General features: G+C 40.8%; 3 protein-coding genes across 4 annotated transcripts in view; 2 read left to right on the top strand and 1 right to left on the bottom strand.

Moving 5' to 3' along the window:
• Positions 1-14,796: 14,796 nt before the first annotated feature.
• DDX10 (DEAD-box helicase 10) lies at positions 14,797-208,665 on the bottom strand. The gene is made up of 18 exons (XM_074570042.1): positions 208,424-208,665; positions 201,190-201,250; positions 200,832-200,962; positions 199,094-199,252; positions 198,531-198,651; positions 197,213-197,402; positions 195,095-195,221; positions 193,672-193,834; positions 192,201-192,285; positions 177,848-177,949; positions 169,809-169,896; positions 162,341-162,429; positions 153,082-153,550; positions 93,565-93,678; positions 91,226-91,387; positions 75,994-76,050; positions 27,535-27,668; positions 14,797-15,476 (listed from the first exon to the last, which is right to left on the bottom strand). Exons 1-18 carry the CDS (start codon positions 208,628-208,630, stop codon positions 15,287-15,289), a joined length of 2,649 nt encoding a protein of 882 aa, XP_074426143.1. The 5' UTR covers positions 208,631-208,665; the 3' UTR covers positions 14,797-15,286.
• A 34,432-nt stretch (positions 208,666-243,097) lies between these two features.
• Positions 243,098-277,578, top strand: EXPH5 (exophilin 5). 2 transcript variants are annotated; one of them, XM_074570056.1, is made up of 6 exons: positions 243,098-243,404; positions 261,234-261,391; positions 263,815-263,959; positions 268,484-268,532; positions 270,114-270,240; positions 272,161-277,578. In XM_074570056.1, exons 1-6 carry the CDS (start codon positions 243,286-243,288, stop codon positions 277,476-277,478), a joined length of 5,916 nt encoding a protein of 1,971 aa, XP_074426157.1. In that variant the 5' UTR covers positions 243,098-243,285; the 3' UTR covers positions 277,479-277,578. The 2 variants fall into 2 exon arrangements, with proteins under 2 accessions (XP_074426157.1, XP_074426166.1); XM_074570065.1 differs by lacking the exons at positions 243,098-243,404; positions 261,234-261,391; positions 263,815-263,959 and adding an exon at positions 265,584-265,879.
• A 6,713-nt stretch (positions 277,579-284,291) lies between these two features.
• The window catches only part of POGLUT3 (protein O-glucosyltransferase 3), a 16,630-nt gene continuing 12,563 nt past the window's right edge, over positions 284,292-288,358 (top strand). Inside the window, exon 1 of the mRNA XM_074570080.1 lies at positions 284,292-284,575. Within this exon, the coding sequence (XP_074426181.1) occupies positions 284,362-284,575 (214 nt within the window). The 5' untranslated portion in view covers positions 284,292-284,361. The remainder of the gene's footprint in view (positions 284,576-288,358) is intronic.

A 288,358-nucleotide genomic window follows, 5' to 3' on the forward strand; every position in this document is an offset into this window, starting at 1 on the left:
GCCTGTTATCGCCTGCTATAAAGCACTTGTCAAACCAGAAGAAAAGCTGAGACAACGGCAGATTTCTCATATCACTGCTGAGAACACATTTGCATTACTGCTCGCAGTAAACGATCATTAGTATGAAGTGTTTGAATATAAGCTGAGAAGCAGCAGCAAGCTCGCAGGCAGGGCAATAACACCGCGGATCGTCACGAACCAGAGGGCTTCAAAGTACTCAAAGCCCAGCACGCCCTCCAGGGCACCCCTTTCCCCACCTCCCCCTGCTCCCTGGCAACAGCTATCTGTTTTGATTTCCAGTCCCTTCGTCTCCTGCACTGAAGACTCCAGGTTTTGCTCATGTTTCACATTAATACACGGAGCAGACAAACCCACGGCTGGTCTAAACTGACACGGCTCCATTGGGGCGATGCTGGTAGCCACCAGATAAATTTCTGGACAGACAAGGGACAACACAGAAGTCTCTTGGTCCAGGCAAACAGGGTTTGTCCCCTTGGAAGTCTTTCCAAATGGTCCTTCCTCCCAGGCTACTCCTCAGAGGCTGGAAACACGCCTCTGGGGACATGGCTGCTGGTGCCACCTGCCCTGAACATTTCTTCTAGGAGGAGGATGGGCCCAGAAACAGCCTGCCTCGAGCTGTGTCTTCTGTTTGGCAGAGCCTCTCTTATGTTTAATAAATAATAATTAAGACCAGTGCCAGAGCAGGGATCAGGATGGTTTTTTCACATCTGAGCTCAGGGTTTGCAGATTCAAAATCAGTCCCTCATCTCATTCCAAGAGTTTCTGCATCCTTGTCTTGCCAGCCACCAACTTCAATGATGAACCTGTTGTTTGCTTCAGGAGAGAAAGCAAAATGAACTTAGAGTGAGCTCAGGGGCTACATTCAATGCTAATGCACGCTGCTATTGCCTACAGTAGCTCCAGAGCAAGGTCTTTCTTACCTTGAATATTTTCAGACCATGATCAAATCTGCTTCATAGACAAAGGAACTTTCTGTTTTCTCTCCTGAATATAGGGCACCTCTGTATAGCTCCTCATTTTTAACATTACAATGAATTACAACCCCTTCGTGACTCTGTGTAATTACTTCAGCAGTTCTATTGCCTATGTATCAAGTGCAAATTCCTCAAAGAATAACAGATACAGAAACCGCTCCTAAACCGAAAGTACAGGCTGGTAAAATGAACCCCTCACCTTCACAGTTTCATCTCCACATGTACAGTTATGGTCAAAGTGTGCCAGAAAACACCCAAGTATTTTTCTCTCCTTTAAAAATCATCTCTCCACCAAATTCAGAAAATGCCTTTGCAAGGCCACCAATCAAGTGATGAGAAAGCAATCAACGGCGTCCCTGCTAATTCACAGATTTATCTTTGTCACTGGCTGATTATTGCTGAATTCTTGCAAAGCTATAAGAAACTTGAAAGCGTTTCAGCACACGGCCTGACCCGGCCACACTTACCTCCTAATGCATCAATTTACACAGCACAAGGTTTTCTTCCCAGTAGCCCTCGTACAGCCCATCGCTACCCGGCTGCTGCTGCCGCCCAGGTCAACATATGTAACAGACAAGTGTTATTCAAGCAGAATTTGGTTTATAAAATAGATTATTCTTCATAAGCCATAGAGAAAAAAATTCAAAGTGCTCTAAAGTGAACAAAAATGGGTTTTCCCATACATCAACCACCATGTTTTCTGGGACAGTCCAGGTAGGCTCCCAGAGGGCAGTAAAAGGCTGCAGCCCAATCTGGCCCAGTGCCTCACTCATGCACAATTTGTCTCTCTGAAGTGGCCACAGCTTTCCTCCGAACTGGTCTTAGCTACACTGAAAGCAGCCTGGCCAACCCCAACCCTACACAGCTGATGCCCTTGAAGGCCAAAAAGTCAGAGGATTTGTCGTACAAGAAAATTGTCCCAAAGTGTCCCAGCTGGCCATGTCATCATCAGCCCAGCTTTCACATCCTTTTATTGACGAGATCTATGTCTACATAGGTCCACCATCACTGGGGAGACAGGGTGAGCCTCCACAATGCAGCAGTGCTGTGCACCTCCCAGCAATGAGGGCAGAGCGGCCTTAACACTCCCTTGCAGAGCTCCACCAGTGGTTTCTCATGGCTCTTCAGCTCAGAGGTTCCTGCCCACAGATAAGCAACCTGTGCTGGAAGGGTACAGACCACCAGCAGAGCTGTAACAGCCTTAAATGCCATGCCTAAGCGCTGGTGCTTCTGCAGTCACGTTCTCCAACACGATCAGGTGCCTGCAGGAAGCATGGAGACCACCCCAACAACCCCTTCTCCAAATGTGAGGGGTACTTGGTGGTATAATTATGCTTCAGCACTGGTGTTACTGAAAAGCCCTGGCAGCTTCCTCATTTCAAGATGGGAAAAGGCTCAGGGAAAGGGAGAAATGAGAAAGAGTCCATTGTCAAACAAGTAAAGCTGTGAGAAGCTGGGATTTTGAAGGCCCGTCGCCAAAGTGCGTTATTGCACTAGACTGGAGCATACTTCCATCCATCATCCCAGCTCACCACAACATCAGGACCTGCTCAGGAGTCCTCCCTCACCAGGTCACCAGTGAAACGTGGCAATCGTCCCTCCTCCCTCCCTCCCAGACCAAGGAATCCAGCCCTCCCTGTCCCCCTTTCCAGCCCCATACACAAGCTCTGTGGGTCACAGGCAGACCCTTTTTCTTGGCGAGGTTCACTCTCCTGACTGTGTCTTTGAAAGAAACCTGAGACAACAAAAAGGCTCTCACAAAGTCTTGTTACCAACCCCTCCTCCCTTCTCCCTCCCATGCAGGGATTGCCTGTGTGGACTTTTTAAGAAACCCACACCGATACTTAAGGTGACATCAGTAGCTGAAATCCTGCTGCCCTCTCCATCCAGGCCTCCCCACCATTGCTGATACCATGGAATCACTGCCCAGAAATCAAAGCGGTTCCCCAAAGCTGCCTCTGAGACAGCCTTGCTGGCTGCTTTTTCACAACACTTTGGCTAAATACAGGTCCTTGAACGCAGCTCCAACCAGTAAGTGCTGCTCTGCATGAGCACAGGTGACAGGTCACAAGCTGGGGGATCATTTCTCTGGAGCTGGGGTCAAAAGTGAGGCTTTTTTCAGAGACATCAGCCCTGAGGCCACCTCTGCTCTTAACAAATCAGCAGGACTTTTATTGCTGACCTTGAGAAAGTGCCAAACATTTCAAAGAGTCGACCCGGTGACTTTCAGATGCTTCAAGCGGTACTTGAAGCACTGTCATAAATACATAGAGAGGTCCTCATTCATCCTGCGGTTTTCAAATGAGGTGGTGCCAGCAGTTCTTCAGGCACTGATGTGCACAAGAGGGAATTAACAGCTGACTCTCCCAAGGCACACAAGAAACTTGGTGTCTGCTTTTGGAACAAAAGCCAGAGGCAGGAGCAGGATTTGCACCTAAAAGACCATTGCACCAAAACCCAGGTTCTCTTCCCAGCTCTGCCACTGGCTCCGTGTTTGCCTGGGGTCGACAACCCTGCTCATAAAATGAGTGTAACACACTGTAAAACAGGATCCTTAAAACCCTCAGCAGAGACTGTGTAACTTCCATTAGCCGCAGCTGAATCCCAGACTGGCAAATGGCAGATGAAACACCTATTTTTAATGGAAATGGGCCATGCTAGACAGATTTTCATTAGTGTTCATACATAACACTAAAGTTGCTCTTCATAGGGTAATCACACATTAATCTGATCAAGATCGTGGTTTCCTTAACGACGCAGTAACTCAATGCAACATTTTCAGTAAAGTGAAAAATTTCTCATCTTTCTCCCAGTTGATCGTGGTTCATTTCCATCCACTGTCATCTTTCTTACACCGAGCATTACATCAGCCTCTTAAGAACTTGTATTACTTTCTCAGTGCTTGTCCAGAAGGCTGAGTGTCCATCTAGGGCACCACTTGTCCAGAGAGCAAATGTTGCACCAGGGATGCACTCTGGAGTTGCAAAATAAAATCAGGTTGTTCTCTCAACAGTTGTCACAGCAGAACAGAGACGACCCAAGGACAGTGGCTGTGCTGGAGGGGACACTGAGTGCCAGGGAGCACATTTCAGATGACATATAGTGGGCAACAGCGAGAGCTGGCAGTGCAGAGGTGACACGTTCCTCACTTCAAGCACACACGAATCATGATGAATCTGCAAAGTTGTATGTAGTCATGAAATAAACACGCCGATAACCAAAGACACTTTCCACAGATAGCCAATTAACACTTTGCAGATGGTCCATGAGAGTTGCCTGGAGACAGACTCTGTCCTTAAAGTACACAAGGGCTAACGTGGGGGAAGCTTTGCCTCTGGTGAAAGGAGAGCACACGACCCTGCCCTGGGAGTCAGAAAAGATCTTCCTCACATGGGCACATATGCATGGGAGCACGGCCGTAGGCCTGCAGCATCACCCTCTGCCCTGCACGGCCCCGGTCATCCTCTGAGGGACATCTCAGCCCAGCTTTGAGGGCTGCACTTGGAGGGGGACACAGCAGCTGCTCAGGGCGCAAAACCAGATGGCAAAGAGGAGTCAGGGCGGTGCTGGAGGAGGCTGATAGTCTGCCCAGCTAGGCCATGGAGGTTTTGCCACTGGGAGGCTGCAGCAGGAGGTGAGACGTCTCACAGGAACAAAATAGGCGTTATGGAGACTACTGCAACACACTGGGCAGAGCCACCGCAGACAGGGATGGATGGGGAGACAGAAGATCCCTCACAGCCCTCAGGCCACTGCCGGCCCTGCAGTGGGGAGGACCGCCAGGCATTTTGCTGGGCTCCTCCAGAGCAGCTATTGCCTGTCAAATGGGCCGTAATGCACAATAACACACAGCAGACCCGGAAAACGGGGAGGTTGGGGGCTGACAGCAGGGGTGGGGGGTATTTTAGATGATTTACCGTAGAGGATCGAACCCTGAGCTTTGTATTTCCCTAATAAAACACTCAGCACATGATTTCATGGTGTTACTTGTTCCTGCAGAAGCTGTGGCTGCTGCAGCCACAATACATTAACTGAAGAGAGAATGGATGCTAACATTGCTGCAGAGCTAAATAGACACGCTCATATTTTCACTTAGTTGAGAAAAACTGCCCCTCTTAATGCTTTATGACTTGACTGACAGAAAGAAAATTTCAGTGACTGTGCAGGCAGTCAGGAGTAGATGGGGAAAATGATGAATATTTACAACACAGAGGAGAATTTTTAGGTGAGATATTGAATATTACCCACCAGAAATGTGAGTGTGAATTGTTGTTAAATGTCTAAGACCTTATATTATCACAGAGAGAGTCATATTTTGAACACTCAAAATAATTCTGAGTAGCTAATGCAATGAAAGAGCTTATATTAACCACACAGTCCTGCAAAGTGGCATACTTGGCCAATCACACTTGTCAAATAACCAGAGAGAATTCAATCAAATTTCTGAAAAGACCAAATAAATTCATTGGCACTGGTTTCCGTGGCAGGCCTTGGGGACAACTGCACACGCCTCGTTGCTGCACCCACCTGCAGGACAGGAACAGCCGCTCCAGAGCAGGCAACCGCTGGTGGCCAGGAGAGGACATCTCCCTGTGGCCAAACCTACCCAAGCTATCTCTGAGGGGCCCAGCCAGACTTCAGTAGGCAGGAGAAGACACTGCCCACCTCCCAAACCAGTGTCTCACTCCTTCTGGCTTTGCTCTCCTTGGTGTTTTCTTACTCCTCATCCTGCCTAGGGTCTCCCAGTACTTGGTTTTAATTTGTGCCGTTTGTGTCTATGCAGACCCCATGCTGCTTGTCGTGGTTTAGCCCCAGCCGGCAACCAGGACCTCACAGCCACTCACTCACTCCTCATGATTGGGACAGGGGTAGAGAACCAGAAGGAAAAGAGAGAAAACTCATGGGTTGAAATAAAGACAGTTTAACAGGTAAAGCAAAAGCCGTGTGCACAAGCAAAGCAACACAAGGAGTTCATTCACTGCTTCCCATGGGCGGGCAGGTGTTCAGCCATCTCCAGGAAAGCAGGGCTCCATCACGCGTAACGATTACTTGAAAAGACAAATGCCGTTAACTCTGAACGTTCCCCCTTCCTTCTTCCTCCCCCACCTTTATATACTGAGCACGATGTCACACGGTACGGAATATCCCTTTGGTCAGTTGGGGTCAGCTGTCCCACCTGTGTCTCCCCCAACCTTTTGTGCCCCCCCCCCAGCCTGCTCGCTGGTGGGGCGGTGTGAGGAGCAGAAAAGACCTTGTGTGCCTTTTTGCCTTTTCAGCAGTCACCAGTGTGCTGTCAACAGTATTCCCATGACAACCCCAAAACATAGCACTATACCAGCTGCTAGTAAGAAAGTCAACTCCATCCCAGCCGAAACCACCACACTGCTGCAGACATCACCATTAGGGGCTTGGGCATCCTCCTGGTGCCCTCCCATAGCAGAGCAATGCTGCTACCCAGGTTCCACCGGGGTGGGATTGTGGCAGCTGCTCAGTCCCGGGCAGAGGGGGTTTGCAATAGGCTGAAGGCGGCCAAATCCTGAGCTCCTGTCCTTCGCTGCCATCACGTGAAATAAAGAATAGAAATGAGAACCTCAGATGCTTAGCAGGTTAAATTCAGTGGGGAAAAAAAAGAGAGCTTAACTCAGAATTTTACCCTGCCTTGATTTTATTTAGCAAGTTTCTTGAATAGAGCTGCTCTTTTAGCCAGGCAATTCTGCATCACTAACAGCGTGGTATTGTTTATGCCGAAAATTAGGTGCTGAAGAAGCAAATCAGTTTGAAAAAAAATGTATCAGCATGTACAAGAAGAGGCAGAAAGAGTAAATGGGCTTAATTAGTCACTAGACAAGGAACCAGATTAGTACATTCTTACGTATATTTAAGAAATGCAAGCTTTTCATCCTACCCAGTGCACTCGATTCCTTACGCCAGAGAACTCATCTTTATAAAGAGGACTGTTTGAACAGCTGCGTGGGTCAAGGACCATCTATCCCAGCAGCCGCAGCACGGAGCAGCTGCTGGACGGGAGCACAGCCCAAGGGAAGGCAGCGGTGGAGCCCCGTCCCTCCACGCTCAGCTTCCCCGGCGTCCTCACCCCTTGCAATCCCCTCCATGGGCTTTCTGCGAGGTGCAAGATTAGGAAAACACATTTCCAGAGTGGAAAAAAAAACCAACCAAACAAAAAAAAACCAAACCCCAAAGTTGTCAGTGAGGATGTAGGCTTGAAAGAAAGCTCCTGGCCCAGCCCCTGACAGCTGACATCCTCATGTCACCTTGTCACTGCCTGCGTTGTGCTTACACACGGGTTTGCTGAGGGACATCAGCCAGAGCCAGCCCCAAACCTCTGCTAGGGACCGTTTCTCCCCTGTAACAAGGGAGGGTTTTGGCAAGAGGGTGCCAAAGAGAAGCTTGATAGCTCCCTACAAGGCTATCGGATGTTATTTTCCTGATGTAGGATGGGGAGATTTACAGAGGAAAAATCTAAAAATAGTCAGATAAAGGCAAATATCATTCTTTATCTCCTGGAGGAAGAAAGGGGCTCGTGCACCGCTCTGCGCATTTCAGCATCAGAGTGAAATGGGATGTTTGCTGCTCATCGTAACCTCGCTGGTTATTTTCTATTATGTTTCCTAACCATGTCCCAGGTCTCCATCACACAACCATTCCTGAAGGTCAGGACCACCAAGGGCAGGTTTAGCAGCATCCATGTAGGAACTGTGCCGTGTACCATGACCTGGAAATTGCGAGCAGGACATCTGGTTTCCCTTCAGGCAATGGGATCCATCTGCAAGCTGACTTGCAGTCACCTGAGCGTGCAATATGGGGTGGGATAGCACCAAATTATTTACTGAACTCCCAGCATTTCTCTGCTTTCTCTGCACCCACTAATGACCCTTTCAGCCCAAACCAATCAGGTTAGGGTTGCACAGACACTCTGCATGTTTGTTAAAAGGCAAAAATCTGAATTATTGGGAAGCTGGCACAGGGTAACACTCACATGGGGAATCAAATCTCCTAGCTGGATGATCATCTACTTTCTCACGGCAACAAGAGTCTTCATTGCAAGGGTCCTTGTGGCAGCATCTTCAGCTGGATCAGGAGAGACTCCTCAAAGTGATGTTTCGCTCAGTTCTTGGCATCCAGCTGGTCTTGGTCCTGTGACCACCCTTCTACATGCACAATTCACTGCTATTGATGTACCTTAACTACACACAAAAACATCCTTTAAATATCTTATCTACATACAAAAGACTGTCCTGTGTGACCATTTTTGAAGGAGTAGTTTCTATTGACTGTTTCCAAATAAATAGTAAATCTTAACTGCCCATAACGGTGTGGGCAGGTCTCTGGGACAGTTCACCCGGGATGTTAACGTGGCCATACAGACTGGACCAGACACAGCAGGACTTGCCTTGGGGAAAATTTCTAGCACTGTCCAAAATTCCCAAATGGAGTCAAATATTGAATTGTGAAAGTTCAGTCAATCATCTCATTTCAAGTGGGACCATCGGCTAAAGCCACTCCATCATCTCATCGCTGCAGAGTGTGGCCTGGGGGTGCCTGGACCACCCAAGGAATGAACAACTTAATGCTCTGGGTGCGCATACCGGCATACCCCCAGCACCCAGTTTGATGGTCTTACTTGTCTTACAATGCAAGATCCATAATTCTTGTCACCTTAGTCAGAAACGGCTCCACGGAGGGTTTAAGAGGCTTTTTACCACCTCTCACATTACTCATGGAAGAAGTTGCCCATGAGAGCGCGGGGGTAACTGCGAGGCTTCAGCCGCTGTGTCAGTGCCCCGGGCTGGCAGCTGGGGCAGAGCCGGCACTGGCTCAGCCCCAGGGCAAGGAACACTTGCCCACCCACGAGCAGCCCTTTCATTGACAAGTCAGGGCACCGATTTGAAGCACATCAGGAAGTTTCTGAGCACAACTGAGAGTGCACTGGAATGGACTCACCTCATTGCTAGGGGAAATGATTCACATTAGTATGTGCTTTGAGAAGGGAACACAAAGTTATCTTAAAAACAAACCCAAATCCCAGTATTTTCCACAAAGGCCTGGTAACGTCTCCAAATAAATAAAACCTGTACTCTGGGCAGCGGCATAAAGAACCTGTAACCTCCTGAGATGCAATTTTTAAAACATTTGTGGTAACCAGCAAGCTTAAATTAGTTCCTATGCTATATTCATTAGCTTTCACTGAACTCATGGAATAAAAACAAGCTGCATTTCAGTATAATCAAATACAATTTGTGGGAAGGATCACAAGTATGGCCATTAAACATAGATTGGAGGAACCATTTTAACTCCTTACAAAGTACAGCACAATGTGGACTTGCAAAAAGAAAACGAGTCGAATGCCATTTCACCTGAAGTGTGAGAAGCTAAAGCACATCAACACCAGTAAGAGCAAGTTCAGCTTACAGCCTGTACTTACACATGGCTTTTTTTTTTTGTAGCAGCTTAAGTTTAGCATCAGAGGGACAAGCTGAGCGTGAGCGAGAGGACTTCTGTAGCCCCGGAGAGGCCATAGCCGGGAACATTATCTTCCTCCAGGATCCCATACGTGATTAGGAGAACAATGCTCATTAGTTTCCTCTTAATGCAGCTGAAATCTCAGCACGGCCACTTCTCCGCTCGAAAGGATTTCAAAAACTGCTCAACAAAACTAATTTAGTTTAATTAAACTTATCTATATTTTATAGACAAAACACATCTCAGATGATGGGCAAAACTTATAGATAGCATCTACCCAAGAGATTCCACTCCTGGGTAAATCCGCGAGCTGATAGCTCAGTGTAATTTAAGCAATCATTTTTACATGACTGAATCTGATGAATAGTTTTCTTTGTAAAAAAGTGGCTTCTGGCCAGACACGGACAAAAATAGGCAATGCAGAGGGCATTCTTGGAACAGACCGACTCCTCGCTACTGATTTAATCGCAGCAATACCTCCTAACAGGCCTGAAAAGAATCTTCTTCTGCTTTAGGCTTTCTAATTCGTTGATGTTCTTGACTGACTCATTTGCCTTTGAAGTTTGGGGAGTACTTCATTATAAAAGTGTTCACTTGGTATAGACTAAAGCCTTGATAGCAATTTTTATGATTTACAAAGACAACGACAATGCAATTTTCTGGCATCTAGTTCCACCTTTTAAAGATAAAACTTGCAGATCCTTCTGAGAATAAAGCATTAATCTGAAAGGATAAGACTAAATTCACAGGAGCTGCAACACCAGAGAAGAGAGCAATAGAACAAAGAAATCTAATGAAATACGGTCAAAAAGTGAAGGTAATAGTCTTTTCTTACTAAAACTATTGATTGGAAATTTTATTTCTCTTGGAGTTAAGATGTGTTCTGGATCTTCCAGCTTGAAGCACGCTGGGTGCAGGGTTAGGCTACGTTCTGCTCAAGGTCCCTATCAAATTAATAGCGAAAGCGGCTGCTGTACAAGAAGGTGTTATTGTCCTTCAGCCGCCTGTTATCAGCCCAGTTAGCGAAATGGGCGGTGTAAGGATTCGTCTGTTTCAGCACGGAACCAACCAGCCTAATTTAAACCTCAGGTTATTGGTCAGGGGAAGGTTGTGGCCGGGGCAGTGACCTCTATCATAAAAGCACCAACATCCTGAACCCCAGCGGCCACTTCTGCAGCTTTGCATCCCTCCTACAAGACATACTCAACCACTCACAAGAAATAAGCATCAATCAGGTCAAACTAGAGAGCAGCACGATAAGGAAAAATACCCATTTGCAACCTCTACCATAAGACATTTTCTTTTTGTGTTTTATATCAGTTTTATCATATGTATCCAGGATTATAGGAACCCACAGGGTCACTTCAGTATCTTCAGATCTCGTACAATTTTTTATAGTCTGAATTGAATGCTCTCTACCGCAGCTCTCTTGTTTTTAATGTTTTGCTTCAGGCATTTCTCTCTCTTTATGAGCCTAGCCAGAGAGCAGGACACACCAGTCAACGCTCTAGTTAGACTCAGGCAGTTGCAGGAGGAATAAAAATTATTTTTGATTTCTATTCATACAATATTTAACGGAAAATGCTCATTTAAAATGTAAAATCTTCATTTGCAACCACTTGTGTTAGAGCCTGAATTTCTTAAACCCTTTGGACAACTTAATGTGCTGCATCAATAAGGCAAAAGCGAAAACCTAACAGAAATTTCTGTGATGCCGAGGCAGAACAGTATTCTTGCAACGACACATTTCATATGCCTCATGAAAATACTGCAAGCTAGGCACCTCCAGTAGCTGGCACGTTAGTGTCAATCTATTTAACTGATCTAAAAAACCCAAACTCTTCAGTGCTCTCATGACTTTTACCTGACTTCCAGTTTCCATCCAAACGAGCCTTCAAACAAATTCTAATAAATTATCCAGTAAACAAATGTCTCTGTTATTTTGTACACAACAAAGAGAAAACACGACTCTGTATAAGAGCCTGATAAACTAAACCATTATATAAATGTTTAACCAATATCCTCAGAATTAGCAAAACGTACTAGATTTAGTCTTAAACTACACCCAGCTATAAATCAACGCACTGGAACCATTCTAGCAGCAGCAGGAAATCAACCACTATTAATATATAGTACAAACTCAAACTAATATGAAAATTCATTATTCAAAACAAGATTTCCTGCTTGGCAATTTAAGAACATCTCCTGTCAATGGCCTTGGAAAATACTCACCACCACACCCAGACCTTGCTACCCCTCCTAAAGGAGTCCCCAAAGGGGCTTTCTCTTCCCTCCTCATGGAGGGCTGCAGCCGACGGGGGTGAGAAGAAGCCTGAAACCCATCCCCGGGTGCTCACAGCACCGGACACCACAACACCTGAAGGTTAGGGTCCTGCACAGGAAACAGTTCAGAGGCCAAGTGGGAGGCTGCTCTTGGTAAATCACAAGTGATTTAGGAGTTGTGGATTTAATTACATAAAGTTGATGAAGACTTTGATTACAGGCAAGCCAAATTATTTCCACGCTTCCATTTCTCTTGTGTAAAGCTGGGATTATAACACGTGAAGGACACACTTGCAAAAGCTTGGGATTTGTTCTGGTGCTACAGCAGCACATGTTGTATCTGCAACCAGGAGAAATGGAGACGATGGGTGGCATCCCCAGCTGCCCTCACTCCACCTGCCCTTAGCCCTGGACACACATGGCAGGGCTTCTGGCAGCAGCTCACGGTCGAGAGGTCCATGGGTGTGAAATGCAAACGAGCTCCCTGAAAAAGACCCTTCAGTCAAGTCAATCCTTGAGAGATTAACATTTGGTTTGTGCACTTTGCACTTTTTTTCTTACTCCAGAAGCACAGTTAAAAGCAGGGCTGGAGAGGAGCCTCTTAAACCAGATCGACAGCTGATGGGAATGAAAACCCAGAACCAGAGCCACTGCCCCAAAATGCTGAATCTGGGCTTTTTTTGTCTTGTTCTTTCTAGCACACGCACGGAGCATCTGCGTTAAGCCCCCTCCTTCTACTTTTCCACATGGCTCCATCTTGTGGGAGTCACAGCCCAGACAAACGCCTCCCCTCAAGCAGGGCTATGTTTGATGGACAAACTTTGCAAGGATTCAAGAAACAATGGCTCTGTATCAGACAACACGAGTACATTAGAAACTCCGTTATCCCAAAATACAAAAGTAAGAGCTCTTGAAAAATTATTTTATGCAGGCAATGAAAACAGCACAAAACCAGCAGTGCAGCACAATCCAATATACGTAATTTTTTAGTCTTAATGCTCACTGGATAAGAATACTTCTTCAGCACCCCAGCATATAAAACTGAACGTTCCAGTAAGAAGTGTTAAATCTTTTTTTTCTTCTGCTTATCCTTAACAAACTATGTTCAACTCAGAGCAAAGATTTGACTTGAGAGACATCAGGCGATGCACAAGACAACGGCTCACCACAAAGTACCCTATGAATCTATAAGACGCGTACGCCACCGTTTGCATTGTCATCTACATCCTGCTTGTATTTGAATAGCTTTCTGCTGTTGGTTCTCCTTGCACTGAAGTTTACTGCCTCTCTCTACCTCAAATTGCGCCAGGGGAGGTTTAGATTGGATATTAGGAAAAATTTTTACACTGAAAGGGTTGTCAATCATTGGAACAGGCTGCCCAGGGAAACGGTTGAGGCATCATTCCTGGAGGTATTTAAATGACAGATAGACATGGTGCTTAGAAATATAGTTTAGATTAGTGATGGTTTTTGTCAGAGTTAGGTTGATGGTTGGACTCGATGATCTGAAAGGTCCCTTCCAACCTAGGCGATTCTATGACTGCAGGAGCAGGACCTCTGTTACCCTGGTGCAGAGGCATTTGTTGACGCTGCTCATCACATTCACCGCAGCTGTTCACATGATGGAGCCTAAGCACAGTCACAACAGCATCATATCAGATCCGTCTTCATTAATACATTCATCAGCAATACCATTCCCAGACCACAGTATTTTCCAGGCCCGCTGTGGCACCATAGAGTAAACACCACCGTGCATCAGCTGCCAAGCAGGTCCCATCTTTCATGTTTAGCTGTTTGTGAAACTCTGTCATTTCTTCTCGTTCCACATTGTCAGGAAGGAGCAGATGGCAGATGTGCTCTGCCTATAATATTGTTTTTATGATACCCTGCCTGCTGGCAGAACAGTGGAAGCAACATTTGGAGACAAGAATTTGCAGTATATTTTCATTTTTGGGTAACTGAGCTAAAAGAGCATGGGGTACAGGGAGAGGAAGAAAGGCTTGTACTGAATCAGCGCTGATAGATTTCTGTAATGTAGAACTGGAAAAAGTGATATTGAAAAAAAGGAGTATTTACTTTAATGTGTTCTTCATATCGGTGATGGGAAGACCAAACAGACACAGCTTTTTGAGACAACGTGTACTTTAAGATTTGCTGAAGGGAAGCAACAGGGGAAAGCCTAACTTTACTAAGACATGGGTCTACTGAAAACAATCATCACTTTACATGCCTGTTTGCTGCCAAAAAACTTGTGTCAGCAAACAGAACACTGGCTGTTCCTGCTCTCCTTCGTTTTCTCGCACGGCAGCCCTCCCTTTGCCTCGTTCATTTTGGAAATGTATAAAACTGTCAGCAGTTTTCATCAGTCTCCATCTTGCCCACAAGGGTTTACCATGCTTTTTTCTGAAGGATATGCAATATTCTTGAGGGGGTAGTCAAGAACGCAAGCAAGACGACAGGAAATCTGGCTCATAGCTGGCATTTGGGCGCAACCAAGAGGAGAAAATCTACCAAGAATTTGGTATTGTATTAATATTTTGTTTTGCTTCAGAGAGAACGCCCACTTTTTCCTTCCCCGGGAAAGGACTCACGTAGCATATGTCCCATCGCTGTTCATCAAGGTGCAGTGTTATGGGGTAAGCACACACAAAATCTGAAACAAAAAAACATGGTTTGATGGGATGAAACTTGAAAATATGCTGAAAAATAAATGATCTTTCTTCATTCTGTTTGGTCGTAACAGAAACAAGTAGCTCCCTTCCAGTTTTAAGTCTGCCATAAAATCTACCTTGTAACCAATTTTATCATGCAATGTTACGCTCCACCTTTTCGTGGCATCACTGTGTTCACATTCATATGGGATTCAAATGCAAGATTCAAAGTTTTAGCTTCTAGAAGTGGTTTTCTGAATTGCCTAACACCAGAGCCAGAATCATAACAGAAATGATAACTGGAGAATAATAGAAATGATAATTACAATAGAAGCATAATAGAAATGGTAACACATGGTTTCATAACAAAGCTGAAAGAGACACTGAAAGTTTAAACCAAGGCTTCAGAAATGTTTATTAAAATTTTTTAAAAATACATGCATGATACACAGAAGAAAAAATGCATTTTATTTTGAGCTGCCAACAGTATTTCTGCTTTAATAATTTCAGTACACGGTTCTCTTCAAAAATAACAAACCTGACATAGTCAAGAAAGGAGCATCCTGTTTTTATTATACACAAGATTAAACTAAAAAAAGATAATTGCTTCAAAACTCAGAGATTTTAAATTATGTGTTACTGTAAAATGACATCTGGGGATTTAGGTTGGAAAGTTGCTTTAGAAAGCCTTATAAATCAAACTAAATATTGCCTATAATCTCTGAGCCAATCTAAGGCAATCCCATTGCACATGGAACTCGAACTCATTTATCTACATCCACTGGTACCCAGCTGCCTAGCTGCCAAATTCATTTTGTGTAGACTACTGACAAAACTGTGGAGATGTCCCAGAAAAGAAAATGTGCCGAAAAATAATTAGCTGCGACTGTTGAGCAGATGTAATACAAGCTCTTCATCCTCTGCCAGAGAAAGCCCAGTGTCTAATGGCAAATAGGGGTCTTCCTCTTGGCTGACTTGCACCTTCTTCCTTTTCAGGGGCGTTTCTTCTGCTGTATTACTGTTGCTATAGCTTCTTTTCTTTCTTCCACCCTTCTCCTCAAGTTCACTGCAGAAACAGATCAATTAGTCTTTTTAACAACTGTGGTAATCAATATCATCTTGTAATCAAACAATTCATTTTAAACAAGGCAAATTTATGTCAAGATAAGAGCAAACAAAATTACAATTCAGAAGGGTGAAGCAACAGAAGCTGATGAACTCTGAATGTCTAAATTAGAATTGCTTTCAGGCCGAGGTGATGGTGGATGTTCTGCTGTCTTAATTGATTACAGTATATCAAGATATCGCTATCAGCCTTATCTAATATTTGCTGCCTTATACAGTGACAGACAACTTGACAAAACTGATTTAGAGATATGTCAGTGGACTCTGACATGCATTCAAGATCTTGTCTAAAATAAGTATGTGACAAAAATAAAAATATGAGAACTGTCATTTCAGTGGCGAGTCTTACACTTAATAGAGTTTTGATTTGGGTCCATCTTATTCAAACCACTCTTTCCCATTCTTTCAGAAGCTTCCCTTGGAAGCTATTAACCACCTCTTTGCCATGAGAGGAAGAGAAAAACCTAAACCCAGTTATTTTCCCTGCTGAATTCCTATTTCTTCTGCTGCTTTTCTCAGGATTTTAATGAATTGCCTTTTGCAGCCTTCAATCTGGATGAAACGGCTGTGGGTCTGTTGTAATACTTTGATTTCTATCACATGGCCACACGACAGCAACAGGAGGGAAGCCCAAGCTTTCATGTTTCTTCATGTAGTTTTTGTCCATAACATAGAAAATTTGCTATAAATCAACTTGTCTAAGATTATTTTAATCTACTCTAACAAATTCTATTCTAAGATACAATATCTGTGTGATGAGTTATAGAGAGCTGGTTGTCGGGTAGAATTCATATCAAAAAAAGCAGAATGCAACCCCTCGCCCCCCAACCCATTCTTCTCCAGACAAGTTAACTGAAACAAAATGGCATTCCCAGTTTTTCATGTTTATATTTTAAAGAATATAACAAAATTAAAAATGGAACTTCATAGACTGAGTTTAGGCTTTTCTAAAATAGATGGTTAAATTCAGTTTTTTAATTAAAACTTGGCAAATTTCCACCCAGAAAATTCACTTTACTTCAAAAAAAGGCTTTAAGAATTTTTTTAATTGCCTTAATTTTTATAATTGCTTAAGTGTAAATGTAATGTTTGTGAAACGTTTCATGCAGCATTACTGTTTAGACACTTAATTAGAAACAGCAGCTATAACAAATAGCTCAAATAGGGCAATACTGTCCTTCCAACCAACACGGCACAGGAAGCCCATGCCCAATTCAAACCACCTTCAGCTGCCCACATTGTTTTTCCATTAATCGGACTAATTACCAAGACGTGAAACGCTGGTTTCATCACTCACTGGAAACCAGCCTAACCCAAACATTAACCCCAAAACATGGCAGTTTTCAAGAAGTTCCCGAACGCTCCCTGAGAGGGATCGGCAGCACAACGGTTCCTCCTCTTCCTGGCTCATATACTGCGCTTTCTGGCTGCCTCTCCATCGAGACCAAGGAGTAACATGAGATCTGATGGCCTTGCACCGGGTTGCAGACGTGTGACCTGCCTCCCTCTCTCCTCCGTCTTCTTTCACAGCAGAACAGTGCCAACCGCTGCCTACTCAGCACAGCACAGAGTGAGGAGGGAAATCCGAGGAGAAAACATCTTGTGCTCCCGTAATTAAAACAAACGAAACACCCTACCTTTATATTGTCCTTCCCCGCCTATCCAAAAGAAATAGTGTAAAGCAACCTGGTCTAGTTGAAGATGTCCCTGCCCATGGCAGGAGAGCTGGACTAGATGATTTTTAAAGATCCCTTCCAACCCAAACCACTCCTATGATTCTATGAATAGCTGATGACCGTGCACCAAATACTTTTCCTAAAATTGGGACATTTCAAAGGATATAGCGACTTTGCCGGCTTTGAGCTGTCATTTGCATGGGGGTGGCTTTTCAGTGCTTGCTACCAACTTTTATTTTCTTCCTTTCTACTTCTCTCTGTAGTGCATAAGATATTGCATAAATGCTGGAGCTCTACTGATAGTATATGAAAATACTCTAAAGCACTAAGACTTCTCACTTTTTCAAGTGGGCAGTGTGAGCTTGGGCTGGAGTTTCATGGTGTTTGCTTTGATCAGGACAGAGTAGGGGGTTCACTTTAAAAGCGTAAGGCTGAAATCTCATTAAGTAAAAATGTTTTAGCTTGCTTGCAAAAGAACCAATTATTTCCAGCGTTTGAATGGACTCTGAAGCCTAGTTTGCATTCATAATTGACTAATGCTCCATCTAGAACATTAGTTCAAAACATCTTAGCAATTAAAACAATGCATAAATCTCAAAAGTTATGAAATAGCAGACTTTAAATACCAAAAATGATACTCATTTTTGGAGTTTCAGAGGCCCATAGGCCTAGATGTCTGTAAGATGCAACACTTAAATATAAAAGACATTCAGAAGGAACTGTGAGATTTCCATTTTTTCCCACAAACAAAAGCATATCAACACAATTATGACTAATTTTCATCATCAGCTTTGCGGGAAGATTATGCTGAGTCAAGCTGTTTCATATTATTACTGAGGGATCATGTTGCTTGATTAGTAGTGCATACTAAAGTTGTATCTACACGTTGGGAGATAAATTTTCACACTAATTTGACCCCTACTGTGCTGTAAGCTGGAGAGGTGAATAAGGAGGAATATATAACACAGGAAGCAGCAGCAGCAAAGCCATGGAGCTAAGAAGAGCGCTAACGGCTTGTGTTTTCGTGATGCACAAAAAATAGAAGCAAAACAGTACTTGATAAAGGAAACTTAGGAAGGAGAGAGTCATGTGGAACATGCAAATAAGATGTTGATAATCTTGAGACACAGAGAGAAGACAGACGTTGCCCTTCCATAGAATGGTTTGGGTTGGAAGGGACCTCTAAAGATCAGCTGGTGCAACCCTGTTCCTGCAGGATGTATTTTTACCAGCAGTGGTCTGGGTGGTGTGGAGATGGGAGGTACTCTAGAGGAGCAGTCAGAGATGTCGCTTTTACAAAGGATGAAAGCGGCAATTTTAAAAGGAAGCTGGAAAATCACCAGGAGACATGTGTGGCATCAGGATGCCAAGAGGTATCCTGTACTCCGTCTGGGTGCTTCTCCTCAGCTGTTTGGACATAAAACTCTTCAGAAGAGATGTAATAGGTGTAATTCTCAGGTGTGTGTGTAAAAAGGCTGAATGTGTGAAAGCAGCTCTATGGGGATGACTTCTGCAGTTATTGTCAAATGAATTCCCCCTTGGTCTCCACTGACCGAAGGCCTGTCAGCCCACCCTGCAGAGCCAACCTTTTTATTGTTGGTCACGTCCCATGGACATAAATGGCTCCTTATCCTTCACAAACATACAAACTGATGCACTACCAGCTGGTGTCCACAAATAGCCGAAACAAAATAAAGTTATTCTAAGGTGAACTATTTTCTAACAGAAGAATGCAGTTAGAAAGCAACCCCACAATTCAGATCCAAATCAAAGCCAGTGCATCCCTTCATCTTCTATTTATAACACTTAGAAAAGCAGCATGTGCAGCTGGATTACAATTCCTTCCTTTTACCATCTGGTGCAATTTAGCTTTCCAGCCGCCTGAACGACCCACAGGGCCTGAAGCTGCCTGATGGAAGGATTTACTGGGAGGGGCTGCATCCACCCACTACCAGCCATCTCATCAACAGGCACGGTCATTTCTGTGGTCACTGTTTGCACAGCTGTAACAACAAAAGAAGGTAGTATCATTCGATAGGTGACGCTTATTGCACAAACACTAACACATGGTTTATGAATCCTGTCCCTTAAGTAAATCATAGAATCATAAAATCATTTAGGTTGGAAAAGACCCTTGGGATCTTTGAGTCCAACCATCAACCCCACTCTACAAAGTTCTCCCCTACACCATATCCCTTAACACCACATCTAAACGAGTCTTAAACGCATCCAGGGATGGTGACTCCACCACCTCCCTGGGCAGCCTATTCCAGTGTCTGACCACTCTTTCTGTGAAGAATTTGTTCCTAATGTCCAGCCTAAACTACCCTGCTGCAGCTTGAAGCCATTCCCTCTTCTTCTATCGCTAATTACCTGTGAGAAGAGACCAGCACCAACCTCTCTACAATGGCCTTTCCAGTAGTTGCAGAGAGTGATGAGGTCTCCCCTCAGCCTCCTCTTCCTCAAACTAAACAGTCCCAGCTCCTTCAATCACTCCTCATAAGATTTATTCTCCAGGCCCTTCACCAGCTTCGTTGCCCTCCTCTGCACTCGCTCCAGCACCTCGATATCTCTCTCATATTGAGGTGTCCAGAACTGGACACAATACTCAAGGTGTGGCCTCACCAGTGCTGAGCACAGGGGGACAATCACCTCCCTGCTTCTGCTGGTCACACTATTTCTAATACAAGCCAGGATGCCATTGGCTTTCTTGGCCACCTGGGCACACTGCTGGCTCATGGTCAGCCGCTTGTCAATGAGAACCCCCAGGTCCTTTTCTGCCAGGCAGCTCTCCAGCCACACTTCCCCAAGCCTGTAGCGCTGCATGGGGTTGTTGTGGCCCAAGTGCAAGACCCAGCACTTGGCCTTGTTGAAGCTCATACCATTAGCATTGGCCCATCGATCCAATCTATCCAAGTCTCTCTGTAGAGCCTCCCTATCCTCATGTAGATCAACACTCCCGCTTAGCTTCGTGTCATCTGCAAACTTGCTGATGATACACTCTATGTCCTTATCAAGGTCATCAATAAAGACATTAAACAGAAATGGTCCCAACAGTGAGCCCTGAGGGACACCACTTGTGACCGGTCGCCAGCTGGATTTAACTCCATTGACCACCACTCTTTGGGATCGTCCATCCAGCCAGTGCTTGATCCAGCAGATCGTATGCTCATCCAGGCCATAAGCCACCAGTTTTCCACGAGAATTTTATGGGGAACAGTGTCAAATGCTTTTTGAAAGTCGAAGTAGACAATGTCCACAGCCTTTCCCTCATCCAATAATCGGGTCATCTTGTCATAGAAAGAGATCAGGTTCGTCAGGCAGGATCTGCCTTTCATAAACCCATGCTGACTAGGCCTGATCCCCTGCTTGTCCATTATATGACTTGTAATGGCACTCAAGATGATCTGCTCCATGACCTTCCCTGCTACCGAGGTCAGACTGGCAGGCCTATAGTTTCCCGGATCCTCCTTTCTGCCTTTTTTGTAGATGGGTGCTACATTTGCTACCCTCCAGTCCATTGGGACCTCCCCAGTTAGCCATGACTTCAGGCAGATAATGGAAAGTGGCTTGGCAAGCACGTCTGCCAACTCTTTCAGCACTCCTGGATGTAACCCATCCGGTCCCATAGACTTGTGCGCATCCAAGCGGTGCAGCAGGTCACTGGTCACTTCCTCTTTAATTGTGATGACCTCGTCCAGCTTCCCCTCCCTGTCTCCTAGCTCACAAGGCTGGGTGTCCAGGGAACAGCTAGTTCCACTGCTAAAGACTGAGGCAAAGTAGGCATTGAGCACCTCAGCCTTTTCCTCATCCTTTGTGACTATGTTTCCCTCTGCATCCAATAAGGGAGGGAGATCTTCCCTAATCCTCCTTTTGTTGTTAATGAATTTATAGAAACATTTTCTGTTATCCTTAACAGCTGTAGCTAGGTTGAGCTCTAGCTGTGCTTTGGCTCTCCTGATTTTCTCCCTGCATAGCTTTGCTATACCCTTATAGTCTTCATGAGAGACCTGCCCCCTCTTCCAGAGGTCATAGACTCTCCTTTTGTTCCTGAGGTCCAGCCAAAGGTCCCTATTTAGCCAGGCCTATCTCCTTCCCCACCTACTTGTTTTTTGGCACACGGGGACAGCCTCCTCCTGTGCCTTTAAGACCTCTCTCTTGAAGTATGTCCAGCCTTCCTGGGCTCCTATATCCTTCAGGGCAGCCTCCCAAGGGATTTTGTCCAGCAGTCTTCTGAACAGGTCAAAATTTGCTCTATGGAAGTCTAAGGTGGCAGTTTTACTAACCCCTCTCCTTGTTTCCCCAAGAACCAGAAATTCGATCATCTCATGATCACTGTGCCCTAGACGGCCACCAACCTTTACTTCCCCCACAAGTTCTTCCCTGTTCACAAGAAGCAGGTCCAGGAGGGCACCTTCCCTCGTCGGCTCACTTACCAGCTGTGTGAAGGAAGTTATCCTCCACAGATTGCAGGAACCTCCTGAACTGTTCCCTCTCTGCTGTGTTGTATTCCCAGCAGATATCCGGGAGGTTAAAGTCCCCCACAAGAACAACGGCAAGTGACCGTGAGATTTCCCCCAGCTGCTTATAGAAAGCTTCATCCGCCTCACTGCTTTGGTTGGGAGGTCTACAGCAGACTCCCACAGCGATATCAGCTTTATTGGCCCTTAACCTAATCCAAACACTCTCCACCCCATCATCAGTATACTTGATTTCCGAGCTCTCATAGCATTCTCTAACACACAGGGACACTCTACCACCTCTCTTTTCCTGTCTGTCCCTCCTGAAGAGCTTGTAGCCATCGATTGTGGCACTCCAGACGTGTGAGGCATCCCACCACGTTTCTGTGATAGCCACTATGTCGTAGTTTTCCTGGTGCATCATGGCTTCAAGCTCCCCCTGTTTGTTGCGCACACTGCGTGCATTGGTACAGATGCACTTCCGATGAGCTAATGATTCCAACACCTTTTTGTGAGTGTGGGCCCCATTTCCTACCAGAACCCTCTCAGGTGCTTCCATGATTTCTAAATGTCTGTCCCTTCTCTCAAATGAAATGGCAGAGTGAGAGTCCTCGCTAGTCAACCATCCTTCAAGCCCTGGCATGCCTCCCTTGGGTTTATTCCTGACGGGCCCAGTTATCTCCCCTTCCCCCCTCATATCTAGTTTAAAGCCCTGTCAATGAGCCTTGCTAACTCCTGCCCCAAAATTCTTTTCCCCTTCTGGGACAGGTGCATATATATATAAATGCCAGTATATATGAATGGCATCTGGGAAACAGGGGATCTAACTATGAACCTGACAACTATATGCCAAGCAACTCTCTTAATTTCTAAAAAATAATCTCACAAGTGTGTTTTGAGGTGATACCAGGAAAAAACAGGAAGCTTTTAATTGTTAGTATTTAACTCGCTTTTGGGCTTCAAGGTATGTCTTGACAAGCTGTAAGATTTAAATTTTAAGTGCCTTAGAGTCAGCCATCTGAATGTGCAGCCACGCAGCTAAGTTGCTGTTGTTTAAACAATGTGGTACTGTGAGATCTCTAGACAGGTTATGATTCAGTTAACATTTATCAGAGCTTGCTTTGGAGCCTAGGTTTACCAGCGCTGCCCTGGAAACAAACCGCCCTTGCCACAGAATTGCAGGCCATGAGTCGAGTTTCCAGGCTGCCATATAGCAACACGAGCCCTTTAGCAAAGAAATGCACAGAATAATGAATGAATCTGCTAATAAAATACAGTTCAGAAAAGTTAGGAATAATTTATCCCATAAATATTGGCATTTTGCTAATCAAACATGCTGTGCCACAAACCTTTTTCCACATAATAAATTTTAATTCACAAGGCCATGACAGCAATCCTAACGAAGATTAATTACTGCAGTCCCTTCCATGAAGCCCAGTGCAGCTTCCTTCTTACTTGCTGTCAGAATGCTACAGCACATAGAAATGATAATGAAAATATATCGTGTTGGGTTATTTCCCTTACTGGCCATTCCACTGATGTAAATCAAAACAGCTCTAAAACTATATTTATAAAAAACAATTGCAGGAAAAGGGATGAATAATCTACTTGTAATGAAATACCAGTGTAATAGAACTAAAAGCAAGAGAAGTCTGTCTTGGAGCTGGCGTACCATAATCCGGAAGAAGAAAAAATAAATATTTAAATGGAAATCAGACCAGCAAGAGACTACGCTTAATATTTCTTACTATTGCTCAAGAAGTATACAGAAGATTTGATGGGTAAAAGCAGTCAAACCAACCGTTAACATCTTGCTTCTTCTCTGAGGTCACCTTTACTTTCTAAAGGCTCTAGCGGACAAGCGTCAGTGGACTCGAATCAGATGTCTGAAGCTGTAGCGGCACTTTTCTTCCCTGTTCCCATCGCAGACACTGCTGACCATAAAGCAACAGTACCTGACCCAGTCCTGGACCACTGGACTTTCTGTTCAGTCTGTTTACGCTAAGAAATTTTAGCTTATAAACCAGTCTGAAAATTGAAATCATTCAGGGGTTGATTCTCATATGGATCTAATATCAATATGCTCTGGGTTGAAACTGCTCCAGCTGGAGGTGACCATGGCTTCAATGAAACCCCTTTGATTTGCTGTATGTCCCTCTGTCAGAGGCTTAACCTCTGAAACATGCTGCTGCCTTTGGAGATGCTGCTAACCACGTACGTAACCCTTGCATCCATTCACTCCTCAGCTTCATCCGACACTGACATTCTTCAAATCTGCTTCTCTTCTTTTCTTTTGTGTGACCACCATCATCCTCCAATTGTTGATAGTTAATTTCTGAACTGCAGAGTTTCAGTAAATACTCATCCCATTTCTCCTTCATTCATGAGACTCTTCATGACATACTACATTTTTTTCTTTTTTCTTTTTTTTTTTAAAAGGTTATTTCTGCAGATGACAAGTTCACAGGAAGGATCTAGTCTGACCGGCAGAGCACAGGGTACCAAATTCCACTAGGAAATTCTACCATCAGGTCCATTTCATATAGTGAGCTAGAGTATAACTATTATAAAGACTTTCATGGCATAAGAATATCATGCCTCTATCAACGGCTATCCAATGTTTCAACATCCAATTTTGCAGCTAAACAGCATGATCAAGCCTTTAAACAGAGCCTTTTTACAATGTCTGTCTTATGGGGCTTTTCTGGCCATGACAACATTAAGTTTTGGCCTTCACAAAGTCACTGATATGACCTGAACAATGCACATTTGAGGGAGTACCATGATTTGCAGAAGAATCATCTCAAAAAACAATGTAATGTCAATTGCATCAAGAATCACAGACAACTTAGCAGGTCAACATCAGCATTCTGGGATGGGAAGACAGTGTAAGAAACTGCAATTTGCCCATAATTTTCATAAATGAAGGAAGATACACAACCAAGCAGCACTGACTGCTGACTTGCAGACCTGTCAGCTGGTGACCGGCCATAAAATCACAAACAAAACAATGACAGAACTATGACATTTCTCCTATCCCCTCATGTCCAAGATCTGTTCCATGCTGATCCAAGAGTTAATGTGATCAGTCTCACTTATTAAAGATTTAAAGAAGGTAATGATGAGGTCAATCGTAACTTTGCTCTTCCTCAACATTTTTATTTAAAGAGGTGGATGGATTAGAAATATCAGAAATTTAATTTGGCTGGAAAATGAATATTTAAGAAGTCCAGCTGTTTTTCTTCCACCCTATTTGATACACTTAAATTTTTCACATTAACAACATACATTGATAGCCTTAAACCAAATATGATGAATGTTGCTAGATATACAAAAATTAATCTCATATTACATGCTTGAAGTCATTAATTACTCTGCTTGTAGAGGTATGGCTATAAGGGAATTTTAACTCAAAGGCAAATTTAACTCATGATTTGTATAGCTCCCTCAATTTAAAAAAAAATGCGGGGCGGAGGGAAGAAAAGATCAACAAAGTTTTTGAGTACTTAAACCATGGACACATGGTCTATTTTTTGAAGAGTGATGAAGGAAGATACCCTAAGTCTCACATACTTGCTTTGAATTATCCCTTTAGGAAGCAATTTTTTCCTCTTAAAGGAAGTAGCAGCTAGTGTAGCCCAACATATTTCTATTTTAATCCAACACTTTGAGCAAAATCTGTGAATTTTGGAAATATAAACCAGAACAGAGTTGTATTTTCTAATCTCAAAGCCTAATTTCACTGTGTGCTACTCTTGTCTGATTTGTTTTTGTTAAAATCATCAGGTCAATATTTCCCAGCCCCAAGAGCAGCTGATCATACAATCTATACAGCTCTAGAGAGGTGCGTGAGCGTTGATTTAACATAAAACCCTCATTCCCGCTGGCAGCAAGATTTCTTGCCTGTTCTCATATTTATTCTTCTTGATCCACCAGATCCCCATCATCGTCTCTCTTCCTTTCATGCATACATCCCCTCCACCTCCTTTCTCCCTCATGAAAAAAATCGATACCACTTCTCTGTGGCCTTATGCTCGCCATCAGCCTCTTCAGCTACCACTTTCCTTTACCCATAGGCTTACCGGTCATTCAAATTCTCTTGCTTTTCTTGATTTCCTCTTTTTCCAGCCCTAAATTAACTTCCTTCACTGCATCTTCCTCTTTCAGTTGGGCCTCTGCTTTCACAAAAGCCTCCTAAGGGGTACTCAGAGGACCTCACAAGTCCCCAGACATACCTACACTGAGCCTCAAAGCTGACTTCAGAGCTAGGGAACAGACCACTACATTTTTCACTCACACACACCTAAAAGAAATGGGGCTTCATCAGCATTGCCTACTAGAAACAGTCCTTGGCATATCCTACCGCGCCAAAATATGCTGGGACGTTGCCCAGAAGAGCTCTAGTTGGCACCATCCGAAGTCACAGCAGTTGTGGACAATACAGACAATCATGTGCCAGTACCTAAGATCACATACTGGCCAAATCCATTTAGCCTGTAAAGACATGACTGATGTTCCCTAGGCTGGCCCAAGCCAGCCGGGATTAACCGCCACATGCTGCGCTGCACACCACAGCCATCAACAGCTCGTAATTCTGACACGCTCCTTTCAGGTTCCCCTAGAAATGTAATTTTGTCCTGGACCCTGTCATCTTCCAAATCTATCTGTCACCACGTTGTTGCCCACTGCTCTTGCCCTTGTATTGACATTTTACACAGCTTTTTCATTCATATTACATGGAGTGGAGATACTGAACCTGCTTAGGGAAGTGAAAGACCAAAAGGAACTACAATTGACTTATATTGCCCTCTTCCTCCCCCTTGCGCAAAGAAAGAGCAATTCCCTGCTGCTCAGAAAAAGCAATACATTTCTCCCATCCTCGTCAGTTCTACTGACCAACACATTGGTGAACGGGCTACAGGGGACATGGTCACCAGGCTGTTAAGTTAGGGCTATCCAGTCCTTAAATCCATGTCCAACACCCAGTCCTATGTCCTGCCTCCACAACGTGCAGTGACAGGGGGCTAGGGACAATCTAGTCACTAAGATTTAGCTGATTCAGTCATGAAAAGCAAGAGATTTATGAACATAGACAAAATAAAGAACTATACTCCCATTTAAGTGTCAAGATCATGTTTCTGAATCTGTTACACAATAGGCTGTTTGTCAGAAACACACAGATGGACTTCTTGTTGCGGTGAAGCCAATGATAAAAACCACACGGGATTTCATGCAGTATCCCTCAGTCTTCCTGCAGTAGGTTGCCATCAACTACACATCCTCATCCCCACCCCATGCTTTGCTGTTAAGCTACAAGAAACAAAATCTTCTGGTTTATATAATTAAAAACACTGTTTTAAAATTAAGAAGAAAAGTTTAACATCGTTAATTTTATTATATATTTACTTCTAACTCGGATTTCACTTCATTTGTGGTATTGGAGAATCTGAGCAACACTGAATCATAAAACTTATCAAGTTGCACCGTGCACAAATTTATTTAATATAGCACAAGCACAGGGGGCTCATCCAAATCCTCAAATGACTTCAACGTTTTTCCTTTCAAACAGAACTGGTAATGTGACAGCAGAGAAATGTATTTCTGAAACACATGAAACCTCCAGGGAACTAGTCAAGATTTTTGCATGTGGAACAGTCTCACCGAGATGCCTTCAACGCTGACTCAAAAATCTTTCTCATACGGCTTCACAGAAGAAAATAATAGCCTTTAGCACTGATTTCTGTTCAGCACCTACCTCACACACAAATACTAAGTCTCAGGAGCAAGAGGATGACTGTAAAATGAAAAACACTTTCTAAAAAACATGAGCATTTCAAAATGAGCATGGAAGATGTGTACATACCTATAGCCGTCTTCACTTTCTGAACCCTGCTCTTCATCAGAATCTTTGTATTTATCAGGATCTGGAAGAGTGCTTGGATCGAACTCTTCTTCACTTCCACTGTGAGCAAGAAAGGCCACTGTTTCCTCTTCAGCCTGCCAGGTGACAAATGGAGAGTTACAAGACACGCAAACAAGCCCACGTGACTTGCCCATTACATTATGTTATACCCCATTAATAGCGGTACCGTAACAAAAACCACTGCCCTCAACTGCAGTCAAAGGCCATCGCTATTATAGCCATGTAAACGGAATAGTTTCTGTCATCATCGGTGCTCTCTTCCAAGGCTGTTTGTTAAAGGTTGAAGAAATATTATTCAAAAAGGAAGGACAAGGATTTACGTTCAAATTCTACCTTCCCAGTATGGTCATCTTAAATCTACCAAATCTAAGCGAGATTTGAGCAGCAACTAATCAAGAGTCATCTGAGAAAAAGCGTTTAAGTAAAACGAAGCTTTACTGTCTCTCGGAAACACACTGGCAAAGAGATACAAGCTTGTGGACACATTAATCCCTGCTGTAAGTATTTCACAAACTACTCTGATTTAAAACTCACCTGGGTGCCCTTGCAGTTAAAAACCAAAATGCTGCTTAAGCTGAATTAACTGTTCTAAGGGTGTTTCAGCCACCCACCACAAGTGATGCATGTGCTTCAGGCTTCCTCCCAGACCCTCTCATCTCCCCTCTCCGGCGCTCAGCTTCCCCCCATCCCCGCAGCAGGTCTCGGGACGGGCTGCCAGCATTGGCAAGCTTCCCCAGGGTGCAGGAATGCCCCACTAATTCCTTAACAAAGAGGGCACAGAAGATGCTGCTCCATAAAAAGGTCTTGGATAATATAGTAAAGCTGCCTGCTTTTGTGGATACAGGTTCTGCTCCACACAGTCCTGAACTGGTGGCACCACTTCTGCAAATTTTTGCTAGCAGGCACAAAGAAAGCAGGAGGACTGGAGGGCATATGCAATTGTATATGCATGCAAAAATGCAAACAAAAAGCTTAAGGGAATTTCTAAGCACGTTGAACCCTAGATGCATACATATTTATGCTGAAAAGCAAAAACAAACGCAAAGAAACTATAATTAAAGACATTGCTACCTTTTGTTTATATATTTAATCAACATTCACAGAGCTGAGTTTCCAAAACAGTACTCATTTAAATGATCCTTCACTCTACGAATAACTTCGCAGCATTAAATATTTAAAGTTCGTTTTTGTTCTGTTTTTTCACTATTTCCATCTATCAACCTAAAACCAAACAAAAACCATACCAAAGGTCCCTTTTACATCTGCATAGAGAGTGAGTGGAAGGAAATGAGCTGGCGGAGGGTAAGATTAGTCACCACTGCAAGGGCCCCTTATTGCTTGTCCAGTGACACCTCTGCAGGGCACTGAAAGCAAGCAGAAAAGAGGGATAAAAGCCAGATTTACAATCAGAAGGAGAAGATACTAAGTATGCATTTTGTTCTTGACTATTTTGAAATACTAGTAAAGGTAATTGTATAGTTGGGCATATAAAAATCACTAAAAGCGTGGTCAGACTCAGCAGCACTATAAACTGCCTAAGGCAACACAACCACTGCCTGAAAAGCATGGTGATTACCAGGAACTTCATGTACTATTTCACAACAAAATCGGGTTTGGTTTTGTGTTTTTGTTTTGGGGGTTTTTTTGTTGGTTTTGGGTTTTTTTTTTTTACTTTTTTTTTTTGCTTACAAAAATATCTTCTAGTTCATCTCTTAGTACAATATTACAGAGCACTACTAACTCAACAGAAAACTACTTTCAAGGTCACCTTTTTGTTAATGAATTTCCATATTTGAAAAGTATTCTGCATTAAATTATAGTTTATTTCAATTTCTTTGAACATTAAATATTTGCTCTTTACTTGTCCCTCCCATTGCATCTATTCTTCCAGTACAATTGGTGCATACGAGTTATATATTAAAAAAAAAAAAGAAAGAAAAGAGAGATGTAGCATTCAAAGCTGTTGTACGGAACAAAGTATTTTTTAATATGTATGTGTGACACTGCAACAGTGTTCTGTAATGCTAATATTTATTGTCAGTCATCATCTAAGTCTTGGGCTGTTCATTCATATTCTTAGTTACGTCTGTAAAATGTTGAGGCTGCATTCTTTCCCAAGTTTTGTCATTTATATATGCACATGTAAGACAATTACACATACACAGATCAAACCTTCACTTTCATTACACATTCGTATTCATTTTTTCCATCAGAAAATTTGCAGAGATGTGTTCAAGGTAATGCTTACTATAGCAAAAGAAATAATTGGCAAAGATGCCTCTTTAATTCACCAGGAATCATGAGGTTATATTTCTTATAAGTACCACCGGTTACGTATTCATTAAAATATTCGTAAAACCCTGAAATTGTTAAGAACTTGAGCATGAATATTTATCATCCACAGTTCAACAACATAAACTCATTATTTTTCCCCTCTTGCTTCAAATTTATATCAGCCAGTCAGAAAGAAGAACTCTTGTGACTTAACTTCACATTACTCGCCACAAGAGCTGGAGAAAAGAAGTAAAATCATTGTTCAAGATAACACTTGTACAAGTTCTTCAGATACAAACAGGATGCAATTTACAGACTCAGGATTAGATCCTTCCTAAGGAACTGCTATCAAAGAAGAGATTAACTGAAGAACAGATTTTCACCACCTGTACTTTATGTCTAAGGTTAGCAATAATGTGCTTTGGAGTTCAACTGTGGAAGGAAACCCATTCAGACATCACATCAGGCTGGCCAGGAGAACAGGATTCAGTGGTAACCACCTCGCTATTTGCGTTCTGCTCAGGGGTGACAAGCTCTCTCTTTTTTTTATACCAGATTGGCCCACGTATTTTGCAATCTACTTCCATAGAAACTTCGCATGAAGACTTTCAGTTTGAACACAGCATTGAGATGCAAACATTTCTGCATTCATATAGTCTCCTTCTGAGGTATAAGAAGATTCTTCTTACGCAAACTCAAGATTTTAGGGAAAAAAAAAAATCAGCAAAATTTCTGTGCTGGAAGCTTTGGAAACCGTGTTGCCTTCAACCTTCCACACTCGACCAAGTCAATAATGATCACACTCTACCTTACTGCAGTGATTTTGGAAATGCACACCAGATTGGGTAAACAGGGCAGGGTTCTCCACAGAACAGCTCCAATTCAGCTTCTAGGTGTCTTTGTTAAAAGACTAATGACTACATCCTCTCTTTGTAAAGAAGGCTGAATGGCTGCTGGAATTCAGGTACACCTGTTAGGCAGGCTAAGAGAAGCTCAAAATGAAGAAATTTATATACCTTTTTAAGAAAATGGACAATCAAGGTACTCAAGTATTCCAAATAGCAGAATGATGTCTTATTTCTACCAGGCATTAGGTGCTCAGGTGAAAATTATGTATTATCATCAGGTAAAAAGGGAGAACTGAAAAAACATACCATGATAAAAACCTGTACATACAGAAACGATGTTGTATTTTCCAAGTGTTAATTTATAGAAGCATATTTATTATGGTATTTAACTTAGATCTAATTTAAGAGCGGGGTTTTTTTATCCAATTAAATTGTCTGGAGTTGCAATTTTTATGTTCAGCCCTCGAAGCAATTTATCAGTTCCTAGCAACTAGGTTGAAGCAGAGTTTTGGCACTATCAGTTCTGTCCACAGTACTTTATAAAGCACAGTGGAGGGATATTTCTGATCAGCTAAAAACAACCTTTACGGTTTGTTTAGAAGTTGATCAGACTTGATTTGAGTCTATCAACAGTTATAAAATATTCAACTCCTTTTGAGCTATGCCACTGTTTAGTTTTTGATAATAATATGGCCTCTCCCAGCTAGTGCTGTTTGTGATTTTAATGCTAAGAAAAGGTAAGCTTTAAATACTACTAGGAGGTTGCCTTAAACAAGTACTTTAAAATAAACAACAACTTTGAAATTTTAGCTTATTACAGCTCCCATAAAAGGATATTTAAGAATGTAATCCCTTTCACGATCTGACAGCATTCCAAATTTTATTAATTTTCTTCTTTTTGAAAGTCATTTTTCAGATAAAAACGGGAGCTGTTTCTGCATCATGTTTATGATGGAGAACATTCACAAACAGAGAGGTTTTGTAGCATTTCCTTAAAAACATCTTGCTCTGGATTCACCTGATTGCCTCGCAAGCTGGGTTTTTTTCGTAGCCTGTACCCCCAACCCACAACACTGTGCCCCCAGCTGATGCATAGCTGCTGTGATATTTCATCATCTACATTGCCCCAACGGAATACAGCTATTCTGGCAGTTCACAAATAGAAATACAGACTTTGATGTAGCTGGGGTGTTTGATCCAACAGTTGCTTTGAAGATCAAGACCAAAGCCTTAACGATACTGAAAACTGACTGAGAGCCAGTGAGGTGAACCAAGTGCCGATCTGACATACAAAGAGCTGCTTAAACCATGCCAAAATTGGACAACCACACTCCATACCATCTAATGCTCATCAATAGCCTTCAAATCCAAACACTGAAAGCATCATTTCCACTAAGGGAAGGATCCTGCAAGCTCAGAGGGAAAAGGCCAACTTTCGACCACATTTCTAAGATACGTGCAGTGGTGTTTAAGGTTAACCTTCATGAACTGTGACCAAGTCACGCAAGCTTTCTTCCTGTTGTTGTCTACCCTTTGTCATCTGCACCATCATTGAACATTAATTCTAATAAGTGACATACAGGTGACATTCCACAATTGGCTTTGCCACTCCTCCTAGGCTTGCTTCTTCTTATAGATGACTAGGAAGTGATACAGAAAAAGGTGGGAAGAGCAGAGAACACGTTGTTGAGGGACTTTCTGTTCTCTTGGTCTGAAGCACACAGATGCATTCAAGACACACCACAGAAAGGAGATGATGTGGACACAAAGACGGTCAGCTCTTTCAGAAGGACTGGTCAAGTTCCATGGGTCTCGCCAGAAAGGCTGGTAACCAAAAACTGGAGAAACCAAGGTTGCAGGTCAGTCAGACAGACATAGCCTTTGCACTAAGATGATCTAACTGATCTTCAGGCTCTGAGAGGAGTCAGACATAGCTCCTGGTCTTCACATCAGTTTGTAGAATACCATTCTTGGTTCTCAGTAGAAGGGAACAGATAACTCTTCGCTTCGTCTTCAAATCATTCACCCTTCCCAATCACTAGCAGTCACACCAAGGTTCAACTTCATCCAGTCAGCCATTTATTTCTTGTTATGCAATCTGACATCTTAAGTAATACAATTAGCCTAGTTTAGTCAGCAGAATCTTGTTTTTACTAGTGGTCTCAAATAACGTGCATGAAAATACTTTATTTTCTTCCTTGGCATTACTAAATACCCCACATTTTATGGTCAGTGAACAGGTAAGCCTGTGTTCCAAACTAGCACACGCTGATGCCTATATACCAACACTCAAATCTTTGCTGTGTACCTACTGCAAAGCAATTTGTACTGAAAATCGCTCCTGCCACAAGCACAGTTCAGAACCACTGAAAACACAAAAATCATAGAAGTTTCCACACGTTCAATTCCGGCTTTTTTGTATTAGTAAAGCTTCTGTCATTTTCATAGTAGTAAGTTTATGCTTTATTTGTAGACTTGATCTCTACAAAGTACTTATAGTCCGAATCAGAATTAATAGCAACATAATGAATGCATATAAAGAAAGATAATAGAATTTGGTAAATTTACAATTACAAACTCACCTACCTCATATGAAATGCTGAAACTTCTAAATCTACTCAAAGACTTTTTTTTTTTTTTAATGTATTTGCTCTTAATATGCATTTGAATCATGATGGGTACCTCCCAGAACTATATCTTATGCTTTTCATTTTTTCATTTGCTCTTGTAAGACATATGTGAAATATCTACTGTAAAGGCAGGATTCTTCAAGTTGCCACTAGCCACAATTATCAATGTGATTTTAACAAAAGGGCAGACTAATATAATTCTGGTGGGAAAGGTCAGGATAAAACAACTATACTGTTATCTTAAATAGAATTCATGTTACAGATATGAAAATACAACTTAAATTAAGTTACTAGGTTGGTAGCAGTGGAACATATGAAATTTGGACAAGCAGAAGGGTTTAACCTACTGCGTATACTCTTGATTTTAGAGATTGCTTGTACACAGATTTCACAGGAGCGCAAGCTAATAGTTCTGGTGTAATGAAATACGGGCACAAGCACACAGGTGGTTTATTTGCCGTAACAGATCAAAGCTAGGATCTTTAGTACCATAGACAAAGTTTATGGCATTTGAGTTAACAGAGTAGTAGCTTCATCTCCGGCAAAGCATAAAGGCTCCTGCGCCTGACATGCCACCAGCTAGAGAGAGATGCTACCATTCACACTAAATCCCTGTCTAAAACAAAATTGATTTAAAGCATTTAATGATGCAAAGGCCTCAAACCAGAAAAGTCTAAGCAATTTTTATTTTGAAATTTTTCTAATGCTAGGTTGTCTGGTATCATTTTGCTTGCAAGTGAGCAAGTAGCACAGAAAAAAAATATATTTTTTTACCCCACTATGCCTTATAAAAAGAAATGGGTAAAAATGTCTGGAAGAATTAACCATTCCAACAGATGTGTCCAAAAGTCTAAGGTCCCCTCAAAAACAACGCAGAAAACCACAATGCAGAACACTGTTTTTAAACTTATATTCTCTACACATGAATATTTGGACTGTGTCTTTCTCTTTTAGGTTCACAGCAGTCATGGCTGTCTGCTCAAATACAAAAGTAATTCTCCAAAGTAGTCTCTGTGTTCAAACATTTCCACACATCAGTCTTCTCCAGGGAGCTTCAGCACACGTCCACAGAGACAGTGCCCACACAAGAGAATTTTCTCTGTATCACTTTCTGGCACTTTTGAACAAGCCTGAAGGAGCTGCCTCCTCTGCCTCGATGCAGCAGAGGCGTCCCACCACCACCACCGACAGCGGAGACTGGGAGCAGAAACCACTCTCTGCTTAGTGACTGGCGCATTTTTCAACAACGAGCAGATCAACAGCAGCACTGACACGAAATAATCAGAATGGAAACCTCGTAAGTCACATAATTCTATAAACTGGTTAGTTCTGCTCTTTTTCTTGAAACAACTGATTTGTATTCAGTACACAAGCAACAGCAACACTGACATTAAGCTCCTGTCCTACAAGACTTTCATGTTTTCACTGTACTGCTTAAGTCACGCACTCTAAATGCTTGTACAAAATACATATGCAAAGCAGCACATTTACAAAGAGAAAAATATGAATCAAATGAATTTGTTGCAGTGAAAGTTCTTTTAACTGCTACTGGTGCTTCTACATACAGAACTGAGGAAAAGAAACCCAGAAGTAGCATTGCTGCTCACGGCACTGACTCAACCGCTTGCTGTGAGAATAAGACCTCGTCTGCCTTCATTCAGGATCTATTTATCAGTAGCAAGAGATTCATATTTGTTCAGATACATACACAAACAAATAACCAGTAAATCAGAAAGCGCCTGACTGATGCTGCACACTTGCAGGGTCATTTATCATTAACTTTTTTGTTGTTGTCAAATCCACCTTCCCAAGCCATGAATCCCCTTCTACAAAATTTTGCAAAAGACATCTCCTGGTCCAAAGAGCATAAGGGTTAAGTAGAAGACATGAGAGAACAGATGAATACAGCCTTGAAGGACAAGGAAGAAGTTGCCTGGGGAAGATGATGAGCAATGGGCATGACCCAGCAGGTGACCTGCCCTCTCGCATTTCTACCGGCATTGCTGCAAAGGGGATCCTGGACGAAGAAACTGAGAAAGCTTCTGAGGTAGACTGGCAGCCATCTACCAGTAGCTTGTGTTAAGCGCGAGGAAAAGCTGAGGCCAAAAAAAATATCAAAGTGGTGTTTGAAAAATAAGCAAGCAGGCAGTAAACTGGTGAGAACTAAGCTCTTGATAGCAATTGACAGATGAGAGGCCATGAAGGGTGTTGAAAGTTAAGGGCCTGTGGAGACACATGAAGAGGTAACTTTGCAGCAGCATTTTGAATAGATACTAATGGAGCAAAACGACATTCATAAAGAAAGGCAGAGAAGACACTGCAGAAGTCAAGATAGAAAATCATAATATCCCTTGATAACAACTTCAGCCACGTGAACGAATAGGGAAGGCATGTCTTGGAAATATCAAGTAGGAAGAACAAGAAAGATTTATATGAGGCAAGATCTTTTAGACCAACTAATTGAAAGAAACACAATTTTTTCAGGTCTAAAAATAACATAAAGCAACTTCAAAGTGAAAAAAAACCAAATTAAGAATAATTGCTGAGAGCTGGCGTTACTCGGGAAATTGAGATAAAATGTAACATCATGTGTGCAATAGGGTTGGGGAATGTTAGTGCAGGAAGAAGCTATAGCAGGGTTCTCTGCAGGAAACAGAGAACATATAATTTGTCATCTGTGGAAAATGAAGGGACAAAAGGAGGATTAAGAAGGATTAAGGTAAGCACCAGAAAGTGACCATGGCAATACTAAGGCATAGGCTAAAGTGAGAGATAGTGGTGATACTCACAGTGACTGTGAAAGAAGACAGCAAAGGCGGCTGAACTTTTTTCTTGAGAATTGCCTAACCCATGAAATGTCAGCTGAGATTTTAATGTGGACAGAAAGGTAGAGCTAGAGAGACTAAGAGAAGACTCATTAGCACAGACATGAATTTGTATTCACGGACAGGATTTCTCCACAGATAAGAGGAGGAAAAAAGCAAAAGGCAGAGTTGTACAAAATGTTGTCATAGAAGGAGACTGAAGACTATGAGATTCCTGAAATTATGAAGGAGGAACTACTGGAAAAGACAAACACCAGAACAGAGGGTGGTCACATCCGCAAACCCCCTAAAAATTGGAGCAGATATGGAAAGGCCAAGTGAATGACCAACAAGTGAGAGGAAGGCTGATCAACGCCAGGACTTGAGAGAAGAGGAGCTGCATAAGAGGGAAATCAGAGAACGGTTGCTAAAGAACAGGATGGATGATGTCAACATGAGCCGTCAATGCACACTTGCAGCCCAGAAAGCCAAACACATCCTGGGCTGCATCAAAATCAGCGTGGCCAGCAGGTCAAGGGAGGTGATTCTGCCCCTCTACTCTGCTCTGGTGAGACCCCACCTGGAGTACTGCATGCAGCTCTGGAGTCCTCATCACAAAAAGGACATGGACCTGTTGGAGGGGGTCCAGCAGAGGGCCATGAAGATGATCCGAGGGCTGGAGCACCTATGCTTTGAGGACAGGCTGAGACAGTTGGGGTTGTTCAGGCTGGAGAAGAGAAGGCTCCAGGGAGACCTTACAGCCACCTTCCAGTACCTAAAGGGGGCCTACAGGAAGGATGGGGAGGGACTCTTTATGAGGGAGTGTAATGATAGGACACGAGGCAACGGTTTTAAACTGAAAAAGGGTAGATTTAGATTGGATATCAAAAAGAAGTTCTTTACTGTAAGGGTGGTGAGACCCTGGAACAGGTTGCCCAGGGAAGTTCTCAATGCCCCATCCCTGGAAGTGTTCAAGGTCAGGTTGGATGGGGCTTTGAGCAGCCTGGTCGAGTGGGAAGTGTCCCTGCCCATGGCAGGGGGTTTGGAACTACATGACCTTTAAGGTCCCTTCCAACCCGAACCATTCTGTGATTCTGTGATGTCTATTGAGTAGAACTGAAACATGTCTACATTGCAAATGAATAGAAGGGCATGAAGAAATGTGGCAGCTTGAAAAGTATGAAAGGTCAGCGGGGAAGTGGGAATTAAAGAATAACAGAGAATAACTGTAAGGCAAAGGTGAGTGGGCCAAAGAGAGGAAGACTATTGAGCGAAGATCTGATTGAGATGACAGACTGACGACAAAAGGAACCATGGTGGAGAGAAGAACTGACAAGCTATTTTAAAAATGGGAAAGAGTAGGAAAGGGGAAGAGTAAGAGGGTATGAAAATGGCACTGGAGCTGATTGGGAAGGAGGTAGAAAAACCATGAAGAGGGAGAATAGCTAGCAGCAGGTATAGAGGAATTAAATCAAAACAGCAAAACAGAACCAGGGAACACGTGGCTAAACACCCGAAGGCACCCGTTCACGTGGCAAATGGCAAAGCCATGAATGTTTCACCAAAAAATACAGAAGGTGTTAAGAGTTTACATGGGATCAAAAAGTAGGTAGGTAACCGTAATAAAAAAATATATATATATATATCTATTAGGGGATAATAAGTACAGCAGTGCTGTGCCTTTGCCCCTGAAAGTCCCTATACTGCAGATCTCCTCAGCCAAGGAGGGGTAACAAGATCATGACTGCAGATTTTCCTGCACACCAACTAGAAAGAACTGCCAGGTAGAAGGGAAGAAGGTAGGTCGCCCTCATTTCAATATGTAGCCATTTATGCAAGCAATTTTTCTTCCACTGCTATACTGTTTTCTATCAGTCTTCAAGGGCTTCTCGTACAAATATCATAGTTTATTAAATGAATCTAGTGAAGACGACTATCATCCCATTCTCAGCACAAGAACAAAATGTAGCGAGGGGAAAACTGAAAGCTGAGAAAACTGTCCATCAAAAGCCTAAGCCTGTGCCTAATTATATCTCATTAAATATCTCAGTGGTGATTATATGCAATAGCTCATTGAGGAACACACACTGTAGCACCTCAAACAGTCTCTGGGCTTTGTACTGATGCCAAAATGTTTTACTCCATTTCCAGTGACTGAGTAACAACTTTTGGGTTTAGTAATTGAAATACAAGTGGTATACAAATACTAAGAGTAGATGATCCGGCACTCATCTGTAGGTGTAATCAGCGCATTATAGGTTTCTAACTGACTTCTCCCTACTCCCCGAAAGTCCATACTTGCAGCAAATTGGTCTCAAACATGTTGTAAGCATTGAAGGCATCTTTACAAATTTTAACCTAAGAAATTGCAATTTTCAGCTAAGGACATATTATACCTTACAGTTGTTCGTTCTCTTGCCTGTTCATTTCAACAACATCTGAAAAATCTTTATACTGCATAAATAATGTATTATATCCATAACAACAGGATACAGTACACTGTATGATTGATTACCTTGGCATTTAGCTCTCGTGGGAATAGCTTTTGTGACACATGGCTCTATTGGACTCCCTGAAAATTACATTTTGGTAAAACTGTCTGAACGATCAAACTTAGGTATGGCTCGACATAATGTTATTAACTTTGCATAGGCAGGTACGAACTTGAACTTTTCATACTGTACCAAAACAATGCTATTTTATATTTGTTTCTCAAGGAATCAGAGATAGCAAAGTCAGGGTGGATCAATTTAAATCAGTGACTTGAATCACTAATTAAAATCCTTTTATAATTAGCAAACTTTTAATTTGCACAAGTAACCACCTCCACTCTTGTTTTTATTTCAGTATTCTGAGGCACGGTGGTTTTACACTGGACTTTACACAAAATTTGGTACTGTTTTATGCTAACTATTTAAAGTCCCAATTTTTTCTTCTCCATTTTTCTTTTCCAAAATGACATTAGCAAATGATACAAGAGCCATCACTTATTCGCCCAGTAATGACTATTCATTTTTTAATCATGGTTACTGTCAGATTGACTCTTATTCCTTCTGAAAGTGAAACAGATTTCAACCAGAATTATAATTATTTTCTAAAACGTATGTCTTGCATATATTACTTCAAAGTTACTAATTAATAGTTTAAATAGAACCATCTTAAATGCAGCAGATACATGGAAGAAAAAATAAGTTCATCCAAGCAGGTGCTGTATTGTAAGTTTAACATTTATGAAGGTATACATTCTCTGTTGCTAACAAAATTTACTACTTCTGAGCATCCTATCTTATGAGATTTTGGTACGGCTAACAGCCTCAAACCTAATTTATATTCACAGACTGAAAAGGACAGTAAGAACAAACAAACATATCCAGTTCCTCAAATCCTAGTATGTTTTTCAGCCTTTAACTGCACATTGAATTGAACTTACCAGATATAGCTAAATGAAGAAAATATTCTTTCAGAACCAGGAAAGGAAACAACGTGCTAAGAAAACAAAGTTAACTTTCCCAGTTAATGGTTGTTCTCTAAATCACATCACTATCTGAACCTTTATCGGCAACTTAATTTCTTGAATTGTTTATTTTTAGGTTATTCTAGTAAATTTTTTTCATCCATCATTCCTTAATACCTTCATTTTACCTACCATTTTTAACTTCTTAAAAAGAAAATAATGTATCTAACAAATTAAAATATGTATTTAAATAACTGTTTTGGTTTTTTTACCGAGCTGTTGATTTTTAGCTATCATGTTCTTAATAATTATAAGATGGTCCATCATCGTTGCCCCCCTCTTCCATTCCCCCAAATACTTGCAACACATAGAAAATGTCAAGGAAAGAGAGAAAAAGAAGGATAAATGTTAATCTCATTCATTTAAAAATAAATCATAGCATGCTTAGAAAGCTGTCAGAAAAAGTAATTTTAGCCTAACTTTACTGCTCATTATGAACTCCAGTGCAAACAGCTCATTTGCTCTGCTGACTTTTTGGCGTTATACAATCTGTTTGCAATTATGATTTGCCACACATTAGTAAATACTGGGAACAGAAATAGCAAACTGAAAACAGGATCTACTGGCCTGAGTGTAGACATATTGCCAGTTCTTCTTAATTCATTGGGCACAACTGATATAAAGGCGCAAGCTTTTATTACCCTAATAGACTTCCACCAGAAACAGAATTTAGTACAGCTCCATGACGTGCTTTCTCTATAGGTCATGTTGATGAAAAGCACTATCTTCACTACAAAAAAAATAAATACACCAAATAAAAAAGAAGCATGTCACTGTAATATTCATGAGTTCATACATTCTGTGAAGTTTAGGCTCTAACTCCGCATATCATCATCATCCTCTGGAACCTTTGCTTGTTTTAAATTAATAAAATTAATTAATTCTGGATTTCAGATTTGCTGTAAGAAGCTCAAAGACATGAACTAGCTGAACTGCTGTATCAATAACTTCTTGAGACTGGCAACAACTGGATGACTGGTCAATCTTACTACACTGGTAATTTCAATACCCACACACAAATACTGTTAGGTGCTCTCTGACAAGAGGAAAAACCCAGTGAACAGCTGTGTTCCAAAAATCCAAAACCTGTGTGTCCCACCTTCCTAGCTGGGACATCTTCAATCCTGACACAGAAGCCTCTGACACACGCTACAGTGCAGCTATGTCAAAAGAAAACATAAAGAGTTCCAGAAAAACAGGGCTGGTGGCCACCGACTCCATCCCCCTCCACGGTAAATAAGGTACAAATCCATCATTCTCACCTTTGGTTTTGAAGCTTTTGGTAATGAGGATCCCACAGTCTACTCACAAACTTATTCCAGTATTTAAACAATCTCATCATTGGAAGGTACTTCTAGAGTCTATGTTATTAGAATTTCCCTGTAAGAAACCTGCTACTTTTTACACCAGTCTGAGAACAGATTGCTCGTTTACTCTTCAAGTGTTTGACCTATTTCCTTAATTTCTCTCCTCTAGATCACACCAACTAACATAGAAGCTCACCAGCCTGGATACAGGTTTGAAGAACACTTTTTTTGGCCTGCTGAAAACTGAGATGCAGAGCTGTTGCTTGTCCTGCTGAAGGACAAAAAGACTCCGCAAGCCTACTTTCTGAATAGATCACCAGTTAAGAAAACATGTCCCAGCTGGTTTGGCTTCCAACAAGCCGACAAAGATAGACTGACCGATCAGTCCGACATGTGCTCATGTTCTCATGTATGAGGAGAATTGCAGCACCTGGAGAAGGAGAGAAAAGCAGAGTGTGGGAGAGGAGAACTGCAGCTGAGTGGTGACCCGTGTCAGGGGCCATCAGAAGTCCATGTCAGCCACCCACTTCAGCTGGGCTCCCCACTCAGGGCAGCGCCATCCACCCCCTCCAGTCTTCATGGAGCACCAAGAGCATAAAATATGTAAAACAAATAATGGAGGACGCTCCACAGTATCGGTTTTCACACTGAACAAATTCAAATCGCACAGTTACATCGTTAACAAAACCTTCACAGCGCCTTTGGCTTCTGTGTCATACACTGGAATTTGAAAACTGCAAGCAGCCCTAGGATCCAGGCTCCCACGAGGTTCTGGTGGTCTTGGCTACATCCCACTGCTGGAACACCCAACTCACAGGCCCAGGCCCCAGTGTGCTAAGCTACGCACCCCGGCCAAGCTACTAGAGAAGCACAAATGTCCTTTACTACATCTCTGAGGTCCCTATGGGGTTCCAACAATAATCCACCCAATGCATCCGACTGTAGGATGACACTTCAACTCATAATTTCTGGTTTTAATGCAAATCACCACTTCCTCAGAAAACCAACCAACCAAACCCAACCAAAGTCAGACTGATATAAGTGTTTTACCGCTGGCAGAAATAAACGCGTAAAAATCTTTCCTAAACTGCTGGAGGGACGTACAGGGTCTCCTGTGGCCATATTAGTACCTCCTAGAAACTCCTCCTCAAGATTTACTTGGGTCTGAGAACCTGCAAAGCCACATAAAGGATCGATCAGCAGTCATTGGTGTTTACCATTTCAATCTCCACAAAAATCCAAACCCAGCAACCATAACATACCCCATACCTAAAAATTATATTCAATTGCTACTTTCTCCACTACCTGTCATGCAATGATTTAGATTTACGTAATTCTTCAATTCTTGACCTAATACTTAAAATGATAGACAAAAGCCAGTCTTTTTTTCTTTTTCCTTAGAAACCATTTTCATGTGTTACGTTGAACAAAGACAAACAAACAAAAAAACTGTGACTTTGAAACAATATTAAACATTATTATAATTTTAGAGACACAGTAGTATTTCTCCATCTGAGAGATGGTGGACCCTAAGTGCCTGATCCCCTTTACATAAGTCACATATCTTTGCACAGGAAACATTTTACCTTGAAAATAATATTTTTGCTTTCTTCAGGAGTTGCAACAGAGAAGTTTAGGATTTCAGCTTTATGGAATAGCTAAAATGCTTTCTGCCTCGGTAGAGCCACCTGATTACAACATTCAGTTGTGATTTGATTGCATCCGCAAACCTGTCTCCTCATGCACGTAACTTAAATGTGTTACGCTTCCTTTTTAAGTTACTGCAGTTTCACAAAATTTTGAGGATAAAATTTAATGACCTATTGAAAAGAAATAAATAATTTGTTATATCACATTCTACTTGGCATACAATATTAGCACAGAAAACATTTGCTAGAGGTACTGTTAAGTAGAAAACCTTCTTACATTATGCATGACTTCCCAAAGCACTGAGTACATATTATCCATCATGAAATTAAGAATATATAACTAAATTTAGAAAGAGGTACATTCAGATCTGTGGATCAGCATTCTGACATCTCCAGTTATGAGTTCTAATTAAACTTTCTTTTTATATTAAGTCTATTTTTCTTAAATAGGCAAAAAATCATGTTTTATACATTATGCATAACTAAAGAGAGATAAAAAAGTTATGTGTAAATGCATTTCCTTAAAGGGACTTCATAATTCAAGTCACTGTTCCATAACTCCCCGTCATAGTTATGATGAAGCAGCATCACCACTGAACACAATCTACCTCTTTGAGGGCTTCAGACGCCCTGTTGCCAGTCCCTTTCAGCCAGTTCCCAAAAACCACTTCCTACGATGACAGGATGATAAATGAGATTGTTGGGTGATACAGAGCGTGGATTACTGTTTTGTCAGAAGTAAATTACAAAAAAAGAAAAACCAAAGAGATTCTTGGACATGTCTGATGCATCAGACTGACCCTCGATTCCGTAATTCCTGTCCTTTGGTACTGAGGATCTCTCACCACTAAGCAGATGAGGTTTCACTCTCTATTTTTCCACGTGATACAGCACATTTAAAGAATCTTCATAACTCCCTGCTATTGCAAATAAGAAACACCAAGATGCACCTAGATGAAGCTCAGTAACTGAAGTCCTAACTGCCCTAAATGTCTCTGTTCTCTCAGAAGCTGCGTCTCCCAGAGTGGAGACAGCAGAACCGTGTGGCAGCAGCCCTGTAAGCTATCAGGTTACTGCCCTACGTATGAAAGCCGTGCAATCCTGGTTCTAGGTTGTGCCATGGGCTGTGGTGTAATCCACAGCTGGTTTGGGTTCATCTCACCAACTTCTACTGTGAAAGCAGAAACTGCCAAGAGAAAGGTGGCTCCACTCCAACTGCAGTCAGAAACCCTTTCAGCAAGCTAACCCCACTCGTGTTCCCAAGTCTTCCCCGCTGCATTTTCCCCGACAAGCAATTCTCCTTGTCGCTATGGAGTCCTATCACTTAACCCATGAACACCACATGCACAAATACCATGGAGTTCTGATGGGGCACCGCACGCTGTGGCAGCTCACACACAGTCACACGTTAGGAGTGTTCCTACCTTTGCTAGACAGGAGAAGCTGGCAATGCCTGTTACATCCAGGATCTCAGCCTGGTGAGCACCAAGAACCACTCAGCCCAACAAAAAACAGCAGCAAATTAATCAAGTGTTGTCCCTCTAAACATGAACAGGTTCAAACGAGTCTCAAGCAAGAACTGAAACTAGAATAACTAGCACACCAAATTACCAAAACCAAATAGTAATTCGCAAACAAGGGTAGCCCAGCGTAAAGGAATCAGTATTTTGAGCTTCAGGAAGCCTTTGAGAATGGTATACTGACACTGTGGCACAAAAGAGAGGTGGTTTTGCAGTTGGGGTTGGCTTTGTACTATTACAATGCTTTTCTTCATTTTTTGCTTTCTACATTTGCCAAAAAATAGTTTTTATTAATAGAGCCTAGTACTATATCATTCGCTTTTTAACCTGGATAAATACATTTTCAGAACATCCACACCAAAACTCCTTGAAATCAGCACATTTATATTTACAAGTTCTACATCACTTCCTCTTTGATCCCAATCAAATGCACAAACACAGATTTACTGGCTAACCAGTATTAAGTAGCAGCTGAAAGTGGCTCTCCCTTGGGAAAATGGCTTTATTGAAAGACCAGAAATCTATTTTCCTACTGGAGAGAAACCTACTTAGAATTCAGGAGCAGCAGCTAACAACTTCTGATTTATCTGAGCATCTTCTGATTTATCAGCTTCATTCCATTTCCTGAAAACTGGACAGCTAGAATGCAGCACCTGCTAATGTTTCAGTACTAATTCAACAAAAACTGTTCTTTAAATAGACATTTTTAATCTCTGAAGTAATCTGTACTACCAGAAAATTCTGATTTTACATGTCTATTTATTTCCTCTGGTTGTTCAGACCAGCAGGTAGCCAGAGGTTGGGCACGGCCATGTACTGGTACAAAGAATTTCCAACACTTTTTGTGTGTATTGACTTGTGGAAACAAGCATCTTGCCCAGGTAACAGCCACAGAAAAAAACAAAATATACAGCACTTATTACAAGTTTCTGAGAAGGGAAGATTTTGTGCGTAACCTGAAAGATACGTCTCTTCATAATATTTGACTACATCATTCCTATAATAGATTCTGTGCACATGCTGATGAAATGCTGCCTATATGTAAACAATGCAAATAAGAGGAGGCAAAATGCTTTAAAGATGTGTGCAGATAAATTGAGAACTACCATAAAACAATTAGCATAAGAAGAAATTCAAATACTGGAAAGCTATTTTGGTTCTAGCTTTGTTGTTTCTGCTTCATTGCTGTTAAATGTTGTTAAATTCATTTTATTGCAGGCACACAGTGCCATTTTCGAGATGATTAATTTCATTTTGCAAATGTGAAATACCTAGAATTTCAATCTAGAATTGTCATGGAGTGAATTTTGAACAAAGAATTTGTCAAATTTGTTCTCAGCTTTATTTCCCTATTCCTCTTCACCCTCTCAATCTATTCAGTGCTTTTGATATGGCTTGCATAATACACGCCACAGTCACTTTTATTTTGTTAAAGAACACTTATTGGGAAATGAAGATGAACCAAATTATATTCCATAGCATTTGGAGAGAATGAGAAGTGAACAACAATAAACCTCCTGCATGCTAAATAGAGCCACTGACTGCAAGACATACAAGAAGTACTGCGCCAAAACATTCTGCCGCTCCACTGACATCTCTGAATTTGAACAAATGTGGCTCATTAAGCTGAGGCAGAATAAAGACAAAACTGAAATGGAGATTTTCCAAAGTGCTCCACTTGCAGGTACCTTATTTATGAATTTTATTTTATTTCCAATATAGGTAGAGCGGCAAGAACCAATGTATTGCATATGCTGTAATAAATCTGAAGAGGTTTCAGATGGTCAGTCTTAAATCCCTGGTTTCTTCAGAAGGTGTAAAAGAGTTAAATAAATGGCCTAAATGGAATAATTCTACAGATGGGTAAAACTGGCATTTTAGAGGAAAAAATAAGAGTCATCATGGCATTTGTACAAAATGTAGTTGAGAGCAGTTAATTCTGGAACCTTTCCAACACCGAGAGGATGCTGATTTATTTCTTTTTTTTTTAAAATGAATGGTGATTTGAGTGCAGCAAGTGTTATCCTGTGTGGTACCCTGTACCTTACTGATATTGTGATTTGAATATATGTATCTATTTACAACACAATTCATAAAGAAGAATATTATATATGCATTTTTCAGCTGGTCATACACATTTTTGAGAGAGACTTAACACTCATTTTTCTCACTTTTACAAAGGAAGCATTAAACAGGAATTGCTCAATGCAGTTACGCACACACAGGCTGGGATTGCTAAGAATAATATCAAGCACTGCAGAGAGAGAGAGTCAAGTGAGGTTCGCGCTGTTTCAAAACTCACAGCCTATGAAGAGGACACTAGTCCCTCACAGATGCCACATGGAAGCCTGATGTTCCCTCCTCCTCTGCACACTGACCAGAGGAATTTTCCAGATGTTAAAGAAAGATAACTGGCTAACAAAATGTGAACTGCTCATATACTGAGCCCTTTCATGCTTTTGTAGTTTAACAAATGTTTTGCTAAGGTCTCCAAAACCATCATTACTAATTTGCTTGTCCATTTAACAAAAATAATGCATGTCCGTGTACGACATCTACAAGATTTCTTTATTGCTTTGAATTACCTGTTCTATTACAATTTTAATTTCAACTAATTTCTGTTAGTCTGTTAATAAGAGCAGTGATTTACTCTGTCATATATCAGGTATTTAGAGAACATTTGCAAAGCTACACCAATTAGATGTTTTCCTATAGTCAGGAATTTGTACTATTTAATGCAAGTATACAAAAGAAAACCCTGTAGGCTACACTGGAAAGGCTGATTATGTCAATGAATTCATACATAAGAAATAAAACTAAGTTTATTATCCACCCTAATTTAAATCAGGCATGCTTATTTCTCCAGGAGTACTTCCAACCAGAGGTAGACATCATTTTCAACCAACAAATTATCTTTTCATAGAATGCTTTACCGGATTCGAGACTCCCCAGAACCACAGTAATACGGGATCCCCTATGGTCCAACGCAGAAGAATATGCAACATTTCAGTTACTTTCAGTCAACAGGTGAGCTTTCTCCACACTAGGGCACAGTCTAGCACTCCTATGGAGATGGTCAGCAGCAGTTTTATGTCAGAAGATTAGTTCAATATCTACCAACTCATTCTTAATTAAATGAACTGACAGCTCTCCATCAGCAATCAACATTCACAAGATAAGTTATGAGCAGAGAGCAGCCAATTTCCAGTTAGGAATGGCTCAGGGGAAACAGGCATATTTGCTTTAATTTGTTCCAAGTGAAAGCATAAAATGTCGTCATGTGTTCGAAAATATGACGGTCACGTGCCCATCTTCTCCTAGATGAAGCTAATCCTGACTGCACACAACCAAATGCTGTTAGCTGGTTACAACAGTAGCTTCTTGCAACATTTCAGGATCTCAAAGATATTTTTAAGTGCTAAAACGGGCATATCAACAAGCAGATATTACACAGAGCTGATCAAATTTCCAATCTAAACAACTCTCAAAACCTAGTCAAGACAAAGCACCTGTGTTTTAGCATGTATCACACTGACTGGGTTACAGCTCGCAGAGAAGCCTAGAATTTAACTCCGTTTGCTCTCTGACTATTCAAGTGGTGGTGTTTTGCCTGTAAAATTTAAAAAAAAAAAAATTGTTATCTATAGTGCCTGACCTTTAATTCTGGCTTAGATGATACTCAAAAGAAGACTGTACTCAATTGTTCTTAGCTAATTACCTGAATAAGTACAAGCTTTTAAAATAAATCCTAATTATAAATGTTAATTAGTAGAGTATACAGTTATTCACAGTTACTTAAAAAAATACTTTAGGCATCTTTAGGATCAAACAGATTTCCCATGGCTTTGTCACAAGCTGTTTAAGTTTAGCACTTTTTTTTCTAAACACATAGGACAGTTTCATAAAACGAAGGTGCTACTTTAATGCAAACAATATTTACACAGCTTTGTTTAAAGAAAACAACTATCTATATTCCTAGAAGTTAATGTACAATCTGACAAATGATGGGCTACTTGCAAACATGTTGCATTGCCAAAGTAAAATCACATCACTTTCTTCATTTCAGTCTCCTTACTGAGAGATGAAAAGAAAACTATAAATTCAAATTACTGAACTCATCTCGAATATCTGAGATAGGCCATGCTTCCAACCATTTTTTCTTTGAAAGCACACTGTGCACATGAGACCTGTCCCCTTCCATCGTTCAAATGTTTGTGGCTGCTCTCTAAGTCATCCCTATTAAACAGCCTGTGATTTAAGACTCAAAAAAAATATATTTAAAATGAAAAGATATTTCACTTCATCTTAAGAAACCTTAATTCTTAGTTAGCCTCAATGCACTGTTTAAATGGTGTTAGGTACAAGTTTCCCTGCTAGAAAGTGCACCGTGTCTCACTGAAGAAGTAGCTACAAGAATCAGTTGATGTATTATTTCTTTTATGATGTTGCAACAGTAAGAAATATGCTATAGAGTAGGTTTTTTTATGAACTCCCCACTTAAAAATAAATTTAAAACTGTTGCCAGCATGCAACTCTTTTAGTGCAGTTATGATTAATGTAGCTGCCATAAGGACACATGCAAAAGAAGTCTAATGTATTAAAAAAATATTCAGGACAACATTTGTATGACTGGAGGCTACAGCAACACCTCCAAAGAAATACATCTGCATCAAGCCTTTTGCCTTACAATTATGTTTTCTCTTTATTTCCACAAAGTGCTACTCTGTAGACCTGATGGTTTTGCATTCTTTTCAACTGGAGCTGAATTCAAACACACACAGTCACAACAACTGGAGACACAAATCTTTTCAGAGCGCTCAGATTTTCAACATCAACAAGAAATCACTTAACCAACACACAAAAAATAACGTAGGGATTAACCATTTCAGCTTTTTTCTCATCTGATAACATATATAGTGGGGAAAGAGAGAGATTAAAACATCTGCTCTGAGTATGGTTTCAAGTAATTGAGATTAGAGAGTACTGAAAATCTGAGGCAACTTGTTTTTTATTTAAACTCTGATACCTCCCGAACAGAGAGTATCCCATGCAGAGCAGGAGTATTTACAAGCAGTACCATGCCAGAAGTGCCACTACATTGACAAATATTTGCAAGGCATCTCAACCTAGACAATAGGACAGTATTTTATATATTGATGTGTTTAAATTTCCTTTTTGTTTGCCATCTTCAGTGTCATCTGGTTCACTGAACCTCCTCCCACAACTGCCCTTAGGTAAGTGCAAACAGTAGGAATTTCCCCTAAGACAGTAACGACTTCTAGAAAAAAAAGGTAGAGGACAGTACTACAACACAACCTATAGACATCTTTACTGTTAATTATTTAGAAACAACAATTCAATTGCTTGAAAACAAAATCTTAGCACCAAAAATTCAACTAATGCAGGAATGGAAGGGGCAGGCAACCACTCCATAACAACTTTGCTGCCATATACCGAAACACTTCCCAAACAAAACCCACAACTATAAAATTCCTCAGAAGATTTTTCCTAGTTTCTGTGAAAGCTGGGAATTTGTAGAGGGATGTTTTCAGAGGATGCTGTACCTCTAATTACAGAGGAAACCAAAAAGAAACCCTCAACCCTAATGATCCAGAGGGAAAAAATAAAATAAATACAAAACCTGGTGACTGGTTAAATCCCGAGCCCAAGAGCAAAATGCACCCCTGAGGTATCTAACAGACTTTAAACCATCCTCAGCAATGTATTTTAACTTCAGCTTCCAGGGAAAGCAGAAAGAAGTCACAAACAAAATGAACATTAAAATGTATCATTATTATATTAAAATATATTAATGTAAAAGATATACAAACAACTTGCTACTAATTTTAGCCCTAACTTAATGACCTGATCATAGAAGCCAAACCAATGTATCTCATTATGATTCCTTTAAATGCAGTTTACTGATACAGTTTTTAATAGCCTCTCTGACCACTTGACCATGGAAACAGATGTCACTGGTATGAATTAAATTACTTTTTAAGACCATTTTCACCTAATAAATCAACATTTTTGTTCAATGACAGCTGTATTATTAGTATTAGCTACTCTGAAATATTTTTTGTACAAGAAGAATGTGTAACACCAGAAGACTTTTGATTTGAAAAAAACCCAGCCTGCTACTGCCCAAACTAATGCTTACTATTGATTTCTACAAAATTAAAGTCTATCATCAGATATAAGGAAAAAAAAAAAAAAGGAAAGCTACATTCAGGTTTTCTTTTTAAAAATGCATTTAAAGAGTTTACATAAAGTCAGGACCTTAGCTCCATCAGCAGGTTAGGACAGAATTTTTCATTTTAAATAACTTTCAAAGATACAAGGGGTGGGGGGGTGGGTGGGTGGGTGTAACCAACAAGTGAATAAACCTCAAAGTAGTGGATATTGCCCAATCATTATTAAGAATATTCCTGTGTAATCTGTTCTGCTGCCTTTTAAAAAGCATTCCTAGAAATGACAAGTCATGAGGCTGCTTCACAAAGGAGAAAGTACTACAATTTCAAATGGTATGACTTCTCTGAAGAACTTCAAAGAACCATCTTCCAAAGGAAGAGTCCAGAACGTTTCAGGCAAAACAGTCAAGGAGAAATTATAGCCCACCAGCCTCTATCCTCTCCTTCCGATGTACTATGGAAACTGCCCGTCCGTATCCAGAGCCTCCAGACTATATGGCAACTTAACTCTCCAAGTAAGACTCTATTATGGAGGTCAAGTACCATATTTTTTTCTATTTTGCTGGACTGACATGGTGACATGCAAACTTCACTGCCATAACTCAGGCAACAGTGCAATAAAAACGTTGGCAGTTGATTCATGACAAGTTAAGAAGGCTATACAATATCATACCTGGAAAGGATTTAACACATTTACAAAAACATTTGTTGTTTTCAAGAAGCCACCATAATCCCTATCTGCGTTTTCAATCGTAATCCACAGACATTTGAAAGTCAGTATGGTTTGATGCCAAATAATTGACAAAGCTGTTGAAATTCTGATACCCACTATGTGACAACATGGCCTGGAAGGCACCTTTGGAAACGCCTCTCAAAAGGAAGATGATGTTATCAGCAACTGACCCGGAGGGCAGTGCCAACTTGCCCTAGCCTACAGTTACTAATCAGCTGGAAAAAATGCTTGTACCATCATCACGTATCTGCATTGCAATTTCTTAAATTCTATCTTTACATTTTCTCTCTTTTTAAAAGCCTTTTCAGATAACAGAGAGGAACAACTGTCAAGTAAGCAAGCAACTAGCCTGGCATTTGGGAAAACTGGCTCAATTCTCTGCTCCAGCCAAACACTGGAAACAAAGCGTAAGGAATTCACTCCGTATCTCCCTCTGTTCTTCGCTTGCACACGGGAACAGAAGTAAATCCTGATCACAGACTGCTGTGAGGAAAAACACATTAAAAGATCACGAGGCACTCAGTACTACAATCACAAGGTCTGCAAAATTTAGACAGACTAAAATACTGGATAATAATTTATTAACCTATCTGAGTAGCACACATAGGAACAGCATTTCAGAATTCAGAGCTAAATGACAGCTTAAAATTTCAGTCCGTGAAGACTTACATACTACTATTTTAAACGAGGCTTTCATTCACCGCAATGAGTGTTCTAGAAATACCTTCAATTAGACTAAAGGCAGACTCACTTCATTTAGCAGCTCATTACAGTGGGAAAGCTGTTCTAAGGCCAGTTTGTTAAATATGGCTAGAATTAGAGTGGACATCTCCCGCTTCTTCAGTAAGTTAGGCGGTTGTTGGTATTGCAATACAGACAGTGCTTTATCACCAGCCTTTGTTGCAACTTTCCAATAGGCAACTCAATATCCTTGCTTACAAATATCATACTTAAAATGCATGTGTTATAACAACAGAAAAATTGTAGCTGTAATGGTTGATGGGCAAAGAGACTTCTGTGCTGACATCTTCTGCGATATACAGCGGTCTAAAAGCAGTGACATGCAAGAACTGACTGAAAATATTTCCAGCGAATGGTGAGGGTTACAGATGAATAACTCGAGCAGCTCTAGATGTATTTGATGTTTCAGGCTGCCAATAATTAAGAGCCGGGAAGACAGTAAAATGTTTTGAAAAGAGTCTGTATGATTTTGTTTGATAATGGAACACAAATCAGGGCTAGTAGCTCATCTTTTAATACCATCTATAACACTATTTTACTCTAGTATAGAGCCTGTGATTCAAATCTCTGAATCGTGCTTGATCTAAAGGTGCCTTTCAAAGAATGGTACTATATAAAAACAACTTCAAAGGTGCCAGGCATCTTACTACCAAAGGTAATTTTAGAGATCAGTATGCTGCGGGACAAGGTACGAGTCCTACTCAAAATCACCACAAAGACAGCAGGTCAAACAAAAAAAAGCAAAGCCAAACTTGAAAATTTCCATTTCTTGCTGTGTGTTTGAAATTATTCTCTTGCACATACTCTGGATATAATTTCAAATACCTTCCACATTGAAAAGATGTGCAATTTGTTTTGAGGTCTAGATGATACACATTAAAAAAAAATAATGGTAAAACTGCTGGACAACTCTATTTGCAACATAAAACTTTCACCATGGCCAAATCATCTTTGTTCAATAACACACATAATTACAAAATACTCTCATTTGGAGACTTCTTTCCAGACTTCTGCAACCAGGAAAAATCCTGCTGCCACCACTTGTTCAGGCAAGTGCATCCTCTTCCTCCCCAGACCCCGCTGCTCAGGCTGTAGCCTGAAGACACACAGAATAGGTGAAACCAAAAGACTGCAGCAGCATTGTTCACACACAGTGAAAATATAACGTTTATGAGAATTAGTCATTTATTATGATGAAAATTTGCAACTTCAGGCTTAAAATGGGGCAGCAAACAACAGCATGATGTGCAGGAATCACTGTACTGGGCTGGAGAAGGAACTAAAACCCATTATACAACAACCCAAGCTGGCTAGAAAGCTTACACTGTACTTTGCCTTTCTCTGGAAGCTACTAAGCAGAAGCTAATAAAAGAGAACAGCAATGAGGACTGAGCAAATCACTGCCCTCATTTCTACCTGTTAATTATGAAGTGCTCCACAGACAACCCCGTTCAGACCAACACTGCTTCTGTTCTGCCCCATCCAGGAGTTCTCCCTGCCCTGCTGCAAAGTCACTTTGCTCCACCTCATGTCTCCAGAGGGGCTTACAGACCTGCTCCGACACTGGCACACCATTCCCAGTCTGGAAAAGGCTTCACTAGGCATTATCCTTGAGCCAACAGAAGCCTCTTGCGTCAGCCATTACCTTTGTTCTGACTATCATAAACCCAACCTGAGTGATTTTTTTCTGATTCCTCCTGCTAACATCAAAAGTTAAAAATAGGAAGAAGTCACATCCTTTAACATGGAAATCCACCCTTATATTACCAGTTTTTAACACAAGGAAAGCCTCTAGAAGAGCATCGGTCTCAGTTAGTCACAAACTGATCCTTGCATTAAGTCAACACCTGCTTATTGAGACATATCAGAGCCTTGAATTACACAGTAATTTATACACACTAATCGTCTTTTAACCATCTTTTAACAGGTGCAGTGATATTTTGTTATGTATCTTGTAGGCAGTCATACAAAGGGATATCCTTCCAGAAGTCTGACATATTTTGATGCTACTGTGAATGCTTTCAGTGACATAGAAAAAAACCCAAACACTTTTACATACGCGGTCTGCGTTAATCTTTCTAATATTCTTTTGTGTTCCTACCAAGAAGCCTTCCAGGAGTTTAATTCACTCAGTGTCTGACAGTCAAAGCAATTAGCGATCTGTAAAAATACGAACGATTTCACCCAAAGACTGTTTTTGAAATGCAACGCTAATGAATTATACAGGGAATTGTCTCTCGAATGCCTATCAGAAAAAACAATACAGCAGATTTTCTTAAGCACCTGGAAAACTATTCTCATGGATTTGTTAATACTCAATTATGTCAACTCCTTTTTAAGCAAAGCTAATTAACAGAATTGGTCTTTCAGTTGGTGGATCAAAAGTCGCTAATATTATCCGCACAAATCTCTCAGTCTTTGTCTCCATTTAGGTGTTTTCTGAATGTTTTCAGTATCACTGGCATTACCCATCATAAGAATGGAGACATTAAAAAACAGTACAGGAAAAACTGGAGCGTGAACTCGCAACGACTCCTCACTGACTACCCATAAAGTGCTTTCATCCCATGGCAATCAAAGCAGACCACTCTCAGAAAAACAATGGCTATCCAGCCTTTTTATGAACAAAGACTTTGCAGAGAGCAGCCAGCACGCTGCAAAGTATGACCCCAAGCTTATTCCTGACCAGTGTCCATAGAGCAACTCCTTAAAAGAGAAATTAAATACAAGAACCTGACTTTTCTTCCATCGTATGGATGAACTCTGCATTCACAAGCAACAGAGGGAACTGGATGGAATTGCCCCACAAACACACTTACTAGAAAATTTGTTTTTGTGATGCAACACTGTAACGGAAAAAGTCCTTTCACCAACTATTCAGTGCATCATAAAGTTGCACACTTCCGATAAACTTCTAAGTAAATTATCTTCAAAGTTCATAAATAAAGTCTTCCTCTCTCGAGGCCCAAACAGCGGACCTCCCTTCTGCCAAGGGCCAAGTCCAAAATCCTAACCATATGACCCAATTTTAAAGACATGTCAACTTTTGACAGACTTCAATAAAATTTTAAACACATGTTTTTCAATGTGACACCATTTTCTTTTTTTATGAACTCTGAGCTAGAGTCTGACCTGATAAACAGAGCAGACCCAACTGGCAGAATTCAGCATAAAATTGTTGCTGATAAGATCATTTAGACAGCTTCCCAGCCTCTATTTTTACCTCTTCTAATTTTAGCTGTTTCTTTGCTTTACATCTGTCAACTGGGACCTTTATGTAAGTTTTGTATAATTTCACTGGGAAAAATGCAACTATTTAAAGAAAGAAAATCTCATATGTAGCAGTGTAGTGCTAAGACACAAGTTCTGGAGGAACAAGCAGGTGGCACAGTCATTTTTTCAGTGCCAGATTTAGCTGCTGCCTCCTATCCGCTCACCTCCCACTAACTGAAAACTCCAAGGTCTAACTCTAGAAGTAGAAAGACTGGAGGAAGGAACCAAAACTGGGTACGCTGTTTAGGGAAGAGATGGAAGGGTAGGTGGAAAGAGATACTTGGAGATCCCTAGGCCAGTTTCCCACACAAAGTGGTACTATCACCAACACTAGATCAGGTCAGCTGAGGCTTTGTCCATCCACAAGTTCAGCTCCTTTACCCTTTCCTTATAGGTCATGTCCTCTAGACTCCAGACCATCTTGGTAGACTCCACTGGACCCTAACCGCTTTCTCCACATCCACCCTTAACTGCAGAACCCAGAACTGGACCCAGTATTTTGGATACACAAAAGCGAGATATTAATTTTCTCATTCTGCTAACCATGCGCCTTCCAATGTAACCCATTTTGCCTTATTCACACTCGGCTCATATTCAACTTAGCATTCACCATAACCCCGGCACCTTTTCAGTAGGACTGCCAGTCAGTCCTCAGCTGGCATGAGCACTTCTCCTGTTGGACTTCATGAGCTTCAACAAATAGACTGTTTTTTTCATTCCAAACCTCCATGGCTTCCAAATGAGAAATGTGCAGGAGGCAGGGCCAAAAGCCTTACTAAAGTCAAGGTAAATCACATGCACGACTCTCCACACGGACCCCTTTGCAGTCACTTCATTACAGAAGGCAAACAGGTTGTCAAGCATGATTTGCCTGTTGTAAATTCATACTGACTGTTCTTGATTATCTTCTTGTCCTTTACATGTTTGGAAATGGACAAGTCTCATGATCTTCAAAGGGATTGGATCGTCAGCCAACAGATCCCCAAGTCCTCTTCTTGCCTTTCTTAGGGATGACTAAAACATGGCCTCTTTCCAGTCATCTGTGACCCCACCATGAACATGTTACACTTCTAAGTACTCTCCAGCCTGTTGTTCCCCCATCATTGGCTCTCATTCTTCCTCCCAAATCGTATTTGTACACCCAGAGGTCTGGGAGATTACTTTGCTTCAACACAAAATCAGGAGTTGAGTGCTTCAGCTTTTCCTTATTGTTCATCACTAGGCCAGTCTCCTTATCAGTCATATTTTCCTTGAACTTCCTTTTGCTTCTAGCATACTTAGAGCCTTTTAACTTTTATGTCCCCTCTAGTCCTAGCTCAAGATGGGCTTTAGCCCTTCTTTGCCCCTACAACTCCAAGAACCAAAGCAATACATGTGCCCCTTTCCACTTCCCATATACTCCCTTGCTAGTTTAGACACCAATACACTCCTTGCTTGTCATGATGATTGTGTTTAGCATGATGGAGAGAGGAAGATTTTCCCTTAGTTGAGGAGGACCGGGTCAGAGACCACTTGGCCAAGCTGGACATTCATAAATCCACGGGCCCTGACGGGATGCACCCGCGAGTGCTGAGAGAGCTGGCAGATGTTATCACTAGACCACTCTCCATCGTCTTTGAAAAGTCATGGGGAACAGGAGAGGTGCCTGAGGACTGGAGGAAGGCTGACATCACTCCAATCTTCAAAAAAGGCAAGAAGGAGGACCCAGGGAACTACAGACCGGTTAGTCTCACCTCTGTCCCTGGGAAGGTAATGGAGCGACTCATTCTGGATGTCGTCTCCAAACACATAGAGGAACAGGAAGTTACTGGAAGTGGTCAGCATGGATTTACCAAGGGCAAATCATGCCTGACCAATCTGATAGCTTTCTATGATGTTATAATGGGTTGGCTGGATGAGGGGAGAGCCGTAGATGTCATCTACCTTGACCTTAGCAAGGCTTTTGACACTGTCTCCCATAACATCCTCATTAGGAATCTGAGGAAGTATGGGCTAGACGAGGTGACAGTGAGGTGGATCGAGAGCTGGCTGAGTGACAGAACTCAGAGGGTTGTGATCAGCGGCACAGAGTCCAGTTGGAGGCCTGTAACGAGTGGTGTCCCTCAGGGGTCAATACTTGGTCCAATTTTGTTCAATATATTCATTAATGACCTAGATGAGGGGACAGAGTGTATCCTCAGCAAGTTTGCTGATGATACCAAGCTGGGAGGGGTGGCCGACACTCCAGAGGGCCGTGCTGCCATCCAGCGTGACCTGGACAGGCTGGAGAGCTGGGCAGAGAAGAACCTAATGAGGTTCAACAAAAGCAAGTGCAAGGTCCTGCACCTGGGGAGGAAGAATGCCAAACACCAGTATAGGTTAGGGGCGGACATGCTGGGAAGCAGCTCTGAGGAGAAGGACCTGGGGGTCCTGGTAGACAGTAAATTATCCATGAGCCAGCAGTGTGCCCTTGTCGCCAAGAAGGCCAATGGCATCCTGGGCTGCATAGGGAAGACTGTGGCCAGTAGGTCGAGGGAGGTCATTCTCCCCCTCTACTCTGCACTGGTGAGGCCACAACTGGAGTACTGCGTCCAGTTTTGGGCTCCCCAGTTCAAGAGGGACAGGGAACTACTGGAGCGAGTCCAGCGAAGGGCAACCAAGATGATTGAGGGACTGGAGCACCTCCCTTATGAGGAAAGGCTGAGAGTGCTGGGAGTCTTTAGCCTGGAGAAGAGAAGGCTGAGGGGAGACCTGATTAATGTTTACAAGTATCTAAAGGGTGGGTTGAAGGAGGACGGAGCCAGGCTCTTTTCAATGGTTCCCAGCGACAGGACAAGGGGCAATGGGCACAAGCTTGAACATAGGAAGTTCCGTTCAAATACACGGAAAAACTTCTTTACAGTGAGGGTGACAGAGCACTGGAACAGGCTGCCCAGGGAGGTTGTGGAGTCCCCTTCTCTGGAGATTTTCAAGACCCGCCTGGATGCAGCCCTGAGGGATGTGCTTTAGGCAATCCTGCTCTAGCAGGGGAGTTGGACTAGATGATCTCTAGAGGTCCCTTCCAACTCTGAAGATTCCGTGATTCCGTGATGTTTGTGAGCACTGTGCCGTCAAGAAGCATAGGTTGCTACTCATCCTCTTCCTCCTGCCTACCCTCCATGAACATCCAGTGACCACACTCAAGTCACATGCACTGTCTGGCCAGGGCTCCCTGACTCCAGTCACACCACAGTCCTGTGTCTCTGCTGGGATCTGCAATGCTTCTTGTTCCCCAAAGCGTGAGCATTAGTGTACAGAGTGCTGATGAAAATGAAGGCAAATCAGAACCAGGAACAAGAAAATGCTTAACCAGTAAATATGAAGACACCCAGTAAATGTGATGTAGCAAGGGGGAAGCACACATGAAAAACAAACAGATCTGCTTTAACATGTGTGGGACCAACACTTAATAGCGTCCCCAGGATACTTTTCAGAAATTAACTAACAATGTCTGTTAAGAAGCAAAACGGTGACCTTAGCTCATAACCAAGAAAGAAAAAGAGCAGAGACCTCGATAATGTCCTCTCTCTCTTATTTATTAGAGGAAATAACCACTTGTGAACAAGTCAGGAACAACCACCAAAAAATTTCGGTATTTGCAAAAGAAAATGAAACACGACAAAAAAATCATTCCGGAAGCCTAGAAGATAAAAGTAATGTCCTTGGAGGAAAGGGAGAGGAAAAAAAGTAGTAAAAGATACAATCAACACAGCATAAACATGCAAGTATTTATGCGAATAATGCACAGTGACAGCAAATGCAGCTTAGCTGTGGGGTTTTTGTTCAGCTCAAGCTCAAACTGATTGACACAGTCAACCTTCAATAAAGATTTCTGGGTATCAGTGATACAGGAGTGTGAAAGCAATGGTGGTGTAAGGGTTTACTTCTGCACAAAATGACTGCATGAAAAAAGTCATCCTAAGTCAGGCCAACGGTCCTATGATAGCAACCACACCGAAAGTTTAGACACAAATGACGCAACAGAGGACATCCAGAAGGGTGCTTCCCCATTAACCTTTCCAGCTACAGCGAGTAGCAGGTGAGGGTTTCCTGAAGCAGAGGCTGCATTTGGGCAGCTATGGAGCACTGACACTTCCCTAAATTTGTCTGTTCTATTTTTAAACACAACTCAAATTTTAGATTTCTCATTATCTAGTCACAAGATGATCTAAAACATTACTATATTCTGTAAAAATATCTGTACGTATTTACTTTTTTATTTCTTTCCATTTTTAATTTTCCCCGTTTCAAACGCGTTGTCAGTGCACCCAACAGGCTGCAGTGGCGCACGTCTTCCTGTGGGTTTAACTGTCTGCTTTCCAAGACGCGTACAGAATCTTTTACGGAAATTGCTCAATACATTTGTGCATCACCTTCTGCGTCTGTCGCACTCACTCGACATCCAGAGAGGGGTTGCCCAGAAATGCAGACAGTGTTTCAGACACATCTTCTGTTTTGTTCTATATTTCTTTCCTAATCATTCCTTTGCTGACCACACCTGAACATTGAGCTGACATTCTTTAAGAAAATGCCATAACTGCTTAACTTTCAGAACTATGACTCTGAGCTGCAGTACAAATTCAGACCACAGCCTGGTTAAGGAGCATAGCTCCCTTTCCTTCACAATTAAGACATGGAACAACATTTCAAAGAATATCAGTCAGTTTTTTATTTTAAAACTCGGAAGTCAGAAGAGGTAAAAAGCATCACTTTCAGTCAAATTATCAGAGAATCATTCATATTTGAATAACCAACCAGGGAGAGAAAGTGAAAAGAAGATTCCATGAAACACAGTGACTCCATGCAGAAGGGAGAAACAGAAATGAAACAATAGTATGTTTCTTGTAGAGCTAAAAGAAAATCTCAAACCCTGAGAGAAGAAAGAAAGCATACATTAAATGGCACATCTACTAACATATGTTCTTGAAGTACCACCAGTCCAGAAGTTCTTGAGAGCACATTTTCAGCACTCCAGATCAAGCCCCAAAATGTATGTCCTTTTACAGTAAATTCCCTTCCTGCAGTAGCCTTCCTATCTCAGAAATCTGCACAAGGACATTTAAAAATTAGCAACGAAGAGGGAGAACAGGCTACTGAGGAAAAAAAAAAAATTAAAAAAAAAAAATCAACCTCCACTTTCTCCTTCTCTTGTTTGTAAAGAAAGGTTTCTTTCTTGTGCTCTTGTGTATCATTCTCAAAACGCGGAAAGGAATAGTGATGCTCCACTGAAGTCACTAAAAAATATACCAGGTCAAGTCTAACATACATCTCAACTTCACCTACTCCCAGTCAAGAGAGCTAGCCTCAACCTGTAAAGTCTTAGTTGCTCCACCATGTGAAGCCTCTGAATGTTGGTTAAACTTGCTCATACTTTTGCTGTTGTGCTTTCTTAATTCCTCTGCGGATAGTTCCGCTGAAATAGGCATAAAGTTTAGAGTCTTTCCAAGGTCTATGAGACTGGTAACGGCTTACAGGGAGAGAAACAGAATAAGAAAAGAAAAAAGACTTTTTTTATGTTGGTGCCTTGCAACACGCCTGTAACGTATTATTTTACTTACACATGCACCTTCAATTTTTGGCTAACTTTCATGATGCTTGTTATCACAGCAGCAAAGTGCTCTTATACAGCCCTTCACATCATACCTAAAAGATTTTGTTTTTAATGAGGTCGTGATGGAAGTCAAGGGAGGGCGCACAAGTGCCAAAATGTTCAACAAGGCTCTTTTTTCTTTTTCCTAATTCAGTGAAGCCAGTTTCCAATACTTGTTTCACCTCTTTAATGCCACGGCATCCTTCTTTACGCTGCTTTTTACTTCTGGGTATAACGATAACAACACAGTAATTTTGCCACTCTCTGAAGCTGTGCCGTTCAGGAAGGAATACTGAAAACAGGTACTGAAATGAAATACCTGCATAATTGTGACTAGCAAGCTGCTAAGAACCTTTGTGGGTCCAAGATACGGCTAGAACCATTACATTAAGTTTTTATTTGGCAACTGTTCAGTTATATTGTCAGAAGTAATAATAAAATTATTTAATGTTACTGAAAACCTAATATATAAATAGAAGTGTTCCTAAAAGCAAAACTATACAAAATAACCTTTTAAGATAGCAAGTTGGGAAGCATTTTCCGATACTGCAAATGGCTAGTTAACACGCTAAGATCTTACCATGAACAAAGAGGAAGAGCAGACTTGAGCTGGGAACCTAGTACTGTGTATTTGTCCAAAATAGGTATGATGACTACACGATTGACAGCATAATCAAAACTCCAAAACAAAGTGATTTAATAACATGTTCATACCTCAAAGCGGATAGAATTAATTTGTAAAGAACCCAAAAACTTACCTAAAGGGACATCTTCAGTCGGAAAAGAATAATTGAGAATAAAGCTAAATCAGTCACTTAGGTAGCACTACGCACCTACACCAGTACCTCTTCTTTGAAAGCACTGAGCAAACATTAATTCTTTGAATATCTTCACTTTTATACACACTATGTTCATTGTAGCTGCAACAAAGCACAAGAATAGCTATTCCATGCCCTTAGCACAGTTTTCTAGCGCTGTACAGAAGGCAGCAATAGCTCTCAAAATAAGGTACAACTAAGACTGACCAGCACCTACAGATCTGTGTTCTTCATGTACTCATTCCATCCATCTCTTCAGTTTTCCTTGCTGCTGCTCAGGAAACTAAAAGCTAAGCTCTAGGAGTATAAAATATCCTCTGACCAAAGTCTGACAGATTACACTCTAGGAAAGATGTATTCACCTACAGCCGCTGCTTTGAGAAAACCCCACTTCCCAGCACTTGCTCTTATTGTGTGCTCAGACCGTGATCCCTGCCTAATCCCTCACCGGCCAAACCAGCTCAGGGGTAATTATTCCATTTGCACTTCCCATTGAGGTACACTAGATTTCATTCCAGTTAACCTTTCTAGACATAACAGCATGACAGAAATGTGGAAATGCTTGCAAGTCTTGACCAGGTATCAGAAAAACAATACCAGTGAACTTGAGAGTTCTTCTAAACTAAGTATGAGAACAATTCCACCTGAGTGATTTTAAAAATTAAATCAGAATAATATAATATTAATCAAAGAAGTGGGTTACCTTTTGTATTATTCATAGAATTTTGCCACACAAGTACCTGGGAAGGATGAATTTCATAAACTTGATGCATCTCCTAAGTTAGTCAATATCTTGAACAGTGATAATTACCCTAAGCACCACTTTTGTAGGTACGTGATCTGCTCGAATATTAGGTAATGGGAAATAAAAAAATGCTAATAAATTTTGACATTTTTAACAGCACATGAATTATCAAAGAAAATGGACGGGTTGAGATTGCCATTTAAAATGAAGCCTTATGATCTTTATGAGCTTTCAGCTCAAATAGCCACTCATGTAAATCATGTCAATGTAAGTTGACTGTGACTGTAATTAATCAATCACCTTACCTTGTCCACCCACAATTTCTCTTGCTGAAAATTTCAAAGCTTTGGCAGATTGTCCAACAAGAATGAACAGAGGAGAGCAATATACTTGTATTAACGAAGTCTAATCCTATTACATGCTGTTGACTGATTTTTTAAAATCAATTCATCCTTATGAACATCCATTTGAAAAACTGATTTTTGATATAATATACTGAAATAGTGTACCACGTAAACAGTAACCTAAAGATCAGGCATTAATGGAGTACTTCATAAAACTACCGTGTTGCTATCCATATAACTACACATAGAAAAATCAAGTAGCAAATAGGATTAGAATTGCTCTTTCAGCTTTTCATCAAAATTCTTCTCCTTACTGACAAATGCTTAACTTACCTTATGCTATGTTACCGTTATGCTTAACGGTTACGTTAGTAACCGTTTGCTTTGCGTAACTGCTTACAGGGCAATTCTACTTATTTATAAGTATTTTCCACAAAGCAAACGGAAGACCAGTGTCAATGTGCTGTGAAAGTGTAGTAACCCATTTTTGAAGATACGGGACCAATTTTTCCCCCATGTCACAAACAGAAGGGCACTTGGTGACCTCTCATTAGTCCAAGGAGTCAGGTGACTATATTTGATATCTACCACCATGTGGGCAATGGTTGGAAAGTTCTGCACAAGAGAAGCCCAGAACAAGTACAAACCCCTGTAACTACAAGGTCCCCTTCCCGGCTGTTGCTCTAAATGTAAAATAATGTGAGAAAAAAATCCCAGATAACTATAGATGTGTTTCAATTCCGTAGTAGTAATTTAGAAAATCTTGTGTGGGAAGACAACTAACTTCCCCTTCGTCAATAAAACTGAAGTTCAAAGACAAGGGGAAAATCAAGTACCAAATAAAGAAGGAAGAAACTGCACAGACACAAAAGCGGAAATGAGACTACAGGCAAATCCCGTGCAAACGGCAAGGCAGGCTGTGATTATCTATGACACAGAAATCACCATTCACATCTGGGCATCGAGGGAGTCACCACAAAGCAAACCTATTTCCAGATCCCAGGGAATTTCAGGCACCATGAAAAAGACAAAGTGTGGGTAGGAATGCCGCAACACACTTTTGCAAGACCTGTGCGTAGAGTTCAGTGCGTGCAGTCACCCCAGCCGCACATTAACTCATACACAAGTCGCAGTTCTCAGCTGCAATACGGCAAACTGCACTTCCCAATCACAGCAGGGATGGAAATGGTACTACTAAAGTTAAAGAACCAAGTTAAGAAGCCCAATCTCAAATGTGTGGCCAACAAAGCATTTGCAAACGAATCCTTCATTTTTACTGTGGCATTAAAAGGACTGTAGTTTCGATATTTGTCTGTCACAGTCCCAGGACTTTCACTGATTTACTATCAGAGTCCCACCAAAGGACTTTCACTGAATCAGATTCACAAATAATCGAAATTAGTTACTTTATTGAGAGCAACAGTCACAGATTCAAGATTGCCGTTGATAAATTCACTAACTACAATAGCACTAATTACTTAAGGTTAATATTGCTAGCAAAAATAATGATAGTACAGCAACCCGGGGTAACATTCCCCAGAGGGTGAAAGGCGCAGCGCTTACCCAGAAAGGTGTCCCTGCCTGGGGTGGAGGAAGAGAACGCAGCCCGTCAGCTGGTCCGTCAGGTATCAAGTTTCTTCTCCCCAATTTAACAGTCGTTTTCTCCATCCTTTTATCCCCAAAATTACAAGGTTTCCCTCCCCTAGGTGACATGTAGTATGATTTGGGTGGAGAGACGAGTGCTACCGTCATATATGTTTAGCATGATCTCTAAAATCTTCATTAGCATATACAGGGGCGTCAACTTTAACATGCATTTCACAGGTAACGAGGCAAAGGTCAATTACCAGACATGGCAGCCTCTCAAGGAAACAAAGAGCTACACAAAGTCTCTGTTATCTTGATTTTACTGTCTCTGCTGATGAAAAGCAGGGCTGTCCTGGCTCCCCAATACTACCCCGTTATTTATGTTTCCAGTGATAGCCGGACAAGCCTTCACTCCCCTGGGTTGCACAAGAGATAGCAAAGCCGGTCTTAATTGCTCCTTGAGCACAGAGACTTCACCTCATTATCCAAATTCCACAATGGCCTTCGATCAGCAGCTTTTACATTTAAGCATAAGCTTTGGGAACAGCACCCATGTTCTCCGGGTCCAGCTTCATGCACACATTCTGACAGTTTTTAATGGCACCTGCACAGGGTGGACAGGGTGGGAAGGGGAGGAAAGTGAGCTCAATGCTTTTCTTGGGCCAAATCCACACTGTGTCATGCAGTGCAGCATAAGCTTGGTTTCAGAAGGAATTGCACTTCGGAGACTTTTCCCTATGAAGAATAAAGAGCTGTACTTTCTTATGTCAATCAGTTAGGAAATGTCTTAATATCTCTCCTCACTTGTCTTCTTTCTCTGTTAGCATGGGTTTTTTGTGGTTTTCCTCATGTTTTCTGGACCTCTTTCTACTACATCCTTTCCAAGCCGAGGGTATCAGAACAGCACATAGTTCCACAACTGCACTGAGGCTCCCTGGATTTACACATCCCAGAGAAAACTTCAAATAAAAAACCACCAAAAACCCAACAACAAACAAACCAGGCATCATGGGAGTCCACGCTAGTTCTAGCACAGTTTAAAAGACAATTTATATATCAATGTTTCTAGTCCAGAAGAGAACTCACATTTCCTGGATCCAGCTCCTCTTTGCAAAATAAGTGTTAGCAAAGAATGAAACCTGAGCATTCTGGGAAATACAGTCAAAAGACACAAACGTTTTGGGTGAAAAAAAAATAAAAAATAAAAAAAAAATCACTAAATGCTAGAAACAAGGATGTTAGCAATAGCCCATCCCACAGTTTATGAGTACTTGTTAGCTGTCAAAGGATTTTTTTAATCCATGTATCTATCGGGTGGCACACACACCATAAGCAAATGAAAACACCTAATAGCTGGAAAATGTACAGTCTCCTCCACCCCACACTAAGCAAACTCTGAGTCGAGGATCTGGCTGAGCTGGAAGTGCAGGCGAGCAGACAGGGAGAAACAGAATCATCTCTCCTGATCCGCACCACTATATTTATACAGCAAGGGACAAGCACCGACAACTTCAATTCTGGCTTTTCTTTGCTTACAGGTAATTAGCTTTGAACCCTTACTGATGCTCTTTTACTAAAAGGTTTCTTGTGAGAAGATAAATGTGTGCAAGGAGTAACAGAGAATAAACCTCTTCCAGCTCTCCCTGCAATGAAGGAATGGTGGGACTGGAAAATAAAAAAATAATAATTAAAAAAAAAAAATCAATGTTTATCCAGCAGTACTGGAACAGCTCGGCCCAGCAAAATATAACCAGTATGTATTTTTCTGAAGGAATGTCAGGAAAATATGAGACAGTACAGAAAGAAGAAAAGAAAAAACGAACACACACACAAAACTTCTCCCTAAAAATACTATGCACATTTCCTAAGGCTTTGCTCCCAGACAATGCTATTACTGTTCTTCCTGCTGTTCCCCATTCCTTCTGCTCTTAGTTTCTACAAGGCAGAAAGTAACCAAATAGCAGTAGCAGCTTGAATTTAGCTCCTTCAGAAGAAACAGAAAAGGGGATGAGGAAACAGCAAGACATATGAAACACAGGAATCCTCAAAAAAAATTTCATTGAAGACAAGAGAAAAAAAAAACAAGAAGGAAAGGAAACATTAAACAGAGGAAAAATAGAAAATAAAAATTGTGTGTTGCCTGAAGGAAAAGAAACCTCGAGGGAGACCTGGAGCCAACACAGAAAGACCCAGGTCCTAATGGACTCCTACAAAGAGAAGGCAGTGCTCCATTTGGGAAGTACAGGGCTCACCAGACTCCTCGTGCAGTCTGTAAACTACCATACATGTTAGTTACTTGTTTGGCATTTCCTAATACCAAACTGATTGGTTTATCAAAGCAGCTGATAATGTAACAGAACAGAAAACCTATTACAAACACTTCACACTGTGGTAAAACATGGAACACTGCACTCCTGATCAAGTGTATCTGGCAAAGGAGGACTCTGACAAACACTAAGTCTTTAAAAACTCTCTGGAAAAAAAACAAAAAACAAAACCATATTGAGAGTCATTAAGAGCTTTTTCCTTTTCTTCTAATGCTCAAGTAAGATTTGGTATAAAGCAGCTGGAATCCCGGTGACTGCGTGACCCCTGAGTATTCTGAAAAAACAGCTGTCAGAAGAATTTTAAAACGTTGGCAACTGCAGCACTATCAGTCAGAATGCAGATAATGGTTTTCTGATTGCACAAATCAATTTTCATCACTAGTAGCAATTACGACTGCTGAGAGCAGCTATAGCAGACTACGTACAATACTGCAAGCAACACATTCCAAGAATATAAACAGGGGGGATGGTAAGAAAACAGAGCTGCTTAATTTAAAACTAACTATGATTCCTTACTGCATGAGGATGTCAGCATCATCAAACACATCTGAAAGATTAGCTCTGCTCATCAGCCAATTAACTCATTCTTAAGAAGCTCATACCTGAGATATGCAGCGAGGTACAGTCCCCGTATCTGACATCTATAATCTAAGAAAGTTTCAAACACATAAGGAAAGCTGGGAAGTGGCTTAGAGTAATGCCAGAACAAACGAAGATGCGAAATAAACAAGTCTGAACAGTCTGATACAGCTTACTTGTGAAATGCAGCCACCTGCATAATATTTATACAGGCAGAATTGAGGCATGTGAATACACATGCTTTTTACAATGGAACAGAAAAAGACCCACCATTCCAGAAAGATTTTCCACTTCCTAAATAAAAGCTTTGCGTGAAAACTGCTGCAAGCCTCAGATCATTACTTCTGCATTGTCTGGGGTTTCCCACATCTTCAGGATTGGGGGTGGAGGCAGAAAAGAGGGTTAAAGATCTCCAAAAGTTCAGCTCCAGACTATTCGACTGTACTGTGTTGGTTAAGGCATGAAAGGAGTGTGGTGAGGCAAAGAGAACAAGAACATCACACTAATAAACAACAACTTGATTTGCTGCTCAAAATGCATATGGAACAGCATATGAGCTTGGTGTAAAGGCTTTAAGTTTTTTGCTTTAGAGGGAGAGAAATTTCAAATATTGGTTAGTAGACATTATTAAATAGCAGCATAGAGCAGATTATCATTACAATTAGCTTCATACAGTGGCCTGTTTACTAAGATGACAACGCCTGAAGGATGGTTTATAACACTTTAGAACAGTGCTGTTCGTTTTGTTGGTTTTTTTCCTTCTCCCTGCCCCCTTCATTTCATACTGGTGGATGTGCTGCTCCAGCACTGTCCATTGCTTCTTATTCCTCGGCCAGAGCCAGGCTGGGGCAAAGTGACCATTTGTTTTCTGCTCAGACTGCGGCTGTTGAGGAGGGCAACAAATAAGTGAAGAAACTGATCAAGAAATTTTAGAAGCCAAGAAGAACAGATGCTGCTCATTTACATATAAATTTCAAACCACGCTGAAGTGGATAGTTATGTTTAAATTGTAGACTGGCCACCTTTACAAGAGAGCATATTCAAAAATGAAATGCTTACATATTGATGGACAGTGATCACAAAGCAAAGTCCTGGTGCTCTCTCCTTCCCCTATTTAAGTTTACAGAACATGGTGCTATACAGTTAGCATGAAAACATTCAATCAATGCTGAAATGGAAATCTGAAGCAGAGGTGGGAAGGTCTTTGCCCTTCAATATATCCCTTTGCACTTTGCAATGCTCAAAGAGTTCTTGTCTGGTTTATTGCATACCTACTGTTTTTCTAGATACATGTATTGAACTGAAATATGTTGCTTGAATTGATGAAGTGTGTATTCAGACGGAAAAAATGTATATAAACTTAGCTACTGGGGTTTAATCATTAGCCTCAGAAAAGCACCTGTGCAAGACTAGCAGAGCCCTCATATTGCTTTCCCTGTGCTCCACCACACTGCCATATGCAGGGTGGAACCTGATGGTGGAATCCTGCTCCTAATATCCACAGAGACAGGCAAAGAGGAAAAATGAAGCGGAATAATATATACCTCCCGTGTTCAAAGGGGAGACAGAGCCCAAGCAATGACTGAAGTAACCACTTGCTCACTTGCTGATCCCCACTCAAGAGCCTGGGTGGAACAGTGCCAGAGCACTCCTTAATTCTACAACTACCAAGAGTTACCTGTAACTATACAATGCAAATAAATGATAACAAAACCCATGAAACCCATGTAATTCAAGAGGAAGAGAGAAATGCATATATGTTGGCACATACCTATTTCAATTCGCAATCTTGCAATTTTGATAGCCTAAGCCTTTAATAAAAAAAATACTGAGGCTTTTCCCCCCAATGACAAAGTATTGTTGATTCTGAAAAAAGCAAAAATGTTAAGTCTTTAACATCATGAAAGCTCTGATGCTCAGCAGTGGAAGTCCAAAGCTCCTGTTCCAATGCTGTCAAACTTACGTGGAGTTTAACCTAGCTACTGGAGAAATTTCTTCAGTATGGTCCTATAAATTTAAGATAATTTGCAATCAAGTAAGACGATAACCTTTGTGTTCCCTAACATACCAGAAATCCTGTCCCACTGCTCTTACAAATCCATATTATGTCTTTCATCAAAAGCTCCCCTAGAACTGCAACCCCCAAAATAAGAAAAACAACACAAGTTTAAAGAAAAAAGAAGCTTCCTCTCTTTAACATAAATTTGAAAGCAAACACAAAGCAAAGCACAGGGTACAGGTATGTCAGACACTGTAATGAAGATGCATTTGTGTTGATCCACTGTGCATCCACCTCACCCCAGCAGACCGTTAGGGGATAGGAGGGCATGTGCGAGGACCACAGCCCTCCTAATCTAGGCTTCTGCCAGGACTATGAAGGAATCACTTCAGCGACTGGAAAATCATCAGCTTACTGTGTGTCGAGCAGCAGGCTGTCATCACTTACCACATATGATTAAAAATAACAGTTGTGAATATTACACTCACAAAATTCAATTGCTATGGCTATGGCCAATTAGTTTAAATGGTCAATCTGATAAATATATTTAAAATCCTAGTGTGTTGGTGGCTGCAATGAAAAGGATCACAGAAGCGTGCATAATTGGCAAATCAATCCATCAGAATCCTTCCTTGTAACTTGTTCAGGGTTATGATACAGAAATACCGGTTCAATCATACACATTCTTAATTGCAGAAAAGGCAGGACTTATTACAGCTTTACTTAAAGCAATTTAAGTGTTATATTAACTGGAATCATCAACATGTTATCTTCAAAAAGCAAAATACGGGTAACATTTGCATACAGGCACATAATACCCAAGACTGTAGAACATGTTGATTTTAAAAATATTTCAGACTACAAGTAGTTCAGAATCAATGATTATTTTCCAAGTTGAACTTGAAATCGTGGTTCTGCCTTAAGAAACCTGTTTGAAATTACTAAGTTAGTAGGTTAAAATGTTGATATTCCAAATTACTCGTTTATCCACAGAGCTTCTCAAGGAAATTCAAAACAATACAAATGCAAACTTGTAATGAATAAATAAATAAAACTACTTAACAGTTTTTGTGTATGTGTACAGAACACAAGAGCTAATAGACCAGAGCTACTTCTAAACAAAGGTAAATTAAATTGTTCTAAGCAAGAAGTTTGTCTTAATAAAAGGGATCTAACTCACGTGGTAATTTCAGTTGCAAGTTCCCCACAGAAGAAATACTGGAAGATTTTGTAGCTGAACGGAAGTATCATTACTTCATTTTTTGCTGTTCTTTGTGGTTTGCAGAATCAAGCATATATTGACGAAGACCAACTTTAAAGTCCTTTGCAATCATCAAACAGCAGTGACAAGATGTAGCCTGTCCTGAGGCTATATCAGGACAACATAACCCTCTCCTGAGGTCTTCTATGAACAAAATAAACTCCACAATCTCTACTATCCTCCAGACCACCAGAAGGAACTAGCCCTGAAACCCTGCTCCAGCTCCAGAAATCACAGGGAACTAAAGCAATGGCTCCTCAAAACCATCCATAAGAGGGTCATGAGAGGTGATCCAGAACCAAAGGAGCTTCACCATTAACCATCAGTATGCAGGGCATCCCATAAGACTTTCCCAAGAACACTTAGTGATAAACTGATCACAGGGATTTGAGAGCCTGTATTCACAGGAGGCACAGACCAAATCTTCACTCCTCTAAACCCCTTTCCGCGCTGGAATTACGGTTCATATCCACAGTGAACCTAGAGCCTCCAGCCTAAACACCAGGACACAGGCTAGATCTCAAGGAAAAGAAAATTCAAGGCAGAAGCTGTCAGATAATAGAAGTCAGTTGCAGTAACCACAGGAACGATACCAGTGGATGCAGAATTTTCATCATATTTTAAGGATTATATTTCTCCTAGTGGATTATTAGCAATAGCTACCCAAGAGATCTGACGCTGTCCCTTTCTTGTTTGAATTTTGCCACATGATGCAAAGATTTCTTGAGCTACATTCAGCAAGTGTATCTCTAATCTCATGGAGAGTACTGAAGATTAAAAGAAAATAAGAGTTTTTAAGTATCGTTGTGGTTAAAATCCCAACCGAGCATGGCACAAAGTGCAGAAAACAGAATGCTATATTGAGGATTATACCTTGTAGTGATCTGATACAGGCAGATATCAATGCCTGAATCTGTCACATCTTTAAGTATGTGCCTCCTGCTCGCCCAGGTGTATTTTGTAGATGTGCTCACATAAATCCCTATGTAACAGAGCAGAAAGAGTGCTAACTTCATCGTGACTCCGTGAACATCTTCAGTTTATATATAAAGTATATCAAGTATATATTTTATAAAACGTGTAAGATCTCATACACAAGTACTAATTCCTCTGGGAACAGCAAAATATGTTGGGGAGAGAGCAAGGGAGAAAGAGAGGACATGAGAAAAGTTAAAGCATACTTATTATCCTGCTGTTGCTGTTGATCTTTTAATACTCTAAAATTATTCAGCAAGAATTCATTCCTATGAAAAAGTGCCCCTGACAACCGAGTGCTTGGATGTCTCTCAGAAGAGGTCAGTTTTCTGGCCTGGTAACAATCCCCATCTTGAACTTCATTACAATGATTTGTCCTCTTTCTTTTCTAAAACAGAAAAATCCTCTCACTAAGGAGTACATGTTCAAGCTGGATTTCCCTAGGTTTTCAGCAGGCTACATTTTTCTTATGGACCTTGGATAAACAGCATCTGGTCTGCTAGTCAGCCCTTTTTCATTTTTTTCTGTTTTGCTTTGAACACCAGCATGGCATAACTGCTATAGGATTGCCAATGACTGAACTGATGCACCAAACTGTCATGACTGAGCAAGTTTTATCTCCTGGCACTGCTTACAGATGCTGTCGGAACCATTTCTAGCAGATACTGATAGCTTCTTTTAGGGGCTAGTTATTATTTCCTGCATGATGTTGGGAGCTGATAGCTGAGGATCACAAAGCACATCAGTGCTGGGGTGGGAAACAGCACCTTCTCCTGACTCCTGCTCTGCTCCCCCACCCTGAGCCACAGACCTCTTCAACTGCTCCTGGAAAATGTCTTCCCTACAAAAATTATTTTCTTCAAAAGAAACTAAAATCTTCCTCACTTTGTAATTCTTAACACATCAGTACTAAGGCATCAGGATAGCAAAACACTAAACTGAACTCACTAAAGGAGAACAGAGTCCTGTTTAGCGTCATTGCAGCTAACAACCGCTTGCAGGGCACGGACCTTTAAATGCTGGTTGAAAGCTAAAGTAAAACTCTTTTATGTACACAAAGAAACCAGGATAGCATAGATTACTAGAAGAAAAAGAGCAAAGTCAAGAGCGGAGCACTGCACGGTGCAGGGACATCCTGCTTGAGGCCAGGGGCTGCCTTCACCAATAGCACCTCGGAGCAGCCGTCCATGTTGTTGCTGCTTCTGCACAACACTTTATACTTCCTGGTCAAAAGACAATACAGTTCCCTAATTTTCTCTAGACCATCTTCAAGCAACCAGTATCAAAATTTGTTTGAGGGCCTGATGACTGCAGTTTTATCAGTACCAACTTCGCTTTTTTCGTCTTAAAATGCTGCACTTATAAATTTATATCTCATCAAATTCTCCTAAACTGGGAGACAATTAGATATCTGATGATAAAAAAAATACCCCCCTCCCAAACTAAGTTTCCAGTTTTTCTTCAATATAAATCTAAGAGAAAACTTCTTTTACCTGTTTTCACAGCCTTTTGCACTCAAATTTAATTAATGGTCATAAATTCCAATAAATACATTCTCCAAAGCATCCTGTAAGAGCCCTCGCTTCTTACCCAGTTTATTTATTGCATGAGGATGTATCCAAGGTGGAGTCAATAACACTGCAGCTACCTACTCATCTAATCCCCTGCTCAAGCACATTCAGCAGAGTGTGCCAGAATCCGGTGGTTCAATTCCAGTTGCAGGGAGCCTGCCCCATCTCAGCGCAGCGAAGGCTGAGCAAAACCTTCCCTGTCATTGCTCCTGTGGCACCAGAGGAAAAAGCAGGAGGCCCATCTCTCCTGTGATCTTTCCTTTTTGTTGGCATACAGGCAAAAAAACCTGCACTCATACAAGGCATTAAAACTTTGAAATGAAAGAAAAACAACTTAAAATGGGGGTACAAAACTGAAGGAAAGCTGTTATTAAAACAGGTAGTCCATAAACTATAAAATTATAGGTAGAGTAAATTAAAAATCTCAAGAAGCAAAGATTCCTGGCACAGGAAAGGGATGAACATGTACAGGACAGAGAAATCCTAAAATTAATGAGTATCACAATCCAAGAATCCAAGATTAAATTAAGATTAAATCCACAAGTGTATGGTTTAAAGGGTGAAAAGAGAAACTGTAAACCATAAAGTTTTAGTTCCATATAAATTCCCTTTTCATTGCGGAAAAAACAGCATATGTTAAGAAGAACATCCCAGGCTCTGTCCACTCAGTAACAGGGCACAACCCACAACAGGACAAGAACTGTGTGAAAGCAGAGATGCAAAAGTCATAATTGATAAATTAGTGTTTAGAATGGGAAAGTAAATTGCCATTCTGGTCACGTCAGACCCGGTGGACGGCATACTAGTGAAAGCTAATAAGTAATACTCTGTAACCCAAGGAGTTTATAAAATGACAGAGATGCAGTTAATAAAACAAACAAGCAGAATAAAGCAGATAGACGTGGAACAACAAATTATGACCACAGCTGCTTTGCAGTGACTGGCTGCTCATAGTTGTTGATCTAGACCTTTTCTCCAGCTGCTAAACTACATTAATAGAGCTTAAAATACCTTTTCTGCTTTTTTGGTTCTCCTTATGGCTTTCTCTTCTAAGAAAATGCTATTAATTGCCAAAGGAGTTTGTACGGCAGAGTAAGTGGGTCACAAGTCATATTCTGAAAGCACTACTGAAAAGGCGAAAATTTTTAAACTCCTGATTTAGGCAGCATATATTTTCTAAACTAGTTTCTGTTTCAATACTTTCTGTGTTTTACTGTTTCCTTCCTTTTTTTTCTGGGTGTCTCATAGGAGCTGCTTGAGTCATATCCCACATGGACTATGGAGAGCTTCAGCTACTGTGGTTTCATCTCCAAGATTCTGTGAAGCAGGGAGCGTTCTTAATTAATTCCTCAGACACCCAGCAGACGGAAACTGCCACCTTTATCTACCGTCTACTGCTCCCTTCCACTTCCAGGCGCGAACGGCCCGGCTCCAAGCTGGCAGCCTTTCCCAGCAGAAGCATTTTCCCTGAAATGAGGCCCACTGGAAATGACAGGACTCGACTGCACACAGTTCTGGCAAAAATAGCCTCTGAACAAGAGAAAAAGCCCAACAGTTTTCATCGAGGAGACATGTCAGCTCCTGAGGCTTGCACCTTCTTGCAGAGAGTGAGCTAAAGGCTTCAGGAATAAAATTAAGTCAAAGTAATAGCAGGTTTGCACAGTCGGTATCTCACAGAAAGCATATGCCAATCTCTTACTAGACCAGCACTAGTCAGCTTTCCAAGTGCAAGTGCTGCACGGAAGAGAGACAGAGGTGCATCAAACTGGGGCTTTGTCTTGTGCAGTTTTGGGGGTGACGCCCTGCATTTAACCCCTACTGTACCCACGGACACACAGCACGTGCACAGATCATTCCTCAACAGAGATCAGCTTCAGTCCTTCTCCAGCAGGACAGACAGATTCATTTGCTTGGCAAAGAACAGGATAGAAGTACATCAGCAAGCAGATCCATTTGAAAGGAATGGGTTTATTTCTCCAGCTGCTAAATAACATGACATTGGGGGGTTTTTTTATTCCTTGAAAAGAGGCAAAATTAACAAGCAGCATTTATGAATGTGATACAGCCTGATTTGATCAATGTTTTCTCCCTATATTAAGGATGTTTGTTAATCATTCATTCCATAATTTTCCTAAAATGCTTGCTCAATACATTAAAAAGCATGCATCTCTATACATTCAATTACATGCAGAAAATTTCTATTGCTTGATTGGGGAGTCACGATGCCAACAGCTCTGATAGCTTGCCATCTCTGAAGACAGAATCATACTTAATACTTAGTATAACTAGGCTTTTCATCTTAAACTGTAATTACTTTCCACTTCAGAACTACAGAATGAAGCATCTTCCTATACTTAAGCCTCCCAGCGCACAGCCAGCTTGCAAAAATCAGACAAAGAACATTATCGATTTTCTCAAGGGAGTAAGATATTTGCTAACTGCCAAGAACTACCAAGATCTATCCATGTGTAGCATAAGGAGCTGCAGCATGAGAAATGACACACATTACTCTGTCCATATTCGGGAAAATCATTGCAAATGAATGAAATCTTAGTTCATCACAAACCAAGTAATATCAAAAACTAGAGCAGCCTCTAGGAAATTAGTAATGTGCATATAAAGAAAAGGATAGCAAAGGTTTTATCTGTGGGTCTAACAAGTGGAAGGAATAAACATCAATGTAAATACTTGCTGTTTAAAGAAAAGGTTCAGCAGAAACAGGCTTAAATGAGATTTGACCAAAAAAAAAAAAATAATCTCACTGCCTGTAAGTTATAAACATGACCAAATATTCAGACAGAAAAAAATAATGGCATCAGTGCTGTAGCTGAAATTGCAACTCACTTGATATACAGAATAAAGAGGCTGCAAGTCCAAAAGGCTTCCATACATTTTATATATTTATACATACACACACATATTCATGGCTTCTCAGTATCCTTCCACATCAGAGCAAGGGAGTAAGAAAAGACAAGCAAAGGGAAAATGCCTTTAAACAGTCACTAACCACAATATTGCTTATTAAAGAAAGGAATAAAATAATTAAAAAACAGTTTCAAACCCACAATCAGTAGTTTGATCAAAACAACAAAAATCCTTACCTGTGCGTTCTTATTCCTCGCTTCTCTCCTTGCCGCTTTTTCTTTTAGCCTTTTCTCCTAAAACAAACAAGATACACAGTTTTAAAGCAAACTCCTGGGTGGGTTTTTTTTCGTTTAATATTTTAAGATTAAAAATATCGATGTGGCTCAAATTTAACACACACACGACATATTGGTGGTATTCACCCTATGTATTCCTGATGAAAAAAGATAAATAAAAAGATCTGACTGAGATATTACTCATTTTTCTTGCTCTTTAAGGAAGTAAAACTACGAGAATGATTCAAACTCACATTTTACCTTCACCGAGATTTGTTACTCTTAAAGGAATGATGCAGCTAAGTATTTTGTCAAAGTTAGTATTTGTCTCTAAAACACGGTAGTTAAAACGGCACTGAGATCCAACTTTTCTTATTTCTCACTGGCTTAATATGAAATGCAATCCCTTTAACAAACTAAAATGATAATTTTCTTAACTTCAGAATTGCTAAAGCAACCGGGGAGCGAAAGCTAAAATGTGTTCTCCCTAGCTTTCATATCTCCATTATTAACAAACACTCTACAATAGCATTTCCTTAGTAATTGCATCAATTCAGAGAACCATAACATTAAGATCCCTCCACCAAAGGGATTCTGCTATGGGAAAATGAGCAAAATGCAATGACAAAATTCATACAAAGCTGCCTGCCAGATTTCTGAGCATACAAAAGTTCAATTTTTAATTCAATTGACATTTATTGCTTCTTGTTTGTTGTTCTTCTTGGGTTTATTTTTAAACCAACTGACGGATTATCTCTAATTTAGACTCTGTCAGGTCCTTGCAATTGAACATCCTTTAAATTATCTATTTGATGAGGTAAGGACAGAAATTCAGGTGAGGCCATACGTCCTTTAGAAAAATCACACTGCTCCCTCTTTTTCTTTTGTCTTAGTGATACTCATGACAACTGTGTCAAAACTTTTTTATGCTAGCATAAAAATGTTTCCGGAATACAACTCTCCCAGTTTCTTTGAGCAATATAGGCCATTCCTGCGTCAGCACATTTAGAACCGAGTCCCCATAAAAGGGGACATTACTTTAACATCAGTCCAGGGACAGCACCTCAGCACAGAGGAGGCTGAAGACGAGTCATATTTCAGCTCACTCATGGCGGTAAGGAGAAAGCTACGACTCCAGCAGTCCTGGTGCCAAAGCATCACAATGATGCTACCAAAGCATATTGGTAGGTACCACACAACGTTGCTTGGAAAAGCAGCACGTTTGAGTGAAAACCTGGGAAAAGGAGAAAACAGCCGCCAAGATTTTCAAAATTGGTGTCTAAATTCAGTTTCTTTTGAGCCATTTATCTGGTATGTGTCATAAAAAAAAGTGAAAGAGAACAGAGCCAGAAAGTAACACGCCAGATATTACAAAGCAGGATAAAGCAGCTTTTAAATTGGATAGTCCAGAAGATTTTAGATAGAAAAATTCTATGATTTATGAAAAGACAGTGTCTTAACTACAGCCATAGGCTTACGCCAATATAGGAGAAAAGTTCCTGCTCAAGGGATTTACAACAGAGCACTGAAAAGACAGCTATGAAAGCAGGAGATTGACATAATGCCATAGAAGACGGGTACGCCAGACAGAATAATATACATAGGTCTCTGAAGAACGGTAAAGACACAAAGAGATTCTAAAGTTAACAGGTGCAGAGACTGAAATCAGGAGTACAAAAGAAAACCAAGACAGAGCAGCAATGAACAGGAGATGCTGTCAAGACCTTTTTATTTTTATTTTTTTTTTGAGGGAGAGAGAGGAGGGGATTTGGTTCCTTGTCAATGAAAAACAAAAGCAAATTTTGCATAGGGCGCATCTACATTGGCACTGAGTTGGAGTTAGGAACGCATTTCCAAAGCCAATGTCCTAATCAGGCTCGCTTCCACTGTGTTTCACGCTGCAAGACAGCCTTCAGGAGCACAGCTAATACACTCCAACCACTCCACTACCCTTTTATATGACCGCATAAAACCCAGAAATTAACTACCTTGCGTTAGGTTACAAAGAAATGCTACAGCACAGCCAGAAACACAGACCTCCAAAGACTCCGATGAGTATTTTAAGTACGATGTCATTCATTCTCACATTACTGCTAAGAAGAAATGTGGCCCCATGCAGAACACACATGGATGAGGTACTGTAAGACAGCTGTAAAAAGTAATAAAATGTGGAAAAGTTGAACCAGCCAAACAGTTTGATATTGATTTATTTCACGTGAATAGATTCTGTTCCTCTATGGGTAAGTCTGTAAACATCTGGAACTACTAAGCCGTCCAACATTAGGTTTTCACACGCAGGAAAAACCAGAAAAGTCTGGATTTTCTTGGAAAACACCTAAAGTGTAACACAATAAGAATGCCAGATTTTGTCACTGATCTATCAGGCTATAAATCATTACCTGTAAAAATAGCACATAATTTAGAGATGAAATATCCAATTTACTAGGGCAGGAAAACAAAAGATTATGCTTCGAGATATGAATACTTAATTATATATATCGCTGGCTGACACTGTTATAGAATAACTTTGTAACATGGCACCATGAGACTGTCAAGATAAAGCTCTAAAACATCACAATCTGATTAAATACTCTTTCATATGCAATGGTCAAGTCAAGCATCCATATTTTCTTCTGCATTTATATTGAATAGCTCTCCTTTGCACCCATACAGCACCTTCTTCACAGCTGAAAGATCTCGTCATGTCCTTTCCAGGCTATCAACACCGAGGATGAGAACGAAGTTTAACCAAAAAAAAAAAAAAATCAATGCAATAATTTGATGTTGCTTAACTTCTACGGAAGTGCTTCCAGCCCTTTTAGAACAAACCCAAGCAATCTCAAGAATGGTTAGTAACCTCAGTAATCACAAGGATGAAAGTATTTAGTCATCATCAAGTAATATGACTAAATCATTTGGCTTTCAACTAAACAAAGAACAGTTATGGTTATTGAACCCTTCTACCTTTCCTGCACTAGAACCAAACAGCAGAACCAGCTCTGCCTAACGAGGAGCCAAAAACATGGATAAAGCTCCTTCTAATATATGGAAAAGCTACTCACTGGTCGTAAGTTAAGAATTCTGCCACTGGCTTCTTTTCACACTCATATTTCCTCTTTCTTTCACTGTTGGGTTTTAAAACAAAACCTCATATGCCTTTTACTTCTCCCTCAAGACTCCAACACACTTATTAAAAAGAAATATTCTAACATTTACATTCCATGCTCTCAAGTTGAGGCAAAAAAAAAAAAAAAAAGAAAAAAGTAATAGCATGGCAGCTCTCTCTAGTTCGTGAGGTTAGGAACATGTGAAAGCTGCATACATAGTCAGGTTAAAACCCAAGTTTTTAGTTATAAAAGAAGAAAATCCAGCAATTTTAAAATTTGACTGACCTATTCTATTTGCTTACCTAAAGGCGAGAAACAGTTTCACTGAATACAACTGATGCATCTTATAGCACATTTAGGGCATTAAAAAAGCCTATGGCAAACCTATTTCCTGTAAAAATTTCACGTTTGTCTGAGACACGTGCAGTCTTTTTATTTAAATGCTCAAGAACTCCCGCAGGTTTTGATCAAAGACTTTAATGCTGCACTTTCAATAATTGATCCTTTACGTACTGATGCGGTAATTTGGAGCTATGAACCCATTCTATTTAACAGCTGAGGTAATGGTCTCCACACAACAGTTCTTAGAGATGGCCAAGGTTTTTTTGGAACAAATCTCTCTGTTGCCTGGAAAAATCTTTCTGTTATTTGCAATTACATCTCAGTTGATACCAGTACCTGGTATAATTTCTTGGTATTTTACTATCTCTTGTTATTTTAGTGGGACGTAGTTAGGGACAGTCAGCTGTGCTGCACAATATACACACACAGCTGTTCAAAAATCCATAGCATCTCTTATATACAGGCATCATCGTATTCGAGAGCTGGTTTCCACCCAAATTTTAAAGCACAAATGTGCTTTGAAAAGAAACTTAATAATTGGCACTGTGGTATCCTACGTTTGTCTCCTCTCGGATTTCACACCAAGTCTGTGCTGCTTCCACGCAAAATACGTTTTTATTATTGTTATTATTAACTGTTCAGCTTGCAAGCAGTTTAGTATCTGAAAATCCAGCTCTAATAATAGGGCACCAGCCCATAAAGCAAGATACTAAGTTCTAGCTACACAATCTACACACACGAGCCAACACAGAATCAGACTGTGCCCTCTTCCATGGTGGTTTTGCTCTGCACAGGTGGATGGAAGAAAAACTAGAATTAGTGAGAACTATTTATTAATTACTTAAAAATAAACAGAATGGGGGAGGACTGAATACATGCTTAAGAAGAAAATTCTGTTTCAGCAGTCACTTTTTGGCCATTGCTAAATTTTCTATTGCTATGTAGTTTAATATTTGTCTTGTCATAGAGAGTAGCAAATAATCTACATGCAAGGAACGCTCCCACCACCAAAACAAACCAACAATCCCAACTGAAAGATAAAATTGAATCAACTTATTAGTATTTCTTTGAATTATTTTTTTTTTAAAATCTGGAAATTAAGTACAAAATCGGTTACTACTAAACAAACAAATTTTAATACCTTTAGGGAAAAAAGCAAAAGCTTTTTGATTATTTTGTGTTTGTTTTCTGGGGTTTTTTATTCTCTTAAAATTTTGTTTTAGAAATCTATTAAATAACCTCTTCGAGCAACAAACTATATAAACATAATGATGTAAACTTCATCTGTAGAGCTGATGTTTACTCTATAGGTAGGGAAACTGAAACACATCGCTCTAGTATGACCTATTTAAGACAACACCGGAAAAGTGCGGCATCAAAAGCACGTGAAAAGACAGCACAGTGACAACCTTAAACATGAAACAAGCACTGGAAAAAGTCTCAGAGGCAGTTCAGTTAAAGGCATTCTCGGTTAAAAAAAGAAAACGCAAACTAGCAGAAACTGACCCTTAAAAGGACATTGTTAGAACGAAACCAACACAGGAAAACAGTTGACAAAACTGAAAATTATTCCTTTATCATTTGACATCTGAACACAGTGAACATGTTTTAAGGATAGACATTTTTTAAAAGTTGGTAAGCCATCTGGTTTAAACATACCTATATTTTTTATATAAATAAATAAATAAATATATATATATATAGTGTCACAAAAGCGATTTGGGATGTTCATCGACCAAGGAGGAAAGGGACACACGGTAGGACACGTGTATATATACGGTTTGTTTCTGACAAACAGACTTCCAACGAGAAAGAGGTGTTAAATCACAGTAATTAAAATACAGAGGCATTGCAGTAACCATCTTCTCTGTGTGCAAATGGCATCTGAGCCAGATTCTGAACCTACAGAAATCAAAGGGATTCTTTCAAATGAATTTACAGACCCTTTCATCCCGCCTTGTATATACACACACAAACACACACAGAGACAGAGGTAAATGTAACTTTAATTACTCAAAAAACACTTTTGACATAATTACATTAGGAAGTAAGTTAGTTAATGGTGTTTAAAAGTAACATTTTAAGCTGTAAACTAAAATCTTAATGTCAAAGTCAATGGGAATTGCAGTGCAAAACACATTAGCACTTTCTAGAGAAAAGTAGAGGAAAAAGGCCAATGAAAATGCACTTCATCCGATTCATAGAATCATAGAATCTTCATGGTTGGAAGGGACCTTTGAGATCAAGTCCAACCATACACACAAAAAACCCAACCTACAATCCCTGCCACTAGAGCATGCCCTGAAGTGCCACATCTAGACGTTTCTTAAACACCTCTAGGGATGGCGACTCAACCACCTCCCTGGGCAGGCTGTTCCAGTGCCTGACCACTCTGTCAGTAAAGTAATTCTTCCTCATATCTAATCTAAACCTCCCCTGCCACAACTTCAGACCATTTCCTCTGGTCCTGTCATTATTCACTTGGGAGAAGAGGCCAACACCCACCTCTCTCCAACCTCCTTTCAGGTAGTTGTAGAGGGCAATGAGGTCTCCCCTCAGCCTCCTCTTCTCCAAGCTAAACATGCCCAGCTCCCTCAGCCTCTCCTCATATGACCTGGTCTCCAGACCCCTCACCAGCCTCGTAGCTCTCCTCTGGACACGCTCCAGCACTTCAATGTCCCTCTTGTACAGAGAGGCCCAGAACTGGACACAGTACTCGAGGTGAGGCCTCACCAGTGCCGAGTACAGAGGCACGATCGCTTCCCTACTCCTGCTGGCCACGCTATTCCTGATACAAGCCAGAACGCTGTTGGCCACCTTGGCCACCTGGGCACACTGCTGCCTCATGTTAAGCTGGCCATCCACCAGCACCCCCAGGTCCTTTTCTGCTGGGCAGCTTTCCAGCCACTCTTCCCCAAGCCTGTCACGTTGCTTGGGGTTGTTGTGACCAAAATGCAGGACCCGGCACTTGGCCTTATTAAACCTCATACAGTTGGCCTTGGCCCATCGATCCAGCCTGTCCAGGTCCCTCTGTAGAGCCTACCTACCCTCAAGCAGATCAACACTCCCACCTAGTTTGGTGTCATCTGCAAACTGTTCTGTTACTGCTTTTGGTTTTGAAGGGATGATACCATATAAGAGTGGGAATTCATAATCAAGACAGGTCACAGACTCTTGAGCTGTCTTACTGCAGTTGCTCTTAAGGAACCACCCAGGTCCCATATGCCAGATCTGAGAGAGGGCAGAAACCCCCACAGCTACCTGTGCCTGCCCATCCACGTACCCAGCAGGACCCCAGACCTCAGTAGGCGAAGGGTGCAGCTCCCATCAGAAGCTGCCAGGTTGCCCCAAGGACCCGTGACAGATAGAGGTCAGCATTTGGGGCAGTTATGCCATTACATCCTCTGTCAGGACAAGCAGCCTGGCATGGAAGCTGCAACTCCACCTTAGCTGAAGTCAAGTTAAACCTGCACTTCCTCAGCCTCCATCCACAGCTGTATTTTTGGAAGAGGGTGTATACAACCAATCTACTCGCAGTTATTTCATTTTCTTATTTTTCCTATCAACGAGATGAGGCTAAGAACTCTGATTAAGCTGGAAAACTCTTAGAAAACATTCAAGGGCACTTGAAGCTTTAAGTGTTGCTGATCCAGCTGTTGAAGCCAGCAGCACAGTGAGGTCGGAGGGATGCTGCTGCTGCTAAGACTGAAAAGGGATGCCTGTCAACCCACTTGTCAGTGTCCATTCCCCTTATCTTAACAGCTCTGCACCTGGAACACAACAGCAGCATTGCCTGCATACAATAGCTATGAAAGGGCTCAGATAGGCTTTGTAACAAAGTAATACTCTCTTGATTTATTTTACACATCTCTCCATCTCTAATACTTTTCTTCTTTGCAGTTTAGCTAAATGCTCCTCTGAGCAGCAACCTCTTCCCTTTACATTTTGCTCCTACGCTGGCACGCTCTTTACGTGAGAGAATTTTATCATCCTCACCCAGCACCACATTAAACCAACTGTACAATTACACTGAAATCTGTCAAATTTCACCTCAAAGTGAAGGACTATTCAAGAGCTTTACTTAATAAAAAGTATAATACCGCAAAAAATCTCAATACGGAGATTTTTTTTTCCCCTTCAGATTATTTCTTTGAAATATGATCCAATCTCTTTTCAGAATTCATGTATTGATTGATTTCAAACTACAAATACTATTTTTCATGGATGCATTTATCTTCCAGCATAATAATGGTTTGCGCTGTACAGCATCTATTTTTCTTTTTATTAATTGCATATTATTTTTTTAATCATGAGTAAAAATTTGATAAAATTAAGAAAAACCCTGGGGGGTCTTTTCTGTTTCTGGAACAGAATCACAGAATCACAGAAACTTCAGAGTTGGAAGGGACCTCTAGAGATCATCTAGTCCAACTCCCCTGCTAGAGCAGGATTGCCCAGAGCACATTACTCAGGGCTGCATCCAGGCGGGTCTTGAAAATCTCCAGAGAAGGGGACTCCACACCCTCCCTGGGCAGCCTGTTCCAGTGCTCTGTCACCCTCACTGTAAAGAAGTTTTTCCGCGTATTTGAACGGAACTTCCTATGTTCTAACTTGTGCCCATTGCCCCTCGTCCTGTCACTGGGAACCAATGAAAAGAGTCTGGCACCATCCTCCTTCAACCCACCCTTCAGATACTTGTATGCCATAATAAGGTCTCCCCTCAGCCTTCTCTTCTCCAGGCTAAAGAGTCCCAGCTCTCTCAGCCTTCCCTCATAAGGGAGATGCTCCAGTCCCATAATCATCTTAGTTGCCCTTCGCTGGACTTGCTCCAGTAGTTCCCTGTCCCTCTTGAACTGGGGAGCCCAAAACTGGATGCAGTATTCCAGTTGTGGCCTCACCAGGAACTGTTATACACAGTCTTCAATGATTACAGCACGCTACAAGTACTTTTAGCATTATGTTATAAAACTATAAACCAAGCATGTTTAAAGCATAACTACCCTGTCATCAATAGAAATGATCTGCAAAAGCAGGACTGGGAGGGAGACAGAGCCTAAAGCTCCAGTTGGAGGGGGGCTGCCAAAGGTGACAATGCAGTGTGGCACGAGATACATAAAGGAAAAATAATCCACTACAAATATCAGCTGAAATCTTAACAGATTTGGTCACTCTGTTCTTCTCCTACTAGTTAAAATTACTAGCATGACTGCTTTTAAAAATAAACTCAAGTTGATTTTAACCTTTGGCCAACTGCAGATTGCAAAGGAAAAGAATTCTTCCTTGATAACTAAATTTATGTGGGTTTTTTTTCGAATTCCTACATCGAGTGCATCTTTCATTGGATCAATTCAATTTATACAGATTTTAAGTCACCATGAGGTGACCTTAGCTCTCCAAGTACTCTCTCCACGCATGCTAGGTATCCTGTATAGTACCTTTTTTTTCCCTAAATGCCCCCAGAAAACTTTGTGCTTTTTAAGCATTAGCTCTCAACTCAGTAGAGGCTGTTATTTCATCCCTAGTATAACTCCATTTTTCTTCCTTAGAGGAAGCATCCTTTCCAGATTCTAAAGAACTATATGTGAATTAATATAAAATTAATAAAGTTACAGTCTCTCTTCTGCTCTTTCCCCTGTATACAAATGCAAAAATTATTAGAAAATACTCCTTTTGAATTCCATGTTTAAATCTACCTGGATGGTCTCTCTAGGGATACCTTGAATGCAATAATATGGTTTGTAAGGATATCCTGTTAACAGTGAGACACAGATGAGAAGGAGAAAAAGTAATAAACTGAACACCAAATACACTAAACCTTAATGAGTAGTAAGGCAGACAGTGACAAGAGACTTGAACTCCTGAGTCACTGATAGATGAACACTAAAGGAACCACACAAGCACAACCTTGAGAAGCTTCACACAGAACTTCTTAACTGATAAGAACACGAGAAGCAGGGTTATCTACGTTTATCAGTCTCATGGGAAAGAACAAACTTATTACGGAATGTTTGGAAGGGCACTGTTAGACTGTCCAGAATGTCAGCATCTGGAAAAACCCAAAGTCAAGGACAGTGACTGTGTAAGGCCCCTGCGGTGTGAGCATGGATATTGGACATATTTAGGGCCCAGGCTATTATTTAAGGGATCAGTGAATGTGAGTATGCTTGTGAATCAAGGGAGTGAGGGTGTTCATAGTTCTGCTACCAAACATCAACCCTGATCAGCCAACAAGAAGGTATAGGCTTGTGCTGCTTGTGCTGTTCACAGTTATGTGCGTACTGCCTGCGTTCATCTTTTCCGCCTCTCTCATCCCTGTGGCTACCCACGTGTGTACTGTGCGTGCGGCACACCTGCAGCCTTGCTGGGGCCGGGTCTGTAACCTGGAAGAGCGGCAGCCTCCATCTCCCAGACCTGCAGGAGAAACCTCCCGGGTTGAAATCCAAGGGATTTGGCTTCCCTTACCAGTCTGCAATCTTCCATTTTCAAGAATGAATTTTAGTCAGAGAGTTATTGAATAAATTCATGTGGGTAAGTATACTCTTCCTGAAACTGGAAGGTTTTTATTTTATAAGAGTCTTTCCATAAAGTCTGGTATAAAGAATTTCCTCTTTCAGCCTTGGAAAGAGTTACTTAAGTAGTAATATTTGGGAGAGAAAATAAACAAAGGGTGAAATACCACAGTGTGTGCCCCTCATTAAAACTATCCACTCTCCCGTTAACAAATGCATTTAGGCAGCAGGAGACAAACCAAACAGAGGTACTCTGTTTCAATGCGGTTTCTAAAATAGTTCTATATTTTCTACTGAATGAAGAACAATATGAGCAAAACTAAGAGACCACACAACTTTGGACTTCAGGTGGTACAAATCAGCACCATTTCATTAGCACAAGGGCCACAAAATAGCTTCCTCCCAGGATCTTCTGAAAGATCCCCCTGTGACCCAAGGTCTAACTGCTGTCACACCTCTACACCCATGGTGGTTTAACTTCTTCCAGGGAAGAACAACCTGCACCTTGCAGTATCAGGCCCCTGAAGACAGCCTCAGTTTGTTTGCTACTAATACCACCCAAATAAAATAAAATACAATTTAAAAAAATACTTCTAGCCCTCTTCTCACATTGATCATCCCAAGTTCAGAGCGTATCTTACTTGCCTGAAAGTGAGGTAGAAATAAGGCTCCTATTCATTTTCCCTTCAGCACCAATGGGCTTTTTTCTGAGCTTAGGTTAGCATACAGAAAGAGAGGTTATTAAGAAGTGAGATGAATCCCTCTCTGCCTCTATTTTCCCCCTAACTTGAAAAATGGAGTGCGAAAACATGTTCTGAATACTTTATTCACTTCTCCCTTTATTGTTGTTTATAACCTTTTACATATTTCAAAAGAGCTCAAACCTAAACCTCTCGCTGGGCTGTCATTAAATACCCATTAATGCAGAATTCTTTTCACGTAATCTTGATCAGTGTTACTGCCCTTTCCCTTGTGCTCAACTGCTAAAACTTACTTTCCTTCCAAAACTTCAATAAGTATTAATTACATCACAATTATACCTCAGATTTTATTTATTTTTATCCATCTGATTTTCAATTTTTTCCCCATTCGCAGAGGAAGGAGAGGATAGCAAAATGTGAGACTCATGAAGAAAACCTAATTATAGCATAGATGCTTTGCAAGTTTCCTCAAGCCTTAAGGCACTGTAACACACATCTCATCTAATCCAAGCATCTCATGAATGCACCAAAACATTTTTCTGATCATATTGAAAACTGTGCTCACTTAAATGAAATTCACAAATGGATTTAAAAGTAATGGCCTGTGGATACTTTCTGAATAGTTTTGCTCTTCATCAGAAACTGTTTCACAAGGAAAGTTCATATTAAGCTCACAGGCCATATTCACCAAAAAAAAAAAAAGTTATTTTGTCCAAGTTTTGATTTTTAAAAGTTCATTTTTCCCCCCAACTACCTTTAATGTTCAAGACTATACTGAAGAAAACATGAGAGGGATTTCTCAGTGGAAGATGACCCATAAAATTTAAAGTTTTACAAAAACATTGCTTTTTTCTACATCTACTCACAACCTAAATCAAAATCTCAACCCATGTGCAATATAGAAAAAAAATGGATAAAATAACATATGCTTTCTTAGCCTTCCATAAATTATAAATTCACCAAATTATAAAAGTCACCATTATAAAGCCAGTGTAGAGACTTCAGCTCCTAGCATACATTCAGCTTCAGAGGACTTTTCGGTTACTGACGTACCTAACCACGTAGCAGACTGCTACATTCGGTTTATACAGAATGAAAATGCGTTTGTCTCTAGTGGTTCTCTAATCTACCTATACAACAACTTCAATAGATTTAGCATGCTTCAAAAGTTGCTTTAAAGAAAAAAAAAAAAATAAAAACTGCCAAACATACAAACCAGGAAACTGCACCAAACATCAGCCGCAGCAGGAAGAAATTAAGAGGAGGAAATATGAATCAAGATACAGACATTTGAAACTTGCTGAATGTAAAGGAACAGAAGAAAGTTAAATTGATGAAAAAGTTAAGCAGAGATCTGGAACAGATCTGAAGCAAAAGCAGAGAAGAAAAATTTAACCACGGCTTTTTCAAAAAGCTAGGAAGGAGACAGCTGTAGGAGAATTCAGTAACCAAGGTGTAAAACCAAGAAACAGAGAGTTGTCACATCTGCTGTTAGAAAAGACATCAAATGGACAAAGATCTACAGCAGTCTGCTTGCGGGAATGAAATTAAAACAAAGATGGGAATGAAATAATCAGCATTACTGCAGAAAGGAAAGGTCGGATGACAGAGTTCATGCTATGCCATGATGCATTTTGGCTGATAGTGAAGTACGGAGGATTTTAAAGGAAGCAGTGACAGTCACAAGCCACAGATTTAATTAAGACTTTGTATGAACTTCGTATGAACAGGGCACGCTGAATGCCAGTGAGGGGATGTCTAAGATGGGATGAAAGTATGTGACTTTCAAAAGGTCCTCTTTCAATGACACAAGAAGGGGCACTAAGACACCCGTACTTACACAAAATCTGAAGTCATGAAAATAAGATAAGAAGGTCTCCCAGTCTTTTTGTTGCTTTCATACCCTTTGTGGGTAACACGCTTGAATCTCTTTTAAGTTTCATCCTCTCCCTCCAAATGAGGCTAAGAAATAAACTTATACCACCAGCCCAACAGGCTTACATACACAACCAAACCTCTAATAGCAAATTCAGACAACAGTTGGGGACCTGATCAGGCATCTGCAGTACAGACACGATACATGGACTTGGGTAGTTCTTCCTTCACATCACTGAGATGCCAGCCAAAGATTCGAACTCAACTAAGTATCTGCTGCTGAGTGATTATGTTATCTTTTGGGAAGGGAAACCCTATGAGATGGGAGAATTTTTAAATACCATTAGGAAGTCACTGTGAAAGTGGCCACATGATTCCTTTTTACTGTGAGGTGGTACAAATTTCTCCCTAGCATTCTTTCATTACTGAAGGACTGATGACTTGCCCCACTGACAATGCAATAAATTCCAAAAAAATATTAGGAAGAAACCAATGGCTGAAATGGCTAAAATAATGTTTATTATGACACTTATCTATGATTTTTAAATTATGCCATAGAACTTCTCCCTATAGTGTGAATTTAAGTAATTACACATTTTCTGTTAAGAAAAAAATTGAATAATATCTGCCCCACACAGTAACAATGTAGCTTCTTCATGGGTCACTGGAAGATCTTCTGATCACTAGACCAGGTTAGCACGACCCAAGAAAAAGGAGGTAGTGCTTGTTTCTGCCTGGATGAGACAAGAGCAGGACTTGACATATTTCCCCAACTATTACAGCAATTTCCAAAGCAGCAACAGCTGACTGTCAAGAATCCCAGACATAAAGGATGACTTAGTAGTAAGGCAGAGTAACAGAAATACATTCAATCTGTGTGTTAGCCTTAGTTTATATAGCCTGTATTAATGAATACGTAAAATGAATTGGTATCTCAAACTTGAACGCCTTCTGAAGTGAGGGCGGAGGATCAATCATCTTTAACCACAAGGTTAGTGAGACGATGGGGAGGCAAATGAGGTTCTACCAAAGTAAATCCTGAACTCCCACCTATCATCTTCATGGCCCTTCTTCCCTTTCAAGTTTCATCTCCTCGATATTTGGGTATTAGGATACTAAGCTGTTTATAGGACCATTTCAAAAATCGAATGACAATGAGGAAACTTAATGCTTCGTCATGTACAGAGAATTTACCATATGAAGTATGTTTCACCTCAAATTGTTAAGCCACAAATAAAAAATCTGAACGATCATGCAATGACTGAATGCAGTAAGGCAGCCCTAAAAACTAGACACACATTTCACAGTACCTCAATCAGAAGTATTTCTTTTTTTTTTTTTAATATATTTCCTTCTTTTTGACATACTACCATTCATTTCTTTTATTTCATTTCATAAAGGATAATAATTAGGTACAATGTGAAAAACACTCAGGCAGAAAGGTTGGTTACAAGAAACTTGACACTTCCCATAATTACAAAAAATCCCATGATATTGATGATGTGGCCAGCCCTGTTCATTTTGCCTGCCTCACTTCTGAAAACAGGCATTCTCTTTTCATAGTACCTCCAGAGATTAAATATTTTTTTTTAATGCAGACAAAAAATCTGATCAATGTCATTTGTTCTCCTTGGAATTGTAATGATGAAGCTGTGTTAACAGATCAACTGATGAAGTATTTAATCGTTGAAGACTGATGTCAAACATACAACAGCATCACTCAAAGTATATGAATTTGCTAGTGAATAGCAGATTGATTGGAAAGTCGTAAATCAGTCTCTCCTCCCCTGCACCCTTGAGGTCTTACAGCATTGCTTTCTGTTAAATTGACTATGATTTCACCTACAGAGCACGAAAACACTGTTTCTTTGCAGCTACTTTCATATGCAACACTTCGCTAAAGAAGAGATGAGATGTTTTGTAGATGTCAAATGGCTACAACAGGAATATAGGAGTAGACTTTCAAATTCAATGTGTGAAGTATGCTTTGACTTTAGCTGGGATACTTCAGTGCCCAAATGTAACTTGAAGCCTTCACAAATCCCCTCCAAATTATTTTGTTCAAATACAAACCCTAACAAACATTAGAACGCCTAGCACTAATCACTAGCAATCAGTGGATAAAGTCAAACCGGATAAAGTCAGCATTTGAAGAGCAGGGCAATAAAACAACACTTTTTTATGCTTCGGAAATGAGAAGCTTTGTGTATAAAGCAGGCCTTTAATAACAAGTAGTCCGGGGATCTCGCATTTATCCGGTACCTGGAGAAATCCAAACCCTTCTCACGCTGACTAACAGAACTATACCTGAACTCAAAGACATCCAGCTGTGTTCCATATGACTAGTACGTGACATGGTCAGAAAACTCCCACTTTGGTCCATGACAAATAATACAGAAGCAGTTTGCAAACTTATGGTCTGCAATCTAAAGGCATAAAAAATGCCAGAGAGAAGCCAGACTGAAGATCCTGAAGTTTTCATATTACAGACAAAATTATATGACACTATTTGAACAATTCATGAAATAAATTCTGACACCCCTGCTAACACCGATGCAAAAAGCACTTTTGCCTACCTGAAATGTAGTATTGAACGTTGAGCAAGTGGTAGTCTGAAGATATTTCAAAGACACTCAACTTGAGGTAGAAATCAACTTACCCTATGTTTTTCCTTTACTTTCTTCCTGTATTCTTCTTTGTCAAATTTGTCTTCTTCCCGTAGGATCTCTTTCGCTTTATCTAAGTTGATACCACTGGCATCATCTTCCTCATCTGCTTTTGCCAAACTGGACTTTTGCACAGGTGGCCACTGCTGCACTAACTGAATTATACGTGTCAACAAAGAAAATAATGGTTAGAATAATTTTTTTACACATCAAAGTTTTGATGCCTTAATTACACATTATTTTTCTAGGCTAAATAAAAAGGCCATTTACAAAGGAAACAAACAAACAAAACCTCTGCATGATACAAACTTGGATACCTTATTTAACATCACATTCAGTCAAGAATGACTATTTGAAAATAATGTCTCCATTACACCGTACTACTGTTCAATGGATTCACTTGAACTTCTTCCCCTTTTTTTCTCTCTTTTCCTAATGGAACAGATAATTTATAATCCTGCTAGTCATTTTGGGAGAAAAATGACACTTGCTTTCAAGAAATGACTCTCCAAAACATATGCAACAGAACAAACAATTACTAAATCTAAATAGTATGTTTTCATGTAAACAATCAATATTCCAATGTATTAACTGAGAGAAAAGATGAGACAAGCCTTCATCACACAGTATATAAAAAAACACGACTGTGGGTTCACGTTTTGGGGGAAGCAAGGAGAACAGATGTGGAGGGGTTTATTGGTTATTGTATGAAAAACAGATTGGAAGTGTTTGACGATTCAAGTTTGACTTGTGGATGACACACTGAACTCATCCAGCTTCTCTTAAACCCTAAAGCAAAGACAAAGGCAACACATTCACCAAAAATATCCCCACCTATCTTATGACCTAATAACTTATAACTTGTGGTATGAGCGGATATCATCTGGGGGCAGTCTTTGCAAAATAATTCTTGCTTATGGATTGGTACAGTAGTAACTCTTAAAAAGAAACTATATGTCAGAAAATATAGAATGTCTTTCAGATCCAAATGCAAAACCAAACACAGGGTGTTATTAACCTGGATACTGATAAAGCCAACCAGCTGCTTCTACCTCCTTTTGTAAAATGGATGTGTGTACTTGTATTTTCTAGAAAGATACATTTCTGAAAGGAGTTTTATTTTATTAAAGAGAAACATGTGGAGTAGAATAGTAAAACTTTAAAGCCGTTTTAGATAGCTCAGAAAAAAAGCAGGAACAACATCCATAGATGCAAAGTCTATGTTTCCTTAAATAAGCCACCCCTTCTCTACTGTGCTACTTTTCCAACTATACTCTTTGTGCTAATTTTTTTTCTCCATCCTCACTCCTTTTTGCTTCATTGCATAGATACATAAAACATTTGCATACATATTTTATGATGAGACAACAGCTTTTGAATATCTAAAAATATCTGAAGATGTAATTTCCAGTCAATGGGGCAACCTCTAAAACCTTTTAAATTTTGTCTAACATAGTAATTATATGGCTATAGTCCCTTCACCTGTAATATAAAATGCTTTATTTTATTTGGTCACAAAAGCAAATTATATATTTGTAAAGGTGACCTCTCTTTCAGTTTCTGCTTTACTGAAAGTAATCTAGAGTAAGAAAAAAAGTGCTACTTTTTTCCTAATGCTGGAAATGGAAAAACAACGTACACAGCATCTGAAGCTGTGAAATCAAATCTTTGAAAAGTTTATGGAGCATGGAGACTTGCTAGTGAGGTTATCACCACAGTGAAACCCTAGAGTGACTATCATCCACAATAGTTCCTTTCAGTATAAAATCAATATATTTTTCCAGGGGCTATTAAAAGATCCAATTAAATTACTCCAAATTTCAATGCACTGCTACATCAGCACCAGTAGGTGAAAATTCGGTAATTCCTTAGCTTTCCTAACAAAACTTTTAATCTAGAAATAGTGAATGCTGGAAAGAAAACCAGGGACTTCTTTTAATTCCACTACTTTAACTCAAGACTTGGGGGAGCTTTGGCAAACGCCCACAGGAAAATTGGTTTATATTTCTGTAAAGAAAAAATAGGCTCTTGATTCCACCAAAGATAATAGGCAGAAAAGAGGTACAGTTCTGTACATCCACTAACAGCTCTCATACAAGTATTTCACAGATATAAAGGTGAGCAGAGGTCAGCGCTCAGCATTCTCTTTTTTCCCTCAGTGGAATTGAATTCTAAATGGAAGCTGAACAGTTTTGCAAAACTTAAACCAACTACGAAGACCACACACTTTTGAAAAGCGTATCTTTTTTATATAGATATGAAGTATTTCTGTCTTTATAGAAACTACAAATTCAGTTCCCACAAAAATACAGTTATTTTGAGCTGATCTTACCTCTCCATCTTCAGTAAAGACTATTTTTGTGTTGACTTTAAATTTCTTTTTCAAGATTTTTTTGGCTTCTTGGGTTTTAGTTGGTTTTTTCTTCATCTTTGATTTTGATGCATTCTGTATGAAAGAAAATGAGATTTCTTATGTTTTTTTTTCTAGTCACAAAATATATGCTTCAAACTTTCTTAAAATCAATTATATGTATTAAAACATAATTCCTAAAACACAACAGTCAGAGTAGTTTCCAGTAAAAATTAGCTAACAGTCTTTTTCATAGAAGTGTTTTAAGCAAGCCATATCATGAGGAAGTCATTTACTTCAAATCTCACTCACCTTTTTGGGACAAGGACACTAGATTCACCAGCTTACGCTGTTAGCAAGCCTCGTCAGACAAGAAATCCAGTATAACTGACCGAAGCCATTAGCTGTAAGTGATCAGACACCACTTTCATCTCCCTTGTCATCCCATTGTCCCCAGGCACCACAGCACACCAGTTTGAGTGATTTCTGTGGCAATGAAGGGCACAAGTGGCCATGCAAGAACGTTCCTATTTCATAACTTTCTTGCAGTCCCACCAGGGTGCAGAACATCAGTGCTAGGGGTTGTCTATCCAACTTAGCATTAAATAACATTTAGAATCACAAAAGTTATTAGCATCATAGGAAAAAAGTTGTAGCGAAACGAAGTGGTGAAGACACCAGAGAAACTAATAAATGCACAGATGCTGAAGTTATGTTTATTTTTTGTGTGCACAATCATGCTGTTAGAAAGAAGAGGTGAAGAGGTCACTTCTATTTTTGACAGAGATTGAGGATTCATCATTCAGAGTATTTTTGCATTTTGGAGATAGTTTGCAACTCTGGCAGAACCATTATAATTACTTCCATAAAATGCAGTGGAAAATGAATTGTCACATCCAGAGATGGCCCGCATAGGTTTCACAGAGCCACTCATCTGGTGGTAACATCATGGAACCAAAGAACATGGAGATTCCCGACCTCCAGCTCTTTTTCTGAGATCTCTCCTTTCAAGAATAAAGGACATATGCGTCCAGACACAATACACACAGACAACGTTTTAAGCAGTAACTGCTATTGCAGGAAGCATTTTATAGCAAAAGATGTTCCGCAGGAATACGTGGAGATTCCCCAGGAGAAGACCCCACAACTCATTCATCATCTCGTAAAGACTGCAAAGCTCTGTTACTCATGAAAAAGCCCCTGAAAAACAGTCATTAAACTGTCTAAACTTCTGATAAATAATAGAAAGTGGTCAAAGCAACCACGGAGAAAAAGGAAAAACTTAACTTCTTTCACTTTTTCTTTTTTATTTTAGTCATTTTAATCACTTTCATGTTCTATACCAAATCCACTATAAAAGGAAGCAAAAAAAAAATTAACTCAGAAAGTCACTGTCATTATGATCAGCACGCTAATGCACTGAAATATGAACTATAAAAGAGAAAAATTACAGTCTTCCTAACAGGAAAAATGGCTTGTGACAGCTACTGCGCTGTGTTATCAAGTAATGACCATATCTATTATAGAAAATAGTAACTGTAGCAGCACTTATGTCCTCAGTATTGTCATACAATTTTTGTTGGATTGGGCAGCTACTACTAACGAGTCTCAGGCACACCTTTAATAGCGCAGAAAGCTGCGCTTCTTCCCTCACTCCCATTGTTTATCCCACAAACACAAATGGTTCGAGAGTCTGCATAAGCATAAAACCCTTACTGCAAAATATTCCTGTAGAACAACAGGAACTGCGCAGAGGAAGAATTTAAAGAGAGATCTCCTTCAAGGTGGTAGGATGGTACTTGTCACTACCACAACATTTCCTCTCACCACTTCCTTTTGGATTAAACCTTTTTGGTTTAATCTTTTTTTTAATCTTTAATTTTAACAAGAGGAAGAGGGAAGAAATAGGAAGCTAAATTTCCCCACTATACACCTAAAAAAGCATAGTATAAGATCAGTGTATGAATTTGTCAGATTTACAGTATGCAGCGTTAAGGAAAGGTAAGAGATCAGAATTTTAAAAAACATACAGGAAAGAGTGTTAGTATAAAACTCTACACAACCCATGGACAATTAAACTGTGGTTTTTATTAGGATTCTTTCATCGCTTTACTAAACTGAACACACTCCAGAGCCGATGGCTATCAAAGCTCCCTCAGCTTCGACACAGTCTCCTGACTGATGGTCATAGTTTAAAACCATACTAACAGCATGGAGACCAAATGGGCTCAGACACCAAAACATCTTAAACAAAGATGCAGGCACAATTTTACAAACTACATGACTTCACTGTTCAGCGGGAGAAGTGGTGCAGTCCAGGAGGGAAGCTGGGTGGGTCAGTGCAGTGGTTCCTCACACGGCCTCCCTGTCCCAGGGGGGAAGGAGGCTACATGGTCCAGGAGAAGAGTGAGGCAGGTTAGCCATTGGTCACATACAGTCCTGGGGCTACCGTGGGGTCCCATAAACGCTGCTTTGGTTATCTCCTGGGGACCCCTCCCACATTGTTCTGAAGTCCTTTATAGTCCTAAAGTCTCTCTTCTGTCACCTAAGTCTCTCCCTCCACATCTCAAGAGCCTCTCCCCTTAATTCCTGCTCCAGTTGCTGACACTCTATCTTGAACGTGGCTTCCTGCCTCACCCACGCTACCCCTGAGACCCCCCTCACCCAAATAAATTTCTATTGCCATTGCCTGTCTGCTTTGACCCCACATTTGAACAGCTATATTGAAACATCAGGTGTCTGATTCATCCATTGTAAGAAGCGGAACACCCACAGACAGCAGACCTCAGGCTTTCCTAATCTTCAGTGCCAACCCCCAGTTCCCTGCATTTTCAAGCCATTCTGCTTACTCAGATGCCATTTTCATCTTTTGTACTAGGAGATACCTGACAATTTACAAGCAGCAGGCTGGCATTTAACCCTCATTCTCCATGGCCTCCTCTCTTTTCTTCACAATGAGTTCAACACACCAGCAGACAACACCAGCTGCTGGAGGCTGCCAAAAGATCTCCTCCATCTGTTAACCTCAAGCGCTGCAAAGAATACAGCTGTGGCAGGAGCCATAAGTCCTCTCTAACTGCTCAGTAAACAGCTGAAATCTGGGGTCACAGGCTTTGCAGGCAGAAGCACTGTCACATCAGCAGACATGAGTGAACAGAGGGTTTCTGCTGACAATCAGACCTTGCACATAACACCAGAGCAAGACATGGGCCTGGGCATTTTAGAACGAGCTGAGAGGGTGTAGTGGCTCCCCACGCTGACCAGCTGACTCAGAAAACACTGTGTATCAAAACCTGCTCAACTAAGATCTACCTCAGTATAATCCATTTCTAAAGCGGTATTACAGAATCACAGAATGGCAGGGGTTGGAAGGGACCTCTGGAGATCATCTAGTCCAACCCCTCTGCCAGAGCAGGGTCACCTAGAGCAGGTTGCACAGGAACGCATCCAGGCAGGTTTTGAATGTCTCCAGAGACTGAGACTTCACCACCTCTCTGGGCAGCCTGTGCCAGTGCTCTGCCACCCTCAAAGTAAAGAAGTTCCTCCTCATGTTTAGGTGGAATTTCTTGTGTTCCAGTTTGTGCCCATTGCCCCATGTCCTGTCACTGGGCACCACTGAAGAGAGTCTGGTCCCATCCTCTTGACACCCACCCTTTCAAGTATTTATAAGCATTGATGAGATCCCCTCTCAGTCTTCTCCAGGCTAAACAGCCCCAGGTCTCTCAGCCTTTCCTCATAAGAGAGGTGCTCCATTCCCTTGATCATCTTTGTAGCCCTCAAAGAAATTACACCTTGACATTACACCATCCAATAAGCCGTCAGTCTGAACAAAGTGGGCACAAAGGATCTGGGCACAGGTTTTCATGTTGCTTTTATATATCAAAGGGATTCAGTGGTTTAACTCAAGTTGGTAACAGAAGCGAAGGCACCAGCCAGTGCAAGTACGGTTCCCCGTCAATGAGAAGAGGAGCTCACCGACGCATACATTTTGCCCTATGCCAAATAAAAACATGCCCTCAAGTCTCACCTTTTCTTCTATGAAGATATGGCAATAGTTACGCTGATCAAACAAGATCAGAGTGATAATCAGTCTCTTTAAAATAGTATATAACAGTTAAGCATTATAAAAGTCACAAGAGTTTAAAAAAATTTCATAAAACGTAAGCTCAGCTGCAGGGTTGGGGGATTTTCTATTGTTACTAATCAAAAGCCTAAATTTCTTCTTCCCTTTGCACATGCACATGCCAGATGGTTTGCCGGATTATTTAATGAGTTAGAATAAAAACTAGCTCTTAGAAGCACAGGAAATTCAAACATTTTAATATATAATCAGAAACAATACAGCTAACATGGAAGTTCTTTTCTATTTTTCTCAAGAAGAAGCAGGCTTTTGTTTTCTAGCTTAGAAGATCTGATATTCTTAGCTGAATCTACGACAAAGGTTTTCTAAGTGAAGATACTGACAAGCTTCAGATATGAGATTTACTATTTTTTCATTTTAATTTTTTTCTGAAAAAAAAAGGGCATCAGAAACAAATATCAGTAAATTTTGCTATTCTAATATGCAATTTTTTCTTATTAATACAATTTTTAAAGTCAATAGTTTAGATTGAGTATGTAAACCTCAGTAACTCAGGATTAAAGCACTTACAGTCTCTTACTGTAACCAAGACAAACACATTTCCTTTGACCTTTGGAGTGTTACAAATCATCAAATGTAAAGTTCCTTCATTTGTAACTATAATTTCCTTTTTAATTTCAACTCGATAAGCCGGTGAATGCAAGCACAGTATATTCACTACAGAAGCAGTCTAAAGACAGGACTACTTTATTGTGGTGGGGTAAAGTACCAGTTGAACAAAAAAAAGGTTATAATCCATTTTCCAGTCACGTTAGCTATAACAAGCATTACTGCTTTTCTAGGGGGGTTGTGGTCTTTTTTTCTCCCCCTTGCTTATACCTTACAATACCTAGGAAGAACAGTGCTGTACCTGGAAATATTTTTCAGTCTCTCCCCACATTATTACATTTCTTTACCTGGAATTCAACAGCAACTGCCTCTGAGAAACAGAAATCGATGTGGTACTCAATTTCACACACTTGTTTTGTATTTCTTCAAGCAACTACCCACAACAGGAGCAAGTATTGTCACATTTATATTATTACCAAGCACATCAATCCCCCTGTCAAGCTACTGAGTTCAGACTCAGAAGTCACTCCCCACGAAATAGGACACAGGCTTGTGAGACTGAAGCTACCAAACCTTAGGCAAAGAGAAGGGCGGTCTTCCTCTTTATGCTGTGGAGCACGTACAGACATGGCTTTCATCTGGCAGGCACTACAGAACTTTCGGAAGATTGAATAACCTCCAACCACTCATCTAAAGCAGCCTAACCATAAAACGTTACCTCTCAACGCCTTAAACTTCACAAACTCAAACTATGAGGCTTCGGTTACCTACAGCAGAGATAAGGGTAGAGGAGAGGGAAATTTTCACTCCTCCTGATTTAACCAAAGAAGCAGCAGTGAGATACAAACTTCACACCTTATCCATAGTTATAAAACATAAGGAAAACATTAAGAGAAGCAAAATAACCACTTTGAAGTCCAGTCCATATTACTTCAAGCACCTACAAAATCCCAAAAAGCTTCCTTAGTAATACATTTTGACTCAACCAGCTATCTGTCCTCCTGTTGAGTAAGAAGGATCAGAGAAGCAGAAATCCTAGGATGCAGCATGACCACAAGGAGATGTATGGATGCTGCTTTCCTTCATGATCTGTGATACCTAGGTGGTCTCTATTTTAATTTCCAGCCCGCTTTCTGCAACGACAGCTGTTTCAGTCCTTCCCAATTTCTGCTGACCGCTCACAAGCCACAGGCCACCTCACGTTGCCGTGAACACCAGAAAAGCCGAAGACACTGAGACGCAGCAGTGCAAAGTTCTTCAAACCGCCTCTCTACTTCCACAACACAACTCCCCAACCTTTCCTAGGAAAACAAGCTTCTTTTAGTTAACATGTGTTATTGGTTTTTTTAAATGTGACACAAGCGAGTCTAATTCTGCTTTGGTGAAGTGTTGTAAGTTTTTTCTTTTTCAAGTGTTAAAAATTGAATTACGAAGCTTAAATTTACAGACACTATCCAACCAACTTGTATAGCATCTGTATACATCACTGAGCACAGCTTTTACCACAACAGGTATGAAGATCTGCAAACAGGCAGGTTGTTACTCAGAAGACAAAACAAGCACTCCTTACATGTTCTTCTATTTACTTCTCTATGAACTTTTAAAGCACATCAGTCACGTATGAAGATCAACACGATCTTGAATTTTTCAAGTGGCAGCTTAAATTAAAAGGGTGGATTGATGGTGTTCTTGTTTTGGGGTGTTTTTTCTTCAGGGTGTGGGTGTTTGTGTTATTTTGGGTTTTTTAACTAGTATCATGCAAGATTCCAATGAAGATATTGAAAAAGCATACAAGTCAAAACTATTGGTTGGTAATTCCTAACCCAATATCATAGTTTGAACAAGGGAATTCTGGACAGCTGTACTACTTGCTACCTCTATGCACCTATTTACTTTCTACACCTATTGGAAGAATGGTGATTTTGAAAGAGACCATTTTCTAAGGTAGAACCTCGAAACCTACATAGAGAACCCTATACCCTATAGTATAGAATCATAGAATTGCTGAGGTTGGAAGGGACCTTTAAGATCATCGAGTCCAACCTTTAGCCTACCCTGACAAAAGCCACTTCTAAACCATGTCCCTAAGTGCCCCATCTACCCTTTTTTTAAACACCTCCAGGGATGGTGAATCCACCACCTCCCTGGGCAGCCTATTCCAATGTTTAATAACCCTTTCAGTGAAAAAATGTCTCCTAATATCCAATCTAAACCTCCCCTGACATAACTTGAACCCGTTTCCTCTCGTCCTATCACTTGTCACCAGGGAGAAGAGGTCAGCCCCCATCTCTCTACAACCTCCTTTCAGGTAGTTGTAGAGGGTGATGAGGTCTCCCCCCAGCCTCCTCTTCTCCAGGCTAAACAACCCCAGCTCCCTCAGTCGTTCTTCATAAGGTTTGTCCTCCAGACCCCTCACCAGCTTTGTAGCCCTTAAAGAAACTGTAGAGAAACCTACCATAGAGAAACCTACACAGAGAACTGAACACAGCTTTTACAGTAACAGTTGTGAAGATAAGGTTAAATCCAGGTTGGCATGCAAAAGAAAACCGGCATTCTTTGCATACAGAATAACATAGATATGGAGCCTTTCAAAAATCACAGCAACAGGAGAAAAAAAAAATAATAGAGGAAATAAGAAAAGCTTCCAATAAGCATTATTCAATATTGCTAACCACATTATGGACAAAGACCACAAGACCAGCAGTTCACCACGCTATCATTCTGTTTAAATCTCCCTACAGATCAAAGAAACAGCAACAGATACAAGAAACCATAGCAAAGACAGAACTGTACTATGGCAACCACACGCTTAGATGATGCTTGCCTTTGGTTTTGATTACCATTAGGACAGAAGATTACATCTGAATCTGTATTTCCTTAGAGTTTTGTGTTTGGAGAAAGAGTTTGCTTAGAGAGGATGTCTTAGTAAACAACATACTATTATTTTCTATAAAACAAATTAAATTAAGCCATGAAAGTTGAAAAGAAATAAACTTAAGATTAAAATCTCAGTATTTAACACAAAATGCAAGAGTGAGGATTAAAGAACTTGCCAACTTACAACTTGCTAAAACAACTGGAATTTTTTGCATTATATTTACATGATGAGCTAGGTTCTATGTTTAGACAGGTATTTGCTACAATTCCTTGCATTTAAAAATGGTTATTTATTTAGGAGATCATTTTTACTTGTATATAGGCTATGACAACAGAAAAAAAAAAGGAGAAAGAGGTGGCAGTAAATGGCTCCATGCCCAGTATTTCTCTCCAACCACAGACAAGAAACAAGCTGAAAAACAGAAATCTTTATTAAATGATTCTTCAATGATAAATTGTACTCTCATTTCTAACTGACATCACATAACAGTATTTCTCTAGAATACTTCTAAAACACTGAAAACAACTAAAGTAATTTTCTACTGAATTATTACACTTTCCCCACGAATGAATGCGTAGTCCATGTGATACCTGTCTGTTCATTTCAGCAGCTGCTAACAAGACTTAAAATTGGGGATTTTGGCAAAGGCTAAACAAATACAGAGGCTGAAGTTTCTCTTTCTAGCATGTCAGTAAAAAAAGCAAAGACTAAAAAAAAATATATTGATATAGCAAAATTTACATTACATTAGTGAACTTATTCTGTGAATTACAATTTTAAAATCATAATGAACTAAACAATGGCAAAGATACCAGCATTTTCAACACAAACTATCTTTGCAGGACATTGGAAGTGCCATCAGTAGCTCTGCACTTCCAACTGTGAATTTAGATGAGAAAAAAGAATTTTTTTATTCCACGCACCCCCCTATCCCCCATTAACGTTAAGAGGTTTACTTCTGCTTTAAGTATTTCCTTTTGTTTCTTTACAGATAATTTAGAAACGCCTGGGTACCATTTTACTCCTGAAATGTCTTCTGAAATACACAGTCACAGCTGCATTTATCATCTACAAATTTAAACCAAATCCTGAAAATAAAAATAAGGTGCATCCGCATACTTCCATCCCTGAGAAAACTTTCATTGCTTTCATTCTCTATATTGAAAAAAAGAATGTTAATGTTTTAACCCTAATATAAAATCCCACAGTACCAGAAAGAACCATAAATGAGCAGCATTGCACAATTTTTCATGCTTTTTTCCTCCCTGTCTTTCCCTTTCCCTCTGCTTGCTTTCTTTTTTATTTTTATTTCTTATTTTTATATATCTCTCTACCTCTATATCTATATATAGAGATATATAGATATATCTCCCTCTATCTCTAGATATATAAAGATAGATATGTATGTATAGATATAGATAGATATATCTTTGACCCTACCACAGAACAGGAAGATTTTAAAGAATACTTTAGTGAAGAGCTAAGCTTCCCCCAGCCCACAAAGCAAACATTTGAGTACTATAAATTATGTAATTGTAAATAAAACTCTAGTATCTGCATATGGTAACAAACAGCTTTTGTCATTGATCTGCAAAATCATTGCATCTCATGTTCCAAATCTTTAAGAATATTATATAAGAAATACAAAAAAACCCAGTAAGTTTACCATTTTAAGATATAATATGGACAAACCCATTATGTGAGAAATTTGTGAGTTCCAGTAATTAGGTAATATCTCAATCTGAAAGACGTCTCTATTTAACGCACTGGACCACAGAACTTTTCCGTACAGCTACTGCATTAGCCTGTAAATCTCTATTACTTGCAAGCATAAGCAGCAGCACCTTTCTAAAATGTTAGGCCTTTAGCCACGCAAGGCAATGACTTGCATCACGCAGTTTATTTAAAAGAAAGGTGTAACAGAGAATAGCGAACTACTTTACATATTTCTAGGCAAAAAGTAAATTAAGTTATAATTGAGTATGCCTGACTAAATGAATTTACATTCCAGAAGACTGTAATTCAAAACCAAACATATTAACATAACTTGTATATATTCTTGGGGTTAAGGCTGGTAGAAAAATATATTTCAAAGATACACATACAAGCTAAGATATCCTAATAACTCAAAGACTGCCTCTAACTGAAATATCCAAGAAGTATACAATAACGATTAATGCCACTAGTAACTGCAGGGCCAGATCAAGACATCAAATGTTTTCATTCCACCCCTCCCTGTCATTACAAGGTAATGCAGCATCACAACACAATCTTCCTCTGGTAAAATCCAAGAGAAACGCATGGTAACCATCAAGTTCTCCAACACTTCTACAGCCAAGCAAAGCAGATGAACTGCTTGCAGTTATCCTAAACAGAGGATTACATCTTCGTAAATGAATGAGTGTTCCTCATACAACATCAATTAACAAGCAAAAACCATGATTTTGTTGACTGCTATTCACTCTCCCTATTCCAGAGCTTCCGTTTTTGTGAGCAAGAAGAGGCCACCATGAAGATGCTATTTCCAGCAAAACATGGCAAATTAGAAATAAGAGCGTGAACGTGTCTTTGATACTGAACCAAATTGCTTCAAAGGTAGCCATCTTCTATCTCTCACTTCCAAAAAATCCAAAACCAAACCAAAAGAAACAAAACAACCCCAATCAACTAACGAAACCAACCCAAACCCCATAATACATGAACATGGAGCTGAGGAGCTACAAAAACCTGCACCTACTTTGCACCTTTTGTTCTATGACAGGTCTCCAATGATGACAACGTTGATATCTTTCCCTACTTTCCAGCAGGTGGAAGATCCTCCCTGTTCACCCACCACTAACATTCAACATGAAACAAGGCCCACACACAAAATGGGGGTGAGGGGAGACAAGCAGGAAGGGGAGGGGAGGGCTGCCTTGTTTGGGATGAAAAGAACTCTTAAGCCCTTCAGGTGTGCTGCGAATGTGCCATATTCTGGAACTTGTAACTTTTCAGTCTCCAGAAGAACCAGAATTGCTCCTTCTCTCCCAGGCTACACTTAATATCTTAGTGCAAGACAGTTAAAATGAAATATTCAGAGAAATGTAATCACTGAATGATACAGCAGGAAGGCAACGCTGACATGCTGAGCTGACATTTAATGAACCGAAAATTTGGGGCTTTTTTATTTAAAGAATAAAGATCCTTCTTTTTTCATGAGGCTGTATTTTCCAGTAGTTAAGACACAGTTATTCTAAAAAAGAAAAGACTTCTCTGTATAATCATCACAGCAGCCCAGGCTTAAATAAATGCCGTAATGTCATTAAAATTATGGCTTAAAAATACTTTGCAAAGGAATCTTAGGTCAAAAGGTGAGGTGAGAAGACCACACTTGCATGCGGTTTTTCTGTAAGGTTTACTATGTTTTGCCACCATGAGCAGCGTGACGTTCCTTTTCTCCCTCAAAAGCCACGACGTGTGGCCCCAGGAACACAGTGGCAGCCAAGGCTGAAGCTTCTTAAAACATTTTGTTCGCTACATTCTCCTGATCTGCCATCAGATAGTAACAAGAAAGTTACTTTGCAAAGATAAATATATTTATCTCGTCTCTCTCTCTCCCTCCTTTTGCACATTCTAAAACCAAAAACTACGCTAATTTAATTACCACACCACAATGATATCCTTCACAGGCTATGACCACAATAAGCAAAGACTGCATTTTTTTCGGAAAAAAACCCAAAATTTATTTTAGTTCATTTGAGCAGTGTAAGTTTTTCAGCAGATTAGTGTGATAACCATCATTTTTTTAAAGAGTTTTATTTCATCTTTAGACTAACATAGATGGCACATACTCCTTCCCCTTTAGAGGCCTCTCAATGCACAAGAGCTGACACCAGTAAAAGCGTTCATCAGGACAAGAGGTAACGGGCACAAACTTGAACACAGGAAGTTCCATCTCAACATGAGGAAAAACTTCTTTGCTTTGAGGGTGGCAGAGCACTGGAACAGGCTGCCCAGAGAGGTGGTGGAGTCTCCGTCTCTGGAGACATTCAAAACCTGCCTGGACGCGTTCCTGTGCAACCTGCTCTGGGTGACCCTGCTCTGGCAGGGGGGTTAGACTAGATGATCTCCAGAGGTCCCTTCCAACCCCTATCATTCTATGATTCTATGATCTCTGTCTTCAGCTGAAGCAATTAAAAGTTTGCAGTTGTTTCAACAATATATATTCAGATAGTCTAAACTCATAGAATCATAGAATCTTCATGGTTGGAGAGGACCCTTAAGATCATTGAGTCCAACCAAACAACCTACAATCTCTGCCACTAGAGCATGCCCTGAAGTGCCACATTTGACGTTTCTTAAACACCTCTAGGGATGGCGACTCAACCACCTCCCTGGGCAGGCTGTTCCAGTGCCTGACCACTCTGTCAGTAAAGTAACTCTTCCTCATATCTAATCTAAACCTCCCCTGATGCAACTTCAGACCATTTCCTCTGGACCTGTCATTATTCACTTGGGAGAAGAGGCCAACCCCCACCTCTCTCCAACCTCCTTTCAGGTAGTTGTAGAGGGCAATGAGGTCTCCCCTCAGCCTCCTCTTCTCCATGCTAAACATGCCCAGCTCCCTCAGCCTCTCCTCATATGACCTGGTCTCCAGACCCCTCACCAGCCTCGTAGCTCTCCTCTGGACACGCTCCAGCACTTCAGTGTCCCTCTTGTACAGGGGGGCCCAGAACTGGACACAGTACTCGAGGTGAGGCCTCACCAGTGCCGAGTACAGAGGCACGATCACTTCCCTACTCCTGCTGGCCACGCTATTCCTGATACAAGCCAGAATGCTGTTGGCCTTCTTGGCCACCTGGGCACACTGCTGCCTCATGTTAAGCTGGCCATCCACCAGCACCCCCAGGTCCCTTTCTGCCGGGCAGCTTTCCAGCCACTCTTCCCCAAGCCTGTCGCGTTGCTTGGGGTTGTTGTGACCGAAATGCAGGACCCGGCACTTGGCCTTATTAAACCTCATACAGTTGGCCTTGGCCCATCGATCCAGCCTGTCCAGGTCCCTCTGTAGAGCCTTCCTACCCTCAAGCAGATCAACACTCCCACCTAGTTCGGTGTCATCTGCAAACTTACTGAGGGTGCGCTCAGTCCCCTCAACTCAGCCTAACTCTCAGTGCTTAGCTATGAGAGAGAGTTAAGAATCTGTTAAGAACAAACGGGAAGGCTCAGAGCAAATCTGCAAGTGAAGGACACACTGTATGGCCACAGTCAGATGGTCTCAAACACCTCTCCTTGGAGCTCACCCCTTCAGTAGTCTTCACACAACTCAGCCTTGGAATGCCTTACACATAAAGGGATGTTACTAGAAGAAAGTACTCATGAAGGTGACATCCTTTCATTTAAAATAAACATTAGTATTTTCTCAGTCCTTCTCACTCCTCTAGAATTCTGTGGTGGTTTGTCAGAAGTTCTCAGTTTCACAATTTTTAGGCTGATGAAAATGATAGATTGATAAAAAAACCCAAAACACTCATTTAAAAATACTTTCAGTTGCCAAGATACAATGACTGAACTGTAGTAGGCTGATATGCTGAAGTACACTAAGATTTTCTCCTTTGCTTCTGAAGCAGTAGGAAAGGTAGAAACACCTTTATCATTTCACACAATTGGAAAAATGTGCAGATTTCAAGAAGCCTGCTGTTTATAGTAATTTTCTCTCTTTCTGTTTAAAAACAAGGCAGTCAGGTGTAGAAATTGCATTAATGCAGCACAGAGGTCCTCACAGTAAAACACTCAAGCAGGATTTAGACCTTTATTTATAGAGAAGAGGACTAGAAATTCTGGTCCAGACCAAAATAGAAGAATAATCACCTCAAAATGGAGAACAGGAGTAGACAGAAGAAAAGTTGGAACTCCTGTCACCAGCCAAGAATACATACCAACTGTTAGAAGATGAAGATACAAAGAGAGGGTCACAAGCTAAGACTTTGTGACAGAAGCAATAAAAAAAATCCCCCAGCAACATAGCTAAAATTAAAACGAACAAAAAAGTGAGACAGCTATGCTGTATGAGTGACATAGAGACTGAACATGAGCTTGCCATGGATCTCAATAGTAGCTCTCAGGAAGACTACTAGGGTACTAGATGGGGCAAAGGCAACTTACCTTCCAGGAGCCAGGACGTGAAAACTGTCCACTCACTTGGAAGAAAAAAAAAGAATTTTTTTAATTTTTTTTTTTTTAACAATTCAGGCATTAAATGATCAGATAATCCCCATCATGGAACTCTGAAAATATTAGCACATGAAATCACGAAACTGGTGAAGATTTTTATTTTTTTCAATAAATCTTTCTTACTGGAAGTGACAGGTGATGTAGAATTGGAAATACCATTACAAACCATGTGCAAAAAATGGTGAAGGGAAAGGAAATATGACGCAGGCTTCTCCAGACTGTTCCAGGCCCTCAGTCTGACCTCAAGCAGGATGGAATGCAGAAAAGTGAGTTTTGGAGGAATGATGGATTACAAAAGAGGAATGGAAATTGGAATCAGGAATGTAGCATAGCACAGGAACGCCAAAGGCAATTTGTAATAAAAATGTTATCTTGACTCCTTAGACAAAGGTAATATAACAGGACTAATTCATTTAAATTTCAGTGGAACGTTTAACATAGTACCACACTGAAAAGTATTAGATGGAGTTAAAAAAAAAAGTCAAGGATTAGAATAGTTACAAAAGTTACAAATGGTGACTACAATGATCCATGCCTAAAGACAAATTATCAGGATAGTAGTGACTCTCCCTGGTCAGTCCCATGGTCCCTTCCTCTGCCCAGAGGAGTTAGCGATGAAATGTCCCGACGGAACAAAGCTGGGGGCTGTCGCCAGCTCCAGAGAATGAGCAACAGGTTACTCAAAAGAACGAGACAACCTTGAAAATCAGACACGTTAAAATGAGATGAAATACAAGAGCACAAAGTGCAAGGGCTATTCAGAATTTAAAATTTAAAGTAAGAGCTCAAACCGAAGAAAGAGAACAAAAAAGAATCGAGCACTTTCTGTCACAGTCATCACAGGATGACTGTTAGCCCCACTGTTCAGGCAGCCACGGAAGAGACAAATACAAACCCTAAGCCCTCATGGGCAAGCCATCGCCGGTAAGAGCCGACGAGGATTCATGGGACTAGCTTCACCTCTAGCTTCTCAGACCGAGTCACCATGAATTCAGATTGAGCACGTGCAGAGAAGAGTTACTAGCATGAAAAGTCCATTTTTTGAGAGAAAATGAAAAAAGCACAATGAAGCATCAGAGGGAATATGACAGCTTTCTTGTAAGCGTATCTGGGATAAACACAGGAGAGAGAGAAAAAACATTTAAGCTTAAAAACAATCTTTGAATAGGAAGAAATTAGTATAAACTCACCATGAAAATATGTGGAAAATAGAATAGAGAATAACCTCAAAACCAGCTCTTGTAAGTAGGAACAATAAAGGCAAATCATCCTACCCTTTTGTAAAAATAGCTGAAATAATTGTGTAAAAACATTTATTTACAATAATTGTGTAAAAACCAGATATGTTTGATACATCTCTTTGCAATACTCCAGAGACTGGGCTCAACCTAATCAGAACATTATACCCTGAAAGGATCAGCATTCAATTTGTAGTTAAAAACAACAACAAATGCTGGAACAGAACATTAATTAAGGAGTGAAAAAAATATGTTTAATCCATATTTGAACCTATGACAAATCTTCAGTCACTTTAGTAAATGCAAGTATGCTAAAATTTAGTTTAAAATCTTTGAATATCATCAGTCTTTTCAGCTGTCTTCAAAGTCAAAGTGAATAAAAAAAAATGTTCCACAATGTTTTAATTCTAATATTTCTACTTCTTACAGTAGCTCTATCGTCTTTTTTTAAAAATGGCTTCACAATAAAATCATATCTTGAGTATTCCATAAAGGCATATACAATACTCCATTGTTCCGAAATAATTTCTAAAAGAAAGTATACTAGAGATAAAAAGACAAAAGAGAAATACCAGAAAGCACGTCAGAGAACAAAGCTTGATCTACAAGGATTAGAAATTATGCTTCTGTTTTCCACAAGAGTGTTTATGTTCCTTATGTTACAACAAACTCCTATATTTCAGAGTTTTAGGAAATATTTCTGTGAATTACTGAAAGAAATCACTAATTTTACAGCAAGATATTAATTTTAGAATTCAGTATCTCATATTCCTCACATAGCACTGTTGCACAAAATGACAGTTTGATATTGGCAGCATTAAGAACATAAGTGGAGAAACTGTTACAAATATCTGAGCTTTCACTTTGAACACAATAAAACTAAATAAAATACAGAAATGGAAAACTGGTAGAACACGTTCCATGAATTCTAACTCTGAAGTACCCCACTTTGAATTCTCTGCATCCCTGAAAAGTTACCTTCTTAAAAGAAATCTGCAATCACAAACATATTCTGTACTTGGCCAAACTACTCAGAGAGACGGTCAAAAGCAAACTTTGATGGATACTAAAATTAAAGAGACAGAAATCAGGAAAATTACATTTCAGCTGGGCGCTGTCAGGCATCAGATGCGGATCCAATGTGCCTACAGAATTTATGAACCTTAGGACCAAACATGACTGATTTAAATATCAATAACTTCAGAAGTTGATTACTTAACCAGACTTCTGCTTCCAGAAACACTAGGACTTAATATTTCTAAAAAGCACTGAACTTTTAAAGCAATGAATAGAAAATAGCAACCCAAATAAGATGCAACACTGGGTTTCAGCACTGAACCAAAAAGGACCACTTTTTTCCCCCCTTCCTCTTCCTACCAGTTCCACTTTTATGGTAAGAAGGACTCTCTATCTTCCATGTCACAGAGTTGTCACATAGGCAAGATGATGACTTCCACTGACCTTTAAAAAACAGACCATTTCTTTTTCTTAAGTCTGCATTACAGTTTGTTCCACGTATTTTTACAGAATTGTTCCATTGACCATGCCATGAAATTATGCACATACTTGAGCTTTTACATCAAGCTAGTTCTGAATCAACTTATCTTTTGATTTGACTATCAACTTCTAGTACTTTAATAAGCCAAAAAGTAGAGGTAATGCTTTCCCGCTTTATCTCTAAACAATTTGAGATGGGAGACAAGTCCTTAGACTCGAATCTGGCTCTATGTCTTCAGTCACTGTAGTTTTCAAAAGCATGCAAAACACCATCAAAATGAAATCTACTATAAATTCTACCTATTATAATGACCCTCCATACAAGAAGGGAGTTTGATTAAGTCTTTAATAAGTACAGCATGCAATACACCTCTCATACTACTGAACTCACACTATTTTTACATATTAATTTAAAATATCAGCCACTACAAACAGTAAAACCTTTTAGTAGAGCAGATTTTTTTTTTAAACAAATTTATGCCTTATTATATTTAACACTAAGCGTACATTTGGGACAATAGCATTCTTCCAAGCTTATAAGAACTTCTATATTAATTCATGAAAGTTGTCTTGAAAGTGGAACAAACATCTGCCATTCACAATACTAACTGTCTTAAAATTTATGGCAGCAATTAATTGCATTCTAACACTCAAACGAATCTCTCCTACTGAGCTGCATTTACGATTCTGCTACTGTCTCTGGGAAAACTTATGTTCTGGTTATGCTATCTGAACCATAATACTAATATTTTAAAGATCCTTGTAAGAAAGTCAAGCTGAAATCAAACTGGTAATTATTTTTAGAGGAACGTACTGGACTTTACAGACATTAAGGAATGAACAAAGTCTATTTGTTATAGTTATTTCATCATCGTAAATTAACTTTGTTTTTATATAACATTGCACACTTTTCTCCTCCTCTCTAAATTTAATTGTACTACTTTTGAATAAATGTGGATTTTGTATTCCGTGTAGACAGAAAAATAAGTCTACAGGGATAACATACGAGAAAATGTGTTTCTTGTTAGTTATGCACTAAAATATACAGCTCAGATCTGGAAGTCTCTTGTGCTTACTGAAAATCCTTAAAATTTAACAGTAAAGTTTCACAAACCAGAGTTGATGGAAATGCGTCACTGATTTAGCAAAGAACCCATTGATTTAGTTCTGAATCCACCAAAGGGAAGACATGTGGCACTGATCAGTCATCCCCATCTCACCCCCATCATCACGCCAAGGCCAGCACTGCAGCCAGGTCACATGAAGGCACAAGCAAGGAGAAAGGAATGGCATCACCATTTGAGCTCTAAGTGCCAGACCATCTGCAAAAAAAGGTTCAACATTTCGTGACAGAACATACTTCTGCCGTCCAAAGAGACATCTCCAGTCTTCCTACTGGAAGTGCAATGAACTGTTGGGAAGTCTGTTGCAGGACACATGGGGGTACATATGTCAATAGCTGGACCATACCAACTTAAGCAATACAAACTAAATAACACATTCACATTCCTGAAGCATTTTTATGAGTACTGCCAAAAAAGCTGCAAGTTGTCCATTTTCAGGCTTAATTCCCATCCTTGTCATTCAAAGAATGCAGTCTCATGAGCAATTTCCCTAAATTAAGAAATCCTCTCTTGACAGACATCCCTTGGCTGGACTTTACTGCACTTCTCTACCACCAAAGAATTATCCCATTTGAGCCTTAGCTAAGCTCCTGGGCACGCACACAAATTGCTACATCGCCTTAACTGAAGTAGTAAGCTGGAGCCACCATGCACACCAAAGAAAACAGCCTGGAGCTGGTAACACTGTGGGGACGCAGCAGCTTGTGTTAGCAGGAAATCAGGAGTTTGAAAAAGTAATTTAGAAGTCATACAATCGCCTAGGTTGGAAGGGACCTATCAAGTCATCTATTCCAGCCATCAGCCTAACTCTGACAAAAACCATCACTAAACCATACCTCTAAGCACTATGTCTACCCATCTTTTAAATACCTCCAGGGATGGTGACACAACCACTTCCCTGGGCAGCCTGTTCCAATGCTTAATAACCCTTTCAGTGCAAAACTTTTTCCTAATCCAGTCTAAACCTCCCCTGGCACAACTTGAGGCTGTTTCCTCTTGTCCTATCACCTGTTACTTGGGAGAAGAAACCAACCACCACCTTGCTACGAACCTCCTTCCAGGTAGTTGTAGAGAGCGATAAGGTCTCCTCTCAGCCTCCACTTCTCCAGGCTGAACAACCCCAGCTCCCTCAGACCCGCCTCATAAGACTTGTTCTCCAGACCCCTCACCAGCTTCGTTGCCCTTCTCTGGACCCGCTCCAGCACCTCAGGGTCTTTCCTGTAGTGAGGGGCACAAAACTGGATACTGTACTCAAGGTGGGGACTCACCAGTGCTGAGTACAGGGGGACGATCACTTCCCCCAGATGAGAGAAAAGGAAGAAAAAACAGGTTTAAGCCAAGGAATCTCTTATCGCTACTTAATTAAAACAAAAATGCCACCAAACTTTTGCTGACGAATCTATTCCTTACAGGTACTCCCTATGGGCTAACATGCTGGTCCTATTGCCATCTCACTAAAGGTCTCCATTAAAAAAATAATCTAGATAGGTAGCGTAAGAGATAAGGGAAATACTCATCTCCCACAAAAAAACAATAGTTTCTGAAGCAGTTTCAGAGAATGCATGGGTCACGTATGGCAGATGGCATTTGTTCGGTTAAGAATAATCAGTATGAAAGTCAAGATTTCTAGGATGATGAGAAATGTTTTCTATTTCGATTGCAAGTGTTTTCACATTGTGCCAGGAGCCACTCATTGATCACAGCTGGAAGAACCCCAAACACCACTTACCCAGAAAGTGCACAACTCCAGAACGTAAATAAAGGCAGCTGAAGACAGTCTTAACAGCAGAGAAAAAGTTAGGAAAAGCAAGAAAATCAGGAACAATCACAGATCGACTGCCAACATGGAAAATGGATTTTAAACATGTGCATTCACATTGACACATCTTATTCTAGATTAAACAAAATCATCCTCTTAAAACTTTTCAGTAGAAAAATTCTTTCCTAAAAAGATCCTAAATAAGAAAAACTGCTGAGTAGGAAGGCATTCGTGTTCTCCACATTGCTAGGGATCTTTTTCTATTCGAAACAGTAATCCAAGATGGAACCACTTGAGACAGAGCAATTTAAATCCTCCTTCTCCTAAGTAAGTACTTTCTCAAGTTTTGTAACTGTGATAATGCAGTCACATACGGCTGTTGCAAACAGACCAGTTTGTAAGAACAGCCAGTTTGACCTTCTGCACAAGCCACTGAATTTAAAACCACAAACTATATTACTTTGAGATAACCCTTGCAGCACCTCACACATGTATTTTTTTCCAAGACTGTGAAAGATCATATATAATAGGAAGAAAACTCAAGAAAGTAATTTTTCCTACTGCATCTGCAGAAGTTATCCCACTGTATCACTGCGTAGATACTGTTTTGATTTGTCTCAAAAGGGAGAAGATCCTATGACTTACTCCTACTCTAGTAGGGGAAAAAAAACTCTGAAATGCTTTTACAAGCACTTTTTACAGTGCTTCCATGCTTGAACAGTACAGCTTTTTATAGTGCAGTAACTTCTTATCATGCATTCAATAGATTCTGTTCCTGTAGCCATTTACAGAAATGTGGGTAAGATTCTTTTTATCTATCATTTTCAACTGCTCTGAGGAAAAACATAAAAAAGCATATCCAAGTTTATGCTAACACAGAAAAGCAGAGTTTGAGAGATCATTATGGATAAAAGGTAATCTTTCATTTCAGTCTAGTGTGCAACTATCGCTTATGCTTTGTCTAACATGAAATTTTCCTTATAAAGTAAGGAAATTTGAATGATTTGTTTTTAAAAGGACAAAGCAGCTCAGGGTATTCAGTGGTCAATAATCAGGACACGACAAGAAGCATGATAAAAAGTTCACACTGCGTTGCACAAGCAAGCTGCTTTCAAGGACATAATCATAATACATTTTCTATCTGTTTAGCAGTTCCCAGAAGATAACTGACATAATTTATTATCTTATTTATCTACTTTGCTGTTTAGAACATCAGTAGGTTTCAGTACTTAGTACAGCTACGGGAAATATAATGAGGCAGCTACAGGCCATCAGTGCGAAGAGATCAATATTTTAGCTAGGATAAAACTGGAATGTTCAGTAATCAAAACCACATATTACACAGGGCCAGTCCACCAGTAAATATTTCCTCTTAATATATTTTATACCTACCTTTAATACAAGCTTATGCAAAACAGATTATTAACTTTAGAATCCATCTGCTCACTTATTTACACTGCTTTAATCAAATTTTTCTTTTGGTAAGTCCCACTCTCACTGCTTGAAATAAAATGTATGTGAAGAAAAAGCCATACTTTTAGAAAATATAATTCACCCAGTAAACCAATTTCAAAAAAAAAAAAAAAAAAAAAGGGAAGTATTTCTCTTCCTTTGGGGAAAAAATTGCTGAAGGTGACTGCAGGTATTTTCCATTAAAAAAATCTTGACTTTGAATATTCAAATCGAAAATGCAAGCACAATTCCCAAAGCAGAAATTAATTCCTTTTCCATGAACATTTGCTCAATCTAGTTTTACTTGTTCAGAGTTTCATGGATTGCTCATTTGCAAGGACTGTGGTTCAGACAAACTCAATTTTTTCTTTCTTGATATTTGGGGCTATTAAGCCCTTCACTTGCAAAATTATAACACTTAGATTTTTCAAAGGTGACACCATGAGTTTGTTTTCTGGTATGGGATTTTCAAAATCATCATAAGGACATCAACACCTTGGACATTAACCTTGGATTTCAGGAGGGCTAACTTTGACCTCTTCAAGAAACTGCTTGGAGAGATCCCGTGGGCTAGGGCTCTGGAAGGCAAAGGGGCTCAAGAGAGCTGGTTGATATTCAAAGACCACTTCCTCCAAGCTCAGGATCGGTGCATCCCTAAGAGAAAGAAATCGGCCAAGGGACGCAGGAGACCTGCATGGTTGAGCAGGGAGCTTCAGAAAAAGCTCAAGTGGAAGAAGGAAGTTTATAATAAGTGGAAGAAGGGACTGACCCCTTGGGAGGATTACAAGAATGCCACCAGAGCGTGCAGGGATGAAACAAGGAAAGCCAAGGCCGCCTTGGAATTAGACCTGGCTAGGGACATCAAGCACAACAAAAAGAGCTTCTACAAGTATATTGGAAGCAAAAGGAAGACCAGAGAAGTTGTAGGCCCACTGCTGAATGAGGCAGGAGTCATGGTGATGGAGGATGTGGAGAAGGCAGAGTTACTGAATGCCTTCTTTGCTTCGGTCTTTTCTGCTCGGCCCAGCCCTCAGGAGTCCCAGGCATTGAATAAAGTAACAGGGAAAGAAGACGACTTCCCTTGGGTTGAGGAGGAGTGAGTGAGGGACCAATTAGATCATCTAGATATTCACAAGTCCATGGGCCCTGATGGGATGCACCCGAGAGTGCTGAGGGAGCTGGCAGAAGTCATTGCTGGGCCGCTCTCCATCATCTTTGAAAAGTCCTGGAGAACAGGCGAGGTGCCTGGGGACTGGAGGAAAGCCAATGTCACTCCAGTCTTCAAGAAAGGCAAGAAGGAGGAGCCGGGGAACTACAGGCCGGTCAGCCTCACCTCCATCCCTGGAAAGATGATGGAACAGCTCGTTCTGGGTGTCATCTCAAGGCACGTGGAGGAAAGGAAAGCTATCAGAAGTACTCAGCATGGATTCACCAAGGGGAAATCATGTCTGACTAATCTGATAGCCTTCTACGATGGCATGACTAGATGGATAGATGAGGGGAGGGCGGTAGATGTGGTCTACCTTGACTTAAGCAAGGCGTTTGACACGGTCTCCCACAGCATCCTCATAGGGAAGCTTAGGAAGTGTGGGTTAGATGAATGGAGAGTGGGGTGGATAGAAAACTGGTTGAAAGATAGAGCTCAGAGGGTTGTGATTAGGGGCACAGAGTCTAGTTGGAGACCAGTGACGAGTGGTGTTCCCCAGGGGTCAGTACTGGGTCCAGTCCTCTTCAACATATTCATCAATGACCTGGATGAGGGGATAGAGTGCACCCTCAGCAAGTTTGCTGATGACACCAAGCTGGGTGGGGTGGCTGACACACCGGAAGGCTGTGCCGCCATACAAAGAGACCTGGACAGGTTGGAGATCTGGGCAGAGAGAAACCTTATGAAGCTCAACAAGGGCAAGTGTAGGGTGCTGCACCTGGGAAGGAACAACCCCATGCACCAGTACAGGTTGGGTGCTGACCTGCTGGAGAGCAGCTCTGTGGAAAGAGACCTGGGAGTCCTGGTGGACAACAGGATGACCATGAGTCAGCAATGTGCCCTTGTGGCCAAGAAGGCCAATGGCATCCTGGGGTGCATCAAGAAGAGCGTGGCCAGCAGGTCAAGGGAGGTCATCCTCCCCCTCTACTCTGCCTTGGTGAGGCCACACCTGGAGTACTGTGTCCAGTTCTGGGCTCCCCGGTTCAAGAGGGACAGGGAACTGCTGGAAAGGGTGCAGCAGAGAGCTACCAAGATGATTAGGGGACTGGAACACCTCTCTTATGAGGAAAGGCTGAGGGATTTGGGTCTCTTCAGTCTGGAAAAAAGACGACTGAGGGGTGACCTTATCAACACTTATAAATACTTAAAGGGTGGGTGTCAGGAGGATGGGGCCAGTCTCTTTTCAGTGGTGCCCGGGGGACAGGACAAGAGGCAATGGGCACAAACTTGAACATAGGAAGTTCCACCTAAACATGAGGAGGAACTTCTTTACCCTGAGGGTGACAGAGCACTGGAACAGGCTGCCCAGAGAGGTGGTGGAGTCTCCAACTCTGGAGACATTCAAAACCCGCCTGGATGCGTTCCTGTGTAACCTGCTCTAGGTGACCCTGCTCTGGCAGGGGGGTTGGACTAGATGATCTCCAGAGGTCCCTTCCAACCCTATGATTCTATGAACACTCGGGACAGTTAGCGTGCTTCTCAATTGTTTGGGTGGTTTGAGAAATGAATTTAATGTTAAAGGGAATCAGACACGAGACTCCTTTCTAACCTTCTGAAAAATCTTATCTGGAAGATTACTGCATTTCTACAACAATAAGAGATAGAGGCAAATAAAATGAATCTAAGAATGACATTTTTCTTTCAAAGGTGAATGAGGAGTAAAAAACCCAAACTACTTACAATTTCAAAACTACCTAACACAAAACAATTTTCCTCATTACCACTTTCTAGCTTCAGGGGCACTGTGCACCTCTCGCCATAAGCGATTATTACTGATGTAAGCCAAGACACAGGACCGTAGTGGTGAGCAGTTTACTGACCAGCAGGTACCTACACGACAGTTATGAGTGCTGCCATCTGGATTATTATAAAGTTGTTTTACTCCAAAGCATTAGCATGAAATTTCAGATCAGATCCTGTAAAAAATGGCAATTATGTCACTTCCACATTTAAAAGGGACAGCAATTCACCAAAGATTTTGTCTAAAGATCTCCTATAGCAGAGTTTTAACAGCTGTGCAGCAAACTGCTTCGTTAGTGGGTTTGCCCATTCCCCCTAAATAAGCCAGCAGACAGTCGCTGTTTGACATGTTATTTTTCAGCTTCAGTTTTTTACTTAGAAGATGTAGGCACAATTTGTAACGCAGTACAAGTATCAACTATGTACACGGTAGATATATTATACAGATCTCTTTTATGCTTCCAAATATTCTACAGCGCAAGTAGCAGGTATTCTGCAGAGAGCAGGACTATATGTTACAGATTTAGCACGTTTCTTACCTGACGTGCAGAATAAGAGAGACTTTCAAAGAGGGGACAAAGCAAACCAGAAGAGCAGAGAAGCACACAAGGAAGCCAAGGAAAACCATTATCTCTTGGCTGGCTCTGCACACAAAGTGGGGTTATTTTGAGCAGGAGGTAAACATTAGGAGCTCTGAATCAAATGCTGGAGAAGCATTACCTCCTTCTCCACTACAGGAGTAACCTCGGATAACTGGCCTGCCCAGGAGAAAACTAAGCTTGTGATCTTCCTTATGGTCACCTGTACCCTCCCTCCAAGACGTGCTCCAGCAATTTTCACTTAGACACACACAAAATGCACCAGCTCCTTGCTAAATATTTTCTTCCCAAGAAATCTTCATACTTTTTACATGCCCTCAGCTACCGTATCCGCACCACAAAGAGGTGGTGTGGCACTGGACTGCAACACCAGTCATACTTCAAATGGCACAACGTAACAGCATCAGTCTTTCCTCTCAAATATCTTGGATTCCTTGTTATTTTTGCGCTTTCCAGAACCACCTTTCAGAGTCTCACCACAATAAGCTTACCTTCAGAAGCAGCCACATCTCATTAATGTATTTGCACTCAATTCTTGTTGAGAAATTTTGTTTCAGGTTAAAAGTTCCTTGCATAAAACATTCATACGACCTTCTGACATAAAAAAAAGCTTAGAAGACAGAAGTTTGACTAAGCAGCAAGAAACCAATACTGGTATTTATTATCTACCTTACCTTACTTTCTACATAAAGGCTGCAGATGACAAAGATATGCTGGCAGGGATCAGATATATTCATATATCTAATGCTGCAAGTTCTGTAAGTGACGTGGGCCCTGCCTTGCAACCACCAGATTATCCAGGGCAGGACACTGCCAGAAGTCCTAAAAATGTTTTAGAGATGCTATAAAACTTTCCTTTTGTTAAGCCTTGTGAAAGCCTCCGACATGTGCATCTTACCACTACAATGGCCAAAAAAGCCAAGGAGATCACTAGGTAAGGTAACAGTTATATCAAGCAATATTTTCTATTGAAACACCCACAATCTTCACATTTTCCCCATACAAAATAAGCTTTGCCCATCTTCCCAAATCTTGTTAAGCTAATTAACCATAGTTTCTCCATTCATCTTTCTCTTTAAAATATATTTTCAGCATCCTGCTATATATGCATGCAGTTGCATTTGATCTAATCGTATTAGTCACCACAGTCAGCTTGACCCTAAACCTACCATCAAACTGCTCAGCAGTTTCCCAAATCTGATGGAAAGAGCTTTTTGAGGAAACAGTGATATATAACAGTCCCACTATTTCATTTTCCTGGACTTGCAGCAATGGAAAAAAAAATAAAATAAAAAAATCAAACTTATATTACTTAGATGAACTGAGCTGGCTAAGCTCATCAGGGCTTAACGGATGATTTGAGCAAGGGAAGCCAACCACTGTCTAGTTTTTAAAAAAATGATGTGAATACTCCAATTAAGGCAAAACTTGGGAGCACCACATATAAGACACAAGTGGAAACAAGGAGAAACATAATCCTCATTTTTAAAAAGAGAAAAAAGGAAGACTGCCCATGGCAGAGGGGTTGGAACTAGATGATCTTCAAGGTCCCTTCCAACCCAAACCACTCTGTGATTCTACGAAGTGCTCTCATTTATGTCCCTAGCACTTTCGCACTGTATGAAAGAAGACTACTCTTAGCTGAGTAGTCAGAGTAAAAAAAAAAAAAAAAAAAAAATCTTAAAAACCTCAGTAAAATCTAGTCATAATGCAGTAATAGAAGAAAATACTTCATTGCAAGACTGGAACAAATATAACTGGATTATTATTAACGATGAACACTCATCAATATCCCCTTACCAAACGTAATTGCATTAAGCGGGTCCCAGGCACCCACACGCCTGGGTGTTGAACACAAATGAGAGCTGAGGAACAACTCTCTGCCACCGTAATAAACTTTACCAACGAACAAAGCTGAGGCATATAGTTATGTTCACACATACATTGCTACATCCTTAAGGCAGAAAGAGAAAACAGCACACTACAATAAAAAAAAGAGATATTACAAAATTTCTGTCCGTAGCTGGGCAGATGGTACACTGGAACTACAGCTTATTCCAACACTCATAACTGTCTCCATTACCTTGTGCTTCCCCAACTGTCTTTTGTGTCCACCTGTCTTCTCGCCTTAAACTGGCAACTCTGCCACAGCACACATGCGGAATGTTAAGTGTCTTGTGCAATGAAGTCCCAACCTTTACTTAAGAGATTTTTATAATCTACACTAAACAAAATATAAATTGCATTTAGTCAGGACTGTGCGTGGATTATTTAAACATCCACATCCATTATTAACATCTACAAATCATATGTTATATTTTTCTTGATTTAGTTAGTAAAGGAAATGGATTTTTAGCTTTCCCTTGCCTTCAAACGCAAGATTTTTACATTACATTGCAGAAAAGGAACTGCTAATCTACAGAATTCAAGATAGATGCTCTCTCCTTTTTATTATCTTGCCTCTCTCCTTCCTCCAATGTTACTTAGTGTTCAGCTTGCCTCATCCCATAAACCTCAAGGATTAGTGTTGGTCCGCTGACCAAAACTCAGGAACCAGCAACTTAGATGCATTTTGGAGCTGAAACACTTCACTAGATTCTACGGGACCCAGCTGAAAGTATTCAGAGACAGAAGATTCCCATTGCTCATAAGACATATAAAAATTTCCATTGCTACAGTAATGGAAGGCACAGCGAAATACGAGGCGCTTATTTTTATCCTGCTGCTTCCCCATTGTCGGTGTTGTGATTACAGTAAGTGCTCCTCACCCACAGTTTCTCCAGTGTTATTTGTCAGTAGCTGCAGCCTGCAAAGGAAATTCTCATTTGCTGTGCCACCAAGTGAGCATCACCGTGCACCAGCACATCTCCTTGTGTCCCAACCTTCTCCTTTACAGTGTGCAAGTCCTCATTAGTTGTGTCCTGGACGCTGTACTGTAGAAGAAAATGCAACATCAAACGCAGGATCTTTATGCCCAGATCAGAGGCAGCCTTATTGCTGGGCCATTACCAAATCGCTCCGCTAAAATATCACTCTACATTAGTGAAATACATGGCTAAGACAAGATGAAAGCAAGCAATAAATCTGATAGAAAGCATTTGATCAGTTGTTTTAATAAGCAGATAAAAAGGAAACTGCACGTGTTAAGGCTTTATACCGGTCTCTTTTTTCCAAATGCAAACTGTTAACCTCTAACAGGCAAGCTTTATGCTTAAAAACCCATTACTGTCTTTGCCTGTGCATCGTTTAATGCTGCTAGTGATAGGGGGGCTATTTACTCACTCTAATACCTTACATTCCTTTCAAATTATATCCGTAAAGCAATTTTTATTCTGATTGTAAATTTAATACCCTACTATTCTCCTTCTCTGTAAATTCTTCTTAAAGCAATAAATACTTCAGAAATACCAAAGCTTAAACCCTGTAGGATATTATTTCTTCTGAAGCCTCCAGAGATGTGTTTCCTAAATAAATAGAGATTTCAATAAAGCTTTACATCAGCCCAAAATGTTTCTGAAAAATAACGTATTCACAAAGGCAGAAATGCAAATTTCACCAAACGGAGGTTACGTAACGCAGTAAATAAAAAGCACAGAAGACAAATAGTGAGCTCTGAGAATAAAAGCCATCTGAAAATAAACAAACAAAAAGCATTAAACCAAACAGGCATCTTCTGAAATTCCTTTTCGTTCTCTAAAACATTTTCATTCCCAAAACATTTCATGCATTTGCTTGTTTACTACTTCTACGTACACTACTTATAGCGCTATTGAGTCTTCTCATGCATGACTTTTCTTTTTTTTTTTTTTCCCCTCAAACAAGAGTTTATCCCAGTGAAACTGAGAAAAGACACAATGTGAATGGAGAGATGAAAACCAACAAGGAAATAAAAAGAGATTTAATATAAGGCTAATCAGAAAGGGAATAAAGGTAAGATGAAAGACCACAGAGCAGTAGAGCTGTGTTTTGAATCACAGCATCAGCTCATTAGAGACCAGATCTACTTCCACAGGCAGAAAACGTGGCAAGAAGAAACAAGGAAAAAAAAAACCCACAACATTTTTTAAAAGCAACACAGGAATGTAAAGCTAAAACGTAAAGCAATTTTTACTGAAAGAATTTCCATTTTTATACGCAGGAAGGTTATAAAATAAATGCTAGGCTAAAGGTAAACAAATGAGCTCTTTAGAGGCACACAAAAGGTTCAAGGCACATCAGCTATGACAGGAATACACTGAGTACAAGGTGACACACCAGCGGAGATAAACAGAAAACAGAAAGTTAAATATTTCTACATTAATTGTCACCACAAAGATTCATGATCTGTTAAAAGCAGATTTGAGTATTTGTCTCTGTGTGTACAGCCAATGAAAAAAATCCTTGCTTGTTTATAGCAACTCCATTGATCACTTTTATGTGGTTTTATTTTGATAGTCTGAGAAAAGCTTCCAATTTTGGAAAATTTTGATATAACTATGATAGTCATTCAGAAATAATACAAAAAAAAAAGCCAAACAAAAGAAGGAACACTAAGGTAAAAAAAATAAAGGGGGATTATTTAGCATAATTTTAACAAAATATAGTTTGCCATTATTAAACTACTAAAAAGTATTTTCAGGAAAAAAAAAAGTAAAATTTAAGGAGAAAAATCAGTGATATGGCATTGAATAAACATGTAATAGACAAAAAATAGTCCACAATTCCTACAAAGTTTGGGATTAAGTATATTACACTATTTGGTGGCTATATGAAATAAAGATTTATTTATTTATTATGAGAACTAACTGATTATAACTGTCCTACTGAATGTACATCTCTCAGGTTTTTGGTTTTTTTTATTGCCGTCCTTGGCCATTAATGGTCAATAACGTCTGATATGAAACAGACATCAAGAAATCTCATTTCCTTTCCCCCAAGCGCTCCAGAAAGCGGACAGGAAAAGCAGTCTACATTCCTGTTATAACACACTAAAGAAATAAGACCCAAGTAACAACAGAATTAAAAGCTATCAGTTTGCACTTCAGGAAAGCAGGTTTTTTTGGGAACTGCAAATAATACCCACAGTCAAATTTGGCCTGAGGCCCCTGAAGACGGCATTTCATTCTCGCCAAGGAAGAGGTCCCTCTGGACCTATGCTTCCCAGGTGCAGAGCATCAGTGTCATGTGCTCTGGCACCTACTGCCTTGGATACTCTGAGCACGGATAATTAAAGCTCCAACAGGGCAGGCTGAGAACCTAGAGACCACCTGACTGTGATCAGCTTCATTAGGAAAGAGGGTCTGCCAACAAGTGTGAAATTCTTAAGAATATATATCTCAGCAAAACCAAACTTGTAGGATGATAGAGCTTCTTGAATAAATAACCATTACACGAAAATTTACTGGGAACCCTACAAGGAGCAGAAACAGGTATCCATATGAGAAAGAGAAATCACGCAAGTCAGCTAACAGGTCTGAAGCCAAACTGATTCCCAGGACTGGACATAAAGACAGAGTAAGAACAGTATTGGTGGAGTCGTTACACAGGAAGAATGAAGGATTACAGATTATCTGAACGTGCTTTCAGAACAATACCACACAGTAACAAACGGAGCCCTAAGAAAAATAGAGCAACTATCACCAGGTGGACTTGATGGGATGAAAGCATCTGGAACAACATTTGGTGGAAACAGTAACAGAAGACATAAAAATATAAAATAGGACAAAATTCAGTGGGGGTTGACCAAAGGTGCCAGGCTAAACCAACATTCTTCAGTTACAAAAGAAAAGGTTTTAAGAAAAGAAATGCAGAAAAACCTGTTCTTCAATAAAGCTTTTGATACTGTGCCACATGGAAAATTACTACTCATGTCGAAGAAGAGACACTGATGTAATTTAGTTATGAGTAACCTATCTACACTGAAGATAGCAGATGGTGTTTCTGCAAGTTTAAGTGCAGGACTGCAGAGGAGCTTACGTGTCCCTTAAGCACAGTCTAAACGGCCCATAGGCAGCACAAGCGAGCGATAACCTAAGGAGCCCATGAATGAACCTCCCAAAACAACACCAGCAGCTGCCACCATGTGATTTGAGACTCCCTCAGCATAACAGAAAAGAAAGGAAAAAGCCAAAAATCGTCCATGGAAAGGTAAGGAGGTACAAACAGCTGGAGGGAGGAAGGAAATGCTGACATAAAATGAAGTCCTACCAGCTTCTTTGTAGTAGAAAAGAACAAAAACATGGAAAAATGTAAAAGGCGACAAGCGCAAAGGAGCTGCAAATGCACCTAAAGGAGCTGAATCTTCCTGGTTGGTCGATGGCCATCGCCAGGCTCTCAGCTGCTCTCAGGATTATCTGTCTCTGGCTCCAGATTACCAGCCTCCAGTCCAGCTCAGCAAGCTCCTACCAACAGGCTCCACACCGCATGGCGTTCAAGTAACATCAGTCTTGGCACTGCTATTTTCAGAATTCTCATTAATTACTTTCACACAAAGACTACGTTAATGATATTTCTGGAGGAAAAAGAACAGGGAGGCAATCACAGCCTGGAAAGCCCAAGAAAGAACACAAAGGAAGAAACGCTGCAGGCTGAGTGGCTGACCCCCCTCGTATGTTGATAAAGAGTTAAGTTATACAAAAGGGCGAAGGACACTTTCCAGAAAGTAGGAAGGTTGTTAACAGGATCTTCCAAGGATTTCAACTAGGATTTCTACTGCTTCACACACTCCCAAGGAATTCTGAAGCAAGAGTGAATAGGTTAGAAAAATCTGTAGACAAAAAACTTACTGAAAAGGATCACAGTTATACTGAGCAACTTGATAATAAAATGATGTACTGAATTACAAACCAAAATAACAGAAAAACGGCTATACATCAGTATCCACACACTTATGAGTTCTGTATTAGCTATATCACCCACTTAAAGTTCTCAAAAATCACTGCGCATAATTTTTCAAACATGAGCTAACCACTTAAGTGCAATCAAAACGGCAAATACATCAAGAACAAAACAGAAAACTAAACATTATATATTCATGAAACACGCTACATTCTGGTAGCTACATCTGCTCTGATCATCTTGCTTCATACAGAACAAAGCAGCAGAGATAATCAGAGGTATGGAGCGGCTTCAGTACAGAGCAACCACAAGCAAATCCTACGTGTTAAATAGACCACAGGGATGAGGGTGTGTAATATAATAAACCTTCTAGAGAACTCTCCTTCACACAACATAGAATCAAATCATATGCACCTAAAATATTGACAGTAAATATAAAATTTAAGTTATTTAGATTTAAGATTAAAGTCTGCACTTTAGTATAGATATAAAGAAAGAGGTAAATATAAATTACATCTTCAAAAAAAAAGATTAAGCTGCAAACCAGAACAGATTTTTAATCATTAGAGAAGTATGGCTTCCCAGACAACAGTTCCGGTAAGAAGCCTAAGCCTGTCCTAAAATGGAACTGGGAGGAGGCGGGGGGGGGAAGGAAAAAGAAAAGGGGGGGGGGGGGGGGGGGGGGAGCGGAAAAGAGAGCGAGATGAAGAGATGATGGTGCTTCTACAGGCATTCATAGGAACCTGAATCCTGAAACCCAGGAGTGCATTCCAAGACTTTGTGTTCCTAAAAAAAAAAATTTCCAAGATGACAAAACTCCTTTAGATTTCAACAGTTCATAGAATGGTTCGGGTTGGAAGGGACCTTAAAGATCATCTTGTTCAAACCCCCTGCCCTGGGCAGGGACACCTCCCACTAGACCAGGCTGCTCAAAGCCCCATCCAGCCTGGCCTTGAACTTTTCCATGGAAGTGGCATCCCCAACTTCTCTTGACACCTTTTTTCATAAAGAAAATGCTGCGAATCCCAAATGCAAACATAATCCCCAATACAAATACAAGGAAGGAGTTAAAGGAAAAACTGAGATGAAGGAGAAAATTTCGAAGGAGTGTATAGTGGTGAATATCCTGGTGGCGTACAAGCTTCAATGTGACCTTGCAGAGTAGAAATAATAGTTACGTTCAGGAAGAGAGATAAGAATACGAAGACTTGACAAACCCAATATTATTTCAACATAGATCTGATACTAGAATCTTCCTGCCTTCTAGCTGTATTCCAGAAATACACTTTTTTGTACAGTAAATTTAATCTGTAGAACTATTAAATTCAAATTATTTTACAAACGGCATCAGACAACTAATAACATTTAAAATTTTGCATCTGTCCAGAAACAGAGATTTAATTTCTTCCTTCCCTCTAGTGACGTACCTACACTTCAAGAAGGAACAGAGAAATGACATCATGTGCCTTATCCTCCCTGTAAAAGCTGCAGCAGATTTTCATGTTAGAGAAGACCTTAAAGAGTTCTCCTAATCCTTAATACTGCAATTGCCATGCAGTCTGAAGGCGTTGGCTGCAGAAAGTTCCCCTGGTTTGTCCCCATCACCAGCCCTGACAGACAGTCCTGAGAAAGAGGCCAAACACTTGAGCCAACTTGATAGCTTTACTCGATCCCAACAAACCCCCAAGTAGAATACTGAAAAATAACTGCTTAGCTCCCAGAATCCCATTACTGGCCAACCTTGCTGATCCCTCCGGGCAGCGTCAGCTCCACACTTGGAAAGCCACACACGCACCTGGAGAAGCAGCAACTTTTCATATTGGTACAGAAGCTTAAATTCCATTAAATACACTGGTGCAGACTGTTCAAGGTTAACTATACACTGCAAGCCCCACTTTTGGATGCACAGACTGGGGCTGGGCATGCTGCAAAATCATTTTTCTCTCATGATCCCAGTCTTTTGTTTTAAGAGCTTACCATTTTTTATGTCCCCAATGGAAGCACAGAATCTCAACTGAATATCTAATAGGAGCTTTGGGTATTCAGATTTTACATCTGAAGCTTTCATAAGCAAATTAGAGCAAACAATTATAAATCCTTGTCTCCTTTAAATTAGAAGTCACATTACAGTGCCATCTCAATATCAAAAATGAGAACTGCATTATGAACTGCATAAACATGCAGTGTAAAAACACCGACCTTGTAAGAGAGAACAACAGTACATTTAAAAGTCACTGTGTCCCACTGTTTGAAGTAATCTCATAAGGCAAGTGCTAATGAGAGCTGTAAGTCATGAAAAGGTCCCAAAAAGCCTGTCCAAGCACAGCGCGCTCCTCCATTTGCAGAGAAAGGCAAACCTGGTCCTGGGGAACGCAGTTACAACACTGACCCAAAGCTGGTAATGGTCACTGTTGGTTTCAGTGCAAAAAAGACATTACCAAGTGTATGCTGTTAATTATTAATACTGGGACATCTCTCCATCCTGAGTGCCTGCCTTAATCACCACCAGGACTATATTGATTGGGTCAGAGCAAACAGAGTTTAACACTTACTGACCTAAAAACTGTTCACCAGAAGTACGCCCACGCACATTTGTGGGTACACATACACGCATATTCATCTAATTTATACTCTACTAAGAATGAAAGTAAATTGAAATAGTAGATCACAAGCATTTTGTGCTGAATAAACATCCGTGATAATCAGTAATAAGTTGAGAGAAAAGTTACCCAACAAAAAAAACATGTACTAAAAAAGGCATCATTTAAACTAAGCCCAGAAATACACTGTCAGCGTTACAGGGTGTGTCTCCAGTGCTGTTTCAGTTTGCGTGAAAGGCTGCTTTTGAAATTATTCTCCTGATTATTCCTACCCACCATGTTTTGGTGGGCACGCTAAAGCAGTCTCAGAGCACATTAAATGGGTTCCTTTTGGATGAAACGAGACTTGTAGATGCACCCAGGAGTGAACCCTACATGCTCTGACTGCTTACGGGCAGTCAGTCTACAGGAATAGACGAGATCAGCTCAAAAGTAAAACCCCATGTGCATGGCGTAGACGTGGGGTTTACCCTGCAGACTCACTCCTACTGCATTACACTACTTGCCTCTGCAGCCACAGACGCAGATAATTCTGTACTTCCACTCTATCAAGAAGAACAGACGCCAACAGATTTCACAGATTTTAAGTGTCTTGCCAGTTCATACGTCCCCACTTCTCCCCTCACAGCACCAGCTTGGTACACAGTCTTTTACAGAACACAACCTGTCTATGTGCTGTCACATACGGGAGAAAGTGTTAACATACTGATCTATATTTTGGTGGAAACAGTCATTTAAGGGCTAGAGATCACTGACAGCATCACGCAGTATTTGCTAACTAAATTCATGTTCACACCAAAAAAAGCCTTGCAACCTGCTGACAAAGATTCTTCTTCCAACTGCAACATTAGCTCCCATGAAACTAATCCATAATCACTTGGCTGATCACAAAATTCACCCTATGTACAAGAATTAGGTCTGCTGAACCCACTAATAGATTTAGTGCACACTAAATAAAATAGGATCACAGGATTTTTGAGAAACAAAGCCAATACACTAGAGATGGAATTTATTCATACATGAATGAGACACATCTGTGTTACCAGGGGGCCCTGCCAGGAAGGCTGATAATGATATATCTAGAATTAAAAAAAACTATATTAGGACATGCCCTTATTAGATGTCAATTAAGCAGGTTCCTGACATGGTAAATAATTCCCAAGAAAATAAAGCACTCCTGGAATAGGTAAAGAATGAATGCTCCGAAATGTTCTAGGGATCGGACGCTTAAAGGCGTCGCTTTTCCTAATGCAAAGAGAGAAGAGCATTTCAGATTATTAAAACTCCTGGTATGTTTTCCATGGATGCAGTATGCCTTTGTCAGACTCCTACTCTTCCATTTATATTTTGTTTATATAAAATGTGTCATAGAGTCAGTCAGAAAAAATAATTCAATTTAAATACTTTAAAGCTTAATCTGATTACATATGAGCTTCCTGTAATGAGGAACAGCCAGGTAAGTACTGACCTCCAGAACCTACTTGTACAATCAGCGACTCACTATCCTGTACACTAAACATACTTCTGTTAAAGTTTATAAAATGCACGGCAACTTTATAACCTTGCAGAGACTGAAACATGTGCCCCTTCAGTGAAAATGCGTGGCACTATTTAAAACTGAAGGCACTAGTTCAGACCTCTCAGCAGACTTCTTTTCTGGTGAACAAGGCCAACAACATCTGCAAGAACTGATGCTTCTTGCACAAGGGACACTCAAGAGGCCAGAGCACTTGGTGAGGGCTGAGCTGGCTTCCCACCAGCTCCCACAGAGCTGCAGGGTCACACCACACTCTCTCCCCCGTCCTCCACCATCCCAAGGGACTTGGCCTGCACACGGTGATGGGGTGACCTACAACACGGACAGAGCAGAAGGCATGCAAAATTTATCTGCAGAGAAAGATGAGGTGGAAATCAGCCAGGTAGGTCTCATTCCACGTGCAAGATGTGGGTAACTTTGACACTTCAGTACTGCAGCCAATCTTCAGACCCCTTTTTAAGCCAAGAGGACAATCACTGCATGATCGGCGTGCGGACTGAGGGTAAGAATGGCAAGTTTTCTGCTGTTGTTTCTAAGAAAGCAAAACACAAAGTATGCAGACAATCAACAAACTGAGTAAAATACTTGAACTATGCATCAGGTCTTGACTAATAAAAAGAGGCCTTAGCTTTTATAACATATACGTCTACATCAGTACAAATCATTTATTTCCCCTTGACAAAAATAAACAGCAAGAAAAAGATAACATATTTTTCGTTTAAACACATTAAAAGCTCCACGCTGAAGAGTGAAATCTAAGAATGTAAACCAGAAGGTGCACAGTTTTTTCTTTACGTTTAAAACCTTCTTAAATATCAATAACTCCTATTCAAAACAATTTGCATTGTCATCACATTTTCATCAAATTAAGAAAGCATCGTAATTAATTTTCAGTTTAGTTTTGTACAGTTAAATTTCCAACTATTTTATTTAATATCAGGTAAATTATCAATATTTATGAGTGGAAAAGGCCCCAGATTAAATACATATTATACCACTCAGGCAGCAACTTGCTTACAATGACACTGGCACAGGGGATGCAAACTAATATTTGCTTTCATTTACACAAAAGGTTATTCAGCTGCTTCTTAAATACAGCTACAGGCAATTTAAATAAACTGTCTCATCCATACAGTTCACTACTGAGGAGGAGAAAAGGTTTAAAAACCAGAATAGCATTTTAACATGGCAGTTCTTGGTCTGCAGTGAACTTCAGGGCCAGGGGATTTCTCTAAGGACCCACTCTGGCTCTATCACTTACATTCTATGAAAATAAAAGCATCATTTAAAGGAACAGCGATTGCACTGGGAGCTCTGAAAGTAAGATTAAACCTGATTCTATGTAGCAGCTCCAAGTAACCCTCTAAACCACTAAAGTGCCACTCGAAAAAACCCTTAGAACAAGTACAGGAGCACTTATAAAGCAAAATTTGCCTTCAAAGTTAAGCACAGTATAAGGCTCTTGACTTGGTTCTTAGTTTGCTGACTCAACATGGGGACAGATAAGGCAATGGCAAGTCGAAGTCTGAGTATTCTGCTGAATCAGCACATCACTGACCTGGACATCAACACCTTCAATTGTCTTTGAATAAGGCAATTATTTTCTTCTAGTTGTTATATGGAATAAAGGAAAGCGAGGCAGAGTAAGGTATGCTATTTAAGACCAACAAAGGGAAGATTCACCATGAGCAGAGTGAAAAATGTCTTCAGTCCCATATTTCAGTGCTAAGTCATTCCTTCAAGTAAATAAGTCAGCAAAGTTAATGTCACAGATTTGATCATGAGTACTTGGTTTTCCCAACCACCCTTTTACAGAGCCAAGTGCGACACTAGGAAGTGCACGTGCTGTACAGAACAAGCAAATCATTCACTTGATGCTGAAATCCATATAATCGCAGGAATCCAAAGAAAATCCCTTCTTTCTTTTATTTTTCAGTTACCTTAAAGATCCTTTTACTTAACCAGCTTCAAAACAACTTTGGAGTTTAACTATTCATATCATTCCTTAACATCTTTGAAAGAGCAGACATATGCTCTGTTGGTGTTTCCATAATGAAAAGCTCTACAAGAATACAACATTTCCAACTCTATTTCAGGGGCAGTCCGTAGTCTCTACAATTTCAGCTCCAGCATTTGCAGCTGCATCTAAACCCGAATGAACAGTTGGCTGAACCAGTTTCAATTTCCACCTGAAACTGGACACAAAGTCAAGAGAGCAACACAGTAACCCCAGAACCCATCCCAGAACTGCTCTGAAATTAGCAGTAATATTTGCCTTTTGGCTGCTTCACTGCAATATGAAGGATTAAGCAACTCTAAAGCAAGCCTGGGCGTCAGCTTTATGCTCAGGAGCCCTGACTATACCTTGGGACGCTCCTGATACTCCTCAGTTTACATAGCGGTTCACCAGGTATGTTACCAACCTGTCACATTAAAATAGAATCACAGAGGGACCTTGAGAGATCATCTGGTGAGCCTTTCACAGGCAAGGGCTGTTCCAGTGACTGATCGTTCTCCAAATTTATCATTCTAAAAATACTCATTTTAAAAAATATTTTATCTTGATATTGTGCAGCTCTGAGAATTCCAGTAGAGTTTAAACAAACGCTTAAAAGAATGGCAGCTTTTATCCTAAAGATCCTGCTGTTTAAGACACAGACCAGCAGGCAAACCTTAGTGACACAGGCAAAACAGCAGTCCGAAGCTCCTCCTGCTGCACACGTTCCCACGCAGAAACCAAGACAGTCTCACTTGACACACTACGATCCTGTTGACTGCATTGCAAGAGTTAATCAAAGCTGCCTATTTTACTGGCACAAGACTGAAAACTGCTGCAACAATAATCTGACATGTTAATCCTGGGCATAAAGGCACTGCATTTTCAAATCAGAAAGCATTCAACAAATATGAATTATGTTTGTTAAAACATTTCTGTGACACCTATGTAAATATTTCACATTGTGTGAAGAGACCAAAGATAATTATAGTTTGAATCATTATCTTAAAGTCAATATCTACTACTAACTATTCTGTAGTATCTTTTGAAAAGGCTTTCATTAATTTAAGTTTCAACAAATAGCCAAAAGGTTAAGAACTTATGCACACTTGCAGCCTGAATAAGCACGCAAAATATATCATTAAATATATCAGTAAAACTATTCCCAAATGCCAAGTCCTATTTTTCCACTTGTCATTTTAGTTACACAGTATTAATAAAACCATAATTTCAAACCCTAGGAACACAATCCAATGTTGACTTTGAATAACATTTTGGCTATTCTGCAAATTAAAATCTACTTCTTAAGGCATGACAAATATTTTTTTAGAATAATGAAGGGGTTTAAAACAGTCCAAATCTTTTCTCTTTTTGTCTCTAGAGCTTATTTTTCTACACCAGTCAACATTTTAAAAAAAAAAAACTACTTGTACCAAAAAGCCTTTTATACATTTGTTTGCAAAGATAACAAAACCCAAACATTGGCTTGCGAGACATGCTAGACAAATGTTAAAGCTCTACTTTGAGCACATATTCCCATCCCAACAACTCAGGCTAGACTGATTTTCCATCTCTGAATAAAGAGGGAGGATTTTGAGATACTTATTTCGTAACTGTGTTTATCAACAAATCATTTTTATTTTGAGGAGACACAGTCATATACAAACTTTGGCCACCATTACCATTGTGTCACCCTCTCGACTGGTGAGGTAACACAATGAGAGGCCTTCTGTACGGGACACCTAAATGAGAAACCAGAAATAATGACATAAAGACTTAAAGGAAAGTTTATTTTTGCCTTTTCATAGACTTTTACCAAGTCAAGTTACACTATGAGTCCCTTTTTAAAGGGAAAGCATACAGAAGCTTTCTGTTTAAGGAAGATCTGTATTGAACTTTTTCAAACTGCCACTCCAAGAAACACCATAAAGCACAAAATCTTTCTTCCCCACACACAAATTTCAGAGGTTCAAATAAATGTTTGCTGTGAAGCAGATCTAAACAAGCCAGTGCAAATAACTTATGTCCGATTTCCTTCTGATTCATTTTGGCTTATTTTAGGCAGAAAAACAAACATCTGTGTACTCTCAGATTAAAACATGTATCTACATGTAATTTATGCTGCTCTCACTAATCTGCATTTAAATCTTTGAAATCATATTACTTTTCAAATTACAGTACCAGTATAACTTGTTTTTCCATTCACTCCAGACAATTTATGAGACTGGGCACTCACTGCTCACAGGAGGACTTACGCTTTCTGCATTTTCCTGATGCTGCTTTGTAACAGCCACCAGACCATCCATCTTATCCTTCTCACTGGAACTCTTTTCAATATCTAATTTGTAAATGGATCAGCTGTCAGCACTGAAAACAGCATCGGAAATGATTGCTATTCCCCTTGAGAATACCACTTAATAGGCTTATGCAAATTATGTACCTTTTATTTACTGCCCTAACCCAATCTAAAGGGAACATGTTGTCAGTAACAGCTCCTTTCCCCACTCATTAGGGTGGCTGAGCGCAGCACTTAGATTGTCATTCAAGAAATAATAAAAGCATCTCTTGGGACGCATCACCAAGACAAGTATACTCATGGCGTCTTAGTAAACTACAAAAGTACAAATTCAATTATTTGATAACAACCTGCACAAGCAAAGAGCTTTTAAACTTTTGGGTTACTTGAAGTACATCTTCAGACTCAAGTGAATGCAAGGATATGCAGAGATAGCTACTGCGAGCTGGCTGCAGCCACAGCTATAGAGAAGCATTTCCGAGGTGAGAATCATCCCACGTTTGGTTACATAAATGTATTTTATACGCTACTTTACTTTTAAACTTTCCTGTCTCACATGTAAGTACCAACCCTGTTTTCAAAGCATGGGGCATGGGCCAGATGAGCTGAACCAGGTTAAGACTCAAGTTCATGCAACACAAATAAACACTTTCTGAGAAAGTCTGGAGACCTGAGCTGTGCTTTTGGGGGGTTTTGGCACCGTTTAGAGAGAGAGGAGCTTTCAAATTTCAAACTACCTACATATGAGCATACCTTGCTTGAGTACTAGAAGTCCTAGCGAAAGAGAAAGCACATGCCAGCAGCCTGTCAGCCTCAGCATTTATGTGTGTGTGCGCATATATATACACATATATATAAGATCAGATTCGTTTCCCAATTTATGAATATTCCTATTACCAAGGTCAAGCTATTATTTTGATTTGCCAGGTAAGTTGCAGTACTGCAGCCTGTGTCACAGAGCTGATTTATGCTTAATGACGGAATGCAACATTTTCATAAAGCTTCCCATAAAAAAAAGCTATTCCTATGAAGTTACCAGGTTTTGCTTTTATGTTGGGAAGGGGAGGATTCCAAAGATTTGCATACATATAGCTACTGTCAAAGTAAATCATCCGTTTATATTTTAAACTCCACCTCCTCACTCTGCGCGCATCAGGTAACTTTCCTCAGAGCTGTGAAGGAATTCAGGGTTTCATGTTAAAGATTATGTTCAGCAATGACTTTGCCAGGAAAGGTCACAAGCAGTAGTGTACCAAGTCACCTTTACCACGCACCACAACTCTCTTAAGTCCAGACTTAAACTCTTTTAAGACTCTGAGCCTGCATCTGGTAACTACTGAGTTACACCGGCATTTTGGCACGAGTGAGGGGAACACGAAACATTTGTTTTAAAGCAGCATTTCCAGAGGATATATTAACCGTCTTCAGCAGAATTGCACAGAGCAAGCCTAAATTCTAGTAACTCCACTTCCCAGTTCCCTGCTTGCTCCCTCACAACACAAAAACACTGAAGCTCCAGCTGTGACTCCATTCTTTATCGCTTTAATCTCTATCTGTGAGATGAGACTTTCTGTGAATGAAGTGAAGGAGGAGAACAGGCTCCCTTCCACACTCCTGCTATCTCAAGGAGGCAGATGCCTAAGAGATTTGGAACACTCTGTGTGCGCCCTTAGCTTGGTTTCACAAATGCAGTTATTACAGCTTGACTATCTCACTTGATTTTTGTCCCGGTTCCCCATTTTAAGAAAGAATATTGCATCCACTCAGACAGTACAGTAGGAATGCTTTTGTTGAGTGTCATAACCCCCTCTATCTTGTCTGCCAAGTAACTACTCAAAATTAACATCCCACAGGAATACAGATGATGTGTAAGCAGGTACCACATAATAATGCAAAGAAGTGTCCGGCTAACTGGATGCTGATTCCAAATTCAAACATTTGCCAGAAAAAGATCCTTCCTTTTAAAAAGGAGAAAGCTGCTCAAAATGACATAGGGAATAAATAATGAGCATTCAGGTTTGGAGGAAAGATATAGCTCTAGCTAGCACATAACTACGGAGCTAAATAGGAAAGATGCTTTTGTTCCTCATCAAAAGGAAAAAGAAACAAAAAAACCCTTCTTTGTTCTCCCTTGCTTGTGGCTGACTGGTATCAAAAACATTTACAATTATTTCTAAGGCATTTACTGCAAATAAATTTTGCCATGTGAACAGTCACTGATGCAATGGAACTTTAATATTTGTATTTTTGCTCTAATAAAAACCCTGGTTTCGCTTCATGGCTTTTTGATTCAAATAAATCACTTTCAAATTCTACTACTTATTCCCCTAAATTAAGAAGCAAAGCTGAAAATTATATCTTAAGGTTGTTTCAGGAAAGCTGAACAACCAGTCAACAATGACTTGTTAACTGAAATAAACTTAAAGCAGTTTCTTAAAAGAAAGACTCGTGCGTGCCTTTATTCCCCAAGGGCAAATTCAGACAGTGGCCTTCCAGTATCAGACTGGACGCCTCTGACCATACAGTTTCAGCATGAGAACACTGCTGGGGCCAACAGCTTTACAGTTTACGCAGTACAACCTTCAATGACTTCTTTATCAAAATGAAAGGAGCATAAATACTACCAGAACAAATGATTACGCTGTTGAAAGAAATAATATAATTCCCTCACCAAGCTACAAACTTCCCAGATATTCATGCTTTAAAGATACTACTTTGTAACAACTTTACTTTGATTTCTTGGTGAATTTATTTTGTCTCTCTTGAGAAACAATTACAGGAAGTTCACAGAAGAGAGACTGGGAGGGTGAAGAACATTTAAAATAACTTTTATACACAGAGAAAATAAAAACATTATGAATCTTTGCCCTTAAAAAGAAAAAAATATATTACAAATTTTAGAATGCATGTAATAAGTGCAGAGATGAGCTCTATTTCATAACACAAGAACAAGACATGATATGAAATTAAAAAGTCACAATTGAACTAGAAGGCAGGAAATTCTTTTTCATATAATAAGTAATTAGATTGTGAAACTCATGCACAGGTAGTAACAGATATCAAGGATTGGGTTTGAACAACAATGCATTACACTTTACAGAACTACAGGGTATTTGGATATAATAATATCTCCTACCAGAAAAAATATCTGCAAGAGGCATTTGTTCAATCTCTTTCCATATTTATTTCTAACCAATAAAGACAAAAATGAATGCTCTGGAATCTTTGTGGAATCAAAAGGGTATTTTTTAGCAAAACGTTTTTCTTGGAATCAAATTTTGAGGGACTTCCTTGATATCACAGAAGTACAGCGGGAAGAAGTCTCCAATTTAAGAATATCATTATATCCTGGGTTTTGGTGGGGTGTGGGTGGTTTTTTTTGTTAGACACAATAAAAAAAAGTATCAGTATGCTGAAATTTTCACAACAACTAGCAGTATTAGTTTTTACCGTGTCCATTGAAGCCAGCTCTAAAACATATGGCAGTTGCCACTATAGCAAGTGACACGGCCAGCACAGAGGTCCTACCTGGTAAAACGTCGGGGGTTTATGCCAGAACTTACATGGTTTCCATCATTGTAATTATCTGAGCACTCCAACGCTAGCTATGATTTATCTTCTGAAAAACATACTGTCTTCTTTTCACAGGTGAGTAAAGACAAATAGTTTAGAGATGCACACCTGTAAATCTATGAATGCACTTAGAGGAATAACCATTTAAGCTTAAGCACACACGTTAAATGCTTTGCAAAAGGGCCAGAAAGTTTGGGTGTTCTGACCCAGGCCATGCAGAAAGGTCCGTAACACTTCCTAAAGCAAACTTTCTCTCCTCCTGAAGTAAGCGATTACCTTTTCTCATCTTCTGAGTCCAGGCAGAAAGTTTCATAGAATTATATAATTGACTAGGCTGGAAGGGACCTTTCAGATCATCTAGTCCAACCATCATCACAATTTCATCCACCTTGACCCATATATCTCAATGCCTTTAAAACACTGAAAAAGAAAACCATCCTATTTCATAGCTTAAAGAACTGAATGGTTCATCTGCCGAAAAAGCACATGTATTCAATGGAGCACTTTGCTGCACTCAGTTTGGCAATGCCTGCGTGGAGAGGAAGGGACGCTGCTGCTACTGCTGCCTCAGTGTTTTCTCATTCTGTGCCAAGCAGCCATTCAAAAAAAAAAAAAACTAATATTTTATGTGCTTTTTCTGCCCCCCCCAGACAGTATGAAAAATGATCTCTCCTGTTGTCTACCACTTGTCACTCTGTCTACAGCAGTCAGCTGTCACATCCAGGCCTGGGACAGCTGGCGCATTACTCTGACTACACAGCTGGGATTAGCAATACTTCTCAATTTGAATCTCAAGAGGGAGTTCTTGGGTAGGTTTTTTGTTTTGGTTTTGTTGTTTGTTTGTTTTAAGATTCTTTCAACTAAAGTTTTAAGTGCTTTCATCAACAACCATATATTAGAATAGATTAATTAGTCTAGACTCAGTATTTAGAAGCATTGCCTGTTGTATACACAGCTAGCCACCAAAGCTTTCTGATACAAGCACAGCCCGTTCAGATCTCAGAATTCATTTATTCATTACCAATTTGGGGGTTTGCCAACCCAATATTAAAAGTGACAGATGCTCACAAAATAATGTCTGATAACTGCAGCAGCTTTCTGATAAAACAGAAGTAGGTTTCACTGGCTTAACTTCCATTAGCATATCCAATGCAAAATAAGGAACACCATAAAAAGGTGAAGTATTAACAATTCATGCATTTTAAATTAACTTATGTCCCAGAAGAACCAAAAAATTCTAATTGCTACTGGTAAACTCCCATTTCTGTTTATGTATCAGTGTGTATCTGCCTTCTCTCCTAAAATCTACTATTCCTCATACGCTTGTACTTATATTATTATTGTATACGCCTTTTGGTTGAGCAATACCTTCTCTGAAATTTGCCTAGAACGAAACAAAACCAAAAAACCCAAATCCCTTCCCACCCTGTAGGTAATGAGAGCTAACGCTAAGCAATAGTTAGGTGATGACATCTGCCGCTCCTGATGCACAGGGGGCATCCACAGAAGTTCAAGCCACTGACCATAACCACTTACACTGAAGGAACCCCTGTAGGTTGAATAACCCAAAAGGGATGACTTGGTTTTCCTAAAGTCTAGCTACTCATTACCATACACAGCCAGAACACAAACCTTATCCTCCAGCATCTCAACCTACACCAGAAGGTAAACAGGACAGCTTACGTTGCTACAATTACTCCTGAAAGGCAGTTTGAGAACTCCTACCACTGTTCCCTGGGAAATCTTCGCATATGGCCTTGATTACGTACAAAAATGAGCTCAAGATGGTATCAACTCGTTCTCTTTCCTGAAAATCTAATGACCAACATTTCAGAATAAATACAAGGCTGGGAGAGTCGGCAGATTTATCTTTCTGCACAAAGAAAACTGATGGTGAGAAATTCTTTCTCCCAAGTCAGCTAACTCCTGCATTTGTGATAGAGTCAGCACTAACGGAAGAAAAAACAACACAGAGAAAGGAAGGGAGAGGGAACATAAAGCGAGGCACAGCTCCTGTATGGCAGTAAGTTTATCCTATAACCATTATGTGAAAAACCTGCAATACAAACACTGCCTGAGAGGTCCACCCTGCTTCTTTGCAGCCTTTGCTGATTGCCTTCTAAACCAGCACATCTTCCAGATGATCACAAAACAAAAACCCAAAAAATTTCCTGTTAAGAGCTGGTACTCCCAGTTGTGGCAGTAAGAAATATCACAAAAATTAAGATGTTAATCATTAGGCTCTTGCCACTTATATTAGCAAAATTAGCCCCATATAAAATGCGCTGAGTTCAGGGACTCAAGAATAAGGTTTCTTAGGAAAGACACTGGAGGCAGAAGTATTTGGGTAGCATCTTTCTCATATATACACACATACATAAATACATTTATGAATTTTATGTGTATGAAATATATATAAATTAATATTTTATAGAAGACATCTTCTCTTTATACATTATATACATATACACTTTGCACATATACAACATATAAGGGTTAAATATTATATGCATATAAGTCATATATTTTATTTTTAAAAAGTTTAAGACAACCCAACCTGTCACACAACTCAGTCATGTACTGAATCCTGAGGAACTGATAGCCTAGTAAATCAGTAAATTAACTCAAGAGAAAAGAAAACAGGGTCAATTCCAATTCATCTCTGATCTACTTGCCGACCTTATCCTTATGACAACTATAAATTTAAACTATATTATCCTCGCAATCCTATTAAAGTAGGAGAAGGATGCAATTTCATCAGATAGAGTTTGACATTCAGATGCCCCAGGTCTCACAGCACAAGCGCTGAATTTCTATTTTGTACCAAGTCTTTTTAGGCTATGAACACGGCGAGCACAGTAGCTATACACTCCAGCAGGACCTCAGGAAGGACGGTTTGAAAAGGCAGATGATAGATAGCCCTAAATTGCTCTCGTTGATGGATTTCAGCCCCTCGGCTGAAGGTAAGAGAACAGCAAAAGCCTGCCTAAAGACAGCGAAACTCAGTTATAATTCATCGATCCAGGCAGGATAGGAAGTGCCGCTTTCGGAGTGCTCCAAAGATAAAAACTAGAGCTTTTCCTTGTTAAGATATACAAAAAGAATAAATAAAAAATGGAGAGGATAAGTTCAAAAAGCCTGAATGCACTGTTCATACTCACATTACAGGTTATCATGGGACATGAGCTCTGACCTTAAAGATTTTCCATTGTTTTGCAAATGCAAGCAACAGGGGCTACAGACACCCAGTTCACAAACACTGGATGTAAACGTACACAGAACTGCCCAATGAATTTAAAGCAACCTATGTGTAACAAAAAAAGAATATTTTTACGCAGCATGGAAAATGAGCTCATAGCACGTGCTCAGAGCAAACAAACCAAATACAGGAAAATAAACCTGTTACAGGTTCACAGTAAAAACAAATAACCTAGGTTTCTCCCACTACCTTAAAATTTTCTTAACCGCTATGTGATTTCTCATGACTGAAGAACTTGAGTCACCCCACATTAACGTCACTACGCTCAAACACACACCTACACTTGTGAAAAACTTCATGTCACCCATATCTAAACAATGGGTTTGTGATTATGCTGAGCCACCTCATTAAACTTTCCCAAGGTAAACCCTGGTCACTGACACCTATAAAGATACTTTTGAGCTTTGAGAGCTTCGTACCTCTTTGCAAATACATCCACGGCTTCCAGCAACATATGGCACTTTTTCTGTGAATTACAAATGCCCGCCACATCTTGAGGAGGATGACATTCTAAAGGAATTGATCAAAAGGGCTGAAGAGAATTAAGAATATGAAAGTTAGGGTTTCCTCTTGAAAACAAACTCAGTAGATGTGGCATTTGGAAATTAAATACTCATATTTTACTGATTTTGTAGTAACATTATTAGCCTAGCTTACAATTTTCCTCCCCCTTTACCACCCCAAACTGGAACATTACTGTCCTCCCCTTTCTTTGTGCATCCACACATTCTATTTCTTGAAAGCCAAGCCGAGACACACTTTTTCACAACACTGTTTCCTGTGGTACATCTGTCCAAGTACTGAGCTCTAGGTTACATCCCAACACAGCCCAAGTCCTCTGAAACCCTACACAAGTATCATTGAAGCCTATGTGAAATACATACAAGGAAAAGAATGCTTTGATCAATAATCCAGCTTTTAAAGTTTAAATATTTAATATAAACATCAACCTGCTGAATATGTACCTTTATAGAACATCTGTCTGAATTTATATTTAATCTATTTTTGATAAAAATACTTTAATGTAGATTTGGGCCTTCCTGCTGCAAAAATGAGAACTAATTTAGTTGGGAATGTCTTTTAGAAGCACTGCATTTCTCAGATTAATAACTTCAGGAAAGAGCTAATAATTCTTTAGCTGTAAAAGCTTTATTTAGACAAAGTTATACGTGCACAAAAATCTCTTTTGCTAATTTCTGTGGATTTGACCTAGCTTCCTCCTTACGTTCAAACTTAAGAGCTAGAAGCAACAGTATAACTACCTATTCCTCCCGTTTACACACTAAAACCCTTGCCATTAATTCCCTGTTATCTAACTGGATGAGTATCTTCAGAGTTACCATATCCATAACCAGAGTTACCTACCACCTACAGAGTCACCATGTAACCTCACTTACAGAGATGACACACAAGGAAGCACAGATGTTTGCTATTACCACAGCTCAACCCCCGTTAGCAGCAGTGGCCAACTGCCAGTTTTGCCCCATGGAAGCAGCTGTGACTCGCTCAACACAATCACAGAATGGTTTGGGTTGGAAGGGACCTTAAAGATCATCTAGTTCCAGCCCCCTGCCCTGGGCAGGGACACCTCCCACTAGACCAGGCTGCTCAAAGCCCCATCCAGCCTGGCCTTGAACACTTCCAGGGATGGAGCATCCACAGCTTCTCTGGGCAACCTGTTCCGCTGCCTCACCACCCCCACAGTAAATAATTTCTTCCTAGTATCTAATCTAAATCTCCCCTCTTTCAGTTTAAAACCATTACCCCTCGTCCTATCGCTACACTCCCTGACAAAGAGTCCCTCCCCATCTCTCCTGTAGGCCCCCTTTAAGTACTGGAAGGCTGCTATAAGGTCTCCCTGGAGCCTTCTCTTCTCCAGGCTGAACAACCCCAACTGTCTCAGCCTGTCCTCATAGCAGAGGTGCTCCAGCCCTCTGATCATCTTCCTGGCTCTCCTCTGGACCCGCTCCAACAGGTCCATGCCCTTCCTGTGCTGAGGACCCCAAAGCTGGACATAGTATTCCAGATGGAGTCTCGCGAGAGTGGAGTAGAGGCGTAGAATCATCTCCCTCAACCTGCTGCCCCAGCCCTGCCCACAATAACCTCTCACAGCAGTGGCAGCAGGCTGTCCCACTCCCATGGGGACACAGCCACAGCGCTGCCAGGCAAAGACAAGCAACTGTAAAAAAAAAAAAAAAAAAAAAAAAAAAAATGTATTTCCAGTCTGTCACCTGCCTCACCACCACAATATTCCACCACCGCAAAGAGCCTCCTCCCTCAGTCCCTTTTCCTTCACTGTAAGGGGTTATTATCTTAGATATTCTTCTTATCTAACTGATATATCAGTTGCTGTATCAACTTGGTAGCAAACATCCTGCACCAGCAGTGAATGGTCCCTTTTCTAGATTCCCTCCTAATGTTCAGACAGGCACAATATCAAAACGTAAAATAAAATCTGCTCCCATTTACTTCACATCTTTTTACAAGAAAATATCTGAGGAACTGTCTGTCTCTGTAGATATTATGGCCAAGACCTTCCAGCACAAGAGAATATGCTGGTGGGCTGGTACAGCCACACAGGCAAGAGACTCATCTAGCTGAAGACGCACAGAAAGGGGACAAAAAGGGGACAAATTAGATCAGTTTTCACCTACCCCAACACCAGCACAGTGTGGATGCCAGGACCACCCTACCCATTTCAGAGACCACCGCACTTACACTACATCAAGGTGAGTAGGTAACAGCAGCATCATTTGAAATTCCTTTTATCTGTTATTTCAGCAACTAAAGCAAAAATTGGAAACTACATGCCAAGACTTGTTTCACTGAGATGCTCACACTTGACAGAAAGACTCATTTCAATTCTCCAATGTTTTTTCACTAGAATAATTCAGCATTTCTCATACCACCATTTACTTGTTAGTCTCTTCTCAGTTTACCCAGTAAATATTCTATTATAGCTGTCTTAGTTTTAGAAGACTATTATTGCTCGTAAGTGCTTAAAAAGTGTCCAAAGGTAAAATAAAATAGGAAGATGTTATTTTTCCAACCATAAAAGATTAGCAGTAACAGAAATATCAAGATTGATTAGCTTCAATGACCCACTGAAAAATTCAGCTACACTAAAAATAATAGAATACTTCTTGAAAATGGAGAGAAGTCAAAGTAATTTATGCTTTAAATTTCCCACATTAAAAAAGGATTGGAAAGTACAGCCATAAGAACAAAAGTGGCTAATGAAAACATAACATTTCCTTGGCTTAGAGTAAATGCTGATCTTGAAATGAAAGAAAGAAAAATTATCTGCAGACGTGGTACAGAAAACTTATTTTAAGGCTTGCCTTGTTAAGCTAATTATAACACTTGAGGCAGCAAGGAGCAGACATTTTACTCAAGTTCAGTCCGTCAAAATATTCAACCTTCAACTCCCACACCATCTTTTACATACCTATGGAATTATGGGATGCCTTCTAAATTACTTGCAGCATTTGATAACATCAGTAACAAAGTGTCCCTAAGCTAAATGCTGCCTTAATTTGCATTTGCACATTGCATTTTCGATTTATATCATATCATTCACCTCCTCCATAACAGTATCACATTTTCTTCTCACATTCTTCTGTGTGCTAAAATAAAGTCTCTCTTGCAGGCCAAAATAATATTTGCTGGAATACCTTCATTTTCGGCTGCTGTCTTCTTATTATGTCCTCTGCTGTCTTTATTCTTCAATCCTATACTCACCTCTTCAATGTAACACAAAAAAAAAGAGTTAAAACCACTGGAAACAGATACTAGCAGACATCACAGGAAATAACAGCAACAGTTCACAGTGCTTTATTCTTTAGAAGAGATGAGGGAACACTGTGGTGAGCAGGACTAGGGAAGTGTACTCCCCCCTGTACTCGGCACTGGTGAGGTCCCACCTCGAGTGCTGTGTCCAGTTTTGGGCCCCTCACTACAGGAAACACATTGAGGTGCTGGAGCGGGTCCAGAGAAGGACAAGGAAGCTGGTGAGGGGTCTGGAGAACAAGTCCTATGAGGAGGGTCTGAGGGAGCTGGGGTTGTTCAGCCTGGAGAAGTGGAGGCTGAGGGGAGACCTTATCACTCTCCACAACTACCTGAAAGGAGGCTGTAGAGAGGTGGGGGTCGGTCTCTTCTCCCAAGTAACAGGTGATAGGACAAGAGGAAACAGCCTCAAGTTGTGCCAGGGGAGGTTTAGACTGGATATTAGGAAAAATTTTTGCACTGAAAGGGTTATCAAGCATTGGAACAGGCTGCCCAGGGAAGTGGTTGAGGCACCATCCCTGGAGGTATTTAAAAGATGGGTAGACATAGTGCTTAGAGGTATGGTTTAGTGATGGTTTTTGTCAGAGTTAGGCTGATGGCTGGAATAGATGACTTGATAGGTCCCTTCCAACCTAGGCGATTCTATGATTCTATGAATTCCAGGTCAGTGCGCAGCTCCTAAAATGCATGAGCAAACCGAGGAATCACCCATTTCTGCAAGTCCAAATCAGTGAATTCCTATGGCTGGAGTATAACAGAACATCTGCCTACTGTGTTACAAGTCCACAGGCAGGACATTTTGGCTTTCAGTGTATCTTAATGTAAACAAACCTCAGATGGAAAGGCCGAAGGCAGCTGTTAATATCCATTTTAGGATTATCAGCTTGTTCTTCTGTCTCCCTTTGTTAAAAAATTAGGTCTAGGAGTGACATTGGGATTTGCAACGTCACCAGAAAGACCCTCTGCCCTGCACTGATTTATAGAGAAGCCCAGTGCAAGAACATCACCCAGAAGCACAGACCAACAAAACTCAGACTAGTGCTGTATATACAGGGGAAGAATAATGACTGCAAAAATAGTATTTCCCCAAAAAGATGAGGTATACACATTATTTCTCCACCAAGACAGGAAGAGACCTATGGAGACAGACATATATACTGTCCTTTCATGCTGCTGAGCCTGTAAGCATCAGCTAGATGAATATTTCCTGATGGAGGAACAAAAACATGCAGCTCAGGCGAAGGAGCAGAACCACCCTGCACTGAAATAAGCCGAGAGCTACCACAGGAACAGCATGGTACAGGTAAGGAAGGATGGGAAGACTTCTAAGACTTCCCTGCCAGGCTGGCCTGAAAAGCAATTTACACTTCATTTATTTTTGACTGAAATAAAGCCAGTGGCCCTGGCCTTAATTGTTTTAATTTCCTTTCACCCGTTCAAAACAAAGCTCCTTTAAGAGACTTTTATCCCCAGAGGCAGTAGCTGTTTCTTTACCCAAGATGAGAGCGGAGAGCCCAGCCTGCGGGAGGTTAGGGACCCCCTCCCCTCTGTCCCTGCAACTTTACAACTCTTCTCAGCTGGGACAAATCAAAGTCTTGTGGAAACAAGGAGCACTGGCTCCATGGGACCAAGCAGATTTTCTCTGATCACTGGCCTAGCTCCTGGTCAGTCAGCAGGTCACTATTTGGAAACAGTGTACTACGCATATTTTTCCTTTTTAAAATAGCCATTAAATTACAATTTGCATGTTAGCAATACTGTAATGAATTACTCAGGGACTCATTTGGCTAACAGCTGATGCATCATCACCAAAACCACAAGTTTTTTTCCCCAAAATCAATATACGATTCCAGCTAAAAATTACACAGCTCAGATATTAATTCAGAAATCTGCCCTAAAATATTGTTTAAAATGTGCATGGGTAGTTTGTTAAGCAGTTCTACAGTAGCAGATGTCAGAATCAGAGCATACATTCACATATACAATAAAGAATAATTCTCATAATTTTAACTACACACTGTGCTGACAGTAGTCGGGAGACTCCGGATACGTATTTCTTAGTAGGTCTGTTTTATTACTATTTCAGGAAGCAGCATTTCCTTCAAAAATTAGTGTCATATAATTTTGAGTAGCATTTCACAATTTTAGCACTCAACTTCTAGAAAATCACTTATCAGAAAGGTATGTCATAGTTATAAATACTTCCAATGTCATCACTCAGCAAGCACTCAGGAACTAATGATTTTAAAGGAAATTGCAGCATCGTAGAATTTACAAATCCTATGGATTCAGAGAATATTGATTACAACTAGGCAATTTTAATGCAGAGTATTTGGCTCACCCTCATCTATGAAACTGCTGCGATATATTGAACAAGGATATAAATCAGCGATTAAGCACAATTAAAACTGTGGGTATTACTACAGGCTTGAGTAACCTACCAGACGTATTTAACAAATGGTATTTTAGTGAATCATTTTAAATCATACAGTACCCTAATATTTCTTGAGATACAAGGCCAGGCATCTCTGTCATTTTGGGTCTATTCAATCACAAGACAAAGCGTGCTTCATTGCAACCTGAATTCACACCAAATGCTGAAAGCCAAGCACGTAAGTAAATGCCTAGCCTGCTCGCATCACTCTGCGCCGCACGAACCATCAATCCACCAGCAAGATCTTCGCTAAATAACGAGTTCAAAACTTATATTGGTAAACATGAGTTTCAAAGTACTTCAGTACACATTAGCCACAGAAACACCCTGCACAAGAGCTTCCTCTCGTTAGGATATGTGATGCTTCAGCACGTTCAGCTGCGTGAAGATGACTTGCAAGGCTGCTTCAGACAGGATATGGAATTCAGGATTTTTTTAACCCACAGCTTCAGTAACTGAAATAAAACAGCAGCACCACTTAGTTCAGGAGTGTGCCACAGTGGCTACTAACTTGTGAACACCCCTTGCTCTAGGAGACAAGCAGCACGTTGCAGCCAGCTGGAAATGCCACAGACTTGCAACAGCTCCCATCTGACCTGGGGGAGCCTTCCCTGGCTCAAAGGAGAAGGTACTTTTCAAAGAGCTGCAATGAAAACATTCAAAGCAAGTGCCCTAAACATGTTGCATCTCTCTATGCCAGGTTCTTATTTACAAAAGCAACAGAGGCCCAGAAGATGGACCAAGGCCAGGCTGGATGGGGCTTTGAGCAGCCTGGTCTAGTGGGAGGTGTCCCTGCCCAGGGCAGGGGGTTGGAACTAGGTGATTACTTTAAGGTCCCTTTTAACCCGAACCATTCTATGATTCTATGACTGTGGACATCAAAAATACCACAGTTCACAATGGTTCAAAAGCACTTTCAAATGTAAAACTTCACAGAAGCTAAGCCCAGGACCTCAGAATTATTTACTCCCGTAGCTAATGATACGGAAAGCCGAGATCTGTAATAAGGGCAGACAGTACAACAGAATTCCTAAATTATACTTTCTATTCGGAGCTTAAACATGATTAAAAATATTTTATGCTGCACACATACCTTAAGGGATATATAGCAGCCATTTATTTGAAATATATAATAATTCACAGAGAATTTTAATCCTACAGATTTTCCAGTTTTCCTAAACATTAGAGGGACTGACACAAATATCTGGAATGCTGCCTTAAAGGTGCAAGAAACTCAAATATTTACATCTGTTTTTTCCTACACTGCACAAGCTTTTAGTAAGTTGCTAAAAAAATAACGGAAATAGAAATTATTAGAGCGAAATCTGAAGATGGATGTGAAGCAGACAGAAGGGTGCTAAAGCAGCTAACCTGAAATAGCAATGAAGAAAGATTAAAACAGTAAGTGATCTATGGATCTGGCGTTTAACATGGATTATGGGTTTTTACAAAGGACGCTTTTTGAAAACCCTCTGTGACACAGTTTAACCTAGCAAGCAAGTCATGAACGTTCTAATTAAAAATAATGAAGTCAGCCTGCAAATCTCAAGAGCAAAAGTTGTCCAAGAACACAAAGTGTTCAAGAACACAAAGAAACGTTTTTGCTCTGTGTAGAATACAGAAGCACTCCTGAATGACAAGACATTTCAAAATGTCGTAGAATGCATTCCCTGTTAGCTGCTGTGCATAAAGAGGCTTGAGATACCGTCAGTTAGTTTCATTTCCATTCATGGCTGATAAAAAGATATTTTTTCATAACACCGTATTCTTGAAGCACTTTGGCTAATATCCAAACGCAGGCCTACTTCACTTGTATGTAAATATTTTGTACTTCATATAAATCATTACTTGCTATAATTCAACTAGAAATAGACAAGCACACTGTTAGAAGGCTGAGAACCTAAGGCACTTGTGTTCTGTAGGACAGAAAATTCATAGTATATAATGCGTCACAGTATTGACTTTTATTTAACCTAAAAATAAATAACTTCTATATTTTCTCCGCCAGAGTGTTAGCTTTGCAACGTGTCTCCAAGGAATAATACTCCTTTTGTAGCTAGCGGGATGCCCAGAGCAGCTTTCTTCTCTTGGACACAACATACTGCTACAGCAAAAGCAAAGAGTCATATCCATCGGGGAAACAACGCCGCTACCAAAGTCAGTCAGCTCAATCCAGTGTTTCTTCCCTCCTTTGGGTATTTTCTCTCCTGCCATTCCCCTGAAGAGCACCGTGGAGGCAAAGTCAAACATTTAATATAAATTAATACGAAAGCATAAGAATAAAAGCTAGTAAGAGTTGTTAAGATGAATGAGAAGATGCTTCACACAGAAAAAGCAGTATATAAACACAAGATTGGCGAAAATCTGTCTCGTAACATGGAACAGAAGGAAAGAGATCCCATTCAGAAGGAAAAGCCAATGTAAGAGAAGCAGTGAAGATGAATCACAACTCTGAAAATTAATTTTGATTTCTCTGGGTGGTAACACGCTTTCTTCTCAACATCACAGAAGAAAATTCTAGAGGACTATGCACTCAGTTTGGTGAACACCGAATTATGTTTCTTTGATCCATTTTCTGTGCAAAGTCCCCATTACAACTAGCAATCACTCTCTGCTTCTTGGCACAGACCCCCCTATCATCTCTAGTTAGGGAGTCTAGTTCTCTCCTGTTTTTATAAACACGTACATATCCAGGTCACAGGATTTCAGTTTACAGTGTTCATGTGTCTGAGAAGTGTAAAAAAAATGACACTGTATGTCAGATTATTGGATGACAAGGCAAGCCAGCTATCTGAGATAGATTCAGGACATATAAAATCATTTCCCACCACACTATTCAAACAGCAGGCTCTTTCAGAATCCAGACTAACTCCAAGGAATGGGCAGGTACTATTTAAGGCAGCTCACTGTAAGCTTATGCTTACTACAGTGTTCCAGGCAGCCAGTAAGTGCCCCTTTTAAAAAGTTTTAGGAGCCCATAAATCAAGGGACAGGGAAGCAGGGAGGGAGTCACAGCAATCATAAGAACTCAGTCGTTTAATATTCTCTATCCTAAAACAGAACACCTGACAGCAGAAGACAAGTCTGACAGTATGCGACATGTCTGACAAAATGACTAAAATTAAAGTATAAACAAAACCAAGATAAAAAAAATACTACAGGCTTAATCTTAGTTCTCAAAATAAATAAAAGTTTGAAGCTCAAGTATAGCCTTTGTATTTCACAAAATTAGCATTAAAAACAAGGTTTGCAATCAGGGAGTACTTACAGTCTTTGCAACATCAATACTGTTAATATTGCTAAATGTGCTTTAAACGAATAATTTCCATAATGCTAACACAACAGCTAAATACTACATATCTGCTAATGGCTCTATGCGTATAGCTGACCTTCTTTTTATGCATAAGAACACTGTACTTCTAAATAAGTCCCATGAGTTATGTCACCAGCTAAAAATCCTGACATATTTAAGTAGAATTCATAAGTAGGGCAGCTAGTAAGTACTTCTTAAAAAATGAGCTCAGGAGCTCACAACAAGGTCTTCCACCTTATCCAAGGTTTCTTCTTTTATACTGCAATGCAGAGAGAACAGAATTTTCTTTGTATCTGTTGTCACAAAATGACGGAGACAGAGTGCGCAGGCGGCCAAGGGCCACACTAAGAAGGGGAAAGAGGAAGAGTGAAGTCGAGCTCCACGTCGTCCTATTAGAGGAACTACCATTGGATGTGTCGCGCTTCACACCGTGACCTACCTTTCGCTGTTAGGTTGGGTACTATAATATTCAACAAAAACTAAAATGGTCTAAGAAAGTCACACAAATCCCCTGCTACTCCATCATCAGTTTAAATAACGCCTGCTCCTTTTGCCGAGTTCCTTCCCCTTGTTATAAAGATGAATGAGCCCACTTTGAATGATCAAAGGTCACAGCACTACACCACCACACAGGATACTTGGAGCCAGCCCAACACCACCTCTTGCTCCTTCTTCCACTGGAGGAGCTAGGGAAGAGACGAGGATAATGACGCCATGGTGTCTCTAACAACAGCTATTCAAAAATTGAAGCTGAATGTAACGTTCCCATTTATGAAAACATCCTGAAGCTCAACAATCACAGCAGGACTGTTTTGCTGTCAACAATAAGCATAATAAAAGCATACTGAAATTGCAAGATCAATCATAGACATTAAAAGCATAAATGCAAACTGAATTTAACCTTTGCAGGCATACTCATAATCTCCCAATTAGATGATCACATAATAATATTTCCACAGGAATCCTACCTTATTTAGCACACAGAAAAAAAAACTCCTAAATGATCTACCCAAGTATACACTCTATGTTCATACTCCTAGCCTCCCTGCAGCATCTGATACTATTAATTAATGCACTGCCTCATCCTAGAAATACAGCAAGGATCCAGTACACTGTGGTCAAACTGGTTCCCGAGTCCTCCCTAGAAGGACACTCCAACACACAGCAACAGGAAAACCGCACTCACATTGCCTGGTGCTTCTCACACCCCAAAGGAATCAGTTCTTTCTAATTCTTTAGATACCAACTGATCTACCTTGATGCAGTAATAGTCACTTAAAAACTTTTAGCCAGAAAATAAACAAATGGGAAAAGAATATAAAAAGTGTTGCAAGTTACCAATTTGTTTTTAAATATACACAAAATGTGGTGCTGAGGTATACACATGAAATAAAAGATGCACCATGCCTGAATCTTTCTATGTAATTTCTATTATGTGCATTCGTGCATCAAAACATTAAAGGACAATACACGGTTAGTGACAGAAACCTTATTCTCTTATTCCTACCGAAAATAAAATCCTTACATTTAAAGCATTCCACAATTTATCAACAATTTTCACAGTAACATAAGGTAATAAACATCACACTACCATATGCATCGATCTAGACTAGTTCCCACAGTTAGTACGCTCTGCATTTCTGCTTTCTAAAAATTACATATTGCACTACCATAGGCATTTCTGTAGATTTAAATTATATTTAAGTTCTTAATGATACAGATCTTGACACTTTTTATTTTTTGTTCACAGTTGCTTAGAAGAATAACTGAATATTTCATTATTATGGCCCCATGTACAAGAGGCGTCAGGTGACACAAGGCCTTCCACACTTGCACACCGAGTACAAACCACTAACCCCTACTGCAGTTTATAAACACTGAATCACAGAAAATAACGTCTGACTTGCCTGAGCATAAACTAACCTATAAATGTTTAATGCTGGAAAACTATTAAAAGTTTACCCAGTGAGGTTCCAAATTACTTTCAAAATCACTGATATTTTTCATAAGATTTCCTTTGTTCATTCTTTTAGCATCAAAGTTTCTACTTTTACCATTTCCTGAACAAAACTTCCCCATTCACTTTCCAACTTACAAAAGCAACACAAAACTTTCTGAGCGTTTCAGCACAGATAACTGTGGGAGCAATATGAAAGCTGTGAGAACATCACTCTTTAACTAAAGCAGAAACTTTTTACTCCACTTTGTTTTTAAAGCAGCAATATCTTTTCTACATGAAACTGAAATTTATTAATAACTATAAGCTACTGTCAGGCAGCATATCTGAGGTTTGGAATAACAGGAACTGAAAGGTAATTCCAGGAGCATCCTCCTCCCATATTTCTGGGAGATGGCGGCAATTCGCGGCAGCCTCCTCATAGTAGAGGAGAGAGCGCAGGTGCTGGGTATGTTACTGTGCAACTGCTCGGCTTCGACAAAGTCAGCTTACACAAACAGCTTATAACACTTCACTAAACACTAACGGGAAGATGCTGCTTATAAACGCAGCTAGTAGGCTGATTAGCTTAAGTTCATGACAAGTGCCCTATGCTGTTAAATAACAGCACAGAAAAAGAAAGATCTAAAATACCAGTTGGAAAAACAAATAATTTGCTTAACAGGAGGCTCCCCTTGCACGCATATGAGTTCAGAAAAACATCTTGCTGAAGCAGATGGCTATTTCACTTCGATCTCTTTACTACAGAGATACAGTTGCTAGATAGCAAAGTATACACAAAAAAATTTCACAACATGCACCTACCAGGTCTGCTTTATAGAAAAAAAAAAACCCCACCCTTACTATGACATTGTATTTAAAGATCAAATGAAAGCATCATTTCTCAGAACACTCAGAACACAGAAATCCTGAATTATAAAGCTACTTGCCAAGGAAACAAAAGACCTACATGAATACTTTTAATAAGACTTTATAGCCTTGCTTTACAAGAAGTGCGTGCACACTCACTCCCTGATACTGGCGCAATTTCTAATAGCAAAGGTCCTGTTGAAAGTAAAAATCACGGTTTGAAGGTTACATTATTGTAAAAATCGTTTGTTACAATTTGTATCGTGAAGTGGCTCATCATGTATTGCAATTTGGTTCCCAGGGCCATAAACTGCTGTACAGCATCAAAATTATGACTGGAAGTGCCTGCTATCTTAGAGAGGTACAAGAAGATTAGTAAGGGATAAGAATTAAAATTGTCAAAACTTCCCAGGTATTCAAATCATGTTATCCATAAATTAAAGCAACTACAAGGATATTCATTATGGAAATAAAATTACTTTCTGCTAATAACAAAATGATAACCGTGTAAGTCACACCACTTACCTTTTGGTAGCAATTCTGACTTCTGGTAGATATGGACAACACATCTAGATTCAATCAAGTATTCTGCTATAAGCAGAATTTTCTCTTCTCTCCTCCTCCATATTTGGAGTTATGTCCAATATAAAATCATTGAGATTCATAAGCCTTATATAGAGTGAACTTACCGGTGCTGGATTATCTTCAGCTTCCACACCAAAAACATCCCGTCGTTTCACTGTCAGCAAATCAAGATCTTTAGTATCATCATCGTCGTCATCATCGCCATCTTCAAAGAACTGCATGGAGCCCGGGTTTGGAACCCTGCTTGGTACAGGAACTTCTTTTTCCTCCTCCTCCTCCTCAGATACCTCTTTTGATTCATCCTCAGACTCATCACTCTCAGCATCTTCACTAGAAGCAGAACGTTCCTCAGTTTCTTTCCTTTTCTCCTTTTCCTTTGTTTTGTTAGCAGTCACCTTTTCACTGAAATTAGTTCCACATTTCTCCACTCCGTTGTTTATCGAGGAGATGGTATTTTTATTTTGCCCTGTCTCCTTCAAGTGATCTGTTCCATCAGCTGCCTCATTTGCACAGAGCTGTTTCCGAACTTTTTGAAGAAATCTCACACGAGGAGCCATTGCAAGACCAAGTGATCTAAAGCATGGAATTAAACAAATAAATTAATCAGAAAGCTAGATACACAAAAGTTGACTAAATTGGAAGCCCTCATCGATGGCTCAAGTGATTCGATTTTAATTATGGTGATTCAGACGGATACATTTCGACCAACATAGTTATAAAACAGTATTTAGCCTAAAATAGGACTATCTAGCTTGAAAAATGCCAAGTGAACATTAGGAGAGGAAAGGAGATGAAATAACTGAGAGCTCTCAACAGTTACAAATCCTCCCAGGAAAGAAAGCAAACAAAGAACCTGAGAAGTTGTAGACAAGAACAAATTATCTGTGATTCACAGTAAAATATGGTGGAAGAACCAATGTAATTTGGTACTGAAGATACACAGATGTCATGTCAAGGAGTGAAAAAGCACTGATCTCTGTCAGTGTCCTTCACTGCTAGAAGGGCACCCAGAACATTATCCACACCATCTCATGGTGATGCATAGATTAGAAGAATAAACACAACATGGATAAATGACTAATTGCAGAGAAAGCTAAGGGAGAGATATTTCTCCCTTAAAGGGAATCTCTCCTGTCTGCATCCATCTACAGTGAGGGTTTACTTTCACGGCATGTGCAACTAGCAGTGCCAACGATCCTACTATTTCACCCAGTTATTCATGACAATTGAAAGCTATGCTAATACTCTATACGTGAAGGGACAAAAAATAGCCAAAAAGCAAAAATACTGTAGAACAACAATACTGGAGTGCATTGCATGGAAACAGATATTCTGTCTCCAACACATCATTTGACTTCAGTGAACTCTGTAATTGCCCACCATTATTACACCTGACCCTGTCAAATACAAATTCAAAAACGCAATATTTAAGTCTCTTCAAGACTTCATGAGCCTTCTTATTAGGTGAATAAAAAATGTGGGGAGATACCGGTACTGTGCAAGGAACACATGGAGACCACAGCTACATTTAGAAACATGCAATACAGAACTGATAGTGTTTGCAATGCTCAGGGCTTGTACATACACTTAGCAAAGGAGTAAAGTATTTAACCAACTAAAATGGCTACATATATACACGTGCACACACACACGTAAGAGACCAGTCTCTTTTGATTCGACAGGCTGAGAGAGTTGGGGTTGTTCAGCCTGGAGAAGAGAAGGCTCCAAGGAGACCTTATAGCAGCCTTCCAGTACCTGAAGGGGGCCTACAGGAAACATGGGGAGGGACTCTCTATCAGGGAGTGTGGTGATAGGACGAGGGGTAACCATTTCAAACTGAAAGAGGGGAGATTTAGATTGGATATCAGGAAGAAATTCTTTACTGTGAGGGTGGTGAGGCAGCGGAACAGGTTGCCCAGGGAAGTTGTGGATGCCCCATCCCTGGAGGTGTTCAAGGCCAGGCTGGATGGGGCTTTGAGCAGCCTGGTCTAGTGGGAGGTGTCCCTGCCCGTGGTAGCGGGGTAGGAACTAGATGATGTTTAAGGTCCCTTCCAACCCAAACCATTCTGTGATTCAGATTATGCACAGTTATACACTATGTCTCTCCTCAATGCCGCTCATTTCAAGTAGACAGCAGTTATGTTTTAGGACAAGAGGAAACGGCCTCAAATTGCGCCAGGGGAGGTTTAGACTGGATATTAGGAAAAACTTTTACACTGAAAGCGTTACCAAGCATTGGAACGGGCTGCCCAGGGAAGTGGTTGAGGCACCATCCCTGGAGGTATGGTTAAAAGACGCGTAGACGCAGTGCTTAGAGATATGGTTTAGTGACGTTTTTTGTCAGAGTCAGGCTGATGGTTGGACTGGATGATCTGAAAGGTCCCTTCCAATCTAAGCAATTCTATGACTCTATGTCTTCTCTTCACCATACAGTTCTGAATAAAGAAACCTGAGTTACATCACAGGAGAAAAAGCAAATCTACACTCCCTGGTAGAAATGTCATTACAAACAGTCCATGAAGCATCCAAAGTGTACTGCAGAGCAGCAAGCCTGGACTGTAGGCTCCGGAGAGCCTAGACCCGTTAACAGTAGCCAATGGGACAGAGCAGTCAACAGGAGAGGCATCCTGGTTAAATAACAAACAACAGGAGAAAAAATGAAAAACAAACGCATCCACATCTGTGGTCAAATGGCACAGTTTTTCTGTTGGCCACAGGTTAAAACACTGAAAAGTGGACACACACCCAGAAAGCAGCCCACGCTGTTAGGATGAGGAACAAGTTTTTCAATGAATAAAGTCTTAATTTTAATGTAAATTTAATTTTGTTTAAGTATTTCTGATAACCCAATACTGTTCTTCTACAAATAATTGACAGCAATAGTAAAGCAAACAGAGTTTTATAAAAAAAAAAAAGATCAAAGTAAGTTTTTATCCAATGTATTTCGCCCATTTACTGACAATGCACTGCTGAGAGGACAACACAACACATGCGGGAACTGAAATTGGAGGAACAAGCAATCTTAAACTTGCTTCGGTGTTTGACAGCTAACACTAATTACCTTTGCAATGGAACTCTGTGTTAAAGTTTGGCCTACTGAAACAAAAATAACAAACAAAGGAGATATAATGCTTCACCGCAGCAGCTGGCGGAGATTCAAACCTGGAATTGAGCCTTAACACCAGGCACGGCAAAACACACATAAAGAGATTGCTGCAGCATCAATGAATGTGCAATCTCCTCAGCAAGGGGATCGAAGTAGAAAAAAAATCCTTTGCAAGAGAAACACTTTTTTGCTTTTCCCAATTTCACAACATTATTCTACATAGAGTATTGCTGTCAACTGTTGACAAAGTACTGCAAGGAGTAGTACTGTATGGCAACTACGCAATCCGTGTTCATTGCTCTCCCTCATGCAGACAGACGTAGACACAATGGACACAGGGCTGCAAACTCTGATTTTATCACAGCTTCTCTTCTACGTCTCTAGAGCTAGCATCAAAGATCAGGATCATGGCTGCAGAAAAAAGTCTGACAGGGTGAAGAAACTACCCTCTTTCCATAGGAAAGGTTAAAAAAGACAAGTCAAAAAGAGCAGCCCATGATGTGGAGGAGACTTCAGCACAGCTTTTCTCATTCAGGCAAGAAATCCCAGGGCCAGACTGCCGTTCTGCACTGACATCTTTCTTTAATAATTGCATAAAATTAATTATCAGTTAGTGTTGTGTAATTTTTCTACACTGCTTAGCAACCCTACCAAAAAGATCACTGCTATCAGAATTCAATTGACATCTGAACGAAAAGAATACAGCCCTTAGACTCGGGTGAGAAGGAAGGTTTTTTTAATTACAATAATTTTTTAATTACAGAACTTCTCAAAGAAACATCAGCTATTCGGCTCATTACTGCCTCTTTTCTATAGTATATTCCAAACAGAGAACAATTTGGGACAAACACATTCTACTACCGCTAGAAGTTTCCTCATGTAGTAAGATTTGACAGTTTCTTTAGAATTTATTTCTTAATCATTTGCCAAATCTAGAGTTCAATCAAACTAAAAAAACTGAATATATGAACCAGCTTTTCTTTCCATCAACTAGAAAGGGTAACATTAGTTTTCACTAATTCATGAGATGCCACACAGACCACAGTCCTACTCCAGCTGAAGTTACATCTGTTCTTTGATTTTAGTGCTAGCATTCACACACTCTTCTGGAATAAGAAATGTGTCAAGTTTTCTCGAAGACAGACAAAAAGCAGGTAAGTTACTTAGTGAGATTTCATAAGTTCTAGCACAGAACACTAAAAACATGCTAACAGCCCAAGGTAGTCCTCAGACCATGGTAGCCTTAAAATGGCAACACACATTCAGCTGACAAACCAAATAAACAATCCTGTTTCACATTTTGGTATGAAATGCCATGACTTCTGGGAGTAAGCTCTTACAGAAAGACATTCTAAATCAGCCTCTAAAAGCAATCCTGAAAGCAATGGATTATTTTGCTACCATAAATGAAAGTACAGCTGACAATTCTATTCATCAACAGCAACTGAGGTGGCCAGACATCATCATTCCCTAACACGGATCAAGGAATGCCCAGAAGTAACTGAACAAAACACCTACAATGCTCAGGTACCTCCTTCAATTCAAAGCAAATTGACAATTATTTTCAGGAAATATTTTAAAAGAGCAAAACTCAAAAAAAAAAAACATTGTATGGCTTTAAGAGGAATACCACTTTTGTTTGCTATTGAATAAGGAAAATCAAACATTAGTAAACATTTTTAAAACCTAATTCAAACGAATGGTGTATCAGACTGGAAATACTGCCTTTTCTGAGGTTTGTTAATTATGCTTATTCAAAGATCTTGAGTATGTTTACATTAACATGCTAACTTCACAATGCATCTGTTTGGATTGGATGAAAAGCTGGGCATCCCTCTGAACTCTTTAAAAAGATGGAATCTTAGACACTCAGAGGAAAATCTGTCCTTACACAAAACAACTTAAAGAGGAAGTTTAAGACCAGTACAGTCTTTTAATTTTTAAGTGTCACTAGAGTTCCTAATCTGCACCTAGAAGATTCCCAGTCCTTTTTGAAACATGAGCCAGTTGTAAAGAATCTATGGTCACATCTGCAGAAGTGCTGCAGAGCAATTTCATACAAGTTAGTGCTTCATTCCATTTACTACATTTACTAAATATGAGACATATTCCATTAGTGAACTTCTTCAGAATGACTTGAACACATGAAAACACAGCACGGCGATTTCTCTTACTGTAGAACTGGTTCAGACGAAGATTTAAAATAGTCTGAAAAAGGTTAAATACTCCCAGAAGGTATTTCAAGAGAAGAAATGTGTATTACTTGCCTTGCAATATACGCTACATCTACATTTAACATTTAAAATGTTTTCAGAAGACAGGATGAGCAACCATTTGAAAATAGGGGAAATCAAATCAACTGAAGTGACACAAATCTGAATTAATAGGCTTTCCAGATGGTCTGATTAATAACCAAAGCGAGCAGAGAAATTGCTTTTCCTGAGTTTATTTGACTAGCCAACTTTAGCCCTCTACATTAAGGAGCTCAAATGCATGGTACTCTACTAATAATAATGAGAGCCAAGCTAATCAAGAGTTTATGGGTCAAGATCAAAGAGAAGGCCAACAAAGAAGATTGTCATGGTTGGAATCCGATCATTTAAAAGACCGAGCTGTAGTCATTACAAAAGTAAAAGAAGCCTCCACATTGCAACTGCAGGCCCTGGTGCTCCTGGTACCTGAGCTCAAAGGGCATCACAGCAGAGAACAAAGAACAGAGATTTCTAGAGTGCATTAAAGACCATTTCTCCAAGTTAGCTGGATTCGCCATCTCTGACAGGCACTCTACTGGAACTGCTCCTCATGCATATGCAAGTATATTTACTTCTAAGGCGAGTGAAGGTCAACAGCAGGCTTAGCTGCTACTGTAGCTGAAGATCTAGAAGAAAAAAGGATTATGACTAAGAGAATAATGACCCTAGCCTTTGAGAGAGGAGACTGCAGCTTGTTCAGAGATCTGCATGGCAGGACCAGAAAGCTCAGAAGTACAGAAGTACTTACAGAAAACTCAGAAAGGGATGGCTGGATCACACAGGTGGTTGAGGGGGAGATGCGTGAGAAATACCCAAACTTTACAGACCACTGGAAGGAATACTGAGGTCCATATAAGCAATACCATATGAGGCTGAGATTAACTATGTAACAGCATGAGAAATACAGTCTGATTATAGCTGTATGAAGACTGGAAACAACTGGTAAAAAGTAATTAGGGACAGGCTTTTTAGTTGGAAGGAGACCGGCATCTAGAAAAGGAAGTAAAAGGGCAGCAAGAAGGAGGGCCAAGAACCAGCAAAGGGATAACAAGATGTGGAAAGCCTGTGATGGGCTCTCTGGGGGATGTGATGGGCAGTCCTGCACTTGCAGCAGGCACAAGACAACAAACCAAACCCTCTGCCCTGACCACACAGTAAGGGTCAGGTCTACATCCACAGCAGGGATCCCAGACTGACCATGCAGTAGGTGCTTTCCCTGGTCAGTGAGAGGACAGACAGATGGATCATGTATCCTGGTATCATCCATTTCAGACTTGACAGCACATGCAGCTACCTATTGCTTTGTAACACTGATCTGTAAGCAATACTTCAAAATTAGCTGGGTACTGAGCTCCATGTATTAGTACATGGACTATGTATATGGACATTTTCCAAATAACTTGGCTTTAACCTGCTTTATTTATTCTCTATGTACCAATACAGGCACAAACACAGAAAAAAAATGCCACATTCCTCCTGGAAGACATGACAAAAGTCACAGAGGAAATTATCTTCCTTGGTAGCCCCTTAGAGTTGTGACTAATCTGTCCATCCAACACACTTACCTGTTAAGATCTGCCCCCGGAGACTGATGTATACTTGTTAGCATTTAACAAAATAAAGTGCCTGAGAAGTAAAATATTTCAACCCCTTGCCTCCTCTTTACCTTATTTCCTATCCAGGAAGCCAGACTAACTAATTATTCCTTTCTACTCTGCTGTTTGTTTACATTTTCTTGTTTTCAAAGCTGCCCTTTGCAACGAAAAGACAAATTTCTCTTTTATGCAAGCCTCAAGGTTCTCCTTCACCAAACTTTAAGGCTACCTGTGTTAACAAGAGGTCTCTGCAAGCCTTCCTCCAGCAAATTATTCTTGATAGCAATTTGTAATGAGACGATACTGGAGAGAATACTAATGTACCATAGCGTAAAGGTGATCAATCTCTAGAATACATATATGTATAGACATGCACAGACATTTTATTTTTTTATTTATTTATATATATATAGTTTTCTAGATATATAATACATAAAAAAAATAAAATCAAAAAGACTACTGCTTTTCTGCAGTCTCAATCAACACAGGTTAAGAGAATCTCAGTGCACAGACATGCCAGGGAAGAGAGCAATAGAGAAAGTGGGCAACAGCCTGACAGACTGAAATGCAAACCTGACAGGGGCATTAAGCAGACTGTTTTCTCTGCAGGATTTTAGTGGAGTAACATCTATCAAGCTAGCAGTAAATCTCCACAGAAAGGCTGAAATACTTTTTGGAGAATACACATAGAAGGTAAAGGGAAGAAAGGATTCTCATTCCAGGTTTTGCCATGAGTTTTTTCGTGCAGAACATAAGCCAAGGTTGCTTCGGAATGCAGAATTCAAACGTACCAGACTTTGAGGGCCTTTCAGATAAATTAAGCTGACTGATCCACTGTATCAGTGGATGTGCACTGAATTGAAAGCTAGAGGACTGCAGGGTGTATTTAGGTAGACTACCAGTCTGGAGAGTGGGGAAGAAGAGTGCCAACAAACTCTTCATTTAGAGCAGAATCCCCAAATAATCTCCCAGATTCATTATCTTCTGACTTTTTTATTACCCTTTCATATATTTCAGTTTTGACTAAACCTCTCCAGCTCTCTCCAAACAACTGTCTGGTTTCTCCCATTTTAATACAAGAATGACTTTCTAGTAACTTTGCAAAGATGGGAGTAGAATTTACGTTGATGAAGGACCAAATCCTGGCACAAAGGCCTGAGAAGAACAGAAAACTGGACTAATCTGTCCACATCAATATCAGATACTAGATGGTACATTATGCTGAAATCCAGAATCCACTGCAATTCCAAAAATTCAGCATTACCACCACCTGCCAGTTGGTTTCTTAACACACTGGTCAGATTTGTGTGGTCATCCCTCTTAGTCCTAATCTTCTGCCACTATCACTTACATTCAGCATAATAAGACCTACAATAAAGTTTTAAAGATGCTGATAAATCACACAGGTGAAGGGGCAGGCAATGCACATAGTGAAATGTATCAAGTTTTCACTAGTTCTCCTTTTTAAAAATTTCTCAGATCATAAAGTAAGAAAGCATCCTTTATAATAGGCTTATGTACTTTAAAAAACATAATCATGTCAATTGCAGCACAGCACAGGAAGACCAGGTGTTCTACAGTCTAGTAATTTGTCACATTTTAGTTCATTATGCCACGTGCTGACAAGTTTGAAGACTTAAGTCTTCTCTGTATGAAATTCCAGAGACGTAAAATTAATTTACCATGCATCCTTAAGCACCTCCTGCTCCCTTCTGACTACCCTACATCCCATGAGATTATTCAAAAACTTCATGTCTTAAAACAATCTCAGATGGTTGTCATCTGTAAAGTCAACCTGTCAAAATTAATTCCTCTCCCATACAAAACACGGAATGGTTCACATTTATGTACAAAAGTTGACACAGTAATAGATTCTACTCAGTTCAGTGCAGATGTTTCATCTTTATCAAGTGCACTGAATCTTCTGAAAAGTAATTTATGTCCAAGGAGCAGTGTCCCAATCACACCCAAAATGAGACCACAGTGTATCATCTTTAGATACTACAATTTCTTTTTAAATATTACACTTTACAGGTTGGCATTTAGCTATGAGGCTGAAGGGCAAATCTGAAAGAAAAAAAAACACCAAAAAAAACCCAAACAAAAAATCAAAAACCTGTTGTTCTCTATCCTATTGCTTCACAAGTTTTTTCTTCTATTGTAAATAGCAAATATACCTTCTGCTATAAGAGTTATTTCTCTTTGTAGAGATATATTGGTTTTACACATAATTTCTATGTAGAATGTCTTTGAAAATATACAAAAGCACTGCATAAAAGTGAAACTGCACACACATTACAAGACTGTCCAATTCTGTGTGTTAACATAGTCAAAAGAGCTATTTAAAGCTATCATACACTGTGAAACTTCTCACGACACAGTTTTCACTTTCCAAGTTGATCATACTTACAGGGCATATTCTGCTAGAGGCAATTTGAAAACATCAAATACTTCCTTATTCTTCATTAAGTAAACTGAACGCAAGTAGGATACAAAACACTGAAAGAAAAATAAAATTATTTAATAAAAAAAGAAACCATTCAATTACTAACACATGAAACTAATGTTATGCTGTTGCTCTAAACACAAAATAGAATTTCACTATTAAGTGTTCTAACGTAGATTTCAGACTGAAATTCTTTTACCCAATACCCATCAGACAAAATTTATCAGTACTACAGAAGTGATGTGACTTTAAGTGTTCAAATATTTCATCAAATGCACATTAATTGGCCGAATTTCCCAACAGTATGTCATGTTATTTTCGCTAGAAAGAAAATATGGCAAATTAGTCCGGAGGAAACATCACTGATTCTTTTTTTTTTTTTTTAACTCCCAGCTTTTCTGAATCTTGCCATGCTATTCTGACATCTGAATTATGTGGAAGGAGGAACAGACTGTGTAGCTATCAATCTGAGGTGTCCTGACAATCTTAGCCACTAACAAAAAGTGACTCAACTCAATATAGCTGCATTTCACTGTAGCCTAGGATACTTCGTATTACCTTGCATTTGCCATCAGCTCATCACGTACTTGCAGTCAATGAATGCAACTCAGCTGACCAACATAAATTCACCGTGCAACATTCAGTAAGGCCAGTCTAACGTTGAAGTTTCAATTAATCGGAGACTTTCACCAAGAAAATTGGAGGCACTGCATAACAGAACGACTTAATCTTGTGCTGTATTTTCCCTCCTTCCTTCCCAAAAGGAAAGATTCTTATTCTTCTTATGTTTTTTTTTTTTTTTTTTTTTTTTTTACATAGTCTATTTCTGCCTATCAGCAGCAGCGTAAATACTGGAATGTTTTAAGTATCAGAAAAGATCCTTGGATTTCTGCTGTTCATAACCTAATTTCTAACACATGCCAAAACTCCTATCATGGGGCTTAAACCAGCAAACATTAGTAACAATAGCAAATTAAGCTCATATGGCTATATCCAAGCAGACTATAATCCCTTGTTCTGCTACGTACAGGCATCTGTCAGAGAAAATTACTGTATTAAGACTTCACGTGGAATTTAAAAAAAATTTTTTAAAAAAAGGCTATTTCTTGTTAATCTGAGATAGAGGAGAAAAACACCCAACAGTTAGCAGCATAAATCTCTTATGGGCATTCTTTAAATGCGTGTAACAGAAAAAACATTTCTAAAGGTGAAAAGAAAGGTGAGACAGTAAATTAGGCAATGTCATAAAGTCATACTTTTCCCCTTGGCAAACTGAAATAACAACTATTAATTGTAAGATATGTGGAGATAGGAGATATACTTTTCAAGCTGCCCAACACCTCGTTACAGTAGTAAATTTTCATTTGCTTATTTTTCCAAAGGCTAAGTTTTTGGGTAAAGTTTCCTGTTTAGATTATGTTTATCAATTAATTTTAGCAGTGCTAGCACAATAATCCATTCAGCTGCTGTCAACAACGAGGTGTAGACTAAAACAGTCGTTTGCTCACCTTAAATTATTAATCATTTTACAAAGATATTTAGATATCCTGGTTTCAGCTGGGATAGAGTTAATTTTCTTTCTTGTAACTGCTGTGTTTTGGATTTAGTAGGAGATGAATTTCCATAACACATATTGGTTTGGTTGTTGCTAAGTAATGTTTACATTAGTCAAGGACTTTTTCAGCTTCCCACAGAAGCTGAGAGGGAGCACAGACAGGACAAGCTGGCCAAAGGAGTATTCCATACCACAGACATCGTGCTCAGTATATAAACGGGGGGTTGGCCAGGGGACAGGGTTTCTGCAATCACTGCTCAGGATGGGCCGGGCAATCGATCATCAGGTGGTGAGAACAACCCGTGATGTATCACTTAGTTTAGTATATTCTTTTACCATTATTATTATTTTCCATTTCTCTTTTATTAAACTGTCTTTATCTCAGCCCAAGAGGTTTCTTCTTTTCCCCTTCTTTTCTCCCTGATGGGGAGGAGGGGTGTGAGGCAGAGGGTGAGTGAGTGGCTGCGTAGTCCTAGCAGTTGGCTGAGGTTAAACCATGACACTAGAACCTTTACGAAAAGGCTTAAAATTTGACAGATCTCATTAATTTAGCAAGCAGTGACAAAAATAAATGACAGAGCCTCTTCTTTCTCTGTTAGTGGCAGATAGAAAAAAAATGGGTTTAAACAAGAAGCATCTTTCCTGCGAATCTGAGAGTTGCAATATCTACAGATCTTAAGATCTACATGAGTCACTACATGCCACAGGGTAGAAATCTCATTCTGCCTCTTCCATAACCTATAAAGCTATCCACTTACATTACTAGTATTCCTTTGGTACACGTGGTCTAGAAATTAATAAGTGAAAGTTAAGGGGCAGAAAGAACACACCTTTTGAACACGGACCAAGCCCTACAATAACTAAGAACGAACCACCAAACAAGTGCCAGATGTTCTAACTCACATCTATCAGCTGTCAACAGGGTTCAACCCACTAAGCCTCAAAACGATTTTTCAAGTTTGTCATGGACTGAATACAGGACAGTATTGCTCCATGTTCAAAGAAATGAGCATCTAATTAAGGTAAGATAGTTAAAAAAAAATACAAGAGTAATATAATGATTACTAGAGTCTTCAGCTGACCTCATTCTCTATTATTTTAGGCATTGTGAACACTTCCAGCAAAAGATATTCCCTACTTCAAGAGCTTACACACAAACTAGAAAAGTTAAGATACTGCATAGAAGAGTTGTTTTATAGGAAAAAGTACAGAAAGAGCATATGACTTCTTTGATTTTCATTTGATTTCAGTACCTTCACTTCAACCTCAACCTAAACCTAAAATACTGTCAACGTAAACCTTCAACCTAAAATAAAACCTTCAACCTAAAATACCGTCATCTCTCTTGGATTTATTCAGTTCTCTTAAGACTTAGCCACTCTGCGCACACCAAGTGAACAGCTGAGGGAGAACAAGCTTCGTCAGTCTGAACCTTCTTCCTGCTCTTTTATCAATTGCTGTTGTCCACTGATATTTTTGCTGGTTTGATATCACTTTCAAGGGCTTTTTTAATAACTGAACATTACAAAAATATAGTCTGAATTTATTTATACCATCATGGAAAATGTTAATGTTGGGCATCAGAAACATATTACAGTTCTATTACAACAGTAGCTAAAGGCGCTCAAAACCACCTGAGATTATTGTACAAGTACTAGAAAGACGTAAGGCAACAAGTACTATGCTCTACTAATTTGCTACATTTAAATTTAGATTTATTGATATATTTCTAGGATAATTGTTTTAAGTATTAATATACACACGATTAAATTTGTGTGCTGTTTTGACAGAATTCCAAGTAACGGGGCGTGACTGGAATCTCAGCTGTAACACCCTGCATGTCCCTCTGGGTGCAATGAAGAATTTAACGGACAGACATCACTTCAGTGTCCCGGTACCCCCTACGCAGTAACATTCAAACTAGCAAGAAAAACACATTCTTTTTTTAAACTGCTTTTCAGAACTGGATGAATTGGCATATTAAATATTAAAATTACAAGAAGTGCCAAAAGGCAGCATCAGTCCAAGAGAGGAACTGCAAAGGTTCCAAAGGAGCCCCAATTTGATTCACCCTCCCTCTTTCCAAGCAACAGCAGAGGAACCGTGTCCTATCAAATGAACCATGAAGTTTGTTGAAGCAATTAACCATCAAGAATTTTCTTTTTCCTTTTTTCTTTCTTTCCTTTTTTTTTTTTTTTTTTAAGCAAAGTAAAAAAGCACCTTGAAGTAAATCAACAAGCTTAGAGGATGCAGTCACTTAGAGCTCATGCCCTCAACACAGTTAACTACATCCTACATGAACTTCTGTGTGTAGCTATGCTGTTTCACTGCAATCTGATCCATTCAGGTAGGGAATTTATTTCTTATAAACGTCAAGAATTTGGCAGTTTGCAACAGACAGGCTAGACAGCACAACACCCATGCTTTTCAGAAATCCAGCATTCCATATAAAGATACAAGGTCAGGATTTCTTGTGCATTATTTTTATTGTTTTATTCATATCGATATGTAATACTATGCAAATGTGCCCCAGCAGTCCATCTGAATGCTCATACTTAAATCTCATTAAGGAGGGACATGTCTATGATAAATCACTTGTCCATACTTCAAGATTTTGAATATATACATAGCTTGTCTGCAAGATGACGCTGCACTGCTATCTATAAATGAAAAATTGCAACAAAAATGGCTTGAAAGAGTAATTAATTGGCAATTAACATAATTTCAAAATAAATTTAAGTTTTTTATCTGCAACATTGACAGACAGCCCATGTTTGATTTCACTTGTGCTATTTTTAAACTTTATCATTATTTTCTTTCGCCTAATTCAGAATTGTCTTTCTCTGCCTTTTAAGAGACCTTAAACAGCCAAAGCCAGAAAAAGAGAGCTTTGTTAGTATTTTCCTTCAAAATAAGACATTCTAAGTAAAATGATGCTGGCTTCCTACTCTTATCCTCCCCCAACCAGCTGCTCTGTCACTTCTGGTACAAATTGGTGTAACTGCAACTTCCTGTGCCAGTTGCAGATGATCATAACATGTCTCCAGGACATCTGGCCTGTACAACGTCTGGATGAAGCTTATGGTGACATTCCACAAGCTACAAGAAATACTTTGTGCACTACAAAAGCCTGAGATACCTGAACGCCAAAAGTAGTTTTAAAAGTAGTCCCTTGAACGTTGCTGTAGACATTTTATTCACAAAGCTTCCACTGACTTCCTCAGGCACACTGATTTAAGACTCTTTGTTTGGGAACGTTAGAATGACATTCCTCTGACCCAGTAAGTGTCTCTACTGCAGGCATCCAAGCCAGGTCACGTCACACAGGCTACCTTTGCAGTGCAAAGAAACTACCATTCGTCCATCCCAAAGGGTTTTTAAGGTATCTATGTCAGGATGCATCCTAAAACTGTCTATTCTTCTCTATCAGCTACAAATGAAAGCTCATGCAGACTAGCCGCCTAGGACATCTGAAGTTGGGTGAGATGAACCTCACCTTACGAGTTTAAATACAGAAACTTGCCTGTTTTTATATTCGAGTTCAGACGAAAGGCTACAACTCTTAGTTTATCTTTAAACATTCATAATCCCCTTTTCATTTAATCCTATCATTTGGGTTTACCAGAGTATCTTGAGGTGTCATCAATCCCCATGCTAGCTCAGACAAATAAAAAGTTATTTACACTAATACAGAAATTCTGCGAGTTTTTTCTTGGCTAGAACTTGTATTTCTCAGGCTTTGGCATTTGTGGATTTCTGATTTGGCCTTGTTAGTGCTCTTTGAATTTGACCTATATGTTTGTTTGTGTGGGGTTTTTTTTTTTAGTTTATTTTTTGGGGTTTTTTTGTGGGTGTTTTTTTTTTTTTTTTTTTTTTTTAAAGTGAGCTAAAAGATTTTCCTGTGTTTCTTCCAGTCATCTCGTCTCCCTGCATCTCAATTTGCACTCCTGATTTTGCATAGTTTGGAAGAAACTTGGTACAACTACAGAATTCATAGGTTCATGATACCTATACCATTTAAAAACAAACAAGCAAACCAACCTCAGAAAACCAAAATATTGCAGTGCTTCAATAACATAAGTAGTAAGCTCTATCCCAAAGAGTTAATGGCCTAAAGATATTACAAAACAAGGGAAGGGTCAGTAAACATGTCTAGTGATGGCAAGAAGAGGCTGCACAATGCCCAGAAATGTTTCACAGGCCATCTATCTTTTATAGCTAGCTCGTTCTAGTTCAGGAACCTACCTAGTTATTTTAAGTTTTCCTAACCTTCCCCAAATCTGCTGAAACCTTAGTGAAATTCACATACTGTTCGTGGAGTTTCCCAACGTTAATCAGGGCAGCAAAAAAATCTATTCATAGTCCCATTCACACACTTCTCCATTTTCCCCGGAAGATTTATTCTAAGCTATTTTGCTTCTCATTTAAATCGAAATGAAAGTTAAAATGCATTGGATTTTACCATTGAGAAAGGGCAAACTGTCATATATATTCAGGAGATACAACAATAGAAATTGATTAAGAAAGTGGGCACGTGAGGTGTACATGGTTTCATGTTTCTTACTTTTTAAGCCAAGGAATGGGATTGATACTTTTCAGTAACCTTTTTTATTATTATGATTTCAAAATGTTCTATACCAGGTCCCCAAGAAAAGTCCTCAGGAAGAACTACCAATTTACCTATCCCCTTCAATCAAAAGGGTTACTGAACTGAAAAGGGTACACAGTCCTATTCTCCTTTGTGCTACATAATGAGGATACATGATGAAAAGGATATATTTGTACTGATTTTACAGCTTTATGCTTTACAGAATCACAGAATAGTTGAAGTTGAACTTCCGGAGATCATCTAGTCCAGGCCCCTGCTCAAAGCAAGGTCAGGTAAAGCAGGCTGCTCAGGAACACACCAGTTTTTAATAGCCAGCAATGGAGACTGCACAGCCTCTCTGTGTAACCTGTTCCAGTGTTCAAACACCCTCACAATAAAAGATGTTTCTTGGGTTTAAATGAAGTTTTTCGCACATAAATTTGCACTCATTGCCCTCCTCTCCTGCCACTGGGCACCACTCAGAACGGCTCCACCTAATTTATATTTCTCTCCTAATACAGGAGAGTACTCAGTCATCTTTGTGGTTCTTCATTAGTCTTGTCTCCAGTAAGCCCATGCCCGTCTTGTACTGGAAGCCCAGAATCAAGCTTTGTGCTCCAGATGTGTCTCACCGGGGCTTAGTAGAGGGCAAGGAAAGGATCACCTCCCTTGACCTGCCAGCAGCAACCTGCCTAATGCCGCCCAGAATGCATTTGGCCTTCTTTGCTGCAAAGGCACATCGTTGGCTCGTGTTCAGCCCGTTGTCCACTAGGACAACCTGTTGCCCCAGGCTTTTTTCTGCAAAGTTGCTTTCCAGCCACTTGGTCCCAGCCTGTACTGGTGCATGGGATTACTCCTCCCCAGGTTCAGGACTCAAACAGCTGGGAAAGACTCAAACAAAACAGTAAAAACCCTCAAAAAGCTGAGAAGCAATGACTACTCAGTCAAAAATTACTTGCATACCTGAGACTCTAAAATGAATATATCCCCATTTATGCCTTAACTTTGGCACAGCAGCGGTAGGTCAGGTGGCTCTTCGGGCAGTAGGGTGATGAGCCCATGTTGAGCCCATGTCAACTCACGCAGGCTTTAACAGGCACACTTACCACCAACTTTTAATATGTGATTATTGTTTCTACTGATGCCATCTTTAAAGTTTAAAAATCAGAGTAATTTAGCTGTTCCAAACACTGCTGCTAGGGCACATATAAGTAGGTCAGTTATTCCAACAGCAGTTCTGTTTGACTAGCTTGCCTCAAAAACTATAGTGCAGCAGACAACTGACTTACCCTTTGAGCTTTGTCTTTTAACTCCTGATCTTGAGCTAAGAAAGCTTGCATCCGCTTTTGGATGTCTGTAAGTTTTTCAGGATTAATTCTAATTTAAAAAAAAAAAAAAGAAGAAAGTTAGCTTTAATTATTAGAACGCGCAAAAATAAGCAGCTATTAAGTTCTCAGGAGTATCTTCACATCTTCTGCATTGCTTTCATTTGCATAAAGCTATTACCACTCTGAACAAGCTTAGAATAGAACCATATTAAGGATGAAGCATACACTCCTCAAATGAATAATACAGAAAAGACAAATGGGAGTTCAGACTTTTTATCCAGAGACAGCTTCCAGTGAAGACGGTAAAACTTCTTCCAAAGCAAAGCCAAAATCAGCAGTAAAGAATTTCTTGAATTTATAAAAATGCTGAGAAAAAGATAGAGAAGCAGCAAAGTGAATTATAGTACTACTTTATACTGAGATTGCAGTTTTTACAAGGAAATTCTCAGCATTTTTGAAAGCTTAAATAAGATCCAATGCCCTGGGAATATTGAAATTTAAGTACTTCTTTCTTACAGCCAGAAGAGCAAAAATAAAGGATATTGAGATTAAACAGATTTAAGAGATCCTCAAGATATTGATCAAGTGAATAAAGAACAGGGACCATGTTATAGAAAATGCAATTAAACCTACTAAGAAGTTATACAAGTCCTCTCCCAGACTCTGGAATTTTACACTTATTCCAGTGACACCTACGTTATTCCAGGTTTATCTGCCCAGATCTTTTCTCATCTACTTCTAGTTTGGATCTGCTAGTGCCACCAAGTGTATCATACAACCCACCAAACATGGTAGGAGGGTAGCCCTCAAGCAGAGGTCAAGAGATACACAACTACCAGATTTCTTAATCTAGTTCTTGCTGCAGTGGGCCATCTTATCCCATACTGTACAACAAAACATAGCCTTTGCTGAAGGAAGTCAAGAAAAAAAAAAAAGTCAAAATCGTACTTCTTCACATAGCACTAAGTCAGTCTAAAAACAGGACTCTGATTAAAAAACATTTTATAGTCATTTTTTGTAACAAACTATTATGACTATCAATTATTCTTACTAAAAATGAAAACAGCAATTAAGCAAGGGGCTGGACAGTATTACCAAAGAATACTTTAATTTATAAAGACATCAAGCTTTATTCCCTCATCATTCCAATTTCTTATCTCTGTCAGATACAGCCAGTGGAAGGCTGTAGTGCACACAAAAGCTATTTAGCTACAGTTTTAGTGAAAGATCAAAAAGCCGAGTTCCAGTTTCAAGCCAGTAAATAATTTACTCTGAAACTGTAAAGACATGAGAGAAAAGAAGAGGCACGAAAAATTCAGTGGGACACAAACTGACCAAGTCGTCTTTGAAATGCAATGCAGAATGGAATGTACGCAAGATACCAAAGATAGAATAAATAAATAGAAAGAAGGCTCTTCTAGATTTTGTTCTATAAAACAAGATTGAGAAGGTAACAGTGAAAATATTTATGAACTAAGGAAAAATGGTAGAACTGCAAAATAAAAGCAGTGGTTTGCTTCGTACTGAATTGTAGCAGCAAGTACGAACACAAAGTATACTACCTCACTGCAGAGGAAAAACAGGAGGAAGAGTGGAAAAGTTGTCTAGATGAAATCAGCATGCTACAGTGACTCAAGAAGAAAGCTTAAAGTAGACCTGAAGACAAGTATAAAAAGAAATGTAAGAAATATAAGCACAAAATGAGATACAAAAAGAGAGGATAGCACGAGTAACAAAAACAAACAATAAAATTAACCTGAACAGCAGTAGTAAGACAGCCCAGAGAGGTACTGGATTGCTATTAAGTTATAGGAAAGCTATTAAAAGATGACCTCAAGGCACTTATATTAGCTAATGTCTTTTTTCCCTTGCCTTCACTCAAAGTGGCAGCTGCAATCAGACAGGGAACAACAGCTACAGCACAGTCCAAGCTCACACCAGAATTGCAAATCACAGGACAACAGGTACTTCGATAAATCAGATGGGTCAAAAGAACTTTGCTCCATAGCAGCTAGAGGGAAAGTCAGACCACTTTGAGTCACAGTTGTACCTTGAGTACTCATCTGAGACAGATAAAAATCTATGGGGACAGGGCAGGTAACCACAGTGCCCATCTTCAAAGGGAGCAAAACAAGAGAAGTTAAACAATTAGCTTTTTTCTTGATACCTAAAAAACAATTTGTAAGCACCTGAAGAAAACAAGCAAACACACAATGGCCAACATAGCTTAGAAGCAAAACGTGACTAATCAGTTTGATTATCCTTCACAGCAGCATTAGCAGGCTTTAAGAACAGGAAAGAAACAGCAGATGTCATATTTGATGTCATCAAAGCATCTGGCAGTTGCACATCCTCATAAGAGAGAAACACGGTCTACCAGAAATCTTTAAGCAAATGCAAAACTGGCCTTGGAGCTGCGCTCAAAGAGTATTTGGGCCTGTCAGCTACTTTCTGTTGACACTGTTAAACTCAAAATGCATACCAAGTTCCCGTTCTCACTGAGTCCCACTATCACTCGTTATTTTCTATGACTTGATTATTGCAGGAATATAATTCATTACTTAGAGGAAATAATACACCATTGGGGCTCCAAGCATAATGGACAATAATCTTAGACAAGATGCCACAACATTTTGTTGACTGCACATGAATTTTAGTTTGAGTAAAATGTTGAAATTTGCAAGAAAAGGGTTTGAAAAGACAGAAAACAGAAGATATTTTACAGTTAAAAGCACAGCAAGATAATGTGGTGTAAATCTAAGCAATGCCAACCAAGAATATGGTGCGCCAAGCACATTTTGAGGTTATGCGTTTGTTAATGAATGAGCAAATTTGTGACACTGCATATTAAAAAAGAAGTCATAATACTAGATTCTCTCCTCTCCAACGCTGTATCATGACAACCACCCACTGTCATCTTCATCTCATGCTGGGATTCCAAAAATAAGAAAGCTAGTCATTGCTAAATTGGATTTTGGTTTTAATGAGTTTGCATGTCTTTTTTTCTTTCTGAACAAATAAAACTCCTTACAATAATTATATACATGTGACTATGTGGAGAGACAAACGTAAATACTAAACACTAAAATGAATTATTGTCATTTATAATGTTGCCTAAACAGCTAAGAACCAGTGAGCTAGAACCAACTATGCAAAGACTAGAAGGGGTTTTTATGACATAGTCTGTCGTTTTAACTTTCTTTGTTACTCTGTGAGTACAAATCTTGCATTTAAGGAGCAATATAACTTTTTGAAACTGTTGTTTTGCCTAGCAGTTGCATAAATGGCCGCACTTGACTGTGCCATGATATAAATACGAACTCAGCTTGCCTCCTCTTATGAACTGATCAGACAGCGCTCTCCAAATTGCCTGGCGGATACGCACTCTGCTTTCCTCTCATTTCCCCTGCTTTTAACACTAGGATACAAGTGCTGTTTAACTACATATTCTCTCTTCCCTTTCCTCTCCAAGGCGTAATTTAAACAAAAAAAAAAACAACCACCAAAAAAATGATGCTGCCATGATGTAGCAAAACAATTTCTGTATTCAACCCAGCTTCCAAGCAGCAGCAGGTTTTGCTCTGTGCTCTCACCCTGGTTTCACTGGAAAACCTGGAAGGCTGGTGGGAGGAGGAAGAGCTGGGCCCTCAGGAAGCCTGCTCAGAGATCACACCCACCAGCAGATCACGTACAGGTGCACAACGACGCTGGGTAGTGACACCAATGGACTGTCCTACAGTAACGATGGTAATTGGGACACAGCAAGTTTCAATAGATTCTCCAGTATTAATACTACTGTCATGGGTAAGACATATCCAAGTATTCTCCTCTGTCAGAAAAAACAAGGTATTTTGTGGCTGTTACTGTTGTTTTCCACAAGACCATATTTTTGTCATAATATTAAAGAAAACAATATTACATCATGGGTATCTACGTACTTGCATTTCCCTCAGTAAAATTTTCTAGATGCAAAATTTCTTACGATAACCCCTTAGGAAGCAGTTCTTATCTTGTTACTCAAGAAAATTAGATGGGAAGAAGTAGTCTCAAGGTATTATTAAAACTAATTTCAGTTTACAGCTTGTACCTAAAACTCTGAAATTATAAACTCCTTATAAATATGAACATGATACTTAATACTTTCAGAGTAGCTTTTTTGCCATATTTGAATGCTTTAAAATATGATATTTATTATTGCATATTTTGCATTATTCTCTTGCTCTGTCTGAACGATGACAGAGACGTATTGTTAAAAGCACTACCTGTAAATTTGCAGCTTGTGCTGATTAGAAAGGTATGGTATACTAACAGGCTCTACAGGGAGCTTAGATTTAAAATTGAAAGGTAAGTAAGTAGTCCAAACCCTAGCCTTTTGAATAGGTATTCAGGAAAAAAGTTATTCCCCTCTGTCCTTTCAAATTATGGAACTGTTTTAAAAGGTCTGTCTAAATGAAATAAAGACATGTTAAGAGCTGTTTGTAAGTTAGAAAATACAAACCAAGGAAAGTAACAGAAAACTAGTTCTTGCAATCCCTGTGCAAGATAACGGGTTAACGAGAACAGCAAAACAAACACTTTAATTGACAGTGATGTTTTAGAAACAAAAAGCTTTCAGAATGAATTTCAGAAGTTGGAAGAATTAAATTATGTCAGCAGCGAGCAATGCTCATTGCCTTCTAACTCACAAGTTAAATCAATTCTTGAGAATCTTTAATTAGGTGAATATGCACAAACACCAGAAGACTTCAACAGAAGACATGGAACAAGATCCATGGTTTGATGGAACTTCTTCAACAATTTAACAACTGACAAAACACACCAGGGTTGTATTAATTGGGAAGCTAGCTAGAAGTAAACAATCTAAGAACATTTATAGTTTTTAGGATGAAATTGGTTTGCAATCCACAAATAATTACAAGAATTTTTTTTAAAGATTTTAGTTAGTATCTTAGAAGTATGATGCTAAACCACTTAAGCCTTAACCACACTAGGCAGACAATCCTCAGTAAAAGCACTGCCCTTCATTATGATGTTACAAATACCATGTAAATTTTACAGATTGAAAAACTGGATCTTGGGGCAGGCTGATAAAAATATATTATTAATCAAAAGTCCTGAATTTGCTTATAGTGATTGCAGTTAGGAATGTTACTTAAATGTCTTGGCTTAGGAAAAAAAATGACTTTTTGGGGTGGTGTTAAAAAAAAAAAAAGCAGAGAGTTTTCCATTGATGTAACACCAAATTAGCAAGAATGCGTTAAGAGACAACAGCCATGGATGTCTCTCCAGAAACACATCTAAGTTGCACTATAAATACAATACGCATTTATTGGGGGGGGGGAATGAAATATTTGACGACTTAAAATTGAATTGTTATTCTGGTACAAAAATACCAATTTGGATTTGCATGAATAAATACAGGCTAAAGAGGCTTTTTTACCATGTTCTATGATAAGCTGTTCAAACAATTAATTGTATTACTCAAGAAGTTAAAAGCCTAGCTGTCAAAGAAAGGTGAAACATTTGTAATATGCATGAGATCAGACATTTATTTAGTGAATATCAAAATAAAATAAATGATTTGAATAACTATCATTTTAAGAAAGAAATAGATGAAGTTTGGAAAAAGAGACAATTTGGTTAGGCTGTGGTGGTTATTCAACAGATCCTCTTAAAGCACTATGATGCTTAAAGGAAAAGAAAATATCAGACTTTAATTCAGTTTCCTTACTGATATTATCCACATTCATTTGGGGTTTGGTTTTTTTGTTTGGTTGTTGGGTTTTTTTTGTTGTTGTTGTGTGGGTTTTTTTAAACAGCAACGTGAAAACTTTAGGCATAATTAGATTTTTGGTAGTTGTTTAACTCTATTCTAGTCCTCATTTTTTCTGTTTTAGGAAAAGTTGTCTTATGTTTGAAGCTCACACATTCTACACAGAATTGATACCCACGTTTGACCAGAAAAAGTGCATTTACTTCACTGGCTGCTGTGTACTTGTTTGTTACATAGAAGCAGCATTATGAAGTGCAGTTCACAAGTGCTTCTGAAATGGCATATTCCATACATCAAAAATACTTCAAAAAAATAGAACTAAACCTTAAATCTGGAAAGTGGTATATGCATGTTTCTATTTTCTGCAGAAACGACAGCTTATGTCCAGGTGTGGCGTGTTTGGAGCGATGGCATCCAACTATGGTATCAAAAATGGCAGTCCTCAGGAAACCAAACAGAGTAATCAGCCCAGTGAGGCTGAACACCAGAGTACTCGTAAAAGACTAAGATTCAGTAGGAAATGACAGTATTTTGTGGTTATCCTTCCAAGCTCTTGCTTCCTTCCCCTTCACTATAGCTAATCACACAAGCCTTCCTTTCCATTGGTGAAAGCGAAATAAGAAGTTTGTTACAAGTCACCATCATATCAAATTGCAATCGACCAGGCTATCCTGGCTTACCTTAGTGCATCACATTATTGAATTTACAATAGAAAAAGCTAATGAAGTGAAAAATATTCTCATTTAGGAGATTTTAATAACGACAAACCCCAAGGAATGTGTTCACTTTGTTCCTTAACTCAAGTTTGGACATAAAAGTATATGGAAAGTGTAACAAAAAACAGATAACAGTATAAATAGTGGCAATTTCTTACCATCCTTCCTCACACTAGAATTCAAAGAATAAAGTATAGTTAATTTTGAGCAGACCTGAAGGATTAAGCAACAAGGCAATAATAACCACTTAAAGTTTCACCCTACTTTGATTTCTTCTCAAAAACGGTTATTCCACGAACACTTTCTGCATACAGTTAATTACCTTCTTTGCTTAGATATCCGTGTCTTCACATTCAAACCACAGCTTTTCAAAATAAGAGAGTCCTAGCCCTGCTCATATCCACTTATACAGAAACTTAACTTTGCACCTGGTCATCCTTCTCTGGATTTCTTCTAGCTCCCCTCTACTATTTTTGGCATGGTGTAACCTCAACTACATAAGTATTCAAAATTGAGTCAGGCTCATGCCACATTTTCTGGCTTGCTTTCAATTCTTCTTCCACGTTTCCTTCACATTCTGTTTCCTCTTTTGATTTAGCGGAAGACTGACAAGCTCAAAGAACAATGAACACCTTCCTACCTATAGCTGCCAATTAAGAAATTACCACCGATGCTTCTTATTCTTTTACAGTTAGGGTTTTTGTCTTTCCTACGTGTCCGTTACTCTGCACTTAACAGACACTGGAAATATAAGTGCTTTTTTATTTTTACATGGTATCATTACATGCTTCTGCAATTCTTTCGGAGTCATTTCTTTTTTGTACAGATAGCATAGACTTCTATAGGTCTCCATCAGAATACTCTCTCTGGTATCTAAAATGACGATTTAGCCACACCTTTTATTTCCTGTTCTTCAACTAACTGAGTCAGAAAGATCATGGCAAATTGGAGAAACAGTCTAGAACTAAAGAAAAGACAGGTAAGAGAAACAGAAACAATAAGAGGTATATAAACATACAAGGACAGATTAAAGAAATTGTAATTGGTTGATCAGCAAAAGAAAAGAAGAGAAAGAGACAGCATGATAATGTTCACTTACATAGAAAGTAAGAGAATACATAATCTTCCATATATTCTTGGCAAAGGACAAAAGAAGTATTTCACTTAAATTACTTGCAAGGCTTATCAGACACTTGAAGAAAAAAACCTTAATGTCAGGAAGTGTTAAGTATAGATGAGATCACTTTGGGAAGTTGTGAAAATATTCATTGACAAGTTGGACGAGCATCTGATAAGAATGATGCCAATCATGCCTTTGGGAAAGGGGACGGAATAGGTAACCTCTCAAGGTCTTTTCCTTCTACAATACTATCAAAATCAAATTATTTCCCTTGTGTGTCCAGCTCCAGGCAATTCAAGCACTTTACTCCGTCAGGATTGTCATAGACTCATCACACATTGTTCCTGTAGAAAGACGGCTGAATAACAAAGACGAGCCATTAGTCACTTACTTGATTTCACTGACAGGTACCTTCCTCTGTGCCAGCTGTTCCACCATGCCTTTTTCTTCTGAGGGAAGCAATACTAACAAAGCTTCACCACCTTCTTTGTATCTGATTGGAAACACAAAAGAGAGACCTCAAGCAAACATGCAAAAAATACAAGTTTTTGTTGATGTTTTCAATAACCAATGAGAATTCACATTTGCTTCCTTATAAGCAGCCCAAAGAGCAGACAAAAATGCTCACTTTACAAAGGGAAAAGAAAAGACAAACCAGTTAAATGACTTGCCAATAACTCTACTTGAGCTGATTTCAAAACTACACCTACAGCACTAAACATCTGCGACTAAGGCATATATTCAGATCAGTGGATCTTTTATTTCCTAGATTAGAAATATTTCTGTGGTAATCAAATGGCACCTGATCAAAGCTTACAACACTAGAAGATGTGGGCGCTTGCATTCATCCATTACTGACAGGCCAGTATTAACACCTGGTAACTACTAATTCTCTTTTGCACGTTCTGCAAGCGTAAAGGCTAGGAAAGGAAAAGTGCCTTGATCCCAAAGAACGCCTACTTGCATGTTCAACAAAGACTACTTTTCTAACAGGTCACAAAGGCATCACTGAAAGACAAGCATAAAAACAAGAGTTCTTTCATTTATAGAAGCAGGTTTTAGGTGCAAAAGAAAAAATACAATCAAACTGATCCAGTAAGTACACATCTAGTATTCACCCTTCAATGCACTTAACAGATGTAGCAAATGTAGCTGACTTGGTAATTACTCCAGATACATGGTTGGCAAAGAAATAAAAATTCTTTTATTTTATTCTTAGAGCATCTTCATGATCACTTTCTTCTTGTGTAAGAAAACGTCAGTTCCTACTTTTGCCAAATTTAACTGCTTGACGACATTCATGGAGAACAAAAAACACCCATCAGCATTAGTAGACAAACAAGACAATGGGTTTAAGTCATCCTGAGGAAGTAGTGTCACAGTTCAACCCCAGCCAGCAACTAGAACCACACAGCCACTCGCTCACACCCTACCCCCTTTTTCCCCTCCCAGAAGGGTGGGGAAAAAAGTTTGGAAAAAAAGGAGGGGAAAGGGAGGGAAAAAAAAAAAAATCTGATGGATTGAGATAAAGACAGTTTAATAGAAACAAGACCAGTAAAGGGATAATAACAACAATAATAATAACAATGACACAGGTCACTTTCACCGCCCGGTGAATTGGCACCATCCAGAGCAGTGATGCTGGATTCCCACCACGGCCAACACCCATTTATATACTGAGCATGACGTCTACGGTATGGAATATTCCATTGGCCATACCATTGTTCCGTCTATGCTTCTATGGGAAGCTAAAAAAAGTCCTTGAATAGTGTAAACATCAGTTAGCAACATCTAAAACCAGCATTCACTATAAAGAAAATTAACTCTTTCCCAGCTGAAAACAGGAGAAGCAGTAACAATGAGTTAGCTGTTCTGCATTATCTAAATCCGTATCTATTGTAACATATATATTATTTCTTTGTTTACATTTACAAACAGTTCTTACGAGTACAGATTGATAGGAAAATCATACAATCATTTAGGTTGGAAAAGACCCTTGGGATCATCGAGTCCAACCATCAACCCCACTCTACAAAGTCCTCCCCTACACCATATCCCTTAACACCACATCTAAACGAGTCTTAAACACATCCAGGGATGGTGACTCCACCACCTCCCTGGGCAGCCTATTCCAGTGTCTGACCACTCTTTCTGTGAAGAATTTGTTCCTAATGTCCAGCCTAAACCTACCCTGCTGCAGCTTGAAGCCATTCTCTCTTCTTCTATCACTAATTACCTGTGAGAAGAGACCAGCACCAACCTCTCTACAATGGCCTTTCCAGTAGTTGCAGAGAGTGATGAGGTCTCCCCTCAGCCTCCTCTTCCTCAAACTAAACAGTCCCAGCTCCTTCAATCGCTCCTCATAAGATTTATTCTCCAGGCCCTTCACCAGCTCCGTTGCCCTCCTCTGCACTCACTCCAGCACCTCGATATCTCTCTCGTATTGAGGTGCCCAAAACTGGACACAATACTCAAGGTGTGGCCTCACCAGTGCTGAGTACAGGGGGACAATCACCTCCCTCCTTCTGCTGGTCACACTATTTCTAATACAAGCCAGGATGCCATTGGCCCTCTTGGCCACCTGGGCACACTGCTGGCTCATGTTCAGCCGCTCGTCAATGAGAACCCCCAGGTCCTTTTCTGCCAGGCAGCTCTCCAGCCACACTTCCCCAAGGCTGTAGCGCTGCATGGGGTTGTTGTGGCCCAAGTGCAGGACCCGGCACTTGGCCTTGTTGACGCTCATACCATTAGCGTTGGCCCATCGATCCAATCTATCCAAGTCTCTCTGTAGAGCCTCCCTATCCTCATGCAGATCAACACTCCCACTTAACTTGGTGTCATCTGCAAACTTACTCATGATACACTCTATGTCCTTATCAAGATCATCAAAAAATATTGCATAGAGTCCTTCACCATCTAAAAGCCACCAAACTAAATTTCAGAAATATGCCAAAATTGGACACAATCCAATTTAGAGTGAACCGATAACAGCAATGTGTGGGACAAAGCAAAATGAGTGGTGTGTTACTATGTAGAGCAGCTCTAAGTGACAAGAGATACTCACACAGAAGTCCCTAGGCAGCAGCAGAGTATTAAGTCTATACATAAACTCTATGACTGCAAGTATTCCATTTATTTGAAACAGAAAAAACTCGTATTATTTTTCAAGTGTAATTTTATATCAAATTATTTACTACATTAACAGGCCTTTGGTTTGGTTCCTACTCCAGTCATATTTGTCTTTTTTTCCTACGCTGGTAAAACTTAAGAATATCTGGTGTGTCTATAAGGAAATTTAACTGTTTCCTCGATCTTTATTCCACTTAGCCTCTTGCCATTCCATAAATCTTCAGCTTCTGTTACTTCTTCATACGTTCTCCTGTAAGGTCTTTACTCCAATTGCATTCACTCTTCTCCATCAAGAAAAGGATTTTATACAAAAGGTATAAACTGTCAGCAGAAGGGTGGGAGATGTTACTAGTTTGTCTTTGGGTCACAGACCCCACAGAACAAGACTATATAACGCATCTTTCCGATAAAAGCTCAGCAATGACAGAAAAAAAAAAAAAAACTCAGTTCAGTCACTGTGGAGAGAAAAGGGAACATAAGTGTTATTTAAGGAAGTATTAGAGTCAAGATTCCTTGGCTTAAGAAAGGTTTTAAGTTGGAGGCCAGAGAGCACAGAAGCACGTTCTCAGGCACACCAAACCAGAATCGTGGCATTAACTGATAAAAATCATTTCAGACTGAATACAGGGAGCCCACATTTCTCCAAGTATAAACAGCTATCACTTGGCAAAAACAGTACTGCAGAACTGTTTGAAAACTATAAACACTGTCTGTCACAGCATAGTAAGCAATGCAAGTAGCAACAAAATCTGCAGTTAAAACAGTCTGACAGCTTTTATTACAGCTCTTTGCTTTCATTTGATGAATTTGAAAAATCACAACAAAATGCTCTCGGATGCCTTTTTTTTTCCCCCCAGTGCTATATACGTGATGGGCTTGGGGACTGACATTTAAAGATAATTTTAAAAGGTTTAATAAATGTTTTCATCATGAGATTTTAATCCTTACATTCTAGATTTTGAGATTTGACATGAAAACCAAATTGATACAAGAGGAGAGTCCCTGCCACACAAAAACACTATGTAAATTTACTAGTTTTATATGGTTTGGTAAGAGAACCAAAAGACATAGGATATTTGGGTTTTGTCCCAAAAAATACTGCTTTAGGGTTTCGGGTGAGGGAGAGATATTGTATCAAAACTATACTAACTTGATGTTAATCCATTTAATTAGTAGACCTAAAGTGTTCTTAATGCAGAAATATCGGCTTGTAGAACGTTTCTTAAAAAAAGAGCTGGAAAGCAACCCGTATGCTTGGTTTAAGGCAATTCATTATTTTACCAACAGCATATGAGGATTTAAGTTACTGCTGACCAAACATTCCATGGATGTTTGGGTCCTTTATATAATAATTAAGGTTGGGAATGACCTCCCTATATAGACCAAGTGTACCTTGTAAGAAAGCTCTATATATTTTAACGCACCCAAATTCCAGATGATATTTCCACAAAGCGGGTGCATGTCAGACGCTGCCACCGCCTGAACAAGAAATGAAACCCTGGAAAGCCACTGAACCTTAGAGGACTTTGCATTTTATGGCAAAAATCGATGATCACAGTTCCAAGGCAGCTAGTTAGTCATCAAAAGAACTCAGAGCACTGTTGGAAAGAAGGATGAAAATATTCTCTTTTATCTACCCAAGGTTTGTATCAGACAGGAAGACAGAAATAATACTGCTGCCTATACCAGCCTCACCAACTTAGAGAACACCACACAGCTCTGTTGTTCTCTTCAAAACAAATGCTAGAAAAGGAAAGGTCTCAGAAGAGTTATGAGAATGATCACATAAAAATAAACAAAGAAGAGACAGAGGTTTCCAAACATCTATTCTTTCTCACCTTTTGGCAACTCTTAAGAAAAAAAATTTTAAAAAGCAACATTAAAAATATTTCTCAGAGCTGATGCCTTCAGAATTACAAAGAGACTGAAAGACATGTGGGAATTGTTGATGCAGTGTATTCTTTCTCCATACCTATTTTGGAAATATTAATTTTTTTAAATGCCAGTATTTTCAACATACTTGAAGTTAAGGAGGGACAGTCTTTACCCTTTTTTATATTTTAAGTGTGATTTAATTAATTAAAATAGATATTTTTATATTAATGTGATTCTTCGGAGCTAAACATGAAAATGAAATCATTACAGAATTGAGAAAGCTGAAGAAAACCAAATGATCTTAAGTACCATCTGGGAAGGTTTGTATCTGTTCGGTGTCCCCAGTGGGTGTTTACGTAAAGAAAGCAAAATGCAAGCTTATTAAAAAAAAAAAAAAAAAAAAAAAAAAAAGGAGTTTTACTTAGGCAGAGTATTATCGCATTTCTCAAAGAAGAAAAGAACAACTTAGTAATATGCTAGTACAAATATTATGATCTTAAAGATAACCTCAAGAAGGGAGGTTGCGGTGGAAAACTTAAGCTTTTAAAAGTGTTTTCTCTGTGTCCTTCATGCTAAAAGCCTCTGTATTGGCAAACTTATGAAAGCATAAGCTACTAAAAACAATAAAGAAAAGAACACTTCTGCTCAAAATTTGTTTCTATAACAATGACAACTAAAACACAGTAGAAAAGAACATCCCTCAGTATGCTAAAGGAATAAAGTTCTCCACTAAAGCCAACAAAAGAACATTCTTTTAGTTTATTTTCAGTAGACAAATAAAACCTTTAAACCTACATAGGTGACAAAGCAGCAAAGAGTTAACCTCAGCTGCCGAAATTCTTCAGCATGAGGACTACTGCAGGTAAGAAGACATTAGGAGAAGTTCTCCCCATTCTCGCTGACTGTAGCCCTCAAGCTCTCCATCATCACCAAAACCAAACATCTGTCCTAAAATGCTAATTCACTCTGGTGATTTATTATTCACTAAGCATGCACCTCAACTGTGCCGGAGAAAACTAAATTAAAAACCTCAAACTAATCAAACTTTCCTGGACCGTGTGGTAATTGATGATATTACTTATCTTGTCATCTCCTCAAGGTGATCAAGAAACCACAGCAGGGACTCATCTTTGCATTGCAATCTTAACAGTCTCTTAGGATACCAGATATAATTAATTCCAGTTCTACAGAAAATTGCATCTTACTTGTAGAAAGTCTTTGGAAAAAAAAAAAAAACAAAAAAACAAAAAACCTCTCATACTTCTAGTTCACGTGTCTTGTTTTCTAGAGTCTGTTGGCTTCAGTACTTATCAAAAAGGCAAGTAACTTCTCTGCAACTCAATCTTGACTTACAAGCAAGGAAGCAGTGACAAATCATCATTAGCACTATAAAGCTAAGGGTAGGAACGATATATTTACACTGACTGCAGATGAGAAAAAGGATGCCCGTAATCAAGGGCAAGCACCAAAGGCTGGATGAGAAGGAAATGGGATAAATTATTTAGGACAATACAGTACTGGCTAATGAGAAGTAGAGAAAAATGGTTTAAACGTCAAGGGCACCATTTCCCTAGTAAAGAAACACAAAGACTTGCCAGATAGTTTCATTTCATACCAAAAAAATAAATAAAATAGATTCTGTCATGGTGAGTGAACTATCCTCTTGATTTTAGCTTTTCTATCTTAAACTTCTGCTAAAAAAAAAAATCAGGCTGAGCTAACAGGTGGTATCAAGCATGAAGGAACTAATAGCACCATGACAACTCAGTGAGGACAAGATGAGGAAAAAAAAATGCTTTTCGCACAGGCCAAACAGACAATTTTTGCTAATCTTAACCTATCTTAACTTACCCTTGGTCAGATCCAGCCAAAGGCTGCATATACCCCTAGCCAATACTATTAGAAGTAAACAATACTACCATCATCACAAAGGCAATAAATGAAACCGCACCACGGTTATTAATGAATTCCACCTTGCCATGCAGCTAGAGTTGAGCTTCCTCAAACTACATTCAGAGTCATTTTACATCCTTGCCACAACCATCGTAACATACAATTAAGTTAAATGCACTATATTTTAATTGTCAGTGACATACAAGTTCATGGTGATACCAGAACAAAATAGGAATCATCTGATTAATGGCCATCATGCACCAGTGTACTGCTCTAGGGCAGACATCCAATAGGAAAAAAAATTATGGAAAAGCCACAGAAAGTGAACTGTAAGGACATCCTGCATGGATATGCAGACCTTACAGGAAATGTTATACAGGTTGTCTCGAACAGATGTACGGCAACATGTTTCCCTAACATTTGTATTTCATAAGATATAAGTTGATGCCAAATTTCAAGGGAGTTAAAAGCAGTATTTCTGCTTTGTTTGGCAAGAAAAAAATAATCTATTTTAAAACCTGGCAAAAGAGAAAATGGAGATGATGAGATAATCATAAAATTTGGGGGAGGAAGGTTGTGGAGATAAAGATACTTGCATTACAGTTTCCTGAACTGGAATGCTTCCCATTACAGAAAACTCAATATAAAGGAGCTGATAGCATTTTTGAAGATATTTACTACACATGAACATTCAAGGAAACATAACTATATAATTTTTATACTTTGGAGGCCATACGTCTACTCCAAAAAGTGTGGTTTGTGGGGTTTTTTAATCTGTAACTTAAATGGGACTTTACCAATTTGACTTGATCAAAGATCTAATTTTAGCCTAACTGGGCCAGAATGGATAGTATCAACATATGCTGTCATCTCACCTGTCAAAAGATGTAGAAGGAAGTAAGGTATCACTGCAAAAACTTGTTAGCTTAAATCAAAGCCCATTCCTAAAAAAGTCTTGCATTCCCACACCAACAAGCCACCTTCAGGTACATTAGCCCTGCAGAAACACTGCACCGTAGACCCCTTCAGAGAAAGGAAATCAGGCATAAAGGAAGCCAAATCAACTTCTCAGCTGTCTCTTTCTCACCCAGATCAAATTTGCTAGAGACTTACCAGAAGTAAGCAAAAGACTGTTCTACTTAAACCGTTAAGGTCAGTAAGTTAAGCATTTGGAATAGCATCAAAACCAAGCCCACTAAGTTTGCCTTGTTAGCGTGTGCATAATGATACACTCTAATTACACATTTGCACTCTTCTTCCACCGGACCCTTTGTTCATCATACACAGTCGCCAAACTCTTAATATAAAACTATTTAATAGTTACTTCCACTGTGAAGCCAAATTATTCACTATGTAAGACAATCATTTACTCACTGCTCACTATTCACACCCTTCTCAGAACATAAATACTCTGGAGCACTTGATTTTGCAACAATAATGTACTTTAAACCTCTGCATACAATTTTAGTTTCCATAAAGACTTGAGAACAAGAAAATTCCATCACATGAAATAACTGAGAAGCAAAATTCAAAAAGCAACATAGATTCCTGCTTCTAGAGCAAATATCTACCCCTGTCAAGACAAAGAATATGCCAGTGAAATTATATAGGTATTTGTTAATATACATGCTATTGCAATTGAGACTTGAGGATGAGGAGGAAAAAAAACCCTGGCATATGATTCTAGGATTCATCTGTTGTAAGAAGGACTTGAAAAGCAATTGAAAAATCTATTATTTCTAGCATTAGTTTATGTTTTGTTTTAAAAGTCTTCTAAATTCCTTGATAAAAAAACTACAGTAGTGAAGGAAAAAGCATTTCACTGATGCACATGTTTGTCTGCGCTGCACTCTTTTTATATAAAGGAACAATATAAGACATCTATAAAAATTATCCAAACCATATGAAAATGGACAGTTTTATTCCAAAAAGACTTATTTCAATCTGATATGCATACGAATAAATCTGTTCACCCACACACTATCCTTCAACAAAGAGAAACTAATATCCATATCTACCCCTAAGGCCTTCCACAGAAATATAATAATTCAGAGTTTTGTTTTAAAATTCAACTATTAAATCAGATTATATAGCTACCATTTTTAAACATATTTCTTAAACAACGTAACAGCTTTAGGTCTTTCATATCGGGCTCAATTCAGGCGAAACTTTGCTTCCAATTATACTACCTTCCGGGCCTCTGACACGATGAGGACTGGTGAAATCTAAGCTTCAAACCAAGAAAACAATATTTCTCCAAGCCTGGCAGCAAGAAGAGTTTTATCTACTGTTTGTACCTTCTACGCTGCTAGGTTTCTTCTCTAATGTGGTAATTTGTTATTCTATTTTTTTAAGTGACAAATGAGCACAGAAAACAAATGCATGAATATCAGAATTTCTATCCCATCTACATGATCAATAGTCTCTTTTTGTATATTTTTCTTTAAAACAACAAATCTTTAACCGGAGATTTGTGCGCGCAGCTAACAAACTGTGCTGTATGATCTACAGCAAGTCCTACTAAAGCAGCCCAACAAAAACTACAGCAGACCAGCAAGCATGCTCGCTATTCACAGCTGAGCAAACGCTGCAGACAGCCCGTGGGCGCTGCTGGTTCCTTGATTCAGCCAGGGAGAAGAGCTCTTTCCCATGGGTTGTGAACAGCCCAACATCCCACAGAGCATTTAAAACAAACAACAAAAAGTGAACAGGCTTCATTTTTTAGTTTTGCTTTAGCTCATTTCTAATGTTTTGTTCACTCCTTAGTTCAGTATACTAATAAAAAAAAACTATCAGTAAATATTGCTATGAAGTTAGAGATTGCTTCGGGGTTTGTTTATTTTGGGGTTTCTTATGTTTTCTTTTCCTTTGATCACTTAATATCCTTTTCCTTCTCCCATCTGGACAGTAGCCTGTTTAAATCTATTGCCAAGTTCCAAGAGCCACGCAACTGGGTTTTATTCATACCACAAAACCATAATCCCCTTCATTCAGTCGGACCGTCCAGGCGTCCTTGTTTGCCAGACAGACTTAGTCACAGGCAGTAACGGACAAGAACAGGCAGTGGCTCACCAACCTTATCCTGCTAGTCTCACAATGCAAAAGGCCTTGGGAGGTTGTTGAGTGCTCCAGCCTGGACTGTAAGCAATCCATCTTCTGCAGCAGCTGCGTCCACTCTACTGCATTAAAATACATGTGCTTATTTATTTTTTATTACAGCTTACAGGATGGCTTCATGTCAGCAGGTAATAACCTTAGAAACTTAATATTTCAGTGTATTGGAATACTCATCCCATGCCATTATAAAGAGAATTATAATGGATAATACAGTGCCAGTCAGTACGACTGCAGCATCGCAGGCCGCTGGCAGGAACAGAGCTAGGGGACAGTTGTTTAATTTTAGAGAATTTAATAGCGTGAATTGCAAGCTAAATATGTGGTGTCAATAATTTCTCATGACCTTCATTAGCAGCTATTTTTACTTAACTTGAGTTTGGATAATGACTGCAATATAATATGAGATGGTCTAAATACTGCATTTATTTTTAAAGAAACATCAGTAAAAGTGCTTCAATGGGCCTTAAATATAAAAACAATAATCAGATAAGGAGCTGTCATCTTCACTGCACTGTTTACTTGGGACCCAAGACACGAATCCCTGGGATATATTTCCCAATGAAAAAAAAAAAAAAAACCAACACAACAACCAACTCACCACACAAATTAAGCTTCCACCATTGAAAATAGTTCTGTTAAGTCACTCACATTCTTAAACGCTCTAGTGCCACTTGCAAGGATTACTCTAAAGGCTTATTAGTCTCACTTTCACACATAAAATGTGCAATTACTTAAGAAGAGCCCCAATGTGCATGCTTCAAAGCATTTAACTTAATGACAAAAATAAGATCATTATATGACCTGCCCCTTTCACCTTTCCAAAATTTGATGTGTGCGTATTCTTTAGCATTCACAAGGGATCAAAAAGCCTATAGATCTTTTAAGCCCTTATTCATACTTCTTGGCTCTAATCATCGTATTAGCCTAGAAAAAAGATGGAAGGCAACGGAGTATCCTCCTTTAGGAAGACAGACTTTTATTATTCCATTTGTTTTCAAAATATAATTTACCAAAAGGAAAAAAGCATCTGTAGAGCCAAACAGAACATGCATGCCTGTATGCACACTATGTTTAATAGCAACAACAAAATTACAGGGACTTTCCTAAGTCAGTTTAAGCACCTATGAAACCTAACCAACAAGCCTGGATTAAATACCATCAGAAGTCTGAGCCCAAGTCAGACCTAAAGCCTATATATATAAAGTTCTGGACATACCACACATAAAAACTGCAGAGCAAAAATATTTATTCTGTTTAACATTCCACTGTCAGCGTCCTTTAAAGAAAGACTCCTGACAGAAAAATCACTGAACTCAAGTAACAGTTTTTAATAGTCTCTTCTGAAGGAAAAGAAAATGCAGCAGAGGGAGGAACATGATGCTAGGAAAGAAAAAAAAATTAATTACTGAGACATGCCAGGATACAGGTACATCCAAAATACAAGATACTTACGCATGAATAGAAAGATAAAATAGACTTCTCAGAGTCTTTTGTACTCATCAATGCAATCCTGACTGAAAGAAAAACATCCCAATATATGTTCCTTTCATGCCACACAACTTACAAATTATATCTGGAAAAACAGTGGGGGACAAAAAAGTGATTATCAGTGTGCTTCAGAAATTATTATCTTCTGCTGTCCCCTAGTGGCACTGTAACTTGTTTCACAAAATTGATCAAAGAATCTTTTCAACTATAGGCTTCATAGGCTACAGAACAAAAGGCATCAATAGAAATTAAAAGCCAGAAGAAATAAGGTTTGCAGACAATTGGTTCAAGTATCTCTTAGTTAGAATTTTTCAATCTAAAACCCACAGGAAAACGCAGTGATCTAGTATTTTAAATTATAGACTTTCCTAAGAGACTGTGTGACAAAAATATAGCCAAAAATATTTCAGGGTATGGCCATGATATTGTTAGTATTTTAGAAATTCTGTTCCTCAACTAGCTAAGACTTTAAATAAATACTTTTAAATGCAGTTGGAAGAAATAGCTTCCAATCACTCCAATCACAGCATACCTTTCAAGTTTAAAAAAAAATAAAATCAAGATATGCCAATTTACTATAAAGTAAAAGCATTACTGGACAACACCCAGATTTTCTTGATCTTACTTTACCATAAATCAAAAGTGCAGGGGTTGCAATTTATGTTCTTCAGTAGGATAACATGCAAGGGAAATGTTACTTATGGAACACAGTGGTCTCACCCACCTAAAAATCAATCATTATCTTTCATCTTTGCTAAAGCTTCGCAAAACTGTAACACAGATGTGAACACATCCACAACTGTTAGTCAAAGGTTTTTCTGCCCCATCCCCAAAATAATTTTTCTCTTGACTTTCATGTTTACTTTTGTATCACAAAATATTTGATTTCAGAAGTAAACAGTATTTGGCATCCCAGTTTTAATTACAGTTTAACACAGCCTCTTAATTAGTTGAGATATTTAATTTAGCTTTTATTCCAGCAATTATACACTCTTATAATCCATGAAAATTTGTAATTATCTCTAACCTCATTAATGAGGACTACTAAACTGCAGTTCGGTTCATTTTTATCAAGTTTCTAGAAGAAACACGAGCTTCTCATACTAACTGTAGCTACCGAAAACAAGTGAAGTTTTCTACTCAACATTTAGAGTTCACTGAGAAATACATTCTCAATTACCCACATCTAAAACTGCATTAGCATATTTTCTTAGTGCACAGTATTTACTTAAAAATATTAGACAACTCCCTTGTTTTATTTTCAAAGATTTATTTCATGCAGTTAAGTTCACTAAACAGATCTCTTCCCAGGACTGCTTTACTGTAAAAATGAAAGCTCAGGGCAGGCAGAACTTTCCTTGACCTTTGTATCAGATGAAGAGACAGAAAATGCCCGTAAAGCTTTTCCTACCAAAGGAATTTGCTTTCAATATCAGTCACCAGCTTGCCAGCTCAAAGAAATTGCTCAGATGTACTCCCAATTTCAGTAAGGTCTGGCTTCTGAAAAACTCGCGTAAAGGACAATGTGACAGACAGCCCAGTGAAGCAAGGGGCAGGCAATGGCACAGCCCATGGCCTACAGGACAGACCCGCTGCCCCAATTTTCTCCCTAAATCTGTCCCTCAAGCAGTCACAGAAGGTTGTATTTAAGAGGCAACTGAAGACAGATCCCTTAAGGTTGCAAGGCTAACATCCTCATCAGAGTGACATTCTATTAAAAGCCTTGTGGAAAAGGAGGTTTATTTGTCTTTATGTAGCTGCTTCCCTCCCTAAACCTACTTACAATTGCTCTTCTCAGCGCCTAATGAGAACTGGGACAAGGCTTGAGGATTAAAACTCCAAGGAGGTGCTTTAACTCAGTGACACGGCTCGGGAAGAGCTCAACAAGCCTTCCAGAAACTGCCAATTAAACAGTGCCAAATATATTGTTTTCCCTTCCACGATGACAGTATGCCACCATAAAGACAAAATTACAAGCCTTCTTGCAGAAGCCACACAGGATTAAACAAAACAAACAAAAAAAAACCACCCACACACACACCACACACAAACCAAACACCCCAACCCAGAATTCTAACTAAGCCTATATGCTTTTCTCTCAATTGGGATGCATGACATTACACCTAGATTAGAATTTAGCCAAATACCTAGCTATTTAGATATAACATTTGTTGATCATGTTCATAGACACGTTTTTTTCCAAAAGCATTTAAAAATGTATTATTCCTTTCTATTATAACAGGTAGATAGGAAAATGGAGAACACAGGAGAGAACGGGGCAGAAATGCTACCAATTACCATGAGAACGTGGCTAGAACTTCCACATTCTGAAAGAGGGCTGGAAGTACACACTCCTATTACAGTCACCAAAATTTAATGCTACCTGATTCAGGAAGACAAATTTCAAACTCCTATAGTGCAGAGTGCTGAAGCCCTATTCTAAGCAACTGCTCTGTCATTAGGTTTGACAGCCGCCTATATTGCAAAACCTGCTACAAACAAATTAAATTATGTACAAGATATAATGCCAGGTCTTGCATTTCATCCTTCAGATAGTTGTGTGAAGTTTTTGATCTACTGAATTATATGCAATAACAACTCCTCTTTCTCTTAAAAAATCTACTTCAGAGATCAAAGACCAGGTTTTCAACAGTATACCTGGGTAACTCCCTTCCGTCATAAAAGCTTAGCCACAAGTATTTTAACTAAAATTATCCCTAAGAATATAATTCCACAAAAGACTTAGAAAATTAAAAATTTAACCTGTAATTAATGTTATTTGATTCCTTCCTCCCCAAACTAAAATAAGGAAGAAATATTTCCATTCTTTTGAAGAGTCTTCAATGACACAAAGAAATTGGGTCCGCAGTCTAAAGCCTTTTTTATCTATAAACGGTGGTGGCAAAACAAGCTTTTCAACCCACAAACATGCTCAACCCAGCCTTTGAGGTAATCCTGCCAAATGCAAAAGGAGATTTTTGCTTCCTCACTATTAATCTTCCCCGCCCAGATTAAACAACTGGGAATATTTTTTCTGCCTGCTGTGAGGAGTCTCTGAAGCTCACTAAGAAATTATTAAGTCAAACCATTACACCTAAGTAATCAAAAGGGTCTTTTGGTGATAACAGTCCTTCTCTCTTTCCAATTTATATCTTGATTTTGTTCGAGTCTTTGGCCAATTATTTGTGTCTATAGTGATCTAGTTTTAAACATTAAAATATTAATGAAAAGTGAAAACAAACCTGGCTGTTCTTCCCACTCTGTGGATGTATGTGTTTGCATCTTCTGGACAATCAAACTGAATGACCCAGTTCACTGCTGGAAAATCTGTGTAAAGAAAAAAAGTGTCAAAATTTAATCTCACTGTATTCAAAATTCTCCTATTCAAGAGCAACATATTGTTTTGGAGCATTAATTCCTGTAAGAACCATCATTTAGACCAATCTACAGACACTGGGTGCAACCTCCGAAATAAAAATGAAATTAACTGCATGTATTAGCATATCATAAACAATCATCCTCTTCATCAGAGAAAGCTAAAATTAATCCTGTCTTCATTTCCTAAATTATGACAGTGCAATGAATGGAACATAATTTCAGGCTTGACAAGAACAGACATGCTTTGTGTCACACAGATGTTAAAACAACACTATGTTTAATAATTAAAAAAGTTATACCTGACCCACTTTTCACCTAGAGATCAATATCTTACACCACCATGGTTTGAAGTTAGCGGTGGCAAGACAGCACTACTTCGGCTGTCCACATAAAGAAATATCATATTCCCTCTTAAAGACAGGAGGGGGTGACCAAGTCTGGCAACTTTTAGCACTGTAGAAGGTATCATAAGCAGTTTTCATGTTTCCTTCAGTTTTTAGAGCATCTTCATTCCTTTTGTAGCATACTGACAAAACCTTACATTTAGGACAACAGAGTTTGCTACCTGAAAGAAGAACAACTACAGTCCTGAAAACAGTCTCGTGTCATACTTAAATGCCTCCAAGTACTGAAAAGAAAAATAAAAAAGTTCAAAGTATCCACAGAAAATATACAGTACTAAATCATAATTCAGCAGGTCATGGACAGAGGAAAGAAACTCAAGCCAAAACAGGTCCTATATATTCTTGCCCTTTCCCTCATCTCTTTTTCTGCCTACCTAAGAATATAGTCCTACAAAGCCATTCATAGTTCAGGCATTAAAGTTTCTTCAGGTTTTCATTTTCCACATCCTGGTAAGTTAGTAATTTTTCATATCCTTTGGAATAACCCACAGGACACAGGCACATCAGAAATACTTTACACTGCTGAAATAGCGCCTTAAGGCATGTAGTAAGCAAATACCTCACTATTTCCGTTTTCTCTTGTTCCAGATATTTGTCACAGAACATGGCTGGAAAAACTAGATTATCTACAGACTTGAATAAATAAATGACAGCTTCCACTGACTACCAGCGTAACAAACGCCATTACAAAACTAGTGACAACGCAGGACAAAAAGCAAAAAATAACCACAAATTAATCAGGCCTCTTCAGTAAAGAAACAGCAGAATTCTAAGATGCATATCTGTTCTGAGATACCCTAGTGAGCTCTTAAACAAAATACAGCTTCATTTCTTCGAAATCATGTTGGTCTTCAGAGCATAAAGTCTGATAAAGTCTCAGTAGGGTTAGATCATCACTTTGTGAATAAATACTGCTTCTGTGGGTACATACCCAGGCCACGAGCTGCAATATCTGTAGCAAAAAGTACCGCTGCCTTTTTCCGAACAAAACAAGTATAGACTTCCATTCTCTTCATCTGATGCTGCTTGCCATGGAGTGCCAGTACAGGAAGACCAGGCTGAAGCTTACAGAACATTCTGAATAGATACTGGACCTACCCGACAAATCAGGAGAGGAAAAAAAAAAGCGCTATTACCGTGCAACATTAAACTTGTTAAGATCATATCCAGTATAGAGCAACTGACTTCGCACAACAAATAAAATACACTTTTCTCCACATCAGAGACAAAAGATTTTATTTTGAGACTCTGTCACAGGCCCAGGTACTAAAAGAGGAAATGAACTATGGCACTCGAGACTGGCATGCCTTTTGATGGTATTTCTTAAAAGAAACCAGAGTAGGTAACAGCAAGAAGGACTTGGGACACAACTAGTTAGGCTGTATGAAAGGGGCCAAAGTATCAAAAGTCCAGCAGAAGCACTGCCTAAAAGCAGACAATTCTGGAGGAGTGTAGTGTCTTATGCTTGCACTCAAAGCAGTCTACAGAGTCTTGGTTTATTATTTCAAGCTTCAACAGCTCCTCTTATAGAAGCAGTCTGTTTACTCTCACATGATGCAGTACCACGATGCAGCACTATTTTATAGCCGACAGCTTATCTAGTATTTTTTTTTTAAGAAAATAGTTGTAGAAACTGAATAGATTGCAGGAACAGCTGCAGCTCGGAGAACTTCTGTACAACTAAGCCTACTATCTCACTGAACTCACCAGCCAGCTGCAGAACAACAAAAATATTGTAATCTCTTGCACAAGTGGAAGAACTCCAATGAATACTTACTACGCCATTGTATATTGTAAAATATGCGATACATACAGTAGTTATAGGAATAAATACCTGTGCCATATAAACACATACAAATAACTTCAACAGAACAGTCCCAGGATGTGTATACAAGTAGATATTTGAAGGATTACTTCCTATATAAGAAAAACAATTCCCTGCACTATTTCACAATATTTCTTATATAGGCAAATTTAAAAGCTTGTAAGGAAAGCAGGTACAACCATTAAAATACTCTGTAACCCAACTATGAAATGTGTCGTGAGACAAAACTGAAATAGATGGCCCTTAGTGACATAGCTTTTAGTATTCATTTTTAACATCAGAGCACAAAAATGGATAAGTACACTGAGGTCTCCAGGACTTCCCTGCATTAAGCCAGGGGCTGCTGAGCTTCCTGGCAGCCAGGCCCTCTATGACATGCCTACAGGAGTAGGTGATATATGGTTCCTCCTCCAGTTTCCTCTTGCAAACTAGTCCAGAATCTCACCTCTCTGGTGCCTTGACATCCACGTGAATGGATTAATTATAATAGTTTTAACATGCTAGGGAGAGAGGGGGGGAATAGCCATACCTCTTTACAGCTTGCAAAAAAGACAATACTCTTCTTTTTCAAGTGACTTCTCAGGAAAGAATATAACATGTTTACTTTTTGATGAAGCTCACAAACAACGTAGTTCTGATCCAAAGTTGCTGGGGTACTAAAAAAAAAAACCAAACAAACAAAACCACATTTAGATACCATTAATTCCCATAACATTAAAACGAGAAAGAAAAGAAGGGAAGAGAGAGAATACACAGGCATTCAGTATCTACAGTGCTGCCTTTACTTTCTTTTAAGTTGAGAGTACCTGATAAATACCCAGAAAAAGAAAAAAAAAATTCAGGCTGGAAAGTTCTCCCACTTTGAGGAATAAATCTTAGCAGCTCCACTAGAAAGCTACTCTTGAAAGATGAATCAATTTCCCTACTAAAAGCCATTGAGGAGGAGGGGACGACTTTTGACATTACTTCTAAATTCATTTACTACTAGCAAGCAAACTCTTTCCATGTCTAAGCAGTGACATTCAAATTGCCTTGGCTTAAAATGCAATTTTGTCTATTAGTTCTATTAAAGCATCATTTGTGCTTAAGGCAATGTCAAAGCACAGTCTAATCATGCACAAAAAAAGAGCACTGATGTACTTCTACTGATTACACCCTGACATGCAAAGTGACTTTGTAAAGCTCTGAATTGTCATCTTAACTCACCTTTCCATTCTTTACAAAATAAACTAAAGAGAAAAGAATTCTTTGGCATATTTGCCCTTGAAACTAAATGCTCATCTCTCACAGTTCCTCTGCTTCATCCTAAACAGACCAAAGGTACTCAAAATTGTTTTATTAACGGTGTCACTTGGGAGGATGAAGTTACAAGGCATTGCTCCAGTTCTGCTAGTCAGTTTGAATTATGCCACAGTACCTTTTGCTTTGTAAGTTTTTCAAAGGAAACTGTTTTCATAAGGCAATAACCTATTTTGTATATTAAAGCAGTAAACGGTAAAACAAGTTTAATACTTCCTTTTTTTGATTCAGTTTATTATCCAATTGCATTCTCCCAAATATTTTTTTAAAAATTAAATGTAATTTATAAGACTTCACAAAAAATGTGAGATCTGTGAAACAGATGTGTAGTCAGTCCTCAAAATACAGACTACATACTAGGCTTGCACATCCTCTTCTGCTAAGAGGTTATTAAGCACACAATTTTTTCAGGCAATGATGCTTATTTAATATGCCTTTGATAGTACTACTGATTAAAAAAAAAAAAGGTACGTGCAGTACAATACAGAGATCATCAAACCAAATAGTTAAAACTGCCTCAGGATTCAACCTGGTTCTGCTGTTCATATCCCTGATGATTTCTCATTTAGTCTAGGGAAAACCATTTTTACCACTGCGCTTCACCTTTCTCCTGCATCTTACATATGGAAATATATGCTTACCTCACAGAAAAGCAAAAAAAAAAAAATCATACATGTTCATACGCAATTTGACACTCATGACAGCACCCACAGAAGTGCAAAATATTAAATAACATTCTTCACTTAGATTTTGAAAGAAAAAAAACATGCCAAAAAACAACATGCATATTTTTTTCATTTAGTGACACCTTACATTTTTTGAGCTCGGCAGACCACAGACTGCACTTCACACGAGGTCTTCCCATTCTGATCCAAACCGTATGGCATGACAAATTTAGTTTGTGTGCACAGTAAACCCAGCATGTTAGGAAGCCACAAGATTTACCGTAGATGGACTAATGACACATGCTTTCCTTTGGGCATCTATTACTGAATACACAAACAAGACTGTCATTCTGCACTTCCCCAACAGAGTAAGTCCAACAAGTCAGGACACTATTCCGTCCAGGCTATAACCCACTCTGGGGCTTGCTCCTGAGGAAGAAAATCTCCAGTCTGCGAAGCTGCCTGAGGAGCCACGAGGAAAGTGCAGGTTCAGCCTCCCTGTAATGAATCTGGCAGAACTAGCACCCTCTTCTCCGGAAATTCCTTTCTTTCAGCATCAGAAACTGAAGGAAGGAGGATGCGTGATATAACTTCTGATTCAGGGAACCAGCAGTCAGAGAAGCAGTTAAGTAGGATCACCACCTGTATAACCACCCCAGGAAAAAAAAATTATCCCAACATACCTGAATTTGGCTTTCTCATGAACCCAAACATATTCTGGATCTTTCAGACTCAGTCGTGCAAGATCCTTCACTGATTTTGTTTGTGTTGCAGAAAAAAGCAAGGTCTGGCGTTTCTTAGGTAGATTTTCTATGATTGCATTCATTGTATCAGCAAACCCCATGTCTAGAATCCTGTCAGCTTCATCAAGAACTGCATTGAGAGATAGTTTGAGATAATCTAGTTTCAGCTTTATTTATATATTTTTTAAAAATCATACATCAAATCCATATATTACAAATATCCATGCCTACTTAAACTGCAGAGATTAACTTAATTACTGTACATGACAGGATTCACTTTAGATATCCATGTACTCCATAAAATATGTTTTTAAAAAAACTGCAATAGAAGTCATAGCATTTCCCATAATCTACGCACTACAGCCCTCAGTTTCATGTGTGGAAGAATAAAAGATCAGCATTTTAAGTAAACAGCTCAGCAATTTGCAGACAGACTCCCTGTACTATTACTGAAACAAAAGCATGGAATATAAAACAGTGCTGTACTATTCATGACAGCAAAACAGACTCTCCTCTACATAAGCTGAATTTATCATCGAAACACAGGGTATAAACAGAATAGCACAGAGACAAAGCTTTAAGAAAAGGGCCTACATTTAATCCAATTTTTGTCTAACTGCCATGAATTGTACTAAGTGTAACAAGCATAATTTCACATTTTATCAGCTTCATTACCTTCTTAATTGCTTCTAAGTTCCTGGAGCTATGCTAAGGATTATGCAGTTCTAAGTGGCAGGCAAACCTTTTCCTTACACTGAAATTTTTATTCAGGTTGGAAGGATGAAAAGAAACAATGTTAACAATGCTAACAAAACAATGAAAGGAGCAGCAATCTGTCTAAAAATTCGAAGAAAAGTGTTTTCTAGAACTGGCCCAAAATACACACACTGCAATGGATATTGCAATGGATATAATTAATAGTTAATTATGTCAGAAAAAAAGATGAGAGCCATAGCCAGAAAGGAGAGGCCAGAATTCGCCAAGACATATCTAAAGGTTTATATGGGACAATGACATTTGGGTTCCTTACTAACTCACCTACTTACTCTTATCATCCGCTCAGCAACTGTTTGAGAGAAAGTACACACACGAAAGGGGTTTTCTTGCTTCCTATTTTAATTTGTACATGTGTAAACTTAAATGACATTTCATCTACATACCATGACTAGGACAAACTTTTTACTGAAGGAAGCGCTCCACACAACTGTGAACTATTACAAAATATTTCTGAGCACTTTCAAGTACTTAAAAAACTTACTCAGCATTTGCAGATCAGAGGCATAGAAGTACGAAGTTTCATCCATGTGCTGCAGAAGCCGTCCCGGAGTGCAAATTAACATATTTATGTGGTGGATTCTTTCAGACTCTTCTTTCAGATCCTGAAAAGGAGTTGAACAAGCTTAGCTCTAGTTGTTCATACTAGAAGCCCAGTACCAGAGATGACCAGCCCAGCTTAACTTGTTTTTAGCAAGAATACTCAAGGATCAGCCTTTCTTCTTTCTACAGAGATATCACAATTTCTTCAGCATGCTCACACCTGTGGCTCGAGCAAAAGCATTTCAGAATAATCTAAATTAACAGGATAGTCCTGGAAAACTTGGCACGAAGGTTCATCCAGTCACATAACCTGGAAAGACTGCAAATACGCAAAAGCTTCAAAAAGACACAGAGTACACAGACAGAAAAACTGGTAGGTTGTTGATAGGTTCCATTAACCACTCTCTTCCCTCACTTTTCATTTCCAGGGTTTTCTTCCTAAGCTAGCACTAAATAAAACACTCATTGATGCTCCCATACGGCAGATTCCAAGAGAGGACACACCTTTCCTCCAATGACAAGGCCAGCTGAGAACTCATGATTCTTTCCCACTTTACGCAAAACCTTGAAGGTTTGATACGCCAGTTCCCGGGTAGGCGATATTATCAAAACTCCCAGTCCATCAGCTGACGTCCACTGATGGCGATACAGGAGTTCCAAAGCCTGAAAAAAATTACAATATTCTCATTATAAATATAGCAAAAGGAAAATATGTAACAACAACAAATTTTGTAACGAGAGGTGTCATGAGAAAAGGTAAAGCCATACTAATGAAAATAATGACTTGAAGAAACATCAGTATACATTTCACATAGTTTGATTATGTATCAGTTCTAACTGATGGTAATGATACTTGCTGAAGCAAAGTTCCCCAGTACCAATCTATGACAGACAGTAATGGCTGGTAAATCGTAAACATTTTACTGCAAAATTAATCCCACTCTGCTAAATTCTGGAAATTAAGCCTTAATCATTTATATGAGAATAGAATTCAGATGTAAAAAAACACAAGAAACTTCCCTGCTCATAAGGTTTTGTGGGAACCAGAAAGAGAATGAGCAACTCAAAGTCAATTATTGCAGCTTAAATCCTAGTCATAGACTTGAAGCAACACTATTCACATTTGCCATATACAGAGCATTTCAGCTAAAGTTGCCATGCATCTCAGACCAGGATTATTCCTCCTCTTATGAATTCACATTGCAGAAATGCTGTCTTAGCTAATTATAACACAAAGATTTCATAGGTATGAACACCTGAAGCATCCCAAAATGTAAAAGCTGTTAAGCATCCTTGTACCATTTTTTTTTTTTCACTCTTCATCTCTCCAGCTCCTCTCTTATCACTTTTGTCCCCTAAAACTGTTTTAAAGGAAGGTTTGTAAAACAAAGTACTTCTACTCCTAGATTAACTAATTGAGCAATCTCAAAACACCTACTACTACTGTTCCCATAGTTACTGACAGAAGAGGCTCCAAAGAAATCTGTGCTCACAAAAATGCAAGTAATGTTTAAACCAAAAAAAAACCATCCATAATCAAAATGACATTTCTTTTTCCCTTTATCTAATCATAACATGATGTGGTTTGTATCCACTTATATGTGCACTTTAAGCAAACAAATTTCTCAATTATACTTTCAGCTTAAAGAAATAAAATGCAGAGCATGATGTTTTGAGTAAAACAGTCAAACATGTATTTATCCATGACAGGGGTTTTCATCCTATTTTCCCACTTGCACCTGGAAGTGATTTCTAAGGTGTACACAAAAGACAACAAGGAAATTGAAGACCACAATCACTAACCTTAGGTTTGCTATATAAGGTCCAAATCCTAAAATTTTAAAGGGGTGAAAACCACTCATCTAAAAACATCTAAGGAACTGAAGAAATTTCACCATTCTACTCCATACGCTTAGTTTTCAAATTTGAGAAGAACACAGTTGCACCAGGAAAACAGATTCCTGACAGAAAAACAAAGCACTTCCTAAATCACACAGGGTCTACTAACGTAAGGATCAAAATGGCATTTCTAAGTGTCAGAATATTTCTAGGGCCAAAAATATACTTCTTTCAGAACCTCAAGCAGCTTTATTAAATTAGTATCTTGGCTGTCTTGGAACACTCAGATCAGCTGAATTTATAACTTTTCTCCCAGGATCTATTAATAACCTAAGATGTTTGACATCCAATACTTCCCAGATAACTTTGTTTAAGAGCAAATGAAAGGATGTGAATTACTTACTGGGACAATAAAAGCCAAGGTTTTGCCTGATCCAGTCTTTGCAGCTCCAAGTACATCTTTACCTTGTAAAGCCAAACCTATGGTTTGCCTCTGTATCTCCGTTACCACGCGATACTGAGCTTCCTGCAATCCTAGTATTTGCAGTGTGGGAAGAGAAGAGAGAGTGTGGGAGGAAAAGGAGGAACAAAAAAAGAAAACCAAAATCTTTATTTTTGTCTTGCCCAGAGCTGTATTCCTCTGTTTAGAAAACACTGTATGTGGCAATACGTATTTAAAACTTAAAGCAAAAAAAAAAGTTCAGATGCAGATAAATTCATTTTTACTTAAATTACTTTCCAAAGAAAGCTTTTGTACTCACCTTTTAGGGTTTTCTTTGACAATGGAAAATCAGAAAATCTTTGAATTTCACTTGGATTTATCTGAAACGAAATATGTTTAATCACTGCTTACAACCCAAGCATAACACAGAAATTAAATAGCATTCTTTAAGTTGCTGTTAACATAAATACGTAATAGTTCAGTATGACCTGATCCAGGTGAGCTGGTCAGGCAATCTCTGATAGTTTGACCTAAGACAAACCGCTCTTCTACCACAAACTGTTAAGTAATAAGATATACTTTAATCATGCAGGCTAATAGCACGATTTAAAGCTCAGACCACCATGAAATCACAGAACTCAGGCTGAAAGGGACCTTAAGAGGCCTCTGCTCCAACCTCCTGCTCACAGCAGGTTATCTCTGAGGTCAGATCAGGCTGCTCAGGGCTTCATCCAGTCCAGTCTTGAAATGGTTCAAGGATGGAGACTGGACGGCCTCTTGTGTCCCCTGTGCCTCTGATTCATTACCTCCATGGGGAAAAAGTGTTCCAGCCTGAGCCTCCCTTCTTTCAGCTTAGGCCTGTTGTCTCTCGACCTTCTGCCCTGCTATATCTCCTCAATGATCTTCCCACATGCACTGGAGGCTTCTGCGAAGTCCCCGTCTCAATCCCAAAGTCATCCCTGCTCCAGGCAGAACAAGCCCAGCTCCCGCAGCCTTTCCTCACAGGGCAAGTGCTCCAGCCCCCACCATTTCAGTGGCCCTCCACTGAATTTGATCCACTTTACTGATGGCTTTTTCTTACTGGGATGTCCAAAACTGGAGGCAGTATTTTTCAGGGAGAAAAAAAAAATAAATCGATTTTTAAAAAGATACTGTGGTATACAAGCAACGTTTAAAATGTCTACAATGCAGCGTGCCACAAGCCCCAGACATAACTTGCAATTAAAACTCACGCTAAGCATTTCACATATAGTATCTCCAAAATCAGAACTTCTGTAGCCACCTTCTCCAAAACTGTCCCAGTCAGACTGACAATAGAGATTATAAGGTATCTATGACAAAATACATAACTAGCCAATTATTTCTTATTTCTGTGTGGCTGCAACAAGCACCAAGTTTACGATTCATACACACTAAGCGTAAGTTCATTTTCCTGAGAATATCCACAGAGAAGCATCTTGGTTTTGGATGCTACTGCAAACGGAGTAATAATACTCATATCCCATGAAATGGAACTGGGAGCTCTTACCTCCCTTCTTTTTTAACCATCCCAGCTTAAGAAGAAAAACATTACTATGCTGCAAAGTACACAGCTGTTATCTTCCTGAAAAAGAGAAGCTCACCTGCACTTGTAACAATTTAGCCATTAACAAAACACCCAGAACTCCAGCAACCCTATAACTTCCCAGTTGTCCACCTATGCTCTGAAGCTCACCTGATTCACCAACCTCTAGCACTTGGTATACTTAATTTTTTAGAATTGTCCTACAAAGTACAAAACATACTAAAAAATTAGTTCCTTGTCCCGACACTTACTGATTTACCTCTCTGTATGCATCCACCTCTATAGCATACTTGAGAGCTGTTCATTATACATACGCACAAAACCCCAAAGAGCATGTGTTTGAGTCCATGAGCTGACTGAATGATATACAAAAATGTTGAGATGTCAAGTAGGGATCTTATGAAAAATGTAATACCTTCAAGTCTGTTCTAGCTGATAGATCATCAAAAGATATGAACCGCTTCCACTGGCAAGTTCACAACAATCAACAGCAGCAGGACAGAAAAAAATACAGAACTCAGGAAAAAAAAAAAAAATAAAAGGACTACTGTATCTATAAAGCCTGAGCAGATGAAGAGGAAGGTAGACTACACAGCTTTGAATTCATACTGACTAGCATCCATAAACTGAGATTTCCAAATGTCAAACCTGGAGCTTACACAACCTGTACATTTCTAACAGGTATCGTTTATCTCTAACGGACTGCTGAACAGAAATCTCCCAACAGAGAGACCAAGAAAAATGGCCCTCAGCCATTCCTGACAACTTGTGATAACAATTCCAGGGAAGGCCTCAAATGAAGAGCTACTGAGCTGTCAGATCAGTCCTATATCTCCTTGAAGTACTAAGCCTTCTGCAAGCTCTGCCTATTATAGAAAACTAAACTATTTTTTTCCTGAGGGTTTATACCTGTTTAAAGCACGTAGATCACAACACTACTCTTTTCAGCCTAGTTCTCTCTAGTAAAAACAAACAACAACAAAAAAAGTAATTTAATCCACGAATTTGATCTCTAGTTAAACAGTAATAACAACCTTATTAAAACCCACCTTTGACACACTTCAAGACAAAGCTCTCACAAGGTAGATTTCAAACCTCCACTGTGTCCTAGCAGAGCAATTAAACTTTTGTCAAACATTACTTAGAAATCTTAAAGGTGAATTATTTTTATAAAACTTACTTGTGCTGAGAAGCACATACTTTAAGCTAGTACATTTCTGGGAAGGAGGGAAAACTATCAGAAATCACCATAAAAAAAAGTCTTTGTTTTTACTTTCACAAATTGGAATTTATGACAAATATTTCCAAATTCCATTGATAATTTTGAAGATATGATGTATCACATACAACACTGCATATTGGGCTAATTCCCAGTCTTATTATTTTGCATGCTAAAGGATCGCAACTCAGTGATGTATACAGGTTCAGTTTCATTTCAACAAAGAGACTGTCTGCATAGGAAGACAGTATGCCTACAGGAGGGAAAACTCTTTTACTAATATCAAAAAAGAATTCAAGCAATCTGTTATGTGCAGACCTGTTAAAATCTATCCCTTTCGTTGCAACACATGAAATAGGCTATTGCAGCAATGTGAAATTGTCCTAAATAATTAAGGCTGCTTTAAGTATTTCAGCAGTCGACCCAGTAAGAACTGATGTATTAATCACAAAGGAGACAAATAGTGTTCTGCTCTTCTACCTTAAACTCTTCTAAATCAAGCTTCCTATATTATTTCTCTGCCCTACAAACTTCCAGGAGCAGAAGAATGATCTGTTGTGGTACCCTTAAATTCCAAAGATGATGGTTTATTTTTAAATAAAGTCCGAATGGCAAGAGTAAGAAGGACTGGTGTTAGAGGTAGTGATTCTGATAGATCTATTCCATATTTACACGGACAAGTGAAAAACAGCACCAACTTCTAGTTAGTTATTTTCCCCATCGGAAGTTATTACCTTCTTTAATCTGCTGGGAATCCGCACTTGTGAGCTCTCTCTAATCGGCTGTAGGTGAGAGCAGCCAGCTCATTTCAAATACTTGAAACGGTATTCTCATCTAACTTGACTAATTCGCCATAAAGCAGACTAGAAAGACTTTACACAAACAGCTCCCCTGCACATCAGGCAGCTGTTAACGCTTTTCATGAGCACAGCTGGATGGAGAAGACAATGTTCAGCAACAGCCTTACAGCTGGGCAACAAAGTCGCTGGATCAACAGATAACGGATCACCTATGAACACGTAACACAGAAAATGGTCCCAAGATTTGGACACACTGAAACTACATTTCATGTTTTCCATCTATGCTGCCACATGTTTGCCATCCCACGTCAACAAATGACCAAAAAAAAAAAAAAAATCAAGTAACAAAGTATCTTGGTTATCTCTTCATTATTGTTTAATTTTTGTCTTAATTATCCACTGCAGTCATTCTCACACTGGAAATTATAGACAATATACTCCATGAGGGAGGGGAAGGTGGAAACTCTTGCATCCAACAGCCATTCTACCCCTATTCCATGCCACATGCAAGATGACAAAAGCGCACGAAGACCTAACCCACCCGCAGCCTGTGTGCCACAGACCCCAGCCAGTGCTCCTCACAGAGAGGAGTTTACCAAAGAGCTTTCTAATTCCCTTTTCCCTAAGAAGGGATCTGCCTCATGTAGAACTCACTGGAGACCCCTGAAGATCCAAGCACATGGCACTTGCTCACAGTCCTCACCCTCACTATAACCAGGTCCAGGGTAACAGGGAAGAATTTCAGGAGGCCAAGTGGAAAACCTTGTCGGGGACCAAAAAAGGAGATATGAAGGATTGAAGACAGGAAGCTAGGTGGGCATCCACCAGTATGTTCACAGGCAGAAGACTCCTGGAGCAAGTTGACAGCAAAACCCCAGAAGAGCTGAGACCTGGAGTCCACAAAACTATCCTAATACAAACACGTGTTTGCATGTCTTCAGTCTGATGGTTACATGCCTGACCACCACCAGCCTCTCTTCTTCAACCTCTATATACGCACACAAACGCAACCTCCCACTACCCACTCCTTACCCATGCTGTCCCAAACTCCACAGACACAGAGTTATCACCCACATCCCTGAAATAGATGCATGTGCAGATAGGCACACTAGTGACACAGAAGCATCCATACATATTCATAGCAAATAAATGCAAGTATCTATGGAAGTAATCGACAGAGGTGACTACAAGGCCAGCATAAACAGAAATCTATGTAGAATGAGTGGAAATTAAATGCAAGTACCAAATGTATAGGATGTGTTTCAGGGGAAAGTGACTGTATTTAAATATTACACAAAATATTTCAGGCTAGGACTGGAGGAACAGACTGCTGTAGAAAACCAGAATGGGGACTACTCAGACTAAAAGGTCTAAGGATTGCACATCTACCCAACCATGATTCAGCTATACAACCCTAAAATTTATGAGAATGAGAAGGGAATACAGACCTCACTGGGGAAAAGCAAGGGTTACTCATTCCCTTAAAGAATGCAATTTCACAAACTCACTACTTGTGTCTGTTCCTTTTAAACCTCTCTCCTGCTTACATAAATCTGTGAGCAACACAGTCATACCGCACTACCTGCCAAGGATGCATTCCTCTGAAGTACAGTGGTGTGACAGACAGCAAAGCAATTTTTCCCCATAAGAACTAATGTAATAGGTATGTGTGTAGGGATTTAATACATGCATACAGCATAAATATGGAAAACTGTGTATGGAGAACATATACACTGCATATGTGGAGAACAAAGAGGCAACGGAAGCATCAAGTTGGCTTCCCAGAGATCGTTTTTCACACTATGTCAGCCATTTCATCTCTGAGACAAAATGCCCAAGATAAGTCTTTTACTTCAAGCATTCTTGCTGCCTCCTTCTAAACAATTAGATTTTCCTCAAATGAATCCAGATCAACTAAAGGCAAAAGACAGATGAATAGGGGTCACGTTTGGCCATTCATTTATCACAAACTAAGAAGTTGTAATCCACTCCAAAAAGCCACCACCTCCTCCAGTTGATGATTCTGGTGATCCTGCCCCGACTCTCAATACGTCCACGCTACATACACATAATTTCAGTGCACAGAAGCAACACACTACTTAAGCTTCTGCACACATCCATCTACTCAGCCACTTTATCTACGAGACTGATGGTGGTTCACAGCTCAGAGTATTAAATGGCCAGTGACGGGACTCCAAAATAAGAGACAAAGAACAATGAACAGCTAGATATTGCCATAGTACCCTAGAGGTAATGCAGCAGCCTAATTTGTCTAAGTCATTATCAAGTAAATACAAGCTATTATCAAATGTAGAAACTATTAAGACCTGACAACATGCAAAATTAATTTCATACTACACATCTTCCTGTCCGTGATCAAATACACAGAAATAGAAACCAGTCTAGTGTAGAAACACTGTAATTTGGTATAAAAACAATAAGCCCACCACTCAGGGATTTGTGCAGAGAGTTCACAAAACTCTGTACACAGCCTTTGCCAAGATACTTTAACTCAGTTTCTCTCATGCACCCTCCAGAGACCATGCAGAGGCAACCAGCTAAATCTAGCTTATAATAAGCAGTCCAACAATACTGTAGTAGTGTAGGAGGTTTTTCATTCCACAGTGAAAGATATACCTACCAGTGGTTATCCCATTCAGAAAACACACAAGCTTCTAGTAATTTGAGTAGTCTGCTTTTACAACCAGCATCTAAGTTCTCTATTGCTCTACAGTGAGTAGAAAAATATTGCCGAAACAAGTTAACTCCAAATTTATCCACAACAAAACATATTAATCATTTATAATAAAAAGCAATGAATGATAAATCCAATTTTTTTCCCTGAGGAATAATCTGTGATTCCAAACAGTAACTGGACCATCTTTGGAAGCATAGCATTTGCTTTCAGACCAGTTAAGCCAATGATTGTGTGAAGTTTCAGAATACTAACTTGCTGAATATTAACCAAAGGAGCTATCACGAGTTCTCTGTGGCAACAGACATGTTTCTTCTATATCTATTGTCATTACTTTCTGCTCAATCAAATTACAAACAGAGACAAATTACAACAAGAGACAAAAGTCTCTACTATCAGCTACGTTGAGTGCTGTGTAACCAAGTACAATTGCCACACTCCTCCACAGCAAGAGCTGCAAATTCAGCAAAAGTTGGCAGGAAGTATAACAACACCACAGGCAGAGGCATCTAAGCCGTTATCCACAATTATAGTACTTTCTGCTCATCAGTATGGCTGAAAAGCCAGCCATCTCCCATAGGAATTCAAGGGAATCTGGGTGCCAAAACCAACACCACTGACCCTGGCTCTAATATTCAAATACCTATTTCCTGACTTGACATTTAACAACACACTTTTCTGGTGTGATGTTTGCCTGTAGGGCATCTTCTACAGAGACAAACGTGTCCCATCTCCAACAGCGAGACATCCACGCTGCCTGGTCTGAAGGGCCAAGTGCCATTCGGTTACGACCATTCCCACCCCCTGCTTCGACCTCCCCTCAACCACTGACTCCCCTCCTGAGGGTGTCACTACCCACCTTGCTCCACAGCCATCTCCACCCAGGACCACTGGGGCTGCGGTTAAGGCCCTCCCCTCCTCTGCCTGGGGGCAGAAAGGGAAGGAGTGCAGGATCACCTCATGGAGGTGAAAGCCCTTCTGCCCGCCGCTAAGCAGTGTCACCCAACAAACCTGGTGAGGCCAACAGCCAGAGGAAGGTTCTACACGCTGCTGATTAGGGGTGCTCCCCACCCCTGCCCAGAACCACCCCACTCCTCGACCTCCTCTTCACAGACCACCTCCTCCTCCTCCCAGACCCCCCCCCCCCGCCGCTTCCCACCGCTACCCCCACACACACCACAGGAGGAGAGGGGCCGCTTTCCCCACCCCCGCAGGCCCGCCCTGCTCCCCCTCGCTCCCCTGCCCGGCAGCGCCAGCCGCCGGCCCCCGCCGTACCTCGGGGTAGCGCTGCACCAGGCGGTCGATGCCCTCCCGCTCCACCTGCCACTCGGGCCGCTTCCTCTGCTTGCGCTGCAGCCGCAGCCTCTTCGTCCGCTGGGTGTATTTCTTCTTCCAGCGCTCGAAGCTGCGCACCGGGTCCATCGCCGCCGACCCGCCGCCATCGCTGCCGGCCCGGCCCATGCTGCCCCCGCCGCCCCGCATGGGACACACACGCCGCCGGGGGCGGGGCTCGGCGCAGGCGGAGCGCGTCAGCGGGACGCGCCGCCGGGGGCGGGCGCGCCCCGGCTCGGCTCGGCTCGGCTCGGCTCGGCTCGGCTCGGCTCGGCTCGGCTCGGCTCGGCGGCCCGGGCTTTGCCCCGCGTGTGGAATGGTGGATTACCGTTTAAGAAAAATCACACGGAAAAAAATGAGTTACTGGCTCAGCACGCAAAATGCACTCCATGATAGATATTATCAAACGAAAAGAAAACCCATAAAGAAAATAAAGCCTTAATAGAATATAGAATCACAGAATGGCTCGGGTTGGAAGGGACCTTAAAGATCATCTAGTTCCAACCCCCTGCCCTGGGCAGGGACACCTCCCACTAGACCAGGCTGCTCAAAGCCCCATCCAGCCTGGCCTTGAACACTTCCAGGGATGGGGCATCCACAGCTTCTCTGGGCAACCTGTGCCAGTGTCTCACCACTCTCATAGTGAAAAATTTCTTCCTGATATCTAATCTAAATTTACCCTCTTTTGAGGGTTTGAAGCCATTACCCCTCATCCTATCGCTACATGCCCATGTAAAAAGTCCCTCCCCACCTTTCCTGTAGGCCCCCTTTAGGTACTGGAAGGCTGCTATAAGGCCTCCCTGGAGCCTTCTCTTCTCGAGGCTGAACAGCCCCAACTCTCTCAGCCTGTTCTCGCAGGCAAGGTGCTCCAGCCCTCTGACCATCTTCATGGCCCTCCTCTGGACTTGCTCCAACAGGTCCATGTCCTTCTTGTGCTGAGGACTTCAAAGCTCCAGGTGGGGTCTCACGAGAGCAGAGCAGAGGGGCAGAATCACCTCCCTCGACCTACTGGCCATGCTTCTTTTGAAGCAGCCCAGGATACTGTTGACTTTCTGGGCTGCAAATGCACATTGCCAGGCCATGTGGAGCTTCTCATCCACCAACAGCCCCAAGTCCTTCTCCTCAGGGCTGCTCTCAATCTATTCTCTGCCCAGCCTGCATTTGTGCTTGGGATTGCCTGACCCTGGTGCAGGACCTTGCACTTGACCTGGTTGAACTTCATGAGGTTGGCATGGGCAACCTCAAGCCTGGCATCCCTTTCCTCCAGTGTGCTGACCACACCACACAGCTTGGTGTCATTGGCAAACTTGCTGAGGATGCACTCAATCCCACTGTCCATGTCACCGGCAAAGATGTTAAACAGCGCTGGTCCCAATACCGACCCCTGAGAAATGCCACTTGTCACTGGTCTCCACTTGGACCTTGAGCCATTGACAGCAACTCTTTGAGTGCGGCCATCTAGCACCAAGTGGTCCATCACTCAAATCCATGTCTCTCCAATTTAGAGACCAGGATGTCATGCAGGACAGTGTCAAACACCTTGCATAAGTCCAGGTAGATAGAGAAAGATAGAGAAGGAATGTGTGCTTAGTATTGGCATAGATTTTGTCCTCTGCAAGACAGTGTTTTGGTGTATCAAGGGGAGAGGTCTGTCACAACTCTGTTAATGTTCTATTTGCTAATTCGTTACAGGGAAAAACATACATTTGGAAAAATCAAAAAGCAACTGAAAGACATATCGTGGGCCTTGTGTTTAAGACGCTGGATTCCAGCTCCATTGGACACCCGGTTTGACCCTTCACAATATAGTCACAGTCAGTCTTAATGGCCTTGGCTCAGAGCCTTGAACTGTGCAACAGGCTGGCAGAATATCACAGGGAAATCTGTAGAACACACGGAGTGGTGTAAGAGTGGTCTCTGTAAGAAGCACGTCTCTCCTATTAACTAGATGTAATCAACCTGCAAATTTATATTATGCTATCTTTATGTGCACCAATTCTTAACCCCTCCCCAGGGGGAAGGTCTGCATGGCTCCGCAGTTGTTCGACAGTCAGAAACAATTTGCTGAGTCAGTTGTAGCACTTCACCAGCGCACAGAATTAAAAGCAAAACCAGGCTGCGGAGTTATTGTGCCACATCAGGAAGAGAAAATTACAAACATGTTTATGCAATGTCATAAGAAGGAAGTAAACACATTGATGAGGGGAACAGTGAAAGACTCCCAAAATAATTACTGTCTCTGATGAGGGTTTGGAATTCCAGAAAGCCAAGGGGAAAGGGAGTGTCTCTTAATTAGCTCCACTTTTGCCATACATGTGTTGAGTATATCACTGAAAATGTTTTCCCTCCTCCCTGAGATCAGGAAAACCTGTGATCATAGAAATGTTTGTTTTCCCTTTAAAATGCATTAAGTTCCTAATTTCAGGAAGCGCTGGAAAAATCTCCTTTAAATATGCCTCCATGGGATCTCTCCTCCCAGGTGCAGCTTTGACTGCAATGGTTTTCTCTAGGGGTTTATTTGCTGTTAAGATGAATAAGGAAGGATACTGAAGGTTTTATTCTTGAAACAAAGATGTTTTTTTTTCCAGAAGTGCCTGGTGAAAAACTGTTTGCTGGAGGTGCTGTTCCACACCGAACAATGTGCTTCTGGGGGTGGCACATCTTTCCCACGATGACAGCACATTAACTTGACATATAAAACAAGGTCCCAGTCTAGCGCAGACTATTGCAGGGCTTAACTGCCACTTTAAACTTTGCTATCTGTCTGCCTGTAATGGAAAAAGAAACAAACAAAAAGTCTCCTACGTAGCATTCCTGCTCTTGCAGCATTGGAATGAGTTTAACCTTTTTGTAAGTAAATTCACAGGTGAAAGTGGTGTGTTTGAACACGCTGTCTTTGCTCACCTGGTCTATGTTTTGCCCACAGGCTCATCTCTCATAGCAGAACGGCAGCAGTGGTCTGTGAGTCACTACAGACATAAATCCTCAATGAAAAATGTTCTATGGAAAATAATAATCTTGCCATCCTATTTCCAAAACAACTTTTTTTTTTTTTTGCTATCATGACAAACACTGTTAATTACGCCTATATGTTTACGATGCTTTTTCATGATTTATTTGTTCATTAGCCAAGAGGTCCATATACCAGGAAAGGAAACCAGAAAGTCAGAAGTGGCCTGTCCTGTGTCCCTCAGTAGAAGGTGAAAGGCTGGAGAGCCTCTCGGCCCCATGCTGGAGATCTGGGAGCCTGCAAAAGCCCAGGAGCCACCTTTCCATCTTCTCTGCTGTCCCCTCACCCTGAGGGGCGTGCCTGAGAAACAGCCAGCGGTTTGTGAAAGTTTCCCTTTTATACAGGAACAAATTCTACCATGTTAAATTTGATCTATTTATAATGTGCAAGACTACTTCAGTTGTCTTGTAATAATATTATCCCTAAAACTGTGACAAAACCAGAGATCCTTCTGAGTAATAAAGAGAGAGAGAAGAAAAATGTTCTTTTACAAGCTGACAAATAAGTGATTCAAGCACTGTTGTTTACTTGCAATTTGGGGAAATGAAGGAAGGGAGTATGGCTATAGCAATAAATGTAACAAGGCTCCATACAAGACTGCAGAGAAGGCGGCAGCAATTTGTTATTTTAAACAAAACCAATTTCACTAACAGTCATCTCACATAGATTTCACACATGCATACTCAGGCTTTTCTACAGCACAAACATGTATGTGTCTGGGCAGGGTTACTTATGGTGACGAGGAGGACAAGGGGCACCAAGTATCAAGGTCAGGGCCCTGAGGGCACTAATAGACCTTAATGGCCACACCTGAGGCCTCCCCCTACACCCTGGCCCAGGAGCCCCATTTCAGCTCCACCCTGCGGCTTCAGGCCCAGCCTGAGTTATGTCATATGGCATGTTGGTCTCCAGCTCAGCCACAGCTGCGCCTGTCCTTGGCCATAGATGCCACTGATTGGGACTCCGAGCTGCAGACTGACTCCTGGATTGTCCTGGGACCTGCTTCGTCACTGTAGACCTGACCAGTCATCAACAGCTGTGTCTGACCCTGGTTGTGGCCACCAGACCTAATCCTGATCCTGATCCCAACCCAGGAATTCATTTCCCAGCTTGACCTTGGACGTGCCTCACCACCACAGACCTGTCTGATGAGCTGGACTCTTGGTTGACGCTGTCTGCTACCCATGAGCGTGCCCTGCTCCCTCGCTCAGGGGCTATGTTATCACACCTAGCTCCTGCCTCTTTGGGAGCGGTCAGCCTTCGCTGTGCCCTCACAGTCGAGCCTTCATCACTTCTTCTGGGTTCATCCTGAGTGGTGATGATGGTGCACGATCTTTGGTATTCTTTGTATTCTCTCTTGTCAAAACCTCAGGGCCAAGTTGAATTATATCATGCTGCTCTTGCTCCGTATCGGTGTTGTGGGGCTTTCTTCATGGCATGGATTTAGTACAGTTGACCCTACACCCAAATCCTGCCAATTCCCTGTTGTTACCTTTCTTGCATTTTGTCTTTGGCCTTAATCTCTTGACTTGCTGCATGTGCATCCCTCCCTGCACTCCTGCTGTGCCATTTCTTCTTGTGCCTCCTACTGCTGCATAGACTCCCAGTCACATGTCATGTACCCCAGTTAAACATTTCTTTTGCAAATCTGTACAGGAATGTAAGATAACTAGGGGCTGATTTTATTTAATAATTAAAAAAAAAAAAAAGAGTAAAATTGTGTGTGCTTAAGTTAAACTTTGGAGTTTCCATTAAATCTTTGATTGTTTTGTCCTAACCTGTTTTCTTTCCATTTTTCCACGTAATCTTGGCCACCTAGCTAAAGAACTAATCAGGAAACCAGAGGAAGTGACCCAAGAAGCACAACATGTCAATGAAATACCACTGAAGCCTTTTTCAACAAAGCAGCCAAGTGTTGGAGAACCTCCTCAGCTGAGAGGCTCTTGACACTCTTCTCCTTATCTTCCAAGGCTTACTTGTTATGCTTCAGGAGATTTGAGAGAAGGCATGTAAGAATTTGCATCTGAAGGTTGTGCTTGAGTGTCTGTGAATGAGACACGGAAGCTTGAAAACACCCACGGTGAAAGGATGGATCTTCAACGTAATATTTGCAGTACTACGATGTAACTTCAGACTGTTTTGTAAAAAAATATGAAGATGGCAGTCAGATTTGTGACTGTTATGTTTAATAGAAGCAATGTTCCTATAAGAAATTATTATGAAATTTTATCTGTCTAAAGGATGTACAGTAGAGTATGACACAGAAAAATGGTAATCCTACTTGGAAAAAGAAAAATCACTTTAAAGGGGTATTAGGTATGGTGGCCAGAACTGTAGAAGAGGTGGGCGTCAGGGTGGGTGTCAGGGCTCTGAGGGCTATTGGACCTTACTGTCCCTGCCCGCCTCCCCTGGGACCTCTCTGGACCCCTGCCCATGGGCTTAGGAGCCCATTTCACCTCAGCCTAAATCTATTACTCGGAGAATTGCAAGCTGAAAAAAAATCAATGCTGTTAGTTTAAGAGAGATTTCAGCACTGTTATGCAGACGCAGGGTAAGCCACTCTAAAAAGGAGGCACAGTAGGTGTCTGTAATGAAGAACAAAAAAAAAGAGACAGAGTACAGAAAATAAAAAAAAGAAAACTGTGGTTTCCCATATTGGGTAGCTCTATAATAAAAGGTCTATCACCCAAGAAATTAAATTTTAAAAGCTAAAAGTTAAATCAGATTTTCAAAAACACATTAGAAACGCTCTGTTTCAGTAATTACAGGTCTGAGCAAATGGGTAAGTTGTGATGCATAAATATTGTCAGTTACGACCAAGAATATTGTGTGGTGTAATTGGAGGTTTGTACTTTCCTCTTAGTAATGAGCTGCTGTTTCCCAACAATAAAATAAATATGATTTTGCAGATGACATTATGGGCTCTTCTTGTGGTAGTACTAAAATGAAAACGCTTTTACCAAGTATAGAAATGACAGGAATTTGGTTTTATGAAGACACTCTAAAATGTATTCTACTCTGGCAAAAAAGTAGTCATACTATTACTCTAAACATGAATGCACAGTCCAGCTCAAAAACTCTTGGAACAAACTACTGGTTGCAACTTTGTCAATACAGACATACATAGGCAGCATAGAATTAATTCTGAAAGATCTCTTACAGGTATCTGGATTTAAATGTTCCTACCACAGAAAATTTTAGCACTGAGTCTTTTCCTTCCACATTGGTAAATAGCTTTGTATTTTGAAAAAGCCAACTCTCATATATAAAATAATATTAGAAACTAGCTGCTTCTTTTTCAAGCCTGAGCCTACCAGAGGACAAATGATGTCTTCAGGGAGAGAAATATGGCCCTCTTCAATCCAGTCCCTCACTCATTGTCTATGGCCATGGACGATTTAATAGCCACCACTATGGACACAGCCCTCAGTTCTTAAAATTGTCCTTCAAAAAGTTTCCAAATTGTGATTATTTTAGGAGACACAGATCTTAAGCCTGTTCTCCTCTTAAAACCTGGGGTGAAACAGACTGGGAAAAGTGGGGGAGGAGAGAGAATTTATGCTGTGCTGTTCTCTTGATTAACAGGATTTTGACTAAATGCCAGTTATATTGATCAGAACAACAGCAACCACCTTACTAAATGTTTAAGGAAAACCACCCTCCAAAGGACAGATTTACGTTTACCCAATAAAACTAAACTTTGTGCTGTGATGCTTCAAAAACACTTGATGGGTGTGAAAAACAGCAATGCTGAAAACTTAATCAAACTGCTTCAAAATCAGAAGCCAAACCAGCTTGTCAGGTCTCTAGAAATGCCAAAGAATATTGATAGTGTTGGTCAGGAAGTGTTGGATGACATTGTATGATACAACAGAATGCTTTAGGAAAAAAGCTAATGAGCTCTTTAATAAGATGGCATAAACATATTTCTTCTGGAATGACAAAGGACTTTTTGTATTCTAGGGGATTGCTGTTGGTGACTTTAATATTCATGATTTAGTCTGGAGGGCCCTCCAAATGAACTTTTTGCCAGTGAAAGCCCACCTGAACATTGGGGACGTTGTGATGAAAGCCCTGGCCAAAGAGAGCACTTCCATAGTCAAGGAAAAAGCTTTCACCAGATTGTCAGAAAACAATGTGACCGCCTATAAAATGGAAACTACTTTTTAAAATTAATTACTTACTCTGTCATACTTTCAGTCTTTAAATAAAACCGTCTGTCTCTTCAAAATGTTATGAAATGTAGATTCTTTTTTTTAAAAAGACGTGGGATGGAGGCTAAAACAAATACAAAATTGAAACATTTTCCCTCTAAGCCAACAAAGGTGTTTTTATTCAAAATCACAAGCATGACAAATCTTGCAAGAAATAGGTGTCGGTGTTTGCTGAAACTTGTTTTCCCTCACAGAACTGTCAAACACACCCAGGCTCTGCCGGCCCCGTCACCTCACTCCTTCCTACTCTTTGCCCTGCAGCACTTTGGGCTTCTCAGAGCTTTTTGGCGCGGGGACCACGATGATGTTTAGGTGTGTCTAAGCCACTAGGGGCCGTAACAGACCTGTAGAAATACAAATGACTAATAAACTGTGATCATAACAGATTACACGCTAAAAAGATCCCAGACCATTAAATAATCAAGCTGGCCTTTTTGTGATGGCCGGGATCTGTGTGCAGTCCCAGGCCACAGGCTGTTATTCCAGTTCAGGGAACTCTGTAAATATGTGTTTAATTTTGAACGTGTTTGACAGTTCTTTCGCAAACTGAGCTGATTTCCTGACTCAGATACAGAGTTGACAAATCAAGTTATGAAAGATTAGTTAACCTTTCAGACAATCACACATTTTGGAAGAACGCCATTTCCGAAACGGAATGGTAAACACCATGGTGCTACTGAGGCTTAATATAAAAATGACACACTTAAATGCTCTCCTTTAATTAGAAAATAACTTTATGGAAAAAAGAACTTGGATTTAGCACAGTTCTTGGTCTCTTTGTATTTCAGAGTCATTTGAGGAGACAGTTAATGTATTGTTTTTCCCAGCCCATTAGCATAGTACAATATATTTAGTTTGTTAGATATGTAAAAAGTAGCACTGCACCTTTATGTGGCAGGCACTTATGCCTTATTGTCCTTGTTTTTATATGCTTGATTATTCTTGCATTTGGAGAAAGAGTCATAGTTTATTATTTTGATTCTGTAGTTTATTCACTGGGTGTAGTGCTCAACTCTGAGGTGCACATTTCTCCCCTATTTATAATGACTTAATAACACCTCTTTGTGTGGCAGTGAAGTGCAATCCGCCCAGCCTGCCCTATCTATCTGCATATTTCTGGCTGTAGACATTAAATTTAGTTTAAATGTTTACAGTCATTAAACCCATATTTGATAGTAATGGGTCATGAGACCAATTTTAGAAAAGAGACATGGGCTGGGAGTCAGTCACAGAAAGGCAATGTGGGAAGCCAAAAGGAAGCAAGACAAACTACCCTGTAGTACCTGTTTACGCTGACAGAGGTGAGGCCGGACCCGTGCCCGTATCCGTAACACTCAGCCATTCCTGCTGACGATTCCTATCCTTGTGCTCTGGTAGGAACCCAGTGCGGGCCCATATGGATAACAGCTGCGTGAACTGCAAAGCTGTCAAACCTAATTCATACCGTATATAGCTGTGAAGTCACATCAAAAATAAATTTATCTTCGCGCTTTATTATTTCATTTGTACCAGATCTCTCGAGTAGAAGGTGTTGTCAGGACTCAGGTGAAAAGGATACTGTCACTATAACATGTGTCCATACAGTCACGAATAGCCACATGTGACCTCCAAAAACCAAAACCATCACAGTGTTCTAAGAAATGGCGACAGAAAAGCTGCTGCGCTAAATCCTCTCATCTACACACTCAACGATGCAAGGAAAGGGTACAAGATTTTCTTGAAGGGGAGCAGTATGATGATGAAGCTGTGCAGATTTGTCTGTAGTTTCCTGCTGAAGGTCAGTTCATGATGGATGGAGTACAGCCGTGTGCCTGCATAGTTGGATTGCTGAATCTAATAACATTTACGTACTACTGCTGGTTGCAAAAACACAAGAAAAAGTGAAAAGAGAAACATTGTTAAGAAAAAACAGGTTTTTTTAAAGGGAGATTCGGATGCTTTTCTTAGACAAACTGACCTAATGATTTACCATTTCTTAACAATCAAATCCCAGACTGTAGATAGATACATATAGCATCTAAATGGGGGGGTGTGTTTCAGTTGCTCTGTTGGCATCTGAGATGCTCTGTGGCATCCTACTTTAGCTTCAGCTGCTCCTCCAGAAGGACACAGATCTCCCACATGCCCAATGTCATAGCTGCCAGGCTCGTCCAGATGCTTCTGCACCCTAGGGCACTAGATGCTTATGTTTAATCCCACTGGAAACTGTAGAGCTATTTGGCTCATTTTGAAAGAGACATCTCATTGAGTCTTCTGAATCCCCCGCTAGAGTCCATTAGCTGTATTGACTAGATCTGCACTCACTATAATGGGAGCATGACATGTAGACATGACATTTAAGTGCCTACAAGCTGGAACTGACTGTCCCACAACTCCCCAAAGAGTTTAATGTAAAGACTCAATAAGAGGCATGTGAAAACACGGACCTAAAAAGCTTCACTGAGCCTCTCAGCAGATTAGTGTTCCAGTTTCACTTCATTTAGCAATCCTTTAAATCATTTTAGCGTCAACAATAACACTCAGGAAACAGGTTGTTTCAGCAGATGTGGTTGATTCATGGGCGAAGTTAAAACCTAAACAAATCTTTCAGTTGAGTTCAGTCACTATTTTTTTGATCCGGTTCACAAAATGTTCAGTACTCTCTAATGAAATTAGCATCTCTATTTCGGATTTAAATTATCCAGGCTTAACAACTCATAAAAACAAACAAAGAAAAAACCCATGAGAGCTCTACACAGCTCTACAGAAAGTTGGTTCCTGCCAAATTCAGGAGCTTGACAGCCACAGCCACTCAGTCTAAGCCAACAGGCTCTGCCGCTCAGTAGAGTTTGGCAGCATAAATTTCCTACCTCAGAGCTCAGGTTCATGGCTTCCGGGGGGACGTGGACAATCATGCAACCGTCTGCACTCATCTATGCAGACGTTACTTGGCAGTCTCCTATTTTGCTCACAAAGGAACAAATAAAATATGCCTGAACAATATTTAAGCTATATTTATAAGTGCCTCTTGCATAAACAAATATTTTGAAAAGTAAAGGGAAAGCACCACTGGCAATCTGTAGGGTCTTTTCTGGCCCATGATTTCAACACATTCAGAATGATCTGAAAATGGAGTTAGGAGTGAGGAGGCAAAGCCTTGGTACTTGGTCCTTGTGTGAGTTACGTTGCGAGTATGCCTGTGCCTGGCCATGCACCTCACGGATCTGGACACGGACCCTGATGCGCTGAGTTGACTCCCTGGCTTGACCTTGGACCTTGGATCACCACAGACTTGTGTGCCTGGCAATCAGTGGCACGTGGCTGAGCTAGGTGACCACCATGGGACCTGCTCTGCTACCCTGCTCAAGCACTGTGGGACCGTGCCTTGTCAGTGAGGAGGACACTGTCCCTTGCTGTTGCTCTTGCACTCCCACCTCACCTTTCCTTGCAGAGCAGCCTTGCTGCTCCTAAAAATATCTTAACTAGTGTGACAAAAGATTTCCTGTGAAGACTGTAGAATAACTGGCTAGGTAATAAAACAGCAATTAAAATTCAATGTAAATAAAGGTGAAATTATGTACATGGGGAACAACCTTCCCAACTTTCTATGTACCAAAGGTGGGCTCTGAGTTTATTTTTACAACCCATAAAATCTGAATGATATGAAGAGACTGTTTCTATTAGAAGATTCTTATTTAGGCATTCACTGTCTACCTAGCTAGAAATTATACCATAAGGGACAAACAGAAGCAACTAAAAGTAAAAGCAACAAAATCCCCAGTGCTATTTCTGTATACCATTATGTTGTATATGTGTATGTTGTCCAGCTGGATAGCTACATGTAGAGCTTTCATAGCAAAAGTACACAACTTTCTATCCCCCAGATTTGTAAACGGTCTGTGAAGAATTTCTGCTGCGTATCAGTCAGTAAAGTCCAAAGTAAATATTCTATGCTCTGGCTTTCCTTGTCTGGCATGTAAGAAAACTGCATGCATTCATTCACATCAACCTGCATTGGACAGTTTGGGTTCTCCATGCCATCCTCAACAGCCTTGTGACATCAGGAAAACAGTGGCACTCCACTGCACAGAAAGGGTAAATAAAAGAGAGAACATCTGACTAGCTTAGCTTCTCTTACAAGAAGACCCAGAACACTTGCTTCCTTTTAAACACAGAAACTCAAATACTGGTAAAACTTGAAATCCAGTCCTCGCTGCAGTTTTGCTGTAGATGTCCACAAGGCTTAGATTTCACTCTGACTGCAATACGTCAGCTGCGGAAAGAAGGTTTCTCCTTATAGGGATGAATAAAACTGTAAGAAGCACATCTAATCACACTGAGTGTTCGCAGAAGCACACCATGGCAAGAACGTGTCCTTTCATCGGGCATTGCCTCTGCGGTCAGGATGGTATCGATGGGTTCAGAGAAAAACAAATATGAATTCAAATTCGCAATGACAGAAAGCCTCTGTTCATCCTACCATTTATTATTATTACTGTGTTTCATTGTAAATCTGTGCTTACAGTTTGTTGTGCCATAAAAATTGTCATAATACGTATCAGCACAATATGGCATATTATGCTATTGAACAAGATACAAAGATAAAAAAAAAGACAGGCCTTGCTTAAAAAAAACATGCTTGAAAAGAAAGTAAAGAACAGAGGAGAAAACCTAGGATACAGAGTGAGAGATTTCAGTTTCAGTTTAGGAAAAAGGAAGAGGTATTTGAGTTGCTGTTTATGTTCTCACAGAAGAGAACAAAAAGATTTATTTTCCATAATGTGGAATTGTTTTCAACAGTGCCACATGAGTGAACTTGGTGGACTGAAAATCCAGACCAATAGCTTTAACTTACTAACAACAATTTTTGTGTGTGTGTTTTGCTTTGTTTTCCCTTCAGTCACCTTTCAAAAGCAATAACAACCAAAACTGCCCATTCATCACCTTCTCTTTGATCCTGGCTCTTGATAGCAGCTATTTTGCATCTTGGTTCTAATCACTCCACCCCATTCCTTGCAGTAATATTAACGAGAAACTTCCTGTTCGTGGATGCCTTTCTGCAATGCATCCAATTACTGCGGCTCCAGGGAGGGGTTCAATGGGCAACAAAAGCAACAGGAAAGACAGATTGGTGTCACAGATAGATTTTTAAAAGCTGTTCACAGTCGTCACGATTGTGAGGCAGGCAAGGCAACTGCTACAGGTTGGAACAGATAACTGCATTTTCTCAGGTCCCCAAAAATCCTTGTACAGGATGAACAGATTCTGTGTCAGTTCTTGGCCAGTATGGATTGGAAAAAGTGCTTTGCCAAATAAAGACCTTGGAGGTATATTGTAATTCATGGAAGGATGTGAGCATCAATTCAAATTTCAAAATATGTAGTGAAAAATAAGCTGTTGAAAAACATGCTCTTTCTAGAAAGACAGAAAAGCCTTTGCAAACTCTGTGATAGGCATAGTTAATTATATCTTTAAAAGGAATTACAGGCTAACCATATTATGAACTATCACATCATCTCTCTACTGCGCAAATAGTTCCTTGCAGTACCTGGCGTCAAACCCTGCGTGCCAATGTAGTGATGGGATGCTTAAATTCAATGCATTTCCCTGACTCTTAATAGCTTGGCACCACACTGCAGGAGGATGTGGAGGAGCAGGGATTCTCAGCGGCTCTTCTGCACTTCTTACAGCTGCCAGGAAAAAGCTGTATGCAGAGTATTAAAACTCTTGTGAACAGGTATGTTTCTGATGAGCTCCAGATTTTTAATGATCCCCACTGTAAATTTATCAGAGTCTCTGTTGTCTTTAGCAGCTTAAATGTGCAAGTAGCATTCACACTATTATTTTTGAGGTATCTCAATGGTCTCAGTTGACATAGATAGCTCGTTTCAAGTATAGTCTGCAGTGGACCCACAAACCATGGCCAAACAACCAAAACCTCCCCCACTGGCACACACAGAAGGGAGGAGCGCCAATAATGCAGAAGTATGGAAGCTTGCAACGGCAAGGACCAGCAGGAGGAAGAGACTTCCCCCGAAGTCTGAGGTGTCCTTGCAGAACCGCTTCACTGCTCTGCAGAGTGAAGAAGAAAGACCAGTCACATCAGGAGAGACGCTGGAGCTGAGCAAGGCAGCCTGATCTGCTCCCTGTATAACAACCAGAGCAACTAAGAAAAGATAACGGGTGATAGTAGTAGACAGCTCTCTTCTGAAAGGCACAGAGGCACCCATTTGCTGACCTGATGCCCTCTGTAGGGAAACGTGCTGCTTACCAGGGGCTTGTATCAGGCATGTCAACAAGAGACTACCAAGCCTCCTACAGTCCACTATTATCCGCTGCTATTGTTTCACGTGAGCACCAGTGATACTGCCAGGAGCAGTCTGAGGAGTAGCAAGAAGGATTGCCTGGGATAGCCCTGGGAGCGGTGCTCAGGGACTCTGGAGTGCAGGTAGATTTTTCATGAATCCTCCTGGTCAAAGAGAAGGGGTTTGAAAGGTCCAGTTGAGTCTGGCGAATCAACAAATGGTTACAGGAGCTGGACTACTTAAGCCATGGGACTCGCTTTGGGAAATAAGGCCTATTGGAGCCTGATGGGGTCCATCTGTCAGAGAAGGGGAAGAGCATCTTTGGTCATAGGCTTGCCGAGCTGATGAAGAGGGCTTTAAACTAGAGCTGCCAGGGGAGGGGAACCTTGATCCATCCCACTCCTACCAGTTTGATGCAAGTGCCAGCAACAGATCCCCAGAGCCTGGAGAAGGATCAGAGGTCATCAGGAGAGCACCTGGAATGCAGCACAAAGGAATTCCAGCTGCTCCAGCCAGTAAGTGAGCTTTACTGGGGGCCCAACTTAAATGCCTCTATGCAAACGCACATAGCATGGGGAATAAACAGGAGGAGTTAGAGATGTGTGCATGTCTGCAGGGCTATGATCTTATTGGCATCATGGACACATGGTGGGATGGCTCCTGTGACTGGAGTGTTGGAATGGAAGGATACAGGCTCTTCAGGAAGGACAGGCAAGGGAGATGAGGAGGGGGTGTCACCCTCTATGTCAATGACCAGCTGGAGTGCATGGAGCTCTGCCTGGAGATGGATGGGGAGCTGATCAAGAGCTTATGGGTCAGTGGGTGTCTGCTACAGGCCACCCAACCAGGAAAACCGAGTGGATGAAGCCCCCTAGAGACAGATAGGACCAGCCTCATGTTCACAAGCCCTGGTCCTCATGGGAGACTTCAGCCACCCCAATATCTGTTAGAGGGACAATACAGCAGGGCATAAGCAATCCAGGAGGTTCCTGGAATGCATAGATGGAATGCACTTCCTTCTCCAGGTGACAGAGAAGTTAACGAGGAGAGGTGCCATGCTGGACCTGGCTCTCCCCAAAAACAAAGGGCTGGTGAGGAATGTGAAGTTCAAGGGCAGCCTTGGCTGTAGCAACCATGAGACGGTGGAGTTCAAGATCCTTAGGGTTGTGAGGAGGGCACGCAGTAAGTTCACTACCCTGGACTTCAGGAGAGCAGACTTTGGCCTCTTCAGGGTTCTGCTTGGTAGATTACTGTGGGATAAAGCCCTGGAGGGAAGAGGGGCCCTAGAAAGCTGGTTAATATTCAAGGATCACCTCCTCCAAGCTCAGGAGCGATGCAGCCCAAAAAAGAAAAAGCCGGGCGAAAAAGCCAGGGGGCCTGCATGGATGAGCAAGAAGCTTTTGGACAAACTCAGACACAAAAAGGAAGCCTACAGAGGGTGGAAGCAAGCACAGGTAGCCTGGAAAGAATTGTCCGAGCAGCCAGGGACCACCAGGTTAGGAAAGCTAAAGGCCAGATAGAGCTAAATCTGGCCAGGGATGTCAAGGGCAACAAGAGAAGCTCCTATAGATATGCTGGTGACAAAAGGAAGACTAGGGGAAATGGAAGCTCTCTGTGTAAGGAAGTAGGAGACCTGGTCACTCAGGATATAGAGAAGGTTGAGGTAGTCACTGACTTTTCTGCATCAGTCTTCATCAGCAAGTGTTCTAGCCACACTACCCAAGTTGCAGAGGGCAAAAGCAGGGACTGGGATAATGAAGAACTGCCTGCTGTAGGAGAAGATCGCATTTGAGACCATCTAAGGAACCTGAAGGTGCACACATCCATGGGACCTGATGAGATGGATCCGTGTGTCCTGAATGAAGAGCATATTAAGTTTTTGAGCCAGTAGCCATCATATTTGAGAAGTCCTGTCAGTCTGCTGAAGTTCCCACTGACTGGAAAAGGGGAAACATAACCCCCATTTTTAAAAAGGGAAAACAGGAAGACCCAGGGGACTACAGGCTGGTCAGTCTCACCTCTGTGCCCAGTAAGATCATGGAGCAGATCCTCCCGGAAACGATGCTAAGGCACATGGAAAATGAAGAGGTGATCAGTGACAGCTAGCACGGCTTCACTGAGGGCAAATCGTGTCTGAAAAATTTTGTGGCCTTCGACAATGGCATTACAGTGTTGGTGGATAAGGGAAGAGCAACTGACATCATTTGGCATTTGACACTATCCTGCATGACATCCTTATCTCTAGATTGGAGAGACATGGATTTGAGTGACGGACCACTTGGTGGATAAGGACTTGCATGGATAGCCGCACTCAAAGAGTTGCTCTTAATGGCTTGATGTCCAAGTGGAGACCAGTGACAAGTGGCATTTCTCAGGGGTCGGTATTGGGACCAGCGCTGTTTAACATCTTTGTTGGCGACATGGGCAGTGGGATTGAGTGCATCCTCAGCAAGTTTGCCAATGACACCAAGCTGAGTGATGTGGTCGACACATTGGAGGGAAGAGATGCCATCCAGAGTGACCTGGACAGGCTGGAGAAGTGGGCCCAAGCCAACCTCATGAAGTTCAACCAGGTCAAGTGCAAGGTCCTGCACCAGGGTCAGGGCAATCCCAAGCACAAATACAGGCTGGGCAGAGAATGGATTGAGAGCAGCCCTGAGGAGAAGGACTTGGGGCTGTTGGTGGATGAGAAGCTCAACATGAGCTGGCAATGTGCATTTGCAGCCCAGAAAGTCAACAGTATCCTGGGCTGCATCAAAAGAAGCATGGCCAGCAGGTCAAGGGAGGTGATTCTGCCCCTCTCCTCTGCTCTCGTGAGACCCCACCTGGAGCACTGCGTCCAGCTCTGGGGATCACAACATAAAAAGAACATGGACCTGTTGAAGCAAGTCCAGAGGAGGGCCATGAAGATGATCCGAGGGCTGGAGCACCTCTCCTGTGAAGACAGGCTGAGAGAGTTGGCGTTGTTCAGCCTGGAGAAGGCTGAACAACCTGGCCTTATAGTGGCCTTCCTGTATCTGAAGGGGGCCTTCAGGAAAGATGGTGAGGGACTTTTTACAAGGGCATTTAGTGATACAATGACGGGTAATGGCTTCAAACTGGAAGAAGGTAGATTTAGATTAGTTATCAGCAAGAAATTTTCCTCACTATGAGGATGGTGAGACAGTGGAGCAGATTGCCCAGGGAAGCTGTGGATGCCCCATCCCTGGAAGTGTTCAAGGCCAGGCTGGATGGGGCTTTGAGCAGCCTGGTCTAGTGGGAGGTGTCCCTGCCCATGGCAGGGTGTTTGGAACTAGATGATCTTTAAGGTCCCTTCCAACCCAAACCATTCTATGATTCTATGACATTCCTGTGTTGAGTTAACTTTTTACTGTTAAAAAGCAAGAAGCTGCCCTGGAAACCTTGAAGGTTCTTTTTCTTGCACATTCTGTGGTCTAGCATCAACATCAACAGAGTGTAAATTTTGCTCCAATAATGGTTTAAATTTACTTAAAAATAAATGTCTTGGATTTACTTCATGATTTTTTTCAGCATTAAGAGACCATTATTGGAACATAAGCTCACAGTTTATTACTCTGATTACTCAACTGCATCACTTTGCCTCTGCAGCATGTAAATACAGAAACAATAATAAAAAGGAGGGAGAACAGATTATGACAAGAAGAACCACACCCAGAAGCATTCGAGACTTTTATTTTACTACCATAATGCAGCCTTTCAAAGTAAGCTGTGAAAGTACTTTATAGGCTGGATAGTCTCCAAAAGATAGAAGGGTCCTGTCAACGGTTATGAAGATAATAGTATTAAAGTAGTTTCTCATATAGAATTCAACATTAACAGCTTTTCAATGCAGAGTACAGACATAGAAGCTGTGTTTGTTTGTATCAATTTAATATATATTATTATGCATGCCTTTAGAGACCTTTCTTCTGACTCAAGGTCTGATTTTGGGACATATAAGGAGATTTGAACTGGTGACATATGAGTTCTCTTCTTCTCCCAAGTTTCAAAATAAAAAAAACAAACTTTTGCTTTCTTAGAAAATGGATCCTTCAAAACCAGTGGCATATGCTGGTTTGTTTTTAAATAATTTTACAAGTATTTATGCACTTATTTAGTAATCTGTCATCTTGGTTTTCCAGACCTTCCAAGTAGGGCAATAAAGTTGCACTGTAATTTCTCAGATACCACTGTAGTTTTTTGCCTCATTGCTGCTTATAGCATAGCTACATACTAAGATATGTAGATTGTTATATAGAAGCTCTACAGCTGCCGAAGTGACACCATTCACAATCGTTTAAATGGATACCTGCATTGATATCACATTTAGTGAGATTAATTGAGGTCATTAGTCTTCTGCAAAGGCTCCTCCATGTAATCGTGATACAGAAACAAACTTTTCCCACAGATGGGCATAAACAGTATCAAAAAAACCTCACCAGCAATTTGGTTCAAAGAACACTGAATAAAGTGATTCAAATCATCTCGAAATCCAGCATTACAATAATATCATATGCAATTGCACTGGAAATACGGGGTTTATCTTTTTATCAGGAAAACAACTTAGGAGGAGTGGGTGGAAAATAACAGTAATATTCAGGTGACTGAAGAATAGACAGAAGATAAGAAATATCCTCAATGGCTTCATTGCCTTGTACTTTGAACAATAGTTTGCGTTATCACCACATGAACATAATACACTAGTGTTGTTATTAACAATGCCTCCAATTTATAGTCGCTTTGCACTGAAGCAAGATTTTATTTCATAAAGTTACTAACAAATTTTTGATATTAAGTGCGTGTTTAAGTGGATCCCCATTTCACAAAGTTACTCAGCCAGTTTGCAAATACCTCAGTATATATAAACTGCATTTACCCTTAACCCAAGCAGCTAGACAGTATTCAGGACTATTTTGATGGATCGCTTTCACTGAAGGAAAAATATCTGTTCTCTCTCTGCGTATCCTGGCTGTGCAAATCATCTGTCCAAAGTCCTGTTTCCTAACTACAGTAACAACACACGACAGCAGGAGGGTAACTTCCACATTCAGAAGCCTACTTCCATTTCCAGACAGGTCTGAGTTCAGAATTTCTGATCCATGTAGAATTACAAGTACTACATTTTGCTGTTTGTTTTATTCCTGTAGTGGAATACATGCATGACCACAAATTTGATGTTTACTATTTTCTGTTAAATGAGAGTTATATAATTCTATGACAGTGATAATAGAAAGTTATATGTCATTAAGTAATGTGAATTAAAAATTCAGTGGAAGATTTGAGAAGGCTGCAAGCCAGTGACTAAGACTTACTCTTTCTTTTGGGTTCCCCCTTCAGGCCACAGTACTAGTGCTCTCCAATGCTCTTTCTAACAGCCTGGTTGCTTTCATACAGTCACGCACTCTGATTCTCATGCAACCAAAACAACATCCTTCCCCATTCTAGGAGTCAGTCTGGTTTGATCATCCACTAGAGTGGAGCTGAAGCATCCTACAACTAGGTCAATAATACTTTACCTTCGTGACACAAACCAATGACCTAGTCAAAAGTATTCTCCCAGTTCAAAGTTATTCCAAATATGTTGCTGGGTCAACTATGTACTAGGAGGCTTTGTCAGATTAGACAGATTGCCTCTCTGTGCAAGTGATCCGTGAGACTCTCCACAGCTGTCTTGCCATCCTTTTCACCAGTTTCTCCTACCCCCCCTCCTAGTCTTCGATGCTGGTGATTGTTGCGTCTGGATGTTGCAGGTTCCAATTTAACATTCTGCTTTATCTTTAGACTCGAAACTCAGTCAGAATTTTCCTAATCTTTTACTCAATCTCCCCACACATTTCCCTTCCTCAGAGCCTGCCTTGTTCCACCTTTGGCCTTTGCTGTTGCTTCCACCATCTCATGCACCAGCAAGGTGTCACCACAGCCCACACTGGAGCCAAAATTAGGTTTCCCAGGTAAGAAGGTCATTTGATAGGTCCTTTCCTCGTTTCCTCTTTTATCATTTTCTGTGCACAGCGCCAGGATCTGGGCATTTTTCCAGCACACATGCTGCTCTCCCACCCCACCCTGGACCTCATGTCTTCGTGCCTACCTCACCTCTGGAGCCGTGCCTGGGGCCGCACCTCTCGCTACACCCCTGCAGTGGAGCCACTCCTGGTCCTGGCCCAAACACCTCTGTGTCAGCCCCACCTGTGAAGCCATGCTCGGGGCTGGGCTCCTCCCCACACCCTTGACCTTGTGTTTCCCTGCCGGTTTCCTCCACGTGGTTACCCAGCAGTGGAACCCAGCCTGGGTCCATCAAGCTGCGGTGCTTGATGGCTTGAATTTTGAACACAGACTAAACATATACATAGGTACAGTTATAATTTATTCTGCTTGAGAAAAGGAGAGAACACGGGCTGTAACAGTATGTTTCTCTCCCAGATAAGCATCAGTCAGACAGCTAACATGTTATGGATTTTTAATTGATTTGTAGGTTGACATAGTGATATGCCGTGCTCCTGTATAGGTACATCTTCCAGCTCAGGTGTTCCTCTTCTCTCGTGAAGACTTTTGCTGGAGCAGCAGCAGAACATGATCAGCGCTTGTACTGCGTCTGGCTGGGATGGAGTTAACTTTATTCATAGCAGCCCGTGCCCTTCTGTGTTTTGCATTTGTGATTAAAACAGTGTTGATAACACCAGTGTTTTGGGTGTTGCTGAGCAGTGTTTGCATAGCGTAAAGGGTTCTGGTTTTTTTCCTTTTCCCCGCTCTGCCCCACCAGCAAGTAGTCTAGGGCTACACAAGACACTGGTAGGGTACAGACACAACCAGTCCAGCCAACCCAGACTGACCAAAGGGGTATTCCATGCCATATGACACTGTGCTTAGCAATAAAATCTTGGGGAAAGGAGGAGGAAAGGGGGATGTTTGCGGTTAAAGCATCCCAAGTGACCGTTATGCATGCTGAGGTCCTCCTTCCCAGGAAGTGGCTAGACATCTGCCTACTGACAGGAAGTAGTGAATTAATTCCTTATTTTGATTTGCTTGCACATGCACCTGCACCTTTGCTTCACCTATTAACCCATCAGTTTTCAGCTTTTGTTATTCCAAGTCTCTCCTGGGGGAGAGTGAGCAAGTATCTGGGCGGGGACTCAGCCGCTGGCCAGGGTCAGCCCACCACAGCACTTGCGCTACCTTGGCCTTGGCTGACAAAGTCTTTTCGTTGTCCTGAATTAATACAGATCTGTTCTTTGTTACAAGGGCTGATGGAAAGTGGGAACAAGTGTCACCATCAGGGCATGGAGGAAGAACTGATTTTTTCCTAATCATGAATGAGGAGGTGTTTGAATGAAAAAGTATCTGACCTAATAACAATCATCCACACCAGGGGTTAATTGCAAAAGCACAGAATTATTCCTGCCTCCTTTTTGAGCGCCTTTTGCCAAGCATCAGTGTGTCATGGAAATTAAAGAAAGAGGGAAAAATGTTGCTGTTCTGAGTAGTAGGATTCAGGGCCTCCTTAGAAACACAGACTGCTTTTTCATTACTAATTCTTCACATCCCCATCCCCAGGACAGCATGTCCAGCTGCTAACAGCATCATGCTTTTTAAGATCATATAAAAAGTAGCTACCATCACCACAGCTTGCACATGCAGGGGAGAGAAGTTAAGGGTGACAGGCAGCTCCTAACTCCCTCCAAATTATTTTTCCAGCTGGGAGCCATACTACTGCTGGCAACTACTGCTGTTGCTGAATAATACTGTGTCACTCAGGTAATGCAACATGTTGCTTTTCAACGTGCTAAGACATTTAGGTAGTCAATCCTGCCAGATTAAGGTAGTTAATCCTACCAGTGCCATTTTCTATTTCCTGGGGCAGCAGCTGATCCCAAAAACAGGCTGTGAGGTATACCAGCACCACTATATAAGGATCCCTATAATGCAATAGGACCAGTATCAAAGGACCTGCAGGGTAGGCAAGTCCTCGCAAATTAGTCTGTGATACCAGATAAAGTATCCATGCTACATGTGGCACAGAATCATTATTGTGCAATTTTACTAATTTGGTAATGACTGTTGCCATGCTGATCATGTGGCAACGCTTCCACCATCAAATCCAGCAGAGTAGATAAACGCGGTTGTTTACCAAACATACAAATCTCAGGTAAATCCCAGTTGTTACTAAGGCTTTGCCATTTTCTTTCTGTATTTTTCATTTGCTCTTAAGAAAGAGGTTTTTATGTAGTTCATGTGAGCTGGTAAATAAAACAAGAAGCTAAAACTGAGTAAGTAATTTTGACAGCTCTTGTGCCACCAAAATGCTTCCAGTAGCATTTTTGTGCTTGCAATTAAGAAAGTGAAATTCATCCTATCTTTATAGTGTTATAAAACTTGTGTGTAATTCTTTCGCCTGATGAAATAGACCTGTATAAGACAAAAGTTATGGATGGTATTACAGGAAAATGAGATCATATATAAATTCTTCAGCATGTCACCGTACCAAAAGTTACCAGAAAATGCTGCAGTTATATCAATATATTCAGCCTCTAGCACCTTTCCTGTGGATTATTGATACAATTTCTCTGTTTTTCATTATTTCTCATAAAAAAAACTAAGTAATAGATTACATATCACTGTTAACTTTTAATGCACACAAACTTCATGTTTCTTTCTGTATGAAATATAAAGTCTGCAAGGTTAATTAACAAAGTGATAATTTGCAGGAAAACTACTAATGCAGTTAATTCAATTGGAACAGGAAAGACTTCTTAATTCTGCATCCCTTCAGGACCCAGAGTTTCAGTTAGCCTGCACCAAATTTTCTTAAACAGAGGCTGACACAACTAGAACAATTCAAGCACAGATTTACCCAGGAGGAGAGCACCAAAGGTGCTGAAGTTACCCTACTAGCATTACATTCTACCATCTTCACCAGTAAAGAGCTCTGCAGAGCACACAGTTCTCCCTTACACGCTTACACAGAGCGACTATTCACAAGTGGCTGGATTCGGTGCCGCAATGAAAGGTAACCAGGATGTTAGGAACGGCACAGCAGAGATAGTTTACAGGAGAACTGCTTGTTTAGCAAAATCTCATGCCACAAGAATGAGGTAGAGAGAATAAAAGTAAAAGCATTTGATTTTGCATCATTGTTTGTTTCTAACCTCTCGAAGCTGCTTATATTTCCCAATGTAGTTAAATCCTCTTCTTTTACTGCAGGTGCACTGGAGAGAGTCCTTTGCCTTCAGCCACTCCCGTACGGATCCAGTTCTTTTAATTTAAACCTGTTATTAATATGCAGAGTTGCTACTTCAGTTTTTAATATATTTAAAAGAATCCTTCCAAGCTGACCACTTTTGCCTTTGCACCCGGGTTGTCAAACAGGGGTTGGCTGGGGAAAGCGCAATGCACAGTTCTCAGTGCAGAGCCAGGAAAAGACAGCCTTCCCTCTCACACTCCTCACACAGCTCCTGGGAATGTTCTGGCTTCAGAATCTCAAACTTGTATTACTCTGAAGCAGATTTTCAGATAGAAATAGGAACTGAATTAGAGAACAGAAGTTTAGAGTTTACTCTAACTAGAGTTTGTTATTCTCACTCAGACGTGAACTCCTCCGACAGAATTCCCCCTCTCCCCTCCTTCAAGACCTCCACACCAGTTGCACGTGCAAATCAATGAACTATGAAGCCAGTTAGGTATTTAGCATGAATTCAGCAAAGAAGAAAGAGAACACAAATCATTTGGCTTCATGTCTCCCATTAGTGGCAGCAGAGGCTCCTGGTTACATGCTTCAGTCACCGTCATGTAAGCGCATGCCCACAGTTTCCTCAATTCCCCACACGGAGATCAGGACTGGATTACACCCAGCTACACAGTAAATCTTCAGTGGTTTAATTTAGGTAGCCATTCATTTTCATCACCTCTGCTAGGCTCCTAAAGTTTTTGCCAGACTTTCCAACTACAACTCCGTCGTACTGTGTGTATAAATAGTACTATACGCCTATTGTTGTCCGGGGTCCAGCACTGAGGAGCTCTGCAAAACTGACGGTGCAAAGCAAGTTTCAGAGTCATCACTTAAACAGAGCAATAACGTCGTGCTGGACTTTGTCTAATATATTACACATATTAATTAAAGGGCTAATCATTATGTGGAAGGAAACAACATCTGTACTTTCTGGTGTTACTTGAATTAGAATTATTAAATGCATTTATCACTAAGGATTTATCTATACTGCTCACATTTAATTTAAAAGATGGAAGGAAAAAAACTAATTTACAAAAAAGTCCTGTTCAAAGTATAACCTGTATTTATAGAATATCCTTTCTCATTAAGCATTGGGTATCCATTTCTCGTTGAATTTAGCTAAGTAGCTTTGATGAGAGAGTAAACAAAAATAATTGACAAGCCTCATTAAATTAATCTTAAAACATACAGCTGTTGACTTCAGTGGGAGTTGAATCAAACCCTAAATTAAGAGCTGAATTGCTCAAGATTAAAACAACTTGTTTTAAAGCCTGGGGACAGTTTGTTCATTTTTATACTGTATTGGTATTCTTCTTTTATTAAGTGTACAAACAGGTGGGATGGGATTCCTCTCACCTAACTTTAGACATATACGGTGTACACTTCTGAGCTAGTCATGCCAGACTCCCTTTATATTCAATGGAGAGAAAGAGCCTTTTTAGGGCATGATTCATCTGCCCTATTTTAGATGTCTACTTTAGAATGAGATAAATTGCGTACTATAAGCATTTGGTTTTCTTCATTGAAAATAAAGGTAATTAGGCAAACTCATTTAAAGAGAGCTGTCTACACTACAAGTGTTTACATAGTAAAATGAATACTTTCTCTGGCAGCTGAAGATATTTAGACTCATTGTCAAGTTGTCAATGTATGTAGAAGAGGATTAGCTAGTGAGTTGAAATGGCGTACAAATCTGTCTTTTACCTAATCTTCCAGGACAAACTTGCTTGCTATAAACAAAGCAAGGGTAAAACATTTTTCTGTCAAAAATAATCTTTACGTTTGTTCTTCTGACATGCTATATTTATAGCTGACCAACACCAATATTTAAAAAATGGATGTGAATGGGCTACTCCTCCAACTTCCACTGTTAGGGGTATTTATGCAAATCAAGTAGAGTAAGGATTTTACCTTATCCTAGTGATCCTCCTGCAACAAAAGCACTCTTGGAGTTAAGCGCTGAAAAGAATCACAGAATTATCTGTGATATAATTAAGTACTAGGCAATCTGCTGCTTAGCTGGAATGGAAGGCATTTTTACTCCACGATTTATATTCATTTCCCTTGGTATATTCACAGAGGCATTTTGATTTTGCTGTATCGTAGTTGCTGTACCTTGTCCTCCAAAACAGAGCATGTAAATAAAACCAGAGTTTTCTCTGGGGCATTAATAACTGTACTTGCTTCAGGGTTTAAACGAAGCATGCTATGCTTTTAGCTCAAACAATTTAACTAGAGATATCATTAAGTTTTTCTGTTATGCAAATTTATTTTAGATTGTGAGATTTTTGTTGTGTTTCATTTATTTTAACTTTCTTAATTAAATTAAAATTGAAGTAATAATTTTTGTAAGATGTACTGCCTTTCTTCACCCAGCACTGGAAATTATGAGATTCTAAGGACACCAATCGCTGTTGCTGATAGTTATTATCTCTGATAATCTGGTGGTTATTCTCTAGTAAAAGATGAGCTGATATATACCATGAAACAAACTTCCTTACAATGGGTTACATTTACATCTTGCAGTCAGTACACAGAAGTGTTATGTATTTCTGTAAATCTCTGTTTTAAAGATTTAAGTGTGACATATATGCTATAAACCGCTTGGAATCACAGAAGCATAAAATAATCTAGATTGACGTTGAGAGGTCATCAAGTTGAATACCCTGCTCAAAGCAGGGCTAACTTCAATGTTAGATTCAGCTTTCTTGGGAGGGAGAAGGAAACAAACATTAACAGTTTTGATTTTTGGCTTGATTTGGATACCGAGCCAGGGCAGGCTTGGCTAACAGGCTGAGAACGGAGGAGTCCTGTTTTAAGCAGGTGCAAAGTGCTGAGCCCTTCCTGTGACGTTTTGGTGGATTAAAAATGGGACATGCAATGTGCTCTGGTAGCCCAGAAAGCCAACTGTATCTTGGGCTGCATCACCAGCAGCATGGCCAACAGGTCGAGAGAAGTGATTCTGCCCCTCTACTCCGCTCTGGTGAGACCTCAGTCCAGCTGCTGCATCCAGCTCTGGAGCCCTCAGCACAGGAAAAGACATGGACCTGTTGGAGTGGGTCCAAAGGAGGGCCACAAAAATGATCAGGGGGCTGGAACATCCTATTGCTATGAGGAAAGGCTGAGAGAGTTGGGGTTGTTCAGCCTGGAGAACAGAAGGCTCCAGGGAGACCTTATTGTGGCCTTTCAATACTTATAAGAAAGATGGGAACAGACTTTTTAGCAGGGCCTGTAGTGACAAGACAAGGGGTAATGGTTTTAAACTAAAAGAGGGGAGATTCAGACTAGATATAAGGAAGGAATTTTTTATACTGAGTGGTGAGACACTGGCAGATTTTGCCCATAGAGGTGGTAGATGCCCCATCCCTGGAAACATTCAAGGTCAGGTTGGATGGAGCTCTGAGCAAGCTGATCTAGTTGACAATGTCCCTGCTCATTGCACGGGGGTTGGAGTAGATGGTCTTTGAAGGTCCCTTCCAACCTAAACCATTCTATAAGACTATAAGTCTATGCTCAGTGCCTTCCTCAGTGAAGTTTTGCGTATATGCAACCTGTCATAGTGTCAGGCTGGGCAGGGCTTTGAGCAATCTGACCTAGTTGAAGATATCCCTGCCCATGGCAGGAGGGTTGCTCCAGATGATCTTTAAAGGTCCCTTCCAACCCAAACCATTCTATGATTCTATGAATTTTATTTTTTTTTCATAATGGTGAGTAAGAATTTTTTGATGCAATTTATGTCCGTTGTCCCTTGTCCTTTTGTGGTGGACATCCAAGAAAGTCTCTCTGGAACCACCCACTAGAAAGTTGTATGCAACAATTAGATCAACTTCACCTTTTTTCAGACTAAAAAAACCCCACATTTCTTTCAGCCTCTACTCGAGTGTCACAGGCTGCAGCCTCCGAGTCAGCTTTGTGCTCCTCCACTGGACTTGCTCCAGTGTGCTGTTGTTTCTTGTATTTGGGAATCCAAAACTGGACACAATATTCCAGACACAGCCTCTTAAGTTCACAGGGAACAGCCACTTCGCCCGGCCTGCTGGCTACGCTCACTAATGCAGCTCAACATGCAGTTAGCCTTTGTTGCTGCAAGGGCACATTGCTGGCTTATGGGTGGGTTGTTCACCATGACCCCCAGGTCCTTTCCTAAAAGACTGCCTTCTAACCTGCCAGTCCCCAAATTGTATGTTAGCAGAGTATTTTTCATGCCCAAATAGAGCTTTAAATGAGCTTTACTTGCCTTTTTTTTACTTGCCTTTTTTTTTTAACTCACCTTTTTGAACTTCAAGAAGTTTCTGTCAGGCTATTTCTCTAGCCGGTTGAGATCCCTCTGAATAGCTGTCCTGCCCTCCAACACACCATCTTCTCCTCACAATTTAATGTCACCTGCCAATGTAGTGAGGATGCATTCCATCTCATCATTCGCATTGTTAGTGAAGAAGTTAAATAGTAGCAGGTTCAATATCTAACTCAGAGGCATACCACTCCTAACTGGCTGCCAGTTAGACTTTCATCTACTTACCAGAACTTTTTGAGCCTGATGGTCCAGTCACGTTTTCATCAACCTTATAGTCCACCCATCCTGTCCATCTCACTCAAGTGTGGTTACAAGGATACAGCCTAAGGTGGTCTTGGTAGTCTTGCTGAAGTCAAAATAAGCAATATCTGTTGCTCACATCTCATCCCCAAAGCAGTCACCTCATCGCTGAAGGCAGCCAGGTATCTGTGGTAAAGCCATGCTGGCTGCTCTTAAATTGTGTTAGTTTTTTGTGAAGAAAGAACAGATATATCATCCTACACAGATACAGCAAGTCCAGGGGTTACTGGTGGCTTTATGAGGCAGCAGTCAGATTTGGGCTAGCTTTTATGTGACAACACGTGCAGAGGGAAGCACAGGGACTCTTGAGCTGTATCTATGCCATCATGTTAGCTTGAACCTAAATTTGCATGCCTTGCCTGTATTCTCATGTGCTGATTCACATAAGCCTGAGCTAGCATAAACAAGAAAGCTGGCCTGATAAGGAATTAAGGTACAGCTAGAGGAGTTTTGAGTTTGAACCTAATTCCTCTAAGCAGTTTGGATGTAAAAAAAGCACAAGTCCTTTGAACTGGACTACTCCCAATCCTATAAAGTTGTCCCATCATACAGAATAGCCTCACCTATCCCTCCGTATGCCTTCATATCTTGACACCACTCTGCTTCAACTCTGTCACCACGCTGTAGTTGATGAGCTGCAAAATTTTTAAGACTTTGACAGTGAATAATGTCCTGTATCAACACACAGAGAATAGATATATAGAGAATATATGGGAATATATATTCAGAATATATAAATAGATGAATCTATGTTCATATTTTATATTAATAAATAATATAATCTATATTCTATACATAATTCCATATTCAGATACAAGCTGTAGGCAAACCATGGATTTATTTTTCTTTCCTAATAAATTCTAATACTTTGTTTGCTTTTCTGATGTTTTCACAAGTTATGCATATCATAAAGACTTTGCTAGCAAATGGTAATGGCCAGCCCAGAGTCCATTGCTTACACGTGAAAGCTAGCTTATATGTGAAGCTAGGATTTTTTTCCACACATATTTCTTAGTCGCTCTGCCTTACAAAGGCCTCTCGGGGTCCCTCAGAGTCTGCCTTCATCCTTACTATCCTGAATATCATCATATCACAAACTTTCATGCCACACCAGCAAATTTTCTCACCTCACTGCTCACTTCTTTTCCAGGTCTCTTAAGAGTGTAATGAATACAGATCCCAGCACAGAGCTCTGGGATACTCCAGTGGTGACCTTCCTCCACTGTAATAAGTAACCAGTCCCTGTTAACAGTAACCCAGTAACAGTTAAGAGTAACCCTCTGTTTCCTAACTTGTAACCCCTTATTTACCCATAAAAGGACCATTTATTTAATCTCATGAGTACTAAATTTTCTTGGAAACTGTTGATGATGGTCCTGTTCCTGTCAAAAGTCTTCAAAAGTCCAAGCAGATTGGATCAACTTGGCTGTCTTTGTCCAAATATTTGCTGACACGCTTCAAAAAGAGGATTGTAAAGTAAGACTTCCCTTTTTAGAAGCCACGCAGACTCTTCTGAGGTAGCTTGTATGAACCCCGGTAAGCACTCATTCTGTCTTTTATTACAGTTTCTACAAATTTGCCCAGAAGTCCGATGCATAATCCCATAGTTCCCTTGATTCTCTTTGAAAACTATTTTACAGCTGCTATCTATTCGTCACACTCCGGTCCTTGGGTATCAAGGACTTGAGTGAGCAGTTACAGACTACAGTAAGTCTTCTTAGAATCGTTGGATGAAATAACTTCTAGTATTGGGGATTTGTTAATGTTCATGTTGCCAATTTGTCACATAATCATCTCTTTTACAGTCATTTCCTTTTCAGTCAGATCCTCTTCTGGAAAAGGATTCTGGAATGTAGGTTTTCCTAATTTCTTCCACAGTGAAAACCGACGACTTCTCTGAAAAGGTCTCCCACTCTCAGTAATTTTCCTTTTACACTCTGACCATTGATCAGCCCTACAGACTCTCTGATGAGCTTCGTGATGTTTTTGAAGAAGGCTTTAGTGCTGGTTTAGAGTCCTTTAGCAAGATGCTACTCATAGCTCTTTTTTTTTTTTTGTCTGCTCAATTTTGGTTTTATATGTTATCAGTCAGGATTTATGAATTTTTCAATTTTCTTCATTTGTGTATGACTTCAACATTTTGAAGGTTGCCTTCTTCCTTCTAATAGCATCTCTCCTTTATTGTTTAGTCATGTCTGGTTCATTTTACCTTACTCAAACCTGTCTTAATAGGTTGCATGCAGTGGCTTATAACCTTAATATACAAAATGCATAATTCTGCTGTGTCCCAGCTATTGGCCTCTGGTGATTATGTTTATGCGCATATTAGTTAAGGAGGAAGAGAAGGTTACTGCCAAGAGAACAGATGTTATACACAGTACCAGCCAACATATGGCTCTGTCAGTCAGGACATCAGAGAAATACCCCTGATAAAGCAAAAATCCTGCATCATTTCAACAAAACAGTTTCCCCCTCCCATTCCAACAAGTGCTCTTGTACTCCAGAGATGTACTGATGACCACCCTCTTCCATCTTCATCTGCCTCACCAGGCCACAGCCCCTAAAATCCCAACTCTCTTTCTCTGTGAGGGATCCTGCTCACAATCTTCTCCTCAGTTTGGAGAAAGTGCAGTCCCAATGAGTATTCAAAATGAAATTAGTGACTAACTGAAGCCTAGAAGTAAGGGAGGAAGGAGGACAGACAGACAGTCACAAGTGAAAGGAAAACGAAGGGGTGTCATGGAGTCATTGTCCAAAGCAGCACCGAATACCTTGAGAATAGCGTCACAAAATGCAAGGGTCAGACTGCAGCCACTAATTCACAGCTCTCTCTCATAACCACTTTTTCTTGCTGCCATGCAGTGCTAAGACGCCTCTGGGGTATCACTCTTGCCTTTCTTCTTGTAGGGTGGTGAGACACTGGCACAGGTTGCCCAGAGAGGTTGTTGATGCCCCATCCCTGGAAGTGTTCAAGGCCAGGCTGGATGGGGCTTTGAGCAGCCTGGTCTAGTGGGAGGTGTCCCTGCCCAGGGCAGGGGGTTGGAACTAGATGGTGTTTAAGGTCCCTTCCAACCTGAACCATTCTGTGATTCTATGATTCTAAAAATTTTGCTGCGTTGGCCTTGTGCCATTCTGAGGGAACAAGAAGTCTATGTCAGCAGAAAAAAAAACGTACTGTAAAAAACTGATGCATTCATATAGACAATGTATGGGGTAGGAGGGCATTAGGACGAGAGGCAGCGGCAGCAGCCAGCAGTACTTGTCAGGTGAGGAAATCCGCCATGTTGGTAGGGCAGAGTCTAACAGCGGGGGAAGGGAGCGGCCCATGCTCAAGGGACTGGGAGGAAAAGCAAAGCAGGTGAATGAGAGACTGGGCGAGAGGAAGTGCTTGAGGAAATTGTGAAAAGGAGCAGTCTGCAGCCACACAGGCTGCAAGATGTGACTTGTGAATGTGGTGTACCTCGAAGAGTGGCTTTCCCTGTGGGAGCCGGCCTACTGCCTGTGGCGGTTTCAGGGTGGACAATGGCCAATGCTCTGTAACTTGCTCAGCCCGGTCCTGGCTCCCTCCTTGCCTCACAAAAGGCTGCATAGCACAAAAACAGCTGTAATAACATGAGCAGCATTTGGATGTTGACATCCAGGCAATCTTCAAAGTGTACCACTTCACAGTTAAAGCACCTAAATGAAAGTCCAAAGCCCTTTTGAAGTGGGAGCTGAGCACCCAATGAGAGATCCTGGAGGACGCTCACTGCTCAGTGGAAATGTCTACCTGTGGCAGTGGGAACCATGCACCACGAGCCACCACGTCCCCTCAAACTCAGATGGACCTCCAGTTGCTAACTTAGTACGCATAAATTAATAATGACAATTAGAGTGAACTAAGATATAAATGATGGGCTTGTTAAACAGAGGGAGAGGCACTGCTTTTGATCTTACAAGTAGTATTATCAAACTATTTTTGACGTAGGTTAGTGTTAAGAAATATTTATTTCAATCACAATAAGCAGATTTAATACATTTTAAATGAAAGACGCCTCATGTTTATTCTTTGCCTTGCCATGAAGCCTTTTTCACTTAGCAGAGGGAATTAATTAAATGAGCCTTCACTAATCTGCGTGACAATTTACACAGTAATTAGTTCAACAGGAATAGACAAGACCTTACAGTTCTTCCAAGCCTGAAGGCTGATACGAGCCTCAAGGCCAATTGCTACAAGATTCAACCAACCCTCCTGCACATTCCCCTCAGTTCCCTAGCTACAGATCAACTTTTAGAAACAGTCCCCTGGCTTTCTGGAGTTCTATACTTTGAAATCCTCCACTGAGAGTAAGTGGAGTTAACACCACCCATTAGTACAACAGTATTTGTGAAATGCAGTTTTTGAAGAATTTGCCCTATAATTAAGGTATGTGTGTCAGCATCCTCTTTAGTGGCATTGGCAATTAACATTACTAATAGACGTCTCATGTCTGCAGCCTCTCATATGCAATTTTGGCCCTCTGTTTCAGGTTGCTAAACAAAAGAAATGCTACTCATTTACAAGAAAATACTTCTGTAGCTTCCTGGAGCAGCTGTTAGTTAAAAATCATGGAAAAAATTTGAAGCATGTATCCCGCCTTCGGTTTATGCAACAGAAATTAAAGTACATAGGGTGCTAGAGACTCTAAATACTGGAATACAGGCAGTGTTTCCTTGCCGTCATCATCCAGATATGAGAAAGCCATAAACTTTAAAGTGAGGTGGAGTAATGAAGAGACATACAGAAAAGTGGTTATTTTTCACAAAATAAATTTCTGTTAGAAGACTCCATAGATAGCAGCTGTCATGATCCAACGCGCATTTTGTAATGCTGATATGACATATCAAATATGCTGTGTAAAATGAAGGTCTTCTTACCATACAAAATGGCTATGCCCAAATCTCTAAATATTATGGATAAATGCCACTGAAATAATAAACGCTGTGATGTCTGGCAGCATCTCTCTAAAGCCAACAGTGTACGTACTTGTCACTCTTCTAAATAATCCCATCACTTTGTACAGAATGAAACACTTGTTTGTTATTACCTGAAAGACTATACATTGCTCATATGTTAAATGAACATCTCATCCCTGCTCCCCTCTGCACTGAAAATATGCTAACATACATTTTGGTGATGAAAAAAAAGGGCAATTAATCAGGCTGCTAGAAACAGAGAAAAAGGATGACAGAAACATAGAAATACGGATTCCACTCTTGACTTGCATGCAGGATAAATACAATTATAGATGAAGTCACCAAATTTATGGGGGAATGTCACCCTTTCTTTATAAGGCCTGTAGCTTGTAACTTCCTTGGCAAACCCATAAGAACACCCACATCCTTCCTATGTATTCTGTATGTATGTATTTGAGGTTTACATAAAAATTTAAAAAACACGACTTACCCAATAATATAAAACATTGGTTTTAAGGCAAGAGTGGGCATTGATGAGGCACTGTGAGGAGTTTTTAAGGCAAGAGTGGGCATTGATGAGGTTCATTGCAATGGATGTACAGAAAAAATGTTACCTCGTTCCCTCTTAGCTCTGGGAGCAGACCCAGTGTGATGCAGCAGCACCATGAGCAATTTCTTCCCACGGGAGACTTTATTGCTCTCTACAACTACCTGAAAGGATGTTGTAGCGAGGTGGGGGTTGGTCTCTTCTTCCAAGTAACAAGGGATAGGACAAGAGGAAATGGCCCCAAGTTGCGCCAGGGGATGTTTGGGTTGGATATTAGGAAAAATTTCTTCACAGAAAGGGTTATGAAGCATTGGAACAGCCTGCCCAGGGAAGCAGTTGAATCACCATTCCTGGAGGTATTTAAAAGACAGGTAGACATAGCGCTTAGGGACATTGTTTAGTGGTGGTTTTGTCAGTGTTAGGTTGACAGTTGGACTTGATGATCTTAAAGGTCCCTTCTAACCTAAATGATTCAATGATTCTATATCCTGCAGGTGCCAGGCAGAAAGCGAGAGTGATGTCTAATCCACTGCCTGGGAGAGTCCCAGGGAGAGCACTGTACACTCAGCTTCTGCTGGTAAAACGGTTCACTCCACTGTGCTCAGTGCAACAGAATGGGGAAGACAGGACGTTTACCCTTAGGGAGAAGTTCTGGAAGCTCCTAATGCAGCAGTGATGGCTGTGGCTCTTGCACCTTTAGAAACAACACACTTGGACTTTACCCAGAAGTATCTCCTATACGCCACTAAAAATTCCTGTGTCTTTTCTCTGTGGGAGACACCTCCTCTTGACATCTTCTAAACATCATAATTCTTCATAGCTTTCATTACGTTCTCATCAGTTGCCTTGTTGTTTGGTCACCAGGAAACACGGAGCTTCTTGCAACCTGTTATTCCCTCTGTCCTCTAAGGTCCTTATTTCCACTTGCACCACACAACTTCCTAGTGGGGAAGCATTCTTCTGTGGCCCCACGTCAGCCCGCTGCGGGGTGGGAAGGTGGCTGCATGCTGGGAAGGTGGCTGCGTGCTGCTCGGCCCTGATAAAAGAAAGAAATTCTTTACTGTGAGGGTGGTGAGGCACTGGAACAGGTTGCCCAGAGAAGCTGCAGATGCCCCATCCCTGGAAGTGTTCAAGGCCAGGCTGGATGGGGCTTTGAGCAGCCTGGTCTAGTGGGAGGTGTCCCTGCCCATGGCAGGGGAGTTGGAACTAGATGATCTTTAAGGTCCCTTCCAACCCAAACCATTCTATCATTCTATGATCTAGTCCAACCCCCCTGCAATGAGCAGGGACATCTTCAACCAGAGCAGGTTGCTCAGAACCCCATCCAACCTGACTTTGAATGTTTCCAGGGATAGGGCATCTACCACCTCTTTGGGCAACCTTGTTCTGGTGTATTATTAATTAGTTCGGGAAAACCTTAAAGGAGAGTAAAGATGACACACTGCCCCATCCTTCCCCCGCGGAGAAGTTATCGCTTTCCATCCACTCCCCAAGACCGCAGGCACGTCCTTCAGCGGTGGCAGGACGCTGCGGGACTCGGCGGGCGGCCGAGGAGCCGAGCGGGGTCGCGCTCCGGTGCTGCGGGGAACGCCCGGCCGCCGATCCCCCAGTCCCAGGGCGCGGAGGAGGCGCCGCCGCTGCGCCCGGCCGCGACAGCGTAAACACCGCGACGGCGCGAACTCCTGACTCAACCGCCGGCGGGGCGCGGGCACAGAGCGGGCGGCTGCTCCGGCCCCGGCCTCGGCCTCTCCGCCCCGCTCCGCCCCGCCGGGCCGCGCTGGCTGCGGAGGGTGTCGCCCAGGGCGCGGCGGGGCGGGGCGGTCCGGGGCCGCCGCGGCTCCGGCTCTGGCTCCCGCCGTCCAGAGGGGAAGCGCGTCCCGCGGGTGGCGGCGTGCGCGGTCCCTGCCGCGGCTGGGCCATGCCGGTGTGGCTCCAGACTGGCAGGGGGTCCGCGCTGCCCGCCTGCCTCCGCCCGCCACCCCGAAAATAAGCAAAGCCATGACCGCAGCGCCTCAGGGGCCAGATCTCGGTTTTTTAAACGAGGAGGAAGCCAGGGCGATTTTTCAGGTGCTGCAGAGGGACTCGGAGCTCCGGCGGGCTGAGAAGAAGAGAGTCAGGTACCAGGCTTAAGTCACCCCCGCCACCCATCCCTGTCGCTGCCCGCCGCAGCCGCCCGGGGGTGGAAGGCGCAGAGCCGGGCAGCGCCCGCCCGGCGCGGGGTGGCGGCGGAGCCCGCGGCTGCTTCGCCCCGCCGAGAAGAGCGGGGAGAGCGGAAGGGTCTGCGCCGGGCAAGCGGCGGCGGGGGCTGCGAGGGGAGGGAGCGCCGGGGCCGCGGTCCTGCCGGGGCAGCGGGGGAGCGCCATTCCCGGGCATCGGCGGCATCGCGGAGTTTGGGAAACGCGTGTCGTGACAAAGGCGGCTCTGAGTCACGGCTGCGGCTCCCCGTGGCTCCTCTCCTTCCCGAGGAGGAGGAGGCCACTTCTGTCTTGCACCGTGTCGCTGGCAGGGGGTGTGGGCTGAACACTGGCACCCGGGGAGACAACGGTGACGGGGAAGTTTTGCGGGACCTTGCAGGGAAATGTGGCGGCTCTGCCAGGCCAGGCACTCACCTGGCTGACAGGTTGTTCGCAAGACCCTTTCAAGTGACTTAACTGAACTCCCTCTGCATTCAGGTATGCAAGTGACAACATCCTATATGAGCCTCGACCTTATTTATATGATACAAAGAAACAGAACAGCTTTGACCTTGTTTCTGGCTCATATCTCCCCTGTGTGCAATCACCAAAGCTACTTGTGTTGATAGTAAAAGCAAAAGTCAAGGAATTAATAAAAGTTATGCTGGAAAATGAGCCGTTTATTACTAAAGGTTATAATTTCTTCTTCCAGGTGAGACTTGAGGTACCTTGTGGGCAGTTTGCAAGTGAGAGGCAGTGTCCTCTCAGATTCACAGGCACTTTTTACAAGGAATGCTTTCGTGTAAGAAGCAGAAGGAATGTTAATAAGTAACGTTTCTGTGAAGTGGATTTTTGTACTGTGTATTTTTTATTTCAGTCAAGTGGATTTTATGATGGGCATGGTTACACTATGTGTCAACACTGACTTGCTTCCAAAACTTGTCTTAGTTTTCTGCAGCACGTGAACCCAGACTGAGTTAAGTTTGGCAGTTTCTTTCTTCCATAATTTGGCATTACCTTTCTTTGATTAATTTCTGTTCCATGTGTCCTATTACGACTCAGAAAAAAAAAAAAAAAAGAGGAAAGTTTTGCTGGGTATGGAGAATTACATGGCTGGATAGTTTTAAGTTTCAAACTCTGGGTAAGGCTTTAAAACTGGAGCAAATGCAGTGAGGCTTCCAATGCTGCAGAGAGCAATAGCCTGCTCTTGAACTCAAGGATTTCACCTGCCCCCAAATTTGTATTTGTTTCTGTACTTAATGGCTTTGTGAGAAAGTGGTCTCTCTTTATGCAAAAGCTGTCAAAATAAACGTGGTATAAGAGGACATTTCTGGTGATGCTTTACTGAGATGGAGTTACTTTAAAGCTCAGTTGAAGAGGCATCCAGAAGTTGAGCAGAAGATAGGTGAAGTGTTTATGATCAAGGCGCCATACTGAAATCTAGGTTAAACCCTGGATCTGTCAAAGGCTTTGTATGTGTCCTTGGGCAAGTTTCTTAATCTCTCTTAGGCCTAATAAAAGTACTTTCTTTCTCACTCCACTTGTCTACCTGGTCTCATTTAGACTGTAAGCTCTTCAGGCCAGAGGACTCCCATCAGGAGCAGACGGGTTCTAGTCTGTGTGGTGTTGCCCTGTGCTACTGTAATCTCAGTAATAACAGTGATCACCCTGGAGGGCCAAATCCTGCAATTCCTATATGACCACAGTGAGCCTCAGAAGCTCTAAACAAAATTGCATTTGCTTCTCTTCTATATGCCTTCTATATGCTCCTCCTCCTATATGCCTTCTATATGCTCCTCCTCCTATATGCCTGCCCCCTTGGCTCTATGTCATTCTTACTACTATTATTTTGATAATTAACTTTGTATACATTTTTTTCAGTTCAAAAGTTTCAAAATAATGCCTGAGCACTGTGGCAGCCCACTCCTGGGATACGTTCGAAGTATGATTTTTAAGCTATTTGATTTATGCCATCAATCAAATGAGGCATATAAGGAGGTGCTGTGGAATGGAAGGGGCAGTTTCTTCAATACCACTTTTTTGCAGGATGTCCCTGAAGTGAGTTGTCCTCCAAGCTGCTCCTGAGCATAATTTTGGAAAGAGCTAGTTGGAGCTCGGCAAGGACAGGGAACAAGTCCATAACAAGCAGTGGTCTCACTGGTCAAGTTTGTTCGGTGACCATCTTTATTTACAATATAGCATGTCCCTGTATAGATCAACCTGGACTGGATTGACAGGGGGAATGAAGTGTTTTCTGGCAGACCACAAGTCAGGTTCCAATGACTGGACTCATCTTGTGTGTGCTGTTTGATGTCATACGAGCAAGCTGTGTGTTTGATGTCATACAAGCTACAATTTGCTGTCTGCAAATCTCTTAAAAAAGCAATGAAAAACTGAAATCCATTCCCAGATACAACTCTGGAATCAAAAAAGCAGGAATGGGCTTTTCTCTTTTTACAAGCTGCATTTGTTATATAAGCAAATGTTAATAACACCAGTTAATTTTGAAAGACAAAATCAGAAACATGATCAAAAGATAAATCCTGACATCCTGCGTGGCTCATCTTGTCCAACAAATGACAATCATGGTTCAGGGGAGTTGATATTCACATAAACACAAATGTATTGCCATGCAGCATGAAATACTGACCAATTCTGCTTCAAATGCATTGAGCTCTCAGCTAAGTAACCATAAGGTCTCCAGATGAAAATATGTATTTTTTTTCTTTTCTTACTGCTTACCTACACTGGCAGCTTGATAGAACCACTGGGTGTCTCTTCACCCACACAGCCCACTCCTTTGTGAAATTAAGCGGGAGGCATTCTTTGGGGAAAGGCTAGGTGCTTTATGCAGCCCCTCTCCACCTCCCTTTCTTTTTCTCTCTGGAGCCTTTGCGTGGAGCGGCAACGTCTGACCTTTGTGGACGCCTGTGCACATTTGTGTAGCTGTGGGTCCCACTTTCTGCTGTCCCTCCCTGTTCCCCCTGATGCCCCAGGATATCCTCTGGGTACCATCAGCCCTTCCTCACATCCCTTGGCAGGCTTCAGACATCTGTGCCTGGCTTGGAAGACGTCTCAAGTTTTGCTTTTCCTTTTATGCAGAAATGATCTGTGTGACCTGTTGGAGCTTTATTTGTTCTTGCTACTGACAAGGAGCTGAGCTCCTGATGTGCCCTGGGCTGCTGGTTCCCAGCACTGCATTTTTTTGCCTGTTTTCTCCTGTGCAGTGCCCTCTCGTGGCTCCTCTCAGCAGTACCTTTCACTAGCGACAGCAAACCAGCCCTGCCCGACTCCCTCTCCCGTGAAACAGGTTAACAGAAGCAGCAACAGTCTGCTGTGGTCCGACTTACGTGACTGTTCACTGCCATATACACGGAAAATAATATAGAAACTTAATAATTAGTAAGAAAAAATACACATTAGTTTTGCACTTGGGTAACACCCAACTTCAGTATTCTTTGTTGTTCACCAAATCCAGTCTCATTCATAATACCAACTTGGAGAAAATCTCATTGATCATAAGCGTTAGCGTGGGAGAAAAAATGGAATATTGGGTCTGTATATCAGTATACATGCATTCTTCCGTAATAATAATTGAAATGTTAAGACAGAAGTCCAATTTGGTCACAAAATGCTGTTTTAGTAAGCCTGGTTAATGAAACTGATGATTTTGCAAATGCTTGTGGAAGACAGTTCCTCTTCCCAAATATTTCAATATCACAGTTAGATGCCCAGGAGGAGACAAGGAGGAGTCCATCATGTTCAGAGGGAAGTATCATGTTCACATAGCTCCCTAGCAATTCACTTTTCATAAGGACACAGTGAATGCTTGCTGTAGGCACAGGTATTAATACCACAGGTCAGCTTTCCGTACGTAATGAAATAGGTCTGGAAATCATGACATAAAAACATTACAGGTCTTATTTGACTTCTGGTTTCAAGGCTTCAGAGTGCACCTGGCTCGTCTTCTCAGGGTGCACCCGGCTCATCTTCTCAAGCTTTGTTTTGCAGCTGCTGGGGACAGAAATTAAAAAAGAATCAGCATCTGACATTTGCATGCAGAGCCCCAGGTCCCAAAGGCCTGACAAACCTGTGGGTGCTTCTCTTTTCTGTCCTTTATCCAAGAAGCCGATGGGCAGGGTGATGGGGGAGGCTGGCTGCTTTCCGTCTCTTCCGGACAGCCCTTTAGAGCCTGGCAAGTGGCAGAGGGACTGGCAGTCCCTGTAGGAAAGCTCAGCAGCAAGAGGGCGAGAAGCTATGGGATACAGAGGTGGAGCCACTGCCTTTTATCTCCGAGGCAGCTCCTCCTTCTGCAGAGCGTGGAGAGGCAGACAGTCCCAAGCAGGCGTCTTTCCAGTCTGCTTTGGGGCTCCGATACCTCAGACTGCTGGAGCACTGGGTGTGGAGATGTACCTCCACCGCTGAAACAGCACCAGGGCCCAGAGAAAGCAGCTGAGACAAAAGGATCCAGGAGACATGGAGACAGCTACTTGAAAGAGGCAGCAGGTAGGGGGTTGTGACATGGGAACAAGTAGCTGGTATATTTGCAGGTTGTCCAAAAAATGAAGAGTTGGGAGATACAGCAGAAGAGCTATCGATAATAGAGAATGTATTTAAAAGGGCAGAAGAGTTCTGAATTCTTTAATTATTAACTTTTATTTAGGAGATTTGTCTGCTTTATATAATGCCCCTATTATGACTACGTACAATAGCCTTGTGCCATTTTAGTTTAATAATCCTTGAGAAAAAGGGAAGTACTGTTATCTTCAATTTCAAATGAGACACTGAAAATAACTGAGAGACCGAGCCACTGAACAGGGAAATGAACCCCTACCTGAACAGCAGTTTACCTGCTAGATCATCTTTCTAGAAGTAACTATACCTGTATTGTGTGAAGAATATTTTCTTTTTCAGTGGTAAGCATGGGAAAAAAAAATAATTACCAGCTCCAAAACATATCTTGGGCATCCGCTGCTCTTTATGAATAGGAATAGGAAAAAAGAGGAAAAAGAAATGGAGCTTTTGGGAGAGAAGAGCACTCAGTCCCTTTGCTTTATTTTGTTTTGCTTATTTACAAGTTTGCTTATGTGTAGGGTTTTTTTTATTTAGTAGATTTATTCTCACAGATCTATGACAATGAGAATAGATGGCAGCAAAGTAGAGGTTTGTTTTAATTTCGCCCTCAATTTTAAAGATGGAAAGCAAAATAAATTAATTGGGATGTACACTCAGCGCCACTCACTGCTCCTCTCTCAGTGACCCATTAACAACATATGATTCTTGTGGGAAAGATTAATTCCTCCTTACTTTGTTCTAGACAGTCTCTACAACAAATCATTTGGATGTAGTTACTTGTTACAGGAACACAACAGTTCTTACTGCCTTACAGAAGATCATTTACTGAGTTCATCATTTGTTTCAGATAATTACTTACTGTATTCTCTTGACTGACATTTGCTCTCACAGTTCTGGCTGTAGAAGAAGATGGGAATAAAACCCTGCATAGGGAATGGTTTTTTTCACCCTTTTCCATACTCATAACCTCGGAAGGTATTTGTTGCTGAGGTGCAGCCATACTCAGCACCCTCTTGGTGCTTCAATTATTTTGTCTTGCTTACAGTTTGAGGGGTCTGACACTGCAGTCTTATTCACAGAAGTAGTCCTGTTGACCTTCTTGCAGCCTCTGAGAGACTAAAAATAACTTTTTGGGTGTTAGAGAACTAGATTAGGAGCCTAACTCCTTATTATTTGAAATAATTTTTAGAGTCAACCCCAAACTACCCATAAGTTACATGGGTGAAGAGAGCAGGCAGGGTACCAGGACAGCACCACTTGGGTGTATTGTTGTTCCAGTGGAGCTCCCTCCCTGAACAAAGCATTAATAAAGAAATTCTTTCATAAGAGATACTCCACCCGGGATGTTTCAAGGCACAAATGCTCTATTGTGTCTTGTTTGTGGAGGAGATACTATTATTATTTACTACTGATACTGTGCCAGTGGCATGTTTAGTGGTTTGTAAACACTTATGAAAACAGGTCCTTGGAGCCCTGAAGCACTAATATGCTAAAGAAGTGTAAATAGAAGAAAAAATGGCAGGGAAGACTGTGATTTAAAAACCTTTACTCAGTTTGGCAAACAATTACTGTCATAAATAATCCAATTTGGGAATTCCCTTGTTGAGTGGGGGTACTGTAACCAAAGGCAATTAGTGAAGTTGCGTATCAAGTTTTTTCCTCATCGCTGTTTTTCAATAATCCTATCTTGTGGTGGGGCCTGGAGTCAAGGACCGGGGCTTCACGTGAGCTGAGGAAGAGCACGTGGTCGCAGCATGTGCCATTTTCTGTTCTGGCTTTAGCCCTGTGCACCTGGGCTAACTAAACCGAAGTATATGTTGTGACTCCAGTTTTACCTCTACAGAGCAGGGTCCGGGCTGGCATCACTGCCAGCTCATTGGTCTTGTCTTTTCATAGTAAACTAATTTCAGCATTAACGAAAGGTCAGTCCTTTCCTCCAAAGCTTTGCACTTCTTTGTGTTTGAGAGCAGGGGGTTTCTAAAGTATGTGGCAGAATGAGACTCAGAAGCACCGTTTGAGATGTTAATGTTTGGAAGAGCCTGTCTAGTAGTGTGCACTGAATGTATTTCTTCTTTCTTCATATAATGGGCCCACAGGGGCTCTCCACAGCACTGGTAGGGCAGGGCCTCGCCAGCAGGGCCTCACCACCAGGGCCAGTCCCACCATCTCACCACCCCATCGAGACAGCCAGGGCAGCCCCAGCCGCATCGCCATGGCGGTGTGGCAGGGCCGAGGCCAGGCTGTGGCCCTGAGTCAGGGTCAGGATCAGGTCTGCAGAGGGTAACCAGGTCCACCACAGCCCGGTGATCACAGGGCAGGGCCATGATGATGGTGCAGGGCCAAGGTCAAGCCCTGAAGTCACGTTAGGGTCAAGCCTGGTGACCGTGACCGGGGTTGGCCATGGCCCTGTGATGGCCGGACAGGCCAGGGGTGGGCTGGCTGGGCTGAGGCCAGGCTGCGATGTCAGCTCAGGGATTCGAGGCCCAGATCAGTGGGGCAGTGGCCATGCAGAGACACAGCTGGGGACGCATCTGGGGCTGTAGCTGGGGCAAGGCCCAGCAAGACAGCCTCCATTTAAAACCAGCTTCCAGGGGAATGGGGGATGGCCCTTGCTGAGGCTTCTGGCTGTCTTCACGACAGCTTTCTCCAAGGCCACCAGCTCTGCTCTTTACAAGCTGGCCCTGGGCCCAGGTGGCCAAACCCGCAGGAGCGGGAAGGACAGGCTCAGGGCATTTTCACTCATGCTCATTCAAACACAAGCCTTGTGCCAGGGTTCAAAGTAATGTTTGCATTTTCAAGTGACAAAATACTGTAAAAATAAAAATCATAATGGTTATTATTACTATCTAGCCCACTTTATGATGTCACTAGGGCTGCCAAAAAGAAGATACTTGTTGAAACAGATGAGATTTAAACCAAGGCTTACTGTTAAGCCCATGGGTAGACATTTTCTAAGTCCAAGCTTAATGGTGAAAGTAGAATTAATTGGTCTTTGTCTATATGGATAAATTCACCAGGCTTCAGGAATAAATAGGTCAGGCACAGCAGTAAAAGCTGGCATTAACTAGTGAGTAGACGGTCAATATGGGGAGTTATTCTGGAAGAGCTAATGCAGAACAGTCTGATTTTGTTAGTTTTTCTATGGAGTTGTGACCCAGTTAAGGACTCGTGCACCTTATAGGAACTCTGCGCACTTCCCAGGTTTTACCTTTCCAATAGTAACATCTCTATGTTCTCAACACCCTCTGTCTCCTCCACAATTCAAGTGCAGAAGTTAAAATAATAATTTACATTAGTGGGAATTGGAAATGGCCATCAAGTGGAAGAAAACAGCTTCCCATACTAAGCAAGCAAAGAGTCATGGAGATACATGGAGAAGAGAGCTGTCTGAAATGCTGAAAACATGAGCGAAGTTTGGGCACTCTCACTTTAGCTCAGCTTCCTTACATATGTCTATTAAAAGTTGTTCGTAATGCCAGTGGCGTGTGCAGTAGAGTCCAGGGCCTCTGCGAGGTAGTGCCAGTGAAGTGTAACACACACGGCTTGTCATTGCTGTAAGGAAGGGAATCAGTATCAGTCTGCACTGAGCAGCCTTGGTAGGAACTGAGAAATGTTTTCAGGTGCTGACAGCTTCTACACACTGTCTGTGTCCAAACACCTTCATGTCCTTGCACGTATTTCAGAAATATTAAATGGATTATGCCAGGAAGTCAAAAAAATGTTGCACAGGAACATGTCTCTCCGATGCTTAGAGTGGCTGGATATCTCCCCAGGTACTGACGCAGCTCTGTTCCTGTGCTGTTTTCAGGTTATGTGTGTCTTGTAGTGCTGTCAAAGACTGCAGCACATGCTTTCCGTGATGAAGCCTGAGATGCTGGAGTTTTGCTGGTTTTGGTCCCTGAGGTACTTCAGATTCTTGAGTCCATCTGGACATGCAGCACGTGCACCTCCTGTAGATGTAGCTCTTGGAGAGACCTGGCTAGTGGTTGAGACCAAAGCTTGTTGGGCTGTGTATCAAGACTTCAGCTGATGTTCATTGGTTTGTATCAGATGCTGCTTTGACAGCACCTGAAAAATGTTGCATGCGTCCATCTCCTTTTCTTCTTTAAAATTTAGGTTTTGTCAGTGGTTTATGTATAGTGAATTTAATCATCCTTTAGAATCTTCTTGCTCTCTGAATCTAGTTTTCAAATCAAGTGGAGTTTAGCCCAATGGGGTTTTTAGCTTTGGGCACAGACATGTTATTTTCTTCTGTGTTCCATAACTTTAACACAGGACTATATAGACTGAGGACTGACCTCAGTTCAGCCTTTCCTGTACTTGTTTTAAATTGAAAAATGACTTAATTCCCTGGAGCTAACAGTCTGAAAAATTTCACAACTTGCAGATTTCATGTGAGAAATGCATTAAAGCAAGTAGGAAAAAAACAGGAATTTTTCCTGAGGATTTGTGCATCTAAATGTTCACATGGAGTGTATTTCTAATCCTTCTGTGCAGCTAGATTATTATGTTAATGCCTGCATTTTAAACTACAAGAAATTATATTCTTTTTATCAGTCTTACCTCAAAAAACCCCAGGTATAGGTACTGGTACTAACTGTGACCAAACACATCAAAAACACAAAACAAAAGCTAGGAGTAAATGATGAAAAGTGCAATGTGTTTGGACTTTATTCTACATAAATTACACACAGTTTAATTTGTGGTTGGAGTAATCAAGGAACTCCTATGCTTCTGCTTGCCGTATCTGTGGATTTCTCGATACAGGGGCCTGAGTACAGAGAGCTGCAGTCAAGAAAGCTGCAGCCGTGTGGCTGGGGGGCTCTGCAGTCTGTTTCTTCCAGCATTATAGACTTGCATGTTCTTAAATATATATTTATATGTATATAAGTATATATATAAAATTCTATACATGTAAATATTATATTTTAAAGTATTATCATACTATAATATTTCTATTTCCACTGGAAGAATTATGATAAATTATGAGATTCTAAGCTGCTATGGCGGAGGATCTGTGTAAATATATATTATATACATGTATATAAGCTTTATATTTCCAGATGAAAAACATCCACTGTGTCAACTTTTAGAGCTTACATTCATTCTTATGGCTGCTTTCCTTGATTTAAAGCAATGTAAATGAGGCTGTTGTAGTGTTATAGTAGCATGTAAACTGTGTGCAGGTACACTCTGACCTTCTGTCTTACTTCTGTTGACCAGAACCTTGCTTCTCTGTGTGGGACTCTGCACCATTATCTGAGATTGGAAGGGTGTATTTTGAAAGCCCTAGGCTCAAGCTTAGCTCTGTACAAACAAATGTCTAAGCCTGTCTGGAGCCTCTCAATTTTAGAGCTCTGTTCAGACCCATGGGCTATCATACACAAACCTGCTTGCAGAGATGGGACCTTGGTCTTCTTTTGAAACCAGTTCCCCTCTTCAGAGAGTTCTTACCTGGCCTGTGTCTGTTTTCTTGGTTTCCCCCTTATATTGTTACCTAGGAAAGGTTTTGCATAAAGTCACACAGTAACATGAGGAATAGCATTTGCATTGTATGTCTTTGTAAGGCAGTTAAATTTATAATACATGGCTGAGCTGTAAATTACTTGCATAGATGGCTGCCTCTTTGCATGCTATCAATATTTATAAAAGGTCTCACAATCAACTAGCAGCTCTGCCCTAGAAGAGTAAATACGTCTGCTGTTAATCATTAGCTTCAGATGTACTGGGACACCTAAGAAGACCTGAGCCCCAGCCTTCCAACCCATCACGTGGCACACACGGTATACATCTATGTTTCCGTGTAAGATTTCCGGGACAGAAATTCGGCACCCCAAAACTTACTCCTGTCATGCAATGTTTTTGGATGAGACTACATCTATGCCTGCAAACAAATCAGAATCTTTGCATGGAGAATTATATCCATTGCACCTATTAGCATATATTAATGCTAATGGAAATTCCTATTAATGAAGTCATCTCATTAGAGATATTAATTACTACCATTCAGAAGCTATGTGACACACTTTAAAAATGATAGGTAGCCTTCCTTTCCATTGCATCATGGATTTGTTTTGTTATTACCATATAATATTGGTAGGTAGCTTGTGAGTATTGACAGCATAATAAAGTAACACCCTTTTTTTTTACCTGTCATTTGCAGCCGGTACAGAGAAATTGTAAATCATCTGTAAAACATTCTCAGAGTGGAGCTTTCCCCTGTTTCACACTCACTGTAGAGGAAGTGGCAGAGAGTCAGCCCGAGCTGGAGAGTCACCAACAGTCGTGACATTACTAGCGGTATTTCACCTCATTCTCTCTTGTTGACCTGATGCCCAAAGGACTAAAAGGTTTCGTATTCTAAGTATGTATAAACTCAATTAAAAGATATATACTTCTAGCCTTTACCATTTGTTGAAGCAGGGCTGAAATAATGTTTTCACTGTAAACCCAGGGTAGCTGCCGAAGAAAGAGTTTGATGTTAAAAGTAATGTTTTGAGGCATTGATACAGCTTGAGGTGGGTGATTAATCACCCTAGGCTCCTGTGATCTCAGTTTGCAATGCTCTGTGCTTTAAAAACTTAACTTCATGAAGACAGTCATTGAGCTCCTGATTTCTGAGCTTTGACTGAGAACTTCTGATTCCTGAACTGCCAGAGCAGAGAGGAGTTATGTGGTCAGCATGAGAATGAACCTCGTCCTTGCCCTTACAACATTGCCTAGTTTTCCGTTTCAAAGCAAAGTGTCAGTCTGTGTGCTTGCCCAGAGGAACATACAAAAGCTTCAAGAAATGGAGTGTTGGACTCGGTGAAGGAAAACAGCAGCTAGAGTAAATTGTCTGCAGTATATTCTTTTCCAGATAGTTTATTATGAGACGTTAAGGCTTTGGGAAGAAGCAGGTGACTTTTAGCCACTGTACAGGGGTTGCTTAAGCTAAAAAATAGAAGACACAAAAGACATTGTGAGTTGTAGAGTGGAAAGAAGTATTCAGTGCACAGGAGGAGCCCGATGAGAATGTTCTGTGTATGCTGATAGTCTTGATGTCTTTGTGGATTGAGTGTGATGGATGTACACACTGCTGCCGTATTAGGCTATCTCAAAGCAGGTGATCAGTTTTGGTTTCAAAGAAATTAACCTCGCTGAATAGAGGTAGCGCAATACTGCTCTGTATTTTGTTTTGTCTCATGGATGTTGTGGCATCCAGATGGCATGTGATGCTGCTGATTATTCCTTTGCTCTGAGAGTTTGAAAGCTTTGTGAAGTGTCTGAAGAATTTTACAAATATAAATGTAAACACTAGTTAAAGAAAATCACTGGGTCAGATTTTGCGATGTTTTTTTTTTACTTTTTAATTAAAAATAAAAGTGGATATAGAAGGATTTTTCCCGTAAGCAGACAAGGTGGAATTTCAGTACGGGCAGAAAAGATATTCTGCCTTTAACTCACATATTCCCTGCCTGTATCCCTGACACACACAACAGGACTGAACGTGGGAATCTGATGTCTATTGTCAAAAAAGTGTTCTGGGGACTAAATGACATTTACTGTTTGCAGCTATCTGCTTCAGTAGCCCTACTTGCTGCTTTAAAGGGTACTACAGGGTGGGTATCAAAATCATGTGTAGAAGCGATATCTTTTTGTTTAAAGTAGTTCTGCCTATTAAATGTACAGTCTGGGAGGAAAAACTACAGAAGATTAATTTCCTTTTCAGTTTCTCCCCACTTCTATCTCCTGAGTTTGCACATTTCCGGAATCTAAATATTTAGGGATAATTGTAAGCTGGCAACTTGATGTGCCTGTCAAAGTGGGACTGAAAACATATCCCATACAGTTCAGTGTTGGGCTGTGAAGTGTTTCCCTGTCACAGAATCACAGAATCACAGAATCTTCATGGTTGGAAAGGACCCTTAAGATCATTGAGTCCAACCAAACAAACTACAATCTCTGCCACTAGAGCATGCCCTGAAGTGCCACATCTAGACGTTTCTTAAACACCTCTAGGGATGGTGACTCGACCACCTCCCTGGGCAGGCTGTTCCAGTGCCTGACCACTCTTTCAGTAAAGTAATTCTTCCTAATGTCTAACCTAAACCTCCCCTGCCGCAACTTCAGACCATTTCCTCTGGTCCTGTCATTATTCACTTGGGAGAAGAGGCCAACACCCACCTCTCTCCAACCTCCTTTCAGGTAGTTGTAGAGGGCAATGAGGTCTCCCCTCAGCCTCCTTCTCTCCAGGCTGAACAACCCCAGCTCCCTCAGCCGCTCCTCATAAGACTTGTTCTCCAGACCCCTCACCAGCTTCATTGCCCTCTTCGGACATGATCCAGCACCTCAATGTCTTTTTTGTGGTGAGTGGCCCAAAACTGGACACAGCACTCGAGGTGAGGCCTCGCCAGTGCCGACTACAGGGGGACGATCACATTGTCCTTCGGGTGAACGTTTCCTGGCACTTCCAGTTACTCCTTTCCAAACAGGGGTGTCACCACTAGGTGACTCTCCATCAGCCTGACCTGACAGCCTGTTCAGGACAGTGAAAGTCCTTCCATTTCATTTATTGGTATTTGGGTCATGGTCTGAAAGAAACACTGAGCCAACACACTCTTTGGTCTTTCGTGTTGTGGCACATCCTCTTTACCCATACACATCTTTAGTTTTATTGGTCACGTGCTCCGACAAGTACATCTTCTGAAGGCAACTTAGTGGGTTAATGGACACTGTAAAATCAATACATAATAACAAATGACGACAGCAGTAATAATAATGAAAAGGATGAAGACTTAGGTAGAAAACTAGTATTTGGGGGGAGGAGAAAATTCTACCTAAGTGGTTGATTAACAACTACCTAGCAGGTTAGATTCAAGCATTATTGCCAACATAACATTTTGCTCATGAAAATAGAGGAGGCCTTGCTTTTTCAGGGAATTACTGCAGAAATGCTTAATTTTACAAATACAAATCTAAAGAAAACATAAGTGTGTTTTCAGTTAGGTCTTTTTACATTGTCTTGAAGTGTGTGCAACCAAAACATGGGAGTCAGTTTTCCTGATTCACCTACATCTGCATAATGTTTTACATGTAATAATGAAGCTGACTTGGTTTATTGACATTAGCCAAACAGAAAACAGTAAGAAAGAAAAATAAACAAAAGATTGCTTTAATGTGAGTAAGACTATACCAGCTACTAAGAGTAAAGACTGTGTTAGAAAATAGACCTATTGTGTGTCTGACATGCTAGGAAAGAGTATGTTGGCTCTGCGTATCATTATTTTTCTTACTGGTAGGATTAAGCTGCCACAGGAGCTTCTCTGGCACCTTGGAAACCAGAGTGTTCTTGTTACTGCTATGATATGTTTATATGAAATGGCGGATAATAATTTTTTCAAATTACTTCAGCTGTGGTAGTCTTTGCCGTTGCCAGTAATACTTCTTTTCCCCTTTTTTTTTTCAAATAAGATGACAACTTGAAAGTGGGTTATATAAAATTAAAAGGCACTATAAGTAAGAAAATATTCTCGCATGTGCACCACTTTAGATCCGCCTGTGGCTGTGATAACAGCCAGAGTTTTCTAGAAAATTTACTGGCCACAGAAATGATAGAGCTGCACGGTTCATCAGTGCGGCATAATGTATAAAGCAGTGTGAAGGTGAGAAGTGGAAGCAAAGAAATCAGGAAAGAAATAGTTCTTTAGGCACTGTTTTATAACATCTCTAGCCTTTTCTCATGGACAAAGTAAGGAATATAAACAGAGTAAAGACATAAGCTTGTTTTAGATAACTGTTTTTGCAATATTGTCTGCCCTGCTGTAGTTTTTATCTGATGCTTTCGGCACTGTTTTTATCTGCAGTCCTTTCAGCCTTGTCTTCCCAGGCACTGAGAGCTTTGATCCGTGGAGTGAATACTGGTCTGGTTATCCTGCGCCTGGTGCAATTCCTCATGCTCGGTGGTTGCTGTGTATCTGTTCTCTCGTGAGGTGTGTGGTAAGAGTCCTTTAGGGCCAAATCTTGCTTCTGGTGAAATCAATAGGAACCTTAATTCCTGCTTTGGCAAAAGTGGGATTGAGTCCTCTGTCCCCTGCCAACAGCAGAGGTGTCCCCAGACGTCTTATTTGGCAAACAAGTTTCTACTCCCTTACACATCCATCTTCTGCTTGATATTCAGGATGAAGATGGTAGAGAAAATACCTTTCCTCTTACAGTAGCAATTAAAGCTCCTTATTATCCTAACAGGAAGTGGCAGAGGGAGGCTGCAGCTCTTTTCACAATATTTATGATAACCACATGAAAGTTTAGTACATACAAACATTTAGGTTAACTTTTCCCTGGAGATGTCTATGTAAGAAATATGGGAACATCCTTGTGCCAATAAGGACGAGATGTTTTTAAAAACAATGCAAAGGAATTGCTCCAGAGTGATTCATTAGTTTAGATGCTGTGTAGGATAATGGATGGGAAAAGGTAACGAGGTGTAGCCTGTGAGGTCATTTCAGATTGCTGCCTGCTCTGTTTGTGGAGCAGTCGCCTGTAAGTTGTCCTGGGAATGGAGTTACCTTCAATCCTGCAACAGTTTACAGGTGCTTTTCCCAGTCACAATGATGTTATCTCCTCTCAGAAGGAAATGTCTCCGAGTGTCCAAAGTGGCTGTAGAGAAACGAGGCGGAAGGATGGATGGAGCAGACGGGGAAGCAGGATTAATACATTTGGTTTAGAGGGCATTAGGTGTTTTGACACTCCTACGGAGCAGTGTCTCAATATATAATTTGCAATCCAAGTAACAATAGCGCTGCCTCAAAGGCAAGTTCATTGCAATACTGACTGCAGATACCATCTTCTGCTGTAATTGTTTCTTGAGATGTGCTTTCCTTCCAGTTCACAACTGTCGTTCATTAGTATCATGAGGGGGCATGTAGACTTGACGGAGCAGGTATATAGGCAAATGATGTGGTTTGGCTGGGAGTCATCGCAAATGAGAAATATATAATAGTCATGCAATGTTGCAATTACATATTATGTATCGTATTAATATTATTCGGTACTCACATAACTCTCTATATAGGGTTCAGTATATGGGCCTGCATGTGTGTGTAAATATAAATACGCACAAGCAATTTAAGGGCTTTATTTCACGAGTTGGGGATGAAAGCACAACTCAAAAGCGGCACGCTCACAGATAATGACTACAGATAATGCCAAGCACGTACCACTAAAGACTTTACAGTGTTTAAATATTAAAGTCCGTGTTTGTGCAAGATCTTTTAATACATTTTTCGGCATGTCCATGCAGTGCCTGGTATGGGCGATGTTAGTCTTAGTGTGGGGTTTTTGTATTTTTTCTTCTCTGTGGAATGCATAGAAGTAAAGCAGCTAGGCGTTTATACATAAGTAGCGCCAGGTTCCCGACGGCGGGGGCGCGGGTTGCAGACCCCCCGCCCCGCGACGAGCCACCGGCCGGCCGGGCTCTGCTTCTACCCGCCGCCGCCAGGTGGCGCCCTGGCCCCGGCGCCCCGGGGCTCATCGCGGGGAAAGAACAGCTCGTTCCGGCTGGTTTTTAAAAATACTCCAGGGATGGGGCGGGAGAGGCGGTCTCCGCTCTCGGGGCTGCAGCAGCGCCGCTGTGCGCTTGTTTCCCGGGCAGTCGCTGGGTCTGCAGCCACTCCCCTAAATGCCTCCCGCCTGGCCCCGGCTGCTCGCGCTCCTCCGGGTGTCTTGGATCCCCTTCGCTGAGGCCACAGGAGTGAGGTCATGGAGTTGGCGCTGGAGAGCGCTTCGTTCATCGCCTCCTCCCGTTTGGCGTTACTGCTAGGCTGTTTGCCGTGCTGCACATGGCGTTTACGGTGTTTAGTCACTCCCGTGGTGCGGTAATATCTGTGATGATTAACATTTTTGCCTTTGTAATAAGTTTATTTCGAATGGCTAGTACTTGTGCATGTGTCTGTGTAATCATCTTCAAGGGATGCATTCACTCATTTACCAAAAACGTCTCTCTCCTGCCCTCCTATTCTTCAGATGCCACCAGATGAACAGTAGGTGCTAGTATGGACAACATACCCTGTATCAATTCCAGGTGGAAATACATTCATTTCCAGACTAGATCCTTAAAGTTTTTTTTGTGAAGTAATGTTGTCTTAGAGAATATGATTTTTTTATTTAAATTGGTAACTGAAATAATTCGTGTTCTCAGAGAGCATCTTATTCCTAGACATGGGTTTTACCACTGATTAAGGTGGAAGATTTACATGAAAGCCTTGCTAAAACATTGGTATTACATCTCCAGGCTGTGCACAAAGCCTTGTTCTGCTGCCATCAGAATCAGTCGGGGCGTGGATGTGCTGTGTTTGCATCTGTACTTTAGGCACTTGTGTAATGTAATTTAAAAACAAGTAACTTTGCACGTCCATTGCACTATTCCAAATCCTTTGCAACTGTAACTTGTTCTTTTATGTCCAGATAAACAATTCATTCCTGTGACCTCTTGGTCTAGAATTTGCTACTAAACAGCCTCTGCAGTTGCAGCCACATGTGTATAGCTTGTTCAAGCTTCACCTCTGCGTGGCAGAACATTCATATTCATTATTAGTTGTGCCATACATATTAAACACAGGCAGAATCACTATGCAGCAAGGAATGAGGAAAATGTGATAAACTCGTCGAACATGTTGCATGAATACCTATTATCTGAATTCACAATTTATTATTCTCCTTGCATAGAAGATGGGTGGTGGGCCCCTCACTGTTGGGGCCTCAGTGAGCCTCGGGGCCTCTTGAAAATCAGAATAATCTTGTTATTCGTCTGCTTAAATGATAGAATAAATATTTCAAGAATTGCTTTGTTAGAGTATTATTTATTCTAATTTGATTATTGGCTGAACTTAATCTTACTTTCAATTAGTTTTATAATGCTTATGAATTATTACCTCATTTTTGAGAGGAAGAAGGATGCACTTCTTCAAGGCAAGGAATAATGCAAGTATATGAGTCGTCCACTTAACATGGTCACATAATCTCATCATTAAGCTGGAGAATTCTGCTGTCACTAAAACTTTTATGCAATTGCTGTGAATGTATCATGTCCCACAGTATTTTAAAATGTCATTATATGTAGAAATATACTGTAAATACTTAAATGAACAACAGGGATGGTTCCTAATCATGTGCCTGTAATATCTAAAAGGGCTTAAAAATATTTTTTTTCCTTTCTAGCAAACTTCTGAAGACAAAGAAGTCTGAAACAGGGCTGCAGGGAGTGACTGGAGAATGGTTTGAAGAAATACAAAGAAAAAAATTTCAGAATTACACTGATGTCAATAGAATGCTAAAACCACCCTTAGAGCATCAGCTAAGGAAGAGCAAAAACGCCAGTGAGTTACATTTTTCCATTTCCTTATCTATACAATAACGGTCACCAAACCAATGTCTTAGAACATTTCGGCGTGTAATAGCTAAGGACTTTCTGAAATTGCATTGAGTTTCTTCTCATGTCAAAGTTTTACCAAAGATATATTTTCAAAATGACTATGTTTCTTTAAGCAGGTTCTGTTAAAAGCACAGCTGGGAGTCACAACAGGAAATCCCTGATATTCTTATCCCATAGTTAGAATCATAGAACAGCCCAGGTTGGAAGGACATTGGAAGATCATTTGGTCCGACCTTTCATGGGAAAAGGAGCCTGGAAGAGATTAACACCCTGTCCAGTCACATCTTGTAAACCTCCAGTGATGAGCACTCCACCACATCCCCAGAGAGGTTGTTCCAGTGATTGATTGTCCTCACTGTAAAAAATTTCTTTCTTAACCAAGATGAAGTTGCTTTAATTATCCTAAATATAGTGGTGGTTTCACAAGCAAAGCAGTAATGTTTACTTTGTACAAAAACTGTTTCAGTTTTACCTAGTTTTCTTAAACTAGAAGCACTTAAATGACATTTGGAATAAGTAGGTAATGTGGATTTGGGTGAGGGAGGTTTGACTGTACTGGTGGAAAACTTTTCCTGGTAACACTGGGCTACAGGCATGCCAGTGCTGATTACCAGGGCGGGTGACAAAGCCTGGAAAGTTGGGCTGACCAGGAAGGAACTTCTGGAGATCTCATTTCACAGGTTCTGTTACCCATCCAAAATGAACATGCACAAGAAACATGGTGTGTCTATACCAAGCATGGCATTCTGTACTATGTTTTTCATCTTCCATCCAGGTAGTTTTCATGCATAATACATGCTTTTATGCCGTTCACATTTCTGCATGTCTTTCATTGAGTTCTTCCTGTTTGTGCTTCATAGCAACTGGAAGTAGAGTCATGTATTTCAAAAGAAAAGTGAAACCCTAAAAATTTTCCTGAAAATACAGACCTACGCAGAACAGATCTCTGTCTTTCCTGGCCATTTTTCCCCAACATCCCCTCTAGTCCACAGCTATCTACTGTTTTTCTCTCAGACATGGTCTAATTGATGCATTAGCTAACTAAATTCCATGTGTTCTCTGGTATTTATCTTTGAAAGCTACTGTTTCTATTTCAGATCTGAAGAAGGTGTTGTGTGCCTTAGAGGCTTGTCTGATATTTCCAACTGTTTAAGTTGGTTTAATAAAAGGTACTAAGAAGGTACTACTTCTACCCACAAGCCTTGCCCCGTCGATATCCCTAGACCATCCTGGCTATGGCAGAGTGCTGTTAGGACTCTCCTGATGTCATCTTCATTGTCAAGTCAAACAATGCCACCAAGAGGTTAGGCTCTAAAAAAGGGTAAAGGGTGCAGCATTTCATAACACATGGTGATTGTCACTGAAGTGAAAGCCATTTATTACACACAGGATTTAAATCACATGACATGAATTATTCATTTCATTTTGGACTAGGTCCAAAATGCTGCCCCTTGCTCTTGTTATCAGTGACACTTTGCTCCCATTGCTGGTTTTGCTTTCTCCTACAGTCATCAGTTAAACCATTTTCAGGCTGTTTTATTGTTTCAGGCGTGTGATGTTTTAAATGGAAAAAAAAAAGATGCAATGCCTTATGCCTGAGTGAAGTCTTGTTTCCTCATGTCCTCCAGTTTCTTGTGGCCTATTTTAATAGCAGACTCTGCAGTTTCTTTCCCTAATCTGTGAGCAATAGTCATCCTCTCCTTCACACCAATAGCCAGCTGCTTTTACGAGGAGACTTTCTGTTTGAAGAAATCAAATCATAACCTTCCCAAAGAAATCGTTCATGATACCTTGCATTTAAAATACAGTACTGATACGCAGTTTGTAGCAGGAAAAATGTACTCCAGTGGCCATGGGAATCCTCCATCATACAGAACTGTATGATAGAGAAGACACCTTAGTCTGAATTACCGTTATGTAGCTACATTACTGTCTATTAAACCATTGTATATTCAGGGTTGTCACATTTACATTTCTTACAAACACGAGAAGAAAGTGACTAATGATTGTGGGTGCCTCAATTTTCAAATGTCGAATTTGCCTATATTTTAAAATGGTTCTGGTTTTCAAATTGTTGGGTGCTGATTACTTTCTGAAAATCAGCCTCATTTCTCTCACGTGCATCACCCAAACCCAATAATACTTCTTGAAACTTTAGTCCTGTTTATCTTTCTCTTAGTCTTCTAGTTAGTCATTATAAACCAGCATGTCATGTAGTCTGTCCAAAAATGTTAACAAAACTGGATTTTTCTGTCATAAAAGGTAAGCAAAAGAAAATTGTTTATGAAGACATAACTTTTTTATGTATATTTTAATACTGTATTCAGTAAGAACTTGAAACGAATAACATTTTTATAATATTTTTAGATCATAAAGAATTAAAAATGTCATCTCGCACAAATCCTCAAGCACAAAAGAACACTTCAGCTTCCTTTCTGGGGTTCAGATCACCTTTTGCTTGGCTTTTCTCCTTCAGAAAATCTAGGAAAAACCAGACTCAGAAGCAACCACGGTGAGCTATAATCAGAACATACATTATTCCCAGCTTTTAAAAAAGTCTATGAATTGTGCTGTGTTTTGCTTAGAAAACCTTGTTAAAATTGTTTTTCCAGTCTCTTGCCTTTCACCTCACTGGGAAGACTGGGATTTTACTTGGTCATGTAATGACAGATTATCTGTTCTGTGTCAGAAGAATGAGGACTAAGTGGCAAGTAATAGGTAAAGTCTCTTGGCTAAAGCTATTTTGCTCAGGCTTTAAGCGTATGAAGGCCCCTAGACTTAGCAGCAGCTGCATGTTATTTCATTGCCTCTCAAGAGGACAAGGTGTAAGTCGCATGGAGATCTAGTGCCCTGTGGCTGTGATGTAACAGGAAAGCATAGCTTTCCCAGGCCATGGCAGAGAGTACCAGCCCCAGGCAGCTCTGCTGCATCAGTTCCCACCATTTCTAGCCCAGAGGCAGCTGCGAGGCACGCCTGCAGCTTTAGCTCTAGCTGGGCAAACAGGGCAGCTCTCCAGTGCTTTTGTCTTACGTGCTTCATCAGGGCTTTGGTTTCAACTGGATCTGAACCAAAGATGGTCTCATATGCAGTGCCGGAGCTGCTGTTTGTAGAGCACCCTTCTCCCTTGCCATCCACGGGGCTAAAGCTGCTGTTCAGAGGGAACGTGGGGCTATGCTCAGGCTAGTTAGGCTGATGGTTCTCTCCTAACTTTTGTCCTGTATGGTCCTGTCTGTCAGCAACACCTGAGTGAAATATTACTGGTTTTGTGTGCGTCTTAGGGTAATGCTTGGGACTGGCAATCATAGGTAAAGGTGCTGTGAAATCTAAGTATGAAGCTGCAAGATCTTTGTCTCAAAGAGCTGATTTTCACTCTCTGAGTCTCAGGCTGGTATTCTGGTCCATGCCTGAGGCTCCTAGGTGGCATGACGCTAAGACAAGGAACAGCTATAATGAACAATGACAGGGAATGCAAGCCTCTAAAGAAATGATGATTAGTCTGATATGTAGGTTTTGTAGCACAGCAGCTTGCCATTGTGGAGTGTTTGTATCAAAGCAGAAGGAGATTTAAGGAGAGGTTTGAATAGAAGCCGTGAGGTTAGCTTTGTGGATGTTTACTGGCAACAATTCTCCTACATAGCAACACAGCATAGAAAAAAATTGCGATGTTTTAACCCTGTTCCATACGTGTCATCTGCTCCCTCCTCTTTCCTGTGACATGGTAATGTCCCTTATGCTGGGACACACCAACACCAGACCTGCAGAATAAAGGGGCACTTGTGTAACTGAGAATCAGATTTCAGGGGCGCCTTCTTTATCCTGGTGCACGATAAGGTAGCCAACACACAAGCAAAGGTCTAGGCTTTGCTGTAGAATCTAAGCATTGAAATGATTTCTTAATTTAAGAAGATCATAAAATAAACCATGCCTACTCATTGCATCAGCTTTTTTAAGATGTGTTTAACCTGGCTTTTCCACAGAAAATCTATCCTATCTCAGGCTCAGATGCCTTTGATTTCTTACCAAGAGCAGCTTGAAAAATAAACAAGTCAATCCTGACGTGTAACTGAGCTGATTGCTACATTTTCTAGTCACGCCTCTCTGTCGAAAACTTCCCCCACCCTCTTCTAGGTGTTGCCGTGGCATGTGGTTTGCTTTATGCATAGACAAAGCACTGAAATAATCTGCCTCTCACCAGGTAGAGTTATTTGGGAGAGCTAGTGAAATACAATAGGAGGCAGCCCGGTAAATCCTGTAAGTAAGCCTAACTGGCAGAAGCTTTTAAATAGCTAAACATTAATGGCTGTTTAGAGGGTCCTTCCTGTACTGGAGAGACAGTTTCGTCAGCTTTGGTGGTGTTTTGCTGTGAGAATAAATTATGGATGCTGCAAAAAGAAGTATGCTTATGTGGAGATGCAGAAGATGCTAATAAAAGGTTTGTAACTGTAGTCTGAAGGTAGTGAAATGTTTGATCACTTTTGGTTCAAAGGTGTTCGGTGTTCTTGAATTCATCCTTATTCCTTTCTAATATGTAAGTGTGATTCATATGGGAAAAGAAATGCTGTTTAATTGTGTTTTCAGCATATCTGAGTTATGTGTTTGTTGCTTGGCTGGTTTCTTATGTAGCACTGATAAGAATAGTATAGAAGAAAATGGATTAGACTGACACTAGACAACTGGGAGAAGACCTGGGGAGGACAGGTGCTTCAGTGAAAATACTAATTCGCAGCAGATTTTAATTCATGGGTTCATATTATTGTTACCAGTAGAGATAGTAGTAAGTAGAGTCATCTTTTACTTTTAATCTTACACTTGGTTGTCATAAAAAGATACATATGCATATAAGTGAAAAAGTATAAAATATAATTTCTTGTTTTCCGTAGTGAGTGGTATTTTTCTGATGGCAAATATTTCTGAACTTGAGCAGTAATTTAACTTATTTTCTATTTATGAATAATAGATAATGTTTACAAGTCCATGTGTATGTATGTGTGCGTGTGTGGGGGGAATAATGTAAACATTGCTCAATATCCTTAACCAAAAAAGAAACTGAATTACTTTTTCCTAAAATTAAGCAGTATTTCTCTGGAAGTAAGCAAACTTTAATTTTGAAATGCTGAAAAACTTAAAAAGAGTTCAGAAAAAATAATGAGGCAGTTTGAGAAGTGGAGGGAAAAGATTAAAATAACCTTGTCTGTATAAGTTGGCAGGGAGGAAAATAAAGCAGGATGCAATGATCAGTTATTTCTGAAAGAACAGTGACAACAAAGACATGGTAGAATTTAGAATAATGCCAGAGGTGCAAATGAAAATTTAGTTTTTGCCTAGACTATCAGAAGACATTTCTAACTAACATGTCTACTGCATGTAGCTTCATTGCAAGGAGCAATTAACGCAACACCAGGCACAGCACCAACTGGGGAGAACTGCAGAGCAGCTTTGCACAGTAAAGCTGAAGGAGAGTGCTTATAACAAAGCTTTTACATTTTTGCTATGCATATAATTAAAATTAAGGTAACTAGCTAAGCCACAGGATTTCAATGAGCTTGGTTTGCAGGAAATCATTGTAAAAACTCTGAAACAGAAGTTTCATTCTTAATTTGTTGTAGAAGCATTAAAACATATTCGATGTTATATTAGTTTAAAGGAAGAGCTACATACATCTCTGAGTCCTGGTTCTGTAAACTTCATTCACGGGGAGCGGTAATCCACTGAATTAATGGCTGTTCATATTCAGTGCTGGAAGGAAAAATTAGTAATTTCAGATTCAGATTGTCTGGCCGGATCCTAAGCCCACTGAGGTCAGCAGGCTTGTTTGCTTTGGTTTCAGTTGGACCCCATGTCAGAGAGGAATCCTGGTTTTACAGTTCACAATTACAGAAGCAAAAACAAATTGCACCTCTCAACTGTTCTTCCCTGCCTGCAAGCACATTGCAAACAAATGACAAAGCACTTCAGGAGGAAAGGCTGGGCCACAAAGAACCTGCCAACAAGCCGGTTTATACTTGCTGTTGAAGCACAATAAAGTAGTCTGCCTGAGCACAAGAAGGTTTTAAGAGCCTAAGAACAAGGTCATTCAAAGAGACTTTGAGACAAACAGGACTGAGCAGAACTGTCTTTCCCTACTTCACTTTCTCTCAAGAATTAACTTCCTGGGAAAAAACAGTTTCTGAGACAAGGAAGAACTGGCAACAAGCACAAGCTGAGCAAAATTTCCTTCAGGGCTTTTGAAGGGACTGGGTTTGCTTAGTTGTAAAATAAGGATCTGCAGACTTGAATGGGCTCAGTGAAGTCAAGTCCTTGTTCTTCTTTCTTTAGTTTATTTTGTATGTCTGCAAGTCACCCTGTAGAACAGAATACCTTTTATGTTCAGGGCTTCTCGGCTTGTTCTAACCACTGCATTACTCACAGATGCTCTAGCCAGTTCTCTGCCAAGCCTTTGCAGTCCTTATGGCTTGGGAAAGCAGACAAGCCATCTACCACGTGTTAAAAATTGGTACATAAAGACCGTTTTGGGAGAATAGCAACAAGTTTCAAAATTCACACCAAAATCAATCTGCTGCCTGTCTCTCCTCCTTCACAGGGGCACAGCACAGCTCTGCATCTGAGCAGGGTGAAATGGAAAAGAAAACAATAAAATTACAGATGCAAACCACTTACAGATTTACAAGTAGTTCACTTCGGCTATTCCTAGTACTTACTAAATTATTGTAGTTTGGAAAAGGAAGTAATATCATCTTATCGTAATGCTGGACTGAAACAATTACTTCATGGCCGTTGCAGATGTCAGTGGGTTGAGTTCATTCTGGGTTCTGCAGCTACGACATTTGCAAGATGACAAGGCCAAAGTGGATGGTACATTTCCCCAGTGTGTTTTTGTTAGCAGGATTTTTTTGGGGGAAAGGATGGATTCTTCACAGAGCAATCATTTTTCAGATGTTTCTCAATAGTTGTGAAAGAGAAACTGCTGGATTTTACTCCTGGTAAAATTACATCACGTTCCTTTTCAAATCCAATATTTAAATCCTTCTGCTTACAGATATGACACTTCTGCTAGCCCATCTTCAGCAGTGGAAGAAATGGCAACGGTAAGTAGCTTATCAACTTTATTGTCAGCAATGTTATAACAACAGTTTCTTCAAAAACTAGTCCCCTTTGTTTAGGCTGTTGATATAACACCTGTTTAAATAGAATTCTTGCAGTTCTTGTTTTAACCACTGAGTAAAATGTCTGTGTTGTGAACCTGTTGAATGCAGCATTATGAGCTTGTCCTGTTAACTGTCCAAGTCCAAAGCTTCCCTAGGTGAGCCCTACGTCTAGCTCTGGTCAGGTTTCAGTTCTCTCATAATGACGGAATAATTACATGGATAATTTCCTAGGCTAAAACCATCGCATATTTTGGCAACTGTAACCAACCTGCCAATAGGTCAAAACTCACTCTGAATAAATAGTCTAGTGTATTTACTTTGTTTCTTTCATTTGTACAGGGATGAAAAAGAGTAGCTGGTTTGGGCAGGCAGTAAGCTAGAGCCTCTTCTGCAATGTTTCCATGTACAGAATTACTGTGAAAATGTAAATTTTGACAGTAGGAAATTATTTTTTGGCTGACTGTTCCATTTTATAGGCACAAGCTCAATTTAAGGATGAAACGACAGATTTATTTCTGATGTAATTTAAGTGCGCACTGTTGAAATAAACAGATTTCCTCCAAGGATGATGTTTGCTATTTTAATTGCTCTATTATCCTGTATTACTAGCATGTCTTTCTTCCTCTTCAATTGTGTAGTATAATCACAGAGGGGATTAAGAAGGTATGCAGTATATAATCAAAGGTACAGAGGAGATAAAATGGACACCTCAGCCACCTCCCTTCTCTCATATTTCAAAAACAAAGGGATAATCTATATTAATGTACGACAGAACAAAATCTTATCAGAGAATCCTGCCTATTATATAAATGGACCATCATAGCTAGACAAGTCAAGTATTAGAAATATTGGGATTTTATAAGGGATTTTATTAAAAAAAAATGGAGGAAATCTCGGCTAAAATAAATCAGCAGTTCAGCAGTTGTCTGCACTTCTACCATCTGAGACTGTGAGGTGAGAGAAATATGGATGGGATAGGAACCTTTCCAGCTTAACATGTAAACTAAACTCAGATGGGGAATAGGATGACATTTTCCCCACTGCTAAGGTAATTTATCACAGCCCCCTAAAGTGCTGTCTTGCAATATGAAAATCAACTGTGGTTTTAAATGATTAAATCTCTGTAGGGAGGTCAGTGTGTGAATTTTAAAATGTGCTGGTCAAGGAAGAAGTGATTAGGAAAAACTAAATTAAGAGATACAATACAATAAGGACGCATATGGAGAAAATAAGTAAACTATGCACTTTATTATACGGTCATTATAACTCATGTATCCAAAACATGCTACAGCATGAGGACAAATGAGCAAATCTCCTTATTGCATATATAAAAGTCTCTAAAATGCAAGCAATTTTACAATCCTCACTTGTATGTTTTAATAATACAGTATTTAATGGACCCACAAAGAGTCTATGGGTCTCTGACCTCTGTGACTCATGACATGATTTGTGATGTAACATGAAACGTGATTTGAACCCACATGTAGAATTAAACTCATGTTTCCTTACAATTTTTAACAGGCTGAAATGTGTAATTCCCCAATGTCAACTGAAACAAGCAGTCATTCTTTTGATGCAAACCAAAATGAAATGATGGAGAAAAGTACGCAGGAATGGAATGAACAGCTAGAGAAGGAGTTTTTCACTGGTAAGTGTGTGTCCTTACTTTGTTCTGATATTATTGTTACCAGAAGTGACTGTGGCAACTGGTTTCAGAGAATTTTCTGCAAAGGCGTGGTCTGTAAAGATATGGCCCATTACTTTCTAGCATAGTGGCTACTATTTGCTCACTTCGTCTGACAGCAAAATGTCTACTCTTGACATTGACTTCAAACATGTCACTAATCATGCTTAGAGTGCATTTTGTCTCATACGGATCCAATTCAGAAGACTCAGACCTTAAAAGTGTATATTTCTCTCTGCTGATTCTGACAGGAGCCCATACTGCATCCTTTAGATGCAGGCATAGAGTTACGTGAGAAGAATTTAATCCCAGTTACCTGCATGCATAATTTTGATAGTGATGAATTACTGGATCTGGTTTTATGAATTGTAAAGCCTCAAACCACAGAAGCAAGAGGCATAATGGCATTCAGTTGGCTTTCTGGGAGCCCTTATAGCACCAGTCGAAAGTTGCTGGTTCTTTGTTATTTTCCTCACTGCTGGGAAGCAAGGCAAGATCAGACCCAGCCTATGGGAGTACAGCAGGTTCTTCCATAAACTTTCTCAGACCTATGCAAAAAAAATCTCCATGAACATTATTTTCTACCACCCAAAATGACAAGAGATCACAGATTGAAAGCATAATTGATCAGGAAGCAGTGGGTGAGTCGGCAGTGCTGGAAGAGGAGAGCACTGCGTGGTGGACAGTTGTTCTTCTGAAACTCACGTGCCTGTCCCTGCTTTTGGGTGTCAGTCATAACTGTGCACAGTTGCCCACTGACAGAGAAAAACTGTACATAGCTTGGCTGATGTCCTCCAAATGGAAGACTCAGAAACAACTTGGTTTTTTTCTTGTTCTAAACTGACTCTCTCATGAGTCTTCTTTTTTCTGTGCTGAAGAGAAATTTAGAAAAATGGAAAATTTTAGTACTTTTGTATCACCTTTTATTCCAACTATACATACCTAGCAATGATTTCTTCATGATTCTGTACTATTAGCACAGATCTGTAATGACTGATCAGTCAGTCTTTTTAATTCAAATGGATTCGGTAACAAAAGAGCCATACTCATTTGTGTTTATATCTTATGTGTGCTATTTTCAAAGTACAAAAAGAATACAATTAGCAAAGGCACAATTGTTTTGGCCAGTAAAAATACTTTAAATACATTGCTGTCGCTTAGTCTATGACTGTCTTGGTTAACTGAGCTGCATAGTGTTTAATTCCAGTTCATGGAACTGCCTGGAACTGCCTATATATATAAATACAGCTTTGTTGCTAGAATGAATCACAGGTTCCTAACTATTTCATTACTATTTTTATCCAGAAAATGTCATTTTCAGTGCTCATTTTAAAGTAATAAGCTACAATTTAGTGGAGAATTTCTTTTCTGAATGAAACAAATGGTGGACATGCCAGACTACTGAATATGCTTGTTTGATTGTTTGTAGGATTCTGTGTTTTCTTACAGTTACATCATAACTGTGCTTTGTGAACATGCAGAAAGGTCCATGTTTGCCTAGTGAATTCTTTTCAGGGATTTTCTGCTTAAAAACTAGGTTTGGGAAGTTCACTCACACACACACATATAGCTCATGAGTAAGAATTCAGACTTCAGATTGTTTTGTTTTTCTTTTCAATAGCATAAAGACTAACATTTACATAAAGAGCAGTTTTAAGATCAGTCATGGAGCAGCGCATTTTTTAACTTGTAGTCATAATGGGTGACTGCTGAAAGGTCCTGTGGAGGAAGAACATGTGGTTTGGGAAGGATTTTGAATGCTGAGAAGCTGATCCTTTCAAAACCAGTCTGATTATTAATGTAGTACATGAAACTTTTTAACATAAATAGTCAGAAGATTATTAAAGAAAGCCAAAGCAAGTATCTTTTTTTTTTCCTGTGCAGTTCTAAATGATCTGGATGACCAGCTGGCCCAGGAACAAGCCCAAGACCCATTGGACAGGACAGTTTCTACTAGCAGTGCATCAAGTGTCCAATACAGTACCGCATTCCCTACTTCAAAGAGACAGACTGCTAGTAGGGGGCAACACAGAAATGACTGGAGTGACATGCCTAGCACATTTTTCCCAGATGGGCTGAGAACAATAAGAGCCAAAGATGAACACAAGATTTTCATCAGACCAAGGAAATTACACAGTGCATATATAAACTGGCACCAGACAGCCTTTCAAGAAGATTACAAATATGGTGATCCAGTTGATGGAAATCCTCCTCCACTAAGCAGAAGGCTGTCTTCTGTTTCTTTCGGACGGTCTTCAGAAGGTAGCTTATATCCTCCTTCCATAACACATAACAGTGGATTTAGGCACAAGAGTTGTCTGAACAGGGGTACAGCTGGCAGAAGTTACTCTGTATGTTCCCTTCGAAGATGTCCATCATCAGTATCTTCTGACCAGCTATCAGCATCTAGTTTACAACATCCGTTGGCAAGGGAGAGCAACAATGGTTTTGTACCAAGGTTTGCTCGACAGAACCCAAAGAGAATTCCTCTGTCTTCTATTGTATGGAACAACACACCAGACTCTCCTGGACAAACATCGGCTCAAGAAAAAATGTTTAGAACGCAGTCACTGATGGAGTTTCATGCTACAGACCACGGTAGATATCCTAGCTCTTTGCAAGAAACCAAGAAATATGCATGTTACCACCCAAAACATCACTACAGAAGATCTATTTCAAGCAGTAATTGCTTTAGCAGAATTAGTTGCCCTGACAAAGCGACTTCTCCGTTGCCCTTTGATAACTGGGAAAATTATCCGTTATACAATTCAGAAAATAATCTCTCTGGATCCTACTACAGAGATACTTCTTCTCATGGCAAGTGGTATGCAAACCAAAAAAATTCTCCTTATGGAAAAAAAGACAGCTATCCTTCTTGGGCCGATATTCCTCAGTACCACAGTGATGAAGCATTTATTTCCCCTGATGCCAGCTTTGAAATGTTTATGGCTAGTTTAAATGACCAGCAGTGGGCACATACAAAGAATGCCAACTTTGGTTCACAGCGCTTGCAGAACGATTTTCACATGTATTCTCCAGAAAATATGAATATCAAAAGGATAACAAGAAGTGCAAATAGAACTTTTTCAGAATTCACCGATGGCTGTCAGCCTTGGCTAAGTTGTAACTCTTCGGTTTCTTCATCTAGTATCAGAACCGATGAGTCAGTCTTTCCTAATTTGAAGGACCAAACAAAACCTGTAGGACTGAACAGGAATTCAGTCATCCTTACCCAAAGAAGTACTAAGGTAGACTTTACACAACTAGAAAAGGTTGAAGGTATGAAACAGCCAGATGAAGACATACCGTTACAGTCAGTTTCTCAACAAGCAGATACAAACTACATCAACACCCAGAGTTTTCCTTCTAACATCTCTGCTTCTGCCACGTTGCAAAGTGATGCATCTCTCTTTAACACAATGAGATCAAAGAGACAAACCCAAGTCACTGCCAGAGGAGATATTGCAAAAATACATACATCAAACGGTGATAAAAGACATGTAAAAATGAAGGAAAACAATTGCCCACCCAACAGTGTGTTCAGACAGCCTCCCTGTGTTTTGCCAGCTGATGAGAGCAAGAAGGAACCTCGTCTTCCAAGTCAGAAAGAATGGGAACATAATCTGCATTATGCAGCAAAAAGAGGGAGCATCAAACAGGATAATCGGAGTGCAGAAGCCATTGACCAAGCTACTCCAAAGAGGCACCCCTCACTGCTGAATGTTGCTTCTGCTCCATCCACTGAAAAACTGGCAAACTGTCAAAGCATGTTGTCCTGTCCTCCTGAACGTTCATCTCGCTCCTCACAAAGCTCTGCACAAGCGCTTTCTCATAAAGACAATTCTAAATGTTTAGGAACACTAAGTAGCTCTTCAGTAAATTGCACAGTTACTGAATCTCAAGCAGAAGGTGGAAAAACAGCTCAAGTGAGCAGAATAGGTGTTACCAAAAAGATTTCACAGAAAACACCGCAAAATACAAGCACTTTAGTTACTAAGGACTGCAATGGACAATTCACTACTAGTTCTCCACAAAATGGAAATTCTGAAAATATTTATATGCATAGCTCTGATGGAGAACCCAAGACCTCTGAACATAGTTTAAGTTATTTTTGCCTTGAAAAAGAAGTGAGTAATTCACCTTGTATTGAAAGGCTTCACAAGCAAGACAGCTTGCTGAGACATAACAGTAGCTGCAGCATTACTGGCTCCCCTAGCAGAAAAAGCCCCAAATCTCCTGACCCACTTGTTATTTATTACACTTTGCCTAGAAAATCAGCTAGCATTGCTGGTAGTAGTATGTCAGATACACCCATCTCTTTGCCTAGAGAAAGTAGAACAGCGTACAATTGTTTAAGGTCTGAAGCTCCACGTAGAGCTGATGCCTTTTGTTCTAATCAAAGAGATGTGTCTTGTTTAGACTCAAACCCTTCCTTTTTAACATCAGCATCATTAAATGCTGCTACAAGTAACAAAGAAAAAGATTACCCCAGTCCTTTAACCAAAAGTCGTAATGATTCAGTAGGTGGTAGTACATCAGTTGAACTGACAGACAGATGTAAACATCTAAGTCGAAGAGAATCCTCTGTGTTTTCAGATTGTAAGGAGAGGGGAAATTTTTTGCAGAAATATAAAACTACAAGCACATTTACAGTTTGTGTTGATGAAGATCATGTCAAGTATCATGAACTAGTTTCAATTTATTACACGTTACCACGGAGACATTCAAGAACATTTTGTAGCCTCTTTAGAGATAATCCAGAGGATACAGATTTACCTTGTCCCAAGGAAAACGCTCAGTCACCAAGAATACAAAACAAGAAAAATGAAGGTCATGTGAGTTTAGCAAATTTGTTTTTCCCCAGTACTTTGGAAAAAGAGGTGCCTTCATATTCTTCTGACCAAGTGTCTTCAGCTTTGGTCACACCTCAAAACTTAGGAACTGCTGTTGATAGTGAAGCTCCCAGCTCTGAGAAGGTACGTACTTCAAAGTCAATGAGTATAGCACATAACAGGAAAGATAGCTCAGCAGATTTGTCAGTAGCAGAAAATGTGTCTTCTGACACGGTGACAGAAGAAATTTCTTTTGGTGGTCCGCAATCCACTGCAATAGTGGCTAAGTCAGGTAAGGCTATTTCTGATGCTTCAAGCAGCCAAAATACAGAAATACGTCTAAAAGAAAAGAAGGAAGTTTTACAAACAGCCACACCGCTAATGTCCACTTTATCAACCCCTCCCAAGCCAGGCAGACGTTTAGAGAGTCCTTTGTATTCTATTTCAACAAATAAAAATATACAGAAGGGAAACTCTGAAAACTGCTGTCAGTCCCCTAAAGTGAACACCGATAAAAATCTGAATAGCTTACTCCTGCACCCAGCAGAGAAGAGTTCCCTTGGAAGGAACGGTAACACAGAGCGTGCTGACATGCCGCTTCCTCCTGTGGAAGACACATACAGGGATAGTACCGAAGTCAAACAGAGAGTAAATCTCCTACACCAAACCACCCCTCAGTATAATAAGTGTAGTGGACTGCAACTAAGGGCTGACAGTTCAAGAAAAAATGCAAATTATTTAAACTCTGGTAGCAAAGTGCTTTCAGAGTCTCGGAACAAAGCATCTGAGGTAAGCACAGCTTCCAGTGCTGATACGTTATTTCAGCTAGATGAAGGGATTAGCACAGATATAGGTGAATTAAAGAATTCAAAAATTAAAAAAGAGCAAAACTCACAGAGTACTCAGATGGGTAGAGATGATAGTGGTGTGCAGGAAACAGAGAAGTACAGTGAAGGCAGCCTGAATATTAACTGTAAAGATAAAATCCTCAGGGTTACACAAGATCAGAAGATAACACAGAGTGCAGAAGATGAGAACAAGCTTCTCTCTGGCTGCACAAGAGACAAAGTCAAAGATATAGAAAAAAGGAAAAACAGACCTTCAATTAAAAATAAACTGGCAGCTGTGTACAAAACAAGTCGAAAATTTTCAAGTAAAAATTTACCCCCCAAGCCACACATAAGTAACATTTTTTCACAGAACGATGGAAGTGCCGCTTCTTTAGAGGTCGACGTGTCCCTTGACTCATTGATTTCAACGGATTCCCATCAGCCATTCCTGCAGTCGGACAATGAAAATCAGAATCACAGTCTGGAGCCTGATAAGAGTACGCCAAGACCAAGAACAGCTGGGAATAAGAAGACTGAAAATCAGAATGATCCTTCTTTGCTTGTTAATAGCAATTGGAGGTCTTTTACAAGCTCATACACCCAGAAGGAAGCCATCAGTCCCAAAAAAACGACAGTGAAAGTGAAAAATAGTCCAAGTCTTACAACCCTGTTTCCAGATAAAACAGTAACCACAAGAAATAAGAATTCCCACACACTTGATCTCAGGTTAGAAAGCAAAAGCCAGCCCATCTCTCCCAGTGCTACTGCATCAGACCCACCGGACGATGAGAAAAGAAGAGCTAGCAGTCGTGCCTGCACTCCTCCCTTGCCACATTTAACTGACAAAAACTCAAACACATATGTAAGCAGCTGCTTGCAGGCAGACATATGTCCAGAGAAAAACTTGACTTCCCAGACAGTGCTTGGTCAGCGTCAAAATACCTCTCAGTCTGCTAGCTTAAAAAATGCTAACTTGCACAGCTATCAGTTGCGCAAGAGTCACGCCAAAAGTCAGCGTGAGCGTCACCTTTCTGAGAGCATTTGTGCTCAAGATTCCCACGAGACCTTTGCCTCGGGAAGCAATATTCTACCAAAAGATGGTATACACGGGAAGAGAATTAAATCTTACTCGGAGCTGTTGTCTTGTGATGAAAATGAAAACTGGGCGTCGGACGATGAGAAATGTTACAGCACTAGAAATTTGATGTATCCTTCTGTTGAATTTGGTATATTTGGCAAAGAACAACAGTTGGCTTTCCTGGAAAATATCAAGAGGTCACTCACAGAAGGGCGATTATGGAGACCTTGTCTTCTTAATAACCCTGGTGCGTTCAGAGATGGAGAGACCCCTTCTATAAACAGGGCTGAGCTTTTGAGCTCCAGTTCTGCTGGGAGCAAGATGTCATCAGCTGCTTCATCCCCCCGAGAGCCAACTGATATCTACCAGGAAGACCCAGCAGCTTATTCAGACTCAGACAGTGATACCACCACCGATGATGAATACTACCTAGATGAGATCGATAAAGAATCAGAGCTATGAAGGGCCCGTGGTACTGGTGGCATGACAGCTTGGTAGTTGCTGGGCAGGCAAAAACATGTGAAATACTTTGAGCCAGTTCTTGTGCTGCTATAAATTGGTACAACTTCGTTAGTTTTAAAGAAGTTAGTATGTTACGTTAGCTGAGCATTTGAGTTTTGTATTAAATTTGTGGCTTCACCGTTGTTGTTTCTCCTAGCAGGGAAACCGAATATTAAAAAATCCCTTCACAAAATAATAGAAGGTAAACAGCTGTGGAGCTTTGGGCAGCGCAACTCCAGAGATGGCTTTCCTCTGAGTCAGCAAGCAGTGGCTAAGGCTCCTGCCAGCTACGCAGTGCTGGAATGGATAAATTCTAGCTTGAACTACTTTTTCTTACAAGACTTAACAGAAAACCAAGAGGTTACTTTGCTGATAAATTGCTGTTTCTCCAATTTTCCTCATTTACCAGATCAAGCAGGATAATGCCAATCCATCCTACCCAACAAACACCCCCACGAAAGGAAACCTGTTCATTTTTTACAGCATATTCTGTATGAGTGTTCTGTTTCTGCGTTCCTGGGAGGCGTAGCAGCAATGTCTCTGGTGGTGGTTGTTGTGCCGTGCAGTTCGGGTGGATTCCACACCGGGATTTTTCTCCTCAGCGTTGCAAGAGCAATGAGCAATGTGAATTACAGAAGTGCTGCTTGTGCATGGGAAACAGCACGGCAAAGGACACAGCACTGGAAAACGCACCAGAATTCCTGAGGATGTTAAGAAACACAGCTGAGCATGGAAATCTGCTTTTCAGACATGGGAGATTCATAACAGGCACAGCTTTGGTTACAGTTGAAATGAACAGCCAGATTTCCGCCTTTGATATAGGAACAGGTTAATTTGGATTAGTAATCCCACACTTTAAACCATGCAAAATGTAAAAAGATTCACCCTCTTTATTTCCTATATAAACCTTATAGGTTGGATCCGAAGTTGTCTTAATACTGGGAAGACAACCCTAACCAGTACAGCTCCTTACGTCCCTAAGTTCTGCCGCTGCCTCTGTGCCGGGCCGGTCCCTGGGGTGAGGCACCGGCAGCTGCTGGGTCCTTCAGGGCAGCACCACCCGAAGCGGCCCGAGAGGACACTTGGCCGGGTGGTGAGTGCGCTGTACAGACTGGCCGGTTTTTACATACGAAGTAAATAAAAAGAGTAAGAAATGCCCATTGCCTTTTGCTAAGTTACCGTCCCTTTTTGGTATTTTTCAACCATTCCCACTGTCACCATGGTACTTTTTATCCTTCAAACTGAATGCTGTAAACATTTTCCAGTGGCTCTTCTTTGGCCACACTAATAATGTAGTATTATTACTCAGTAGCCAAAACTCCTCCCTGGCCATTAAATTTCTAACTAAGCTTTGTTCTCTTTTTATACAAAATCAGAAGTGGCTCACTGAGCCAGAAGATAGTATTTTTAAGTAATTAAACATTTACTTCTGCTTTATTTCTAATTTCACATACGGTATAAAATGATGATCCATATTTTTGATACGCGTTCTAATTCAATAAAATTTCTGTAGGATGTAATTATATTTTTGTAACTGGAAGGACAGTATACTGGTATTTTAAAATAATATATTTCACACAAAACAAGCAATGCTTGTATCACTGGCTAGTCCACAAGAAACTAAAAGATTAAAATATTATAGTAGGTAACTGGTATCCTTATTTTTTTATACTGTAAACTTCGTTAAAGAAGTGGGTCTGTAGTTCAAATCTGCACCGATATAGAAGTATTATTACTGGGGTAGTTTGTCTTTTGTTGTACATAGAAGGACTAATATAAACTGTGTATTTATAGTCAAAATTGAGCTCTATGACATGCCTGTTTTGGAAGGATATAGGCATATGCTGACATATGCAATGCTGGAAGGAAATTACTATAATTGCAATCTTGCAAAATGTGGTATTCTAAGGAGAAATTGTGTTTCTTTGTAAATGGCTGTATTCTATGTATTCTAGTGGCCAGCCCACCCCAAACCACGACAGAACAGGATTCTGTAGAGTAAGACAGTAAAACCAACAGAGCATCGGTGAGGAATTGCTGCTGCTGTACATTTCTGCAAAATATGTTAATCCAAAAACTGGGAATACCAGCCTACATAAGATAAAGAATAATAAAGTAAACGTTTACAAGGGAAGTAAATGGTCATACAGTTTCTCTTGACTAGAACGTTTTTTAGAACATTTATGTTCTAGATGGTTTAGAACATTTTTATTTGTAAATATTTTCTACTTGTTCAACAGAAGTTGGAGTAAGTTCTCACCTTGTTGGCATAAATTTTTTTCATTTGCTATGCTATGTATGTACAGGAAATCAGGTGGATCGATTTAATGTAAGCAAGTAAAAACTGCTTTTGGTAATACATCAGTTGTGGAAGAATGCAGCCTACTGAGGATCTGTAAACTAATGTTTACACCAAATAATGGTATTCTGTAAAACAGGCGATTGGCGTAGAAACATAGGGAGAAATACCCTTTGAATAGCGATCTGCTCCATTCAGTTTAGTAGAGCCAGATTTTGACATCTTCGCTCTTCCAAGCTTTTTCTTTGGCAAAAGTGTATTCTATAAATATTCGTAATTTATAGGATTTTCATATTTAAAATTACTTGTTTGAAATAAATTCTGCATTCAAATGAAAAAATGTATTGGTACTGTGTTTATTTTTCACTTACTGTGAGTGCCATAGACAGTTTATTTGAAAAAAAATAAAATCCAGCATCTTGTTATTGTTTCCAGGGTGGTGGTGGCAAACGATGCCATAGATTTAAGACAGGGCACCCAGCCGTGCTCCATCCCATGCTGTAGGCAGCGGTCACGCCGCCTGCGTGGCTCAGAAAGGATGTGCCGTGCCGCCTTAGTGATGGGCGTACTGCTGCCTTCTCCTTCATAGAATGACAGAATCATAGAATGGTTCGGGTTGGAAGGGACCTTAAAGATCATCTAGTTCCAACCCCCTGCCCTGGGCAGGGACACCTCCCACTAGACCAGGGTCTCCAGCACACAAATAGTTTTCAGTCAGCGGTAGCATCTTTACAGTAGATGTGTTACCCCCTTAGCGAGCCATATGCCTACAACTTGCCTTAAGGAGCCGATACTCCATGTAGGGGCCAAGGGTAGTATTTGATGAGCAGTTTTACAAGGTGGCGAGCTCCACGTGAAAATCACTTCAGCTGGAATTAGGCCTGAGTGGAGGCTGGCTGCCACATGCAGTGTGACGGGGTGTGAGACTCACCACTGTCTTGCAACCTTAATTACTACAGCCAGTATGTGTGGTACCTGAGTTCAGCGACGCAGTCTCTCAGCCTGGTTTCAGAAGGAAACATGGCTTATGAGCTAAGGTGGTGTTTCTGTCTTGATCACTCTCCACCCATTATGTTACTCGTGTCCCCAGATGACCTTTGACCTTTCTAACATCTCAGTGACATTTGAAAGAAGGGATGGAAATCTCATGGTTTCATCACAGGGTAGCTCATGCTGGGAGGGACTTCAGGAGGTTCTGCTCCAACCTCCTGCTCACAGCAGGTCAGCTCTGAGGTCAGATCGGGCTGCTCAAGGCTTCGTCCAGTCCAGTCTTGAAATGTTTCAAGGATGGAGACTGGACAGCCTCTCTGGGCAACCTGTGCCTCTGCCTGACTGTCCTTATGGAGAAAAAGTGTTCCAGGCTGAGCCTCTTCTTTCAACTTATGCCAGAGTTCTCTTGTCCTTCCACCCTGCATCATCTCTTCAATGATCTCCCCAAGGGCACTGGAAGCTTCTGTAAGGTCCATCCCCTCCCCGAAGCCATCCCTGCTCCAGGCTGGAGAAGCCCAGCTCCCCCAGCCTCTCCTCACAGGACCAGTGCTCCAGCCCCACCACCTCAGCGGCCTGCCCTGAATTTGATCCAGTTTATCGATGTTTTCTACTGAGGAGCCCAAAGCTGGATGCAGTGTCTAGATGTGGGCTAATCAGTACTGAGTGGAGGGGGATAATGACTCCCCTCAACCTCTGGCGCTGCATCTGTTCATACAGCCCAGGCTGCCATTGGCTGTCCTTGCTGCCAGGACTTGCTGATGGCCCACGTCCCCCTCACCGCCCACCAGGACCCCCAGGGCTGTTCCCTCAGAGCTGCTCCCTGCAGCCGGTCCCAGACTGTACCAGCGCAGGGGCAGCTCTTTCACAGAGATGGGGGCCCCATGAGCACCACCAGACCCTGACCTCCCCTCCCCAGGGTTCCCCTCACCGTGCCCATGGCCCAGGACACCATTTCAGCCCAGCCTGGAGCCATCAGTCCCTGCCCCAGCGATGCTGTCAGACGTTGGTCTCCATCTCCCCACAGCCCTGCCTGGCCAGCCATGGGCCCTGCCAAGCCCGTCCCCAGGGCCCTGCAGCCACCCCAGAGCCAAGTCTGACCCCGGTTGCCCTTGCAGGGCCTGATCCTGATCTGCAGATTGACGTCCCTGCCTGACCCCAGCCCTGCCCTGTCCCCACAAGCCTGCTGGGTGATGTGGCCTCTCGGCTGCCCCAGATGCTGTTTGCCACCTGCGGGATGGGCCCTGGTGAAGCCCTGCTGCCGGCCATGGTGCTGCATTCTCCTCAACCCCATTCCCCTCGCTGCTCCCTGACACCCAAGTGTGAAACTTTTTGTTGAATTTCATGGCCCCTTCCTCCATGCTGTCCAGGTCCCTCAGGATGGCAGCCCTGCCCTCGTGCACCACAGCTAGTCCTCCTGTTTGCTATCATCTGCAAACCCAATGATGGAGCTCTCCACCGCCTCATCCCAGGCCAGGTCCCTGTGGTGCTCCCATTCTTACCAGCTTCCAGGTAGACATGACCCGTCAGCCAGCCCCCTCTAAGCCCAGCCAACCATCATGATGGTTTTCTATCCATCTGGTTGTTCCCCACGCAGATCATAACATCCTAACTTGTATCCAAGAGCACCGTGGGAGACAGTGACATCTTGGCTAAATTCAAGGTTAAATCCCGTTCCCTGCTCTCCCCTCATCCCCAGAGGGTGAAGGCGATTGTGTTGGCCAGGCATGGTTGGCCCCTGGTCAGTCCACACTTATGGCTCCCACTCACCACCTTCTCCAAATGTGCTCCCAGCTGGTGCAGAGGGAGAGGAAAGCCACCCTCGCTGATCCCTGCCCTGAGAGCAGCAGCTGGCGACGTACCACCTGGCCAAGGAGCATATACCTAACTCCAGATTAACACTACACAGGTTTTCTCCTGCCTGTCGGGATGTTGGTGGAGATCTGTGGTTATCTGAGGTGAGGGAGTTTAGGAGACTAAAGACGAAAGCAAGGAGGAAACCAGACTTGATAATTTCACTTTCAAGGAACCTGTTTTTCACGGTCTGTGTGCACAGAGACTTGAAGTTCATGTTGTTCAAACCTACGCAGCATTCATTCGTGCTGTCATTGTTTTGCATGTGAAAATCCAGGCTCGCATGGAAGATTGATTTAATTCTCCTCCAGCCTTGCAACCCCCCCATCTACCGACACCCTGAAATATTTCCTAGGAGCAGAAAACACTTCTGATAAAAATGATACAACGACCTTAGGAGAGAAATCATGGTCATGGAAGGTTTTCCCTGTTTACTTGTATTCCATCATTTTAAATCCATGAAATTACTTTGTTGTTCCATTTTCTAAAGAATAATACCACGATCCCTCTTTCCCCATCACCAAGCACGACGGCACCGATGAGGGCCACCTGCAGTACCTCACCCCCAGCCCAAGGCCTCCGGCTCTGGAAGGCGGGTGCATGCCTGCGCCGGGCTGGGCCAGGCGCTGGGCGGAGGCGTGATGCTCCCGGCAGGGAAAGCTGAGCCCAGGGGCTGGGAACAACCTGCCACGACGTCCCCACAGGGTCCCTGCTCTGTCCTCCACTTTAAATACAGTCACTGTGGGAAATCCTACAAACAGCGAGGAGGAATTTTAAATTATGTATTATTTTTTTCTTTTACAGCAGAACATAAGCTCTGTACATAAGCTGATACAGGCACTAACAATTAATATGCTTTACAGAAATGTGAAACATCAAAAAGAGAGAGAAATATGAAACTTCAAGAGAAGTGTAGCCAGCAGGTCGAGGGAGGTGATTCTGCCTCTCTGCTCCGCTCTGGTGAGACCCCACCTGGAGTACTGTGTCCACCTCTGGGGCCCCAACACAAGGACATGGACCTGTTGGAGCAAGTCCAGAGGAGGGCCATGAAGATGATCAGAGGGCTGGAGCACCTCTCCTATGGAGACAGGCTGAGAGAGTTGGGGTTGTTCAGCCTGGAGAAGAGAAGGCTCCAGGGAGACCTTATAGCGGCCTTCCAGTATTTAAAAGGAGCCTACTTGAAAGCTGGGAAGGGACTCTTTATCAGGGAGCGTAGTGATAGGACGAGGGGTAATGGCTTCAAACTGGAAGCACGTAGATTTAGATTAGGTATCAAGAAGAAATTCTTTCCTGTGAGGGTGGTGAGACACTGGCACAGGTTGCCCAGGGAGGTTGTTGATGCCCCATCCCTGGAAGTGTTCAAGGCCAGGCTGGATGGGGCTCTGGGCAGCCTGGTCTAGTGGGAGGTGTCCCTGCCCAGGGCAGGGGGTTTTTCCCGACCCCCCCCCCCAGTGCTCGGACCCGGGACCCGGAGGCCGCTGCCCGCTCCCCTCCGCGGGCCCAGCCCGGCGGCGCGGCCGCACCGGGACGCCGAGACTTCCCGGCCCTTCCCGCGCCTCCCCCCGGCGCTGCCCGGCCCCGGCGGGGCGGGGAGCGGGCGGCGGCCGCCGGCGGGAGCGGGCTCGGGGCCGCGCAGGCCCGGAGGAGGCCCCGGCCCCCCGCTCCCAGCGGGCGCGGTCAGCGGGGCTCGGCGGCGGCGGGGCGATGGGGAGCCGGGGGGCGATGGGGAGCCGGGGGCTGCTGCCGCTGCTGCTGGTCGCCGCCTGGCCGCCGCTGCCGGGGTCGGCGGAGCCCGTTAGCGCCGAGCGGAGCCTGGCCTGGGGCCCCGGGCTGGACGCGGGGCCGGCCCTGCCCGTGCGGTACTTCTACATCCAGGCGGTCAGCGCGGCCGGACGCAACTTCTCCCGCTCGCCGCCAGGTACCGGGACGGGCACCGGGAGGCGGGGGGGGCCGGGGCGCAGACCCTGCCCGCGGACGCGGTTTCTCGGAGGAGCTGGTCAGAGCCGCCCAACCCTTTCCCTCTTTCCCTTTTCCCCTTTCCCCCTTTCCCTCGCCGGCCACCCCTCTTCCCTTTCACCTCTTCCCTTTCCTCTTCCCCCTGCACTTTTTCCTTTCCCTTTCCCCCTTTCCTCCTTCCTCCTTTCCCCTTCCCCTTCCCCTCTTCCTTCCTTCCCCCCTCCCGAAGGCTCGCTGTGCCGTCGCCGGTCCCTGCCCGCCCCCCCGCCGCCCTTCTCGGCATCGCCCGGGACACGCAGGTCCGGTGGAGCGCGGGGCACACGGTCGAACCCCTCGTTCCTCCTCTCCTTCCTCCCTCCTCTCCTTCTTCCCCTCCTTCCCTCGGGGGGGGAGCGGCCGAGTGCCTCCCTCCGCTGGGCTGTGCGTGGCACCCACAGCCTCCTCTGAAGGCGGGGGCGGGTTACAGCGACAAACCAGCGCGCTGGAAATAAAGCAGTGCTCCCGGAGCTGGTGGATGTGCAGACATCCCAGCGCCCCGCTCAGAAGCGCTGTCGTAATTATCTGTAACGCTGCACACGCACCAGTTGCATAAAATTTCCGTCTCGGTGAGCACGGCGCTCTGGGCTCCGTTACCTTCTGGTGCTCCGTTAAGGAGTAATTTTCGTCTCTGGTTTACTCAGCACAAGCACAAACCATCCCAGGGCACTTCTCCCGAGGGTGGGAACCGGGGTTTGTTCTCGCAGTCCGGCAGTACGCTGCCAGTCTGCTGGGCTCTGCTGCAAGGGGATTCCACATGCTCAATCAATATTAAGAGTTTTAATTTAGAGTAAAAATAACTTTTGCATCGCAGATTTCATAATGAAGATAACCCTGAGATAGCCGCCCAGTGGAAATCCAGGGTTGCTAATTTCTGTAGGGTAGAGCTAGTTATTGTGCTCTGTTTTTTGTGCTCTATTATTTACTATTCCTCAAGGTGGTACTGAGAGGATATCTACCAAGCATGGACAGCCGCTTCGCGTCCTGTAGTTAGAAGGCTCCAGCTTGTGAAATAAAAGAGCAAAGATCTATTACACAGCTTATGTCTTCGGTCTGACAAAACCCCAGATACTTCAGGTCTGGAGTTTCTCCAGCTGCTGTTGCGACGTGGTGCTGGGCTGCAGCGCGGTTCTGTAATTGGGCTGAAGAATGCAACTGCTCACTCACTGCCGGTGAAGCGGGGGCTGATCTCAGCTGCGTGGGGAGAGCCTTGGGTTCAAACAACAGGTTGCTAAAAGTAAAAAGGTGTGAGGCTGAACTGGATTCTTATGCTAGTTTAAATCCTCCAAGATAAACTGATAGGACATGGGTACCGAGAACCTAGTTTTGCCCTCAGTGTGTTTGTGTATGTCTGTATTTATATTAATAAATTCAGTGACTTTGGCAATGTTTCCAGGTCATGACGCCTTCTGGCAAGGAGTGGTCTCCATTCATACCATGACATTCCGTAGGCTCCAAACCAAGGTGGTGCTGACAGGGAAGAGCAGTTGTCTCGGCCCATGTGAACTGCTGGGCCACGCCAAGAGCTACTTAGGAGAGTGCCAAGGGCCCTTGCACAATTTAGCGGTACAGCTGATCATGTTCCAGTGCACGAGAACTGTTTACTGTACTCATACAGACACGGGCTATAAAGTTCAGTTCTTAAATGATTTTAAGTATTCAAATTCTATTCATAAAATGTCAGGAAAAATGGCAATTAATAATATTTATTAAAGCACTGCCTTCCAATATAAACTAAATACATCTCAAAACATCCCTGCTGGGATAGCTAAATAAATCCGCATTATCACCTCCATTGCACAAACCAGAATAATGCCATCAGAGCTGTTAAGTCTTCCCATCTGTAAAACTTGTCCTGATCTATTACTAAATTCTGGTTTGTATGGATTAGAATTTCCGTCAAGTAGGTCAGTACTTACTGGTATCCAGTATGAAACTTATAGAGGATAATTAGCAGATTTTCAATACAGATGAGTTATCTGAGTGTCAAGTCGAATCACCAGAATCACTGCACACCACACAATGATTTCGACCTACAGGCTGTAACTCTTTGACTCATGTTTTTAGGAAGATGTCAAATTGTTGTGGTTTAACCCCAGCCAGCAACAAGGACCACACAGCTTCTCGTTCACCCCCTCTTTGGGGTTGGGGGCCCAGAAGGGCAGGGAGAGGAGGGAGAAAAGGAGGGGAAGGGGAAAAAAACCACTTCCTGGGTTGAGATAAAGACAGTTTAATAGAAAAATAACATAAAAGGAAAATAATAATAATAATGGTAAAAGAATACACAAGACACTCTCACCGCCCAGTGAATTGGTTGCCCAGCTCGACTCGAGCAGAGATCGTAGATTCCCCCCTCCCCGGCCAACCCCCATTTATATGCCAAGCGTGACATCTATGGTATGGAATATTCCATTGGCCATTCTGTTGTTCTGTCTATGCTCCTTCCCAGCCTCTATGGGAAGCTGAAAAACACCCTTGAATAGTATAAACATCACTTAGCAACAACTAAACCAATATGCATTATTGACATTCCTTTCATACCAACTCTGAAAACACAGCAACCACTAGAAAGAAACTTAACTCGGTCTCAGCTGAAACCAGGACACAAATGCTGCAGAATTCACTCTCACTAGAAACAGTACTCCAAAGGTTAAAAAATCACTGCTGAAAATATAGAACTTATTTTTAATATAAACTGAACTGCATAATTGAATCCCCTTATCCTTTTTGCTAGGTTTTCCCCTAGATTTAGCAACCTATGGATTATTTAGTTAAATGAGGAACAGAAATTGTTACTCAGCTTTGAAGAAATATGTCTATTTGAACTACAGCTCTACACGTCCTCATGCAAAAGACCATTTATGAGGAAACCAACTCCCTGACATTTTCTTCTCAAGCCTTTCAAAAGACTTACCACGGTCCTAGTGTTTGTGCTGCACTACATTCAGTCTTCACAGTCTCTGAAGTCTCTGAAGTCTCTTCACTCTGATAGAGTGAAAAGCAGGTACTTTGGCCATAAAAGTATGGATCACACCAGAGGAAATTAATAAAATGCTGTCCCAACTGTCCTAGACCTGGGTACGTTGTCCTTCTCATTTAATAAAACTGTTCCCAGGTCTTAACCACAGGGGCTCAAGCTTTTGCAGTGTCATTCTAGTTGGCATTTATTAATTTTCTCTGTTATCCAAATCCAAGAGAAGTCTAATTCCATCAGAATCATTGTGAAGAATGAAAATTTAAATAGTCCTTTTCTTCTGAAGAAATAGTCCTTCCCTGTTGCCTTCTCAGCTGCCTGATACTCAAGGCTTGCCTCTCCTAGCTCAAGAATGGTCCCATGCCTACCAGCAGGAAATCAAAGAAAGATGTCAGGAGGCCCGTAGGGATGAACAAGGAGCCTCTGACTAAATGCAGACAGAAGAAGGAAGTGTACACGAGGTGGAAGCAGGGGCAGGTGACCCAGGAGGAATACAGAGAAGCTGTCTGATCACACAGGGATGGGGTTAGAAAAGCCAAAGCTCTTCCATAGTTGAATCTGGTGAGAATATGATGGGCAACAAGAAAGGATTCTACAAGTACATCAAGAGCAACAAGAGTCTAGGGAAAATGTGAACTTGCTGCTGAATGGGACAGGGGACCTGGTGACAAGTGACACAGAAAAGGTCAAGGTACTGAAGTGCCTTCTTTGCCTTAGTCTTTACTGGTAAGACCA

The sequence above is a fragment of the Larus michahellis genome, chromosome 1 (assembly GCF_964199755.1).
Source record: "Larus michahellis chromosome 1, bLarMic1.1, whole genome shotgun sequence".
NCBI classification, from domain to species: Eukaryota; Metazoa; Chordata; class Aves; order Charadriiformes; family Laridae; genus Larus; species Larus michahellis.

What these genes read in the sequence shown, in the direction of transcription:
- DDX10 (XM_074570042.1), bottom strand. Translation starts at nt 208,630, where the DNA reads ATGCGGGGCGGCGGGGGCAGCATGGGCCGGGCCGGCAGCGATGGCGGC. An exon ending in GTCAAAGAAAACCCTAAAAG is followed by an intron (nt 200,963 to 201,189) that starts GTGAGTACAAAA and finishes TGCAAATACTAG; the next exon opens with GATTGCAGGAAGCTCAGTAT. An exon ending in CGAGGAATAAGAACGCACAG is followed by an intron (nt 27,669 to 75,993) that starts GTAAGGATTTTT and finishes GTCACCTGGCAG; the next exon opens with GCTGAAGAGGAAACAGTGGC.
- EXPH5 (XM_074570056.1), top strand. Translation starts at nt 243,286, where the DNA reads ATGACCGCAGCGCCTCAGGGGCCAGATCTCGGTTTTTTAAACGAGGAG. An exon ending in CAGACTCAGAAGCAACCACG is followed by an intron (nt 263,960 to 268,483) that starts GTGAGCTATAAT and finishes TTCTGCTTACAG; the next exon opens with ATATGACACTTCTGCTAGCC. An exon ending in AGAGAAGGAGTTTTTCACTG is followed by an intron (nt 270,241 to 272,160) that starts GTAAGTGTGTGT and finishes TTTCCTGTGCAG; the next exon opens with TTCTAAATGATCTGGATGAC.